Consider the following 288,358-nt stretch of genomic DNA (forward strand, 5'->3'; position numbering starts at 1 on the left):
TTTTCTTGATTAAACGCTTAATGGCCTAGATATTAGCGAATTTAGATATTTTGAGTTTTTATATAAAAATCGATTTTTGGTCAGAAATATGAGTTGAAATATGATTGATCACAGACCGATGTATTTTGCAGATGTATTTAATAAGTAGACGTATTAGTAGACGTGGACAATTTTTATTAATGTAAAAACTTTTGCGGACTATATATTGCGAACATTAAAAAAAATTCTTTAAATCGGTTTTTGATATATCGAAAACTTTCAGTAAAAACTTAAATTGGATTAAACAAAAAATTAGCCAAATCGATGTAGCCGTTTTCCGATTTTGGATAAATCGAAAAAGTGGGAGTGGTCATTCATTCCGTAAAAACCTAAGTTGGGCTATAACCAACATTTTAAAAAAAAAATTGTCTTAATCGATCCGGCCGTTCTCTACTGATGCAATTACCATCGAACATTTGATTTTTATTTATATAGATTATATATCCATATTGTCTATATTATTTAGGGACCTTCCTTGACAGCAAGTAGTCATTGTAAATACTCAGGAGAGATTAAAGACGCGCCTTAATGTCTACTATACATTAGCAAGAATTGGGGTTTGCGACCAAGTATGAAAATTGGATCTATAAATCTGTTGTTAGGCCTATTATTACATATTTTTACAAATAATGCTTGAGTTTCTCTAATTCGCATTCAATTTAGTTTTATTTGTATAATAATAGATTTTCTAAAATCTTTTGTGAAAAGGACTAATCAACCAGTGAAATACTCATACGAACTTGCGTATCCCCCAACAATAAATTTCAGTGATTTTTTTAATAATTAAATTGGGAGTTAGGTTTTGTACTTAAAAACTAAATCTTAATAAAAAAAAATAAATAATTTGGTGAAAAACAAGTAAGAGTCCAATATTGGCTGTGCCGATATTGCATAATTTTCAGTATAATTTAAAATTAAGCTAAAAATAAATGTTGGTGAAAAAAAAATTTATGATGAAATTAACTGAAACATAAAGAAAATGGAGGAGCAAATGAAATTTTGAAATATGATTAGCATTTGAGAATTTGCGAATTTGTTTTTCTTTTTATTTTCATTTACATTACTCATTGAACGACGAAAACAATATATAAGGCCAGCATTTTTTAAACATTTTATAAAAAGTTTTATTTACACATTTTCAATAACATATAACGCAATTACGCAGCGATTTTCTCTGCCAATTTTTTATATGTAGCAGCAGTACCCGATTCAGGCAATTCAGTTAACACAGAACGTGTAGTACCACTTAATAAACTCACACGAGGATCAATGGGCACCGTACCCAAATGTGGAACACCCACTAATTTGGCCAATTCAACACCACCCTCTGAAGAGAATATATTCGTGCAATTTGCACAGTGCGGGCAAACAAAACCACTCATATTCTCTACTATGCCCAATATGTGTATCCCGGTCTTCTTGCAAAATGTTATTTCCTTGCGTACATCGTCTAGGGCCACACCTTGTGGCGTGGTCACAACAATGGCTCCATCACAGTGCACCTCACGCATACATTCCATTACGGTAATGTGTTCATCTGAGGTGCCGGGTGGTGTGTCAATTATCAAATAATCTAAATCATCCCATTTAACATCATTTAGAAATTGTTTTATCATCATGGTTTTTTTGGGGCCACGCCAAATGACCGGGTCGTTGCGTGATTTCAATAAAAATCCTATAGACATGACAGCCAATGTTTTGGTGTCATCTGTGTAGATGGGCACCCAACCCTCGTCACATTGATAGATATCACTTCCCTCCAGACCCAATAAATAGGGTACAGAGGGACCACATAAATCTATATCTAATAGTCCTACCTGGAATTGTATAAGGAAGACAAATTAGAGAATTATTTCACTGTTTTAACAGATTTTATGAATAACACTTACCTTATGACCGCTTTCTCTTAAGGCCAAGGCCAGCTGTGTGCTGACTGTTGATTTTCCCACACCGCCTTTACCGGATAACACTAAAATAACATGTTTCACTTTGTCCAACATTTCAGTTTTTATTTATTTATTATTTCAACTATTTTTATGAATTAAATGCACTAAATCACTCACTAATAATTTCACAAAACTAAACTTTTAATCGTTTTCTGGGTTTACACTAAAACAGCTGTTAAATAAACTTTTGCTGTTATTGTTTCTAGGTGAATGGATGAATAATTATGAAGAAGAAGAAGCAGTTGTTTACGTCTTACATGTCAAGTTAACAGTATGAAGTTAATAAACGAAAAAATAACCTCAAAATCAAAATGTAAACAATGGCTGAAAAATAATCTCATTTTTTTATAATATCGATGAAATTTAAACCTAATATTATAATTTGTCTCAATTTATCATAAAGTTTCTAGTTACTATTTGTAAAAATATGAAACAAAAAAAATCATTGTTTAACCCAACCCTGTTAAAGATGTTAACAAATTTAAAGAAAATAAAAAAAAAATTTATACCTTACCTCAATTTGGAAATTAGATGTAACAAAATTTTTAAACTTTTAAAAGCTATTAACTTTAGTATAGTAATATTTAAGGAGTTCATTATAATTGACAGGATATTTAGTCTTCCGGCAAACAAAATATGAATGAAAGTTTGGAGTTTCTTAGAAAATGAATTAAGAGCTGAACATAACCCTCAATTTGTGAAGCTAATGTAACAAAACTATACAATTATCTACTTTTTTTCATGTTTATCATTAAAATAATGTTATTTCAATTTGTGAAGCTAATGTAACAAAACTATACAATTATCTACTTTTTTTCATGTTTATCATTAAAATAATGTTATTTTAAGATTTTATTACTATTTATCAATGGTTATAGCATCCAGAGAAAAATTACAACAGGATTTCTGAAATTTTCATAAAAATAGAGAATTTTTATACATAACCTCAATTTGGAAAGTAGCTGTAACAAAATTTTTAAACTTTTAGATGATATTAACTTTATTAAACTGATATTTAAAGATTTTATTATAAATGTTTAGCTTTTTTTGTCTCCCGGCAAAGAGATTATACAGACTTTTTTGTAGTTTCTTAAAAAATGAATTGTGAGTTGAACATAACCTTAACTTGTGAAACCAATGTAACAAAACTATACAATTATCAAGTTTTTGTCATGTTTATCATTATTATAATGTTATTTTAAGATTTTATTGCTATTTGACAAAGGTTATAGCATCCAGAGTAAAAACTGCAACAGGATATCTGAAATTTTCATAAAAAAAGAGAATTTTTACACATAACCTCAAATTGTGTTTAGAAGATAATTAATTTTTAATAATTATTCTACTTTAATGGCCTCATTTTATAAAACGAAATGTTCAGAAAAGTAAGCAATTTGTATGAAGAATACTGGGAAAAAGGTTTGAAACAACCTACAAAATTTGTTTAACGTTTGACGTTTCGTTTTATAAAATGAGCACTTAAATATTATTTTTGAAATTTCTAATGAACGTTTATCATAACAAAAATGTATCAGGTATAGACATAGGATAATGTACTTGAAATCGTATGACTTATGTTTTCGAAAATACTTACGCTTTGAGCAAATCCTTTTTTACAAAAGAGAAATTTAAAGAAGTGCAAAAATTCTTTAAGATCTATTTTATTTAATTCGAATTACGTTAAAAAAAAGAAACGCTAGATGTCTGACATTGAAATAAAAACATATATATTTGTTGTCCATACATAGATTGTTGTTTTGTTTTTTGTATTTTTTTTGTTTTAAATGTATTGATTTTGTTAATTTAATTAAACGTACGCATCATTGTAAGTATTTATTATATATTATATTAATTTATTTCATTTTGTTGTTTGTTTTCATAATCATAAAATATTAAATATATTAATTATTTTATTTATTAATATAAGTGTATGTGGTTTGTATTTTTAAGTGTATTTTATTTATTTAACTCCTCTGTGTTTGTTTGTTTGTACATATATGTTTTTTTAAATATTTTTTAAAATTTTTTATTCGTTTTCTTTTTTATGTTAATATAAATAAATTTATATTTATTACTTTAATAAAAATAACTTAAAAACTAATTTTATAGATTTAAATATATATTTATTTAATAATATGTTAATATTACATTACTTTAAATAGATATTTTATTTAAATTAATAATAGTAATCTAATCAAAATAATTTGTTTTATGTTTATTTGTTTATTATACAGTCTGCGTTAAGCGTGTTTTAAATAAAACTAAGTTCATTTATAATGAACTTTCTTGTTTTTTAAAGTTAAGTTAAAACAAAATAAAACAAAAAATTCAAAAAAACTATTTACAAAAATATAAACACAAAAAATGTTCAAAATATTTTTAGCATTTTGTTTAGAAACATTTAGCAATAAATTCGTCACACTAAATTTAAATTAAAAAACAAAAATAAAACAAATTAATTTAAGGCGACAGGGCAGTTCTCCAATGACTTAATTTTTTAAATACTTAATAATTGAGTTAAATCATAAACAAATTTAGCAATTAAAAAAATAATAAAAACGAAAACAGTTAATTTTAAAACATTATGGAGCAGTTAATTAGTTTAAAAGAATTTTAAAAACTCAAGCATTATTTTTGGCATACAAGAAGTTAGTTAAACAAAATTAGTAATTATTTGAATAAAAATTTAAAGTTAGTTGTAAATTATGAAGATATATGTTTGTAATAGAATTACATTGATAGTTAAAATATAAAAAAAATTAAATATACATTTAACGCTTGGTTCTACATTTAAGTTAGTGGCATTTATTTGGTTTAAAAATAATAAAAAAAAGTCACAACTCTTGTCCTTTAAACTGTTTTCATTTTATTTGTTTATGCTTGTTCTAAATCTGTTTAGTATTAAAATAAAATCTACTATACATTCATTTAAATTAATTAATTTATTAATTACATTGCATTCTCATTTTTTTGTGAATTTTTTTTTTTTTTTTAATTTTTCTTTAATTTTTTTATTTAATAATTGAGCACCCTTCTCTTTTTTAATGGCATTTTGGCATTTTGTTGTTGCAACCAATCCCCCTTACCTAGTCCTCCACCTCCTAGCTACTTTGTTTTTAATTTTTTACGAACATGATTCGTCGTAGCTATTGTAACTGAGGGCGAGGCTGAGGCGGAGGAAGCAGAGGTGGACGTGGGTGTGGTGATTTGTGAGCCGGCATTAGCAGTGTTTAATGATTGTGTGGAGAGATTCGTTTTAGCTTTAAGTATAGCATTCGAGGAAGAGGCTGTGGAGTTTGAGGAGCATGTTTTACTGAATTTGCTACTGCTTTGTTTCTGCACATTACTATTAGCGTTTGAGGCAGAGGTTAAGGAGTTTAAGGCTTTATTGTTGCTGCTCAGATTAATGTTTAGTTTTAATACGTTTTGTGTTTGCGTTACAGGCTTATCCGTCGTTAGCTTGTGTTTCTCTTTAACCTTTTCTTTGGCTGAACTCTTGTGCAAACGTATATTGCTGGAGGAGGATGTTGTAGGTTTTGTCTGATGGCTACTGGTTTTATTATCTTTTAATTTTTCTTTATGTGCCTCTTGCTGCTGTTCATTGTTAGTTGCTTGTTTCTCTTTGCCTTTAATTAAATCATATTTATCCTTGGCAAAAATTACATTGTTATTGCTATTGGTTTTGTTGTTAGTGGGGGTGTTGGTGGTGGTGGTGTTATTGGTAGAGCTGGTTTTAACTTTCTTTTTTATGATTGCAGCAGCGCCAGCGGTTTTTTCTTTGGCTGCACTTGTTATTGTGGCTGCTGTTGTACTATTTGTATTGTGTGTTACTTCCTTAATTTGAATCCCCACAACAATATTACTCGATTTTTTGTTGACCATCTCCGGCAATGTTTTTTTTATTATTGCCGCCTCAGACGATTTTTCCTTGATTGTAGTTTTTATTGTTGTACTATTGGTATTGCGTGTGTTGTCCTTGTTATTGGGCTCTATAATATTAACCGATTTTATGTTGGCAATGTCAGACATTGTATTCAGGGGACTTTGAGTGCGTTTCGATTTACCGCTCACATTAACAGAAGTTTGATGCCACTGTAAAACAAAAACACAAATGATCAATATTTTTTTAAAATTAATATAAAAAATAAACTTGTACTAACCTCTTTTTTCTCCATAGAATGAGTTCGTTCGGGATTTTGATGGTGATGGTGGTGCGGTTGCTGTTTCTTTTGATTACTACTCTGTACTGGAGTTGTGACTTTATCCTTATCCTTCTCGGTGAACAGTTTAGCATTTGGTATATCTAAAAATTCATTTTGTGGCTGCTGATCTTCTGATGGTGTGGGCGTGGGTGGCGGTCTTAAAAGTCTTGATTTGGGTATGGTTATTATTAAGGGATTGACGGTGGGTACATGAGCAGCTAGTTTGGAAGCTTTGAGCACAATTTTTGTTGAACGTTCGCCGTGATTTTTTAATTTATTCGATTTTGAGGATTTTTGTTTTTTACGCTTCGATCTCGACGACAATTTCTCTTCATTGATAATGGTTGTGGTGGAGGGTGAGGAACCGCCTCCACCTTCTACTGCTGTATTAACTGCACCTACTACCCCTGCAGCAGCATCCACCAGCTCATTTGAGGATAGATTTTTATCCCTTTTGCAGGCTTCCTTTAATAACTTTTTCAATTTATGCTCTTTGTTAAGAGATCTATTTGATTTGTTATCATCCGGAGTGTTGGACATAACATTGTTGGTTTTGCTATTATTATCACTGGTTGATTCGGCACAAGATGTTGTTGTGGTTGTGTTTTTCCGTTTAGTTGGTGCCTGCTGCTGTTGTTGCTGTTGCAATTCATTAAATAATATTTCATCGTGTGTGGAAGCTTTACGTATTTTATGATTACTGGTCATTGCTGGGCTGGTGGTTGTGGTTGGTGTCAATGCTAAAGTACACATCTCGGGTGAATGATTGGTGGTGTCTACTTGATTGTTTTGCAATAGCCCAGTGGTAGAGGAGGTTTGATCATCTTTATTTTGGAAATCACTATCCTCTGGCTTTTGCTTTTGGCTGCTGGACATTGTGCTGCTGCCACCAACTCCTTTGTCCTTACTGGTTGAAGATTTTTCTCCAAATCCTTCGCCAGTTTGTTTGCTTTTGGTGGGTGTTTGATAGAATGTTTCCTGTGTAGAAGAAACTTCATGTTCTGAGGGTGATAGCATGGATTTTTCTAAATTGCCCATGGCTAACGATGATGATGACGATGACGATGTTGTGCTGGCTGTTGCAGTTTGCATTGCATTGTGTGTGGCTGCGGACGAAGAGCTGTTTAAATATGAAGAAGAATCCACCACATTGGTGGTATCACCACTACTTTGTATGGGTTCTGGGGTAGCCAAATCACGACTTTCATCGTTAAACAAGTAAACGGGTACTGTAGCTGTGGCCTCTATATTCATGTAGTCATCTCTTATGACTGTGCCCGAGCCTATGTGTGACGGTCGCGCACTCACAATCTCTTCTAAAATATGCTCATTTGCCGCCGGTATGGGCAGCAATTCTTCGGCAAACACATCGTCTTCATTGTCTGCAACGGCATCGGTGTCATCTTCGCCATTGCATTCGGGCTGATTGCTAATGCCATCCGTGCTAATATCATCGACAGGTACGGGTCGTGTCAAAGATTTCTTGGGTCTTTTCAATTTCCGTCTCAAACTGCCGGCGGTATTGGGCAGTATTAGTTCAGAATCCGCCACCGTGTCCACATTGTCATCATATTCGGGCAGGGTTTGATCTAGAGGAGAGGATGTGTAGATTCTAGCTGTGGTTATATCGCTGCTAATGGTTGATATGGAGGCTGTGGCCAATGAAGATACCAATTGATCTTTACACTTGGAAGAGCTTATTTGGGAACGGGATTTTTCCGTGCAGACTTTCTTGCAAGGCGGTGTGTCCATTAAGGTGGAGGCGGGCGGGGGACGTGGAGTTTCATCTTCAGCTATGCATTTGTTTTTGATAGGACTACGTTTTTTGTTAAATTCGGCAGGTGGTGGGGTACGAGTACTGTCGTTAATGGTGTTGACAAACAATTGCAAAGTCTCCGCGGCTCTTAACGTGTTGTCGGGCAGTTTTCTAGGTGGCCGCGAATTTTTCAAATAACAACCCAGAGCGCCTGCAGCAATGCCGGCTGTATGATTTTTCGACTTGTGTTTGTGATTGAAAGACGATGTACCACGCAGTTCTTCGTTTAAGTTGGACAAATCAAAGGTAACAGTTTTCAAATGCTTCGATTTGGATTTCTTGGGTATTGGGTTGTTGTTCAATGGTAATGCTGGTGTTGATGATGGTGATACTGATACTGATAAGGCCACTGCTGGCGACTGCAGTTGTGGCTGTTGTTGGATTAATGCTGTGGGCGTTGTTTCAATTGTTGGCGTTGTTGTTTGTTCGTGCTCGAGTTTTGGTTTCTTAGAAGTTGTTACTTCTGTTGGTGATGTTGTTTGTTCGTGCTCGAGTTTTGGTTTCTTAGCAGTTGTTACATCTGCTGCTGTTGGTGCAACCTCCTGCAAACTCTCATGGGATTTATTCTCTGATTCATCAATTGTACGTTTGTTGTTTGGTTTTAAACATGTTTTTTTAAGCAATGACTTTGTTTCCGTCATATTATCACAGTTTTTCATGTCATTATTCGCACTTTTATCCGGCTCTTCGGGTTTTGTAATGGGTATGGCCATCCAAGTTTTTTTCTTTGAACTTTTACTATGTTCATCGATATTGAGACGTTTAAGTCGAACTCGACATTTTATTTTAAACGTTTGTTTTATGGCAGCCGCTTTTATTTTGTGGATAGGGCTTGTAGGGGTTTTTCGCAATTCAGTAGTCGTAGCAGCAGCCTCACTCAACAATTCTGTAGGAGTTTTATCTTCTTTGAGGATTTCTTTGGCTGGATTTGCCCTTAATGTCAGTGAAACATCATTATTTTCCGTTGCCTTTGAGGAGTTATGATTTTCTATGGGACTGTCATTAGAATTATCTAATGTCGTATCATTTTCTTGATCCTTCAACTCATTAGTCTGCTCTAGAGATTTATCGAAATTTACAGAATCTTTATCTAAAACTGCTTCCTTAGTTTCCATTGTTTTATGGCCACTATCCTGGGTTAGCTCAGTTTCTACAGGCGGTGTTATTTCATTATTGCTACCAGTTTCACTGGTATCTGTGGCTGTTGCTGTTTCTACAGGCGATGTTATTTCATTATTGCTACCAGTTTCACTGGTATCTGTGGCGGTCGCCGTTTCTACAGGCGGTGTTATTTCAGTATTGCTACCAGTTTCACTGGTATTTGTGGTTATTTCATTATTGCTACCAGTTTCACTGGTATCTGTGGCTGTCGCTGTGGTGTCGGCCGTTAAGGCATTAAGTTCCTTAATAATTTTATCGCGAGTCTCTGATTCTGCATCTGTAACGGTTTTATTTAATATTAGATCCAAGAATTTGGTAACATTATTATCATTTTCTGGCGTGTTATGATTTTCCAACTCCGCCGGTGCTAGGGCAAATTTCAAGGGAGTGTTTAAATCATTTAATGGATTGGTGGCGGCTTCTTCTGCTCTTGGCATGTCGGCAAGTTTTATGGGCGTATTGAGAGTACTGTTTAAATGATTAAAATTGCGTTCCAAACAGTCCTGTTGGTTTGTGGGCAGAGCTGCAGGTGGTTGTGTTAGGCTGGGCATTACGAAAGATAAATCGGGTAAAGACATTACCGGGACCTCAGCTGTATATGTTGTAGTGTTATTATTGCTAATGGGAGTTTGTAGACCAAAGGTTTTTGACACACAAGATTCGTTGGAATTGTCCGACATATCGGTAACAACGGGTGAGGGTTCCGCTATGTCGGGCAAATTTTTAGAGATTTCTGATTCTAAAGAAATATCTGATAAGTCGGCAGTCATTAGGCTGGGCACCTTAATACCTTGTGAAATTTCAGTTTCACTTGATATATTCGAGAGATCTGCGGCACATAGAATCGAAGACTCAACGTTATTTAAAATAGTTGAAGACAAAACATTTGCTGATTCATTATCCGTTTCTTCCATCATCAAATCTTTGGGTTTTTCATTTGTTTCACCATTTGCGTTCAGTACTAACTTTTCGGAATTCTCGTTTGTAGTTTCTTTTGAAAGTAAATGCTCTTTGTCATCAGGCTTTTGCTTGGCGACACATACATTATTCGGCTCGTAACGATTTAATGATTCTACATTACTTATTAATAGTGGAATTGTTGATTCACTTTGAGTTTCTGCTCGTTCAGCAGCAGTGCATTCGTTTAGCGGATTAAAAGGACTAGTTACAGATTTTAAAACACTTATAGATTCTTCAAGAATTTGTTCTAATGTTTCTTCGGTTTGTATTCCTTTGTGGGGAACATTATTTGTTAGCAAAGTATTATTATCGTTGGTTTCCAATGGAGTATTATTTTGTGGATTTTGATTTAGCAATGACTTTTCAGAAGGACTAGAATTTAATATAGCTGCTATATTAAGTTTTGGTTCATGCGCATAGCTAGGAATAGTTGCCTGTTGCTGTTGCTCATCAATATCAACTTGTGGTGGCTGGGGTTGTGTTTGTGTGGTCTCTAAGAGATTGCAACTTGATATTATAATTAGATGCTCCGTTACGGTAATCTTTTCTTTTGGCTTGGGTGTTGGTGTTGCATCAGGGGCGGGTAACGGAGTTCTGGGTGGTTGATTATTTTTATCAGTTTCAGGTAATTGTAATTGATATGGTGATAAATGCTGTGCTATGTCTGCTAAAAGATTAAGTTCTCTCATTTTTGTTTGTTGACCTGGATCATTAATATCACATGTTGTCTGATTAATATCACTATCATTAGATGTTGCCTGTTCTGATGGTTGCTGTTTTGGCAGCTGCTTCTTAGACTTTTGCGGACTATTCAGATGAGCATCGATTTGACTGAGCAACGATGAGGTGGTGGCCGCATCTGTCGCTCCAATTTCTATATTTAGAGGCTGTAAATCTGGTAAAATTTGTTGCCTTTGCTTACGCGTACGCACTTGAAAATTTGTTTCGAATTCCGATTCGCTGCTCATAAAAATTTCTGTAAAATTTCTCGATTTTCTACGCACTGGTCTGTCTTTAACTCGTTCTATAGCTGCATCTGTAACTCCTTTATCACTAGATTGTGTTTGTTCCTTTTTCTCTTTGCTCAACCGCCTGCGCTCTTTTTCCCTTTGTTTGGCCATTGTACGCAGTTCCAGTTTTCTCCTTTGCTTGATCAATATCTCATTGTACATTTCGTCACGTTTGCGCTCGTATTGCAGCAACTCCTTGGTGGGCTTTATCACCACCGCACAACGTTTACGCAATTTGGCATCGTTGTTATAGCGTTCATTTATAAAAATATCCGAATCCGAAGCGACTCCATAACAATCATCCGATGATTCTACATAACAGCTCATACCCGGCGGTCCGGTTGAATGGTAGCCATCATTCAATACCTCACGATTTCTGATAATTGAAAAACGTTCTGTGTGATTGTTGTCGGCTAATTTCATATTATTCAAATCACCTCTAGCGGCGATGGTGGGACGTCTTTGTTTTAGTTTATTTTTGGGTAGTCTGGATGTCTTGGGTGACGATAACGACGACGATGAGGGTGAAAATGACGCAGGATAAGGGTAGGGCACCCGGGGTCTATCAAATATATTACGAAATAATGTTGCTGCTGCCGCTAAGTGCTCTATATTTAGGGAAGAATGGAAAAGTTGGAAGATAAAATAAAAGAAAACAAATTATTAGTGTTATGTAAAAAGAAATTTGTAGGATAAAATAAATTTAGTATAAGTACAAGGCAAGAGTGCAAATCTATTCAGAAATTCATTAGTGCCTGTTCTGTAAAACGAGTTATTTCAAAAACGAACAATTTTCGAAAACAAATAATTAACACATTGATGTTCTGTAAACCGTACGATTATGTATATTGATACAGGACGATTAAATCATGTAGATTTGAATTACAGAACACTAAAATAGGGGAATTCGTTTTAAAAACGGAAACGGTTAAAAGAACAAAAAAAAAAATCAGCATTTGGTTGGAAAATTTCGCACTTGCATACAAAAACTCAATATGAAAAATATTGCTGTTTCTTTCTGGTATTTTATTAATATAATAGCTGACATTTAAGTCGCAAAGAAAATTACTGCCCACTGTTACAGTCCTAGTCCACGTCAGAGCAATGCAAAGACAGAGGAAATGTTCTACATTCTGCTCTTCTTATTGATCATGACAACTTCTACAGAAGTCACCAAACAGTGTCCCAAGCTTCGATAACGAGCAGCAGTACATACAATTTAAGGTGAAATTTAATATCTTGTTTAGAACATCAAGACGAAGTTCTGTGCCAAATTTAATTCCGTACAGACAGCACTATGTCCACTTTCAGTAGATGAAAATAAAAGTAGCTCGACTAAAGATCGAAAAGCTTTTAATTTTTATTGGAATATTTAGAATTGATCAAAGGCAATGTAGTACTGTATATTAAGCAGTTGGACCTGTACTTTTTTTTATCCTGAGCGGTTACGATATGGAAAGAATTCGTTCTTCGGTTGAATCGGAATTTGACCTACATTGGGGTAACATATCCCAAAAACTGCTATTGCTCGGTCCGTGGGCGTGTCAATCACCCCTATCGGCAATAACATGTGAAATTCTGTTCCCATGAAATATCCATTTTCCTCGAAGGGAAAATTGCTATCGTGATATTCCCATTAACTTTTCATTCACAATAGTTAATTTTGTTTGTAACAGCTGTTTATTGTTTACAAAATTCCATTTAAAAATTTCACAACAAGGGGACAAAGTTGATGAACGAAAAAAGGAAAAGGGGACATATTTCATGTGAAAGATTGATAGGGGTTAATAAGTCAGTGACTTTTGGAATATCCCGCCTCTTGACTGAATGGGCAAAACTGCTCCTTTCAACTGGCACCTGTCAGTTGACTCCTGTCAATATTTGAACAAGCTGCATCATTTAGTTTGTGTTTGACAGCCATTGATAGCAGACTACCGGGCAAATTGTACATTGATAGCAGACTACCGGGCAAATTTTTGGATTTGCTATATTTACAAGCTTTGCAAGGGTGTTTTTGTAGTGAAGAATGAATTCCGCTATAGTTTTATATAGTCTGACAAAAAATAGCATATTTTTTTAGATGGTTTACAAGGACAGTTTTCCACTACAAGTTTTTGATACAAAGAAAAGTCTTGTAAATCTTTTCAAGTGTAGTAATTCACAGTTTCATACATTTAATTTGAACTTTAGTATTTTTGCTAAACTTGCTACGTTTACAAGGGCAGTTTACTACGAAGAGTGAATTCCACTAAAATTTCATATATTTTGTTGTAGTGATCTTGCAAGCTAAAACTAATTTGCACAAACTTGCTATGTTTAAAAGTTTTACAAAAGGTTTAATTCTATGAATCTAGTATTAATCTACAGTTTGTTACTGTGATCTTGCAAATTGTAGTATTTTTACCAGACTTGCTATATTTGCAAGGTTTGCTCTGGTTATTTACTATGAAGAATGGAAATATCTCAATTTTTTAGTTCTTTTATGTAAAAACGCTACTAGGTATAATTTTCTATAAAATCACGTTTTTGTGATCTTGCAAACTGTAGTATTTTTACCAGACTTCCTGTTAAAGGGAGAATTCCTCACATTTTATAGTTTTTTCCTAGGCAAAAATGGTATATATGTAAAACTTTTTAATTAATTTACTATTCACCATTTGCCAAATTTCTTTATAATGTTTTTTTTTCATGAAATCTTCCACTCAGACATTATTAAGAAACAGCCAAAAGCATACAATTATAGCTATTATTAAATATTTTAATACTTAGGGCAGTAAATTTATTTCCAAGTCAAACTGTAATTTTTGTATGTTTGTAAAATGTTCATTAAAATAATTTACATACATACAAAAAATTGGTGGTGTTTGCCATTTGCAAATTTCTTCATAATATTTTTATTTTTTCGAGGATACTTCCACCAAAAGAAATTATTCTGAAACAGCCCATAGTAAAACATTGTTGTTGTTCAATTTTCATTCACTCACTAAAAAAATAACTTTTGTTTGGATGCATAAACATTAGCTAGCCATCATGATTCGTTCTTCGTTCATGTTAACATTATAAAACAATTGCAAAAGTTTCTTAGATATTTATGTATAGACTTTTTACATCAGAAAAATGTTGATGGAAATAAAGAATACAAAAAAAATCAGCATTTTAAAGATGAATTGTTAAAAAAAAAAATGATGAACCACTTTGTTTAGAGTTTAGATGGGAAATGGGAGGGGAATGAAGTAAAAAAATAAGACTTTCACCATTTCAAGTGTTATTATTGATTTTTTAAACTAGGAAGGGGTATGGAAATTTGGTAGTAGTTGATTTTTAGTTTGAATATTATTTCTACTCACTGTTGTATTAAAAAATTAACCCATTATTGCCCAGCCGGTAATTTCACTTACCAACCAGCTCTTTAAACAGCTCTAAAGCTAATAATATATAAAAAATGTGAACTTTTCTTTCAATTACGTTTCAATTTAGTGTCTTTAAAAAAATAAACAATTTGGAGGAATTTGGCAAACGTTTTCACCAATCTCCAAAATTGGACATATTTTGAGTTAAATTGACTAACAGTAAACTGTTAATAAGCAATAATTTGTATCACTTTCATCTTCTATATATATAAAAATGAAATGGTCCATGTATGTAATGTCATCACGTGGGAACGGCTGGAGCGATTTGGCTGATTTTTTTTTATGCGATTCGGAATTTTCAGGAGATGGTTTGTAAAGAAAAAAATCAAAAATTCCGGGTAAAACTTGGAATTTTATTTTTTTTTTGAGTCCAGTCAACTGTAATAAAAAAACTCCCTAAAGTATGCAGTACAAATTAAATATTTTATTTGCAAATAAATAAGAACAGGCAGGTGTATGTGGGTTGGAGAAACTTGAAGAACTAACATTAGTAAATGCTTCCGGGCAAAGCCGGGACTAGGTCAACTAGTTATGTATAAAAAATAATTCAAATAAGTTTACGTAAACGCTTGAAAAACCATCACCTATCCTTGTGGTAATTTTACTTAGCAATGAACAGAAATGTGTCCATTAGGCAAAATTTATAAAATTCGCTTTAAATTCTAAAAAAAAGGAAATTCCTTATACTATATCTTATGCTGACTAGAGAATTTAGTATGCAGCAATGTCACGTTGTTTGTTGAGCTACATGATATACAAAATTTAGTTGGATTTTTTTTTAAGTATTTATCGGCTTTCATAAATTACCAGATTATTTATTTATAATGCTTTTGCAAGAAATCGTGTCGAAATGATAAAACGATACATTAATTTATTTGACAAGAGCAACATTGATCTAAAAGATAAATTCGGTAGAGTAGTAGACTTAGTAGCAATTTTAGACTTATGCAACAAAAGTTTCATACTGTTTGGAATATTTGCTCAAAAATTTAGCCATTGATGAGGAAATGCTTACACATATCGGTAGGCATTCTTGTAAGATGTTTATTAAAGGCAAGCATATTCGTTTTGAATTGAAGGCAAAGAATATCTTTACAACGTACAACTCTATGGCGGTTCATTATCAAATTATGACAAATCTATTGGATTAGGAACTGATGCTGTTCTCAGTTTGTTGGAAGTTGTAAAATCTCCATCCAGTCATACTATGGCGGTTCATCATCAAATTATGACAAATCTATTGGATTAGGAGCTGATGCTGTTCTCAGTTTGTTGGAAGTTGTAACATCTCCATCCAGTCATACTATATTTTTGGACTACTTTTCCATATCATACCACCTAATGTGTCTTCTAAGCACAAACCACTTTTTGGCTACAGGTAATGTGATTTATGAATTTCTATTGAAATATTTCAAAAGGAACCGTCCGAAGAAATAGAAGCATTGTTGCAGGCCAACTCCCACAGAACATGACAAACGGCGATCGCTGGAGAGACAAATCAGGAGCAGCGTGGATCCAAAATCAAACACCAAACGCTATGATCGCATAAAGAAAATGCATATTGACATATATGTGGAGTGGATATGGAATGGATCTACATGACAATCCGTTGGCTAACTATAGAATAGCTGTACGATCAAAAAAATTGTGGTGGCCATTTTTTATGAATTCATGAAAACTGCATGTGAGGAAATAAAACCATTGTCGCAACTAATATTTCGTGCAGCTGTTGTAAATGAACTGCTGGCCAGTATAAGATCACCCGAAAGTGAAGAATTTTCACTATCAAGAGACCATTAGCCGCAATTGGCAAACGCTAACGTTCTGGACACCCAAGACGGTTTGTCATACCCATACACCATCATATGAATGCCAAGTATGCAATGCGGGTTTACACCAAAAATGCTTTTCAAAGCACATGTAATTGAATTAAAACAAGTAAGAAAGTATGGTCGGTCAAGCCCGACCATATAATACCCTACACTAAGTAAAAGAGCAAAAACATTTTTCTTTTAAAATTTCAATAATTCATATTTTTTATTGATTTTCGGAAGTGGGCCTTATATGGGGGCTATGACCAATTATGGACCGATCACCATGAAATTAGGACGTGTGATATATAAAGTTTACTATGTTGAATTTTCTGTGTATACCAACATTTTTAAGCGATTTAAGCACGTTAAAGTGATTTTCGGAAGCGGGTCTATATGGGAGCTATGACTAATTATGGACAGATCGTAACAAAATTTGGTGACATGAATTTTGTATATATAGAACTTATTTGGAGCGCAATTTGTGGAGATACATTTATAAATTAAACATTTATAACCGATAAAGTCCAATTTCGGAAGGACATTTGTATGGGGGCTAGGTGAAATAATGGACCGATTTCAGCCAGTTTCAATAGGCTTGGTCCTTGGGCCAAAAAAATAATATGTACCAAATTTGATCGAAATATCTTCAAAATTGCAACAAGATTTACATGGACAGCCAGCCAGCCAACCAGACGGGCGGACGGACATCATTTAATCGGTGATTCTAAGTCGATCGGTATACTTTAAGGTGGGTGTTAGACTAATATTTTTGGGCGTTACAAACATCTGCACAAACGCATAATATCCTCCCTACTATGGTGGTGTAAGGTATAAAAAAAAACATATAAAAGTATAAAATTTTATTTTATATGGTAAATGTAAACTTACATATTTTCAAAAAATGCATTAACTTTTTACGTTTCTTTTACGAAAATATGAATTTTATTGTTAACAAAATTTTTGTGTATTATTCCGAAAACGCTCAAAAACCAATCGTTCCATTTTCTTGAAACTTAAATTACACCTAAAAACCACTACGCACAAAGTTTCATTGAAATTGGTTAACGCTTTCGTCTAACGGGCAATAATGGGTTAAATACTTTATTTATTTAAATCATTAATAACTACGTCTTTTTTTTGTTGGTAATATTATTGCTTTAAAAGATATTTCATGAACCAATTATAAAGTTTTTTTAAAAAAAATTCTGGCACTAAAATTAAATTGTTTAGTTTTCAAAAAACATTTAACTTAAATACTATTATTGACAAGAGAGTATGAAAAAAAAAACATAAAACGAATCCTTTGCTGTTGTTGTAAAATGTTATGGAACCAAACAAAAGCATTTTAATAATAATTAGAACAAATAGAAAACTTAGCAACGATGTTTAGAAAAAAAAAGAACTTAAGATTAAAAATATTTAAAGGCTTTGTTGTTATTTTTGTTTAATACTTTAATAGATATTGAGAAATCTAATAATATATTAAATTTTTGTTATACTTTTTTTTTGATTGATTTGTATATTTACCAATTATTTGTAGAAGTTTAAGGTTTGGATTGGTTCCATGAGTTGAGTTGATTTGGGTTTTTGGTTTCTTAAATTAAGTGCATTTTTGTTTTGAAGATTGAAGTAAATATTTAAAGGATTTTAAGGTTTGTCAGTTTTTAAATACTTTATGAAATTTGAAATTTCAAAAACAAAAAAAAATAAATGTTAAAATTATTTGTTATTTATACAAAATCGATTTATAGGAAAAAAAAACATTTTTGATGGTTGAATATTTTCCAAAATGCATTCCAGTGTTATGGTAGTCAAGGAATTTTTAATTCCAAAATTTCCAATTGGTATGTTGATTGTGGTTTCTGTGTAGCTAGATGTTCATCTTAGGGTATGTTGATTGTTGTTTCTTTTTTTTTAAAAAAAGTAATATTTTGTGTTGCTTGATGTTCTTTCATCTTAGGGTATGTTGATTGTGGTTTCTTTTTTTAAAAGAATATTTTGTTGCTTGATGTGTATGTTGATTGAAGACTCTTCCCTTTCAAATAGTATGTTGATTGTTGTGTGGTAACAGGACAGCTGCAGCACATTGTATCCGTTTGTTATAGCTCCTGCTGTTTCACAGCGTACAGCCATTTGATGTGGATATGTTGATTGTTGCTCATCACTATAGTATGTTGCTTGTTGTTCTTCATTATTAAAATGTTGATTCTTGCAAAATGCAGCCCGCCAAAAATTTTTGATTTTATTTTTCATTTCTTAATTACATTACATATGTATAAATTAAATACCAAATAGTTTTAGGAATGCATGAAACCCAAATCTTTTGAATACTGGTTCATAACATTTTATAACAAACTTTTGCAATTATTTGTATAAATTTACAAATTAATTTTGTTTATTCAGCTGTTTAAAGCGTTTCAATGTTTTATTTTCCATTTAAAATCCAATAAAACAAATTCAATTCAATAACATTTAAACGCTTATGGCTTAGACAGACGACAGCGTTAATTTGCATTAGCAAGCAGTCTTAATTCAAATTAACTTGTGAATTATCCCCATCCTAATGCGCATTAGCTTTGACGTAAATACACAAAATCAAACTGAATTTATACTGAATTCAGCTATTTCAATAGGGCAATACCGTCGACAATCAATCAGCTGTAGGAAAATTGTTTACTATTGTAAATGAAAACGTAACACAGTAGAATAGAAAAAAAGGAGAGAAATAAAGCTGAATGAAATTTCACACTCGCAAGGAGTAAGTGTTGTAGAGTTTTAGTTTTGAATTTGGACCACGTGGGCTCACCAGGGGCGCGGCCACATTTTTAAAACGATCCTATGTCTTCCTTTGTGTTTCAATTTCAAGCAAATCTATATATAAAAAAACTATCAATTATATCTTACAGCATTTTAAAATTAAATTTTCAAAATTTTTACCCACCCTACACCAATTTGTTGATAACAGAGGATCCAAGTATTTCCAATTTTCCTTTATTGGATTTTTAAGAAATTTATACTTTTTGTAAAGCTAACTTTTCACCAAATATTTAAAATGAAAACAAAAATTGAAAATTGTTGATACCGAGGAGACCAGGTCCATTCAAAAAAACGCCTATTTTTTATGTTAAATTCAAGTTTAGGACAAACATTTTAAAATCGCATAGTCGATATCAAAATATAGTAACCCATTTTAGATGGCCAAATATGTTCTTAATTATTTTGTAAAAGGTTCCGATAATCACCCCGCCCTGGTATGGATTTATAGCCAAAAAAACACAAAAAAAAATTCAATTTTTGGGATTTTTCAACACTTTTTTTTTGGAATTGCAGGATTCCTGATAATAAATAACTGTAAAATTTCATTAAAAAATATTCATAAATAAAAATTTAATTCAATTTGCAAAAAACATTTTTTTTTCATATTTTTCAAAAAAGTATTCAATGAATTTTTTGTAATTGTCAAATGTTATATATATTTAAATTTTAATTCACATTAGTGTGCTGTTAATGCAAATTAACTCTATCGTCTGTCTACAGTATTAGAAAGCTTATAAACAAAACTTGAAAAAAAAATTCATGCATGTTACACAAAATAAAAAAAATTAAGAAATTCAAAAATTATAATTCAAAAAATAAAATGAAAAGAAAAATTTTAAAGAAAATGATTTTTTTTCTTTTTTATTTTTAAAAGAAATTACAATATAACAACCACATACATACTCTCAAACACTGATATACCAAATCAAGATTAAAAGCAATATCAAAAAGGCTTAATATTAAAATCTATTTCAAATAGAAATTATGAACACCAACCAAATTTGATGAGAAATTATTATAAAAAAAATTAAGTACATCTTCTAGATGCTTTTCACAGTTAATTAAGAATTTCATAAGTTACAGCCATAATAATGTACTGAGTTTTCAATTTGAATCCATTTTTTTCCAAAATCCAACAAAATATTTTGATTGTTTTTAAATGTGTTCCAAATCTTTTTTAAAACCAATTCCTCAAACTTTTGTAAGTTATTCGAAAGCAAATTGTATAACTGTCATTTGACCTTTGACCTTTTGTTTTTAAATGATTTCCAAATGCTTTTGAAAACCAATTATCCAATGTTTTACATTGTATTCGTTTATGCCAGAACAAATTTTTATAATTATCATTTGACCTTTGGCCTCATGTATTCAGACTTCATTGATTGTTTTTAAATGATTTTCAAATCTTGTTTAAACCCAATTCTCCAACCTTTTACATGTTATTCGTTTATGCCAAAGCTAATTTGTATAAATTTCATTCGATTTTATTCAAAACTTTTAGTTTTCCAATCATTTACGTGTTATTCGTTTATGCCAAAGCAAATTTTTATAAACTTCATTAAATTTTATTCAAAAAATTAATAAGATATTCAGCTTTTGTTTATATACGTCAAGTTTTTTGTAAGTTTTTGATGGTTTTTAAGTTTTAATCCTTTTCGAAAACAAAGATAAATATTTTCGAAAATAAAGATAAATAATTTCTTTAATAGAAAATAATATTTTTAGTGAAAACTAATTTTGGTATTTTTTTTTTAAAAAAAATTTATGGCACGATTTTGTCGATTTTATATACCAATATATGTTGGACTATAGCGGATATACTGATGTATCTATCACATATGTATGCTATTTGTGAACTTCGGAAAGTTGAGAAAATGAAAAATGTAGAAATTATAAATGGAATAACAAAGTTCTATAAAATGTAACATTTGATCTTTGACCTGAGGTATTCAGATTTTGTTTATATTCATCGCACATTTCAAAATTTGAAATTTTTTTTGGACGATAAATAATTTGTTTTTATTTGTGATAATTTGCTGTCTTTTTTGGCCCGCAAAATGCTCATACAGTTATGTATTAAATAGTTGCCACAAATATCAAATGTGGAAAGTTGCAACTTACTGAAAACAATTATTAACTGAGGCATTTATGCGTTTGCAGGCTTCTCGCGCTGCCGAGCGTTGACGAAAGTAAGCATGATCTATAGTCGTTAAATCATTATTAACTTGATTACGTCTGGTTACTCGAGCTGAGGTTTGTGTCTGACGTTTAGTGCTAGAGCTAGGGGAGGTGCTGTTGGACTCGCAACTAGAGTCGCTATTAGTTAATGATGCCACTACTTTTACCGAACTATCTGCTGCAATTAAATTGTTAATATTCTTTTTAGGTCTGCCACGTCGTTTGGCTTTCAGCGTGGTAGGGGTGGTGGTGGTGGTGTTGGTGTTGTTTTCCATTTGTTTCAAATCGTCTTTTTGTTTTTCTATTAGTTTGACTTGTACATTGTGCTTGAGTTGGGAAAATTCCATCATTTTACGTTTCAAATCTTCAGCTAATTTATCATTTCTTTCTTGACACTTGCGCTTAACGCTGTTCAAGCGTTGTGACTCTTGACGCTGTTGTTTCCGTTGATACAGCCGTCGTCGCTGTTGTGACTCCTTACGCTGTTGCGCCGCAAGATTTTCATTCAATTGCTGTTGCTCTTTATTCAATAGTCGTATTTTTTCTTTTTGCAATACCTCATCTCTATAGTCCACAAAATTAACATATTCTTTGGCAAAACCAGGATTTCTAATAGTTGAGGGCAGTTGCTGGACATTATCAAATGTGGTTTGAGACTGTTCTATGAATGATTGTACTACCTGTAAAGCTCCCGAATCTCTATTGGGCAGTGTACTCTGATGTGGGTTTCTTATTAACGAAGGCAACATACTGCCACTGCTACCTGGGATTTGATGCAAACCTGGCATATGATTTTGTTGGGGATTACGTATTAGAGGTGGTAACAAACTGTGGAATTGTTGAAGCTGTTGTTGCGGCTTTGTGAAATTGTTGCTGCTGTTTTGCTCAGTAGAGGAGGGATGTGATTGGGAAACTTCTTCGAAAACTTGCAATAAATGTTTAGAGGTCTTTTCGTGGTCCTTAATCAAATAGGTTATATAGGGTTGTAGAATGTCTTTGTAATTTGATTCTTGGGCTGTTGAAGTGTTTCGTGGAGGAGATGCTGGCGACTGAGTAGAGGAGTTATATCTGGTGGTCATACGATGTTGCTGTTGCGCTAAAGGTTTTGGGTTTGTTCGGTTATTGTTGTTATTATTATAGATATTAATGGGTAAATTGTGTGTTATATTCTGTGGTGATGTATTGCGTTGTGGGAAATTTGTATTGGCGCTAGTATTTAGAATTTGATTTGTAAGTGGCTGTTGGTGTTGGTGATGTAGCTGCTTTTGTTGCTGATTTTGTTGCATGCGATAGGGATTTTGTAAATTTATTTCTTGATTGCCAAACGTGGATATGATGTTGTTGCGTGCAAAATGATTTTGCAGTACATTATTAACATTATTATTATTGCCCAAGCAGGATCGTTTAGTATATAATTGTTGCTGTGAGGTAGACGGTTCTGAATCTTCTAAATTTCGAAGATGTTGCTGCTGCTGCTGTTGCTGTTGTCTGGTATTATATTTGTGCAGCGAACCGGTTTCTGGACCAGATTCATCAGTTATTGAAATGAAAATATTTTGTTGATCTTGAAAATTCTGTGGCATTTCATGTAATTCCACACCATTTGTATTGACAATTACCTCATTTTGTGGACTGGTGGCACAGGGAGGATTAATATACAACTGATCGTTGTTTAGTTCTTCCCATGAGGGGTTACGTTTATCTGGTGCTTGATTTTGGACTTGTGATTGTTCATTTTCCCCGTTATTCGAGGTTTGTCTCTGAGGACTGTTTGTGGTATTCGGTTGTTCAATAACTTGTCCTGTTGCCGGACTAGCCAACTGCATTAAATTATTCCAACTATGATTACTACCAGCAGCTGGCTCATGTGTTATAGCCATCTCCGCCTGCTGCTGGCTATTGGAGTAGTTAGTGGAGTGTATATCTTGCACCGACTCCATATTAGAATTCATATTAAAGTTTGTATTTAAAGCCTCATTATTAGTGGCAATTCGGAAATACGAGGTTGAGGGCAATGGTTGCAATATACTATGGCCGGAGTTGGTGGCATCTGATATGTTTCTGGAATAGATTTGCATGCGCTGTTGCAAGGAATTTGCGGCATTTGTATTATTTTTAAATTTCGAAGTATAGGAGGTCTGTATGAGAAAGGTGAGCGCAATATTAATGCGTTGACGCACATCACTGACTTTATACTGCTGCTGTAGGATGGACAAAACAAATGATAACTTTAACAATTGCTTGGCCGTGGAGGGTGGCAAGGCAATCCATTCATTATCGTTGTCATTGAAAATAGAAATAGTATCGCCGGCACTTTTCTTCCAATACAAAGGCTTGGTTACAGAGGTATTGCCCTTGGCATTAGCTATATTGTAGTGCTCCAATATAGCAATACGTTCCATTTCGTAAGCTTGGCCCTCGGCATAGTAGCCGCAAGCATTGGCATTATCTATAATGGTCATGACATCTGGCGAAGCCAAGAGATCTTCTATGAAGCGATTTAGGTCCATTAATTTCTCTACATTAGCCACACTTAGCATGGGTGTGGCGGGATATGATTCCGGCAGAGGTTGGGTATTTTGTGTTTGTATACGTTGTACACTAGGAACTTGTATTTCGATTGGTCTGTTATCCTGAATGGGAGAGGGAGTGTTATCTTTTAATTGTGGAGCTACAATCTGTATGGGTGGCTGTCCTATGGGACGTATGGGTATATGAACACGTCTTTTGAACGGTGAAGAGGGATCAGCTAGTTTTTTAAGACTAGCAGCACTAGTAGAAGGTTTATTATCATCGACCTCAGGGATCAAAATGTTATGCTGATTTTCAGATTCTACATTTTTGTTAGTTTCCTGTTGTAGTTGTAATACTTCATTGTTTTCTTTTATTTCCGGTGATATTTGCAGAGAACAAATGTTGTCCTCCTTTAAAGGTTTGTCTTCTATTACCACCTCAGCTGCTATTTCTTGAGGTTGTTCATAGCTTGCCACCAGAACATTTTGAGAATCTTCAGTTTCATCTGAATTCTGTTCAGCTTGTGTGGGTCTCTTTTTCAAAGGCAGCGAACAGGCTGAATTGGAATCTTGAGAAAACTTTTCAATTTCCATATCACATTCCTCCTCCGGCTCATCTTCTTCCTCCTCATCCAGCTCAGCTTCCTCTTCATCTTCCTCATTCAAGTCCTCAACAGGATCATGTTGCACAGCTGTGCTAACAGGTTTCTCTTCATTTTTACTTTCCGTTTCAGGGTCTTGCTGGAAACTTTTAGCTTTCTTTGATTTCCCAACCGCCTCTTTAAGTTGTTTATCATTTTCACGGTTAGATATTTTGAAATAAGTCTTGTTGTTAGGTGTAGTACATATTGATATGGAAATAATGGGTATTTTTGGAAAAGAGAATATAGCTGAAACACTGCCCGTTTCAGAGTCACTGGTCTTGGTTTGATTTTCCAATTCCTTGTTCCAATTGCCCAGCTCTAAGGTCATGTGTTGATTTTCATCAATGGAAGCTTCCATTTGTTGAGGAATCGTTTCAGCTTTACAGTTATGTTCTGCGGCCAACTCAGAGTTATTTTCTATTTTATTGCTGCCCTTAACATTAAGAGAGCTTTCCTCACTTTGAGATTTCACTTTAGATTCCTCTTCTGGTTTTTCCCTTGGGAGTGTGGCAATTCTTTCCTGAGGTTTTGAAGGTTTATTTAATTTTTTCAATTTCTTTTCTTGCGTTTGTTCTTTGATTTCCAAATGAGAGATTTCTGGGTTTGTTAAAGTAGTTTTAAGTTTTTTAAGAGATTTTGGAGTGTCTTCCACATTATTATTAGTTTTGGGTGTTATAGATGAAACCTTGTTCCCAACATGATCTGTGACTATATCCACAATGTTTGTGGTAGCTTTCTTAGCTTCATTTAACTTGCGCTTCTCAATTGTCTTTACCATGTTCGACTCCTGCGGAATCTGTGGATTCTGTTCATGTTCATTATTTTCATTATCACATGTTTGTATTTTAGCTTTTTTCGTTACATTAACCCGAAACTCTTCTTCAGTGTCCATAAACTCTTCCTGCTCTCTTAATCTTTTTGGGGATTCCTTGCCAATATCTGTAACTTTCTTATCATCATTAGCATCTGTGTGATTAGGCTTTTTATTTAATACATAGCCCACTATATTCTCAGTTTTGTGATTAAAGTCATCCAAAAGTTTGTCAGCTTCACAGTCTTCTGTGAGCATTTGAGTTAATTGCAATGTTGAGGGCACATCGGAAGTATTTTCCGCCATGACATCTAAATCAATACGATACGGTGTATAACGCGGATTTTCAAAATCAAAATCATTTTTGGCCTCACACTCACTGCCGCCACCTACCTCATTTTGAGCATGAGTTGAGGCTTCATTGGGCAGGCCAGCCAAGAATTCGGCACAAAATTTAGTCACTAGTTTGTCACAATTTTGCATAGTTTCTGGGCTCTGCTCCTCAGTGTTATTGTTGGGCTCCAATGTGGCTGATTGGATTTTTGTAGTAATGTTTTGTTCATTTAATGCTGGCGTTTCTTCAGTTTGTTCCATTAGATTACCATCTTTCGTATTTGTTAGTTTATTCACAGAGTCTTCCATTTCATTTTTATTTTCTTCAGCAATTTCTTTAACAATTTCCCCTTCCTGTTTGGAGTTATTGAAACTATATTCAAGTTCATCCTTTATATGTAAAGAGGTTTCTTTGAATTCTTCAGATTCTGCAAGTAAACTCTCTGTTTCAGGCTCTTTTTGCCAACTAGATTGTTTCTCTGCTACAACATTTTCCCCCAAAATTTGGGGTTGTGTGACATTTTCCTTAGATAAAATTTTTAAGTTTTCATTACTTTCATTTATCAACTCTTGGTTTGATTCCTGATAATTCATAGTTGAAGATGAACTTTCTTTTTCCTTGACTACCTTTTCATTTCGTAACACTAATGGCTCATTAGCCATTAATGGTGTCACATTTTGAGCAGCAATAGCTTTCTCCTTTATTATATTTTCCTTATTAAACTGTAAATCATTTGTGTGTTTAGTTTCCCTAACCATTTCGATGGTTTCACAAGTAAGATTATTAATTTCATCGGTAAGTAACTTACTTATTTTTGATAAATCATCCATTTCGGTATCTTCCTCAGTTATTGGCAATTCTATATTTAAATTATTAACTTGCTCGACAACTGGTGGTTCATTTTTTAAAACTTTAATTTGATTTGCATCTGGCTGCGAATTAATTGCTACCTTAGGCTTAACATAATAAGGTTGTTTTCTAAGCGAAACAACTTTATGGATTTTCAAAGGTTTTGGTTTTGGCGATTTGAATACTTTTTTAGTGACAGGCAAAGGTTTCTTAAAAATTATATCGTCATTCGGTTGGCTACTTGTGATAGCAATAGGATTTGTTTTCAATTGACAAGACTCAGTACGTTTGTCAGTGATTGATTTAGTATTAGAATTAGAATTATTATTATTATCATTAATTATAGTTAGTGTTTTTGATGTTATTGTATGTGGCTGTTCCTTACTAAATTTATTACTTTTTAAATTGGTTAATGAAATATCGTTATCTAATTTTAGTTTTTTCAAATTTATCTTAACATTTCTTAGGGATTTCTGTTTAAAATTCATATTCAAAGATTTTTGATTAAAAACTGACAAATTTTTATACAAATTTGAACACTTATTATTGTGATCTTTTACGTTATTAATGGTTGGTTTTATAATTTCACGTTTTTTAATACATTCTTGATTTGTAGGTTCTGCAAAGTAGTAGAGTAGAAACAGTTATATTAGAAAAATTTTAATTTGATTGGTTTTGTTGGTTACAATATTGCACCCTGGAGGTGTCTTTTGGCTTTTAAACATTTCTGTTTTTTTGTTGTGTTGTTTTGTTTTGGTTTGTTTTTTTTTATTAAAAGGGGTTTAAAAGTAAAGTAACATAAAAAATTTCCTACCTTGTTGTTCTTGGTGTTTAATTGAAGATGAGGTTGAGGTGGAGATTGAGGTGGATGTTGAGCTAGCCACACTGAGACCTCCGGGAAAACGTTCAAAACCTCGTAAATGAAAGTATTCTGGAGCATCGGCGGCTTTGTATTTTTGTTGCTGGAGGGCTGGTTTAAGTGGCATTTTAAGGTTCGCCGTACTAGAAGCGGTCGGTCCTAAGGGACTGGTATTGAATTGTACTCTCTTCTTTTGCCTGCTATGTGCCTGTAAAGTTGAATTGAAATTAGTACAAAACTTGTTTTTGCATGAATGATTGTTGTAAATTTATTAATTGACTATGTTGTGTGTGTACTTACCTTTATCTCCGAACTATCAGAATAATATTGTTTGTCTGGCTGGTAGCGTGACAGGGACTGGGATAATACTAGTTTATCATTATGATTATTGCTATTATTATTATTATGCATATTATTGTAGGTGGGATAAGGTCCCATTGGTCGTATTGCACTTTCTGTCTGTTTACTAGTGGTAGGCAAAAACGTATAGGCATTGTCTTCTTCCTCCTCCTCCTCCTCCTCGTCTTCTTCATCCAATAAGCCGTCATCATGCTCGTCTTGTACATCGGTGCCCTCATCTTCCTCATTATCGACACCATCAGGCGGTGAAGATGATATGTGTATACTATCTCTTCGGTAAGCATTATTCATGGTCAGTGATCTGTTGTTACTCTCATCAGCATCTGAATGATTTGTGTCTTCTGTTTCCGATAGAGTCGTTTTTTTAGCCTGGTAGGTACGTAAAGTACCTGTAAAAAATCTTGAAGATATTTTTGTGGCATCATCGTTATCATCATCATCCAAAGACTCTAAATCGGTATCACAGTGAATGGGTGTGTTGGTGAGCGGATAATTATCAATAAATAAATCTTCACATGGTTTATTTTGTGTAGCTGCTGCTTCTTCGGCTGCCGCTGTTTCAGGTTTTTCCTTACTAGCAGCAGCTGAGATCTCTTCCTCTGCCTCTTCCTCCGAATCACTGTCCAGGCATATGACAGTTTCTTTTTCACGGCTTGCGTTCAGTTGATTATGTTGCTGTTTCTCCAATAGTAATTGTGCTTCTCGATATTGTTTGGCCAATTGTTGAAATTCATTCAACCATTTATCATGCCTCTCTATTATGGAATTTTGAGAATTTGAGGGCTCTTCCTCCATTGTCAAATCAACTAAGCCCACAACAGTTTTCTCTTCCAGTTTGATGTTCGTTAAACTACCATTTAAAGGCTCCAACAGAGCAGAGGCAAATATTTTGGCAAAGTCTGGTGCTGGAGAGGAGTCTATCACAATTACATCCTCATCATCATCATCATCACAGAGATTCTAAGGTATAAAGTAAAATTTTTTTATTAAAAATAATTCTTTTGTTTTTCATTTAATAGTTAAAAGTTTAGTTTTCTTTTAATCAGTTTAAAATTTGTTATCTTTTTAGTTCTAGATACTTTTGAAAATTTCTTACTTAACACACGAGTAGTTATACAGCGATTAACTCTGCTGCTTCACTTATTTGTGCAGTAAAAATATAAGAATTTCTCTAGATCTATCAGACCTTTTACTAGATCATCATGGTTAAGGTTATAAAAAATGGAAAATACTGTCTAAACTTACCACTATTGATCCTATACTCTTGAGAGCATTATCTATTATTGAAGCCTTTAAACAATTAGAAAAAATAATAATAATTAATAATATGATTATTAAAACAAATTGTGTCTAGCATTACTTACATTACGTATATCACGATAGAATTTTAAATTATTTAATATTGTACGGGTAGCTGTACTATGGGTGGTATACATGGGCAAATAAGCGCCATATAAATTATTCGAACACAGTGATACAGAAGGTTTCATAAAACTTTCGGCAAAGTTGACAATCAGTAATTTATCATCGTCATCCTTTTGCATCATCATCCAGCGATAGAAGACAATTATGTACAACATATATAATTTGTCGGGCAAGACATTGACTTCCGGCACAGGTTTTATGGGTATAAATTCACTGAAAAAAATAAAAATAAAACACTTTAAATTATAAAAATCCTATATAAAATGATAAAAACTAACAAACTATTTACCCAAATATTGCACACATTATATCCCGGGCATTGTATAGTTTTGGTATGTACACCAATGTACGTAAGATATTGTAAAGAGTTTCTTGCTAAAATTTCATATAAATTTACAATAATTATTATTTATTAAGTATAAATAACAATATTATTAGTTACTAGTTGTTTTTATTTACCTCTTCCTCCTGTACCAGATGTCTGCGCATTATGTAAATAATACGATGCGCTATTGAAAGCTGTTCTTGGGGATTAGCATCCACACTAAGCCTTAGCTCACATACTATAAATATGGACATAATCTCACATATTCTATATTGGTATTCCTCCATCTGGAAAATACGTTTCATTAATTTAAAATAACTTTTGATATAAATTAAAAAAAAAAAAAAATAAAAAAATTTTTTTGGTCTTCAATTTTTAGATAAATTGTTCGATTTTACCTACAATTGATTCTTTACACTTACATCTGTCAAACATGTACCCAACTCCTTAAATATGTCAATGGTTCGTACAATATTTTGTGATAACATAAAACTCATGTCATTTGACTCCAAAACTTTAGCAAAGATTTCATTGCAGCCACTATAAACAATATAAGAATAAAATAAGTAAATTAATATCAAAATACAATAAAATTTAATTTTTTTTATTCATAATCAAATATTAAATTTATTAAATACAGTTTCAATTCAAATATTTATCAGATATTGTAATAATTTATTTGAAAAGTTAGACATGAAATTTTGACTTTAAAAACGGGAACCTTATAGCTTCTAAACTAATACAGATTTCAAAAACATTTAAAATGCATCCTCATCTAAAACTGGAAAATACATTCTATTAAAAATGATTAGGCCAATTTCTACAAATATTTTAAGCATTTGTTCTTTTAGTCATGCAAAATATAAATAACATGGTTATATTTGGAACTGGAGTGCAAAGGTATAGATTGGGTCAAATCCGGGTAAACAGTTTGGTACTTTTTTTAAACATATATTTTATTGAGCATGTGAACACAGATTTGATTTGTTTGAGACATATCTTTAACTCACAAATTTTTGCCAAAGAACTGCAATTTGAAATTTAAAACTTGACGGGTGTTCAAGAAGGAAAATGAAAATTGGTACTTTTTTCATCTAATGGTACTTTTCCAATATATTAAAATATTTATAACCGATTCTGAAAGTATCAAGAATAGGGGGCTTAATGGTATAATGGTAACAAAAAAATGGAGAACTAATGGTACTTTTTCGTTCTTGAAATTGTACTTTTTGAAATTTTCTTTAATATTGAACCTAGAATCAGGAAATTACTTTGAAATTTTACAATTAATAATGTATAGGGTATCTTAAGGTTCGTAATGAATCGTAAATCAAATTTCCGTTATTATACAATTTTTAATTACTATTATTGGGGTGGCAAAGTGAACCGGTCAGTTGGTATTTATATATTTTAATTTAAATTTTAATATTTGGTTTAAATCTTAAATCATAGATAAAAGCTAGATAGATAACAAACAACTAGATATGACCAAAAACATAGGGTAACAAGAGACGACACGTAATTGTCAAAACCTTAAGTCTGTTGTCAAAAACCTAACTCTTGCAATAACAAAATACATGTGAGTCAATTGTGAGTATATTGTTGTATCAGACATATGATTTGTTGTATTGTTGAATTTATTGCCATGTATTTTGTTATTTTAACAAGGGTAAAAGTGTAAAAAAGAGGGTAAAAATTTTGTTTAACTTTGTTCATTGACATTTCACTCTACTTCCCTTCTATGTATTTATTCTCTGTTATACATAGATGACCTGACACTACGTTGTATGATACAACAACAATATTCGTAGGCGACATAGATCGGAAACTCTACTGTCAAAGACCTAACTCAGTTGTCAAAAACCTAAGCGGTGAGAACGTATTAATTAACTATGTGGTTATTTTGAGTAATTTTTGTTAGTTTTTTTTTTTAGTTTGACTAACATGCATTTGTTGTTATAAGAGTTAGGTTTTTGATAAATACGTTTCGTTTGTATGTTATCCTAAGGTTTTAAGTATAATTTGAATAATTGAATATACAATTTTCGTTATTGGTTGAACCATAGATGGGAAACTCTCCTGTCACAGACCTAACTCAGTTGTCAAAAACCTAATAAAAAAATTATTTGAAAAATAAAAAAAAGCAAATCTCGTATGTGTGATTATTTTGAGTAATTTCTTTGTTTGAATTTTTTTTCTCATGGGTTGAACTTTAATAAAAAAAAATAATTGAAAATATAATTTTCTTAATTGAAATCAAATTTAAGCTTTTTTATCTCTTTAAAATTACGAAAAATATATTTTCAATAACTGTTTTTTAAAAAAAGTTCAACCAATAATAAAAATTGTATGTTCAATTATGCAAATTATCAAATCCAATACTCAATTTTTAGTAGAAAATATTAGAAAATTTAATTTCAGAGCACATGAATACATAATTCAATTATCAAGTAATTGAAATCAGTTGAATAACTTATAAATATTTGAATTGTAACCTTTTAAAAAAAATTAGTTTAATAAAACTTTTAAAAAATTTAAAATTGATTATCAATATGGGAAGTTAAGCTTTATACATACTTTTTATATTTATTAATAGATTGCATTAATTGTGTGCTGTAGGAATCCTTGTAAAGTCCTGAATTGAAGCGGCGTATATCGCGGTAGGTATCTTCAAGAAATGTAAATAGTTTACACATTTTCACTTGTTGTTCTTGTTGCAACATTGTTGTGGAGGAGGCTGATGGCAAAGATGAGGTCGAAGATGATGTCGACGACGATGTTGTGTTTGATGTTGATGTTAAACATTTTGTGTGTTCTTTGGAGCTGTCTGAGTGATTTTTAACTGTTGGTTTAGTTGTTATGGTGTTGATTTCTTTTTGTGGTCCAGCCACTCTAGCCGTAGAAACCGTGGCTTTGAATTCTTTAAAAGACATCATGCTAAAAGAAAATTTTCAAAAACAATTACAACAAAATTTAAAAAAAAAAAATTTAACTAAAAATACGCACATTTTTATACAAAAAAATATAGTTTTAATTAAAATAGAGTCTTTAATATTGTTTTTTCCTTATTATTGTTTATGTTTAACACAACGTTTGGCTTTGAATATTAGAGTAAAACTGTGCAAACCAATGAATGTCCTAAAACCCAAATAACTAATGTTAAAACATAAAAATATCCTGAAAAATCTAAGCAGATAATAATTACTCACTTTCTACAAAAATACATATGTGAGTATATGAGTTTTACAGGGTATGTGTGTAAGCAGATGTACTCTTGAGTTTAATCGTTCGTTTTCATTAAGCTGTTCTATTAACATATGTATGATAATAATGTCAATATCAGGTAAGTTTTTGAGGTGTAGTAAAGGTCATTTCCATTGCATATGTGTGTACATTTGTGGGTATTTCTAAGTATCAAACTTTCTTTAGTATGGTGCTAATTACATGTAAGAAAATATTTCTCCATAACATTAGTAAAATAATCACCCTAACTATGAAAGAAATTTTAAAAGTTAATTTTTGTTAAAGTCGAAAATAGAACTTTTTTTATTCGAAAAAAGCTTCAAAACTTTTTCCAACATATACAGTATCGGCCATAACTAAAGCACCCCCTCAGTGAATTTTTTTCATATTATATTTTCTTTTATAAAAACAATGTTTTAAATTTCGATTATGTATTATTTTCAGTTGTTAATATGTTTATTATCGATAAACAAATACTTTTAAAGTTAATCTTTCCATAAGTGGTAACTTAAAATCAAAAAATATTTTAAGGTAGAAAATGAAACGGACAAAACTAAAGCACCCCTTGATGGATATAATGTAACACTAATTTTAATTACTATTTTGTTGCAAATCCTTTGCATTGGATGACACAAGCAAATCACTTAGGCATAGAAGATATTAAGTTTTTTATCTTGTCTTGCAATATTCCTTCCCAGGCTATTTTAACGGCTTGAAATAAATCGTGAAAATTTCCGATCCTTATTTCGGCAATTTTCACGTTTTATTTTCATATTAACAATATCCCTCAAGTTCTCAATAGGATTGATATTGGGGGATTGAGGAGTCCAATGAATAACTTGAATATTATTGCTCTGTAGCCAAGTCTTAAAAATTGTTGAGGTGTGCTTAGGATCTTTATCCTGTTGGAAGCTCCCTTTAAGTGGCATCTCTTCACTGGCATAAGGCAAAATTACATCTTTCATTATATCACGGTACATAAAATGATCCATAATCTCATTAATTTTATGAATTGGCCCAATTACTTGACCAGAAAATCAACCCCAGACCATTACATTGCCTCCTCCATGTTTAGTTGTTCATTTACAATACTTAGGATTCAGTCTTTCTCCTTTGGTCTGCGTACACGCCTTATTCCATCGGAACTTCTTAAGTTGTATTTGGATTCGTCAGTGAACAGTACTGTCTTCCATTTTTGGACAATCTAGTCGATCTGCGCTTTGGCAAACTACAGTCTAGCTTTCTTGTTCTTAGCTGATATAATGGGTTTTTTTGCTGGTCGTCAACTGAATAATCCGACTTCTACTACTCTTCAACGGATTGTTCTTTCACTAACGCATAATCTTAAGCATGTTCATACTTGACTAGATTATGCCGTAGGATATTTTTGAATTGCTCTTTTGATCAAGGAATCATAATATCGTATTTATTTTCGCGGACGTCCTCCAGAATGCACCGTTGATATGCGACCAGTCTGCAATAACTTTGAAATGAGCCTGAAAAAAACTGATCTGTTAATTGAATATTATTTACTCAATTCATGTCGTGATAAGCCCGTCTTCCAGTCTTCAATAACATTATTTTTAAATTCACTGGAGTACTTTTTCCATGCCATTGTTTTTATTACAATAAACTGTATAAAACTTAAATCATACACACTACGCCTTTCATTATTTTTATCTTCTGGAATTTTTAAGTCCATTCTTTGTCAGTCCGGTCAACTCACAATGCAAATATACAGTAGCGTAATCAAATTTTTAAACATCTTATAAGAGGGTGCTTTTGTTTTGTCCGTTGCGTTTTGTGTTTTTATATGATTTATCTATCATTTTAAATTAATTGTTCATAAAATTATCTTTTACTAAATGAATGTTATATGAACATTAACAATATAAGTTAATAAAATATATACAAATCAGAATTCAAAAAGCATTTTTTATCCAAAAAATTATGTTTTGAAAAAATCTATTGAGGGGGTGCTTTAGTTATGGCCAATACTGTACATTCAAGTAATTGAAAATATTTTTCAATGAAAAAACAAAATGTACATAAAAGTTCAAAACAAAATGATTTTTTATTAAATAATAAAACAACATTTTAAATTACATATATTTGAAATTTGTAGACTTAAAACTTTATGGACTTAAAATCGACTTTAAAATCGCCTTTTGTAGTTAGGCTGAATAATTTTAGGCAAATGGAATCTGTATAGGTTTTCATAATTTTTTTTATACTTTAAAATACAAAATTAGTTTATTAATTATTTTAAATTTTTTTTTAAATTATTTTCAAAATTATTTTTTTTAATTTTTTCAAAATTATTTATTTAATTTTTTTCAAAATTATTTTTTTTAATTTTTTTCAAAATTATTTTTTTAATTTTTTAAAAAAATTATTTTTTTAATTTTTTAAAAAAAATATTTTTTTAATTTTTTAAAAAAATTTTTTGGTGAATAAAATATTTGAGTTAAAAAATATTTTTCCCGATTTTGACCTATTGTAGATCTAACTTCCTATAGCCTTATTTACTTCGTTGCAATGGACTTTGAAATATCTACCATTAGATATGGTGCCCAGTTCACATCTCCTCAACGTGAGATGATGATGCCCTCAAACGTAGAGCCATCCTGTTGAAACCACATGTCGTTGGCCCATATGATCCTATTCAGTCCAAAAGATTTTGGTAATCATCGATATATTGGGCTCGGCATTGGATCTCATGTGGATTGGTATCGACACCAATCCGACAATTTTGTTTGTTGACGTACCCATTCTTCCTGAAACGGGCCTAATCGCTGAAGATGATTTTTTGATAAATATTAAGTTCAGTTTCCATTTAAATTTTATCGTTTGCATGTGTTGTTGAACGCTATTTCCGTCCATGGTGATTTGGCAACAACAAAGTCATTATAAGAAGACCCTTTATAAAATAATTTATTTCGTTTTTCTCAGGCGCTAATCAACCATTTAAGGGGTGAAAAAAAAATTAAATTTAAAATTTATTTTACATTTTTCTTTTTTTCATTTTTTATATTCACCCCTGGGTCCGCGCCTGGATTTCATTTTGGTGATGCAAGTGTGTCTTTCACAGACAGTTTATATAACTATTAATCATTATAAAAATTTAGAATCTGTTTTTTGTTTCTTTCCATTCCACTTAACATTTAGATTACTTAACATTACAATAACTTTGTACAACCGTCAATTACACTCTATTATTTGCTTAGCTGAAACCAGTTTGTTGCATTCGATTGTAGTTTGATATTTAAATTATGTTAAGCAGTAAATATTTCTAATGAAATTCTTTAAAAACTCAAATAAACAATTTCTTATTATACCCTTCACCATGAGTGGCAATGGTAGTATATATAAGTTTGTCATTCCGTTTGTAATTTCTACATTTTTCATTTGCGATCCCACAAAATATATAATATTGTCGGTCTGTTCGTCTGTATGTTGAAATCAACTTTCCGTAGCCCCCAAATAACATACAAACATAATTGATACATCAATATATCGGGAATTCTCCCGGCTCGGTTATTAAAATCGAGAAAAATCGGTCCACAAATGACTGAGATATAGTATATAAGGAAAAAACAGGGAAAACCTAGATTTTTGGCCTTTTTTTTATCTATATCTGGATTACCATGTCATTAATACATATAGACAATATGGATATCTAATGATAGATATTTCCAGGCTATAGTAATTTGGACCTACAATGGGTCAAAATAGAGAAAAATATTTTTTACCCGAATTTTTTTTAACCAACTAATTTTTTGATCATACATTATTACATTATTATATATTATTACATTATTATACAGTGGTGGCCACCAATTTAAGACAAATACTTGAATTTTTTCATCAACTGAATTTTGAGTGCGATAGAGCCAAAATAAAAGAACCTTTAAGGGTATGAAATTTATTATTGTTTCTAGTTTCTAAAAAATGTTTGGAAAAATCGGTAAAACATATATGGACAAAGATATGTGGAAATACGTTGACCCACCTCAGCGAACATCCGCTGTTAATAACATGATATGACCGAAACTAATGGAACTAAAAATACGAAATTTGGTCCGAATATTTTATAATAATAAAAATATAATGATATAAATGTGAGAAAATATGTTTATTTAAAAAAAAAATTTTTTGGTCAAGTTGTAGAAAAATTGTATGTGTTCGTGGTGAATGTGTATGAATTGACACAGTCGAATAAAACACACTTGTGTGTTAAAACAGTCCTCATGCATACATATTTGTTGAAATATTTGAAAAAATAATTGACAATCACTTGGAATTTAGCAAACAATTTTTGTCTTAAATTCCTGGCCACCACTGTACATTATTAAAATTTTTTTTTGAAATTTTGTAAAATTTTTTTTTTGAAATTTTGAAAATTTTTTTTTGAAATTTTGAAATTTTTTTTTTAAATTTTGAAAAAAAAATTTTTGAAATTTTGTTTATCTTGTATTTTGTTTAATTTGTATTTTAAAGTATAATTTGGTGAAGGGTGTTTAACATTAGTTGCAAATTATAAAAGGCATAAATACTTTAAAAAGTCTTGTAAAAAACTAACTGCAAAATAATTTTCGCGTCACTATTCCTAAATTCTTAGGACCATGACGGGTGACCAAAATGAAAACATAATACGCAGGGAGTTGGAAGTACCACCAGTAGAGGATGACTTTAAGAAAGTCTACATTTCCACTTGAATCTGCTATCTCTAGTTATCGCACAGAGATCAAGACTTCGTAGAGCCGATCTACCACCCCGCTAAGATGAGGTCCATTTGTCAATCAATGTTGTCGTTAGAGAGCAATTAGTTTTAATTTTAGTTATATGATTTAAATAGTTATTGTTAGGCCAAATGAAAAACCCTCATCATTCTTAATGATCATACGCGCTAACTAATTAAGCCACATTATTTGCAAAAATCAAAAACAGTATTCCGGTGGGACATTTGTATGGGGCTATTGGAAATCATGGACCATTCTCAAACAAATCTTATCAACAGAGAGTATTTGTGAAAAATTTCCACCAGCTAGCTTCTTTTCTTTGGGCCCTATCAACAGACAGACGGACGGAGGTCATAGCTAGATCGACTTTGAATTTCGTAAGGACCCGGAATATATATACTTTAGTAGGTCTGCGATAAATATTTCGATGTGTTTTTTCAAGGTGGGTATAAAAAACATCTTTTTTTTATAAAGATGTTGGATTAGAAGAGCTGCTCTATTGTATCAAACACCACCACTGTTTATTATGTTTATTTTTTAATAATGTATCTCTCTCCTTATTACAAATTCTAGTTAGCAAAACTTACAACAATCTGCTTTAACATATTTCTGAAGTTTTTCATACAGTGTCAATTTTCCTGAATCACTATTAAAACAAAAGAAAATATACATATGTATATTATAAATGACATACCGGCTAGCAACATCAACAACAATGCCCAATATTGCTTGAGGCTGGGCTGGCAATTTATTTTTTTTTATTATTTTATCAATCGCAAATCTTTTAGTATACATACATATTTTATTATAATATAGTATTAATAATATCTCATTCTTAATGAAAGTGAGAGCTGTTTATTTTTTAAAAAAAAATTGTATTTATTTTGTGCTGATATACAATGTATGTATAGATAAAGCAAGAAATAAATACTGAAGAATTGGTGGTGGTTGATGGGTCTTAAAATTGTGCAGCAAGCAAAAAATAAAAATAAAAAAAAAATTGAGGGAGTGTGTATGAAAAGTGTGAACAATAAATTATGCAGATTCTTCTTTAAGAGCAAGTCTTGTGACTATTTTGCCTTCGGCTAAAGCCAATAAATTAAACTTTGTAATAAGAAGAAAACTTAAAGTTTATATTTTAATATTTGCCTGACAAATTGTTTATTACTTATCAAGTTATTTATTAATAACTTGTTTTGGTGTTTTTCGTGTTTAAGAAAATTATTCATACAAACTTTCTTTTACGCTTGAATAGGGAGTCATTGACTGGACTTAAATTGTGTTTAGTTTATAAAAGATTAAAGTCTTGATGACAATTTATTATTATTTTATGAGTTTTTGTTATGTTGCATTTGTGATTTTGAAATATTTTCATCGTGGCCATAATTTAGGCAGCAAATTTGTATAATCATTCCATTAATAGTTTCCACTATATTCATTTGAGGCAGGTATAGTTAACCAAATCGGTTCACAAATCTTTGGGTTATAAACAGATCCCAAAAATTAACTCTGAAATTACAAAGTTTTAGAAATTACCACTTATTTTGTGAATTATATCCTTTGAAATAACAATTTTAAAATGAGTTTTGTGTCTACGTAAAAGATTTACAAGTTTTTGTTTATTTTTTAAGTTTTTTGCGATCGCTACCTTAATATAGAAAGGCCCTAACTAACATTTTCATTACTTTAGAGGAGAAGGAAACAACTCAATAAAACTTAACCCTTAAGTGCATGATTTTTACTTTTATTTTTCTATAAAATATCAAATATTTAGTTGATTTTTATTTATTATATTTCCTTTAGCTTTAGTTTGATTTAGAATTTCTTTAGCTGAAACATTTCGTTCTCCATTTGATTTTTCTGAATTTGAATCTGAATTAGTATCAAGCTTATATTCGTCTAAAATTAAGTGGAACTGGAATGTAGACAATTGGCAACAATATGCATTAAAGGGTTAAAGTTCTGTAGTTGCAATTTTTGTTTAACACAGACTTTTATGAAGGTCTTCAACCAAATTAATGTTGTGACATTTAATTTTATTTTATTAATTGTGTATTACGGGATTATCTATCGAAGTATGCAAAACAACTAAATTTTGGGAAAAAACGAGTTAGGGCGTTTCTATATTAAGGTAACGAAATGTAATTTGGTATATAAAAAGTTTAACTTAAAACTAAATATCGAAAGAAGTCACTTTTTTAAACAAAATGTAAGAAAAAAAGTCTTAATATTGAATCAATTAAAATCCTTTTGTCTCAAAACTTTTTTATTACACTGTTACAAGCAGCAAGTGCCTGTTTTGTTTTTCTGTCTGTCTGCCATTAAAGCTAATGTTGTGGCTTAAACAAACAAATGTAAATTTACATACATAGAGTTATGTTCATACATATCGTCACCTAAAATGCAAAATAACGTATCATCAACAAAAAAAAAATTCGAAATGGAATTTTTTATTGATTCTAGTAATTTTTAGCATTGTCTGTCTGACCATTTTGTAGAATACGTATGTGGAAAGAGGTCAATTGTTTACTTTATACATCCCATGTAATCTATCGTATAGACAATTGTCACTTAAGTGTCTCTAAGTAATCTAGAGTGTAGTCAATTTAAATGTTTATTTTGCAATGCACTATTTTATGAGTAATTCGCACAAACTGGTTTTATACAAATTGTGTTGATATAGTTTATTTTCCTTATGCTTAAGTATACTCACATGCCATGTAACCTATCGTGAAGTCAATTGTCATTTTAGTGTCTCTAAGTAATCTAGAGTGTAGTCACCCTAAATATTTATTTTGTACTGCACTTTAGAACGTTGTTATTTTACCAACCAAAAGTAATATATTGAAGAGTTGTCGAATGAAGGTTTGTAAACAAGCAATCGGTTATTGGATGTCTTTTTAACTGACAATTTGAGGACAATTAGCACTCGTACATGTTAAAATAACTAGTTATATAGCTAATTAAGTAACCAGTTAAGTAGCTAGGAAACTATCTGACTCTATGTAACCGATATGTGAATCCAGCTAGCAGACAGTCTCTTTGTAATTAAATAGGGTCAATTGCTTAGGACATGAACATGTTAAAATAATTAGTCAAGTAGCTAGTTATGAAACTAGTTGTCATCCTAAATGATGGATAAAATCACTAGTTCGGGGCAGTGATTTTATCCATAGTAAAAACATATAATCAAGTGCCTGATGATACAATTTTATTTTTTTGAAAACTTATGAAGTAGTGATGATGTTACATTATTTTGCATTTTAGATGACCATATGTTTGTATAAATATATTGTATATATATTAATGCATCCAGTCTAGACATTGCACATGTTGTTGTTGTTTGTATCTTAATAATTTATTGTAGATATTTTGTTGTAGTTTGTGTCTAGTTAGGAGTACAGTATTTTAGTATTTCTGCGAAAATATTATTGATGATACAGGTATTTTTATGTAGTCATATGCATATGCAAAGAAAACTAACTCCTTTTAGCAAATAAATTCAATTTTGAAAGTCTTAATGATTCTTGTTTTTTATCTATTTAAGTGGTAAGTTTTTTTTTGGTTTAACAAGCTGGCTGCGTATGCAAATAATATACAATTTGGAGTTTTTGTAACAAAAGCAAAAAAAGAAAAATGAAATAAACAAGTTACATATAATATTTTGCAATCAATTGCCATTTTCTAATTAACAATCCTGTTTTCTAACGGTGGCGAATTTAAAAACCAAATTTTACGGCATATTTGTGCTTATAACAAAACACAGGCTTCATTATCAAACAAACAACAAATTTTTTAAACTTTTAATTTTAGATTCTTAAAAGGTATTTATTAATATTGAAAAAATGTAAATAATCTTAGTTATTTTAGGGTTGTAAGTTTTGTAAGCTTTTGTTTTAGAACAATACTTAAAACAAAAAGCTATTTTGAAAACCGGTCTTTCTACAACACATAATCGCCTTGCAAAATATCGCCTTATTCTTTAAGCAACTGTCTACACTTCCCCTTGGCAAACCAGCAACATTGTAGATTGTTTTTGTTTGCAAATGTCCTTTATAAATGTTTCTCATTAAGCCCTTTTGTTAAATAATAGCAACTAAAGTGTGGGTATACTTAAATTTCATTGAGGATTTTGTTTTGTGTTTAAGTATAATGGATTTTTGCTGGCCTTATAATAATATTAATATCAACCATATCATTTCTTATACAAAATATGAATCAAAAATAAAACTAGACTAAAAAAGAATAAAGCCAATAACTATTATTTAATTCAAAATGATGTCAGTTTATGGCCAATTGGATCTTCGCTTCGGAACGACCGTAGTCTCATTCGACCAAAGATTGTCAACTCAACGAGAGCTGTATCAACCGGAAGTTTTTCCCCAAGCAAGAACTTTCAACGGCAACGATGTTCCGACAACACAAAGATGTTTTTTAAGCCATGTAAACCACGGCATTAACATTTGAAAATGATTTCGAGATTGGACACCGCATCTGTTCTTGACAAAGCGTATTCTGAACGTCCAATTTTGGAACACTTTGTGGAGCATTGTTGGCCATATGTCACGTATAACATTAACAATGTTGGCCTCCAAGGCGTCAATTGTTGATGGTTTATCAGCATAAATCAGTCACCACACTGCAAATAATTGAGAGGTGTCAAATCGCACAACCTTGGAGGCCAATTGACAAGTCCATTTCTCAAAATTAAGTTATGGCCAAATTTTGATTTCAATAAAACGATGGTTGCGATCGCCGTATGGCACATAGCGCCAATGTTGTCCATATTTTCAAACAAAAAATCATTATGGTGCGGTAACTATCTCCATTGACCCTAACGAGAGCTCCGGCTTAATTTTTGACGAAATAAGGTCCGATTATGCCAACATCGGCAATTTTGTTTATTAACAAACCCATTAAGGCAAAAAGGAGCCTTAAGTTGTGCGAATAGATGATTGATTTTCACAGTAAATTTGGATAATTTGGTAGGGTTGTTCAAAAGTCAATCTATTCATGATGATTTGCTAGTGTATAATGACTCCACCAACCAATCCTGGAATAGTAGGAAGGATTGTCAAGTATATAAGGTGTTTTGGGTTGGCTAGGTGTAGTCTCAGAATTCTAGTAGAAGTGATAGGTATCAGGTAATTGCTCAATTGGCGCCTTTACAGGTAAATGGGATAATGTCACAAAGGATTTTTGTAGGTTGTGTGGGGATGTAGAGAAGTTTGAGAGGAGTTGGAGACAGTAGAGTACATTATGTTCAACCGCTCGAGTCCACAAAGAAATAGATTTAAATTGCTATGCAACCGATTTCTAGATGAACTTGGAAATGTTGCTGGCTGTAAATTGGATACCTACTAGGTTTTATCAGGGGAAAGGTTGACTATTTAAAGGATATTTTACGGTATATTCAAATATGTAACCGCTATTTCATTTTTTCTTTTTGTTTCTCCTTATGCTATCTCTATGATGCTACATTTCTTCATCTTTCTTTTCTTTATGTCCACCTTTTTCAGGAATGGTATTATTTTTCTTTTTATCTGACACTTAAAGGTAATCGCAATGGACCTTATGGTGTCCGAATGCACACACCTTCCAAAATAAATTAATACTGATGCTTTCAAAAAGTTTGTTCACAATTTGCTGTCAAATTCTTTAGTCTATTGACTTCAATCACTTTTTTTTACTGAAACCTCATTGTATTTTCACTTTGTAAACAAATTTCAGAACACACTGTTTAGCCTGGCAGACTGAGAGTATTTCTTTCAATGATCTGGTGGCATAAAGCTAAAGAAAATTTCAAGTGATATTAAAAAATAGAATAGAAGAACATAAACAAATGAAAAAGAGAAGAAGAAAATAAATAACAGGTTTAATCGCCATTAAGCTATGCAAAAATGTAAATAAACAGGAATTACAAAAGAAAAAGTCAAATACATATAACAACAACAACAACAACAACAAATCAAGAACAGGTACAATTCTTGATAATTCTCACACATTGCTTATGCTCTTTTCTTTTATTGTTATTTTTTTTTTTTTGTATGTATTTTCATTTGCAAACCAAAAGTATCTGTGTTTTATATACAGACAAGCTTTTACATTTTAATGCTGCAATAAAACTGCAACACAATATATTGTTGTTGATATCAATGTATGGTCTATACATTTCTTTTTTTTATGGGACTCGTTAAAACGAATGCAAAAATGATGCGTATTGTCTGTATTTGAAAACTTTGGGTTTGTTGTATACCCAGAGCAAAGAAATGCAGATATCAAAAAAAAAAAAAAAGAAAACAAAAATTAAAAGAAAAACAACATACCCGATTTTCACTACACACTCAACAGACTTGTTTTTCTGCACGCACTTATTTTAATTATTTTATTTTGTTCACCAAATCACACAAAAATCCCATTCATTTATCTTGCACACACGTTATTTAGCTTGTTTGTTCATTTGATGGCATTTCCTGCACCAACAAAAATTTTGATTTTCAGAAAAATGTGGAAAAAAAACTGCAGGCCTTCGTTAATTAAACTCTGCCTCAATTTACTGGCAAACTTGGTCTACAGGAAAAATTACTGTATTAACAAAAGCAACAACAACAACCAAAATATACAAGCACCTCACCACCACTAAGAAAGTTATGCAAAAACAGTAAAATCACAATACAATACAAAAAAAAAATATATATCAACGACGCAACTTACGTTTTTTATTACTTTTGTATTATGTTTTTTAGTAATCGTTGTGTTAAACGCTTTAAAATCACTTTTTTGTTTTACAATATTGAAATTATTTAATTTTTCTGCTTTAATTTCTGTAACTATTTTCTTTGAAAATTTCTTCTTTTTTTTCATGCTTTTTCTTTTTCTTAAGGTAATTTAATACAGAAAAATTAAAAATGGCGACCTCAGCGAAAAAGACATAATACATTTTTCAACTTCATTTTCTTCAAGCAAATACACATTTTTCACTCTATATTTTTAGAGAATTCTCACACAAACACTTCACTAAATTATTTTTTTAGATTATATTCAATTAATTTAACTTTTTTAATAATAAAATGTTAATTTATATTTTAACGTGAACGAGCATGAAAATTTTTTCGCTTCTATGGGTTTTTATTTTCTGCACACAGTTGTTATCTGTGGTACTCATAGAAAAGTGATGCTAAAATAGGTACTAGCAGTAGGAGGTAGCATTGCCATATAGATTTAGTTGGGGTAGTTAGTGTAGACTTAAACCATAAATACTGGGATTTTTAGGTTTATGTTTTGGAATGTTGCCAATGAAAATTTTTAACATAAACTATGAAAAAATCGCAAGATTTGCAAAAATTTAAAGTAAATTGACGATTTTCACCAACAAACCCCTTTTTTATCAGAATATTTTCTTTCTATTAATCTACGTCTGGATAAACCATCGTTTTGTGCACACAAGAACATGCAAAATAATATTATGCCGGCTTTTTAACATCACCTGTACCAAGGCGCATTAACAAGGTGAGTGCATAAAATAAGCTGTTTCTTAATTCGCCGTGGTTTAATGTAGGTCTTCTGTCAATGTCAAACTACATACATAAAAAATATTCGCCGGAACGCATTTATTTCAAACTCCATATATAAAAAATAAGTAAATTCGCCTGTATTTATTTCAATTCGCCACTGCTGTCATCAAGGCGTATTTAACAAGGTGACAGCAGTGGCGAATTGAAATAAATACAGGCGAATTCACTTATTTTTTATATATAGAGTTTGACATACCGGCCTACGGGCGGATATTTTTTATATATGTAGTTTGACATTTGTGCGTGCTATTTCTATAATCAGCTGTGCTGTCGATGGCACCTTGGCTGTCATCTTGCTAAATAGCAAGGCGTATTTAACAAGGTGACAGCAGTGACGAATTGAAATAAATACAGGCGAATTCATTTATTTTTTATATATGGAGTTTGACATAATGGCGTTCCGGCGAATATTTTTTATATATGGAGTTTGACATTATCGCGTGCTAGTTCTGTAATCAGCTGTTCTCGTGAGGTTACTTTATTAGATTCGCCTTGCTAAATACGCCTGTTGTTTTTGCATTGTTGTTTTTGTTGCCGGGACTCACTCAACTTGTTAATTCGCCTTGATACTAGGAACCATTTGGACCAAGGCGTAAATGCACATTGATTTGGACGTTTATCATAACAAAAATTTATCAGGTATAGACATAGGGTAATTAATACGCCTTGTTATCAAACATAAACACAAATTTTGACAGATGGGGTTAAAACAGGACCGGCTAACGAATGGGGTTAAATATACCTAGATATAAATATTTTTTTGAGGACGCCATCGGCAATACGTTTACTGGCGAACGCTACAGGGCCATGATAAACGACTTCTTACTTCCAGAATTAAATGACAGTGCAACCGTACACAGCAGGAGCCACATATTCTTAGGGAAACATTTCCTGGCCGCGTATTTACCCATCCCGGTATTCTTTCATTGGGGCTACTTGAAGTCGTGGGTTTAAGCCAACTTTTGAAAATTGCTTGCTTTTTTAAGTCACTCAATGTACAGAACAGAGGGAAATAGAGTTTAATTTTACAGTTCTTGTCCGAAATTCATTGAATAACTCCGTCTTGTTTACTAAAGTTATCCCCTAATAACAAATACCTAGATCGCAAGCTCAACTATCAACGACCTAACTCTATAAGTGGTGATTTATGTATTTGTAAAACAAAAACAATGTGAAAACAAAAATAACACTCGTATGTGTGATTATTTTAAGTTTTCGCTCTATGTGTATTTCTCTATGACGATACTTACTCTCATAACCTCATTTTTTTTCAAAAATCACACAACTCCATTTTCATATTTATCAGTTCTTTATTATACATTTCAAATATTTTCTTTTAATTCTTTACAAAAAAATTCTCACATTTGATGGAAGAGTTAAAATAGAGAGTAATATTCTTACATTAGCTGGAATTTTTCTTAGAAAAAAAAAAATTAGAAACTTATAGAAAAAAAAACGTTTCTACATACTACAGACAAAAACGTTTCTACACCAAAATCTTTCAAATCTCGTTCTGGAAAAAGAACGTAACTTCCCCATCACAATTAAAGCATTATTAAAAAAAAGTCATGTTAAAATAATTTTAATATTTTTTTCTTTTTTAATTTAATTACATATATAAAAAATAGAATTAATTAAAACTTGTTGTTATTATTTATAACTTATTACAAAAAACGGAAAGCAAGATTTTTTTTATTTTATATTTAAAAAAATAACAATAAATCGTTATTTTATTGTTATAAAAAAAACTAAATTTAAACACTTAACAGCAGGATTAACCAGTATTCCCGCTTAGTTGTTGTTGTTGCTGCTATAGTATTTATAAAGATGCAAACAAAAAATGCAATTCTTTAAAACGAATAAAAAACCAAGTAAATTAATAAAAAAAACACATAAAATGTTTTTTGGTGTTGGTAGATGAAGGGGTTTTTGTTTACGTTGGAATTAAATTAAATGAAAAAATTCAATGGTGGGCGGAGGAAAGATAGACGATAGAGAGGTGTTATACAGAGAATGTATGGGTGTATGGAAAATGGATAATTTACAACTCATCCTTCTTGTGTTCCTCTTCTTCTTCAACCTTTTCTTCTTCTTCGACCTAAAATTTGAAACAAAATTATTGGATAAGAGTTAGAAATTGTATAGAAAATTAAATTTTTAAAAGTATTAAAACTTACAGATTTAAGATCACCGCCAGCATCTAAGAATTTGACGAAATCATCCAAAGTTCTGTCCAAATTGTAGTCGATAATCTTGTTGTCTCCCTTGCGGTACAATTTGATGGTGGGGAATGAAGAGATCTTGGTGTGTTCCAATTCGTTGGCAGTAGAATCGATCTTGGTAATGAGAATGGATTCGTTATCCTTGTATTTCTCAGCCAATTGATCGTAGATGGGAGCCAATTGCTTGCAGTGACCGCACCATGGAGCATAGAATTCAACCAAAACATCCTTGCTCTTGTCCATGACAACATCATCGAAGTTGGTGGCTACCAAAACCTTAACGGGGTTCTTGTCCCAGTCTTCGGGCAATTCTTGGGTCAACAAGTGTTGCTTGAGTTTGCCGTCCATGAACTTTTGCAAGAATTCTTTGATGGTTTCGGCGGACAAGTCATTGTTTTCGGGCTTGTATTTGGCCATATCTTCTTCCAATTTGATCAAACGGATGGTGGGTACTTCTTCCTTGGTCATGCCGAAGAATTCAAAGATGCGGGCATGATCTTCTTCATCAGAAGAGATGGTAACGAAGAGAATATCATCACGGTATTGTTTGGCAAGATCCTTCAAGGGTTCAACGTGCTTCTCAATGTGACCGGCTTCCTTGGAGACAAAGAACAACAAGTGGGATTTGATTTGACCACCGAAGATCTTGGAGGCGGATTCGTGGTTGAATTCAACAAGCAAGGGCAAAGATTCTACTTGAGCGAATTTCTTGAGGTTGGCCAAATTGAGTTCACCCTCGAAAACGGTCTTCTTGTCATCGAAAGGCTTGAACATAACAACAGCGCCATCCTTAACTTCGTATTTGGAGATAACATCATCGGTACTGGTCAAACCGAAAGGAATGGGGTCCAATTCACCGGCGGCGGCAACGAAAGCCTTGGCGGCATCACTTTCAAGATCCTTGAAGAAACCAATAATGGCAATCTAGGGGAAGAGACAAATAATACACACAAAACTATTAATTAAGCCGGCAAACATATAAGAGTTTGAGAAAATTTACCTCATTGTCTTTCAAGAATTTTTCGGCTTCTTCGACAGAGGTCAAATCCTTGGCGGGGGGACCAGTCTTCTTGTTAACCCAGCTAACAATATCGGCAGCTTGACGACCACCGGTATATTCGACGGGAGCACCGTTGCGGAAGAATTTCAAGGTGGGGTAGCCACGTACTTGGTATTCTTCAGCCAAAGGACCTTCAACAGTAGCATCAACCTTAGCCAACTTAATGTTGGATTCCTTTTCAGCCAAGGTTTGGGCAGCTTTAGCGTATTCGGGAGCCAAAGATTTGCAGTGACCGCACCAGGGAGCGTCTAAAAAAAAGTAGAAGTAAAAAATGATTAGTAAATTAAACTTTTTAAAAGAAATTAAAAAAAAAAATTAACAAGTAGGGGTGATAATTAGGCTGTGCCGAATCTTGGAAACTACAAACTTATATCCATGATGAACTGGGGGATATATGTAGCTAGATAATCTATTAGGCTGACTGTTTTAGTTAACAGGACTCTGAGAATCCTAGTCTATACTTATTTCCTGTCCTCTTTTCTGTGCAATTTAATCACAAAGGTATCACAATTCCCTATTACCCCATTACCACTCATGTTGAAGGGTATAATAATGAATAATGACTTGTTATTTTTGTAAATTAAATTGACCAAAATAATTATTTATAATTATGCAAAACATAAAACGGATGTAACAAAAAAAAAAAAAGAAATTCCAAACTACATAATAATAAAAACAAGTTTAAAATGTGTCATTTAAAATTAACTAATTTACACTTAAATAAACACAATATACATAATTATCAAATTGAAAGTTGTGTATAAAATAGAGCACAACAACAAATAATGACAAGTTTGATGTCAATGATGATGATGATGCTGCTGCTATTCATTTCCATTTACTATTATTCATTTTAAGGGTTTAAATATAAAAAAAGAGGGAGACAGATAGAAAAAAAAGCCACGTATGCACGTAAGCAGTTAATAAAACGGAGGTAGGGTTGTAGGAGTTAAATTGAGCGTTAGATGCTTATTAGAAATGACGTCTTTGGTACACAAACAAACAAAAAAAAAAACAATTGTTAAACAAACAAGTTAAGAGCAATAAAGCAAGAGAATTGAGCATGAGATGGAACAGAGAAAGTATAATCATTAAAACATACGTGGCCTTAAGAAAATAAAAAAAAAAAAACAGCAAAAAATTCATAAATTTGTGGCAAAATTTAACATTTGTATACTTAAACAAAGATAAGGTTAAGCGTACAACTTTTTAAACAAAATAGAAATTAAGCGGCTTATCACAAAAAAATAAAGTAAATTTTTGTGTACAGTAGGAAGTGGTGGGTAAAAAGGTATTTAAAATTTGATAAGGTAATGAAATGAAATGCATAGTAACATGTCAATAACATTGACATTTCTTTAATTGTTTTTTAAATGCAAGCTAAAAGACACGTAAGTGTTGAAAATAAGTTTTTTTTTTAAATTTATAAAAAAAATTCAGATAAGCTTGAAATAAAAATTAAACAATTGTTTTATTTTTAACAATAGATGTCTCTTACTGTTTTAAATTTTAACATATTTCATTGTTTATACAAGATTTAATAACTTTTAAAGGAAAATTTTAATACACATTTTCAATTTGTAATTAAATTTAAACAATAAAACAAGTGTTGCTTTGTTTTAAGGTTATTATTTGATTTTAACAATAAAACTCTTCCTTTTTTATTGTAAATTTTATTATATTTGTGTGTTTAAAGAAGATTTAATAACTTCTAAAGGAACATTTCAATAAAAATTTTGAATTTCTGCTAAAAATTTTAGCAAGTGTTTCTTTGTTTTAATGATAAAACTCTTCCTATTTTATATATTAAACATATTTGCTTGTTTAAGGAAGAATTTAATAACTTCTATATGAAAATTTAAATAACAATTTTGAACTTGTACTAAAATTTAAACAAGTGTTTCTTTGTTTTAACAATATGACTTCCTGTTTTCAAATTTAAACATATTTGTTTGTTTAAAGAAGATTTTATAACTTTCAAAAGATAAATTTTAAAAAAAATTTGAATTTGTACAAAATTTTAAACAATTGAAATGTTTCATGTTTATAAAACTACTATAAATAAACCTAAAAATTCAAACACTTGAACCTTTTCTTGGAATTAGACTTGTATGCAAGTATAATTAAGTTTTAAACTTGAAAAATTTAATATTTTTCAAACAAAAAAACTTGAATTTAGTTTTCCTTTTTACAGGATAATAAAGCTTAATAAATCTTTAATTCAATTGCTTGACACTGGACTCAACGCTGGAATTACACTTGTTTTCAACTTGAATTTTTTTATCGTGCCAATAATATACTGACAGTTCTCATACAAAAATTATATTAATTGGAAAGATATCGTTACAAAAAACTATAACCAGAGATTGAGAAAATGGAGCTATGTATTTAACCAAGATTCAATGACTTCTTTTTCGAACACTTTTTAAGTTTTAAAACATATGTTTGCTTGACTCATGAAGGAAGATCTTTGTTTTATAAAATTTACTAAAGTTCCTTTACATGTTTCTTTATTTTTCTTAATTTGTTTTAAAATTATTGTTTCATTAGAGCAATAACCCTTTAAAACATGTATTTACAATTTGTTTAGGCTATAAATATCGTTTTGTTTACAAGCTGAAGTCTTTTTTTTATGAGAAAATACGTGTGCAATTAAATAAACAAGTTCATGACCACAAACACGTGCTAAATATAGTTACACAGCTGTATGCAGAGTAGCTTTATGGCGCTTAAACTTATAAAAATAAATTAATATGAGATAACAGGAGAAAAGATAAAACATATTTAGTAACTACAAATAAACCCTTTAAAAAAAAGTTTTTGCTTCATATTCAATTTAGGTGAAATTTACAAAAATAATCTGTAAATATCAAATTTTATGAATCTATCTATTTTATATTAATTTTAAATTTGAACTACTTGATATAAAATTAATGAAAATAATGAATTTTCGAACTTAATTTCAAATTTTCGAACATAATATTGTATTGTCATCAGGTTTATGCATGATTTAGAGAATATTTTAAAAGCTCTAAAGAATTTCGGGAATAAGTTCGAATTTTCGAATGTGATTTCGAACATAATACCTATATTTTGTAATCTAAAAGATTTGTTCTTTAGTTTTACTGAATATCATTGACGGTACTGAATATTTTCAATTATTTTGGGTTTTCTTTAATTCACAGTATTTCTGACTCATACTTTCTGACGTGGTATTTAAAATAACGTTTGTATCTAAAAGATTTGTTGCTTGGTTTTACTGGAAATCGCTTAATATTTCAAAATATTTGTTGTTTTCCTTTTAACTCAGACAATTTCTGACTCAGAACTAAACTTTCTGACGTTGTGTTTAAAATAACATTCGTATTGTAACAAATTCTCAATATTTCTAAATATTTTCTTGTTATTTATTTAATTCACAATATTTCAGACTCAAAACTTCAAATCTGACACAGCTTTGATTTAAAATCATAACAATGTGTAATTAAAATTGTGACCAAATAAAAATTATTTCGTTTAGTTTTAAAATCTTTAATATCTTTACGAAATTTATCAGTTTTTTCTGCAAAATAAACTTTCTATCTGTTTCCCTTTACAATATCCTTAAGATGTACAGTCATTAAGCTAAATCAATCTTATAAATAAAACAAAAGATCTTAAAAAAAGCTTATTCAAGACTTTTACCCAAAACAACAAAAACTATTATACCATAATTTTCAATCGAGTTCAATACTGATCATTGTACCACATTAAATAATAAAAAAAAACAACCGGCTTGAGAAACAGATAACAATATAAATAAACACGACTAAAAATTGTTTTTTATTACTTCACACTATTCCACAGTTTTCTACAAAAAAAAAAAAGAAAAGAGAAAAAAAACCGGCAAACAAACTCATTAACAAACAAGACATTACTTACAAAAAGTAGCCTAAAAGGTGAATGAACTTTTGAAAAGCAGCAACTAACGGCTTTACACTCACTATCTTTAACTATCTATAGACAAATAATGACACATAACGAGAAACGAATTGGAATTAATAGAAGAAAAAAACAACAATATTGAATATTGAAAGGAAATAAACTGAAATTTAAGATTTTTTGTTGGTAACAACAACAATAACTAAAAGAATTATAAATTTAAATCAAAAAGAAATCAAAAGAATGTTATAAAAAAGATTTGACCCATATTAAATGTAAAAAAAGAACGAGTTTTTTAGAAATTTGATCTGCATGGATTAAAATAACAAAGAAAACTATTAAAAGCAGTAAAACCTAAACCTAAATGATCAATTTGTTAATCAGTCAGAATTTAGATCATTATAAATGTATATTGGAAAAACATAATAAAATAGAGAAGTTCTAACTAAAATTATTAGAAAAGTAGTTAAACTATTAAGATGTTTAAAATAATAGCCCCAAATAATATAAATGGCCAATTTTTAGAAAGCGTAGGGACATTTTCATGTCAAAAATGGTTCAGACTTATACAATTTTTTTTATTTTTATAGAATTTCTTTATCTTGTCAATTATAATAATTTCAATTACTTGAATAACTACTGTATTTCCAATTAAACTTAATAAATTATAAAATATTTAAGAATATTTTCATAAGCATTGTTCAGATTATTATTTTTATGGGGAAATTTTTATTTATAATTTGTAAATTTAAAGAAATTTCAATCATTTTTTTATTAAAATTAATAAATAAATAAAATTTATATATCAAATTGTTGACATTTAAAGAAATTTAAAAATTGAAGAAATCAAAAATATTTAAAAAAAAATATTGTTCACACTTTTATTTATACACCTATTGTAAACTTGTGGACCTCCAAACAAATTATATAAAACGCAATTCGCTTTCAATACATTAATTATGTGGCAATTCTCCTATTAGTCACACAAGAGTGTCAAAAAAACATAGTCTGAACAAATAAAACATATTTAAACTTAAATGTTCACAAACATTGTTCACACTATTATGTACCTATATTAATTTGCTAATATTTAATCAATGTTAAGCATGTTAATTAAACGCACCATTCCATTAAGATTTTATGCTGCAATTTTCTTATCAGTCTCTTAAATTAGCAAAAACATAGTCAGAACGCTTTAAAAAAAACTGTTCACACCTGCTTAACCTTTCAAGAACATACTTAAGCTAGCTATTAAAAAAGTAATAAAAATATCTACCTTATCATTGAAAACATCATACGGATGTTGACAACCCAGCATATCTTTTTATGCTGCAGTTTTCATATCAACCACTAGAGTGCATAAGATCAGGGCCTACTAAAACTGATAAAGAACTATGATCAAAACAATGCATTTAAAATGTATCGCCCTGCCCCCAAGCCATAAAAACTGCGATAAGATTGTTTTCTTTAAAGATATGTTTACTATTAAGACGTGGCTTTGAACGTGTTATAAAACATGCATGTTTTCCTTAAGCATTTTATTGATAAGATTTTTTTAAACAGAAATTGAAATTTCTGTCACTAAAACAGAGATAAAAGAAATTGATTTATACTAAGAAAAGAAAAAACAACTTGACAAGAAAAGTAAATAAATAGTTTTTTTTAACATTATCAATTTTTAATTTGTTAACAAGTGCCTATAATTAAAAAATCAACTGATAAGAAAATAGTGGCTACAATTATTTCAATATTGAGAAATATATTTAGAACGTTAAATGAAAGTAATAAAAGATAACAGATAAATTTGAATTAAAACATTTCTAAAGAACAAGAAAACTACCAAATAAAACTTTTTTTAAATGCAATTTGGAAATATTGACTCATAATAAAAATAAATTTGCTAATTATGAAAGAAATTAAATAATTGTAATTCAAAATATCCAGCTTTTGTGGAAAACTCAACTAAATGAATATTTAAAACATTATTGTTAAAATAAAAATCTTAAAATTACTTCCTATTCAATTATTCCCCAAGTCTGTTTACTTGAATGAACTATGCTATTTTAAAGTGTCCACTGTTTAATGCCACTTTGCTGTGTTGCAAAAAGAAGGAAATTGCATTTGCGGCACTTTTCAACACTACTATGCACAAATGGCACAACAACAACAAATACACTAAATTGCACAATTTTGTCCATGGAAAACATAAAATTAGCATGACACATGACTAATAAACAATAAATATAAAGTTATTTCACAATATTTAACACAAATACATATAGCTAGATAATTTAAAAAAGTTAATTCGGTATAAAAAAGCCAAACAACTTAATAAAATGACACGTCAACAACATAAAGGAAAGAAAGTACTCTTGAAAGAGAATAAAGAAAAATATTAACTGTTTGCTTTGCTTTAAGTAAAGAGATGAGAATGAACTCCAGAAAATGCCGGCAAAAGCAACAAGAATAAATGGGAAAAATAAAGGTTATGTGAACAAAAATTGAATTAAAAAATGGAAAAAACAAAAAGCCCGACAAGAAACGAGTTAACAAACACATTAAGAACAAAAGATAAACTATAAAAGATTGCGAAAAAATTAAGTATTGAGTATATAAAAAAAAAAGAAATTGTACACGCAGACAAGTTTTTTTTTTCTTCTTAAACAAAAGGAATACAAACAAAATTTCCAGCACGAAAAAAAAACTATTCCCACCCATATTGTTTTTTCGCTTTATATTACTAATTAAATAATTTCAATTAAAAACACAAATTATCTTTAAATACTTACAGAATTCTACCAAAACGAATTCGTTATTGGCAATGGCATCTTTGAAATTGTCCACAGTCAATACCAAGACTCCATCTTCGATTTGGATTTCCTCAGCGGCGTATACACCCAAAGTGGCGGTAGCCACCAATAACAACGAACACAATAAGAATTTCATTTTTTATGTTTGTTTAACAACTTTTTTTTTGAATAATTTCTATTTGTATATTTTTTTAACTTAATAAATATACCAAAAAAAACCCTACACACAAAAAATTACTTAAAGCGCGTTTTAAACTAACTCTGGCCCGTCAACGATGTTCACGCGTCGATATTTAAATGTAAAATGAATTCGTTCTCTTAATGCCTGAAAGAGGTTGTTTTGAGTGTAGAGAATTATGGAAAAGGAAAATGACACGTCATTTTTTAGAAAAACAACTCACAAAGAAAGTGATAAACAAAAGAAAATGTCACGGAATGCAACCGTGTCTGCAAACACAGAGTTGTTAAAATTATGTATATGAACACTGCATTACCTACAGTTCTATTGAGTTGACAAATAATTACCGTTAAAATAAAGTTACAGATATAATAGAATATTCCTTTAACAATATTCTTAGTACTATTACTATTACTAATTTTTTTCCTAATAGAGTTTATTTAAATCAAAAGTTACAATGCAGTGCAATAACACTAGAAAAAAGTGGAAATATATAAAAAAAAAACTTCTATGAATTTTTGAATTATTAAAAATAAAATAATCACTCTTTTAATGTACAATGTACATTTGTAATACAGTTCATATTAACTATAACATTTATAAACATAATGAATGTTGCAAGCAGCCGTTTCAGACCGTTAAATTCAAATTGATAATACAATTTCGTAACAATAGATATATTATTTCTAACTGCATTACCGACTACCGCATTACCAATAATGGGAAAAACTACGAGATGAAATTAAATATTCCGAGTTTTTTTAAAATGTTTCTATTTAGAGCACCGAGGTAGTGGCGAAAAATTTTCTGTGCAAAATAAATCATAGTTTCCCAGAAGGGATACTAGAAATTGTTCACGTGTGTGGGACGTTTTTCTTTGATCTTCTTTTTGTGTCACAACAATCGCATACAATCGATTTATACCAAAATTTTCATTAATTTATATGAATTTATAAAAATTAGTTTAAGGTCACAAAAACTACTACCTTTTTTCCAACTCTGTGAATAAGTATTAAAAATTTAACGGTTTGTATTCTTCACTCACAAACAAAATTATTTGTTTTTATCTTTTTCTGTGTGTGCGCCGCATAAATCTTTTTTGCTGTTAAAATAAACTAAATAAACAAAGTAATAAACATTTTGATGCTAGATAACATGTTAAAAAGTATTTAGTTTAAACTTTGGCACTCAACAAAATGCAAGCTGATATCAAGGAAACTCCCCAAGAAGAATTGGAAAAACTGATTGTGGTCACAGGTTTTGGACCCTTTATAGGCCATGAGTCGGTGAATGCCAGTTGGGAGGCGGTAAGTATGATGAAATACTAAACTTTATGCAAAATTAATTTATATAATTAATGTTTTAAAAGGTTCGTTTACTGCCAGATGAAATTGTGCACCAAAATACTGCCTATAAAGTGGAAAAAGTAGAAGTACCTGTTGAATATGAAGCTGTTGATAATGCTGTCGAAAACATATGGTCGCGACGCCCCACATTAGTTATACACTGTGGTGTACATGGCATGGCTACATGTGTAAATGTAGAGAAATTGGCCTATAATAACAATTTTAAAAGGGCCGACTATGCCGGCAAACATTTGCCCAATGCCAAGGCCTGCTTAAAAAATTGTCCGGCCAAAAAATCAGCCATATTTTGTAAACTAAATCTTAAGAAAATCATCGAGGTTATTAGTGACAATTGTGGCTGTACACCGGACTATGTAAAAGAGTCTCAGTCATCAGATGAAAATATTAAGATTGCCAAAATTTCCAAAGAGGTGGGCAATTATTTGTGTGGTTATATTTATTTGAAATCCTTGGATCATGATTGCTGTCGTACATTATTTGTTCATGTGCCACCATTGGATAAACCCTTTAGTGCCGAAAAACTAAGTGAAGTGGTTTTAAAGATAACCGAAGAATGCCTGAGACAAGTATTAGAAGAAGGTAATGATATAAAAAAGTAATTTCTTTTTAGACTCTTGACTATATTTCAATTGAGGCATACACAATGAGATCATCGTCATATACCAGGAAAATACAGATCTAACGAATTTGTGGGCAAGCAGTTACTGCTAAAAACAATGGCATACTTTTGGGCTGCATCATAAATTGTGTACACCTCAATTTTAATAACTGAAATTTGTATATATTTTTTATACATAAATAAAATAATGCTAATAAATAGAAAAAAAAACTTAAAAATATGGATATTTACCCAATATGCACTTCATCACCACAATTTCATACACATTTTTGAAAAAATAAAGAAAATCATCTTAAACCATATAAAACAACAACAATTAAACTGATAATATACCAAAATTATCAGAAATTGTTTGCATAACGAAAACAAATATAAATATAGCTTTTTATTAAAACGGTTCAAAATTTAGAGAAAGATTTTCTTTTTAGAATTTTATACAAGTAATGATTAAAAATATAGGGTTTTGGTGTAAAATCAAAGTGATCGCGGATTTTTATAGATGCTTTATTTTTAGATTTATATTTTACTTTCATCCTGTTTTTTTCTTTTCTTATTGGCCAAGTTATTAGCGAATTCAGATATTTTGAGTCTTTATATAAAAAATCGATTTTTGTTAAGAAATATGAGTGATCACAGATCGAACTCCTTTTCTTGATTAAACGCTTATTGGCTAAGTTATAAGCGAATTTAGATATTTTGAGTTTTTATATGAAAAATGATTTTTGTTAAGAAATATGAGTGATCACAGATCGAGCTCCTTTTCTTGATTAAACGCTTATTGGCCAAATTATTAGCGAATTTAGATATTTTGAGTTTTTATATAAAAAATCGATTTTTGATCAGAAATATGAGTGATCACAGATCGAGCTCCTTTTCATGATTAAACGCTTATTGGCCAAGTTATTAGCGATTTTAGATATTTTGCGTTTTTATATAAAAAAAATCGATTTTTGGTCAGAAATATGAGTGATCACAGATCAAGGTCCTTTTATTGATTAAACGCTTATTGGCCAAGTTATTAGCGAATTTAGATATTTTGAGTTTTTATATAAAAAATCGATTTTTGTTAAGAAATATGAGTGATCACAGATCGAACTCCTTTTCTTGATTAAACGCTTATTGGCTAAGTTATAAGCGAATTTAGATATTTTGAGTTATTATATAAAAAAATGATTTTTGTTAAGAAATATGAGTGATCACAGATCGAGCTCTATTTCTTGATTAAACGCTTATTGGCCAAGTTATTAAAGAATTTAGATATTTTGAGTTTTTATATAAAAAATCGATTTTTAGTCAGAAATATGAGTGATCACAGATCGACTTCTTTTTCTTGATTAAACGCTTACTGGCCAAGTTATTAGCGAATTTAGATATTTTGAGTTTTTATATAAAATAATCGATTTTTGGTGAGAAATATGAGTGATCACAGATCGAGCTCCTTTTCATGATTAAACGCTTATTGGCCAAGTTATTAGCGATTTTAGATATTTTGAGTTTTTATATAAAAAAAATGATTTTTGGTCAGAAATATGAGTGATCACAGATCGAGGTCCTTTTCTTGATTAAACGCTTATTGGCCAAGTTAATAGCGAATTTAGATATTTTGAGTTTTTATATAAAAAATCGATTTTTGGTCAGAAATATGAGTGATCACAGATCGAGCTCCTTTTCTTAATTAAACGCTTATTGGCCAAGTTATTAGCGAATTTAGATATTTTGAGTTTTTATATAAAAAATCTAATTTTGGTGAGAAATATGAGTGATCACAGATCGAGCTCCTTTTCATGATAAAACGCTTATTGGCCAAGTTATTAGCGATTTTAGATATTTTGAGTTTTTATATAAAAAAATCGATTTTTGGTCAGAAATATGAGTGATCACAGATCGAACTCCTTTTCTTGATTAAACGCTTATTGGCCAAGTTATTAGCGAATTTAGATATTTTGAGTTATTATATAAAAAATCGATTTTTGGTCAGAAATATGAGTGATCACAGATCGAGCTCCTTTTCTTAATTAAACGCTTATTGGCCAAGTTATTAGCGAATTTAGATATTTTGAGTTTTTATATAAAAAATCAAATTTTGGTCAGAAATATGAGTGATCACAGATCGAGCTCTTTTTCTTGATTCAGCGCTTATTGGCCAAGTTATTAGCGAATTTAGATATTTTGAGTTTTTATATAAAAAATCGATTTTTGGTCAGAAATATGAGTGACACAGATCGAGCTCTATTTCTTGATTAAACGCTTATTGGCCAAGTTAATAGCGAATTTAGATATTTTGAGTTTTTATATAAAAAAATCGATTTTTGGTCAGAAATATGAGTGATCACAGATCGAGGTCCTTTTCTTGATTAAACGCTTATTGGCCAAGTTATTAGCGAATTTAGATATTTTGAGTTTTTATATAAAAAATCGATTTTTGTTAAGAAATATGAGTGATCACAGATCGAACTCCTTTTCTTGATTAAACGCTTATTGGCTCAGTTATAAGCGAATTTAGATATTTTGAGTTTTTATATAAAAAAAATGATTTTTGATCAGAAATATGAGTGATCACAGATCGAGCTCTATTTCTTGATTAAACGCTTATTGGCCAAGTTATTAGCGAATTTAGATATTTTGAGTTTTTATATAAAAAATCGATTTTTGTTAAGAAATATGAGTGATCACAGATCGAGCTTCTTTTCTTGATTAAACGCCAATTGGCCAAGTTATTAACGAATTTAGATATTTTGAGCTTTTATATAAAAAATCGATTTTTGGTCAGAAATATGAGTGATCACAGATCGACTTCTTTTTCTTGATTAAACGCTTACTGGCCAAGTTATTAGCGAATTTAGATATTTTGAGTTTTTATATAAAAAAATCGATTTTTGGTGAGAAATATGAGTGATCACAGATCGAGCTCCTTTTCTTGATTAAACGCCAATTGGCCAAGTTATTAACGAATTTAGATATTTTGAGCTTTTATATAAAAAATCGATTTTTGTTAAGAAATATGAGTGATCACAGATCGAGGTCCTTTTCTTGATTAAACGCTTATTGGCCAAGTTATTAGCGAATTTAGATATTTTGAGTTTTTATATAACAAAATCAATTTTTGGTACGAAATATGAGTGATCACAGATCAAGGTCCTTTTCTTGATTAAACTCTTATTGGCCAAGTTGTTAGCGAATTTAGGTATTTTGAGTTTTTATATAAAAAAAATCGATTTTTGGTCAGAAATATGAGTGATCACAGATCGAGGTCCTTTTCTTAATTAAACGCTTATTGGCCAAGTTATTAGCGAATTTAGATATTTTGAGTTTTTATATAAAAAATCAAATTTTGGTCAGAAATATGAGTGATCACAGATCGAGCTCTATTTCTTGATTAAACGCTTATTGGCCAAGTTATTAGCGATTTTAGATATTTTGAGTTTTTATATAAAAAAAATGATTTTTGGTCAGAAATATGAGTGATCACAGATCGAGCTCCTTTTCTTGATTAAACGCTTATTGGCCAAGTTATTAGCGAATTTAGATATTTTGAGTTTTTATATAAAAAATCGATTTTTGGTAAGAAATATCGGTGATCACAGATCGAGGTCCTTTTCTTGATTAAACGCTTATTGGCCAAGTTATTAGCGAATTTAGATATTTTGAGTTTTTATATAAAAAAATCGATTTTTGGTCAGAAATATGAGTGATCACAGATCGAGGTCCTTTTCTTGATTAAACGCTTATTAGCCAAGTTATTAGCGAATTTAGATATTTTGAGTTTTTATATAAAAAATCGATTTTTGGTCAAAATATGAGTGATCACAGATCGAGCTCTATTTCTTGATTAAACGCTTATTGGCCAAGTTATTAGCGATTTTAGATATTTTGAGTTTTTATATAAAAAAATTGATTTTTGGTCAGAAATATGAGTGATCACAGACCGAGATCTTTTTCTTGAGTAAACGCTTATTGGCCAAGTTATTAGCGAATTTAGATATTTTAAGATTTAAATATAAAAAAATTGATTTTTGGTCAGAATTATGAGTGATCACAGATCGAGCTCCTTTTCTTGATTAAATGCTTTTTTGAGTTTTTTCTTGATTCAGCGCAGGTCGAGCTCTTTTTCTTGAGTAAACGCTTATTGGCCAAGTTATTAGCGATTTTAGATATTTTGAGTTTTTATATAAAAAATCGAATTTTGGTCAGAAATATGAGTGATCACAGATCGAGGTCCTTTTCTTCATTAAACGCTTATTGGCCAAGTTATTAGCGATTTTAGATATTTTGAGTTTTTATATAAAAAATCGATTTTTGGTGAGAAATATGAGTGATCACAGATCGAGCTCCTTTTCATGATTAAACGCTTATTGGCCAAGTTATTAGCGATTTTAGATATTTTGAGTTTTTATATAAAAAAATCGATTTTTGGTCAGAAATATGAGTGATCACAGATCGAGCTCCTTTTCTTAATTAAACGCTTATTGGCCAAGTTATTAGCGAATTTAGATATTTTGAGTTTTTATATAAAAAATCAAATTTTGGTCAGATATATGAGTGATCACAGATCGAGCTCTTTTTCTTGATTCAGCGCTTATTGGCCAAGTTATTAGCGAATTTAGATATTTTGAGTTTTTATATAACAAAATCAATTTTTGGTACGAAATATGAGTGATCACAGATCAAGGTCCTTTTCTTGATTCAGCGCTTATTGGCCAAGTTATTAGCGAATTTAGATATTTTGAGTTTTTATATAACAAAATCAATTTTTGGTACGAAATATGAGTGATCACAGATCAAGGTCCTTTTCTTGATTCAGCGCTTATTGGCCAAGTTATTAGCGAATTTAGATATTTTGAGTTTTTATATAAAAAAATTGATTTTTGGTGAGAAATATGAGTGATCCCAGATCGAGCTCTTTTTCTTGATTAAATGCTTATTGGCCAAGTTATTAGCGAATTTAGATATTTTGAGTTTTTATATAAAAAATCGATTTTTGGTCAGAAATATGAGTGATCACAGATCGAGCTACTTTTCTTGATTAAACGCTTATTGGCCAAGTTATTAGCGAATTTAGGTATTTTGAGTTTTTATATAAAAAATCGATTTTGGGTCAGAAATATGAGTGATCACAGATCAAGGTCCTTTTATTGATTAAACGCTTATTGGCCAAGTTGTTAGCGATTTTAGATATTTTGAGTTTTTATATAAAAAAATCGATTTTTGGTCAGAAATATGATTGATCACAGATCGAGCTCTATTTCTTGATTAAACGCTTATTGGCCAAGTTATTAGCGAATTTAGATATTTTGAGTTTTTTTATAAAAAAATCGATTTTTGGTCAGAAATATTAGTGATCACAGATCGAGTATTTTTTCTTGATTAAATCATGATGATTTTTAATTCTAAATTTATTGTCTATTTTTCATACAATTTCTTTTTGATTGATTTATTTTAACTAAAAGAAAATCAACGAACTTTTTACAATTTCCTTCTTCGTTTACAAATCTTTGTCTTAAATACTACATTGTGTTTGGATGTTGTTTTTTGTTGTTTTATTAATTACATTTAAATGCATTCCATTTTAAAACTCTTGTATAGGTACTACGAGCTACAAATAAATCTGAAACCATTGAAATGCTAGAAAAGCATTAAATGTAAAAGTGGGTGGTGGTTACCTGTAATGCAATGTGCTGTGCTTTAAGTTGGCTTTTTTATTTAAATGCCTCTTAAGCTGTTTTGTTTTGTATCGTATTGTATATTTAGTCTTAACAAATGCAATGACCGCCATGACAAATCCAAGTCAAAATATGTTAAAAGATATCGTAGGAAATGCCAACCATTTTTTGTTGTTGTTATAATGAAAGAAATCAATGGCAGTACAAGAAGGGATTAACTAAACCAATGAATATATTAACCCTTATATAGGTAGGTAGGTAAAATAAGAGCTAAGGGGCGAGGGAACAGCTCAAAACAATGGACTTACTCAATAAAAAAATGGCAAAATATTTGTAAATGTTTTAAATGATAAAACTGTTTGTTTTTGTAACGATTTATATTGAAGAAAAAAACACAGAAAAGAAACCTTTTGAGTGGTATGTTAATACTTTACACACTTTTACACTTAAAAATATTGTTTAGGTTGTTTGAAGTTAAGAAATTTTAATATTGGACTTACAGGCAATCAGAGCTTTAAATTAATTAATTCAATTTGAGCTTAATTCACTAAAATCTTAATTCGGAATAAAAAAATGTCAGCCATTCATTCGATACATCCATTCAGAAAATCTAATTCTTTAGGCCTTTACTTAAATATAATTCCTTCATCTTTTACTTAAATTACAATGGAATTAGTTCATAACATGTTTTGTCACTCACTGCATATAAAATTTAATTTTAAAAATTAATAATTAAATAATAACATCATTATTTCTATTTCAGTTTAACACCAGTAGTGCAAATGTCAGTATGAAGGTTGCTATTCAACAGGATATTTATCGAAAGGTAAGTGTAATTTAAAAAATATTAAGATTTTAATCTAATCTAAACTTAAACGTTTAAGCTAAAGTAGGAAATCTAATAATTTCTAGGCTTCATTTGGTAGCAGTTTAAACCCACATTTTGTAAAACCGATTGTTATTTTTAAGATCCTTTAAATACGAAGATCCTTTAAATAAACTAAACATAAACTAAACGTAAACTAAACTTAAACTAAACTTAAACTAAACTTAAACTAAACTTAAACTAAACTTAAACTAAACTTAAACTAAACTTAAACTAAACTTAAACTAAACTTAAACTAAACTTAAACTAAACTTAAACTAAACTTAAACTAAACTTAAACTAAACTTAAACTAAACTTAAACTAAACTTAAACTAAACTTAAACTAAACTTAAACTAAACTTAAACTAAACTTAAACTAAACTTAAACTAAACTTAAACTAAACTTAAACTAAACTTAAACTAAACTTAAACTAAACTTAAACTAAACTTAAACTAAACTTAAACTAAACTTAAACTTAAACTAACTAGTTTAAACTCCCTTATTTAAACTCCCTTGTTTAAGCTAATTTTGACTTAAGCTAAAGTAGGAAACCCTATAAAATCTAGGCTTCTTTTATTAGAATTTTAAACCCTTCTTTTATTTTTAATATCCTTCAAACAAGAATTAGGCCAACTTAGACAAACTGCAGTTTAAACTCCCAGTATTTTATCAAAAGTTTAACTTCCTCAAAACCAAAAACAAGGTATCGCATCCGTTTATTAATTGCTGTTAATTTTTTTAATTTCCTAAACAAAAGTTTTCACAAAATTCTTTATAAATTTGTACATCCTTTTAAAAACCACTAAAAATTCCTAAACCTCTCACTACCACTTAAATAAAATCAAACACATCTTTGATTTAAAATCAAGAGCTGATAAAAAAAACCCACAGGATTCTTATTAAAGAAACAAAATCATCACAAGAGCACCTTTATATATCCCTTGATGCATCAAGGTATAAAAAACCATTGAAAGAATAAAAAAACTGCGACAGGTGTGATGCCAGTTTGAGACGACGACCCTTGAAAAAAAAACAACAAACGAAAACGTTTATAAATGTTTTTATAGCATTTGTTGTTTTTTCATAGTTTCTAAAAAAATAGCCGATGGCATATTCGTGTCCTTTCGTCATTTAAGGATTTTTTAGAAAAGAAACCAAAAAAAAAAACGAACTTTAAACTTAAAGCTTTAAAAACAAGGAATACAGGCAGCCAGGCAGTCCTTTATGTATTAAAGAAAAAGGTTGCTCGCTTCGTTAGTTGATCTGACTGGCGATCAGTCTTGAGTCCATGCGTACGTTCAGCTTGGTTTGCGTTTCAATACGGTTTTGTTTTTTTTTTGCTGTTGTTTTGTTTAAACTGTGTGGTGCAAAATTAATTTCTTGGCAATATATTAAAGCGGCAACAGATGACACGAGCCAAGCCACAAGCTCTACTACTAACACTACTCCACTTTATTCTACTCGTTCTACTCTACTACTTAAATACTTGTACGAGTTAGTTAACTATCGCAAGGAACTTGGCAAACGTTCAACCAACATAAAATGCATGTTAATGATGTAGATTGTGTGTGCCTCATACACTGCAGTGAATTTGTGGCACCAACACAACACTAATGTGCAGCACATGTCGCATGTTTGGTTTGTAAGGCTTTGCTGTCGTTCGTCTTTTTCTTTCTTTGAAGGAGGGACTAACAGGAAGATCACTTAACTAAAGTTTAGAAATTGATTGAGCAACATAACAAGTTTCTTGTTTGCACTTATTTTTATCTATTTCAAGTACATTCTACAATGTTACTCAGTTTTACTCAGAAGGACCAATCATATTTGGTCCTTCCAACCTGAAGATTAAATAGGAGCATTTCAATTAATTCCTAAGGTTTTTATATTTATACAGCTGCCATGCTTCTTTAGGTATAACAGAAAATATATGGTCCTTCGAACCCGATGGCTAAATTGGATTCACTCCATGTATTGCTGTACTTAAATTCAAAAAAATCTTCTTTGATTAAATTGGAAGATTCCAATGCTTCCTTAGGTTTCATAAATACAGCTGTCAAACTTCTTGATTTTCTCTCCAAGTAAGCTCATATCTTTAATGAAATAAGGACGAAGGCCTCAGTAGCCAGTTCCTAATTTCTAATATTGATATGTAAATTTAATTTGCTATTAGTAAATAAAATAATAATAATAATCTTTAATGAAAGAAAATGCCAATTTTAATGTAATTTTAAGGACTCCAACATCCTTATTCCACTTTATTTTATGGTCCTTCGAACCCGATGGCTAAATTGGATTAATTCAATGTATTGCTGTAATTAAATTCCAGATAATCTTCTTGTAGCAACTTTTCTCAGTGTTTTTCAATTCCAATTTGTTTCTTCCAATCCGATGATTCATAGCTATGGAGAAGATATGATCCACCATTCAATCTGAATCTTCAGTGCTAAGAATCTCCATCCCATTTCGAAGTACATCGTAGACGAATTGTCAAGTTCATCACCTTCTCCTATAATAACAATTCAACTCTTAGTAGGTTTAGGAGAATATCTAGAGCAATCGCAGCGAAATGCACTGGTAACATACATATATTGAGGTCATTCTCTATTGACTTGGACACACAATGAGAAAGTCTGTAAATGATAAACCTGACAAACCGTCGAATATAACGGTTTGCAGGAGTATGGTGTAACATGGAATGAGATGAAATGAATATTTGTTGTGGCCCTGTTCCACAAGGAACTAAAACACTAAATATATTCTCTGTACCTTTAATATCATTTTCGTGAAGGTCCTTTCCTTCAAACATTAACCTCTCACACATGAATCGAGAGAATAATTGCCGTATTCAGCCAGTGAAAGATTTTTGAAGCCAGTCTCCAAACTCTTTCCAATGATACTATGCGTGGAGTGAAGAGTGACACTGTCCTTCATTGTCCTTTCCATAAAATTTAGTGGCCAGCTCAACAGATGTGTTTATAGCTCAAAATTCTGAAAATCTCAATTAGGAAATCAGCATTGAAAATTATAATGTAAGTTCTCCTCCTCTTAGCAACAACTTCAAAATCTGACATCTCCCATATTTCTTGTTCTTGTTTCGGTGTCTTGTGCCAATGCCAATGAGATAGTTTCTCCAAACGATCGCTTCATTGATGCACAAACCGCATTTTTTACGTCATGATCATGAATGCCCATCACAAATGCTTCAAACTTGAATTGGTACTGATGGTTTTCGCCTGGATTCATCGCGAAGTCCTGCAGCGTCTCATTGACTTTCTGCGCTCTACCACGTACTACCATTCGGTATATTTCTTTCTTGTGTTCTCTACAATACATACGTTGCAGAGCAGCCTTTATAATTATCCCAGCAGCTCATTCGATCGCATTCCAGAACCAACCAAATACAACTCTGTAGCTTTCTCTTCATTGATCCATAAGTTTCTCCTGACAACTGCATCAAACTGGAACTTGAAAATATGAAATGTTGAGCTGCCATCAAAAGTATGCACCTTTGGTCTACTAGAGATTTCTAGAATAATTCGCAACGGTCTATCATGACATTAAAGATTATTCACATTTATTTCTAGATCATGCAGTTTTTTATCGACACCTTCAGTCGGCAGCTTTCTCTCAAAGTTGCTCTTATTCTATAATTCGGACAGATTTTTATCAACGACTGGTATTTCGATGCCATTCTTTAGGTCTTTCTTTCAAAGTTGTCGCCTTGCATTTCAAGGATGTCATTTCTGCTATTTATAACTTTTGAAATTTCCTGAAGTTTCTCATTTGTAGCTCTAGAAACATCTTGAAATTCATCCTTGACTTTATTCACTTCAGCAGGAAGTTTCTCGTTGTTGGCTTTAGAAGTTTGTTGAATCTCAGCAAGAAGTTTCTCTTCTATATTCTTCATCAAAGTATTACTGATAAAAAAAAAAATGTTGGAGAAAAAAATTTGTGAACAAATCGAGGTAGTCGCCTTTTTTCCTCAATCTCAGACAATTGTTGGAGCATTTTCTTGATTTTAAATAGGATTAAGAGTTGTAGTATTGCGGATATATTGATGTATCAATAATTTTTGTAAAGTTGTCGATGGCTTCGGAAAGTTGATTTGAACATACAGACGGAAATGGCTATATTGATTGTGTAATTTATGAAAAGCTTTATTTTAAGTGATATTTAGTGATCGTAATTCTTAGTTGGGTTGACTTGATTCTAGATCACTAAGCGAACTTTTGTTAGTACTGCCGTACTTTGTGACAATCATCCTTGGTTCCTTGATATAAATAATTTTTGAGAGTGTCTACTTGTGTTTGTGTACATAAATGAGTGTTTAAGCCTCACAAGTCGTTTGTTTATATGTACACAAACACGAGAAGGGGATTGATCTTATGCTCGCTCTCTATGTCTGGCTCTATGTTGGTAAACATACCAGAATTTGTGTATTTATTACAGCAAACCCTTAACAAAATGTGTAGCAGCAGTAGCAACAACAAACAAACACACGACACAAGTCAAATACTCAGTACTCAGAGTGAGCCTTAGTTAAAAACAGATACAAGATCCTTTGACAGTTTCGGCTTGCAAAACCTTACTTAAATGCAAACAAACATAAAAGAAGGTTGGCAAGAAATACACATATTTTTTGGTTTGTCAAACGATTAGCTGTTTTTTTTGTTGTATTTGTTTTATACTTAGTTTTAGACATATTTGAAATCTAAGGTTTATTGAACCTAACGAATAATACTCGCATTTTATCACAAAATAAATATATTTGGTTGTTTGAATTTAGCTTAAAGATGTCAAAGACCTGTTGCTGTTAGTATTTTTGTTAAAAACATAGGGGTTTCAAATGCCTCAAAACCCTTAAAGCTAATATGAGTATCACATTCAATAAATAAAATAACAGCAAGAGGATTTTTTTTTTTAGGCAAATACTGAATGTTAAGCATTTATATGTTGACTTATTTATTTCAATTACCGTTGCTTGCAATTCTAAGTTCAATAAACCTAAAACAACGTTAACCAAAAGTATGATCACCTTTTTGTTAAGGATATTTATAGCTTTAAAGAGCCTTAAAGGATCTATCCTTAAAGATCTTTATTTAAAAAAGTTTATTCAACTTTTAAGTGGACACAACAGAAATAGTTAGCAACCATTTTTTAAGTATTTATAAAACAAAAGGATATTTATGGGATTAATGAAAAAAAATAATTGAGAAATGTACAATATGAAGAGTCAAATAAGTTCATTAAACTTTTTACAGTTTTGGAATTTTAACTAAGAATTTCATCAATTAGACAAACTGTTATTTAACAAGGATATTTTTTTTTGTTGTTTCTGATAAAAAAAACGGTTATTTATGTTATCATTTGAAAGAAGGAAATAATTGGGAAAATAAATAATTCAATTTGCCAGTAAATTTAAATATTATTAAGTTCATTCAACTGTTTACTTCATGTATTCAAAGCTGAGCTTAATTTTTAAGTTGAAATAAATTTTAATTAATCCTAATTAGAGAAAATTAGAAAGTTATTCTGTGATTTTATGTGAATGGCTCTACTGAATATTAAGTTTTCTCTTTCAAAAAAGTATCAGTGGATGTTTTGAAAACATTTACTAGATAAGAGAACCAAAATAGTTGAGAGACAGTATTGAATAAAATTAGAGTGAAATTCTAATTCTTCTTGGACCCTTGCTCATGAAAGGCATTGTGTTGGAACTAGGATTATATAGGTTATGGGAAGGAGGAAAGAGGTAGTAGTGTGTTGTGGACATTTGATTCGAACTTTCCTACATTGAAAGTGACGGGCTAAAGAGCGAATTTTCCCTGTAGTGTGTTGTGCGGTCCACTGGCCAATGAGAGTGTTCTTGATGAAAAACGTGTATTACGTACACAGAGAAAACAGATTCGTGATAGCAACCGAATTTGTTGCTAATCGAATGATTCTATCTTAGTGACCGAATTTTACAGTTGTGGCTACAACATTTTGGAATGGGTTACCTCAACTGAAATTCTTCTTTATCAACTGACTTTTTGTTGTTAGAACTGAAAAATTCTATGTGTGCAACCGAATCATTCGATTGGCAACAAATTCGGTTGCTATCACGAATCTGTTTTCTCTGTGTACAAATCTTCGGTTATCAGTAACAAGTTCCCAAATTTCATCAGAACACAATCGATGGCAGTACCGAGAGAACAGTGAAACGCACCCAACATTGCATCGGTGACCCTGCGAATCAATAGATTTGGATACTCTACTGCAGGCGCGGATCCAGGTCAACCATTTGGGGGGGAAAAATTAAAATTTGTTATAAATTTTTCTTTTTATTCCATTTTTTTATATGAAAACTTTTCGGTTTTGGGGGGGAATTTCCTATTTCCTATTCCTGGTTTGTTAGGTTTTGCTGTCGTTCGTCTTTTTGTTTAAAAGAAGGACTAACAGCAAGATCACTTATTTTTATATATTTCAAGGACCAATCATATTTGGTCCTTCCAACCTGAAGATTAAATAGGAGCATTTCAATTCCTAAGGTTTTTATATTTATACAGCTGCCATGCTTTTTGATTTGTCCACTTTAGGTATAACAGAAAATATATGGTCCTTCGAACCCGATGGCTAAATTGGATTCACTCCATGTATTGATGTACTTAAATTCCAGAAAATCTTCTTTGATTAAATTGGAAGATTCCAACACTTCATAAGGTTTCATTAATAAAGCTGTCAAGTTTCTTGATTTCCATGAGATGTGTTCTTGATGAAAAACTTGTATTACGTACAAATATTCGGGTATTAGTAACAAGTTCCCAAATTTAATCAGAACACAATCGATGCCAGTACCGAGAGAACAGTGAAACGCAGCCAACATTGCATCGGAATTAATATAGTTGGATACCCTACGGCAGGCGCGGATCCAGGTCAACCATTTGGGGGGGGGGAAAAGTAAAATTTGTTCTAAATTTTTCTTTTTATTCCATTTTTTTATATGAAAACTTTTCGGTTTTGGAGGTGGAGGAAATTTCCTATTTCAACCCCTCTGGATCCGCGCCCTACTGCCACCAATAATCACCTTCGCCCTCTCCTGTACTCGGTCGACAATCTCCAAAATAGACTTTGAAGTACCGACCCATACATGGGAGTTGCATTCCATTTTCGGTCGGATATAGGTGATGTAAATAGTGAGGAGTAAAACAGAAAATCCGAGACACTCTTTCGACACTTTAAAAATGTATTTAGACCAGCGGACATCACTTTGTATGCTCATGTCCAGAGCATCAAGAGCAGCTAATTCCACAATATTTACATCAACCATAAAAACAGATGAAGCGACATTATCTGTCTTTCGCTTTTGTGTCAACATGCAACACTAAGTCTCGCGACCCTATTCGCCCGACCCCATTCAGAGATTGTCACAAAGTTCTCGATTACAGTAATCATTTTTCCTCATTGTCCTAATTCCGACAGGCTAGCTCTATAACTGAAGGAATATGATTGGAAAATGTTGCTGTCATATGAAAAAAAATAGATAGGGTTGAAAGTTTGACGCAGAAGGTCGTTTAGAAAAAGAGGGAATAGAGTAGGAGAAAGAATGGAGTCTTGTGGTAACCCCTGAATTTATCTTGAACTCGTTTGATGAGATCCCATCTATCTCCGACAGGCTAGGTCTATAACTAAATGAATATGAATGGCAAATGTTGCTGTCATGTGCAAAAAATAGATAGGGTTGGAAGTTTCACGAATGACGTTTAGAAAAATAAGGAATAGAGTAGGAGAAAGAATGGAGCCTTGTGGTAACCTATCTTGAACTAGTTTGATGAGATTCCATCTATAACAACTCGTTGCGATCTCTGAAAAAGCTCTATATAAATCGAGAGAAGTTATGCTATAAGTTATTTTGATGTAGTTTTGTTATTTGGTTCAAACTGAATGCGAAACTATTTTGTCATTGATGATGCTTTAACCATTAATAATAAAGTAATGGTCGCCATTGATTTTTAAGAAGTAGCAAGCAATGATTGAATCAGCCCATACCAAACAGTGCCCTTTTCTGTAACGACTCTCTACAATATTCTTCACTTCAAATACGGGAGTTTCAAGCAATCAAAAATTATCTTCATCGCTGAGCAATATTTTCATGAATGATCACGCAAACTATGATCAGTATTGTGAGATAAGTCATTAATTCTATTGCTAGTGGAACGATCGTCCCGAGATTTAAACCTGAATTACGTCAATTTAAACGTATCTCATTGTAAAAACAATGATAAACGCCAAAGTTACATCATTGGATCTACGCTCCGGAACGATCTGAGCTTCATGCTGCCAAATATTGTCAATCCAGCGACACACAGTGGTTTAGAAACTTTATATTTTGGAAATAATTCAGTAGCTCGTGAACGATTGCAGATATCTTCATCGAATTTGATTATATTAAGTTATGAAATGTTTTTGTGTTGATTAGTATTTACATGGCTACGTAATTGGCATGGTGGGCTGATCCCCAAAGTTTAAAAATCATACAAATTGCAGTTTTTTTATATTTTGATAGTATTTGAATATATTGTAACGTTTTTACCTTTTAAAAATGGTGGTTTATTACCTTAAATAAACCGGATTCTTTTAATTGCAAATCGATTAGTAGTTTACAACTCTTTATTTATTAAAATCTTTAAAATTTACAAGAATACAGTTGATGTTATGTTAAAAAGTGCTTACGATATCCTGACTCACTTACAATCCGCTGTTACTATTCATATATACAGCGCCATCTTCTAGAAGTCTCATGAATAATCTAACGCAAAAACTAAAGTGTTATATTTCCACAATGATGACCTAGAGCTTTCAAAGCTGCTTCACCGTTAACGTTGTCATCCTTATAAACAATCAGCCCAATTATGAATAAAAAATTCCGCTGGAGTTTGTTCCCCGGGAGTTTTTTCTCATTGAAATTGAATAGGAAAAATGAGAAAAGGGAAAAAACTCCCGCGGAATTTTTATTCATAATTGGGCTGAATGTTAATATCATGGTGTTGATAAGTAGAAGTTTCTAATGATGGAATGTTTATAAACATGATGACTGTCATTGAAAAAACCTACTTAATTTGTATAAAAACAAAAATTTGTTTTAGCTTTCTGATGATGGCAAACATTGAGTTACTCGTAATTCAAATTTCTTTCCCAAATCATCTGCTATTTATAATTTAAAACTTGAAAATAGGGTTGCTGGAAAAAGGGTTTTGGGCGAATGAAGAAGTAATGTCAAACTTTGTTTTGAAAAGTTTGATAAATTGTTAGAAGATCTACACAGAAATGTTTACTTTATTCGAAAGGTTAGAGGATCGTAATCGTTCATATTTCCAAAACAGTTGGAGTGTTTGATAAATTGCTCTTTATCAAGAGTTTCTATAGGTTTGAAGCTCTGAAGATCAAAAGAACGGAACATTCATTTCTCAAAATATGTACTTTTTATTATCGTTGGAAACTGTATCACTGTGAAGATCGTTTCGACCGTCCGAAGATCTTATTAATCGTCCATTTAATTGTCAAATGAATCTCAAATATGCCCATTAGAGCTATTTTGTCTTTTATAGATTGTGAGCTATATTTAACAATGAGCCATAACTTTTTTGAATTTGATATTCACAACGGACTTATTTCCTGGTAATAAAATACGTTTTTCAAATATGTGGTAGATCTTGGCAATAGCCGTACTTACTTTAAAGGGTTAAGAATCATTTGAACTACACAAAAAGTTAGATAAACTTAAAAACTACAAACTCATCCACACAGCCCAAAGGTCTTTAACCGTTTCAAAATAAAATTAACCCCCTTCTACTTTTATAACAAATAATACAACACCTGAACCCACATAATTTGACAAATAACTAGAATTAACAGACTTTTTTTGTAACACCAGAATTAAAAAGTGTGGTTGGATGCCTTAATTTAACGGCTGGCCAAGAAGATAACTTAAGAGAGAAAGCCCCTATGAAAAAACCCCTAACACACATTTACTTTATAGAAACTATATGATATTAGCGATTTATGAATTCAAAAGAAAAAAACAACAAAATTAGAAACTAAACTAAAAAATAAAGAAAACTATAGTTATCTTAGAAAAGGGGGAAGGAAAAAGGGAAACCCGCTTAAAATATTAGAATTTATTAAGGGCTTTTTTCAAATCTTCCTCTCTTGTACACATAAATTATATTACATATCCTGGCATACCAAAGATATTTTCCTAAAGGATCTTACAAAATTGATAATTGAAAAGTAGAAGTTTAAAATAAAAAAAACTAAAAACTAAACTGGCGGTATATTGAATATGCAGGTGATTTTTTAAGTGTCTGTGACTTTGGCTATTAATAAAAATTGAAATAGTTTCCAATGAATTAAAATAAACAAAACAACATCAACAAATTTTCAACACAAAACAACAAACAACCCCATGTAGACCAGTTCATCAACACTTAAGCGAAAAAAAACGACATGCTCAGAATCTTCAATAATAAACGCAGGGCTATGGAAAAAAATGATGTCTTAGGTCAGGAATTGTGCCTCTTTTTGTTGAATGTTTTTCTTATTTTTTTTAATTTTTTTGGTGCTTGATTAAAGTTAAAGTAAACAGGCGCACCTTTTACATCACACACATTAAAACATGCAACAAACCCTGCAACAAACATCATTATCATCTTTGCCAGCCTCAACAGCAGTGGCAGTGGCAGAGTCAGCAGCATAATGTCATAAAATTGAGTAGCATCTCGTATGAACGTAAATGTAACAAAAACTACATGAACCAAAGAAAAACACAAAAAAATTAAACCTCATACACACTGAGAGTCAGACGGACGGACGGACATAAGGACAGACAAGCAGGTTGGCAATCAGTCCTACTGGCAGGTGAAGTGCTTTAAATACAGGGTTGATGGAAAAGTAGTGTTTCTTTTGACAATGATTGATCTGTTAATCAAAATCTCAAATTGCTTATAACTTTGTCAGTATGCTTCCAATCAGGAAAATGAGAGATATGATCACATATAAAGATCACTTAAATTATTATTTTTTTTATTAACTTTAAGAATCTTATATATACGATATTTTCTTCTAAATACGCTATTAATTTAGAAAAGGATCTCAATCTGAGATCACACATGGATCAATTTATTTGTATTACAAATTAGATACATCTAGAAAACGAACTTAATCTGTGATCTCTTGTAATTTTCTTCAAAAATCTCTTGATACCTTTTCACTCATAATCGGCTTTTCTATAATAAAAACTTTCTGAAATCTTAAATCATTTACAACTTTGTAAATACTGGATCAATCTAGAGAAGATCACTTATAATTCTCTCAGTAAATAGATTTTTTTTTGGAAAAACTTGAAGAATCTAAGATCTCTGTGATCATATTAAAAACTCGAACACTTATATTTCTCTTTAAAATTCAAATTTTCAAAGAAAAATTAAAAATAATCTTAAATCGTTGATAACTTTGTATAATAAAGAATCTGTGATCACTTATTTTTCTCACTGAATTTAATAAAGAACTTGAATAATGTTATATCATAAATCTTTAATCACTGTCAACATTGTAAATACACGATCAATCGAGAACCTTAACCTAATACTAAAAAACTTTGAGAAATCTTTAATCACTATCAACATTGTAAATACACGATCAATCGAGAAAAGATCACTTATAATTCTTAGCGTAAATCGATTTGTTTTTTTTGAAAAACTTGAAGAAACTAAATTCTTTTAAATATACCTAGAAAAGCATCACAATCTCTGATCATAGTAAAAACTCGATAAATCCAGAGAAGCTCAGTGACCAGTGATCATTCATATTTCTCTTCAAAATTCAAATTTTCAAAGACAAATTAAAAAAAATCTCAAATCGTTGATAACTTGTTTTTGTAAATACACACACAATAGAGAAAAGGAAATAAAGAATCTGTGATCACTTATTTTTCTCACTGAAGATCGATTTGTTTAATAAAGAACTTTACAATTTTATATCATCAAATACCTTTTAAATACACGATCAATAGAGAAAAGTTCCTAAAACGTTCATGATCTTGTAAATACTCATTCAATATGGAAATGTACCACAATCTCTGATCATTCATAGATCAACATAACTTGGCCAATAATCACTTATATTTCTGAACAAAAATCGATTTTTAATATAAAAACTCAAAATATCTAAATTCGCTAATAACTTGGCCAATAAGCGTTTAATCAAGAAAAGGAGCTCGATCTGTGATCACTCATATTTCTGACCAAAAATCGATTTTTTATATAAAAACTCAAAATATCTAAATTCGCTAACAACTTGGCCAATAAGCGTTTAATCAAGAAAAGGAGCTTGATCTGTGATCACTCATATTTCTTAACAAAAATCGATTTTTAATATAAAAACTCAAAATATCAAAATTCGCTAACAACTTGGACAATAAGAGTTTAATCAAGAAAAGGAGATCGATCTGTGATCACTTATATTTCTGACCAAAACTCGATTTTTTATATAAAAACTCAAAATATCTAAATTCGTTAATAACTTGGCCAATAAACGTTTAATCAATAAAAGGAGATCGATCTGTGATCACTTATATTTCTGACCAAAACTCGATTTTTTATATAAAAACTCAAAATTTCTAAATTTGCTAATAACTTGGACAATAAGCGTTTAATCAAGAAAAGGAGATCGATCTGTGATCACTTATATTTCTGACCAAAACTCGATTTTTTTATATAAAAACTCAAAATTTCTAAATTTGCTAATAACTTGGCTAATAAGCGTTTAATCAAGAAAAGGAGATCGATCTGTGATCACTCATATTTCTGACCAAAAATCGATTTTTTATATAAAAACTCAAAATATCTAAATTCGCTAACAACTTGGCCAATAAGCGTTTAATCAAGAAAAGGAGCTCGATCTGTGATCACTCATATTTCTGACCAAAAATCGATTTTTTATATAAAAACTCAAAATTTCTAAATTTGCTAATAACTTGGCCAATAAGCGTTTAATCAAGAAATAGAGCTCGATCTGTGATGACTCATATTTCTGACCAAAAATCGATTTTTTATATAAAAACACCAATAAGCGTTTAATCAAGAAAAAGAGCTCGATCTGTGATCACTTGGCCAATAAGCGTTTAATCAAGAAAAGGAGCTCGATCTGTGATCACTCATATTTCTGACCAAAAATCGATTTTTTTTAAAAACTCAATTTATCTAAATTCGCTAATAACTTTCTAACCAAAATTCGATTTTTTATATAAAAACTCAAAATATCTAAATTCGCTAATAACTTGGTCAATAAGCGTTTAATCAAGAAAAGGAGTTCGATCTGTGATCACTCATATTTCTAACCAAAAATCGACTGTTTGTATAAAAACTCAAAATATCTAAATTCGCTAATAACTTGGTCAATAAACGTTTAATCAAGAAAAAGAGCTCGATCTGTGATCACTCATATTTCTGAACAAAAATCGATTTTTTTTCTTTTTATCTATTTTTACCCTTTTCAAACCGCTTCTCACAAATTCACAAATTTAACTTGGACAGGACAACATCTGTCGGGTCAACTAGTCATTGATAAATTTATAAATTGCGCCCAAAAAAAAAGTTCAAAGTAAAGAAATAAATCTACTTACTACTTTTTAGTACGAAATAAATACTACTTTTTTATAACATACCTTTTCTACTAAATATTTGTGATGTACTAATTGCAAAAATATCTCCTATGCTCCTTTAATAGCTATATTATTTATTTTTTATAAAATCTACTACCATTTTTTGAAAAAGTAGTTGTTTCTACTACTATTTTCCAAATCTATTTTTATGGTATTGAATTTAAAAAATCATTAATATTGAAGTATTTTTAGTATGAAATAAATTTTTGTATAAAAAAAAATTACTACTTTTTTATAAAGTACCTGTTTTACTAAATATTTGTGATGAAATAATTAAACAAATATCTCTTAGCTTCTGTAATAATTTTTATAAAATCTACTACCATTTTAAAAAGGTATTTCTACTACTCCTTTCCAAACCAATTTTTAACCCATTCAATTTAAAAAATCATTAATATTGAAGTATTTTTAGTACGAAATAAATTTTTTTAAAATCTACTACCATTTTAAAAACGTAGTATTTCTGCTACTATTTTCCAAATCTATTTTTATGGCATTCAATTTAAAAAGTCATTAATATTGAAGTATTTTTAGTATGAAATATTTTTTTTTTAAATCTACTACAATTTTAAAAAAGTAGTATATCTACTATTTCCAAATATATTTTTAAATCACTAAATTTAAAAAAAATTAAAAAAAATAGTTTTCTTTAATAAAAATCTACTAATCTAAAAATCTATCTAGTTGTTCATAAAGTACCTTTTTTACCATTTTTTAATATATTTTTGTTATCTAAATTTAAAAATTTTTCAAAAGAGCCATAATTCTACTCCTATGTTTCTTAATTTGGTTCAAAATTATGTGAAAATGTGAATGTGTGTCGAAATGCTAGACCTGGACATTTGCACACTTTCTTAAATCATCGACAGCATCGAAATAACTTATCTCCCTAAAATACCCTTTAGTTTAAAATTGTGAACTCAAAATACACATTACAACAAGTGCCGCTTTGAATGAATAACGATGATGAGCAACTTCATAATGATAACAAATGTAATGATCATAAGCGAAAAAAAAGGATGCTGCTTGCTAGCGATCTAGCAGACACACTAACAACAACAAAACTACACGATCACTAGGTTTGTTGTTAAAGGCACCTGTAAAAATGTAATCGGGTGCTGTAATAACGATGAGCCTTAAACTCCACATAGACAGCGATTTTATATCCTTTTTGTTGTTATTATGGGCTCTTTACATTTTGTTGAGGCATCCCTTAGCAACCAAGCAGCTAAAAGGAGCAGAGCAATAAGAAAATAACAACAACAAAAAAAAACCAAGAAAAGATTTCTTATTAACAAGAAGAACCCTGCTGCAATCTTGGTTAACAGACAACGAGGAAAAAAACACAAAATTTATAAATAAGCACCTGCTATAGTATTTAGTTTTGTTTTTTTGCCTTAAAAATATATATTTTTTTAGCGTATATGTCTGTGTGTTTAGTGTGGATGTGCCGTTGTCCTAAATGAATCCTGTAAACCTGTCTGATACAAAATAAAAAAAAAAACTTTAAAAACCGTCAGCAGGCTTCCTTTAAACGTAAATGGCTCACAAAACCCTACTAACTGCATTTTTTTCCAGGTTTGTTTGTATCTTGAGCCATGAGCTTGGTTGGCCCTTTAAAAAAATATAACATAAAGTGGCTCAAAATGCAAGAAAAACACAAACTGCAGCCGGTTTCATTAACTTGAGGTATTCATTCTTGACCAACACGACACACAGAAAAAAATCCTCAAACAACGTTTAAGAAAACACATGCTACAATATATATTTTTGCTCATAGTATAGCGGCTTTTGTAATGAAAATTACAGCAGCTTGCCGGTTTATTTTTAGGTTTTTTTGTTGTTGTTTTGGTAGCAACCATTACCAACACCATCAAATGATCTACTTAAATATTTAAGGATCTTCTATAAATTATAAATAACAAAAACAGCAACACAAGAATTACATGTCCTTTAAGGGTGCTGGTAAAGTTGAATTTTTATTGATGACAACAAATAGTTTGTCGCTGAAATGGCCTTAAAGTTGCTCTAATCATAATGCCTGGTATTTATGGGCTGACAGTTTGCATGCTGAAATCAAGTTTGAATATCCTTTTTATCACATTTAAATATTTTTTTCTTTAATCTTATAAAAAAAAAATAGAAAACTTCTTTATTATCTTGAAGAATTCCAATTATTTATTTATTTGACCATTGACCTTTATGCAGCAAGAGTTAATTTAAACAGTTTTAAAATAATTTCCATAGTATTCATACAAACTAAGCAATTGTAATAATTTTCCTTTAAAATTCCTAAAAAGAAACTTTCCAAAATTCCCTTTAGAAAAAATTTCCCTTGAATGGAAAGTTTCCAGCAAAAGGGAAATTTTATCAAATTTTTATTCAGTATTTAAAATTTTGATAAAAATTATGAAATTATATAGGCAATTTTTAAAATATTTTACTAAATTTACATTAAATATGAGAAAAAACTTTAAAATTTCCGTTTAGAAAAAATTTTCCTTGAAGGGAAATTTTTAAATTTTTTTTTAATTTATTAAATTTGACTAAATACATAATAATTGTGAAAATTTAATTAAAAATATGAGAAAAAATTTAAAATTTTCCCTTTAGAAAAAATTTCCCTTGAAGGGAAATTCTTAAACATGAAGGAAATTACTTCATGTTTAAAAAAATTAAAATTTTTCCTTTTATTTATTAAATATATAATTTTCTTTGTAAAAATTAAAAATTTTCCAAAAATTTTTAAAAATAAAAATTTCCCTTAAAAGGAAATATTTGTATAAGGGAAATTTTGAAAATTTTATAAAATTTTTTCAAATATCACAAGGGAAATTTAAAAAATATGTGCAAATGTCTATTTAATATTAAATTTTCTTGGTAAAAAATTAAAAATTTTCCAAAAATCTTTAAAAATAAAAATTTCCCTTAAAAGGAAAATTTTTTGTATAAGCGAAATTTTGAAAATTTTATTAATTTTTTGTATATATTTAACATTTAAATAAAAATTTGCCAATTACATTTTAAAATATCCCATTACAAAAAATTTCCCTTGGAGGGAATTTTTTTGTCATAAGAAAATTTTAAAAAATTTGTGCAAATTTTTATTTAATATTAAATTTTCTTAGTAAAAAATTCTAAATTTTAAAAAAATCTTTAAAAATATAAATTTCCCTTAAAAGGAAATTTTTTTGTATAAGGGAAATTTTGAAAATTTTATAAAATTTTTGTATATATTAACATTTAAATAAAAATTTGCCAATTACATTTTGAAATATCCCTTTACAAAAAATTTCCCTTGGAGGGAATTTTTTCGTCATAAGGGAAATTTATAAAATATGTGCAAATGTTTATTTAATATTAAATTTTCTTAGTAAAAAATTACAAATTTTCAAAAAATCTTTAAAAATAAAAATTTCCCTTAAAACGAAATTTTTTTGTATAAGGGAAATTTTGAAAATTTTATAAAATTTTTTTATATACATAACATTTAAATAAAAATTTACCAATTACATTTTGAAATATCCTCTTAGCAAAAATTTCCCTTGGAGGGAATTTTTTCGTAGTAAGGGAAATTTACAAAATTTGAGCAAATCTTTATTTGATATTAAATTTTCTTAGTAAAAAATTTCCCTAAAAAGGAAATTTTTTTGTAAAGGAAAATTTTTAAAAATTTTTAAAATGTTTGTAAATATTGATATTTAAATAATAATTTTCCAATTACATTTTGAAATATCCCTTTACAAAAAATTTCCCTTGGAGGGAATTTTTTGTCATAAGAAAATTTTAAAAAATTTGTGCAAATTTTTATTTAATATTAAATTTTCTTAGTAAAAAATTCTAAATTTTAAAAAAATCTTTAAAAATATAAATTTCCCTTAAAAGGAAATTTTTTGTATAAGGGAAATTTTGAAAATTGTATTAATTTTTTGTATATATTTAACATTTAAATAAAAAATTGCCAATTACATTTTAAAATATCCCTTTACAAAAAATTTCCCTTGGAGGGAATTTTTTAGTCATAAGGGAAATTTATAAAATTTTTGCAAGTGTTTATTTAATATTAAATTTTCTTAGTAAAAATTAAGAATATTCAAAAAAATCTTCAAGAATAAAAATTTCCCTTAAAAGGAAATTTTTTTGTATAAGGGAAATTTTGAAAATAAAAATTTGGCAATTACATTTTGAAATATCCCTTTACAAAAAATTTCCCTTGGAGGAAATTTTTTCGTCATAAGGGAAATTTATAAAATTTTTGCAAGTGTTTATTTAATATTAAATTTTCTTGGTAAAAATTTAAAAATTTCCCTCAAAAGGAAATTTTTTTGTATAAAGGAAATTTTGAAAATTTTATAAAATGTTTGTATATATTAACATTTAAAATAAAATCGGGAAAAAAAATTCTGAAATATACCTTTAGGAAAAATTTCCCTTGAAGGGAATTTTTTTTCACAAGGGAAATTTAACAAATTTGTGAAAATCTTTATATAATATTAAATTTTCTTGGTAAAAAATTACAAATTTTAAAAAAATCTTTAAAAATAAAAATTTCCCTTAAAAGGAAATTTTTTTGTATAAGGGAAATTGTGAAAATTTTATAATTTTTTTTTTATATATTAACGTTTAAAATAAAGTCGGCAAAAAAATTTTTGAAATATCCTCTTAGGAAAAATTTCCCTTGAAGGGAATTTTTTTTTCACAAGGGAAATTTGTTAAATTATTGCAAATTTTAATTTTTTCACAAGGGAAATTTGTTAAATTATTGCAAATTTTAATTTTTTATAAAATTTTCTTGTCAAATATTAAACATTTTCCAAAAATTACTTTAAAATAAAAATTTCCTTTAAAGGGAAATTTTATGTATAAGGGAAATTTTGAAATTTTTGTACAAATTAAATACAAATTGCAAATATTCCTTTAGAAAAAATTTCCCTTGATGGAAAATTTTCAAAATTGTTTAAAATTTGTATTTTCTATTAAATTATCATAGTAAAACTTATTTTTTTTTCCAAAAATTCTGTAAAAATTAAAATTTCCCTTAAAGGGAAATTTTTTTTGTAAAAGGGAAATTTTCAAAATCGTGTAAAATTTGTAATTTCTATTAATTTATCTTAGTAAAAATTCAAAATTTTCAAAAAATTCTATAAAAAAAAATTTCCCTTAAATGCATTTTTTTTTGGTAAAAGGGAAATTTTGAAATCTTTACTGAATTCGTTGTTTTTAGTAAAACTCTAATTTAAATTGTATAAAAAGTGATCTTGGGAAACTATGAAGCGATAATGTGTTATGTTTCCCCTAATCACATTAAGGTTGATTGCACAACAATAATCCTGAAACATACATACTTCGATTCAAATCTTTTGTTGTAAAACAAAATACACTTTACCTTTTTGCCAACATTAAAGTCAATTATTACACAAAAAAGATTTTGTTGTTAATCTGTAAAATCCTCACCGCAAATCCTTAAATCCTTTGTATTTTTTTTTAAATACAAAATAGTTTGGTGTGCTAATGTTAGGCTCAAACAAATTTTAAACACAAACATAAATTGTTTGAAGTATTATTAACAGGTTGAACAAAAAACAATATTGCAAAAACAAAAAAATACAGCAAAAATCCCAAAGGAATTACACACATTGGATTTTCATAGGAATTTTTATGTTTTAACAGTGTGTGATTTTTTTTGGCTTTTGTCTCACAGCTAGTATGAAAAAAAATTAAAGGTTTTTACAATGTATTTTCAAAACATGCCACAAAACTATACCTGCACTCTTAAAGCAGCAACAACATTTGCTAAAGGCACAAAAAAAATCTGACAGAAAAAAACATTTAAGCTGATTTTTTTTTCTTATTGTTAAAGAAGTTCTTCACTTTTTGGCTGCTGTTACCACTGCACCTGTCACACACTCCTCTCCTAAAACACACACTCAGACCTATATACACCTTTAAACCAGGAGTAATCTGGTCTTTTCAATACTCAGCACAAATGTTGTTGTTGTTTTGTATCAGTTTTTATATATAGTTTCCTTGCATTGACCCAATTTTAATGCTTCTTGAGTGTGGTGTATGGCGTATTTTTTTCTTGTGATCTTTTTTGCCCAATTTTACTCATTGTCTGGATTTAACGATCATCATTTGCTCTCTCACACTGGTTTGTTTTCTTGTCCAACATAAAGGCATCATATTGAGTCTTTGTTGTATTAGATTGAGCATAAAAATTGATGTTTTTTTTTCCTTCTCTGGTCATTTGTTTTCAATTCTTAAACAATTGTTGGCAGCTTAAGAAGTTGCATTGTTTTAGAATTGTGACAAATTTATGTTTTTTATATACAATTTTCTTTTGAAATACAACACTTGTAAAGAAGGTATCCTAATAAAGTTGTGATGGTTTTTGATGTTTCAAGAAACAGGTTGATAATTTCCCATAAATTGTTTTATGATGTTGATGATTGTTTTAATAGGATTTTAAAAGAGTGGTATGGAAGAATGTCCTTTTCCAATTTGTTATTGGAAAAAAGGTGTTTTTTTTATATAAATGAAAAGAAAATATTGGTAAATCTTTTGTATTAAAATAAAGGAAATAATAAATTAGTTAAGCAACAGTTTTTTAATTGTTTACGAATCAATTTATTTCGAATATTTCAATTTTGTTTCTAAAAAATTGTATTAAGTTGTATTTTAAACAAATGCAAGAAAGTTATCGTCTTGCTTTGTGTAAGAAAACCTATTTTTTTTTTTGGAAAACAGGTGAATTTCTTGTCTCTAGTTACCAATATAAGAAACCTTATCAGGTATTTTATAAAAAACGGGGTTTTGGAGAAAACGACTTTGACTATTCAACAAAATAACAGTTTATTTTGTAGGATTGTAGTTTTTTGTTTTTAAATAAAAATCCTTTAATCATAGAAACCGTTTTATTTAAAAAGAAAGTAACAGAGCTATATATACCCTTTTACACCAAATTATACTTTAAATTTAAAAAATTTTCAGGTAAACAAAATATATTTTTTTTTCAATTATTTCTAATTTTAATTTTCATTTCAAAATTTTTAAAATTCTTTTGGTGAAAAAAAAAATTCGATTTAAAAACTATTTTTCCCGATTTTGACCCATTGTATGTTCGAATAACTATGGCGTTATATACGCCGTTGGAAAGGTCTTTGAAATATCTATTATTGGATATCCATATTGTCTATATTAATGATTTTTAAGCCAACATTTTTTTGATTTTTATATCCTACACCACCATAGTGGGGAGGGTATTATGCGTTTGTACAGATGTTTGTAACGCCCAAAAAGTATAAAGATCGACTTAGAATCACTTTCTGAGTAGATTAAACGATGTCCGTCCGTCTGGTTGGCTGGCTGTCCATGTAAACCTTGTGCGCAGAGTACAGGTCGCAATTTTGAAGATATTTTGATCAAATTTGGTGCATATTATTTTTTCGGCCCAAGGACCAAGCCTATTGAAACTGGCTGAAATCGGTCCATTATTTCACCTAGCACCCATACAAATGTCCTTCCGAAATTGGACTTTATCGGTCATAAATGTTTAATTTATAAATGTATCTCCACAAATTGCGCTCAAAAAAAGTTTTATATATACAAAATTCATGTCACCAAATTTTATTACGATCGGTCCATAATTAGTCATAGCTCCCATATAGACCCGCTACCGAAAATCACTTTAACGTGCATAAATCGCTTAAAAATTTTGGTATACTCACAAAATTCAACATAGTAAACTTTCATATAGACATAAATCACACTACCTAATTTCATGGTGATCGGTCAATAATTGGTCATAGCCCCCATATAAGGCCCACTTCCGAAAATCACTCAAAAATACAAATTATTGAAATTTTAAAAGAAAAATGTTTTTTGCTCTTTTACTTAGTGTAGGGTATTATATGGTCGGGCTTGACCGACCATACTTTCTTACTTGTTTTTTTTTTTAAATTTTGCAGATTTAAAATGAAAATTTCCTTTGTTACTAAAACAATTCAAAATCTCAACTTTCGAAAGTTCAAACTGAAAGTACAAATAAGAATTTAACAAAAATATCAAAAAAACCTTTATGACTAAACTCTATCTTTAAACTCAAAACTAAATGACATTTTATCACGTGCTGTTCGAATAATTTCGATACGCTAATAAACGCTTGCCGACTACTTTGTCGGCTTGAAAAGCTGTTACAGTAAGACAGATTCCACTGTGGCTGGCAGGTTTGCTTGCAGGTTTCATGCAGCCTAAGAGAAACTTCACAATTCGTATTTAATGCTGAAAACCAACCAAGTCAAGTCCTTGAATTACATGTGAAAATTTTCGTTGATCATTAAAACACAATTGAATTGTAGAAAGAGTTTTAAAGGTTTTTGTCACAAATGTTTTAAATCGATATTTCTGCCAGATCAATTTGTTAAATAGTTGACGTATTTAAACGTACTGCAAATGAATCCATTCGCACTTGATCAAAACACAAAATCATTTTGATCATTTCTGTTTTGTAGGTAGGAAGGTAGTACCTACTGTAGGTATGTTTGTAATAAAAGGAAGCTGGCTGGCTGGTGGTTTGGGGATAATTTGAGCAATTGCTGAGTTTGACTTTTAACAGATTTTTTTTTTATTTGTAGCCCCTTGATTTATTTTTTTTATTACAGCCACAATGAACGAGATTTTTGATGAACAAAATAAGAAAAAAAAAGAAGCAAAATAAAGTGAAGCAGCTGAAATTTTGGGGTAATTGTCATATTATCAATATAAAACCAGGTATTGATTATTTTAAAGCCATGATTAGTGAATGCTTTTAAAAGGCAAACAGGAATCAACAGCAAATTGTAAAGTAATTTAATGCAATGCAAGTCCTTTAATGTATTTTAGCTTTTGTAAAGCAGCAGCGATCAGTAAGGCGCGGCTTTTTTTCATTGTTACAAAAAAAGCTTAATTATTAACATTCCCTCCAAAAATTAAACACAAAAATAATAAACATCAAATAAATATTACCGAACTTGAAAGAAGATTTTTCAAAATGCCGCTTTTCTTTCTCAACCCTCCTACCCTGATCTTCAATCCCTCTATTCATTCATTCATTGCTGATCGATATATTTTTTTTTTCACAAATTTTTTGGTTTACCAAATCAAGTTTACATATATTTACACTGTTTTTTTGTTTCTACTCAAAATTCTTACAATAATTTGCTTAAAATGTTGTTGTTTTTAATAATTATTATTTGCTAAAGAAGAGAGTAAACTATTTATTGTTTTGTAGGGCAAAATTTATATAAAATGTTTCAATATTGTTTTTTAATTTGTATGCTATTTTTATAAATTACTCATTAAACAATTTAAAAAATTTCAAAAGTTTCTTTATATGTTTATGATGAATAAGAAAAGAAGTTGCATATTTAAGGGCTGTTGTAAGAGCGCGCTAGTGATCAAACGACTTTTGCCTTTGATCTTTGAAGGTCACATATTTGAAATTCTTTATGTCCTTAAGAGAAAACGCATTATTGATCTCATTATTAGTTAAATGCATGAAATAGTTTTCTGTTTAGCTAGAAATTGAGGGGAATTTAGGGTTAATTAATTATAGAGTTGTATATTTGGTTATAACGAATCATGTATATTTTACAATAATAACAAGTAAGAAAGAATGGTCGGTCAAGCCCGACCATATAATACCCTACACTAAGTAAAAGAGCAAAAACATTTTTCTTTTAAAATTTCATTAATTTATATTTTTGAGTGATTTTCGGAAGTGGGCCATATAAGGCCCACTATGACTAATTATGGAGCGATCATCATGAAATTAGGTCGTGTGATTTATGTCTATGTGAAAGTTTACTATGTTGAATTTTGTGAGTATACCCACATTTTTAAGCGATTTATGCACGTTAAAGTGATTTTCGGTAGCGGGTCTATATGGGAGCTATGACTAATTATGGACCGATCGTAACAAAATTTGGTAACATGAATTTTGTATATATAAAACTTATTTGGAGCGCAATTTGTGGAGATACATTTATAAATTAAACATTTATGACCGATAAAGACCAATTTCGGAATGACATTTGTATGGGTGCTAGGTGAAATAATGGACCGATTTCAGCCAGTTTCAATAGGCTTGGTACTTGGGCCGAAAAAATAATATGTACCAAATTTGATTGAAATATCTTCAAAATTGCGACCTGTACTCTGCGCACAAGGTTTACATGGACAGCCAGACAACCAGACGGACGGACGGACGGACATCGTTTAATCGACTCAGAAACTGATTCTAAGTCGATCGGTATACTTTAAGGTGGGTGTTAGACTAATATTTTTGGGCGTTACAAACGCATAATACCACTATGGTTGTGTAGGGTATAAAAATTTAAATGCAAGTCGGGTTTTTTTTTGAGAAAGAACGCTTTTTTTAATATAAAACGATTTAGTGAAGTTTTCTTTTTTTTGTACTGGTTTCTACTAAAAAATTGTTTTTCACAAAAAGAGTTTTTTACCAAAAACGTATTTCACAAACATTTTTGTTTTTCTCGAAAAAGTTTTCCTCCAAAAACAACAAAAAGCGTTTTTTCTCCAAAACCAGTTTTTTACCACAAAAAAAAGTAAAAAAATTGTTTTTGATGGAAAACGTTTTTGTGAAAAAACTTTTTTTTTGGTGAAAAACTATTTTTTAGTGGAAAGCTTTTTTTTTGAAAAAGTTTTGTTGGTGAAAAATTGTTTTTGGTGGAAAACTATTTTGTGAAATACAACGTTTTTGATAGAAAATATTTTTTGTTTAGTAAAACGATTTTTTTTTTGTGTAAACCGGTTTTTGTAGAAAAAATTTTTGTTGCTGAAAAATAATTTTTAGTGAAAAACTTTTTTTTGGAAAATGTTTTTGGGAGAAAAAACGTTTAGAAAAAGTTTTTTTGTAAAAAATTTTTTTTTAGTGGAAACGGTTTTTGGTGAAAAACTTTTTAGTGATAAAATTGGGAAAAATAATTTTAACACGATTTTTTTTTCAACAAAATTTTTTTTTACCAAACAATTTTTTACTCTTCACATTTCCACAATTTTCATTTGCTATAAAGTATATACAAACTTCTGGATCATTATAGATAATGGAGTCGATATATCTATAACGATCCATATATCCATCTGTATGTTGAAATCAACTTTCCGAAGCCCCCAAATAACTTACAAACATGATTGATACATCCACTTCTCGGGAATTCTCCCGGCTCGGTTGCTATTTAAAATCGAGAAAATCGGACCACAAATGGCTGAGATATAAGAAAAAACCGGGACAACCTCGATTTTTGGCCTATTTTTTTATCTACATATATCTGGATTACTAAGTCATTAATATAGACAATATGGATACCTAAATGATATTTCAAAGACCTTTCCAAAGACGTATGTATATAACGCCATAGTAATTCGGATCAAAATCGGAAAAAATATTTTTTAACCCGAATTTTTTTTCACCCAAAAAAAATTTATGATAAAATTTATGATAAATTTTTTTTTCACTAATAAATTTAAAAAAAAAAATAAAAAATTAAAAAAGAATTTTTGAAAAATTTGTGCCTAATAAATTTAAAAAATTTTTAAAAAGTAAAAAATAAATTTTGAAAAGAAATTGTTTTGCATACAATTTTTTTCAATAAAAACTTGAAACATATTTGAAATGAAAATTAAAAAAATTTAATTTTTTATAGCTCTATAGTTGTTCATATTCATTCCACACTAAAATCTGCAAATGAATCCTAGACGTTTCCGTTTCTTAATAAAACTCTTTATTTCTTTTCATGTTTCATATTCAATCTTTATTATTTTCAATATTTTATTTTTTGTGTTATCAATTATTCAACTTAAAAAATATAAATTTTCACAAAAATAATACAAATCAAAATAGAAACTAAGGAAAAATTATAAATAAAATTAATTATTTTTAAATAAATTTAAAAAAAAAATTGTTTAAAAATAATATTTATTAAAAATTACAAAAAAAAAAAAAATTAAATTAAGTTAAAGGAATATTAATAAAATTTCTGATTTGTTTAAACAGTAGATATACCAATTAAATAAGTTTAAAAGAAATAAAGTTTAAAGGTTAATAGAAATACAATAAATATTCTTTGGTACATTTAGCTGCAATTGAATTTCTTTTAGATGGTTTTAAATCAATGTCTTCCACTTATAAAAGAAAAATAATTAAAAATATAAAGAAATGGGGTAGGGGTTTAATAAAAAATAAGAAACTAAATAATTTTACTAAATAAAAAAGAAACTTATAAATAAATTACAATTAAAGTCTTCCAAGTTTGTTTATAATAATAATAATAATAAAAAAAATAAGTCTATACACAGTTTTAAGTTTAAAATTAAAATAATAATATTAAGGGGGGAGGGGGGTTTAAAGGTTTGTTTGTTTTGCTTTAACTTATGCTAATTTTAAGTTTAGTTTTAAGAATTTTATATTTATTGTTTTCATATAAAATTTAATATAAATTGACTTCCATTTATTAGTTAAGGTTTTGGATTTCTAGTTTGTTTGCTTTGTTTTTTTGTTTTCCTACAACTTAAAATTAAAAATTTCTGTTATAAATTTATAAAATGGGCTCAAAAACTTTGGCTTTAAACAAGACTTAGCTTTTCTTAACAATTTTCTTTTGTTTTTATAACAGATTATGTGGGTTTTTTTTTTTGTTGTTTTGTATAAAAATACTTAGTTTTTAAAATTTTTACAGGGATTGTTTTTAATTAGTTTTTAAGTGGATTTCAGCAACTACTGCTAACTTCCATTTTAACTAAAGGGTTATTGGTATTATTAGTAGAGCTGTTGGTTAGTGAATGATCTTCATGACGACTTTCACGATGTCTTCTTAGATCAACTTTACGTTGGAAGGCTTGATCACAGAGACCACAACCGAAGGGCTTGTAGCCGGTATGCTTGCGCATGTGGGTTATCAAATTAGAGCTTTGGCTGAAAGCTTTAAGGCACACGGTACATTTGTGGGGTTTCTCGCCTGAAAATAAATAAAGAAAACCAGAAAAATTAATAAATTTGTAAAGAAAATATTAAAGAATTGGAATAAAATTGCTTTTAAATTAATTAAATGTTATAAAACTTTCAATAAAAGCAGCAAATTATAAATTTATGACTTCTAGCTTTAAAAAAAATCCTATTTTTATTGACCAATTTTATTATTGCTAAAACTATTACTCAAATCTGTTGTGTAATGCTTAAAAAATTTTATCTTTTTTAAAAAATCTCTAGCAATTTTCATTATTACTTTTTTATAACCACTTTAAAACTCCAAATCAAATCTCCCCCTCAAAAGTAAATATCACTTTTTTACTGCTTTCTCCCCATATTTTTTAATTATTTATTCACTCTATTAGTTAAATTAAATCAGATATGATGGTTATGTTCTTAATCGTTTATAAAATACCACACATTTTCCACAACTCTACCATAGACAAGTGATTTAAACTAAAAATTGCCTTGCAATTATCTAAAAGGGGAAGACTGGCTGACATATTACAGCAAAACAATGTGTTAAAGTCACGTGACGTGTTAAGTTTTGTTTTTGTTGTTTTCTTTTATTTTGTTTTGCTAGTAAAGTTTACAGGCATGTAAACAAACAAACAAACAGGCTTGCATTCCTCCCATATGAACAACAACAACAAACATACATCATGTGTGTTTATGAAGCATGGTGTGTGTGTGTGATTGAGTGTGTTTGGCAAGAGCAATAGAGTGAGTGATTGTTATGACAAGTGTTAATTTAATATGGCGGAACAACAACAAAATGCAAAGGAAAATAGTGTTACCACAGAAAAACGCATGCTTTTGATAGAGTTAAAAGGAATATTCATAAAAAATAAGAAATTTAAGTTAAATAAAGTAAATTAAACCTGGAAACAGCTTAAGTTAAGGAAATTATAATTTATTTTTCTTATTTTTATTAATAATTTGTAAATTATAAAGAAATTTTTTATCTTAATATGATTTTAAAGGTGAAACAAAAATAAAATGCAGGGAAAATAAAGTTACCAAATTAAATTGTTTTAGAAATGTTCGGGTAAATAAAAATTGTAGAGAAAATCATGAAAACTTATAAATTTTGTTTAAATAAAGTAATTTTTAAAAGGAAATTGATTATTTTATGTAAATTATATTTGATTTTACATACAAATTAAAAGCATGTATTTTTTGTTTGTTAAATTTTTAAGATATTTATTTAATTTTGAACTTTTTTTAATTTCAGCTATTGGCCAAGGAGTTTTTGTTGCTCATTTAAACGTAAGTTAATTAATGGAAAATGATAATGTTTCCATCTATTTTAAAAAATTGTCTAGAAATTGTAAAGAAAATCATAAAAAATTATAAAATTTTGTTTAAATAACGTAAATAAAAGGTTGTATGACTTAAAAATGAGGGATTTACAATAAATGGCATATCTTTTAAACTTAAATGTCATTTTGAAGGGTACATAACTGTCATTTATTCTCACTTAGTTATTGAATATTGTAGTGTAAACAACAAATTATTTATTTTGCTTCGAAAATGTAAAATTTTCTGCGGGAAGTTTTGCTTTACTTCTTTAATTTGAAAAAAAAGTGCCTCTAAAGCACACTGATTGTTCACCAAAGCTTATGGTTAAAGTGTTTCATCGATTTCAAAGTGCGAAAGATGGTTTGTGCGATTCAAAAGTGGTGATTTTGACTCGAAAGACAAAGATCGCCAGCCAAAAAAAGTTTACAGACCAAGAATTGGAGGAATTATTCCATGAAGATCTTGCGAAATCATTGGGAACTACTCAAGCAGAAATCGGTGCAAAAGGCTCTCTCTCTTGGATACTCTTCACTTTGGAATAGAGTATCCGAAATTGGCTGGATTCGTTCTTGGCCTCAAAAGATAAGCAGCTCTTTTGGCTTGGAATCCATTTGATGCCAAAAATGTGGGAAAAGGTCATAGTTGTACAAATGATTCAAAATAAAAGCAACAAAATTTAAAAAAATTCGCATTTTTAAGTCATACACCGAATATTAATAATTTTTTAAAAATCTTTTTGTTTATTTTACAAGAGTTTTTAAAATTTATTTCTTTTTTCAATTTCAGGTCAAGTTTTTTTCATCCAATGGTGTTTTTGTTCAGAATTTTGAGAAGGTGAGTTTATTTTAAGAATTATTTTTGAATTTATAATTAAAATATTGTTAATATATACAAAATATTGCTCTTCTGATACATTTTTAATTCAATTATCAATTATCTTCTTCCCCATAAATAATTTTGGTGGAATTGATTTTTTAATTTAAACCTTCAGTCCACTATCACTTTCTATCAATAGTAAAAACGTAATTTAAGGCCTTATTCTTAATCAATTTTTTAATTTATTCAATCAATATTTAATAATTGATCTATTTACAATTTAAAATGTGAAAATCCCTTTATATTGTAGTTCTAAGAGTTAAATTTTCATTTGGCAATACTTTTTATTGACTTTTGTCCCTCTCTCTCTCTCTGTACATAAATGTAAATAATCATGGCAGGTTAACCAACGTTGCCAACTTTTTGTTTAGATTTTAAAGCACAGATTAAAAGTATCTCTCTCTCTCTCACTTTACAAAACAGATTTTGTTAATAAATTAAATAATGAAATTAAGCTCAAAGTAAACTTACCGGTATGTATATAAGTATGTTTTTTCATATCCGATTTCTGATGAAAACGTTTGCCACAATACTGGCAGGGATAGGGCCGGGTATCGCTGTGTATCAGCAAATGGGTGGATAAGGTAGAGGAGCGTTTAAAAGATTTGCCACATTGTTTGCACTAAAAAAAATTTGGAATAGAAATAAATAAACGAAAAATTAATATATAAAATACAAATAAAATAAAACAAATGACGAAAATTTCCCCATATTTAAACAGTTGGTGTGCTAAGACTTTATTTAAACAATCAAAACTAATCAAAGTCTTTAAAATTGTACAAAAAAATTATTTCGAAAATTATTTTTTTAAATATCAAACCAGCTAAATAAATATTAAATCTTATATACCAAAGATCCTCTTTATTTATTGCTTAAATATTTTAAAAATCATCAAGTCAATATATAGCTTAATAATTTTTATTTAAAGAAAAAAAAAACGTTGCTTTTCAAAATACAGCTGAACTAATTTGTTTGCTTATTTTAAATAAATGGTTATACATTTCTTTATGTCTGTCTTTCTTTTGAATATTATTAAGAAAATATCACCTTAATGACATCAATATTTTTTTTTAAATAAAAAAAATCTTTATGCATTTTTCTATTTATTTAAATATTATTTATTTCATTTTCTCTCTCTGTCCCAATATTTACACAGTTTGATTACATGGCTGGCTGCTAATGTTTGTTACATTTCAAATTTCTAAATGTGTCACTATTAGTTAGTGTAGCTTTTGTCTAAATTGTACGTGTTAATCATAAATAATTTTTCAATATTTTTTTTTTTTTTCAAAATCAATAATGACACAAGTGTTTTGTTAGGTATTGCTGTTGGTAGTGGTGTTGTCTTGTAAAGTTTTATGGTTGGATTTTTTTTTCTGTTAAACTGCAAGTTAAAGTAAGATCTTATTGTTTTCAATGCATTTAAATGTGTTTTTTGAGGGATTTAAAATTTTAACAAAATTTAATGTAAAACGGAAGTTCCATTATTTAAATTGTTACAAAAAATATAAGAAATTTGTTTAAGAAAATAGTTTACAATTGTTTTTGTTTATTTTTCTAAAAAAAAAACCATTTGTTTTGTTGTTATTTTTGCTTTTTCAGAATAAAAAACTTCCACTTCTTTTTCACTTCTTGGGAAGTGGTTTTGTTTTTCTTGTTCTTTTTATTTTTCTAACGTTTTTAACACTAATTCATTTGTATAAATGATATTTAATGCTTTTAATCAATAAAAGTAACATATTACTTTTGCACTTATTTGGAAGTTGTTTTCTTTGCCTGGATAAAATTCAGTTTTTCTATTTATTTTTCTTAAGTTTAAAACCTATATTCAGTTGTTATGATGTTTCTTTAACTTTTTCACAATAAAAATCTTCTACTTCTTTTTCACTTCTTAAGAAGTGGTTTTGTTTTACATATTTTTTTAGTTTTCTAACGTTTTTAACACAAATTCATTTAAAAAAATGCTATTTTATGCTTTTACGCATTAAAAGGAAACTATTACTTTTTCACTTCTTTGGAAGTTGTTTTTCTTTTTTTGGTTATAATTCAGTTTTTTATAGTTTTCTTAAGTTTTAAACAAGTTTAAATTGTAATTCTGCAATTTTCGCATTTACTTAACAAAATAAACTACTTCCTTTACACTTCCTGGGAAGTTGTTTTTTGTTTCTGGCCTAAATTGATTTTTAGTGTTTAGTTTTCTCAAGTTTTAAACACATATTCATTTGTAAAGCTGAAATTTTCGTTTTTAAGCAATATTGGATTTCCCTTTTTTTGCAATTCCTTGGAAGTTGGTTTTTTGCTGGCCCAAATTTAGTTTTTTTTTTTGTTTATTATTGTAAATTATTAAACAAATATTGATTGTAATGTTATAATTTTCCTATTTACGAAATAAAATAAATTACTTATTTTTCACTTCTTTGGAAGTGGTTTTTGTTCCGATCCAAATCAAGTATTTTATGTTAATTTTTTTAGTTTTAAAACAAATACTTAGGTGTAATGCTGTAATTTTCCTTTTTACAGAATAAAATAAACTACTTCTTATTCACTTACTGGGAAGTTGTTGTTTTTGTTTGTTTAAATTTAGTTTTTTCTAATGTTTTCTACAAATATTCATTTGTAAGCCTAAAATTTTCGCTTTTAAAGAATAATAGAAACTACTTCTTTTTCACTTCTTTGGAAGTTGTTTACCTTTATTGGCATTAATTGTGTTGTTTTTTGATTTTTCGAAATAAAAATTTGGTATATCAGTAAAGTAAGGGTTAAGTTGTTAGAATATTGTTGGCTCAGGCATTAGATTTGATTATTAAGGGCTTTACAGTGGGTCAAAGTAGACCACTTTAAATGTAAACAATTTTTTGAATTTTCAAAATCTGCAAAAGTTTAAAATCTTTTTAATTTTTTGATTTCTACTAACAAAAATAAAGTAAAAACATTAAAACAGATCTTTAATAACTTCCATTTTTTAAGAGATATTTGATACAATTAAACTTTGGAGTAATGTTGCTCAAAAAATAAACTTTTGGGTTTATAAAGACTAAAAAGAACTTTAAATATTAATAGAAGAACAATTTTAAAAACGTAGAGAAATGCAATAGATCAATTCTTGCTATTAAAACTTTTATTTGTAACAAAATCCCTTTAATTGTTTAATTCTATAATTTAACCTCAATTTAGTTATTTTTATTTTGAGCCTCTTTTCTGGCACTAATTAATTAATATTATTATTTTTGTGTTGCTGCTATTGTAATTAAATCAAATGTTTACCTAATAAAACTTGGGTAAATATTAGCATTCTTACAATTTGATTGAAATCCTTTAATTTTCATTATAGATTTTAATTGCTTAATATCGTGTTCGCCATAGCTTTGACCCATCTAGACATAAAAGTAGCTTCTCCATTATTTAACCAAATTAAACTCAATTCAATTAATTGAAAAAAAAACCAGCAACAATAACTAAACTATACAAATTATTAAACCCTTTTTGTTAATACTAATTGAAAAAAAAGTGAAGAGTGTCTAGAAGACAAAAAAAAATATTTCTATTTGTTTGAAATGCGTGTTGGCCAAGTTGTGTTAATTGTTTTGCTATTATTTACTATTTTATAACATAATTTAATTGCTGTTGTACTAAATAAATAACAAAAATTATTCCCCCCCTGTTCTCTGTTGCCACAAAAATAAAAACAGAACAAAAAAACGTTTGTGTCCCTGGAAATGATATAATTTTATAGATAAAAGTGTCATATAAATGTTTATTGTATATAAAATGTAAATTTAGTTTCTAGTAAATTGAAATCTCATAACATGCAATTAGTTAATCAAATTAATTTGGAATATTTGGTTTAATTAATATAAATTTTGAAAGCTAGAAGAGGATTTTTAGGGATTTATAAAGAAATAACTAAAGAAAACTGTGTAAAAAATGTCTACTTCTTGTTCACTTCTTAGGAAGTTGTTTAGTTATTCTTGTTTTTTTATTTTTCTAATGTTTCAACAATATTTTATTTATGAAACAGCTAATTTATGCTTTTACGCAATAATTACTTTTTCACTTCTTTGGAAGTTGTTTTTCTTTTTTGCTTAGAATTTAGTTTTTCTATTTATTTTGTTTAAGTTTTAAACCAATATTCAGCCGTGATTATGTTTTTTTGGTTTTCCTGAATAAAAAACTTCTAATTCTTTTTCACTTCTTAGGAAGTGGTTAAGTTTTTATTTTTTTTTATTTTTCTAGAGTTTCTAACAACAATTTATTTATAAAACAGCTATTTTATGCTTTTACGCAATAAAAGCAAATTATTACTTTTTCACTTCTTTGGAAGTTGTTTTTCTTTTTTGCTTAGAATTTAGTTTTTCTATTTATTTTGTTTAAGTTTAAAACCAATATTCAGCCGTTATTATGATTTTTGCTTTTCCTGAATAAAAAACGTCTAATTCTTTTTCACTTCTTGGGAAGTGGTTTAGATATTCATGTTTTTTTATTTTTCTAGAGTTTCTAACAACAATTTATTTATAAAACAGCTATTTTATGCTTTTACGCAATAAAAGGAAATTATTACTTTTTCACTTCTTTGGAAGTTGTTTTTCTTTTTTGCTTAGAATTTAGTTTTTCTATTTATTTTGTTTAAGTTTTAAACCAATATTCAGCCGTGATTATGTGTTTTGCTTTTCCTGAATAAAAAACTTCTACTTCTTAGGAAGTAAACCACTTTGTTTTCTAATGTTTCTAACAATAATTTATTTGTGAAATTTAATTATTTGTGTTCTAGGACCTAACAGTCGTGCGCTGTTCAATTTTAATTCTTTTAATAATCAATATCATTTTTCAATATTTTCACACATTCAAACTTTAATTGTTTGAATACTTGAATATGTAATGTGTGGCACATGGTCTCTTCTCTCTCCCTCTCTCTGTGTCGTTGTAAATTCATCGAAGGAGGTAATAAGTATTTTCTATATGCAACTTGATATGCTTGAAAGGTTTCTTTTAAGGGCAACAGCAGAGCGAGCCTGTTGGCAGCCTGCCAAACAGCCATGCAATACAACATAAGTCCGTTCGTCTGTTTGATCGTGTTTTTTTTACGAGTATTTTGTAAATATTGTGCGTGTGACTTCTGATGAATAAACAGATGGCTTAAATGCTTATCGGTAGGTTTTAACGTTTATTTCTTTTTTTTTTAGTTTTTGTATCTTTTGGAAATTATCAAATTAAAAAAATCAGTTGTTTTTCTTAAATGTAACAGCATTACTTTCGTTTTATCATTTTGAAAGCAAAACGGTACTGCATCTGTTGTAGTTTTATTTATTCAAGAAAGTAATAATAAGGATACAAATGGGTGGTCTTTTAAAAATTTTAATAAGAAATGAAACATAACTTTTTTAAATTGCATAAAAATCATGTTAAAGTAAGATTTTTAAAGCAAAACAAACATTTTCAGTGATATTTCTTGCTGTTCTATTTTCACTTCTTTGGAAGTTCTTTTTCTGTTTCGCAATATTTAGGTTTTTTCTTTAGTATTTTAAAGTTTTAAATACATATACATTTGTAATGCTGAAATTTTCAGTTTTAAGCAATAATTGATATCACTTCTTTTGTAATTACTTGGAAGTTGTTTTTTTTTCTCGCCCAAATTTAGTTTATTTTGTTTATATTCAATTATAGTGCTGTAATTATTGTTTTTACGCTATAAAATTAACTACTTCCTATTCACTTCCTTGGAAGTTGTTTTTATTGTAGTCCAAATTTAATATTTTATGTTCCTTATTTTAAAGTTCAAAACAAATACTCATATGTAATGGTGAAATTTTCGCTTTTACGGAATTAAATAAACTACTTCTTATTCACTTCCTGAGAAGTTGTTTTTATTTTGTACTTTTCTGCTTATTTTTCTAAAGTTTTGGACAAGTATTGATTTGTAGTGCTGTAATTTTTGTTTTTAAGTAATAAAATGAACTACTTATTTTTCACTTGTTTGGAAGTTGTTTTTATGCTTTTTTAAGGTTTAAATGTCTAAAGCTGTAATTTTCGCTTTTACGTAATAAAATAAACTACTTCTTATTCACTTCCAGGGAAGTAGTTTTTTTTTCTTTAGCCAAAATTAGTTTTTGCTTATGTTTTATACAAATATTCATTTGTAATGCTAAATTTTTCGTTTTTAAAGAATAAAAGAAACTACTTATTTTTCACTTCTTTGGAAGTTGTTTGCTTTTCCTGGCCAATATTTTCATTTGTTAGTTATTTTTCTAAATAAAAATTTGTTTTAACAGTAAAGGAAGAGTTAAGTTTTCAAAATATTGCTGGCAAAGTTCTAAAATTTCAAAATAGCTGGAGCTACAATAGACCAAAGTTGACCATTTTGAAAGTGAACAATTTTAAATTTTCTAAATATCAATTGATTTGAATTTTTTTAATTCTACTAAGAACTGAATAAGTTCCCCCCTAAACTGCTTTAAAATTTTCTTAATTTTTTTAGTTCCCTTCTTTCATTTGATTTTCTTCAAGTGTATTTGCTAATAAATTCTTACCTGGAAATTTCTAGCCGTCCTTTTTTCACCATTATGAGAAATCGCACCACCACTGCCGCCTCCATCACTATCCTGATACGAGCTAGAAGACATGCGCACATCTGTTAAACTACCAATTAAGGCCGTTGAATCCGGATGCTGTTGTTGGTGCTGATGCTGGGAAATAAATTGTTGCTGCTGCTGATGATGATATTTAGATTCTGGAAAATCTTCATTCAATGTTAAATCCCCACCATTACTATCATTATCACTGGACTGTTGTACAAACAAATCTACACGCTGTTGCCTTAACAATTCCAATTCCCTTTGTGTCTGGGCCTTCAAGTGCTGGGTCAACAATTCCAAATTATTGCCCGCCAAACCGGCCATAAAGGCATTGCGATGGGCATAGATTTGTTGTTGGGCCAGCTCAATCTCTGGATTGGATTTGTGGGAGGTGCGTGGAAAAGTGGCGGGTCCCGAAATGGAGGATAAAGGCGTTAGCATATTCGAATCTTGCAGTTGTTGTTGCTGCTGCTGTTGGCGTGAATAGGAATTGCGGCGTTCATATTTAAATTTACGCACTATGGGATCCATGTCATGTTCCTCCTCCGAATTGTGTTGATATCTGAGAGACTTTTCACACATACTGGCGGGCGACCAGATGTGAGAGCCCTGTGATCTTCTTTTGGCTGAGGGCTCGTATTCTTCTTCCTCATCTTCGGGAGTGCGAGGGGAGGATTTTAAATTCACAGCTCTTAGTGGGGGCGGAGTACCAGCTTCCGTGGAGTTTTCTTCGGTTGGGGGTGAACGTTTGACGGATAAATTCAAGGGCATGTCTTCGTTTAAACACTCTTCCTGGGATGAAGCAGATATATCTTCTTTTTCGGGTGTTAAGGCATAATCTCGATTGTTGGCAATGGTTAGAGGTGATTTGGGTGTAATGGGAGTGTGTGGAGAACCCAAGGCAGAGGCGGAGGAGAGTAAGAATTGTGGCCATAATAGGGCGCTTGAGTAGAGTAGGGGATTGTAGAGAAAAGGTGGTAAATCTAAACAGGGGAATATGAATAATTGAAAAAAATTTAATTACAAACATAAACATTAAAATAATTTTTTGTTTAAATATAATTTATAGAAGTTAAGGGCAATTTTATCAATTATTTGTTTATAATAATTAGAACAGTTTTAATGAGATTCAAAGATTTCAAAGTTTTATGATCTAAAAGTTTATTTAAGCTAAATATTTTATAAAGCTTTTATAATTCATAAGTACGACTTTTGTAAAAAGCTTGTAAATGCTTCAAGTTTGCATATTACGATTTTTTCTCAAAAAATGTGTAAGAGTTTAAAGATTTTTTTTATTAAAAACCATTCAGAGCTTCCATTTTTATAATATATAAGTTTGTAAGACTTTCAATGGAAGCTTGAAGAGCTTAAAGCTTTCATATAAGTTGTGAAATGATTAAAGCTTTTATAATTTAGAAACTTTTACAAGTTTTTTTAAATAAGTCTGAAAGAGTTGCCATAAGCGCTTAAAGCTTTCATAAAGAACTTGTAAAAACTTAATGCTTTTAGTATTTATAAGTTCGTAAGTGCTTAAAGCTTTCATAAAAGTTGTGAAATGATTAAAGCTTTTATAATTTAGAAACTTGTACATTTTCTAAGTGTTTTTTTAACTAAAAGTCTTTCTTAAAATTTGTTTTAAATTGTGAAATCTTAAAGCTTTTATTATATTTAAATTCGTAATTGCTTAAAGCTTTTATATAAAGCTAGTAAAAGCTGTAAGCTTTAATAAGAAGCTCGTAAAAGCTGAAAGCTCTCTTAAACAAAAAAACTTGCAAGAGCTTAAAGCGCTTAGAATTGGTAAGCTTAAAGCTTTTTTGCTTAATCCCATTATCAATTAATTGAAAAGGGACACTTACAGATCATAAAAAATAAAGGGTTTTATAATTTAAATGCTGAATAGTGTTTCTGAAACATTGCAGTAAATTTTGTTAAAATATTTGTTTTTGTATGACAGCCTTAAAAGGATTTGTAGATGAAAGCTTTAAAGTTTTAGAGTAAACATAACTTAAAGGTTTATTTTATAAATTTCAAGTATTTAAAAGGTTTGGGGATTTTACTCAAAAAGTGTAAGAAACCATGTAAACAATGAAAGAAATCAAGAACTTTGGAAAAAGCTTAAATGTGTTATTTTGAATTTTATTTAAAGAGTCTAAAGCTTTTGCTGTACTTAATGATTTTAACAAGTTTTAAAATTAAAATTTCTAAATTTCTTTTAAAAAATAGTTTAAAAACTTAATTTAAGATTTTTTTAAAAAAGCTTTCATGGATATAAATTTAGCATATGTCTTTTTTTTGGAAAAAACGATTTATTTTTAATATTTTGTGTTATTTCTGACAGTTTCAAGTAATATTTTGCATTTAAAGCTTTAAAATTTCAGAGATTTTAAGTTTTTGTTTAAGGGTTTTGAGGTTTTTTTTTTAAACTTGTAAAATCTGGGTTAATTGAAAGCTTTCACTCCATTTTGTTTAACAAATTTAAACAGCTTTTAGCAACTTTTTTTAAGTTTTAATTGTTGTCATTTAGAGCTTTAAAACTGCAAAGCTTTTAAGTTTTTACTTGGATTTTTAATTGAACTTGTAAAATCTGGTTAAATTTAAAGTTTTAAATACACAAAATTCCACAAATTTAGGTCAACCTCTACATTTTATAAGTTTTTTTTACAAATTTCTTTATATAATGCTGTAAAATTGTTAAAAAATCGTTTAAACTTTTACATTTTAAGGTTTTTTTTAAAGAGCTTTTAATGTAACATCATTCTAAAGCTTATGAAAGGGGACTTCTTTTATAATTTGTTTAGTTCTTAAAATTGAAATAATAATTTTTAGTTCGAACTTTTGGCTTTCATTTTAATAAGAAATTAAGATATTTTAAAGATTTTATTTATAACCTAGTCATAGGCGAGTTGTTTAAGAGTTATTTTCCAAAAGCTTTAGCAATTGTTAACTAAACTTGGTGTTACTTTTAAGATTTTACAAATAAACACTTTATGATATTTTAGGTTTTAGTTAGAAGCTTTTGAGTTTAATTTTAATAAGAATTTATTATTTTTTAAAGCTTTTATTTAGAACCTTTGGCTGTTTAAAGTCTTTAAGAGTTTTTTTTTTTGGGAAATTCTCCAAAAGCTTTAGCAATTGTTATGTGAACTGTATGGACTTTTAAAGATTGAAACTATTTGGTATTTCTTTCTACATTTATGGTTTAAAACGAAGATAAATATCCAACTTTGTTTACTTTTTTTTAGTTTTTTAACAAAGCTTTACATTTCCAAGCTTTTGCTTTTAACAAGCTTTAAGTGGTTTTAAATCTTACCTCTGGTATTAAGTTTTTGAGCGGCTGCATTGGCCATGACGTTATTAAAAGCCGAGGCTCTTTGTATCCAATTTTTGGAATTAGCTAAATTCATATCCAGTGCTGGATTATTGAAATTATTTAAAGGCGTAGGTTTGGACTGAGGTGAAGGTGGTGGTGATAAATGATTCATATTTAAATTTTTTTTATATCCAATAAAACTCTATGAAGTTTTTTTCTTATTTTTAATAGAATTTCCTTTCAAAAACTTTATTTTCACATTTATTTTCCACAAATTTGTAATTAGGCACTTGTTTTTTAGGTTTAATTTAAGAATATTTTCTTTTTTGAATTAATTTTGTTTAAGATTTTTTATTATTTTTCTTTATTTTCTTTTTTGTTAATAAAACCGTAAATAACACATTGAAAAACGTTTTGGTAAAATTAAATAGCTTCTAAACTCTGGTTTTTGGGTAAGTTTTTTTTTGTCAATAAGAGAACACGTCCGTTCGGTTTGGTGCTTGGCACCTGACTGAATCTTTTAACGATTGTTATGTTCTGAAAAGACTCTGGTGTGATGCACGGTGTAGTTAGCCCCAGTTAGTTAGTGTGTTATAATAATATGGCCAAAATCGTAGCCTTAAACCAAAACCAAAGTAAGTAAGCAAGCAGCAACAAATAACAACCACCACCAACCACTACTACCAATACCAAACCAATCCATACTCTTAAAACCAAAAACAACAAAAAAACACTGCAAGCCTTAACAATGAGAGCTAGTATTTGTTACCACTAAGAAAATTGAGAGAAAACGAAGGTGAAACGAATCAAAACGGTTTTGAAAACTGTGTGTTAATGCTATTAAAGGTTCGTGTTTGGTAGGGATTTTTGTTGTTTTAACGAAATACACTCCATATGTTATTAAAGTATTTATATTTATTTTTTATATAAAAAGAGTAAAAAACACCCTTAAATTTAAAGATCTTCTTTAATTTTAGAAGCCCCTAAACACATATGCTCAAGTATCCTTTTGAGGATCACAAAACTCACAGTTATTTAACTTACTCATGCTTAATATCATGCTCTCCCTAAAAAACACACAGTTACAAATTCACTCTCCCTGATCGGTTAGCTGTTTTTTTTTCTTCTTTATTAAACCTTATAAATGTTGCATTTGTTAGCACGCGTTCTCTCTTACTAATTGGTTTTGTAAGAAGGTTTGGCGGGCGTTTTGTATACAATCTGTAGTTTTTTTTGTTACTACAACATTTTGTTGGATTGTCCAACTGACACTTTTAGTTCTCTTTTATGAATAAACTCGAAAAAGAAGAAAAAGTCAGTGAGTCAAAAGAAAAAAAAAATATTGAAAAATAACAGTTTGTAATTCAAATCCTAAGGGTAAAAACTGATGTTCTTTTTTAATTTTTTTAGTTTTCAGTTTTAAGAAAGCAACGGTTTCCTCTTAACATTTTTTTTTGTAAAAAATCCTGGCATTTGGTAACAAATCCAATGTTATATTCAAAGTTGGCCTCTAAAGAGTCAATTCTTGCTGGTCGAATCGCACGACATTGGAGGCCAATTGACAGGTCCATTTCTGGAAATCCAGTTATCACCAAATTTTGATTTCAATAAATTGATGGTTGCGTTCGTAGTGCCATTATATTGAAACCACATCTCACCGGGATCAATGTAATCCATATTTTCAAATCAAAAAATAATGATCATTAATAATGCGATAACGATCTTATTTTTGAAGAAATAAGGTCCAAAGATGCCATCAGCTTGTAAACCCCACCAAACGGTGGATTTTTCTGGATGAAAATCATTGATTATCGTGCGGTAACTATCTCCATTGACCGTAAAGAGAGCTGTGGATTAATTTTTGAATAAAGAAGGTCCGATGATGCCACCATCGAGTAAACCTTGTCAAACGGTGTATTGTAATGGAGTCTGTAGGGTCTGTTGTGGAAGTCATCCATATTTTCAAATAAAAAATCATTGATCATGGTGTGGTAACGATCTCCATTGATTGTAACATGAACTGCGGCTTTATTTTAGATGTAATGGCGTCACCGGTGAATTTTTCTGAATGTATCAAACAAAAATTATTGTATTATATGTGTTATCAAACAAAAACTTATTGATAATGCTGCGGTAACGATCTACATTGATCGTAACGTCAGCTACGGCTTCATTTTTGAAGAAATAAGGTCCGATGATTAAATTTTTAAACCCGTTGAGCCAAAAAAGAGACTTATTTGTTTGTGTGGTTCAAGCGTCAATGTATTGATCATGATTTGCCTGAATATACTGACTATAAATGTCAAAATGTGAGAGCAGTATGAAAGTTCGTTTGACAGTTAATTTTAACTTAAATTCAGCCGGGCTTTAATTTAATTAATTTTTAAAATTTCTTCGATTATTCGAATAAATAAATAAAATATATTTAAAACCAAATAAATTGTTACAATTTATCACTTATTCGGGTTTTGTTTTAATCGAATAAAAGTTTAAATTTTTTTTTATTATTCCAGTAATCGATTAGTTTTTATAATTGTTTCGATTATTCGAATAATTTAATAAAATATATTAAAAACCAGATAAATTGTAATTATTTTTCAATTATTCGGGTTTTATGGATTAATTTTTAAATTTTATTCGATTATTCGAATAATTTAATAAAATATTTTTAAAACCAGATAAATTCTAATGATTTGCCAGTTTATTTTAATCGAATAAAAGTTTCGAATTTTTTTATTGTTCGAGTGATGGATTAATTTTTAAAATTTCCTCGATTATTCGAATAATTTAATAAAATATATTTAAAACCAGATAAATTGTAATAATTTTCCAATTATTCGAGTTTAAATTTAATCGAATAAAAGTTTAGAATTTTTTTGATTATTCGAGTAATCGATTAATTTTTAAATTTTATTCGATTATTCGAATAATTTAATAAAAATATATTTAAAACCAGATAAATTGTAATAATTTTTCAATTATTCGGGTTTTATTTTAATCGAATATAAGTTTCTATTTTTTTTTTATTCAAGTGATTGATTAATTTTTAAAATTTCTTCGATTATTCGAATAATTTAATAAAATATATTTAAAACCAGAGAATTTTGTAATAATTTGTCAATTATTCGATTTTTATTTTAATCGAATAAAAGTTTCTAATATTTTTATTATTCTAGTTATTGATTAATTTTTAAATTTTATTCGATTATTCGAATATTTTAATAAAATATATTTAAAACCACATAAATTGTAATAATTTTTCAATTATTCGGGTTTTATTTTAATCGAATAAAAGTCTCTAATTTTTTTTATTCGATTATCTATTAAAATTTCCTATAATTTAATAAAATATATTTAAAACCAAATAAATTGTAATAATTTTTCAATTATTCGAGTTTTATTTTAATCGAATAAAAGTTTCGAATTTTTTTATTATTCAAGCGATCGATTAATATAATAAAATATATTTAAAACCAGAGAATTTTGTAATAATTTGTCAATTATTCGAGTTTTATTTTAATCGAATAAAAGTTTCTAATTTTTTTATTATTCTAGTTATTGATTAATTTAATAAAATATATTTAAAACCAAATAAATTGTTACAATTTGTCAATTATTCGGGATTTATTTTAATCGAATAAAAGTTTCGATTTTTTTTATTATTCGAGTGATGGATTAATTTTCAAAATTTCCTCGATTATTCGCATAATTTAATAAAATATATTTAAAACCAGAGAATTTTGTAAGAATTTGTCAATTATTCGAGTTTTATTTTAATCAAATAAAAGTTTCTAATTTTTTTTATTATTCGAGTAAATTTTAAATTTTATTCAATTATGCGAACAATTTAATAAAAATATATTTAAAACCAGAAAAATTTTAACAATTTGTTTGTTGCCACGAATAGAAATACAAAAACAATAATGTTCTTATATAAATAATAATAATAATAAGAAATTTTAATTATACAAAGTCTCTTAATTTTTCCATAATCTGCACGCCTATTTTGCCCATTTCAATATGAAATAAAAAAAAATTCAATTTATTTTTTAAAATTCGAACAACAAGTTCTAAGAATTATATTTCGATCAAATATATTATAAATTTATTCATTTGTAGTGGAAAAAGATACATTTACAAATTAAAAAAAACCCAAAAATTTAATTCTAAGAATTTATTGGTATTTTTTATTATTATTATTTCATATTGCTTTGGCACCAATAAGTATGAATTTTCATTATTTAGTTAACGTTAAAATATAATTACAAACGTCATAAGACTGTTGTAGTGATTCAGAACATATTCCCTAGTGGGAATCGAACTCGCAATCCTTACCTACACATAATCGGTTAGCCCTCTGTATCATTATATTTAATTTTTTATGAAAATGTAATGAAATTTTATTATATTGCTTAAATTTGATTTTTTTTTGTTTAATTGAAATAGATATATTTTCAATTGTAATAATTTTGTTATTTATTTTGCTTTATTTTTCGATAATATTTTTTAATACTTGTTTTAAAATAGATTTCTATTAATAATTTAATCTGGCTCAAGATCTATTTTCAATAGTACATAATAATTTTGTTATTTATTTTGCTTAATTTTGCGTAATTTTTCGATATTTTTTTAACACTTGTTTTAAAATAGATTTCTATTTACTTAATTAATATGTTTTGCTTAAAACTTAAAATCATTAAACAAATAAATGCTATTTAAATATTATAGTTAACTTCAACTAATATTTTTCATACTTTTTTCTAATATTTGATGTTTCTTTCTGTATAAAATTTGCAAAAAATATAGTTAAAACAAATAAAATTTCAAATAATTCCTTTCCATTAAAGTATTTACTCTTCTATAGAAATAAACATACAAAAACACTTGTTTCTTAAGCATTATTAGCTAAAAATTAATTATTATTGCTAATAATTAAATAGGAAAATCCCTTATTTAGTTAGTTAATTCATATAAAAAATATTTCTCACTAAAACCTAAACAATGAAAAAGACCAAAATAAATATGAATGAAATTCCTATACAAAAACAAACAAATACTAATGCACAACATATTGTTGTTGCTTTTGTTTTTGCTAAAACACTTTGTGACTTCAAATAAAGCAAAGTCAACGCCTTCTCTGTATAAAACAAAACAACCAATCGCAGCTTAGTAAACAGAAAATCAACCAAAAAAAAAAAATAACAACAAACACACACTCCCAAATAAAATATAACGGCTGTATGTGAAGGCATTTTGTTGTTGTTGCTGCTATGATTGTGTTATGGTACGTATCCTCAATGTGGAAAAGAGAATGTAAAATTCACCACTATTACTCAGAATAGTATTACACAAGGTGTGTGTGAGTGTTGTTGTTTATAGGGAAGAAGAAAATATGTGGAGTGTGGTTGTTGTATGTTTTGTTTTGCATTAAGTAAACTGAGCAGGGGGAAAACTGTAAATAAAATGTAAACAAACGAATAGACACACACACTGGATTTAATAGAGGTTTTTATTAAAAAATGTAGACATTGTTGCCAGATTAGAGGATTTATCGGCATTTAAAGGATTTTTAATGGAAATTTGATGGGTTTAGATTTGTAATATTATTTATATTTTAATGATGTTGGGGTTTAAATTAAATGTTTTTAATAGTAATTAGTAATTATTGTTGCTAGATTGAATAATTTATTGATATTTTAATGATTTTTAAAGGGAAATGTTAATGTTTTTATAACAATTTGCTATTTAATATTTATTTAATTTATATTTGTTTAATTAAATTGGAGGTTTGTTTTTTTATTGCAAAATTTTAATATTTTTATACCATTTGTTGTCAGATTTTTACATTTTATCGTTTTTTTTAATGATTTATAGGGTGTTATTTTTCCAATTCGAGATTTTCGTTCTAAATTTTTTATTAAATATTTACTTTACTTCATTTCGATACTTTAAATAGACAAATTTTAATGTTTGTATAAAATTTGTTGCCAGATTTTTAAATTTTATTGTTATTTTTACTATTTCTGGGAAATAATTTTCGAGCTATTCAAGAATTTCAATAAAAATTTATTATTTCTTTAAAAAACATTTAAAAAAATAAATGTTTTTTTCTGATAGAAAAAGAAAAAAATATATTTTTAAAGATTAGCTATTTTTGATCCAAATTTTGTTCATAATTTTCGACCTATTCAAGAATTTTGTTAAAAATGTATTAATTTTTAAAAACAAATGTCTTTTTCCGGTAAAAAAAGGAAAAAAAATATTTAAAAAAAAAACAAAATGCATTACAAATAGTTTACTCCAATTTTCCTAAATTTTTTGTTCAAAATTTCATGATTTTGTAATTTTTTTTTCATGTGGCAACTTTGTAACTAAGTTATAATGATAAAAAAAGAGAGCGGGTGCCTGCCTCAGAGTGTTTGAGCATGTTTATATTTATAAAGTAAAAGTAGCTAGTGGGTTGAGCCCAAAATACCCGCCACTATTTAATTCGTAATATCTGGTAAATAAATCGTATATAACAATAGTTGTTGCTTTTTTTTACCTGTTAACTTTAAAAGAAAAGTATAAAAAATTCAATAAAACTTCAAAAAAAAAAATTAAATGTTGACGTCTGGCAGACGGTGAATACGTTACAATTATCAGTAAAACAAAGAGAAATGCTTTTTTCACCCCTACAAGATCCCTCAAGCATGATATTTTTACAACAATAAAACAAACCTTAAATTGACGACACAAGCCAACTGATAATAGTTTTACATTTCACATTTGCTCGTCTTTTTTTTTAATTTGTAACAATTGTCTCGTATGGCTGACTGTCAAGTGAAGAAAAAGAACTATTGTAAAACATTCACTCACGTGCCCTTATTTTCTAAATGAACCAGGAGCGATAATACTTACATACACTTATGAAAAAACTAGCGCGCGCCTGCGCTTTATCATGTTTCTAAAGGGGGCTTTTTTCTGTATTGCTATGTGACGCTTGTCACTGCAATTTCTACAGTTGCCCGCCAATTGTTTTCTTAGGAAAATTATCCGTTAACGTGCTGCAATTTGTTTTTGTACCATCATAGTTTTTATTTATTTTTATTATTGTGTGTTTTGTTGGCTGACGTCTTCAGTTTCTTGGCTTAAGGGCTGAAGTTTAAGGCTAATTTATGTATGCTTATATGTATTTCCCTCTTTCTCTAACGCAAATTATAGTATAAATGTTTAAATGAGGGCTCAATTGTTGTAAAATGTAAATGTTTTTTTTTAGGTTTAAGGGCTTAATGCAAGTACTTGCTTTAAAGGCAGGTGGTGTTGGGTACCATCAGTTTTGTTTTGTTTACTATTTAGTTTTTTGTATGAAATAGTTATGTGTTGGGTTTTGTAAATTATGAAATTAAATGTCAAAGCCTTAGATTTAAAGTAAAATAAAAATATGAAAAAGAAAGTGAAAACCTCAATTTTTGGTCGGCAAAGAAATGTATGATTGAAGCTAATTTGGGACTGAATAAAGATCCACGATTGAAGCTAATTTGGGACTGAATAAAGATCCACGATTGAAGATAATTTGGGACTGAATAAAGATCCACGATTGAAGCTAATTTGGGACTGAATAAAGATCCACGATTGAAGCTAATTTGGGACTGAATAAAGATCCACGATTGAAGCTAATTTGGGACTGAATAAAGATCCACGATTGAAGCTAATTTGGGACTGAATAAAGATCCACTACTGAAGCTAAACTGGGACTGAATAACGATCCACGATTGAAGATAAACTGAGAATTAATTAAGATCCACTGGGACTGAATAAATATCCACGAATGAAGCTAAACTTGGACTGAATTACGATCCACGATTGAAGCTAAACTGGGACTGAATAAAGATCCAAGATTGAAGCTAATTTGGGACTGAATAAAGATCCATGATTGAAGCTAATACGGGACTGAATAAAGATCCACGATTGAAGCTAATTTGGGACTGAATAAAGATCTACGATTGAAGCTAAACTGGGACTGAATAAATTTACACGATTGAAGCTAAACTGGGTCTGTATAATGATCAACGATTGAAGCTAATTCGGGACTGAATAAAGATCCACAATTGAAATTAATTTGGGACTGAATAAAGATCCAAGATTGAAGCTAATTTGGGACTGAATAAAGATCCACGATTAAAGCTATACTGGGACTGAGTATAGATCCATGTTTGAAGTTAAACTGGGACTGAGTAAAGATCCATGATTGAAGCTAATTTGGGACTGAATAAAGATCCAAGATTGAAGCTAATTTGGGACTGATTAAAGATCCACGATTGAAGCTAAACTGGGACTGAATAAAGATCCACGATTGAAGCTAATTTGGGACTTAATAGAGATCCACGATTGAAGCTAATTTGGGACTTAATAGAGATCCACGATTGAAGCCAAACTGGGACTGAGTAAAGATCCACGATTGAAGCTAATTTGGGATTGAATAAAGATCCACGATTGAAGCTAATTTGGGACTGAATAAAGATCCTCGATTGAAGCTAAACTGGGACTGAATAAAGATCAACGATTGAAGCTAATTTGGGACTGTATAATGATCCACGATTGAAGCAAATTTGGTACAGAATAAAGATCAACGATTGAAGCTAATTTGGGACTGAATAAAGATCCACGATTGAAGTTAATTTGGGAATGAATATAGATCCACGATTGAAGCTAATTTGGGACTGAATAAAGATCCACGATTGAAGCTAATTTGGGACTGAATAAAGATCCAAGATTGAAGCTAATTTGGGACTGAATAGATATCCATGACTGGAGCTAAACTGGGACTGAATAAAGATCCACGATTGAAGCTAAACTGGGACTGAATAAAGTTCCAAGATTGAAGCTAATTTGGGACTGAATAAAGATCCACGATTGAAGCTAATTTGGGACTGAATAAAGATCCACGTTTGAAGCTAAACTGGGACTGAATAAAGATCCACGATTGAAGTAAAACTGGGACTGAATAAAGATCCACGTTTGAAGCTAATTTGGGACTGAATAGATATCCACGACTGGAGCTAAACTGGGACTGAATAAAGATCCACGATTGAAGTAAAACTGGGACTGAATAAATTTCTACGATTGAAGCTAATTTGGGACGGTGTAATGATCTACGATTGAAGCTAATTTAGAACTCTGATTGAAGCAACACTAGCACTGTACACTGATCTACGATTGAAGCTAATTTGGGACTGTATAAAGACCTATGATTGAAGCTGATTTGGGACTGTGTAAAGAGCGTATAATAAATCTCTCTTAAACGATACATTTACCAATAGAGAGTATATTGTCTTCAACCATTTAAACCGCCCAGCCTCAACTGTATCCTATTACTACAAAGCCATCAAACTCCACATGCAATTTAAGAAAATTTGTTAATTCTATTTTATAATTAATTAACACTATCACTTTGATTTAAATCCCGTCATATACATAGTTGAAAACATTGCAGCGGTATAAACTCTCATATGTGTCAATGGTTTGCCTACGAAAACATTTTATTGGAAAACATACGAAAAATTTATTATAATTTTATTGCTTCTAGGGGGGGCAACATGGATAAATGACTATTTGCTGCAAATAAACAACAAAATTTATATTACACAAACAATTTGTATTAAAAAAATATAAAAAAAAAATCATCTAGTTAAATGCTGCTAAATGCAGCAGTTACACAGAGAAAGAGCAAAAAAAAAACTAAATAATCTAAATGTAGACAACACAAAGCCAAAAGTTTAAAACGTTGTGAAAAGAAATCAGACAAAATCAGTAATAAATTTATTACAATTTAAGCTACTGGTTATGAGCGCTGCAGGCAGGATGCCAAAACCAAAGCCACAGCTATATGACCAGGCCTATGACTACAGCTACTCCAACATATTGCTTTTTTTCATATTGAATTCAATTTCCTAAGTCTTTTTAAACAAAGTTCTTTCAAGTTTAGCTGTGGTATGCAAAAAATAAAAAAAAAACTGAACAAAAAACAGAAACAACCAGAAACGGCATGCAGAAATGTTTAAGAGTTTATGTTGCAGCCACCAAAAGCCACGCTGCGTCTCATATATCGTGAAGATTGTTGGCAATTATTAAAATGATAATTGCACAAATCTGGCTATCAATTGACGACCATCAAAGGACCTTTTAATACAAAAAGAAAAAGCCAACGTAGAGAGCGGAACGAAAAAAAATAAAATACATATTCTACAATTCAATAGGTTATCATAAAATAGCTAGCAAACAAACAGGGAGCAGAGAGTGCCAAATCGAATAAATATAGTCCTGAAAAGGTAATCAAACTAAGGCCAAATAGACTTGACATTGAAGCAATGATTGCAGCTAATTTGGGACAGTAGAAAGATATGCTATTGAAGCTAATTTAAACTATGATTGCAGCTAATTTGGGACTGTATAAAGACCTAAGATTGCAGCTAATTTGGGACTGTTTAAAGACCTACTATTGAAGCTAATTTGGGACTACGATTGCAGCTAATTTGGGACAGTATAAAGATTTGCGATTGAAGCTAATTTGGGACTACGATTGCAGCTAATTTGGGACAGTATAAAGATCTGCTATTGAAACTAATTTAAACTATGATTGCAGCTAATTTGGGACTGTATAAAGACCTAAGATTGCAGCTAATTTTGTACTGTATAAAGACCTAAGATTGCAGCTAATTTGGGACTGTATAAAGACCTAAGATTGAAGCTAATTTGGGACTGTATAAAGATCTGCGATTGAAGCTAATTTGAACTATGATTGCAGCTAATTTGGGACTGTATAAAGACCTAAGATTGCAGCTAATTTCGGACTACGATTGCAGACAATTTGGGACTGTATAAAGACCTAAGATTGCAGCTAATTTGGGCTGTATAAAGAGCTACGATTGAAGCTAATTTGAACTATGATTGCACCTAATTTTGGACTACGATTGCAGCTAATTTGAGACTGTATAACGATCTGCGATTGAAGCTAATTTTAACTACGATTGCAGCTAATTTGGGACTGTATAAAGTCCTAAGATTGCAGCTAATTTGTTATTACGATTGCAGCTAATTTGGGACTGTATAAATACCTACGATTGAACCTAATCTGGGACTACGATTGCAGCTAATTTGGGACAGTATAAAGATCTGCGATTGAAGCTAATTTGAACTATGATTGCAGCTAATTTGGGACTACATAAAGACCTAAGATTGCAGCTAATTTGGGACTACGATAATTTGGTTCTGTATAAGACCTACCATTAAAGCTAATTTGGGACACGATTGCAGCTAATTTGGGACTACGATTGCAGCTAATTTGGGACTGTAGAAATACCTACGATTGAAGCTAATTTGGGACTATGATTGCTTGCTAATTATGGACTGTATAAACCCTTTGGATTGAACCTATTTTCGGACTATATAAAGTCTTATGATTGATTCTAAGTTGTCCCCTCTCTTGAAACCAATTGCAACTCACTGCTTTTAAACTGTTGTTTAGTAGCAGACCAATTGTTTGACAATTTGTTTTTAATTTAGTGAAAAGATAAAATGCCAGTTTTGTTTTACAAACATTGCTGGTTTGCTGGCTGCTGGCTACTTGCTGCTGATATTGCTGTTTGTAATTGTTGCTACTACCGTAGTGCAGTCTTGCAGCGCGCATTTCCAACCTAATAGTCTCAGTGCAACTGCCAGAGATTCTGCGTAACACCACCCGCCAACCTTTAACATTATTACAACGAGTGCAACAACGACAACTACACAAAAGACAAAATACAAAACCTACAACATGTGTACGAAAGTGCGCAACTTTATATTGGCAACATATTTTTGTTGGTTTCTTCCATGGCAATTTTTCTTTGTCTCGTGTTTTACCACACACAATTAAAATTTCTTTTTATATGAGAGAAAAAACGTTTTTTTTTTTTTTTTTTTTTTTTTTTGGTTACAAAAAATGATAAACAAAATTATTTTTTTTTCTGTTTAGAGTTGCAAATATAATTTTTTTTTTTTGGTTTCAAAAACCTCCGACCATAAGCCAGCCAGAAAGAATCATGGTGTTGAGTTGTGAGTGTTTTTGGGTTTGACCACATGTGGTCTGCTACATTTAAGAAGACAATAATGGTCAAATAACAATAAAAAAAAAAGAGTTTTTGGTAACATTTGTTGCTACGACACAAAGACAACGAATGACAAACGCATGATTGATATCAATAACGACAGTAGCAACAACAACAATAATGGAAATAAACATGAAAACAACAACAACATAAAGAAAACAGTTTAAGGATTTGAGACTTTGTTTCAAATTGATTTCAATTTGACTTTTAAATACTTTTTACAGTTATAGAGAAAATTATGGCTTTTAGTGACAAGTTTTTAAGAAGTGTGGCATTTGTCACAGATTGTTGTTAAAGGAATTGATTGATTGAATAGAATGAAGCTAATTTGGGACTGTATAAACACCTACTATCGATGATAATTCGGGACTGTATATAGATTCTTGCTTGATACTAAACTGGGATTACGGTTGAAGCTAATTTGAGATTGTATAAATATCGTCGAATCAAGTTAAAATTGTATAAGATCTACGATTCAAGCTAAGTTGGGACTGTATAATGATCTAAGCTTGAAGATAATTTGGGACTGTATGCAAACTACGATTGATGCTAATTTGAGACTGGATAATTACCATCGACTGTATAAATATCTACGATTGAAGCTAATTTGGGACTGTATAATGTTCTACGATTAAAGATAAATTCTAACTGTATAATATTTATAAAGATCTACTATTGAAGCTAAATTGGAACTGTATAATGATCTACTATTGAAGTTAATTTGGGACTGTATAATGACCTACAATTGATGCTATTTTGGGACTATGATTGAAGCTAATTTTGGACTGTATAAAGATCTACTATTGAAGCTAATTTGGGACTATGATTGAAGGTAATATTGGACTGTATAATAGTCTACGATTGAAGCGATTGAAGTATAATAGTCTACTGTATAAAGGTCTAATATTGAAGCTGACTTGGGACTATGATTGAAGCTAATTTGGAACTGTATAATGGTCTACGATTGAAGCTAATTTTGGACTGTTAATGATCTACGATTGAAGCTAATTTCGGACTATGATTGAAGCTAATTAGGGACTATGATTGAAGCTAATTTGGGACTATGATTGAAGCTAATTTGGGACTATGATTGAAGGTTATTTTGGATAGTAATAGTCTACGATTGAAGCTAATTTTGGACTGTATAAAGGTCTAAGATTGAAACTGACTTGGGACTATGATTGAAGCTAATTAGGGACTATGATTGAAGCTAATTTGGGACTGAATAACGGTCTACTATGGAAGCTAGTTTTGGACTGTATAGTGATCTACGATTGAAACTAATTTCGGACTATGATTGATGCTAACATGGGACTATTGAAGTTAATTTGGGACTATAATTGAAGGTAATTTGGGACTGTATAATGGTCTGCGATTGAAGCTAATTTTGGACTGTATAAAGGTTTAAGATTGAAGCTAACTTGGGACTATGATTGAAGCTAATTTTGGACTGTATAAAGATTTACGATTGAAGCTAATTTGGGACTGTATAAAGATGTACAATTTATGCTTATTTGAGACTGAATAATGATATACGATTGAAGCTAATTTCGGACTCTGATTGAAGCTAATTAGGGACTATGATTGAAGCTAATTTCGGACTATGATTGAAGCTAATTTTGGACTGTATAGTGATCTACGATTGAAATTAATTTCGGACTATGATTGATGCTAACATGAGACTATGATTGAAGCTAATTTGGGACTGTATAAAGATCTACTATTGAAGTTAATTTGGGACTATAATTGAAGGTAATTTTGGACTGTATAATGGTCTGCGATTGAAGCTAATTTTGGACTGTATAAAGGTTTAAGATTGAAGCTAACTTGGGACTATGATTGAAGCTAATTTGGGACTGTATAAAGGTCTAAGATTGAAGCTGACTTGGGACTATGATTGAAGCTAATTTGGGATTGTATAAAGATCTACAATTTATGCTTATTTTAGACTGAATAATGATATACGATTGAAGCTAATTTCACTACTGTATAAATTTGTATGATTAAAATCACTTTAGGACCTATATAAAACTCTATGATTGAAGCTAATTTTCTCAACAACAGATTTCTAAATTAACTTTCTTTTCGTGCAGTTTTAATTGCTAAATTAACCAACTACCAAAGTGTGTTAAAATTCTTAAAATATTTCAAATTGAATACATAAAGTTAATCTTAAAAGATTTTTGAAATGCTCCAAAAATGTCTGTGGCATACAGCAAATAAATAGTAAATGATGGTGGTGGTGGTGGTGGCATATAATAGACAAAATTCTTTATTTAACCTCTTTTTTCTTTAGCTGCTGCTACTGCTTGCTGCTTGTGCAAATGTAGTAGTTGTCGTATTAATTGTCACCTTTAGAATGTTGTAACTACATTTAAAATATTTCAACAATTATACACCTTTAGCCATTCATTTCGTACATAAATGCAATTCCTTAAGCCAACAAATGAAATGATTTTCTGAAACTGCTTTAAATTCTCAAAAGCTTGCAGACACAAACAAGCAACTAAACAAACAAACAGACACACACAGCCAGTCAGCCAAAGCTCTCAAGCAAACATTTAATGAATTGTTAACAATTTGACCATAAATGGCTTAAACGACACGTTCTTGTCGATTCAATTTTCTGACTATTTTGTTTTTTTTTTTCGTCCAGCTTCTAACGTAATTTAATTGAAACAGACAACATGGCAGCATTTTAAACTAATTTCAACCTATAAACCAAAAAAAAAGTTGCCAGTGAGCAGCTTCCACTTCTCTAATTCACATTAAAAATGGTGGAGTATTTCAAAATGAAAAAAGAGCAACAAATTAACAACAATAATGTGGCTGTTGTTATTGTTGTTGTTGTTGCGGTATTTACAATAAACATGTGACAAAACAGTGCTGCCAGATTTGTCTATACATTTTATATGTTTGTTTGTTTGTTGGTGTCTTTGTATTTACAACAGTAGTTGCAACAACAATACAACGGTGCCTTATTTGTTGCAAATTGATTGTAATATCACATGTAATTGTTTTTATTGTTTGTTTTATAGGTTTTTGTTGGTTTTATTGTATTCTATTGGTTTGGTTTTGGTTTGTTGTGTGAGCTGCTGGGTCTGGGTTTTCAAATGCGTTCGTTCGTTCATTGTACTACGAGTACTTAGTATGTTTGCAAAAAAGGCGCCATCAAATCCACATATGTGTGTTTGTTTTTGTTATAAAGGGGATTAAAACAAACAGTGTTAAAAGTTGATCTTTCTACAGTCTTTGTTCAGCTCTAATGTTAGATCAAAGATCTTTATTTAGTCCTAGTTTAACTTTAATCCTAGAATTTGTTGCAATCCCAGTTTAAGTTCAATCTCAGTCCCAGTTTAGCTTCAATCGTAGATCTTTATTCAGTAACAGTTTAGATTCAATCGTGGATCTTTATTCAGTAACAGTTTAGCTACAATCGTGGATCTTTATTCAGTCCCAGTTTAACTTCAATCGTGTATCTTTATTCATTCCAAGTTTAGCTCCAGTCGTGGATCTTTATTCGGTCCCAGTTTAGCTTCAATCGTGGATCTTTATTCAGTCCCAGTTTAACTTCAATCGTAGATCTTTATTTAGTCCCAGTTTAGCTTCAACAGTGGATCTCTATTCAGTCCCAGTTTAGCTACAATCGTGGATCTTTATTCAGTCTCAGTTTAACTTCAATCGTGGATCTTTATTCATTCCAAGTTTAGCTCCAGTCGTGGATCTTTATTCGGTCCCAGTTTAGCTACATTCGTGGATCTTTATTCAGTCCCAGTTTAACTTCAATCGTGGATCTTTATTCAGTCTCAGTTTAACTTCAATCGTGGATCTTTATTCATTCCAAGTTTAGCTCCAGTCTTGGATCTTTATTCGGTCCCAGTTTAGCTTCAATCGTGGATCTTTATTCAGTCCCAGTTTAACTTCAATCATGGAATTTTATTCAGTCCCAGTTTAGCTTCAATCGTGGATCTTTATTCGCTCCCAGTTTAGCTTCAATCGTGGAACTTTATTCAGTCCCAGTTTAACTTCAATCGTGGATCTTTGTTCAGTCCCAGTTTAGCTTTCATCGTTATTCTTTATTCAGTCCCAGTTTAGCTCCAATCGTGGATCTTTATTCAGTTCCAGTTTAGCTTCAATCGTGGATCTTTATTCAATCCCAGTTTAGCTTTGATCCTGCATCTTTATTCAGTCCCAGTTTAGCTTCAATCGTTGATCTTTATTCAGTCCCAGTTTAGCTCCAATCGTGGATCCTTTATTCAGTCCCAGTTTAGCTTTGATCGTGGAAATTTATTCAGTCCCAGTTTAGCTTCAATCCTGGATCTTTATTCAGTCGCAAATTAGCTTTAATCGTGGATCTTTATTCAGTCCCAGTTTAGCTTCAATCCTGGATCTTTATTCAGTCGCAAATTAGCTTCAATCGTGGATCTTTATTCAGTCCCAATATGGCTTCAATCGCTGATCTTTATTCAGTCCTAGTTTAGCTTCAATCGTGGATCTTTATTCAGTCCTAGTTTAGCTTCAATCCTGGATCTTTATTCAGTCCCAGTTTAGCTCCAATCGTGGATCTTTATTCAGTCCCAGTTTAGCTTCAATCGTGGATCTTTATTCAGTCCCAGTTTAGCTCCAATCGTGGATCTTTATTCAGTCCCAGTTTAGCTTCAATCGTGGATCTTTATTCAGTCCTAGTTTAGCTTCAATCCTGGATCTTTATTCAGTCGCAAATTAGCTTTAATCGTGGATCTTTATTCAGTCCCAATATAGCTTCAATCGTTGATCTTTATTCAGTCCCAGTTTAGCTCCAATCGTGGATCTTTATTCAGTCCCAGTTTAGCTCCAATCGTGGATCTTTATTCAGTCCCAGTTTAGCATCAATCGTGGATCTTTATTCAGTCCTGGTTTAGCTTCAATCGTGGATCTTTATTCTGTCCCAGTCCTATTTCAAATTATTTAAAACCCTTTCACACCTCTTTTTGCCAGCAACCTGTCAATTGTGTACCAACAAACAACTGAAATGTACTCAATATCAACTTTAAAATTCCTTAAGGCCACAAATATTGTTCTTATATTGTTGCAGCAACGATTACTGGTAGGTTTGATTGTAGTTACTGCAAAACACACTGATCACTAGGAAACTCACAAAAACAGCAAGAGGTTTTTTCTTTCACATGTTAACAGCTGCAGGCCATTGAGTACTTTACTTTACTTTTTTTCTACATTACAATACAATATTGGGTTTAGATTGGTTTGGATGGCTACTGTAAAACGCTTTAGAGCTCCTACAACAAACTAAAGCTCGAACGAGTCATACCTACAGCCCAGTTTGTTATGCTTACCTTTGTTCCTAGAGTTTTATATTTGTTTTTATTATCTTTTTCGTTAGCATATCTATTCTGCTGCTGCTTCAGTTTTTAAATAAAAATCCCTCGAAAAGGCTTTTGGTTTGTCTTTTGCCTATTACCGAAAAAAATCGCTTTTTTTTTATAGTTATACGCAATTAATATCAAATAAAATTGAAATAAATTCACTTTGAAATGCAAATTATGGCGATTTCTCTGCTTTTGGTTGTTCTGGCAATAAGGATTCATGCGATTTATAATATTTGTTTGTTTTTTTTTGGTTGGTTGGTTTTATTTTTTTGCATATCGTTGGGCAAATCTTAACAAATTTGTGGTTAAGAAATCTCTACGCATGTGAAGTGGAGTTTAATTAAGGAAGCAGCATATTGAAAAGGTTTTTTGGTTATTTTTAGACTTAGTTGATACTCAAAATATTTTTAAAGCGGAACTGGGGGAGATAAAACTACGATTAAAGCTAAACGGAAACTTTGATTAAAGCTAAACGAGGATTGTTTAAAGATATGTGATTGAAGCTTAACTAGGACTTCTATTAAGGCTAAACTAGGACAGTTTCAATATCTACGATTGAAGCTAAACTGGGACTAAATAAAGATCCACGATTGAAGCTAATTTGGGACTGAATAAAGATCCACGATTGAAGCTAATTTGCGACTGAATAAAGATCCACGATTAAAGCTAAACTGGGACTGAATAAAGTTCCGCGATTGAAGCTAATTTGGGACTGAATAAAGATCCACGATTGAAGCTAAACTGGGACTGAATAAAAATACACGATTGAAGCTAATTTGGGACTGAATAAAAATCCACGATTGAAGCTTAACTGGGACTGAATAAAGATCCAGGATTGAAGCTGAACTGGGACTGAATAAAGATCCACGATTGAAGCTAAACTGGGACTGAATAAAGATCTTCGATTGAAGCTAAACTGGGACTGAATAAAAATCCACGATTGAAGCTAATTTGGGACTGAATAAAGATCCACGATTGAAGCTTAACTGGGACTGAATAAAGATCCAGGATTGAAGCTGAACTGGGACTGAATAAAGATCCACGATTGAAGCTAAACTGGGACTGAATAAAGATCCTCGATTGAAGCTAAACTGGGACTGAATAAAGATCCACGATTGAAGCTAAACTGGAACTGAATAAATATCCAGGATTGAAGCTAAACTGGGACTGAATAAAGATCAACGATTGGAGCTAAACTGGGACTGAATAAAGTTCCACGATTGAAGCTAAACTGGAACTGAATAAAAATCCAGGATTGAAGCTAAACTTGGACTGAATAAAGTTCCAGGATTGAAGCTAATTTGGGACTGAATAAAGATCCACGATTGAAGCTAATTTGCGACTGAATAAAGATCCAGGATTGAAGCTAAACTGGGACTGAATAAAGATCCAGGATTGAAGCTGAACTGGGACTGAATAAAGATCCACGATTGAAGCTAAACTGAGACTGAATAAAGATCCAGGTTTGAAGCTAAACTGGGACTGAATAAAGATCCAGGATTGAAGCTGAACTGGGACTGAATAAAGATCCACGATTGAAGCTAAACTGGGACTGAATAAAGATCCTCGATTGAAGCTAAACTAGGAGTGAAAAAAGATCCACAATTTAAGCTAAACTGGGACTGACTAAAGATCCAGGATTGAAGCTAAACTGGGACTGAATAAAGATCCACGATTGAAGCTAAACTGGGACTGAATAAAGATCCACGATTGAAGATAATTTGGGACTGAATAAAGATCCACTATTGAAGCTAAACTGGGACTGAATAAAAATCCACGATTGAAGATAAACTGAGACTGAATAAAGATCCACGATTGAATCTAAACTGGAACTGAATAAAGATCCACGATTGAATCTAAACTGGAACTGAATAAAGATCAACGATTGGAGCTAAACTGGGACTGAATAAAGATCCACGATTGAAGCTAAACTGGAACTGAACAAAGATCTAGGATTGAAGCTAAACTTTGACTGAATAAAGATCAACGATTGGAGCTAAACTGGAACTGAACAAAGATCCAGGATTGAAGCTAAACTGGGACTGAATAAAGATCCACGATTGAAGCTAAACTGGGACTGAATAAAGATCCACGATTGAAGCTAAACTGGGACTGAATAAAGATCCACGATTGAAGTTAAACTGGGACTAAATAAATATCTAAAATATAGATCTTAATTTAAAGTTAAACTAGGACTGTTTAAGGATCTACAATTGAAGCTAAACTAGGTCAGTTCAAATATCTGCGACTGAAGCTGAACTGAGACTTACAAAATAAAAGGAAATTGTGTTGAGTTTTTATTAACAATCTATTAAATATTGAGTTTCCTTTGCTTTGAATTTTCCATTTAAATTATAATAAATATCACTTTTTATTGATAAAATTTGAAAGCGTTACTAATATTTTCCTGATTTCCTTAATTCAGCTGCTGGAAATTTTCATTAGTGATAAACGTTTATAACTTTTTATCAGCTAGCAAGTGTAATTTCTCGTATATTTTTAAAAAAATGATATAAAGAATATTATGTATAGCTAATGTGCTGTATAAATTTATGATCTTGAATTTTCCCTCCAAAACACACACACAAAGAAACAAACCAATAGATCAGGTGTATGTATCCTTCTGCCAAGACAGTTTATATTTGTTTCTGTTTTCTGTGGCCCCTAAACATGTGTTATATGACTTTTTTTGTAGTATTTTATTATTTTTATTACAACTCCTAGTTTTCCTATAATAACTCTAAAGAAAACAGCTTTGAATTATTTTCAGTTTTGTTGCTGTTATTGGGTTTTAGTTGTATTTTGTAGAAAATTAATAAATTCTTTTAACATAACCAAATAATTGTTCTATGTAATGATGTCCTTTCAACCTGCTGTTGCACAACAAACACTTGAAGCACACACACACACACTCTCTCAAACCTTTATAGAAAGATCCTCAAAATATGTTAAAAATGAGAGAGTAAAAAAAAATATTAAGAAAAAAACAGTCAATGTGGAAGTGTGGACAATTTACATTGCCACCTGCTAGATCGATTACAAGATACGAAGACACAAAAACAAAAAAAAACGCCCAGACAAAAGAAGTTGGATTTTTCGTTAAGGACAACAAGAATGATCAAACAGGAATGAATAGGTAGATGAGAGTATAATGATATTGCTATAGTAGTATGTACTTGTATGGAGACTCTACTCTACAATATGAATGTAATATCTATCTAGGCGTTATCGGCTAAAGCACCTGTTTCTTTAAATTTTATTGTAATATTGAAACAAATACAATACAATTTAAAGAACACCTAGGGTTTTAATAAAACAACAATCTATTGAATTTTAGTTAAAGAAAATTTGTGTTATAAAATAGATTTTAAAAACGTCTTTGTTTTTTTTCAGGATATATGCTTTAAATATTTAAATTAAATATTTTAATTTAAGTCAGTATCCGTTCTTTATAGCGACATTTATTAATTGCTGTTTAACGCACATTTTTTTTCTTACTTTTAAACAACTGCCCCTGGTTTTTTTTTTGTTGTGCTGACTCTCTGGTGTCGCATTTTTCTTCAACACCCCCACAACATTTTGATGTCCATGATGTTGATTGTTATTCACACCTTTTTTTTAATACAGAAATACTAAATATTTACTCATCTTGTGTCATTTGACAAAGTTGTGTCTTTTTATAACTTGCATACACTTGGAAAATTAAAGAATAATAAGAAAAAAAAATTGATAACAAAAAAATCTAGTCCTTTCAAGACTTTGGGTAGAACAAACTACCTTTTAAACTGCTGGCGCGATTGTAAAACATTATGTAGAACATTTTGTGCACATTTTAGGAATTTTCGAAATTAAGTTCGACTTTTCGAACATCACAAAATTATATGAAAATAAGAAAATCATAAAACCAAGTGATAATTTTATAACGAACAAAATAAAATTAAAATTTTAGAGATTTTTTGACATTTTAAGAAATTTCGAAATTAAGTTCGAATTTTCGAAAATCCAAAATTGAGTAAAACTTAAGAAAAATTTAATTCAAATTTATAATTTTATAATATGTAAGCATTAATTTCGAATTTTAGAGATTTTTTGACATTTTAAAAAATTTCGAAATTAAGTTCGAATTTTTGAAAATTCAAAGTTGAGTAAAATTTGAGAAAAATTGAATTCAAATTTCTAATTTTATAATAAATTATCATTAAATTCGAATTTTAGAGATTTTTTTGATATTTTAAGAAATTTCGAAATTAAGTTCGAATTTTCGAAAATTTTAAGTTGAAGAATATTTGTTATAAATAAGCATAAAATGTAAATTTTAGAGATGTTTTATAGATTTTTAAAAGTTTCGAAATTAAGTTAGAATTTTCGAAGATCCAAAATTGTGTTCAAATGAAGAAAATTTTATATCATTCTGCAAATGTTGTAATTAACGGTCATTAAATTAAAATTTTTGAAATTTTTTACACTTTAAGAAATTTCGAAATTAAGTTCGAATTTTCAATAATGCAAAATTGAGTAAAACTTAAGAAAAATTTAATTCAAATTTATAATTTTATAATAAGTTAGCATTAATTTCGAATTTTAGAGATTTTTTTGACATTTTAAGAAATTTCGAAATTAAGTTCGAATTTTTGAAAATCTAAAATTGATGAAAATTTGTTATAAATAAGCATAAAATGTAAATTTTAGAGATGTTTTATAAATTTTAAGAAGTTTCGAAATTAAGTTAGAATTTTCGAAGATCCAAAATTGAGTAAAACTTAAAAAATTTAATTCAAATTTATAATTTTATAATAAGTTAGCATTAAATTCGAATTTTAGAGATTTTTTTTGATATTTTAAGAAATTTCGAAATTAAGTTCGAATTTTTGAAAATCTAAAATTGAAGAAAATTTGTTATAAATAAGCATAAAATGTAAATTTTAGAGATGTTTTATACATTTTAAGATGTTTCGAAATTAAGTTAGAATTTTCGAAGATCCAAAATTGTGTTAAAATGAAGAAAATTTTATATCATTCTGAAAATTTTGTAATTAACGGGCATTAAATTAAAATTTTTGAAATTTTTAAGAAATTTCGAAATTAAGTTTGGATTTTTGAAAATCTGAAATTGAGTAAAACTTAAGAAAAATTTAATTCAAATTTATAATTTTATAATAAGTTAGCATTAATTTCGAATTTTAGAGATTCTTTTGATATTTTAAGAAATTTCGAAATTAAGTTCGAATTTTTGAAAATCTAAAATTGAAGAAAATTATTTAAAATAGGCATAAATTGTAAATTTTAGAAATGTTTTATACATTTTAAGAAGTTTCGAAATTAAGTTAGAATTTTCGATGATCCAAAATTATGTTAAAATGATGAAAATTTTATATAATTCTGAAAATTTTGTAATTAACGGGCATTAAATTAAAATTTTTGAAGTTTTTTAGACATTTTAAAAAATTTCGAAATTTAGTTCGAATTTTCGAAAATCTGAAATTGAGTAAAAATTAAGAAAAATTTATAATTTATAAAATTTAAAGATTTATTAGACATTTGAAAACATTTCGAAATTTTGCACCTAATGAAAGTTGTGCAATTAAATTAAATTAAATAAATAAATTTAATTTAAATTTTAGAGATTTTTATAGAAATTTTAAGATTTTTCGAAATTAAGTTCGAATTTTCATAATTCTGAAATTGAGTTAAAATTAATTAAAATTTATAATTTTAAATAACTGAGCATGAAGTTTTTAGAGGTTTTTTAAACATTTTAAAAAATTTCGAAATTAAGTCAAATTTTCGAAAATCCAAAATTTCAAAATTTTGAAAAAAATTTATTCAAAATTATAATTTTTAAATATTTGAGATAAAATTTAAATTTAAAAATTTTTTAGACCTTTTAAAAAAATTTCGAATCAAATTCGAATTTTGGAAAATCTAAAATTGAGTTAAAAATAAAGAAAATTTTAAAAATGAAAGCAAAATTATTTTACAGATTTTTTTTTTAATATTTTAAAAAATTTCGAAATAAGTTCCAATTTTCGAAAATCCAAAATTGAGTAAAAATTAAGAAAACATTTATTAAAATTTATAATTTTAAAATAAATGAGCATAAAATTAACTTTTTAGAGATTTCTTCATTTTAAGAAATTTCGAAATTAAGTTCGTATTTTCGAAAATCTAAAATTATGTTAAAATGAAGAAAATTTTAAATCGTAATAAAAGTTTTGTAATAAACGGGCATTAATTAAAATTTAGAGATTTATTTTGGCATTTTAAGAAATTTAGAAATAATGTTCGAATTTTCGAAAATCCAAAATTGAGAAAAAATTTAATTCAAAATTATATTTTTTATTATAAATGAGCATAAAATTAAAGTTTTAGAGATATTTTAGACATTTTCAGAAATTTCGAAATTAAGTTCGAATTTTCAAAAATCCAAAATCCTATATGGTCCAAGTTTTCGGAAAGACAAAGACATAGGCTCTTTAAATCCTTGGTATTTTTACAAAATCTTGATATGTACTATGAAATGAACTCCTCCATTTTTTCTCTCAGTGTGTGATTCCAGCAAATTATTTGTGTTTTTTTTTTTTATTTTATATATTTTTGTTGTGTATGAATAGCCAGTTAAATCATGCAATTATGAGATCTTTTGTCATTGTAAACTAAACTAAACTGAACACAAGTTAAATAAAATAAACAGAACTGAAATGAAATGGAAAAAAAATATATGAAATGAAATACACATTTATGCAAATCGTATGTCGGCAAACAAAAATAAAAACTATAATACAAAGCGTCAGAGTCCGTCTAACTAAGCTCAATTGGCTAAATAACTGACTGACTGTTTGGCTGGCTGGCTGGCTAGATGGCTGTTTGTTGTTATATTAAGCTTTGGGTTGACAATACCAGCTCCAGCTAGCAGTCCAGGTTAAGAGTATGACTCGAGTTGGGGTTTTTTATACCCTACACTAGCATAGTTGTAAGGGTATTATGCGTTTGTGATGATATTTGTAACGCCCTAAAATATTAATCTAATTAAAGTATACAGATCGACAATGTCCGTCCATCACATAGCCCACGTATAAATGTCTTCCGGAAATAGGACTTTAGTCGATTAAATGATGTCCATCCGTCCGTCCTTCTAGCTGGCTGGCTTTACATATAAACCAAAATTGCGACCTGTACATTGGTCGCAATTTTGAAGATATTTCGATAAAATTTGAGACAAGAAAAAAGAATATTGAAAATTGCTGAAATTGGTCCATCATTTCACCAAGTCCCCATACAAATGTTCTCCCGAAATAGGACTAGAGTTGATTAAACGATATCCCTCTGTCCGTCTGGCTGACTGTCCATGTAAACCTTGTGCGCAAAGCACAGGTCGCAATATTGAAGATATTTCGATCAAATTTGGCACAAGGACAAATCCTATTGAGACACGATGAAATCGGTTCATAATTTCACCTAGTTCACATACAAATCTCCTCCGTCCGTCTGGCTGGCTGACTGGCTTTCCATATAAATCTTGTCCGCAAAGTACAGATCGCAATTTTGAAGATATTTCGATTAAATTTGGCACAAGGACAAACCCTATGAAATTGGCTGTAATTGGTCCATTATTTCACCAAGTCCCCATACAAATGTCCTCCGGAAATAGGTCTATAGTTGATTAAACGATGTCCCTCTGTCCGTCCGTCTGCATGACTGTCCATGTAAACATTGTGCGCAAAGTACAGGTCTCAATATTGAAGATATTTCAATCAAATTTGGTTCGAAGACAAAATCAATTGAAACTGGATGAAATTTGTCCATTACTTCACCAAGTCCCCATACAAATGTCTTCCGGAAATTGGACTATAGTCGATTAAATGATGTCCCTCCGTCCGTCCGTCTGCATGACTGTCCATGTAAACATTGTACAGGTCGCAATATTGAAGATATTTCAATCAAATTTGGTTCGAAGACAAAACCTATTGAAACTGGATGAAATTGGTCCATTACTTCAACTAGACCCCATACAAATGTCCTACCGAAATTGGACTATAGTCGCTTAAAGGATGTCCGTCCGTCTGTCTGGATTTCCATATAATCCTTGTACGCAAAGTATAGGTCGCAATTTTGAAGATATTTCGATCAAATCTGGTCCAAGGACGAATCCTATTGAAACTGGCTGCAATAGGTCCATTATTTCATCTAGCCCCCATACAAATTTCCTTCCGAAATAGGACTATAGTCGATTAAACGATGTCCGTCCGTCCGTCTGGTTGGCTGACCTGTTGATCGGTGTTGATCGTCAACTTCCGAAAATAAATTATAGAAATTTTTAAAGAAAAAGCTTTTTGCTCATTGACTCAGTGTAGGGTATTATCAAGCCTGACCATACTTTCTTACTTGTTTTTTGTTTTTGTTTAGTTTTCCTACCACACATTTATAACTTCTTTAGGTCTGGATCTGTATGTGCTTGACTTGATCTGTGTAAGCTACTGTGCAATTCATTCAGTTCATTGTTTAGGCCACTTCCGTAGGCAAATAAACGTGCTTGTTGCTGCTGAGCTGCTGTTGTTTCAATTGCCGGCTTAAAGAAGAAAGCGGGCTGTGTACATCACGTCTCGTTAGCAACAAGTTGGTTGTAAATCTGTGTAAATATTTTTTATTTTTCTTTTTTTTAGACTCTTAAGAAATCTTTTTCGTAAATTTTGTGTGTTGTTGCTTGAAACTTCCGATACCATTGATAGTAACGTTTTTTGAAGTTTCTGGGTTTTTTTTTTTGGAGGGGAGTTTCATTTCAAATCTATTTGTTTAAAGTTTGAGTTGTATATTTGCTTAAGAGCTTAAATTTGTTACTTTTGTGCAAGTTGTTTGCCAGAGTTAAAGTTTATCATAGAACAGTCCATAGCCAGAACCAAAAAAAAAAAAGAATTGGAAGTGATCCTAAGTTTTGTATTTATTTGTGTACATGTGTTGCTCTATTTGGCGCCGTAAAAGAATTTTCGTATATTTTGCCTACCAAACGCACCTTTAGGTTTGTTTTTTTTATAAATATTGTTGTTGGATTTTTGACGATGATTCGTATTGTTGCTGTTGTTGTGGAAGGGAAAAACCAAACCTAACCTAGTCTCTTCTCTTCTCTTGTGGTTTGAAAACTTCAACAATATAAATGAAAATGATAAATGTGCTATAGCGCCAATGTAACCAACACAATAAAACGTTTAATTTTTAACACAAAAGGCGGGGGAGATTTTTGTGAGAGGAAAAGGAGGCGATATTTGTATTGGAATGATTTGGAAAAAATATAAATTTCTTGAAATTAGATTGGGTTAGGTTTAGAGATCATGAGACTGATCCATAATGATCTATAGTCAGTTCTCAAAGAGAGACATATTATGACAGACAGAAAATCACAGATATCCATGGCGCTATCGTAATGCCAATGATACGCTTCACTTCACTTCACTAAAAGATGAGCAGTTCTTTTGGCTCGGAATCCATATGTTGCCAGAAAGATGGGAAAATGTCATATAACTTTGAATAAATTTATATTGTACAAATCTTTCAAAATAAAATCTAAAAATTTGAAAAAATCGCACATTTTTAAGTCATACATTCAATATTTTCAATTAGTAAATTTTCTGGGGAAACTTAAAGGAAATTTTCATAAAGTTTTTGGGAATTCAAAATTGTTTGTTTAAATTTAATTGTTTACTTCTTTGATACAATAATATGCAAATCTGAATGCTTTATTGACACTAAAATATTTCAAAATTCCCCGAAATGGGGATACTAAAAAAGGGAATTTTCTAAAATTTTTTGGGAATTTGAAATTTTTTGTTAAAATTTAATTGCATTGCTAACTGATCACTTTAACTCTAAAAAATTTCAAAATTACCCGAAAGTAGGAATAGGGAGATTTTTAATATCTTTTTAGGAATTTACAAATTTCTGAATTTTCAAAATTTGAATTCAAAATTTATTGTTTTAATAAGGTCTTAAAATTTTCTGGGGAAACTAAAAAAGGGAATTTTCTAAAATTTTTTGGGAATTTGAAATTTTTTGTTAAAATTAAATTTCATTACTTACAAATCACATTAACTTTAAAAAATTTCAAAATTACCCGAAATTAGGAATAGGGAGATTTTTAATATCTTTTTAGGAATTTAAATTTTTTTGGTTTTTTTCCAAATTTATTGTTTTTGTTGAAATTGTATTGAAAATATTTTTGATATTTATTATTTTTAATTAGCTCCCAAAATTTTCTGGGGAAACTAAAAAAGGGAATTTTCTAAATTTTTTTCGGAATTTGAAATTTTTTCATAAAAATTTATCTTTTTTGCTTTATAGTGATCAATAAATGTAATTTAATGTAAAATTTTTCAAAATTCCCCGAAATTAGGAATGAGGGGATTTTCAATATCTTTATGGGAATTCAAATATTTATGGTTTTTCAAAATTTGTATATCTACAAATTTCCTTGATTTTGTTGAAATTGTATTGAAATGGTGTATGTTTTTTAATTATTTTTAATTAACTCCCAAAATTAGCTGGGGAAACTAAAAGGAAATTTTCGAAATTTTTCTGGGAATTATTTTTTTTGTTTTAATTTAAGTTTTTGCTTTATTGAACACTTTTACTCTAAACTTTTTATAAATTACCCGATATTTAGGATTGGGAGATTTTTAATATTTTTGTGGGAATTTAAAAATTTCTGATTTTTCAAAATTTGTATACGAAGTTCATTGATTTTTAATTAGTTCACTAAATTTTCTGGGGAAACTAAAAAGGAATTTTCACAATTTTTTTGGGAATTTGAAATTGTTTGTTTAAATTTAACTTATTGGTTTATTGATCAATTTTATTGCAAAACTTTTCAAAATTCCCTGAAATTAGGAATCAGGCGATTTTCAATATCTTTTTAGGAATTTAAAATTTCTAATTTTTAAAATTTTTTATACAAAGTTCATTGATTTTGTTGAAATTGTATTGAAATTATTTTTGATATTTATTATTTTTAATTAGCTCCCAAAATTTTCTGGGGAAACGAAAAAGGGAATTTTCTAATTTTTTTTTTTTTGGGGAATTTGAATTTTTTTTTGTTTAAATAATCTTGTTGCTTTATTTATCAATTTTATCGAAAATTTTTTAAAAATTCCCCGAAATTAGAAATGAGGGGATTTTCAATATCTTTGTAGGAATTTAAAAATTTCTGGTTTCTCAAAATTTGTATACAACGTTCATTGATTTTGTTGAAATTGTATTGAAATTAATTATGGTGTTTATTATTTTTAATAAGGTCCCAACATTTTCTGGGGAAACTAAATAAGGGAATTTTAAAACTTTTTTTGGGAATTTAAATTTTTTTTGTTTAAAATGAACTTTTTGCTTTACTAATTACTTTTTTTGTAAAATTTTTCCAAATTCCCCGAAATTAGGAATGGAGGGATTTTCAATATCTTTTTAGGAATTTAAAAATTTCTGTTTTTTTAAATTTTGTATAAAATTTAAGGTAATTTTCTAAATTTTTTTGTAACATTTTTCAAAATTCCCCGAAATTAGTAATGGAGGGATTTTCAATATCTATTTAGGAATTTAAAAATATCTGATTTTTCAAAATTTCATTGATTTTGTAGAAATTGTATTGAAATTATGTATGATTTTTATTATTTTTTTAATTAGGTCACAAAATTTTCTGGGCAAACTAAAGAGGGAAAAGTTACGCCCCTGCAGCCCACAAAAAAAACTTTTGTAAGTTTAATATGTTCTTATGTTGGACACATTTATATCTATTCAAAATGGTCTTGTTTGGTAAATTGTTTTATTGCAATTGCGCTGATGTTGTCAACTCCCGAGGAGGTCTAACCCAAAACAGCGAGATACTCCAACTCTTTATTTGCGATGCTGCTTCTACAATTGTGTTTGGTTTGTCCAGCAGCACCAGCAGTTAGTGGCATCAACATATTGTCGTTTTATAGTAAATAGCCATCATGGCGCTTGCTAAACAAAACCACTACCACAATTTGTTTACCAACTCTAGAATCTAGGAGTAAATACGAGTACATAAAATCGCACAAACAAAAAAACATTGATTAAGAACCCAAAAACTCAACCAGAGTTTAATAATGCAATTGTACTCTGTTTTGCTGTGAATTTGTTCATGTCCAAATGTTTGTCTAAAAGCGCAATGTCGTTTTAAGCAAAAAACTAAAAAAAAAGAAAATAAAATTGTTGGCGAGTGTTCAAGAAATACGCTTTGAAGTTTCTTTACAAAATACCGTTTAGAGCGGTGATTGTGTTATTATTGTTCTCTTGGCATCATTTAGTGACAGTTAGATTTCATTTTGTGTAAAAATGTACTCTCTGCTTATAAGTACTGACCAGAGTAGGATAATAAATGTGTTTTTGGCAAGGCGATTTATGAATGAATGAAGGCATGAGGGTATGAATGTTTTTTGAAGTCTTTAAATGTCATAGAGACATTGTCAAAAGAAAATATGAAAGAATTTCGTTGCTAAGAGAGTAAGTAACTGACATTTAGTTGAGTTGTGTTTTGTGTTTGTTTAGATTATAAAGTTAGTTTTGATTGAACTATTTACTGGTTTTTGAAAAGGATTTGATTTAAAATCTTTTTTGTATAGCTTTTTATGAAGCTAAAACAATGACAATTGTTTTGACAGTTGTTTAGGCATGATTTGAATTGAGTATGGGTGGTTTTTAAAAAACTTTTTTTAAACATTTGTATAACATACGATAAATTTATTCAAAGTATTGGCCTTTTGCCATCTTTCTGGAATTATATGGATTCCGAGGCAAAAGAACTGCTCATCCATTGAGACCAAGAACGAATCAAACCGATTATGGATATTATTTCTCAAGTGAAACGTATCCCAGAGAGAGCGTTCTGCATCGATCGAAACTAATAGAAGTCGGACGGGGCATGGTATGGACTATAAAGCGGGTGAGGCATTATGGGACCCATTTTCCCTGCCTTTGGATGAATTCTGCTGCTCGCAAACGATTTTGAAAAGAAGTAGAACTAGAACAGAACTAGAACAGAACTAGAACAGAACTAGAACAAAACTAGAACAGAACTAGAACAGAACAGAACTAGAACAGAACTAGAACAGAACTAGAACAGAACTAGAACAGAACTAGAACAGAACTAGAACAGAACTAGAACAGAACTAGAACAGAACTAGAACAGAACTAGAACAGAACTAGAACAGAACTAGAACAGAACTAGAACAGAACTAGAACAGAACTAGAACAGAACTAGAACAGAACTAGAACAGAACTAGAACAGAACTAGAACAGAACTAGAACAGAACTAGAACAGAACTAGAACAGAACTAGAACAGAACTAGAACAGAACTAGAACAGAACTAGAACAGAACTAGAACAGAACTAGAACAGAACTAGAACAGAACTAGAACAGAACTAGAACAGAACTAGAACAGAACTAGAACAGAACTAGAACAGAACTAGAACAGAACTAGAACAGAACTAGAACAGAACTAGAACAGAACTAGAACAGAACTAGAACAGAACTAGAACAGAACTAGAACAGAACTAGAACAGAACTAGAACAGAACTAGAACAGAACTAGAACAGAACTAGAACAGAACTAGAACAGAACTAGAACAGAACTAGAACAGAACTAGAACAGAACTAGAACAGAACTAGAACAGAACTAGAACAGAACTAGAACAGAACTAGAACAGAACTAGAACAGAACTAGAACAGAACTAGAACAGAACTAGAACAGAACTAGAACAGAACTAGAACAGAACTAGAACAGAACTAGAACAGAACTAGAACAGAACTAGAACAGAACTAGAACAGAACTAGAACAGAACTAGAACAGAACTAGAACAGAACTAGAACAGAACTAGAACAGAACTAGAACAGAACTAGAACAGAACAGAACTAGAACAGAACTGAACTCCCAATGATTCTGCAAGCTTTTGTTGACAACAATATTCATGGAGTAATGCCTCCAATTCTTGGTTTTCAAACCCTTTTGGCTGGCCTGGGCGATCTTAGTCTTCCGTATCAAAATAAGCTTTGGTGAGCAATCGATGTGCTTCAGCGGACCAGTTTTTCAAATTAAAGAAGTAAAGCAAAACTTCCCGCATATAACGCTTTGTTGGTACAAAATTCGACAGTTGCGAAGCAAAGAAATCCTTCTTGTTTGCACTATAATGTTCAATAACTAAGTGAGAATAAATGACAGATATGTACCCTTCAAAATGACATAAGTTATTAAAAAACAAAAACTCATTCAAAAGATACGTCATTTATTGTAAATCCCTCATTTTTAATTTCTAAATAAAACAAGTACGAAATTTGTTTCTTGAGTTACCTTGGCGATTATTTCTTTAATGCTTTAAAATCTATTGTAATCCTGTAAAAATCTCTCTTTTTGTTTGAATTATGTATGTACAAGTGTATTAATCCTGCAGATCCTATAATTTTAAAATAATCTCAAACAAATTTCAGAACAATAAAAAAAAACCAAAAAAACACCTTAAAAAATCCGTAATAATTGTAAGCGTCATATGTTTTGAAAATAGCAGTTTTGTTGTTGTCAAAGTCAATGACAGTAAACAGGATAATAACCACAAAAGAACCGAGAGAGAGAGCAAAATAAACTACACACAACTACACACTTATGCAATGATCAGAGCAAAAGGAATTATAAACAGAAAAAAATCATACTCAACAAACCGTATGAAATGAAGAGCAAAAAAATTTTAAAGAATGAAAGAAACCTTAAATGACGACAGCCGGCACGCGCCCAGGTAACAAAGAAGAATTTAAGCAGCAGGTAGGGATTTTCAGAAATTCAACAAAAATTTATTAGATTAATCTGCAACAAAAAGTCAGAAATAAAGTTATATTTAAAGCTTATTTTCATGCCAAGATCTTTAAACAAATTAAGATTTTTTAAATTATATTTCCTATTGATTTTAAAACCCCAAAACGGAAGGAAGTTAATTCAAAGATATTTATCTAATTTTGGCCTTTTCCTTACTGCAGACTACAGAGATTGCTCAAATTACAGTTCCGGTGTTTAGAATCTTTTTTTGTATTTTTTATTTTTTGAAACCCAACAAATTTCAACTCATCTGTTATTGAACCTCTTGAAAATCCTCTACATTATTGTTGTTATTTTTTACTTTTTTTCATGCTGTATATTATTATTGAGTGATTGAAAATTGTTTAAGGCAACATATGTTGCAAGGCTTATAAATGTTGTGCATATTGACTCTTGGCACTTTTCTTTTATAAGGGATTTTTGTTTGGTTTTTGTATAATTTTTTTTTGTTGCTGCAGTTGCTTTCATTGTTGTTGACCAAACAACTGACGCTTTATTCTTCCCAGTTTTATTATTCATTACAAAAATTTATTGATGATGGTTTGCATTGTGAGTTTTTATTATCTATCTATGGTTGTTAAGGACTTATTATTGCATACAGAGCTATATTCAGGCACTATCTATCAATACATGTAAACCTTATGTCCTGTTTAGATTTAAATCGAAATTATTTGTTATATTTAGAAGCAAGAACTATAATTAAAGTGAAATGAACAAATGAAAGAAAAGTTAGAGAGGGTATTTTAATTTTGAAATAAACCATAATTGGTAAATTTTAAATACAAATTTTAACACTTAAAAAACCGTGTAAGTTAATCAATTCCATTAAAATCATTATTTTATCCATATTCGGTAATAAATAGGGTAACTGCCACTCATTACTAAGTAATGCCTGCAAATAACTGTGACACTTTAAAGTATGCAACGAAATATTCAGGCAAATATCTACAGTTTAGTCTATATTATATCAGGAATGTCCCAAAATTCACCAAAGATTCGATTTGACGCCATTTGTGCCTTAAAGACAAATGACAGATTATTGATCCAAAAATAAAGAAAATTTGGTGGCCACAGTTCGAGCAAAATTCTCATCAAAATTACCTACACTGTCCAACAGCATTTTTGGAACAGAATAGTGACCCTATAATACTGAAAGGGTATCATTTTTGTTAATATCTGAGAGAATTCCTGTGGTCAGAGTTATATTATGAAATTTTCCGGTGAAAATTTTCGTACAATATTTGAATCCTTAAATGTCCTTTTTGAAAGGACTTTTTTTAATTTTCTCAAAAAGAGGGTCAAATTGACCCCTAAAGAAAGGAGCTACAGGGTTAAGTTATTCTACAAAAATGATCCCCATAAAATTCCATAATATAACTCTGACCATAAGAATTCTCTCATATATTAACTTACAACATTTTTTTCAGTTAGTATAATGCTCCCTTCGATCAAAAAATGAAAACTTTGACCAACTGTAAAAAAAAATTCAGACCAGCTGGACTATAAGTTTATTCTACAAAAATTATCTACTCAACATGCTTTTTCAGAATTATAGGGTCACTATTCTGTTCCAATCAAAAAGTCTCAATTTGTTGGACAGTTCTGCTAAAAAAAAATTGAAGCATTTTTCGATTTTAAAAAATTTGTTCAATTTAAAAAAGGTTTTTTAAAAAAGTTTTTTGATTTTTTTTAAAAAAATATCTACATATTTTCAAAATATGAATTTTAAAAAATTCAGATTTTTTAAAAAATTTTCGATTTTTAAAAAAAAATTTCGATTTAGATTACACAATCAAGCCATCAAATCATTAACTCATCAATCCAAAATTTTTAAAAATTTCGGTTTTTAAAAAAAGTTTCAGAAAATTTCCAATTTTTTTTGAGAAATTCTTCATTTCTAATTAGTGGCAAAAAGATTAAAGGTCCTTCGACCTCAGAGAGTCTCCTTCAATTATTCTTATTAATTGAAAATCATTTAAACTGATTTCCGAAACAATTTTTTTTACTCTGATTTTCTTTTCTCTTTTTTTATGTTGCTCTCTTGTAAATTTTTTAATAGGATTAAAAAGGATCCTGTAGTTTTAACCCTCTTCACATGTTGCTCTTAAACATTTTTTTTTACTAAAGCATCAAAAAGAAATCTTTCAAGTCTGGATTTTTTTTTTGTTCAAAGTTGAGCATTTCATTTCAATTTGCTGTTGTTATAGTTATAGTATTTTAGATTCTGCTACAATTTTCATATAAAAAGAAGCACCTGCTATTTTACCTTAAAAAAAAACGATTCAAAAATCCCCACAGACATTTAACGAAAAAAACAGTGCTTACAGTTAACCACAGAAGGCAGAATGGTAGGAGAGCGAGAGAGTTAACCCTTAAAAGAGAACAATAGCTAACAAGGATTCTTTGGGAGTTTGTGTGATGTAAATTCTGCAAAACTATAGATTTTAATATTTATTTTATGGATTTATAAGTCAAATGTTGAGTCACTCTTTAACTTATAATATTTCTTTTTGTATCCATGATTTTTTAGCGGATTTGTATTGATCATGGGGATATTTTTAAAAAATAATGATAATTTTATATTGATTTATAAGTCTTTTCATGATTCATAAACTTTATATTGCATTTTTTAAATAATATTTTGTAGAGTTTGTTTAATTTTTTAAAATTTTTTTGGTTGATTTAAGGGTTAAAGTTTCTTTTATAATGGGTTTAACTGTTCTGTTTATTAGTGTAGGTTTGAATTTTTTTGTACGAATAATTTTGGACCCTTCTTTACAGATTTAAATAAAACAAGTAGAAGAGCTATAATCGGCACAGCCATCTTTTATATACTCTGCACACTTGAAATGACATTTTGATAAAAAACAAACATAAACAATTTTTTAATGTTATCGATAACATGGAAATTTATTTAAAAAATTTTCGATTGTTATCGATAAATAGAAAATTCTTAAGAAAATTTTTGTAATGTTATCGATAATATGAAAATTTTTTAATAAATTTTCGATTGTTATCGATAACATGGAAATTTCTTTAGAAAATTTACGATTGTTATCGATAACATGGAAAATTCTTAAATCAATAACAAAGAATTTTCTTTGGAAAATTTTTCAATATTATCGATAACATGGACATTTTTTAAGAAAATTGTCGATTGTTATCGATAAAATGGAAATTTCTTAATAAAATTTTCGATTTTTATCGATAACATGAAATTTCTTTAGAAAATTTTCGATTATTATCGATAACATGAAAATTTCTTTAAATAATTTTTGATTGTTATCGATAACATGGACATTTCTTAAGAAAATTTTCGATTTTTATCGATAACATGGAAATTTCTTTTCTTTCTTTAGAAAATTTTAGATTAATATCGATAACTTTAAAATTTCTTCAGAACATTTTCGATTGTTATCGATAACTGGAAAATTTCTTTAGACATTTTTTTAATGTTATCGATAACATGAAAATTTATTAAGAAAATTTTTAAATTTTATCGTTGACATGAAAACTTCTACAGAAAATTTTCGATTGTTATCGATATTTTGGAAACTTTCATAAAAAATATATTATTTTTATCTATAGTTTGAAAATTTCTGAAATTATTGTGAAATTTTAGATTATTAAAAATTTTAAACTTTACCTACAACTAACAATACCCCCTACTTGATTATAGCACACTTAAAATCGAACTTAAATTGTTTCAAACTGTTTGGTTAAGATTTTAAAACGAATTGACTGTTTTGGTTGAGAAAAAAAAACAGATTTTTGTTAAAAACAATAAAACCAAAAGGAAGCAGCTCTACTTCTGCATTTATGCAGAAGAAATTCCCGCCTGATGCCAGGCATCATACAACTTTAATGCAAAAGCGTGCCAATTTCAATTTTTTGTTTGCTTCTTCAACTCAAACCCAAACCAAAACTAAACTACTCCTTGTAAACCACACCACACACTTCAGCATTTCATTATGGATGATCGTAGCTGCCTGCTGCATGTGTTGCCGATCTGGTCAGAATGCGTGTTTTAAAGTTGTTGTTGATAATTTTTCTGGAATATTGTATTTTTCAAGAAGGGTTTATTACAGCGCGTATTAAGTATGTTGTAAGTTTAATTTTGTTTTTAAGAAAAAAGGATAATAAAACCACTTTCATTTTTTTTGTTCAGCAACATGATCACGATCATTTTTAACTCGTACATATTTGGTTTTTCGTGGTACTGATCAATTGTTGTGTTGTGTGGTACGAGTATTTGGTAAATTTGTTATAAAATGTATTTTCAATCTTTAACATTTGTTATTGTGGCTTAAATTTGCTGTTCACTTTTCATTTTTGGTTAACAAAAATTGCCAAAGTACCGTTGGTTGTTGGTTGGTTTTTAGCTTCGACATAAATTTGCAAAATTAAATGTATTTTTTTTTATTTAAATTCTATTTCTTTATCTTGCTTTTGTTTAAATTAAAAAGGGCTTATTTCCATAAAGTCCTTTTGGGATTTAACCCTTTTTTCTTTTACTTTAAAGTTGAGTTATAAATGAAATGACTGACTGTCAGCCTGGTCAATGAGTTGTATGAAATGAAAACAGCGCTCTCGCTACAAATGAAAAATCAACAGTTGCAGTTTTCATTGTTTGTGTTTTTTTTTATTCTACATATAGCTGCACAAAATTGGCACAAAATCGTGCCTTAACCACGTGCCACATTTAACTGCAACTGTTATTTCGCGTTATTTCTTATTTTTATAAACAAACTGCATCATAAAGCATCGAAAACGCACCTTGCATTTTTGCTCCCCCTCTTTTTCCCTGTTTTTTTTGTTTTTGGTTGAATGAATGAAATTCGACAGGTTTTTGAACGTTTTTTAATGAAATTTATTTTTATATGCAAGCAACAAGTTGTAAATCAATGATGATCGATTTCAACACGAGACTAATTCACATGATATATTGATGCTCTGTTGTTAATATTCCGTTATATTTGTTTTTATTTTGAAATTTTAGCTTGATAAATAATCGAGGCTTAAGGAAAAAGGTGGCTTACAAAAGGACACCCTCCCTATGTAACGCAAAAGGAAACTAAATACAAAAATTATTTATTTCATTCATCAATTTATTGCATGTTTTTGTAATTAAAACATACAAAAACAAACTTAATTACAACTATATCTTAATTTCCTTTCTCTTCTCTGCTTTCTGTTGCTCTCTATCCCTGTCTCTCTCTTTACTGTTTTATTTCTCCAATTGCTCAAAAGCTTGTCTTAACATTTGATTACATAGTGCTGCAAAGGGATTGATTTCCACCAACTGCTGTTTGGCAAATTTACTGCCCATTTTGGCGGCTGCTTCGAAATCTGTGCGGGCTTCTTCTAATTTTTTTTGTTTTCTATACAGCACTCCACGTTGACACAATGCATGACATTTCGTTTTTGATTGAGTTAAACTATGCTCAAGAGCATGATTAAGATCGTCTAAAGCAGCTGGAATTAAAAAAAATATAAAAAATTGTTTAATTTCTTTAGTCAATTTCTTAATTTGATCGTTAACATGAGAATTTATTTTCTTTATTATCGATAACATGGAAAATTCTTTAGAACATTTGCGATTGTTATCGATAGCATGGCAATTTCTTTAGAAAATTTGTGATTGCTATCGATAGCTGGAAAATTTCTTTAGAAAATTTTCCATTGTTATCGATAACTGGAAAATTTCTTTTGAAAATTTTCGATTTTATCGATAACTGGAAAATTTCTTTAAAAATGTTTAATTGTAATCGATAACGTGGCAATTTCATTAAAAAGATGTTTTGATTGTTATCGGTAATTGGAATTTTTTTAATGTTATCGATAACATAGAAATTTCTTTTAAAAAATTTCGACTGTTATCGTTAACTGGATAATTTTTAAGAAAAATTTCGATTAATATAGAAAACATGGAAATTTCTTTAGAACATTTGGGATTGTTATCCATATCAGGGAAAATTCTTTAGAAAATTTTAGATTTTTATCGATAACATGAAAATTTCTTTAGAAAATTTTCAATTGTTATCGATAACATGGAAATTTCTTTAGAAAAGTTTCGACTGTTATCGATAAATGGAAATTTTCTTTATACAATTTTCGATTTCTTTCGATAACATGAAAATTTCTTTAGAAAATTTTCGATTGTTATCGATAACATGAAAATTTCTTTAAAAAATTTTCGATTGTTATCGATAACATGGAAATTTCTTTAGAAAATGTTCGATTGTTATCGATAACATGGAAATTTCTTTAGAAAATGTTCGATTGTTATCGATAACATGGAAATTTCTTTAGAAAATTTTCGATTGTTATCGATAACATGGAAATTTCTTTAGAAAATTTTCGATTGTTATCGATAACATGAAAATTTCTTTAGAAAATTTTCGATTGTTATCGATAACATGGAAATTTCTTTAGAAAATTTTCGATTGTTATCGATAACATGGAAATTTCTTTAGAAAATTTTCGATTGTTATCGATAACATGGAAATTTCTTTAGAAAATTTTCGATTGTTATCGATAACATGGAAATTTCTTTAGAAAATTTTCGATTGTTATCGATAACATGGAAATTTCTTTAGAAACTTTTCGATTGTTATCGATAACATGGAAATTTCTTTAGAAAATTTTCGATTGTTATCGATAACATGGAAATTTCTTTAGAAAATTTTCGATTGTTATCGATAACATGGAAATTTCTTTAGAAAATTTTCTATTGTTATCGATAAAATGGAAATTTCTTTAGAAAATTTTCGATTGTTATCGATAACATGGAAATTTCTTTAGAAACTTTTCGATTGTTATCGATAACATGGAAATTTCTTTAGAAACTTTTCGATTGTTATCGATAACATGGAAATTCCTTTAGAAAATTTTCGATTGTTATCGATAACATGGAAATTTCTTTAGAAAATTTTCGACTTTTGTCGATATATGGAACATTTCTTTAGACAATTTTTTATTGCTATCGATAACATGAAAATTTCTATAGGAAATTATCGATCGTTATCAATAACAGGGAAAATTCTTTCGAAAAATGTCTGATTTCTTTAGAAAATTTGATTTCTTTTGAAATTTCTTTAGAAAATTTTCAATTGTTATCGTTAACATGTAAAATTCTTTAGAACATTTTTTAATGTTATCGATAACATGTTAACATGAAAATTGTTATAGACTTTTTCTAATATTATCGTTAACAGGAACATATCTTTAGAACATTTTTCAATGCTATCTATAACTGAAAAATTATTTAGAAACTTTTGGATTGTTATCGATAACATGGAAATTTCTGTAGAAAGTTTTCATAGTTATCGATAACATTTTTGTTAAATTTTGCTTTATAAAGCAATTTGTTTATTGTTGGTATTGCCAACCTTTTTCTATTCTATGGTAAATATATTCACCATTTAAGGTTTGTGTCGTGACTATGGGTGTTTGAGAGTTTCCTATTGTTGACACAAACCAATAAAAGGTAAAATAAACATAAATTTCCCATTTGTAAAAAAGAACAATACAATAGAAACGATAAAATACACTTTAATTCCAATTCTAAATGTTATCAAGTTATATTTCTATCATAAGTATTACTTACCCTCATCTTTGCCAGCCAATCTCAAAGCCTGGGCTCGATTATTATAAATCGAAGCTCGTTTTGGTGTTAACTCTAAAGACTCTGAAAACTTCTTTAAAGCCTCTTCCAATTTCTGTTCTTCGGCCAATTTAACAGCTTCTATTTCCAGCTGTTTAGATTGTTTTAGTATCTCCGGCTCACACTCTAAATTACCATCATTATCCACTAATGTTTCTGAGGAGTCGGGATTTATTAATTGAGCCTCCAAAGAAGAAGTCAATTCCAATGGATTGAATATAGATTCTAGCACCTGCTGATCATGAGCACTTAAACATGATTTTGTTAAAGGCATATTTATTTAGTTTTATTCTATTTTTTTAGTGTTAACGTTTAGAGATTTAAAAACAAACTGATCTTGTGTTAATATAGGAGCCTATAAAACTATTCCTCATTAAACAGGTGTTGTTGTAGCTGTTTGTTTTTGTTTATTAAAAGCTGAGAGATGCAAATGAACATGAAAAACTGGTCCATTTGTTTTAAATGAATAAAATTAAATCAGATGTGTGTTTTTATTAAACAGCATGTGAGTATTTTGTTAAAAATTAAAAGGTGGTAGTTAAATAAATTTTGAAAAGGGGGAACTATGATTTTAAAATAACGTGATTTAAACATTTGATATTGTTCTAGAAAGCTTACAATCTTTACTTGCTTTACACTTACCTTTTCTAAAGCTTTAATTAAATTGTCGTTTTAAATGTTTCTTTATAAAAAACTTCAACTTTTTTTTTGATTTTTTAAAAACAATTTATTAATGTTCTGTTTTTTCTTCAGTTTGTTGTTGTCTTTTTTTATAATATCATTCTTTTTCTTTTATTTATATAATTAATAATATAAGTTTTGTTTTGTTTTCTGTTTGTTTTATATTTAATGTATATGTAAATATTAAGGACAATATTATTTTTAGCCGTTAATTTAAATTAAACATTTTTTTTGGGTTTTATTTTTATTTTTTAATTAAATAATTATTTTAATAATAATATAATATATATATATATGTATTTAATAATAAATCAGCATGTTTGTTTTAAATTATTTATATTTATTTATATTTTTGTTTTATATATTTGCTATGCTAATGCATTATGGGTTTTGTTTTTTTTTGTTAAATTTATGAAATTATTAATAATATATTTGAATAATATTTGTTTTTTTTTATATAAATTTTAAATATTTTTTTTAGATTTTTTTTTTTAATTTTTTTATTTTTAAATGTTTAACCTTAAACGTTTTTTTTATATATTTTTTTAAATTAATTTACACAGCTGTTTAGTTTTAATCATAATTATTTATTTATTTTTCTTTTCTTTAAAAAAATCTTTTTTTTAATAAATGTATAGCTCGCTGATTTTTTTTTTTTAATTTTGTCACCTAAATGAATAAATACTAAATTCCAATGGTGTTTTTTTTTGAATTTATTTCATTTCTTTTATAATCTAAAAGCTTGCTTAAAGTGTTACCTAAAATATTTAGTTAAATATTTCTATATTTTAAATTTTATTTTTAAAAAAAGTCTCGCTTTTTATAGATAGTAAGTAGGTATATTTTGGATTTTTATAAATTTTAAAATGTTGGGTGATTTTGTGATAAAATGTTTAAGAAAATTGAAGTTAAATTAATTGTAATTGTTAGATGTTTATTAAAATTTTTTGATATTTCCTACAAAATGACTTAAATAAGCAAATCACAGTGGTTTACTAGGTAAAAATGTCACCAAAATTTAAGTTTTTTTAACCAATTTTGTTGAGAATTTTATTTCCATTTCTCACCTGGCCACTGTGATCGCCTTCTAAGCTTAATTTTCCTCATTTCTTAACTCTGTTCGATTTCAAAAAAAGTTGTATATATGAATTTAAGACTTCTACTGTACATTTAATTTATGACTTATACTAAAGAATTATTATTATTAAATCTGGTTTTTCGTTTCATTTTCATTTGCTCTAAAATCTTAATGTGGCACGTAAATTTGGTTTAAATGTTAAAAGTATGTTATTATGTGTGTTTAATATTTTTGTTAGTATTTAAAAATAGACTAGACACGTGATGTTAAGAGTAAAAACTCCGATTGAAAGAAAAACATTTTAATGTTCAATGTTGCAGATGGCAGAAAAACAATTTAAATAAACGTTTCAACAAAAAGTTTAATGAAAAAAGATACCAAAATGCGAAATTTAGCAAGTCTGCTGACTTTTTTTTTTAGCTGCACTCACTGCAAATTTTAATAAAGCTTTTCATAGCTTTAGTTTCATAAAAAAGCTTTTTAAAGTTTCATTTCAATAAATAAAAATTATATTGAGCTTTATTATCAAATAAAGCTTTCTAAAGCTTAACTTCAAATTAAGCTCCCTAAAGCTTAATTTCCAAAAAAAGCTTCCTAAAGCTGAATTTAAAATAAAGCTTTCTAAAGCTTAATTTCAAATAAATCTGTCTAAAGCTTAATTTCAAATAATGCTTTCTAAAGCTTAATTAAAAAAAAGCTTTAGAAAGCTTTATTTGAAATAAAACTTTCTTAAGCTTTTCAAAGCTTAATTTTAATAAAGCTTTATGAAGCTTAATTTAAATAAAGCTATTCAGAGCTTAATTTTAATATATCTTTTCAAAGTTTAATTTTAATAAAGCTTTCCAAAGCTTAATTTAATAAAGCTTTCCAAAGCTTAATTTAATAAAGCTTTCCAAAGCTTAATTTTAATAGAGCTATTCAGAGCTTAATTTTAATATATCTTTTCAAAGCTTAATTTTAATAAAGCTTTTCAAAGCTTAATTTTAATAAAGCTTTCCAAAGCTTAATTTAATAAAGCTTTTTAAATCTTAATTTTAAAAAAGGGTTTTTATAAGCTTTTTAAAGTTTAATAAGCTTTTTAAAGTTTAATTTCAATAAAACTTTTGAAAGCTTAATATTACTCAAGTGTTTGAAAGCTTAAATACAGCCTTTAAAAGCTTAACTGACAGAAAGCTATTACCAACATAATTGAAATAAAGCAGTAAAAAGCTTATTTTGTTTCTAAAAGCTTTGTCTGCATAACGCTACTAAATGCTAAATTTTAATAAAGCTTTTCAAAGTTTAATTTCTGTAAAACTTTTAGCTCAACTGATGAGAAACTTTTAGAAGCTTAACTGAAATAAAGCTTAGAAGTTTAACTTAAATAAAGCTTTAAAAAGTTTAACTTTTAGCAGTTTATTTTGTTTCTAGAAGTTTATTTTGAATAATGGTGTTAAAAGCTTTTAAATTTTAACTAATATAATGCATTTAAAAGCTTAACTGAAATAAAGCTTTTAACAACTTTTTTAAATAAATTGTTTTAAAGCTTTATTGAAACAAATGGTAAAGCTTTCAAAAGGCTTATTTTAATAAATGATTTTAAAAGAAAGCTTTAAAAGGCCAGCTTTAAGAAACAATAATTATACCAAATTTTTGGAATAAAAAAGCTCCCCTAGTTTCATTTGTTTGTAATACAAAAATGTTAGTATTTTGTTTATTTAGTTGTTGTATTTTTTAAGATTTTTTTTTGTTTTTCTTTTGGCAAAATATTGTAATTTCAAGCTCTTGATTCATTTGTTTTTTTTTTTGTTAAGTATTAGACCTGTTTGTTGTTATTGTTTGTTATTTGTTTTGTAATACAAACGATTGTCAATTAAGTTCACAACCTTTTACAGGAGACTTTCTTGTAGGGTTTTTAGGTTTTAGACAAATAATAAAAAAAGCTTTAAATCAGGTAATAATTAAAAGTTTTCATGTAAAACAAATTAAACTAGAGGATTTTACAATAAATAAATTGAAAAATAAATAATAAGCGAGACTGAAATTTTTCAAGCAATTTTTAAACAAATTTGCAAGCTTTTTTTCTTTGTCCATATAATTTTCTTGATTTACACAATATCTACAACATTTTGTTTAATATTTAAGGTTTTTTTTCTTCTTTAACATATTCAAAGTTAACTAGATTTTTGTTTTTTAGTAAAAGTTACTAAAGTTAAAATGTTTTGTTTAAAGGTTTGAGTTTGAGTTTTGTTTGTCTATACAAAATTTTGGTTTGTGGTAATTATGCTGTTTTATTATTATTATTATTAATTTTAAGCCTTTTTTATTTTAGTTTAGTTTTAAATGCTTGTTATTTTTATAAATATATTGCGTTTTAGTTAAGAATATTTATTTTTTTTTGTGGGGGGAGGTTTATTTAAATTTTGAAATAACATGTTTTGGTATTTTTGAATTCTTTTCATAAATTACAGTGTCTAATCTAAGATTTATTTCAAATGAGTCGATTTTTAATTTTTTGTTGTTTACATTTACTGATTGTTTGATGTTATAAAATGTTGGGTATGATTTAATGAAAAGTTTTCTTAAATTTTTATAAATATTTTACAAGTTTTGTTAAATATTTGGGGTTTAGGATCATTGTTTTTAAGTTAATAAATATATTTATATAAGCAGTTGGATAAAAAAGCGTTTTTAAGAAAAAATTGGGATTTGTTTTAATATAATTAGTAACCCGCCATTGAGAATATTTGAAGGTAAAAAGTTAAAATGTAATATTTTTTCTTTAAACGTATTAGATGTTAGAAAATTTTAAATTATTATTTAAATAAGAATAATTAAATAAATATTACTAATTTAGCTTAAAATTTTCTTTCATTTTCATTAAAATTAATAAACATTTTGGTTTTTGCTTTTAATTTAGAAAAATTTATATTAAATTTTTAATTCATATTTATTATGTGTAATTTCGTATTCCATTTTTTCAAAATTTCATTGAAATTCCTTAAAAAACCTCAAAGTTATCTATATTTTACTAAAATAACCTCAAAATATGCTTATTTATTTGTTTACAAACATTCATTTAATTGTTATTGTTGTTGTTTATGTTAGTGTGCGAGAGAATGTGTTGCTCTCTGTTAGTTGTTTTGATTTTACAGTTCTTTTGTTGGTGTGTTAACATGTTTTGAATGCTTACATTTATTTAATTAAAAAGTATAGCATAATTTTTGGCTGCAAATTAGTTATTTCTAACGGGTTTTAATACTGTCTTAGTTCAAAACGAGTTTAAATAAGAGAAAATATGAAGTTTTGGGAAAACAATTAGAAATTTAAAATGAAAATTACCATATTTGAACAAAAAATAAAGACATTTTTAAGCTAATTTTAAAAATTGTGTAAAAAATTGTTTTTTTTTTTAAATTTTACCCTTGATTGGGGAATGTTTTTAAAAACTTTGTTTTATAATGGCGGGTATTTCAATCAAATACTTAAAAAAAGTATTTAAGTTGTTTTTTTTTCGAAATTATTTGTTGTTAACCATTTAAATTTGTAAATTATATATAGGAAATTTAAGTTCTTTACAATTTGTTTATAATTTAATATAAAATTTTAAAGTCACAACAAATTTCAAGGTTTATTTTTTCAGTTTTAATAATAGCTTTAAATTAAAAGCTAGATTTTAAATATTACATGCTTTAAATGTTGTTAATAATTATTTTGTATTTTCCTTGTTCTTTTATTGATTTTTTTTTATTAATTTATTCTCAAAAAAGAAAGGTACTAGATGTTTTTTTTTTAAATAAATTTATATTACATTTATATAATTTATTTTTACATATTATTCAACAAATTTATTTATTTTTTTTTGTATTTTTCTTTTGTTTTTTTAATAAGAGTATAATTTTTTTATAATTTTTATATATTTACTTTAAAAAGTTTAACAAAGTTTTCTTTTTTTAGGTTTTTCTGTTTTTTGCTTTTAATTTTTTAATTCTTTAAATTAATTTAAACCATAAAAACAAGGTTTTCAATAAAGAATTTTGTTAATAATTTCGTTAAAATTTCTCTTTTTGTTTTGTTTAGGTTTTCTATCACACTCATAACAACTCAACTTAGCTGGGCAAAAAAAAATATTGAAAAAGAAATATATTAGAAAACTAAAAATTTAAGAAATTGTTAAATTTTGTTTCCAAATGCTTTAAATTTTATTATTTGCTGTTTATTTTTCATAATTTCTATTATTAAATGTCTTGATTTTGAAATTTAGTTACATGTTTAATTGTTGTATTATAATTTATTTAAAAATTCTCTTTATTTATTACATTTGATATATTTTCAAATCTGTTTAAAGGATAATTGCTGTATTTTTAATTTCGAGAAAGTTTTTGAATACAATTTATTCAAAATTTGTTATTGCAAAATTTTAAGGAAAATATTTTCCTTTAAAAAAAATTATTTTAATCCGTTTTTTATTATTTTTTTTTTAGCAAAAATGATAAATATTTATTTAATATTAAATGGCTTCATTTGCTTTTGAATACAATAAAAATTCTACTAAAAGTCCTTTTTAAAACCCTCAAAATAAATTTTAGGTTTATTTACATTTGAAATAATTTTCCTTAAATAAACCGTTTTTATTGTTTCGTTGATTCATAAACATTTATTATGCCACATTTTGCTTTAAATTATATTAAAATTCCTTTAAAAACCTCAAAGTTATCTTTATTTTACTAAAATAATCTCAATTTTTGTTTATTAATGTTGTTGTCTGTTTAAAAGTATTCGTTTAGTTGTTGTTGTTATTTTTGTTTTCGAACTCGTTTACTCGTACATACATTTTGTTGTACGAGAGTGTGTCTTGCTCTTTTGTTATATTTAAACAAGAGAAAAGTGTTGCCTATCTTCTTTGTTTTGCTTATAAAAGTGTGTTGTTGTTATGTTGCATGTTAACATGTGAGGTTATGGGAGTGTGTTTTTTTGTATTAAAATGTATAGCATACTTATTGGGTGCATTTTAAAGGGTTTTATAGGTTAAATTGAATTTATATGAGAAATTTTAATGTTTTTAGATAAATTATTAGACATTTATTAAAAGAACTGTTTTTAAGAAGCAGAATATTTTAAACTATTTATTTCAATTTAGTTTTTAATTAAAACGAGGTTATTTAAACAAAGTTAGGTTCTTTTTTTTTTATATAAATGAATTTATAGGAATAAATATTTTATTTTTAATGAAACTGCAAATATTATGAAGCTGCCAATATTTATTTTTTTATTTGAAAAATTATTTAAAATTTCTTAAATTTTCTGTTGGCTTTTATTTTGTGAAAATTTCTTAAATTTCTCTTTTATTATTTTGCCCAGCTGAAAAATCAACAAATATTGGAATAAATTTTTTTTTTAATTTTCGTTTCTTTTTTTTATAATTTAATATAATGAACTCTTTTTACAAAAAAAAAAAAATTAAAGCAAAATAATGTTTTTAATATAGATTAACTACAACCAGGTTTTTTCTGTTTTCTTTTTTAATAATTTAAACTAATTTTAGTTGATTTGTTGTTATATAGTTAAATTTTATAAAAATTGTTAGGTAAGCAGCTAGAAAATTACTTTGATTTGTTTGATTTCTTTTTGTGTCTTGTTTTTTTTTGTGGTAATATATTACAAATATTAGTTGTTACTGCTGTTGTACAAAATTTTAGCTATTTTCTTATAAAATAAAAAAAAAATTTAAACAAAATTTTAATAAAAATTTGTTGAGCTTTTTGTAAAAAAAAAATAATTTTTAACTATACAACAGTTTTAAGAGAGAGAGAGTTATATAGCTTTTAAGTAAAAGTGAAAGAGAGAGAGAGAGAGAGTTCATTTTACAATAGTTTAGCGTTTGTTTTCTGTTTCTTTTTTATTTTTTTTTTAAATAGTAGCGTTTTTCTTGTTGTTAGTAGTTTTGGAAAAATCGCGCCCTGTCGGCTTTAACTTTAACGTTTTTTTTTTTAAATATTTTTTGTTTTAAACTTTAATGCCAATCAACCTTTGTTTTTAAGCTTTTTTTAAAAAAAAAAGTTTCTTTATGTAGTTTTTTTGTTGTAAAGATTTTAGTTCTCAATAAAACTTTTCTTGAATTTCTTTTGCTATTTTCCAGCCTATATTGATTAAAAATGTAGTTTTTCTTTTTAAGTATTGTTTATAACTCGTTTACCAAGTGAAATATTTTCTTTTTGTTTTGTGGAAATTAAATAAACGTTTAAATTTGTTATTTAAAAATTTTCTTTGCAAATATTTTTGTTGTAAATTTTTTAGGTTTTTTTGTTGTTGTTGGTGTAATAAGTTGTTGTTTGTTTTTTGTTTTTGAAAAAAGTGGTGCGCGGTGCATAATTGTACTAATACATATTGTTATTATTAATTTGGTTAATTTATTTTGCATTATTTTTTTTTGTTTTGTTTTTGTTAAGGTGTTGTTTGTTTGTTTGTAGTTGTTGTTGTTGTTCTTTTAGTAAATAAGCTAAACATTTATAATTAATAATTAATCATGATGCTCTATATATATTTATGTTATTATATCATTTGTTTTTGTCTTTATCAATATTTAATATATATAGTTTATATATGTATGTATAAGTGTGGGTTTGTGTGTATTTGTTTGTTCTGTTGTATGTATATATTTCTCTTTTTTTATTTTGGTTCTACTTTATGTATTTTAGGGATTTTAGTTGTTTTTAAAAGTCGTTACTAAATAGTTTTTCTACTAAATTGTGTATTTTTGTTATGAGTTGTTTTTTTTTTAATTTACGACTGTGGTATTTTTTGTTGTTGTAGTTTTAGGTGGGTTTTATTTAGTTTTTTTAGTTTATTTATTAGTGTTTTTGTTTAAAAGTTTTTAAAAAAAATTTAACATAAATTTAAACAAAACATAAAATAGATTTTCTTTATTTTTCTACTCTAAACTAAAACTGTAGTTTGATTTTAGGAGAAAGAGAGCGAAAGAGAGAGGATTTATATACTAGTAGTTTAAACTTTGTTTAAAAAGTTTTTTTTTTTTAGCTGATTTGGGGTTCTACATGAAGTGTGTGTTTTATCTTTTATAGTTTTGTTTATTAAATATTGGCAGTGTCTTGTTTTTTTTAATTTTTTGATATTTTACAGATATAACGTTTTTTTCAAAGGGAAGTTTTAAAGTTTAATTAAAATGCTTGCATTAAATTAATTAAATTATAGAACAAATTAGCTTACAAACATTTAAAAATTTAAATTTACTACCCTGTTTAAAAAAAGCTTTAAAGCTTAACAAAAACTAACCTTAACTGAAAGCTCTATATATGTAAAAGCTTTTAAATATATCAGAAATCATGTAATTTAGTTAAATTATACAATAAATTAGCTTAAACACACTTAAATATTTAATTTACTACCCTGCTGTTAAAAAGCTTTAAAGCTTAACGAAGTCTAAACTTAACTGCAAACTCTACATAAAAGCTTTTAACTCTTTAATAAGTTTTGTAGGTTCCCACACCACATTGCTTAAAAGCCTTAAAGCTTAATGCAAACTAACCTTAACTGATAGCTCTATATACAAGCTTTTAACTTATTAATACATTTTGTTTGACATAAATGCTAATGAAAGGGCATTAAAGCATTTGATTTCCTGTTCAATAAATTTTAAAGCTTATAAACACCTTCAAAAGATAAATATCAGCAACTAGCTTAAAAGGGGCCTAAGTATGGTCTTAAACATTAGAAAGCTTTTTTTGAAAAAACTTATAAAACAATTTTTTTTATTGTAGTTGATGAACTTGTAACAAAATAGTTAAATATCAGCAACTAGCTTAAAAGGGGCCTAAACACTAGAAAGCTTGGTTTGAAAAAACTTATAAAACAAAATTTTGTTCTTAAACGAATTTTTCTAAAATATTTCACAATACCTTGTTATAAAATTACAGTGTTTGAATACAATTATGAAACGATATAATAATGGTTGTACATCTTAAGCACGCTACATGTTTTGAAACAATTTAAAAATGCGATATTCCGAAAAAGCTAGTTCTCAAAGTTTTTACACCATTTATAAGTTTCTAACTGTTTTAGAAAGAACCATAACTCAGATATTCAGCTATATACAATTTAACCATAAAATTCCGTACAGTCCATATTTCCTTAACACTTGTGACTTGTTTTATATTAAATTTTTCCATATTTTTAGGTTTGAGATTAATATTTTTAACTTTTTTCCTTAAAGACATATATATTTTTGGTCTTATTTTTAAAGCGAATTTTATTTCCAATAACACCCAGCTTTTTTTAATAAAATCGGTTGAATATTATAAAAGTTATTCAACTTTTTCTAAAGGTCTATCAAAAAAATTTAGATTTTTCCTATTTGATAGCAATTTTTTATATATATTTCTTAGAAGACAAATATATTTATTCACTTAATTTAAAAGAAAATTTTGTTTCCTACCCAACAACTCATATTTTATTACAATTGCTTGAAAACTAAAAAAGTTATCCTGATTTTACTAAAAGCTTACTTAGCTTTGATTTTTTGTTTAAATTTATAGCATACTTTTAGGTGTTGATATGAAAATGTTATGAAAAGTTAGGACGTTATGAAAAAATTGAATATATTTTAAAATTTTCAACCGATTTTAAAAAGTGATGTTTTGTTGTAATCAGAACAAAAATGTCTTTAAACTTTAGTACATATATAAATATTATATATGGTTTACTAGGAAATTATTAATGTGTTTCTGTTTCGATATATTTTTTTTTAATTTTTTCTTTAAGGGCAAATGTATTTTTTGTCATATTTTTAAAGCAGATTTTATGTCCAATAAAATGAGTTATCTTTTATGAAAATCGCTTGAAAATTATAAAAGTTATTAAAGTTTTACTAAAAGCCTATAAACATTTTTCATATATTTCATAATATTTTCGATTTTCTAGCTTATTTTTAGGTGTCAATATGGAAATTATCGTTAACTATGGTGTAATAACGGATGTTAGAAAAGTTTTTTAAAACTTTTCTTCACAAGCCAATGAATAATGTATTCATTTATTTATATATTTAGATGCAGTATTTCTTTTTATTACTTTGAGTTCTTTTTGCTTTTTGTTCTATGTCAAAAATTCCAAATAGTATTTAGTTATTAGCATTAATTAAAATGTATGTTTGTCCAATAAATAAGAAAATGAAAACAAAACTAAATAAATGTAACAAAATTAAAATGAATAAAGCAATAAATAAATGCCAAAGATAATATTTAATGTTATTTTTTAACTTGTGGAACAAAAACAAATAAAATTTAATAAATACTTTGTTTCAATAATTAAACAAATAAAGGCTAACAGAAGGATAAAGCAATAAGTAAGTATAAAGGCAGTATTTTAAAGTAAGTATATTAATTAATTTTAACTCACACTATCCTACAATTCATAATAACCACTGTGCTACCATTTGTTTAAACAACTTTAATAAACATCCCTAAAGTATGCCAAGAAATTGTTCAAAATATCCACTTAGTTTTCACTTCCAGAAGCGTTTTTTAAGATTAAATTTGAAATTTTTAGTTGTAGACATAGCTAGAGTGTAATAGTTTTGCATTTATTCAAAAGAAGACTTTAAAATCTTTCACCTAATGAAAAAATCATGGCAAATGCTTATTTAATTTTGCAGTTATATAGTTTAGAAAAAACGTTTGACAATGTCATAAAATTCTTGTTGTGCAAAATTTTAATATCACATTTTTGTTAACAGTTTTCAGGATTTGATAGCTATGGTCACCATATTTGGTGTATTTATAGAAAAAGATATCGTCGATCAAATGCCATGATTAGAATTTAAATAGGGTTACAGCCTTAGATTTTATAAGCATTTAAACAAAACACGCCCATATTTCCACATGTGGGCGTGGCTATGGACAAAAAAATTGGGCATCATATGAAAGTCCACTTCCAAATCTATAAGATGGCGAAAACTATAATCTGCTAGCTGTCTTAGTTTTCAAGTTATTACGTGTGGAAGAAAATTTGTTACGCGACATTTACCTTCTGCATGATTATGTTCTCCTAGTACTTGACAAAAATTTGAATTTTTGAAAATCATTTTTTAGCGGCATTATTTTATATTTAGAAAATTGCTTATATCTTCAACAGATTACTGCCAATCCATATGAAATTTGAAATGGTTCTAGAAAAAGATACAAGCAACTTGGTTGGTAGGAAAATTTTTGTCAACGCTTCACAATTTCGTTTTTATAAGCGTTTTAAACTTTAAATTAAAATATCTTCATACTGGGCATGGCAATAGGCTTATAATTTGTGACGCAGATGGTAGAAAATTTTAAACTCTATAAGATAGTGAAGAAATTGTGTAAAATATTCACTTAGTTTTCGAGTTATAACTAATTTAATAAAACTTTTTCACTTTCAGAAGCGTTTTTTAAGATAAAATTTGAAATATCTCTTTTTAGACATAGCTAAAGGGTAAAAGTTTTTCATTTATTCAAAAGAAGATTTCAAAATCTTTCACCTTAAGGAAAAATCATGTCAAATGCTTGTTTAATTTTGCAGTTATATAGTTTAGAAGAAATGTTTGAATACGTCACAAAATACATGTTTCTTGTGCAAAATTTTAATTTCACATTTTTGTTCACAGTTTGCAGGATTTTATAGCTACGGTCACCATATTTGGTTTATTTATAGTAAAAGATATCGTCGATAAAATGCCATTATTAAAATTTAAAAAGGCTTACAACCTTAGATTCTATAAGCGTTTAAACCAAAAACGCCCATATTTCCTCAAGTGGGCGTGGCTATGGACAAAAAAATTGTAGATCATATGAAAGTCCAATTCCAAATCTACAAGATGGTGAAAAATATAATCTGGTAGCTGTATTAGTTTTCAAGTTATTACGTGTGGAAGAAAATTTGTTACGCGACATTTACCTTCTGCATGATTATGTTCTCCTAGTACCGACCAAAAATTTGAATTTTTGAAAATCATTTTTTAGCGGCATAATTTTATATTTAGAAAATTGCTTATATCTCTAACAGATTACGGCCAATCCATATGAAATTTGAAATTTTTCTAGAAAAAGATACAAGCAACTTGGTTGGTAGGAAAATTTTTGTCAACGCTTCACAATTTTGGTTTTATAAGCGTTTGAAATTTTAAATTAAAATTTCTTCATACTGGGCATGACAATAGGCTTATAATTTGTGACGCAGATGGTAGACAATTTTAAACTCTATAAGATATTGAAGAAATTGTGTAAAATATTCACTTAGTTTTCGAGTTATAACTAATTTAACAAAACTTTTTCACTTTCAGAAGCGTTTTTTAAGATAAAATTTGAAATATCTCTTTTTAGACATAGCTAAAGGGTAAAAGTTTTTCATTTATTCAAAAGAAGACTTCAAAATCTTTCACCTTAAGAAAAAATCAGGGAAAATACTTTTTTATTTTTGTAGTTATAAAGTTTAGAAAAAAGAGAACATAATCTTGCAGAAGGTAAATGTCGCGTAACAACTTTTCTTCCACAAGTAATAACTGGAAAACTAAGACAGCTACATGATTATAGTTTACGCCATCTTATAGATTTGGAAGTGGACTTTCATATGATTGACATTTTTTTTGTCCATAGCCACGCCCACTTGGATAAATATGAGCGTTTTTGGTTTAAACGCTTATAAAATCTAAGGTTGTAAGCCTTTTTAAATTCTAATCATGGCATTTGATCGACGATATCTTTTTCTATAAATAAACCAAATATGGTGACCATAGCTACCAACTCCTGAAAACTGTGAACAAAAATGTGATATTAAAATTTTGCACTAGAAACATGAATTGTGTGACCTAGTCATATGTTTTTTCTAAACTTTATAACTACAAAAATAAAGAAGTATTTTCCCTGATTTTTTTTTAGCTGCAAGATTTTGAAGTCTTCTTTTGTATAAATGCAAAACTTTTACCCCCTAGCTATGTCTAAAAAGAGATATTTCAAATTGAATCTTGAAAAACGCTTTTGAAAGTGAATTTTTTTTATTAAATTAGTTATAACTAGAAAACTAAGTACACATTTTGAACAATTTCTTCACTATCTTATAGAGTTTAAAATTGTCTACCATCTGCGTCACAAATTATAATCCTATTGTCATGCCCAGTATGAAGATATTTTAATTTAAAATTTCAAACGCTTATAAAACCGAAATTGTGAAGCGTTGTCAAAAATTTTCCTACCAACCAAGTTGCTTGTATCTTTTTCTAGAACCATTTCAAATTTCATATGGATTGGCCGTAATCTGTTAGAGATATAAGCAATTTTCTAAATATAAAACAAGTAAGAGTGCTATATTCGGCTGTGCCGAATCTTATATACCCTTCACCAAATTATACTTCAAAATTTTAAATATTTTTAGGTAAACAAAATTTTATTTTTTTTCCAGTTGTTTTTTGAATTTTTTGAAAAAAAAAATTTTTCGATTGTTATTTTAAATTTAATTATTTTTTTTTTTTAAATTTAAAATTTTTTTTTTTTTAAATTTTAAAATTTTTTTTTTTTTAAATTTAAAAAAATTTTTTTTTTAAATTTTAAAATTTTTTTTTTTGTTTTTTAAATTTTTTTTTTTTAAAAAAAAAAATTCGGGTTCAAAATTTTTTTTCCCGATTTTGACCCATTGTAGGTCCAACTTACTATGGTCTTATATACGCCGTTGCAAATGTCTTTGAAATATCTATCATTAGATATCCATATTGTCTATATTAATGTCTTAGTAATCCAGATATAGGTAAAAAATAGGTCAAAAATAGAGGTTGTCTTGGTTTTTTCCTCATATCTCAGCCATTTGTGGACCGATTTTGCTGATTTTAAATAGCAAAATTCTCGAAAGCATGTCTGACCGAATTATTGAAGATTTGGATCCCAAAGATATCTGGGGTCTTCAGAAAACTGATTTCAACAGACAGACAGACGGACAGACAGACAGACAGACAGACAGACAGACAGACAGACAGACGGACATGGCTTAATCGACTCCGCTATCTATAAGGATCCAGAATATATATACTTTATAGGGTCGGAAATGAAAAATGTAGAAATTACAAACGGAATGACAAACTTATATATACCCTTCTCACGAAGCTGAAGGGTATAATAATGCCGCTAAAAAATGATTTTCAAAAAATCTAATTTTTTGTCAGTACTAGGAGAACATAATCATGCAGAAGGTAAATGTCGCGTAACAACTTTTCTTCCACACGTAATAAATCGAAAACTAAGGCAGCTATCAGATTATAGTTTTCACCATCTTATAGATTTGGAAGTGGGCTTTCATATAATCGAAACTTTTTTTGCCCACAGCCACGCCCACTTGAGGAAATATGGGCGTTTTTGGTTTAAACGCTTATAAAATCTAAGGTTGTAAGCCTTTTTAAATTCTAATCATGGCATTTGATCGACGATATCTTTTTCTATAAATAAACCAAATATGGTGACCATAGCTATAAAATCCTGTAAACTGTGAACAAAAATGTGAAATTACAATTTTGCACAAGAAACATGTATTTTGTGACGTATTCAAACATTTCTTCTAAACTATATAACTGCAAAATTAATCAAGCATTTGCCATGATTTTTTCTTTAGGTGAAAGATTTTGAAGTCTTCTTTTGAATAAATTAAAAACTTTTACCCTCTAGCTATGTCTAAAAAGAGATATTTCAAATTGAATCTTGAAAAACGCTCCTGAAAATTAAAAAGTTTTATTAAATTAGTTATAACTCGAAAACTAAGTGAATATTTTACACAATTTCTTCAATATCTTATAGAGTTTAAAATTGTTTACCATCTGCGTCACAAATTATAAGCCTATTGTCATGCCCAGTATGAAGAAATTTTAATTTAAAATTTCAAACGCTTATAAAACCGAAATTGTGAAGCGTTGTCAAAAATTTTCCTACCAACCAAGTTGCTTGTATCTTTTTCTAGAACCATTTCAAATTTCATATGGATTGGCCGTAATCTGTTAGAGATATAAGCAATTTTCTAAATATAAAATAATGCCGCTAAAAAATGATTTTCAAAAATTCAAATTTTTGGTCGGTACTAGGAGAACATAATCATGCAGAAGGTAAATGTCGCGTAACAAATTTTCTTCCACACGTAATAACTCGAAAACTAAGACAGCTACATGATTATAGTTTTCGTCATCTTATAGATTTGGAAATGGGCTTTCATATAATCGAAATTTTTTTTATCCATAGCCACGCCCACTTGAGGAAATATGGGCGTTTTTGGTTTAAACGCTTATAAAATCTAAGGTTGTAAGCCTTTTTAAATTTGAATCATGGCATTTGATCGACGATATCTTTTTCTATAAATAAACCAAATATGGTGATCATAGCTATAAAATCCTGCAAACTATGAACAAAAATTTTATATTAAAATTTAGCACGATTTTCCAAGATATTTTAATATTTTTTATTTGAGGGACCACTGTAATTTTAAAAGCGCCTAAAAGCTGCAAACGCAAATTCTACATTTTAAATATATAGCATACTTTTAGGTGTTGATATGAAAATGTTATGAAAAGCTAGGACGTTATGAAAAAACTGAATTTGTTTTAAAATTTTCAACCGATTTTAAAAAGTGATGCTTTGTTGTAATCTGAACAAAAATGTCTTGAAAACTAATTTATAAAAATATAGGCCTTCAAAAAAAATCTTTAAAGGAAGCAAGTCAAAGTAGAAAAACTGAAATAAAAATTAAATTTTGCGATATTGTTTGAAATATTATTTCTAGAAAAAATCTCTTATTCAGGATGAAATTTTTAAATTTATCAAAGGTTTACTATTAGCTAGTTAAAATAAGTAATTAAGCCATTATGGCCTACGAGAATTTTGGTAGAAATTTCTAGTTGAAGTCTTCAAAGTAAACGAACTAATAGTAATTCAAATCTAAACTTGTTTACATTTTAAAGGTTTTCTATAATATGTAAATATAGGGTATTTTAAAGAGTTTGGGATTGTTACTGCAAAATAGGTCTAGGAAGCATAAAACGGCTTCTTTTTTAATAAAAGTGAGGAATAAATTAGAGAATTAGATATAGAACAAAATGCTGTTTTGGGTATTTTTGATTTTTTTTTATGGGTATTTAACTTTTTTTATTCAAATTTTCAAAAACCATAAATTTTACAATAATTTGTGAAATAAATTAAATGATTTTAAAACTGGGATTTTGGAAATTATTAAAAATTACTTGGGAAGTATTTTTTTTTTGTTTAAAATTTGTTTTATTAAAAATGTTAAATTTGAAAGAAAATTAATTAAAATTTTAAAAAAAAATAGTAAATTTTTTTTAGGGTATTTTGGGGATTTTTGAATTATTTTTGGGAATCTATTTTTTTTTTTCTAAATTTCTGAAATTCTTAAACTTTACAATAATTTGTTAGAAAATTTAAATGATTTCAACTTAAAACCAAAATTTTTTTAGAGTGGGATTTTGGGTATTTTATAAAAATATTTGAGAATTCAATATTTCTTGTTTATTATATTAAAATATTTTTATTTAGATTATACAACATGTTTTTTTTTATTGATTTCATGTTGATTTAATGCTTTTTTCGTAAAAGGTATTTTGGGGATTTTTGAATTATTTTTGGGAATTTAAGTTTTTTAGTAAAATTAAAGAACATCTTAAATTTTGCAATATTTGGTTAAACAAATTGAATGATTTTAATAAAAAACGTAAAATTTTGAAAACTGGGATTTTGGAAATTATTTAAAAATTACTTGGGAAGTTTTTTTTTTTTGGTAGTTTTATTAAAAATGTTAAATTTTAAAGAAAATTAATTAAAATTTTAAAAAAGTAGTAAATTTTCTTTTGAGGGCATTTTGGGGATTTTTGAATTATTTTTGGGAATTTAAATTTTTTATTAAAATTTAAGAAAATCAATATCAATTTACAATAATTTGTTAAACAAATTGAACGATTTTAATAAAAAAACGTAAAATTTTGAAAACTGGGATTTTGGGAATTAAAATTACTTGGGAAGTAGTTTTTTTTTTGTAGTTTTATTAAAAAAGTTAAATTTTAAAGAAAATTAATTAAAATTTTAAAAAAATAGTAAATAGTTTTATTAAAAATGTTAAATTTTAAAGAAAATTAATTAAAATTTTAAAAAAATAGTACATTTTTTTTGAGGGTATTTTGGGGATTTTTGAAAATTTTTTGGGAATCTACTTTTTTTTTTGAAAATTTCTGAAAATCTTGAATTTTGCATTAATTTGTTAGAAAATTTAAATGATTTCAATATAAAACTTAAAATTTTGAAAAAATGGGATTTTGGGTATTTTATAAAACTATTTGGGAATTCAATATTTTTTGTTCAAACCTTCACCAAAGTAATAAAATATTGAAAATAATGTTTATTTATAATTTATAAGAAAAGTAATTATATTAGCATTTTAACCCATTACTGGGTAATGGAACTTTCAGCTAAATTTTTACACTTCCTAGACCTTTAATTTAATAGTTTTTTTGTGGGAGAAAAGCTTTAGATTTCTATTAAAGTGTTAAGCCTGCTTTAGGGGAGATTTGTGGGTTGCGGCGGGGGGGTGAGTATTCTTCTGATTCTATTAATAAGCATAGCACAATTGACCGTTTTTTGTTTACAATAAGCGTAGAAGCATGTTTTAATTTTTTTTGGCGAATTTTATTTCGTTTTTTTTTATTTTTTTAGTTACAGGCTGCAACGCTTATTCTTTTTAGCACACATAGTTTTTTTTAATTCAATTTTCTTAGTTTTTCTTAATTGGAGAGGGAAAGAAAAAAAAAACATACAAAACATACAATTTTATTGCTGTTGTTGATGTTGTTCAATTTACAAATTTCTTTTGTTGTTGTTGTTGTTGGTTTTCAATTATTGGTAAACGGAATCATAATTCTTTTTGTTGGTGTAGAGATGATGTGTGGGAGTGTTGTGTTCGCTGGATGAGAGAGGTGAAGTTAAAGTTTCAAGAGTTGATTCCTGGTGTTGGTGATGCTGTGAATGGTGTTGTGGTTGTTGTTGTTGATGTTGGTGATGATGTGTGGAGTTTTGTTGTAGTTGTTGTTGGTGGTGTTGTAGTTGTTGTTGAGTGTTCGCTGGTGTAAATATACCTGAGGATTTTGTTGTTGTTTGTTTGTTGGTATTCGTATTCGTATTTGTTGATGTCGTGTTCGTAGTTTGTGTTGTGTTGTTGGTAATTGTTGTAGTATTTGTTTTTGCATTATTGTTGTTGCTATTGCTATTGCTGTAGTTAATGTTGTTTTGATGGCTGTGGTATTGATGGTGTTGCTGTTGTGGTTGTTGTTGGTGTAATGTGTGTGTATGTAGTTGGTGTTGTTGTTGTGTTAGTGTTGGCAGTGGCGGTGGATTTTTAGCTTTTGTTAGTGGTATTGGTGTTGGCATTGGTTTTGGCGTTGTCGTTAAATCGATACCCCATTCGTAAAGGAACTCCAGTTTCTGTTGCTCCAATGGGTCATCTGTAGCCGGCAGGGCAAGCAAATGTTAGGCTTCTAAGAATATTAAAGCAGTTGGTTTAGGTTCCAAATTCGATTTTTTCGCTTCGACAACTAAAAATACTATTTCAGGCTTTTCTCGATTTGCATAACATTCAGCTATAAGACGGGCAACCTCCTATAAAAAGAAAAGATAAAATGAAAATGAATTTTTGTGAAAAAAAAATAGTTTGGTGTAAAAAAAAATTTTCCAAAAAAAATTCCCTTAAAAAACATATTTTTTTCCGATTTTGACTCATTGTCGGTCCGAATTTCTAAGGCTTTATAATGTATATCACAAGATAGAGAGATATTGTTTAGTAATCCAGATATAGATTAAAAGTCGAGATAGTCGTGGTTTTTTGCTTATATCTCAGCCATTTCTGGGTCCAGTTTTCCGAAATTAAATAGCATCCAAACCAGGACTATAGCGGATATATTGATATGTCAATCATGTATATAAGTTATTTGGGAACTTTGGAAATTTGATTTCAACAGACAGGGGAAATTGCTATATCGATTCCGCTATCTATAATGGTCCGCATAACTAACCTGATGATGTAGACCCTCAACTTTAGTGCCGTCTACTTCTAGTATCAGTTGACCCACCTCCAAGCCTCCCGATTCATATGCTGCACCATTTTCCTAATAAGAAAAATATCAACATTTTATTTATTTATTCTTTTATTCGAAAAATAGTTAGTTTGGTACCACCACTCACATGTATATTTATTATTCTAGGAAGCGGATGTTTTGTATTAGCACCACCTTCGATAGCAATACCTAATATTGGTTTAGTTTTCTTAACAGTTACATGTAAGTTGCCTCTATGATCAGGTACGACGTTTGGATTGTGTTCATGAGTTTGTTGTTCAGCCATTGAACCATTTGGTTGTTGCTGTTCAGCCGATAATCTTTGCATAGACTGAAATTATGATTTTTGTGTTTTTTTTTATAATTTTTATATGAATTTCAAATGAATTTTTTTTAAAAAAGTGATTTAATTATACAGATTTGTTTAAAAAGATGTAATTTGGATGTAAAAATAAAAAAAATTGCATTAAAAATTTCCGGAGATGTTAAGGTTTGTGGAGACAAGAGGCTGGTCAATAGACTAGAGGCTAGTCACTAGACTACAGGCTAGTCACTAGACTAGAGGCTAGTCCCTAGACTAGAGGCTAGTCACTAGACTAGAGGCTAGTCAATAGATAGAGGCTAGTAACTAGACTAGAGGCTAGTCACTAGACTAGAGGCTAGTCACTAGACTAGAGGCTAGTCACTAGACTAGAGGCTAGTCACTAGACTAGAGGCTAGTCACTAGACTAGAGGCTAGTCACTAGACTAGAGGCTAGTCACTAGACTAGAGGCTAGTCACTAGACTAGAGGCTAGTCACTAGACTAGAGGCTAGTCACTAGACTAGAGGCTAGTCAATAGACTAGAGGCTAGTCAATAGATAGAGGCTAGTAACTAGACTAGAGGCTAGTCACTAGACTAGAGGCTAGTCACTAGACTAGAGGCTAGTCACTAGACTAGAGGCTAGTCAATAGACTAGAGGCTAGTCAATAGACTAGAGGCTAGTCAATAGACTAGAGGCTAGTCAATAGACTAGAGGCTAGTCAATAGACTAGATGCTAGTCAATAGACTAGAGGCTAGTCAATAGACTAGAGGCTAGTCAATAGACTAGAGGCTAGTCAATAGACTAGAGGCTAGTCAATAGACTAGAGGCTAGTCAATAGACTAGAGGCTAGTCAATAGACTAGAGTCTAGTCAATAGATTGAGCTCTGATTGGGTGGCCGACCTCTGGCCCCCATTCCAATTACGAACCCATAAAAATACACATCAACTCAGACTCAGCTCTGATTGAGTAAAGTTTCATTAAGATATCTCCAATCGTCCATAACATTGGGAAAATAAATAAATTTGTGCTGTTTTCTTTTAAATTTTTGTCCAAGCCGGAGGTGACCAACTTTGTGAGGCCAAACTTTGGCCGCCATTCCAGCTAAGAACTCGTTTAAACACATAAATTCAGAAATTGTTCAGCTCTTACTATGCAACATTTCATTAAGATATCTGCAATCGTTCATGAGCTATCGAATTATTTCCTATATAAAATGTTTATAAATCAGTAGTCGTGGAGCAGTGGTCGGCATAAAGAGAACATGATAGATACTTTCTTACTCTGCTGTAATCTGACCAGCTGATAATTTTTATGAACTTCGTTTTTCGACATTCATATTATTTACAGGCAGAAAATTATAGGTTAATTTTTTGCCTCTGGCATCATTGAAAACCGAGCACTGGTTTAAACATTAACACAGACAGTAGCAGGTACAAAAGTAAACCTTTTCAGTAATAAAGTTTGAATTTTTAAATAATATTGTATATTAGCCACACTATTTTTTTAAAACAAAATATCATTGTAGCAAATTTTTTTAAAAAATGCATGCTTAAGCATGTCTCAATTTTACAATATTGATCCTAAGGCATATATTGCTTCAATAAATGATTTATAACCGTTGTATATTTAAGAAATTATTAAATAATTTCTCAATTTTTACATCCTTTTAACAAAATCTGTATAATTAAATTTCTAAAAAAAAAATTGAAAAAAAAATTTCGTGTATAATTTTTATAAAAATTGTTTTAAAACTAAAGGGTGTATTTATATTTAGAAAAAAAAACAGTACAAGTTTTATATAAAAATTAAACAAAAAAAAAGTATATTTTTGAGGTGTGTGTGGATTTTTTTTTTTAAATTTTTTTAAATATTAAAAGGGAAGTAATTAAAGTATTTCAAATAAGTAAGTAAATAATTAAATATAAACAATATCTAGCAGGCATTTTGTTAAGTAATTAAGTAAGTAAGTAAATTAATTAATTAATTCAATAATTGTTATACAAATAAATTAAAAACAAACATAAACAAGTTTATTCAAGTACAAGGGAATAAATAAATTGGTTTTGAGAATTGTTTTCAAACTAAAATTATAAATGATACTTTTACCAACAAGCCAATTACTAAAAGACTAAAAGACAAACTCAAAACTAATTTCTTTAAATAAATTATTTTTTTTTTCAAATAAATGCTACAAATTAATGAAAATGTTTGATTTCAAAATGTCATGTATTAGAAATGAGAGTTTTAATGATCCCTAAGTAAAGGTTGGTAGTTTCTTTTATATCCGTTTAAAAGTCTGTTTTGTTAACGTGTGGTGGCTGTTTTTGTTGGTCCCTTAAACCATTTAATATTACTTACCTGATGTCTACGCACATCTTTATCGCCCAGTAATGCTCCACCATCCTCCTTCATATCGAAACTTCTTGAGAGTTTTGTAGCCAACTCCTAATTTATGTATTTATATATATTTTTGTTCAGATTTTTTTTTTACAATATATATATTTTGAGTTTTAATTATTGTATTTTACATGGTAGAGTGTAGTAAGCCCATTTTAGAGTTTTCGTTTTTTTAGGGTTTAAATTGAAAAAATTTTTAAAATTGTAAAAATAGTTTTGTAATTATGAATAAAATTTAGCTTAGTGTATTTGAATTTGTTAAAGATTTAGAGATATTGAGTTGAGTCATTTTTTATTTGAATTTTTTTTTTATATAGTTAATAATTTTTGAGTTTCAGTGTTAAAACAAATTTTGAATTGTGTAGAATTTTTGGTGAATTTTTTTGATTTTCATTAGTACACATAGATTTAGGAACATTTAACATTTCAAAGTGCTTTTGAACACAGTCTGGAAATGGGGGGGGGGGGGGGTAAATCAAAGTGGCTGTTTGGTCTGTTAGAGGTTTATGGAAAGTTTGGTATAAAATGTAATTGAAATAAATTTTAAGCAGAAGAACTTTTCATTAATAAACCATGTTTTACATAAAGATTACAAGGTCTTTTATAAAATTTTAAATGGCGACTATAATTTGAATTACAAACTTTTTGGATAATTTAAACAATTTTGGTACTAAAAATATGAATATGAAAATTTTGGTAACAAAAAATATTTATAAAAGTACAACTTTTTTATAAAAAAAATACTTTTTATAAAAAGGAAAGGTAGTTTTTATCTTGAACTTGAATTTTTGTACTTAAAGTTGCACATTTAGTACTATAATGAGCTCCATTTTAGTACTAAAAATTAAAAACGTATTATTTTATTAACAAAATTTGCCAAATAGGCAAAAAAATAATTTTATTATTAAAAATAGGAAAAATTCTTTTTTAGTACTAAAAATATGAACAATTCTAATTTAGTACTAAATTAGACATAATTTTATTTTAGTACTAAAAATATGAAAAATTCTTTTTTAGTACTAAAAATAGGAAAAAATCTATTTTAGTACTAAAAATAGGAACTTTTATTTTAGTACAAAATTATGAAAAATTCTATTTTAGTACTAAAAATAGGAAATTTTTTTATTTAGTACTAATATAGGAATAATTCTATTTTAGTACTAAAAATATGAAAAATTCTATTTTAGTACTAAAAATATGAAAATTTTTTATTTTAGTACTAAAATAGGAATATTTCTATTTTAGTACTAAGAGTAGGAACAATACTAATTTAGTACTAAATGGGCATAATTTTATTTTAGTACCAAAAATTCTACTTTAGTACTAAAAATAAGAACAATTCTAATTTAGTACTAAAATAGACATAATTTTATTTTAGTACTAAAATTATGAAAAATTCTATTTTAGTACTAAAAATAGGAACAATTCTAATTTAGCACTAAAATAGGCATTTTAGTACAAAATTATGAAAAATTCTATTTTAGTACTAAAAATAGGAAATTTTTTTATTTTAGTACTAATATAGGAATAATTCTATTTTAGTACTAAAAATATGAAAAATTCTATAGTACTAAAAATAAGAACAATTCTAATTTAGTACTAAAATAGACCTAATTTTATTTTAGTACAAAATTATGGAAAATTCTAATTTAGTACTAAAAATAGGAAATTTTTTTATTTAGTACTAATATAGGAATAATTCTTTTTTAGTACTAAAAATATGAAAAATTCTATTTTAGTACTAAAAATAGGAACAATACTAATTTAGTACTAAATAGGCATATTTTTATTTTAGTACCAAAAATTCTATTTTAGTACTAAAATTAAGAACAATTTTAATTTAGTACTAAAATAGACATAATTTTTTTTTAGTACTAAAATATGAAAAATTCTATTTTAGTATTAAAAATAGGAAAAAAAATCTATTTTAGTACTAAAAATAGGAACAATTCTAATTTAGTACTAAAATAGGCATAATTTTATTTTAGTACAAAATTATGAAAAATTCTATTTTAGTACTAAAAATAGGAAATTTTTTTATTTTAGTACTAATATAGGAATAATTTTATTTTAGTACTAAAAATATGAAAAATTCTATTTTAGTACTAAATATAGGAATATTTTTTTTTTAGTACTAAAAACAGGAAAAATATTATTTTAGTACTAAAAATATAAACAAATCTATTTTAGTACTAAAAATAGCAAAAATTAGTTTTAGTACTAAAAATAACAAAAACATAAATTTGTTTATTTATTTTAAAATTCTGTAATTTGTTTCTAAATTTAGTACTAGAATTAGCAAAATCCAAATTTTAATAACAAAAACATAAATTTATTTATTTTCTGTTATTTTCATCAAAATTGTTAATAAAAATTTAGTACTAAAAATAGAACAAACTAAATTTAAGTACTAAGAACTAGGCCAAATACAATTTTAGTACTTAAAACTAGGCAAAAACCCCAATATCAAGATCAAAAATTTAAAAATCGAAATTTTACTACTAAAAATTTTGGAAAAATTTCAATATGTACTAAATAATGAATTTTAACAATTTTGAAGTAAAAAGTTCTTAATGGAAAAATTGGTTGACTTAACTGTAATTTTAACACACTTCTAAAGTATCCAATAAGTACTAAAGCTAATAAGATTGTTGTGTGGGCTCTTATCATTCAAGTACCTGTACTTCAATAAAATGTTTTCCAAATCAGTTAACATTTAATAAATAAATGTTCGTAATTCAATTTATTTAAACAAAAATGATCTAACAAAGGTAAAAGTTATCAATCAAATACATATTTTTAATAAAAACAATTCACTGTAAAAAGTTCTTCTGATAAACAATTCATTGCAATTAAATTTGTGTTTTCCACTTGAAATGATAACGATCGTTTTATTTATAACTTTATTACAGTATTTTTTTTAACAAATTGGAACGGCTGAGGAGTGTTTTGAGTGAGTGTAGGTATCAATAATTTCTTTGTTTTGTTCTTTTATTATTTTTTATTATTTATTTGAATTTTATTGAAAATATGATAAAAATGCGGCGTATTTAAATGACTGACAATTGATATAGAAAGTATAAATATGTATGGTAAAGGTAAAAAAGAAAAACTAAATTGCATTTTTAAGTACAAGTAATGCAAACTGTATGCAATTGTTTTTTAAAAGAAAGACTAGTAAAGACACACTACAAACAAAATTGAAGTATCATACTACGATTTTTATTGTTTTGATTATTTAGGTTTGAAGTAAAGGATAGTTTCAGAAAAGCTCTACGAGTATTTAGTATAAAAAATAGTACATTATGTAATACGAAAGTAAAAACCAAGCTCAACTAAGAAGAACACACTAAACTACGGGTGTTTTGACTAAAGAAGGTGTGTGTGTAAGTGTGTGATTAAAATATAATTTTGAATAAAAAATTAAAGAAATTATAGATTTGAAAGGAAATATAAGGAAGATCTGAGATTTTGTTTGCAAAAAAATATATAGTATTTTAAAACAGTGACTATATTATAAAAGGCAGTTTTTTATAAAAGGTACTTTTTGTATAAAAGGTACTTTTTGTATAAAAGGTACTTTTTGTATAAAAGGTACTTTTTGTATAAAAGGTACTTTTTGTATAAAAGGTACTTTTTGTATAAAAGGTACTTTTTGTATAAAAGGTACTTTTTGTATAAAAGGTACTTTTTGTTTCAAAGGTATAAAACATACTTTTAGTACTAGAAATTGGAAAAATTATTTTTTGTACTAAAAAAAATTTTGTAAGAAAAATAGGACAAATTCTATGTTAGTACTAAAAATAGGGAAAATTCCTATTACAAATTTAGTACTAAAAATTTCAAAAACATAATTTTAGTACTAAAAGTAGCAAAACTGAGTTTTAGTGCTAAAAAAATAGCCAAAACACAGATTTGATACTAAAATAGCATAAACTAAAGTTTAGTACTCAAATGTAAAAACCAAATTTTAGTACTAAAAATAACTTAAACTGAGTTTTTGTACCAAACATAGCAAAAATATTACTTTTGTACTAACAAATTGGTCAAAACATAAATTTAGTACAAAAATAGAAAAATGCAGATTTAGTACTAAATTTAATTTTAGTACTAAAAGTAACAAATGTAGAAAAACTCAGTTTTAGTACTAAAAATAGCATAAACTAAAGTTTAGTACTAAAATCTAAAAACCAAATTTTAGTACTAAACATAACTTTAACTGAGTTTTGGTACCAAACATAGCAAAAATATTACTTTTGTACTAAAAAATTGGTCAAAACATAAATTTAGTACAAAAATGGAATAATACAAATTTAGTACTAAAAATTGCAAAAACTTAATTTTAGTACTAAAAGTAACAAAAGTAGAACAACTGAGTTTTAGTACTAAAAATAGCATAAACTAAAGTTTAGTACTAAAATGTAAAAACCAAATTTTAGTACTACACATAACTTTAACTGAGTTTTGGTACCAAACATAGCAAAAATATTACTTTTGTACTAAAAAATTGGTCAAAACATAAATTTAGTACAAAAATGGAATAATACAAATTTAGTACTAAAAATTGCAAAAACTTAATTTTAGTACTAAAAGTAGAAAAACTGAGTTTTAGTACTAAAAATAGCATAAAAGTTTACTACTAAAATGCAAAAACTAATTTTTAGTACTAAAAATAGCAAAAATATTACTTTAGTACTAAAAAATTGGTCAAAACATAAATTTAGTACAAAAATGGAATAATACAAATTTAGTACCAAAAGTTGCAAAAACTTAATTTTAGTACTAAAAGTAACAAAAGTAGAGCAACTGAGTTTTAGTACCAAAAATAGCATAAACTAAAGTTTACACTAAAATTCAAAAACTAATTTTTAGTACTAAAAATAACTTTAACTGAGTTTTGGTACCAAACATAGCAAAAATATTACTTTTGTACTAACAAATTGGTCAAAACATAAATTTAGTACAAAAATAGAAAAATGCAAATTTAGTACTAAAAATTGCCTAAACTTAATTTTAGTACTAAAAGTAACAAAAGTAGAAAAACTGAGTTTTAGTACTAAAAATAGCATGAACTAAAGTTTAGTACTAAAATACAAAAAATAATTTTTAGTACTAAAAATAATATAAACTAAGTTTTGGTACATAGCAGAAATAACATTTTTGTACTAAAAAAAAATAGCCAGAACACAAATTTAGTACAAAAATAGAAGTTATGTATATTTAAAAATACTAGTTTAGAAAGGTACCTTTCGAAATTTTTTCTTTGAAAAAGTAATATTTTAAAAAAGGTAATTAATTTCGTAATTACTAATTTGAAAAGTGCTATTTTGATAAGTAGTACATTTCAAAAAGTACTATTTTAAAAAGGTACTATTTTGATAAAGTATTATTTTTAAAAATGTACTATTTCGTCATTACTAATTTGAAAACTACTATTTTGAAAAAGTACTAAATATTTTAAAAAAGTACTTTTTTGAAAAAAAAATATTTATAATATTATTATTAATTAATCGTGTTGAAAAATTTTATTTTTATTATCTAAGAAAAATTCTTTTAAAAGCTATTAATTAATTCGTACTGAAAATTGTAGAAAATGGAAAAAGTACTTTTTAACAAAAGTACTATTTTGAAATAAGAAAAAAGTACTTTTTTTGTTCCTTTTTTCAAAATATTTTTTGAAACTTTTATAGGTATTACTGTTAAGAAAGAACTTTTATGTAATTGTTAAGAAATTTTCAAAATTCTCAGAACTTTTTTTTTGGGGGGGTTGTGGATTTGTGGGTAAACAAAAATTTTAAAATTTGGAAATTAAGAAAAATAAATAATTGAAATTAATTTAAAGAAATTTGGTAATGGAGTGAGTGCATGATTAACTAAATGGTCTAAGGAAACTAAACTAATTGAAACAGAAATTTGAAAATTAAATACAGGGTGACTCATGCGTTATGGTGCAATTATATTTTTCAAGCTTTTCATTTGAAAGTTGTATTGTAAATACTGTTTTTGTTACATTTTCTATAGCTTTATTTTTTTTTGGAAATTTATTTTTATTTAAAAGACAATACTTACATTTAGCAAATTTGAGATTAACTTTACAAAGACTAAAGTTTGAAAAAATAATTTGAATTTTGTTGGAAACTATTTGCAAAAATACTATTTAAAACGAGTTGAAATACAAGTGCAACATAGATTTGTTTGAAACAACTACAAAAAAGTTAATGGGTTAACAGTAATAAATTAAAAAAGAAAAATAAACAAATTAAATTAAATTCAAATAAAAATACACCTAATTAAAAGTGATTTTTGTTTTTGTTTTTATTTTGAGAGGGGCGGGGGTAATAACAAAAGCAAGCTAATTTGAATGAAACAAACAATTCGGAAACTGAAAAAGTTTGAAAGTAAACAAATCCTTTCTAGCAACTCAAGTTTAAGAAACTTAAAACATAAATCATAAATGAAAATTTGCAAAACCATTATTTGGTATAGAATATAAATGTTAAAAAAAAGATTTTCAAAACTTTTTTGGTTAAAAATGTTAGTAAGTAAAAATGTGCTTTATTTTTTTTAAATTGAAATTTATTTTTTTAATAATCTGGCTGTTTTGGTTCTGAATTGTAAGGGGTAGTAGTTTTGGTTTTTGCTGTTGTTTTTATTGAATTTTGTATAGAAAAAATTTTGTTGGTTGTTTTTGTAGGATTTTAATGAAAAATACAATTGCACTTACAAGAGGTCGTCCCCAATACCATGATTTGACACGTTGTGTTAAACCACCCAAATGTGAACGTAGTCCATCTAGGTAGCCTCCCTGAAATGTACAATGAACGAGAGAAAAAAAACCACAAGAAAAAAATAGAAAAAGGAAAATTTTTTTGGGATAAAAGTAAGAAACATAAAAATGGACGAAATGGGGGGTATTTTTGTTTGGTACGTTTAAAGGTTAATTTAGAGGAAGTTAATTTTGTTTTTTGTTTCAAATTTTGTTGTTTTTTCAAGGGAAACACACATATTCAATAAGTATATACAATAAAATAATAAATAGGAAGAAATTAGAGGGAAAAAAATAGAAAATAAAAGAAGTTTTTTTTACAAAAATTTTGTTTAGAAATAAAACCCAATAAAGAAACCATGATGAAAAATATGACATGAATTTAAAGGAAAAAGAAGGTATAAAAATCCATAAAATAACTAAGAATTACATTTAAATATAACTAGTAGTAAGTAATTAAGTAAATATTACTTTAAGGAAAACGAAAACAAATTAAACACAAAAATAAATTAACTCTAAATACTGAAAAATTTCTCTAAAATGTATGTAATTAAGAGTTAATACTTAACAAATACTCTCTTCTAAACCTAAAATTCTAGAAATATACCTTAATATACAAGGTATGTATTAAAAAAAATCGTTGTTTCAAAATTGTGTTACCTAAACTAGTCTAAAAACAATTTTTTTTTTTAATGAAATTCAAAATTTCTTTAACTAATTTGGAGGGGGTTTGGTTATACAAAAAATATGTGTTAGAGTGTAATTCTATATGTGTATTAGTGTTTAATAATGATGTTAAACTTCTCATAATGATCTTTTATAATCCTGTTTTTACTGTAATTAACAACCTGTCGGGAATGGTTTTATCTTTAACTTTTCTTAAAAAAGCTTTTCTTTAAGCTTTTAAAAGCTTTAAAATTGTATAAATGTATGAAATGATCATGATGTTGTTATTGTTTGAAAGCTTACCTGTTCCTGTGTATTTCAAAATTTATAAATATTGTTGGTTTGAGGAAAAGCGACATGAAAAGAGAAAGAATTATAGGAACAATTTATATTAAAAATATAGGTTATTCAAAATTAATTCAATTATAATAGAGATAACTTGAGAAAGTCTCATCAGACGCACAGTGGTGTTTTAAAAAAGTTACTGTTTTGTAAAAAAGTACTTTTTGGTAATAAAGTACTATTTTGTAAAAGTACTTTTTCGGAAAAATAAAGTACTTAGTTATTGTAAAATAACTATTTAAGAAAGTAGGTTTTTAGTAAAGCACAATTTAAAAGTAGTTTATATAGAGAAGTACTTTTTTAAAAAATAGGTTTTTAAAAAAGTACAATTTGAATAATAGTTTTAATTAACTGTTTTTATAAAAAGTACTTTTTTGAAAATAAAGTACAATTTTGAAAAAAATAATAAAATAATTAGAAATGTACTTTTTAGAAAATAAGGTACCATTTTAAAAAAGTACTTTTTAACAAAAATAAAGTACTATTTAAAAAATTAGTTATTGGAAAATAACTATTTAAGAAAATAATTTTTTAGAAAAGCACAATTTAAAAGTAGTTTATATAGAAAAGTACTTTTAAAAAAAAGATTTTAAAAAAAAGGTTTTTAAAAAAGTACAATTTAAAAGTACTTTTTATACAAAGTACTTTTTAGAAAATAAAATACTATTTTTTTTAAAATAATTATTGGAAAATAACTATTTAAGAAAGTACTTTTTTAGAAAAGTACTTTTTAAAAGAATAAGTTTTTAAAAAAGTACTTTTAGAAAATAACTATTTAAGATACATATTGCTTTTTTAAAAAGTTATTTTTAGCAAAAATAAAGTACTATTTAAAAAATTTGTCATTGGAAAATAAGTATTTAAGAAAGTACTTTTTTAGAAAAGCACTATTTAAAAGTAGTTTATATAGAAAAGTAATTTTAAAAAAAAAATGATTTTGAAAAAATTACCATTTAGAAAATAGTTTTTTAGAAAGGCACTGTATTAAAAGTTTTATTAAAAAAGTCTTTTTTTTAGAAAATATCTTTTTAAAAAAGTACTATTTAAGAAAAATTATTTTTAGAAACGTACCATTTAAAAATATATTGTATCAGACTCCAAAATAGTACCAAATTTCATAAAATGTACAACAATTTTAAAGTATATTAAAATTCTGAAAGTAATTCAATAGTATTGAATGAATTTATATATTTTTCCAAAAGTTTTTAAAAAAATTTGGTACTAATTTTCAAAAAAGTACTTTTTAATAAAATAAAGTACCTTATTCTCAAACACTTGCTTAATACTATATCAATTTAGTACTAATTTTCACATTTATTTTTCCTTTTTTGAAAAAGTACTTTTTCGAAAAATTAGTACCAAAAATTTTCAAAAAATCTACTTTTTCCTAAAATAAAAGTATGTACCATATATCAAGATTTTTTTCCTAAATAATCAGAAAATTTTTGAACTTTTACAAAAAGTACCAAATTTTATAAAATGTACCGAGTTCTTGAAATGGTTTAAAAATTTTCAAGTGCTTAATTAGCATTGAAAAATTTATACATTTTATAAAATTTGGTACTAATTTTAAATAAAGTACTTTTTATTTATAAACAGCATGACAATTTCAAATACTTGCTGGCTAAAGAATCAAATAAAAGCATTTTAATTAAGTTATGTTGAGCTATTTTCTGAAAGTATCTGACTCCAAATAGTACCAAATTCTATAAAATATACTAAATTCTTAAAGAATAATAAAATTCTCGAAGTAATTAATTTAAAATTCGGTACTAATTTTCAAAAAAAAATAACTTTTTAATAACAAAAAGTACCATAATATCAAACACTTCATCTGTATCAATTTAGTACTAAAATTTAGAATTTACATTTTTTTATCTTTTTTAAAAAAGTACTCTGCAAAAAAGTACCAAATTCCTTAAAAACTAATCAAATCTATAGAAAAAGTTTAAATTCTTAAAGTATATAAATAATATTACAAGAATTTGTTAATTGTTATTAATTTCTAAATGATTTTAATAAATTTGGTACTAAATATACAAAAAAAGTACTATTTTGAAAAAAGTACCCTAGTCACAAAAACTTTCTAACTTAAAAGACAAATTTAAATAGTTAAATTTACAAATTTTTGTATTTTTGAAAAAAGTACCAAACTGTAAAAAAGTACTAAATTCAATAAAAAGTACTAAATTCATAAAAAAAATCGAACATTTTTATATTATTTTAATTAAATATTTGGAATTTGGGAATTTTTCTAAATTTGTTACCAAATTTTCCAAAAAGTACTTTTTGTTAATAAAAAGTACCATATTTTCAAACAGTTGGATAACATGAAAATCACATAAAAATTTGTTTTTACAATACCAAACTGTAAAAAAGTATTAAATTCTATCCATTTTTTTAATTATTATAATCTGATGTAAAGTATTTAGAAATTTGTATTATTTTCTAAAATAATTGTTAAGTTTAGTACTAAATTGTCAAAAAGTACTCTTTGTCAATTTTATAAAACGTAGTAAATTCCTGAAAAAAATCACCAATTTCTAAATTGTTTTGAACAAAATTTAATAATTTCAACATTTTTATTGTTTTCTAAAAGATTTAATAAATTTAGTACTAATTTTCTAAAAAAGTACTTTTTGTCAAAAAGTACCAAACTTTACAAAATGTCCCAAAATCTATAAAAATTGCAAAATTTGGTAATAAAAAACTATTTTTAGTGATTTTGGTTTATATAAATCTTTCATAAAAATTTTCCAATTTCGGAAAAAAGTACAAAATTTTACAAAACGTATTGGGCATCACAAAAGATAGCAAAGTTCTTAAAGAAATTTAAAATTCCTATATTCAACATATTTCTATAAAAGTACTTTTTAAAAAAAAAAAAAAAAAAAAAACAATTTAAAAAAAAATGCAAATTTTATATTGAACACTTTTAATATTAAATTTTTCTAATTCTAATATTTCTATTCACAAAATAATAAAACATTAGGAAAAAAATCATAAAAACTCTTACAAATTCAAGCACATACTTAGAGCAATAAAGAAATTATGTAGGTAGATACAAAAAAACGACATAATTAATATCAAATACCATCATTTACAGGAAATATACAATTTAATAAATTAAAATGTTCCAGAATGTGTAGAGAAAAAGTTTTCAAAAGCCACTTTAAGTCCAGTGTTTAAGTTTATCCAACTGTTTTTATTTTTTTAATTAAACCAGATTATTTTTTTTTTCATTTCTTTTACCCCACATGTCTGCTGTTTAAGACATCCTGTTTTAAGCATTTAACTGCTGTTTCTAATGAATCGTTAAACTAATGAAAAATTATACGCACAATTATAAAGTACAACAACAAAAAAATACTAAACGCTTGTTATTGAAAATCTCAAGTTGAGAACCAAATTGACCACAAAACAAGAGTCAAGAATCAAAAGATATATAGTTAAACAACGAAACTTTCAACAAGCAAATTTACTTAAAGAAATTGTTGGAATAGAAACAAAAAAAACTATTTTAAATAATTTAATAATGAGGTGTATAAAAAAATTCTAAGTTTAAGTATGTACTTCTGAAGCAAAGCTATTTTTAAAAGCGGGAATATACAGTGAGTGACAGGGGAATAAGATTTTCAAAAGATTAAATAAAAAAAAAAATTATATTAACTTTTCAGAAATGTACTATTTGAAAAGGTACTTCTATAAAAAGGTTTTTTTTAAAGAAAGGCACTTTTAATAAAAGGTACTTTTATATAAAAGGTACATTTTGAAAAATGGAAATTTTTTAAAACATAATTATTTAAAACATGATTTTTTAAAAAAGTACCATTTTCGCATTTAAAATTGTTTTCAAAATAAACTTTTTGACAACATATTTGTTTAAAAGGTACTTTTTTATAAATACGTTTTTTAAAGCGGACTTTTTTGCAAAAATATACTTTTCAAAAAGGTACCTTTGTATTAAAGAGATATTCCAATAAAGTACCTTTTATTAAAAATTCACTTAAAAATGTACCTTTTATTGAAATTATATTTAATAAAGTATCTTTTAATGAAGAAGTATTTAAGAAATTAGCTTTTGTTAAAGAGATCTTTAAAATATTTAAAAGATCTTTGAAAAATATACTTTAAAAAAAAGTACTTTTATAAAAAAGGTACTTTCATAAAAATGGCACCTACATATTTTTATAAAAAGGTACTTTCATTGAAAAGGTACTTTTATAAAAGGTACTTTTGATAAAAAGGTACTTTTATTAAAAAGGTACTTTATTAAAAAGGTACTTTTATTAAAAAGGTACTTTTATAAAAAAGGTACTTTTATTAAAAAGGTACTTTATTAAAAAGGTACTTTTATAAAAAAGGTACTTTTATTAAAAAGGTACTTTTATTAAAAGGGTACTTTTATTAAAAAGGTACTTTTATTTAAAAGGTACTTTTATTAAAAAGGTACTTTTATTAAAAAGGTACTTTTATTAAAAAGGTACTTTTATTAAAAAGGTACTTTTATTAAAAAGGTACTTTTATTAAAAAGGTACTTTTATTAAAAAGGTACTTTTATTAAAAAGGTACTTTTATTAAAAAGGTACTTTTATTAAAAAGGTACTTTTATTAAAAAGGTACTTTTATTAAAAAGGTACTTTTATTAAAAAGGTACTTTTATTAAAAAGGTACTTTTATTAAAAAGGTACTTTTATTAAAAAGGTACTTTTATTAAAAAGGTACTTTTATTAAAAAGGTACTTTTATTAAAAAGGTACTTTTATTAAAAAGGTACTTTTATTAAAAAGGTACTTTTATTAAAAAGGTACTTTTATTAAAAAGGTACTTTTATTAAAAAGGTACTTTTATTAAAAAGGTACTTTTATTAAAAAGGTACTTTTATTAAAAAGGTACTTTTATTAAAAAGGTACTTTTATTAAAAAGGTACTTTTATTAAAAAGGTACTTTTATTAAAAAGGTACTTTTATTAAAAAGGTACTTTTATTAAAAAGGTACTTTTATTAAAAAGGTACTTTTATTAAAAAGGTACTTTTATTAAAAAGGTACTTTTATTAAAAAGGTACTTTTATTAAAAAGGTACTTTTATTAAAAAGGTACTTTATTAAAAAGGTACTTTTATTAAAAAGGTACTTTTATTAAAAAGGTACTTTTATTAAAAAGGTACTTTTATTAAAAAGGTACTTTTATTAAAAAGGTACTTTTATTAAAAAGGTACTTTTATTAAAAAGGTACTTTTATTAAAAAGGTACTTTTATTAAAAAGGTACTTTTATTAAAAAGGTACTTTTATTAAAAAGGTACTTTTATTAAAAAGGTACTTTTATTAAAAAGGTACTTTTATTAAAAAGGTACTTTTATTAAAAAGGTACTTTTATTAAAAAGGTACTTTTATTAAAAAGGTACTTTTATTAAAAAGGTACTTTTATTAAAAAGGTACTTTTATTAAAAAGGTACTTTTATTAAAAAGGTACTTTTATTAAAAAGGTACTTTTATTAAAAAGGTACTTTTATTAAAAAGGTACTTTTATTAAAAAGGTACTTTTATTAAAAAGGTACTTTTATTAAAAAGGTACTTTTATTAAAAAGGTACTTTTATTAAAAAGGTACTTTTATTAAAAAGGTACTTTTACTAAAAAGGTACTTTTATTAAAAAGGTACTTTTATTAAAAAGGTACTTTTATTAAAAAGGTACTTTTATTAAAAAGGTACTTTTATTAAAAAGGTACTTTTATTAAAAAGGTACTTTTATTAAAAAGGTACTTTTATTAAAAAGGTACTTTTATTAAAAAGGTACTTTTATTAAAAAGGTACTTTTATTAAAAAGGTACTTTTATTAAAAAGGTACTTTTATTAAAAAGGTACTTCTATTAAAAAGGTACTTTTATTAAAAAGGTACTTTTATTAAAAAGGTACTTTTATTAAAAAGGTACTTTTATCAAAAAGGTACTTTTATCAAAAAGGTACTTTTATTAAAAAGGTATTTTTATTAAAAAGGTACTTTTATTAAAAAGGTACTTTTATTAAAAAGGTACTTTTATTAAAAAGGTACTTTTATTAAAAAGGTACTTTTATTAAAAAGGTACTTTTATTAAAAAGGTACTTTTATCAAAAAGGTACTTTTATTAAAAAGGTACTTTTATTAAAAAGGTACTTTTATTAAAAAGGTACTTTTATCAAAAAGGTACTTTTATTAAAAAGGTACTTTTATTAAAAAGGTACTTTTATTAAAAAGGTACTTTTATTAAAAAGGTACTTTTATTAAAAAGGTACTTTTATTAAAAAGGTACTTTTATTAAAAAGGTACTTTTATGAAAATGGTACTTTTATTAAAAAAGTACTTTTATTAAAAAGGTACTTTTTTTAAAAAAGGTACTTTTTTTAAAAAAGGTACTTTTTTTAAAAAAGGTACTTTTTTTAAAAAAGGTACTTTTTTTAAAAAAGGTACTTTTATTAAAAAGGTACTTTTATTAAAAATGTACTTTTATTAAAAATGTACTTTTATTAAAAAGGTACTTTTATTAAAAAGGTACTTTTATTAAAAAGGTACTTTTATTAAAAAGGTACTTTTATTAAAAAGGTACTTTTATTAAAAATGTACTTTTATTAAAAATGTACTTTTATTAAAAAGGTACTTTCATTGAAAAGGTACTTTTATTAAAAAGGTATTTTTTTAAATAACCTTTTTTAAAAAGGTACCTTTTCAAGAATTTTTTTAATAGAAAAGTACTTTTTATATTAAAATTTTTAATTTTGTCAAATTATTTCTCTTATTTCCTTTTCCAGCCCCCTTTTTGTCACTCCCTGTTTAGATCAAGAGTTTTGGTTTTGGTTTTAGTTTAATCTCATTTTTACTAAATTTCTATGCGTTTCATTGCTATAACTGGTCTGGTTTTAAAAGTTATTATTAGGTTTTGCCGTTTACAAAATTCTCTCAAGGGATTTTTTTCAATTCATATTTTTTTTCCATTTTTAGTTCTTTAAAAACTTAATAGGAATGTGGCATAGAAGTTTGTAGATCATAAAAATGATCTAGCCAAAAGAATGTCTGAGAATCTTAAACAGATCTTTAAGGCTGTTAGTTTTTTTCTGGCATTTTTTTGTGGGATGCTGTAGCCAACCATGTTACCAACAAGTTACCAATTATTTTTGTGTTTTTTTTTTCTTAAATATTTTAGCAGCAAACACCCAGTTAAGTTGCAGGTATTAAAACTACCGCCAATACAAGAAATTTGTTGACCTACGTTGTTGAAGCTTCTTTTTTCTGCCATCGCCCTGGCTTAAATATTATTTAAGCCGTTGTCTTTGTGGTAATATTCGTTAAAAGTGGTTGTGGTTGTTTTTTTTTTTTGAAGCCGCCAAGAATCTGGACAAAGATTTGTCTGCATCTTCTTGCATTTAGAAGGCCATGAAATGCGTGTGCGTCTGCGTATGGTCTACTGTTGTGTGTCTACTTGGTTAGTTACAAGTGGTATGTGAGTGAGTGTTTCTGTTGGTTGTTATTTAAAAAGCTATAACAACTTAAAGTGTAATAACATGTATAACAATATTGTTTTCTTGTTCTGTTTGAACGACTTGTTTTGAGATCGTTGTTGTTGTTGTTACCAGGTTAAAAATAAGTAAGAGTGTTTGTTGGTCATCTCATGCAACCACTTATGGCCAAAACCACATAAACATCATCTGCATTTGTCAGTATGAGAATTTTTAATATGTGCTTTATACAATATTTCATAGCATATGCATGTGAGAGCTTTTTTTCTATGCTTTACTACTCGTTAAGGCCATAAACTTTGGACACAAAACTAAACTAAAATAAACTAAACTGAACAGAACTAAAACTAAACTGAAAACTAAACTCTTTTATCGTCATTATCATCATCAAACATCTTTGGCCAAGAGACTCTGTGCTATACAACACCAACAGAGAAAGATCTTGAGAAAGCCAGCCAGCCAGCCAGCCAGACACAAACAAAATACAGCTCAAAGCCAACAAAACACAAGCAGAGCCCAGCCAGCAGCCACATTACACAGCTCACAACAAGTACAAGCTCAAAACACTAAACTTAACTTAAACAACAACAAAAGAGTACAAAAGTAGTAAATGAGTATGAGTGGTGGAACAAATTAAAGTTTTTTTTTTTTTGTACGAGTATCTACAACAACGACAAAGACAGCATAACTTATATGTAAAATTTGAAATTAATGAGTATAACATGACTGCGAAATGCTGTACATTTTCAAACATTAAAAAAATAAGTAATAAAGCTTATCTATATCACCAAATTATACTTCAAACAAAATTTAATAAAAAAAATTCAAAATTTTTTTTAGTTTTTTTATTTTAATTTCTTAGCGAAACAATTTTTTTTTTAGTTTTTTTAGGTAAACAAAATTAAAATTTTTTTTTTTCGAAATTGTTTCAAATTTTTTTTTTAAATTTTTTTTTTTTTTTTTAAAAGAATTTATGAAAAAAAATTTTTTTGATTAAAAAAAAATTCGGGTTAAAAAATATTTTTTCCCGATTTTGACCCATTGTAGGTCCAACTTACTATAGCCTTATTTACATCGTTGCAATGGACTTTGAAATTTCTATCATTAGATATCCATATGGTCTGTATTAATGACTAAGATATACATAAAAAATAGGCCAAAAATCAAGGTTGTCTCGGGTTTTTCCTTATAACTCAGTCATTTGTTGGCCGATTTTGCCGATAGCAATAGCAAGCGAGCCGGATAAATTCCCGATATATTGATGTATGAATCATATGAATCACTTTGTCAAATGAATAATTAATAAAAAGTAACTTTTTTTAATAAAAAAGGTACTTTTTAATGAACTTTTAATAAAAGGTACTTTTTCTTAAAAAGTACTATTTAAAATGGTACTTTTTTTCCACTGAAATTAGAATTTAAGTAAAAAGTAACTTTTTTTTTTAATAAAAAAGGTACTTTTTAATGAACTTTTAATAAAAGGTACTTTTTCTTAAAAAGTACTATTTAAAATGGTACTATTTTTCCACTGAAATTAGAATTATTTAATAATTTTTCTATTGGAAATGAGTAGCTTAAAGATTTTGAGATTTTTTATTAATATTTACATTGTTTACCCAATTGTTTACATTAGGTAAGTAATGAAATTTATAGTTTTATTACGATTTTTCTAAATTGGAAATCTAAAACTTCATTTTACAACATTTTGCTAATTTTTTTAATTTTGACATTTTTTACCTAATTGTTTACATTAGGTAAACAATTCCAAATTTATCATATTTGACCTTAAAAACAAAAATTAACATTGTTTTCGAATTTAAATCTGAGTTAGGAAAATTTACATGGTTTAACCAGTTGTTTACATTAGGTAAACAATTGATGTTTTTAAATTCAACAATATTTCGAGATTTTTTTGTAATATTTACATTGTTTACCTTAGATAATGTATTGAAATTAAGATTTTGCTACTTTGGAAATCTGATATGAGTTTTTATATTATTTTGAGATTTTTTTTAAATTTTACATTTTTTACCTAATTGTTTACATTAGGTAAACAATTCCAAATTTATCATATTTGACCATAAAAAGAAAAACTAATATTGGTTTCGAATTTAAATCGGAATTAGAAAAATTTTAAAAATTTACATTGTTTACCCAGCTGTTTACATTATGTAAACAATTGATATGTTTCCATTCAACAATATTTACATTCGGTAATGTATTGAAATTTATAGTTTTATTAATATTTCTCTAATTTGGAAATCTGATATGAGTTTTTACATTTTTTTTATGATTTTTTTTAATTTTTAAATTTTTTACCTAATTGTTTACATTAGGTAAACAATTCCAAATTAATCATATTTGACCTTAAAAAGAAAAACTAATATTGGTTTCGAATTTAAATCTGAGTTAGGAAAATTTTCCATATTTACATGGTTTAACCAGTTGTTTACATTAGGTAAACAATTGATATTTTTCCATTCAAAATATTTTGAGAATTTTTACATTGTTTACTTTGGGTAATGTATTGAAATTTATAGTTTTTTTAAGGTTTTTCTAATTTGGAAATCTGTTTGGAGTTTTTACATTATTTTGTGATTTTTTTTAATTTTTCCATTTTTTAGCTAATTGTTTACATTAGGTAAACAATTCCATATTTGCCATATTTGTCAACAAAAACTAAAACTAACATTGGTTTTGAATTTAAAACGTAGTTAGGAAAATTTTCCATATTTACATTGTTTACCCACTTGTTTACATTAGGTAAACAATTGATGTTTTTACATTCAACAATATTTCAAGTCAAAAATTATAGTTTTAAATGATTTACTTAAGGTAAACAATTGATTTGATTTAACAATTTCTTAACTAATCATTAAAAATTGCTAATATTTCTTTTATTCCTCAAAGTTACTGCAGTGATTATGTTTGTCGTTCATATTAAATGACTTTCCTTTTTAAAGTAGCGCTCTCATTTGATTTTTTGTCTACAACTTCAATAATAATCATGGAACAACAACAAAGTCATGAAAAAAAAAAATTGAAACAGAAATAAAAATCAAACTAAAAGCTGTTTGTTTGTGTTTTGCGGCTTTTGGCATACGAATTTGGCCACAAACTTTAAATATAAAAACAGTCAGTCAGTCGTTAGCGTTTAAAGCGTAAGGTTCGATAACTCTTAAAAAATAGAAACGAAAATACTACACGGTTTTAAAAAACAAACAAACAAATTTGAAAATTAATTAAAAAACTAAAAAAACGAAATATAAAAAGAAACAAATTAAAAACATCAATTAATACGTTTTGAAAAATAATAATAAATAAAAGGTGGGTTTAAAGAAGTTTAAAAAAATCTTAATTAAAAATCAAAAATTAAATTAAAATTTAAGTATTTTGTCTAGAATTAAAATCTGTTTAAATTTTTATTTGAATTTCTTTAGGCAAATTCAATAAACCAGTCATACAATTATTATTTTTATGAGTTCATTTATTGCTTATCTTATTGTTGGTCTATTAAATGTTTAAACAACATTTCATTTATTCAATTAAACTCTAAATAATAGACATTATTTTCAAACACTTTTAACAGTTTTTTTGTTTGTTATTTAAAAGCCTATAAGTGCATTCAAAACACTCTGCAACAACTTAATTAAAAAAATCAACAAATAGAGAGAGAAAAACCGAGAGCCAGAGCTCACAAAAAAAAACGCACAAATAAATAACTATTATGCAGTTTTTTTTTTTAGTTTTTGTTTAAATAAATGCATTTCTTTTCCTGAGTGTGTTACAACACTGAACAGTACAACAACAAAAAAGCTTCAAAACTGCATCACTTTATTACAAATCATGTATTCGAATTTTTGTTATTGCTTTTTGCTGCTAAAATAAAACCACGTTAATAAATTTTAAACAATGTGCATGTGTGTTGTTATACATTATTTTTTTTTTGGAATTTGTTGGGTTTTTTTTTGGGGTCTATGGCTTTAATTTCAAAACTTTTTTTGAACAAAACGTTAGTGTGTCATTGAGATTTTCGCTTTTGTTTTTATGGTTTATTTCATCATCGCCATCATCATTAAGCCAAGCAGGCAGCCAGTACCAAACGACTTCATTATCATCATCTTTCCATTCCATCATTTATTCTCATTATAAACCAGCAAAAAAAAAAACGTTATTAAAAAATAGCAACAATCAGAAAATAAAAACAGATTCCAAACAAGACCAGATATCGTAATAAAAACACTTTTAACAGATTTTTCCTATATTTTATCTAATGTAAAAATATAATTTTTCAATTGAAATATTGTTGAATGTAAAAACATCAATTGTTTACCTAATGTAAACAACTGGGTAAACAATGTAAATATGGACAAATGTCCTTACCTCCGTTTTAAATTCAAAACTAATTTTAGTTTTTCTGTTTCTGGTCAAATGTAGCAAATTTGGAATTGTTTACCTAATGTAAACAATTAGGTAAAAAATTTAAAAATAAAAAAAAATCCAAAATGTGGTAAAAACTCATTTTAGATTTCCAAATTAGAAAAATCTTAATATAACTATAAATTTTCTATTGTTTACCTCATGTAAACAATTGGGTAAACAATGTAAATATTGAAAAACACTCAAAACTTTATTCTAAAATACATTTAAAGGTTTAAACTATGAATAACATCAGTAAAAGTAAGAATTTTAATTGTTTACCTGATGTAAACAAAGAGGTAAACAATGTAAATTTCATAAAATTCTCAAAAAGTTTAATTAACTCATTTCAAATCTAAAACAATGTAAACGAAACTAAAATTTTCTATTGTTTACCTCATGTAAACAATTGGGTAAATAATGTAAATATTGAAAAACACTCAAAAACTTGTTCTAAAATACATTTAACATTTTAAAACTATGAATAATCCCAGCAAATGTAAGAATTTTAATTGTTTACCTGATGTAAACAATGAGGTAAACAATGTAAATTTCATAAAATTCTCAAAAAGTTTAAATAACTCATTTCAAATCTAAAGAAATATAAAAAAATGTCAATGAAACTAAAATTTTCTATTGTTTACCTCATGTAAACAATTGGGTAAACAATGTAAATATTGAAAAACACTCAAAACTTTATTCTAAAACACATTTAACAATTTAAAACTATGAATTATACCAGCAAATGTAAGAATTTTAATTGTTTACCTGATGTAAACAAAGAGGTAAACAATGTAAATTTCATAAAATTCTCAAAAAGTTTAAAAAACTCATTTCAAATCTAAAAAAATATAAAAAAGTGCCAACGAAACTAAAATTTTAATTGTTTACCTGATGTAAACAATTGCGTAAACAATGTAAATATTGAAAAATATTAAAAAAATTGTTCTAAAACATATTAAAAAATTTAAAACTATGAATAACACCAGTAAAATTAAGAATTTTAATTGTTTACCTGATGTAAACAATGTGGTAAACAATGTAATTTTTTTAAAATTCTTAATAAGTTTAAGTAACTCATTTAAAAACTAAATAAATGTAAAATATATCAATAAAATTAAATTTTTATTTAGTTTACCTCATGTAAACAATTGGGTAAACAATGTAAATATTGAAAAACTCTCAAAAATTTAAAACACATTTTTAAATTAAAAACAATGAATAATCCCAGTAAACAATATACATTATTTACATCATGTCAACAATTGATTATTTAAGGAATCCGAAAAAAATGTTATGCATTTTGTTCTTACTTTACTTTGAAAATTCATTATTTACACAATGTCAACAATTGAATTATTAAGAAATCATAAAGAAACTATATGAAATTTGTTATTAACATAATTTTTTGTTAATTTTATGTTATTTACCTTGAAAATACATTGTTTACATCATGTTAACATTTGGAATTTTAATGCAACTTAAAGAAATTTTGTTAAACTGCTTGATTTTATAATGATTTTATATTATTTACTACAAATATACATTGTTTACATCATGTCAACAACTAAACTTTAAGTAATTATTAAGAATAGTTCTTAAATACTTCGATTTTATGAAGATTTTGTATTATTTACCTCAAAAATATATTGTTTACATGATGTCAACAATTATACTTTAAGTGATTAATAAGAATGTTTGTTAAATTCTTCGATTTTATGTAGATTTTATATTGTTTACCTCAAAAATACATTGTTTACATGATGTCAACAATTGATTTTATAAGGAATTTTAAAGAAATTAAATGAAATTTGTTTTAAATTTAAAGATTTTTTATCATTTACCTCAAAAATATATTGTTTACATCGTGTCAACATTTCGAATTTTAAGGAATATTAAAGAAATTTCATGCATCTGCTTGATTTTATAAAGATTTGATATTATTTACCCCTAATATACATTGGTTACATGATGTCAACAATTGAATTTATAAGGAATTATAAAGAAATTTTATGAAATTTGTTATTAACATTTTTAAGTTATTTACCTTGCCAATATTTATAATTGTAAGGCAAATTAATGAAATTTCTTGTAACTGCTTGATTTTATAAAAATTTTATATTATTTATCACAAATATACATTGTTTACATTATGTCAACAATTAGATTTTAAGAAATTATTATGAATATTTCTTAAATTCTTCGATTTTATGACAATTTTATATTATTTACGTTGTTTTTAGATGACAACAATAGTTTTTTAAGTTGTTTACCTCATGTAAACAATTGTGTAAATATTTAACAAACTCTCAAAATTTCACTAAACGAGTTTTAAAAAGTGAAACTAGAATGTAAAACTAAAATTTTGTATTGTTTACCTAACGTAAACAATTGGGTAAACAATGTAATTTTTTTAAAATTCTCAAAATGATTTAGAAACTTATTTAAAAGTTTCAAAATATAGAAATCTTAATAAAACTAAAAATTAAAATTGTTTACCTTATGTAAACAATTGGATAAACAAAGTAAATATTTCAAAAAATTCTTGAAATATGAATGAAAAGTGTTTTAAATTAAATTTTTTAATTGCTTATCTAAAGTAAACAGTAAACTAGTCCCCTTATTCTTAGTGAAATTTGCTCTTTACCTTGGATAGCAAAAAAAGTATAGTTTTCTAACCTCTTCTTTTTTCAATTTTACGTTGCTGCTTAACCTTTGTTTAGTGAAACTGACCCTTTATAACTGCTAAATGTTGAGTTATTTATTATTCTAGTTTTTTTTTTGTTTTTATAAGTATTTTTCTGCAAATCTGACTTTGTTTAATTTTAATTAACACTCTAAAGTAAATTTAACTTTTACCTAAAAGACTTTCTATTTTATTGTTCTTCTTTATTTTATATTTTCCGCTTAAAAATTTGCACTTTAGCTTAAAATAAACAGAAACTTTAAGGAAATTTCCTCAAAAAAGTGATAATTTTTAATTTTCAAAATCAAATGTGTGAAAAGAAGCTACAATAAATTCTTGGTATTAACAAATTTATAAAGTTTTTTTTTTTTTTTTTTTTGCTGAATAATTAACACACAGATGAGGTTAATTAAATTCAAAAAAAAAAAACTCACACACATTTTGCGGAAAAATCCACACATTGTAAGCCAAGTTAACATAGAAAAACATACATAAAACTTCAAACATACATATGAGTACATTTAGGCCTTATGTTTTGAGATGTTATTACACCATCACACAGCAAGTCAGACAGACAGAAGGACGGACAGCCAAACATAACCATGAATGGTTGGTTGGTTGGCTGACTGGCTAAGTGTCTGTCTGTCTAGTTTAGCTGTCAGCCTGGTCTTTATTTAGTTAGCTACAAGCAACACATATGGCCAAAATTGTTTTTCTTTTTCTAGTCTACTCTAAAGTGTAGGCCAAGTTATGGGAAACCAAATTCGAGGTTTCGCATGATCTATGATTTTGAGACACTCTCATACACAAAAACCCCCCCAAAAAAAAAAAACACAAAAACATGGAGGAGTTACAAATCAGTTGTATTTTGTCTATTGTTTTGGTTTGTCTGTTTTGCTATTACGTTAAACATATAAGGCTAATAATGTTATGGCTAACAAAAAAAAAAAAAATCAGCTACTGTAACAAATTTTCTGTCATGCTTCATCATTTTGGGCCACATTTGTTGGCAGTGCTGTCAATTGTTATAAAATTAAATAGCTTAAAAGGAAATATCAAAAATCATTAAAATCTTAAGTTCTTAAATTTGTAAAAAATACCTTAAAATAATTAACAACAACAAATTGTTATAGCAATCGTTAGACTTCTTGGAAAACAATTTGTTTAAAAGCCTAGTTTTAACACCAAATATTTTAAAATTTCCACATTAAACAACATATTTCGGATTTTAAGTTTTGAAACAAACTGTTTTAAGAGAAAAAACCAAAAATAAAGACAAAACTAATTAAAATTTTTGTTTTTTCTCAACTTTAGACATTGTTTACATGATGTCAACAATTGTTTTTTAAAGGAATCTTAAAGAATTTTCATGAAATTATTTCTTACCTCCAAAATACATTGTTTTTCACGATGTTAACAATTGTTATTTGAGGGAATCCTTAAGAAAATTTTATCAAATTTGTTCACAACATAATGGTTTATATTGTTTACCTCAAAAATACATGGTTTACATCATGTCAAGAATTGATTATTTAAGGAAATATAAAGAAATTTTATAGATTTTAGGTTATTTACCTCGAAAATTCATTGTTTACACAATGTCAACAATTGATTTTTTAGGAATTCTAAAGAAATTTAATGAAATTTGTTTTAAATATAAAGATTCTTTATCAATACCTCAAAAATACATGCTTTACATCATGTCAACCTTTAGAATTTTGAGGAATCTTAAAGAAAATTCATGAAACTCCATTATTTTATAAATATTTTATATTATTTACCCCAAATATAAATTGTTTACATCATGTCAACAATTAAACTTTAAGTAAGTATTAAGAATAGTTCCTAAATTCTTAGATTTTATGAAGAAATTTTATTGTTTACCTCAAAAATACATTGTTTACATGATGTCAACAATTGATTTTTTTTAGGAATTGTAAAGAAATTTTATGAAATTTCTTCTTAACATAATGATTTTATGTTATTTACCTTGAAAATACATTGTTTACATCATGTTAACAATTAAACTTTAAGTAAGTATTAAGAATAGTTCCTAAATTCTTAGATTTTATGAAGAAATTATATTGTTTACCTCAAAAATACATTGTTTACATGATGTCAACAATCGATTTTTGAAGGAATCCTAAAGAAATTGAATGAAATTTGTTTTAAATATGAAGATTTTTTTATCATTTACCTCAAAAATACATTGTTTACATAATGTCAACAATTGATTTTGTTAAGAAACTTAAGGAAATTTCCTTAAATTTGTATTAACATAAAGATTTTATGTTATTTACCTTGAAAATTCATTATTTACATCATGTCAACAAAGAAACTTTAAGTAATTATTAAGAATAGTTTTTAAATTCCAAGATTTTCTATTATTTACCTTAAAAATACATTGTTTACATGATGTAAACAATTGATTATTTAAGGAATTGTAAAGAAATTAAATGAAATTTGTTTTAAATACAAAGATTTTTTATAAATTACCTCAAAATTACTTTGTTTACATCATGTCAACATATAGAATTTTAAGCAATCTTAAAGAAATTTCATGTAACTGCTTGATTTTACAAAGATTTAATATTATTTACCTCAAATATACATTGTTTACATCATGTCAACAATGAAACTTTAAGGAATTATTAAGAATATTTCATAAATTCTTCGATTTTGTAAAGATTTTGTATTATTAAATCAAAAATATATTGTTTACATCATGTAAACAATTGATTTTTTTGAGAAACTTAAAGAAATTTCCTTAAATTTGATTTAAATATAAAGATTTAATATTATTTACCTCAAAAATACATTGTTTACATCATGTCAACAATGAAACTTTAAATAATTATTAAGAATAGATCTTAAATTCCAAGATTTTATGATAGATTTTATATTGTTTACCTCAAAAATACATTGTTTACATGATGTCAACAATTGATTTTTTTATTTGTTCTTAACATAATGATTTTATGTTATTTAACTTACAAATACATTGTTTACACAATGTCAACAATAGAATTTGTAAGAAATCCTATAGAATTTTTTCTTAAATTCCAAGATTTTATATTATTTACCCCAAATATACATTGTTTACATGAAGTCAACAATTAAACTCTATGTAATTATTAAAAATACTTTTTAAATTCTTTGATTTTATGAAGATTTTATATTATTTACCCCAAATATACATTGTTTACATCAAAGCTATTATTTAAATAGCTTTTAATGAAGTTTCCATTCAACATTTTTTTGTTCCTATCCCCTAGGAACCAATCACGTAACTAGTGCTGTGTCTATTCTCTAACCCTTAAACCTATTTTTACTTAACTTATATTTTAAGAAGAAATTACAACCTGTTGGCTTAATTGTTTCCATTCAATTTCCGTTGGAAAACCCCGGTTCTATGAAAAAGAATTGCAATTGCTAAAAACAAACACTTCAATAAAAAAGTTATTGTTCTTTTTGAAAAAAAACCAACATTTGATTTGTTTTAAATTGAATGCCAACAAAAAAAAACTAAAGTGTTTGTTTTCGCACTTGTTTTTTTATTATTTGTTTGTTAAATTCAATGAACATGACTTTAATGATTAAAGCTTCAAAATTTATGATGACGAGGTAATAAAAACTGCTAGACAGTCCTTAAAAAAAACATCATTAATTTGAAAAAAAACAAACTAAATTTATTTCAAAATTTAATAGCTAAAGTTTTAAAATCATTATCACTGTATATTTTGTGTTAATTTTTATTTAAAATATTTCATTGAACTTGTCTGCCAGCCATTCATTCAGTCCATTTAGTTTGACTGTCTGTCTGACAGTGTGGAAATGCAAAATTAAACAAAATACGAAAAAATATATGAAAAAACGAAACTTATTTGAAAACCAATGTTAAGTCTGATTTTTATGGTTTTATTCTTTTCCTGATTGATGTGGTTTTAATGGTTGGTTTTGTTGAGTGTTTTTGCTTTCATTTTATTAAATATTTTTGTTGTAAATGTATGATTTATTGTATAAATCATCACTAGACGTTATATTCTACACTTATCCTCATATATATCTAGTCAGGGAAATAATAATAGGTACAATTCTATAAAATTGTTTCCACTTTTCAAAAATATTTACCTTGAAAATACAATGTTTACACAATAACAGAAATTGTTATTTAAAGGACAAATAAAGAAAATTCAATTAACTTCCCGATTTGATAAATATTTTTCATTATTTATCTCAAAACTACATTGTTTACATCATGTCAACAACTGATTTTCAAAGAAATTTTATTAAATTAGTTCAAAACAGATTTATTGTTATTTACCTTGAAAATACATTGTTTACTTGATGTCAACAATTGTAATTTTAGAAAAATAAAGTAAATTCTTTTAAATCATTGATTTTATATTATTTACCTCAAAAATACATTGTTTACATCATGTCAACAATTGATTTTTTATAAATACATTGTTTACATCATGTCAACAATTGATTTTTTAAGGAATCCTTAAAAAATATCATGAAAATTGTTTTTAATATGAAGATTTTATATTATTTACCTCAAAAATTCATAGTTTACATCATGTAAACAATTAAACTTTTAGTGATTTATATGAAAATTTCTTAAATTCTCAGATTTTTTGAAGATTTTTTATTATTTGCCTCAAAAATACATTGTTTACATCATGTCAACAATTGATTTTTTAAGGAATCCTCAAAATCTGTCATAAAATTTGATTTTAATATGAAGATTTTATATTATTTACCTCAAAAATACATTGTTTACATCATGTCAACAATTGAACGTTAAATAATTCATATGAAAATTTCTTAAATTCTAAGTTTTTATGAAGATGTTTTATTATTTACTTCAAAAATACATTGTTTACATCATGTAAACAATTGATTTTTAAAGAAATCCACAAAACCTGTCATGGAATTTGTTTTTAATATGAAGATTTTTTATTATTTACCTCAAAAATACCTCAAAAATATCATGAAAATTGTTTTAATTATTCAGATTTTATATTATTTACATCAAAAATATATTGTTTACATCATGTCAATAATTAAACTTTAAGTATTTTATAAGAAAATTTCTTAAATTCTAAGATTTTTTGAAGATTTTTTATTATTTACCTCAAAAATACATTGTTTACATCATGTCAACAATTGATTTTTTAAGGAATCCTTAAAAAGTATCATGAAAATTGTTTTAATTATTCAGATTTTATATTATTTACATCAAAAATATATTGTTTACATCATGTCAACAATTGAACGTTAAATAATTCATATGAAAATTTCTTAAATTCTAAGTTTTTATGATGATTTTTTATTATTTACCTCAAAAATACATTGTTTACATCATGTAAACAATTGATTTTTAAAGGAATCCTCAAAAAATATCATGAAAATTGTTTTTAATATGAAAATTTTATATTATTTACATCAAAAATACATTGTTTACATCATGTAAACATTGAACGTTAAATAATTCATATGAAAATTTCTTAAATTCTACGTTTTTATGAAGATTTTATATTATTTACCTCAAAAATACATTGTTTACATCATGTCAACAATTAAACTTTAAGTGATTAATATAAAAATTTCTGAAATTCTAAGATTTTATGAAGTTTGTTTATTATTTACCTCAAAAATACATTGTTTACATCATGTAAACAATTGATTTTTAAAGGAATCCTCAAAAAATATCATGAAAATTGTTTTTAATATGAAAATTTTATATTATTTACATCAAAAATACATTGTTTACATCATGTAAACAATTGAACGTTAAATAATTCATATGAAAATTTCTTAAATTCTAAGTTTTTATGAAGATTTTTTATTATTTACCTTAAAAATACATTGTTTACATCATGTCAACAATTGATTTTTTAAGGAATCCTCAAAAATATCATGAAAATTGTTTTTAATATTAAGATTTTATATTATTTACCACAAAACTACATTGTTTACATCATGTCAACAATTGATTTTTTAAGGAATCCTTAAAAAATATCATGAAAATTGTTTTTAATATGATGATTTTATATTATTTACCTCAAAATTACATTGTTTACATCATGTCAACAATTGATTTTTAAAGAAATCCTACAGAAATTTTATGAAATTTGTTGCTAACATAAAGATTTTATATTAATTATCTCAAAAATACTTTCTTTACATCATGTCAACAATTGTTTAAGACATTTTAAAATAATCATATTATATATCATTAAAGAGGTCATTGTGTCTACTTTTCAAATGTATATAAATTATTTCAATACTTTAACAATAATAAAAGATTTTAGTGAGAAAACCTTAAAAACACAAAAAATAAAGTCACTTTACATTCAAAAGTTACTTTTTCAACCCTTAAATTGTCAATAAAGGAAAGACTGAAAAAGTCATATTATATATCATTGAAAAGGACATTGTCGCTACTTTCTAAACATGTATAAATTATTTCAATACTTCAACACTTCTAAAAAACTTTTGTTAAAAAACTTAATTACAAAAACTAAAAGGTCCTCTTACAGAGCAACGTTGCTTTTGTAACCATAAATTTGTCTATTAGGAAAACTAGAAAGAGGTCATATTATATATCATTGTAAAGGAAATTCTGTTTATTTTTTAAGCATGTATAAATTATTGTCATACTAAAACAAATTTAAAAAAATTTTGTTAAAAAACTGTAGAGTCACATCTAGAAAAATGTTACATTTTCAATCATTAATTTGTTTATAAAAGAAAGAGCGAGAAAGTCATATTATATATCAGTGGATAGGAAATTGTGTCTACTTTCTAAACTTGTACAAATTATTTCCATACTTAAACAATTCTAAAAGACTTTTGTGTAAAAACCATAATTATACAAAATATAAAGTTACTTTCGCTACAAATGTTATTATTTCAACCATAAATTTTGTATATAAAGGAAAGAGTTAGAAAGCGATATTATATATTATTGTAAAGGAAATTGTGTCTACTTTTCAAATATATATAAATAATTTCAATACTTCAACAATATTAAGGAAATATTATTAAAATCTTCAATTACAAAAAAACTAGTTTAGAGTGAGAAATATCACTTTTGAAACCACTAATTTGTATTTAAAGGAAAGAGCAAGGAAGTCCTATTATATATCATTGAAGAGGATATGGTCTCTACTTTCTAATCGTGTTTAAATTATTTCCATATTTAAAAAATTTTAAAATAATTTGTTGCAAAACCTTAATAATACAAAATATAAAATAAATTTTCATTCAATAGTTACTTTTTCAACCCTTAAATTTTGTCTATAAATAAAAGATTGAGAAAGTCTTATTATATATCACTGAAAAGGATATTGTCTCTAGTTTTCAAACATGTATAAATTATTTCCATACTTAAACAATTGTAAAATAATTTTGTTGAAAAACCTTAAAAACACAAAATATAAAGTCACTTTACAAACAAAAGTTACTTTTTTTAAACCTTAAATTGTCTCTAAAGAAAAAAGCTAGAAAGTCATATTATATATCACTGAAAAGGACATTGTCTCTAGTTTTCAAACATGTATAAATTATTTCCATACTTAAACAATTTTAAAATAATTTTGTTGAAAAACCTTAATAACATATAAAAATATAAAGTCACTTTACAAACAAAAGTCACTTTCAAACCTTATATTGTCTATAAAGAAAAGAGCTAGAAAGTCATATTATATATCATTGAAAAGGACATTGTCCCTAATTTCCCAACAAGTATAAATTATTTCAATACTTAAAAAATTTTTGTTAAAATTTACAAAATTTTTAAAAGCCTCTTTACCTCGAAGTGCTAATTTTGCAATCATAAATTTATGTATGTATAAGTGAAAGAGTTAGAAATATTATATATCATTGTAAAGGAAATTGTGTCTATTTTCCAAAACTGTTGAAATTATTTTCATATATGAAAAATCATTAAAGACTTTTGTGAAAAGTTCAAAAAAAAAAACATTTTCATTAAATATCTAAACAAGTTTTGGCTGGATTTTTATATATAATATAAATCAAGAAGTAAGGAATTTATATAGCCTTTATTTTAAAATAAATTTCAAATTTTTTTTTAAGGATTTTCAATTTATTTCTTGCTTTTTCATATAAAACTATAAACTGTACTTATTTCTATTAAACTAAGTGTAGAAACTATATGTAAATAGTTGTTTTTTTTTTCTCAAACTAAAGCCAAACAATTAAAGCCATAAAACATCAACATGCAAAATTTACCACAAAAATAAAAGTTTTACGAAAAACCTATAAAAAATCAACCCAACAACAACAAATTAATAAGTGAAAACCAAAAACAAAAACTGAAAAAAAAACTATTGGAAAACTGCAACATAATAAATATTTGTACTGGTAACTCAGAAAAAACAATACACAATACAAGGAAAACAAAATAAATTTTCTTTTGTGGGTTTTATTTTTTTTTGTTAATTTTTTGTTTAATGCTTTTAAATTTAAACGTAAACGCTGCTAACCGGAAAATTGTTGCACAGCACATTTTCCGCAACAATTGCAACTGCAACTTACACACAGCACTTACACTTTAACTTACATAAATAATAATAATCAAAAAAAAAAATAAATAAATGAAACAATCAACAATTTACCGCCACCCAGAAACAGGCAGCAGGCAGGCCAGCCAGCACTTTTCTACCGTGTCAAAAAAAAAAAACTCAGGAAAAACTAAAATAAAGTTTTAGTTTAAGGGTGTAGGGGTAAATGTGTGCGTGTTATATATAAATGCATGTATGTAAGAGTATGAGAGTAAAAGTGTTTTTGTTTACAATAAAAAAAGTTTACTTTTTGTATTAAACAAATAAGGAAATTAAACGTAATTGCAGCTTTTAGCAAGAGACTTTTTAGAAACTAAAAGCACATGTTGGGTTTACAACTACAAAACAAAAAAAGAATTACTGGAAAAAGAAGAAAAAAGTAGCCAGGTTATTGGTAAAGAAACCCCAAAAAATAATCCCATAATTTCCAAAAATTTGCCCAATGGGACCACTTTTGGTCCGATTCTTATATTATAAATCAAATAGGCTAAATCCGAAATTTATTTCAATTGAATTCTGCAGTAAAAAGGAAACATGAATTTCAAGCCATATGTTTTTTGTTTGAAAAATATACATTTTCTTCAAATATTTTTAAAATTTAAACATAAATACATTTACATTCAAGTCAAATTCCAACAAAATATTGAATTTTTGGGGCTTTGGTGCTTATTGGGAATCAAAGTTTTGTTCATTAAAATATCATATCGCAATGAAATATTTTACGTCCCTATATCTTTTCATAGGAAAAAACATAAGAATTTTCGTATCCAAAATATAAATTTTGCTCATAAAGTCTACATTTGGTGCGGGATATGAGAATACTATAAATGATTTGCAATACTGTGTAAAAAACAAAGTTTATTTTTTATTCAAACAAACAATTTCTTCTATAGAACAATTCCGGTGTTACATAAATGTCAATATAACAATTTTTTTTATCGAAAAATGTCAGTATAACAGTTTCTTCTATACAAAAATGCAGTATAACAGTTATTTCTATGGAAAAATTTTTATACTGACATTTAGATAAAAATTTCTGTTCTTTTAGATAAAAATGTCTGTATAACAGTTCTTTCTGTATAAAAATATCACTATAACAGTTCAGTCTATGAATAAATGTTATTAGAACAATTTCTTCTATAGAAAAATATCAGTATAACAGTTCTATCTATGGAAAAATGTCAGTATTACGGTTTCTTTTATATAAATATGTCAGTATAACAGTATGTTCTATAGAAAATGTCAGTATAACAGTTCTTTCTATAGAAAAAGTATATCAGTTTTTTCTATGGGAAAATGTCAGTATAACAGTTTCTTTTATATAAAAACGTCAGTATAACAGTTTCTTCTATAGAAAAATATAAGTATAACAGTACTTTCTATGGAAAAATGTCAGTATAACAGTTTCTTTTATATAAAAACGTCAGTATAACAGTTTCTATAGAAAAATGTCAGTATAACAGTTCTTTCTATGGAAGAATGTAAGTATAACAGTTTCTTTTATATAAAAATGTCAGTATTACGGTTTCTTTTATATAAAAATGTCAGTATAACAGTTTCTTCTATAGAAAATGTCAGTATAACAGTTCTTTCTATAGAAAAATGTAAGTATATATCAGTTTTTTCTATGGGAAAATGTCAGTATAATGTTTCTTTTATATAAAAACGTCAGTATAACAGTTTCTTCTATAGAAAAATATCAGTATAACAGTACTTTCTATGGATAAATGTCAGTATAACAGTTTCTTTTATATAAAAATGTCAATATAACAGTTTCTTCTATAGAAAAATGTCAGTATAACAGTTCTTTCTATGGAAGAATGTCAGTATAACAGTTTATTTTATATAAAAATGTCAGTATAACAGTTTCTTCTATAGAAAAATGTCAGTATAACAGTTTCTTTTATATAAAAATGTCAGTATAACAGTTTCTTCTATAGAAAAATGTCAGTATAACAGTTTCTTTTATATAAAAATGTCAGTATAACAGTTTCTTCTATAGGAAAATGTCAGTATAACACTTCTTTTATATAAAAATGTCAGTATAACAGTTTCTTCTATAGGAAAATGTCAGTATAACACTTCTTTTATATAAAAATGTCAGTATAACAGATTCTTCTATAGACAAATTTCAGTATAACAGTTTCTTTTATAGTAAAATGTCAGTATAACGGTCTCTTTTATATGAAAATGTCAGTATAACAGTTCTTTCTATGGAAAAATGTTAGTATAACAGTTTCTTCTATAGAAAACTGTCAGTATAACGGTTTCTATATAAAAATGTCAGTATAATAGTTTCTTTTATATAAAAACGTCAGTATAACAGTTTCTTCTATAGAAAATGTCAGTATAACAGTTCTTTCTATGGAAGAATGTCAGTATAACAGTTTCTTTTATATAAAAACGTCAGTATAACAGTTTCTATAGAAAAATGTCAGTATAACAGTTCTTTCTATGGAAGAATGTAAGTATAACAGTTTCGTTTATATAAAAATGTCTGTATTACGGTTTCTTTTATATAAAAATGTCAGTATAACAGTTTCTTCTATAGAAAAATATCAGTATAACAGTACTTTCTATGGATAAATGTCAGTATAACAGTTTCTTTTATATAAAAATGTCAATATAACAGTTTCTTTTATATAAAAATGTCAGTATAACAGTTCTTTCTATGGAAGAATGACAGTATAACAGTTTATTTTATATAAAAATGTCAGTATAACAGTTTCTTCTATAGAAAAATGTCAGTATAACAGTTTCTTTTATATAAAAACGTCAGTATAACAGTTTCTTCTGTAGAAAAATGTCAGTATAACAGTTCTTTCTATGGAAGAATGTCAGTATAACAGTTTCTTTTATATAAAAATGTCAGTATAACAGTTTATTTTATATAAAAATGTCAGTATAACAGTTTCTTCTATAGAAAAATGTCAGTATAACAGTTTCTTCTATATAAAAACGTCAGTATAACAGTTTCTTCTATAGGAAAATGTCAGTATAACACTTCTTTTATATAAAAATGTCAGTATAACAGTTCCTTTTATATAAAAACGTCAATATAACAGTTTCTTCTATATAAAAACGTCAGTATAACAGTTTCTTCTATAGGAAAATGTCAGTATAACACTTCTTTTATATAAAAATGTCAGTATAACAGATTCTATAGACAAATTTCAGTATAACAGTTTCTTTTATAGTAAAATGTCAGTATAACGGTCTCAATTTGTTCTATAGAAAAACTCAGTATTACAGTTTGTTCTATAGAAAATATTCAGTATAACAGTTTTTTATAGAAAATTCTATGTATAACAGTTTATTCTATAGAAAAATGTCGGTAAAACAGTTTTTCTATACAATAATTTAAGTATTAAATTTCAGTATAACAGTTTTATTTATAGAAAATTCTATGTTTAAGTGATTATGCTGTAAAAAAAATGTCTTCTATAGAAAATGTTCTATATATAGAGTTTTATCTATAGAAAAACTTTATTACATCTGTATTTTCAATATTTCCTTTTCTTGCCACCACCATCTGGCATCACTTTGAATTTATTTGTTCAGTTTTCTTTGAAATTTTAAGGTTATTTATTATGCCTGCTATTATTAATGTTAATTTTGGTCTAAACTTTGTTTAAATGTTTCAATTATGCTCAATTTAAGCAATTGTTCAGCTATAAACAATTTATGCATAAAAAAACTTAAATGTAATTTTATGAATAATGTTAAAATGAAAAATAATGTTGAAAAGAAATGATTGAACGATTTTGTCAATTCAATTAGTAACACTTTGAGAAACGCAATAAAACAATTCGTAATTATTTTTTTTTTATAAAAATAAAAAACAAGGCTCTTTCTTACCCAGTGATATTAATAATATTATGAGTAGTTTGGAGTTATTTAAGACAATTGTTTAATCAGAGTATTTAGTTGTGGTTGTTTAGTTGTGTTTTTATTTTAATGTGGAAAATTTACTTTCACTTTTTTATGATTTTCTTTTGTTTTCTGCATAAATGACTTAAAATGACTGACGCTAAGAAAAGAAACAAAAAAAAAAAACAAAACTAAAATTATTGCTTGTTTTACCCCCTCTCCCTCTGCTCATTTAAGTAAATTTTGTTGTTGTTGCTAGTCTCTGGCTCTTCTATGTAATTTGCTACACCAAATATGTATGTAAGTACGTATGTTTGTTGGCAAGTAATAGCAGTAGTTGTTATTGTTGTTGTCTAATGTACTGTTATTTTTTTTTTTAATTTAAAGAGTGAGAGTAATTGAGTCTGAGTACTTTACTCATATTCGGCACATTGTTGCAGTTGTTACCATTTGTGATGTATGCATTTTGTTTTAACTAATGTTGTTGTTATTTTTATTAATTTATTTGCGTTAATTTGTTGTTTATGGCTTGTTTATTGATATTGTTGTTGTTCTTGTGTTTATTATTATTATTATTAGTTGTGTCTGTTTGTGCCTGCTTTTGATTATCTCTGTCTGTCTGCATGGTCGGTCACCTTGTTCGTTGTTGGCGATTTAAATGTTTCAAACGCCAAAATTGTAATGAAATGAATGAAAATGTAAAAATATTTTTAATTATTTTGGTCACGTTTGACTTGGTTTTGAAAAAAATAAAAATAATAATACATAGATAAAATAAAAAGAGTTGACTTGGCTTTACTTGTTTTCTACGAATTTGTTTAAAAATAAATTAACAAAAATGGGGACATCTTTTGGGTGTTGTTGTTTATATGTTGAATTTGCAGAAAAATTTCAATTTCATACACACACAATTTCTATTTTAGTTAATTAGGAAAAAAATAGTTAAAAAATACCTAAAAAAGAGTAATTTAAATAAATGAGAATTTTATGAACTAGAAAGAAAGGGAAAAAATGAAAGTGTTATACTATTTCACTTTCAATAGAAAAAATTGTAATACTCCAAAAACTTTAAGTCAAACAAGAAGTAGAAATTAAGAAATTAATTTTGTAAAACAAATTGTGTATAAATGATTTTTATAGAAAACTTGGTTTAAACAAATTTGTGTATAACAGTTTTTTCTATAGAACAACTTCTGTATAATAGTTTTTCTATAGAAAAATTTTTGTATAAAAGTATTTTCTATACAAAAAATAGTGTATAAAAGTTTTATCTATAGAAAAATTAGTGTATAACAGTTTTTTCTCTACAAAAATTAGTGTAAAACATTATTTCTTCAATTGTGTATTACAGTTGTTTCTATAGAATTATGTGTGTATAACAGTTTCTATACAAATCCTAGTGTATAACAGATTTTCTATAGAAAATTGTATGTATAACAGTTTTTCATTTAGAAAAATTTGTGTACAACAGTTATTTCTATAGAAAACTTTGAGTATAACAGTTTTTTCTATAGACAAATTTACAAAAAATAGTGTATAAAAGTTTTTTCTTTTGAAAAATTTATGTATAACAGTTTTTTCTATAGAGCAATTTTTGTATAACAGTATTTTCTATAGACAAATTTGTTTATAACAGTTTTTTTTCTATAGACAAATTTGTTTATAAGTTTTTTCTTTAGAAAAATTTGTGTTTAACAGTTTTTTTTTGTATTTGAGTATAACAGTTTCTTCTATAGAAAAATGTGTGTATAACAGTTTTTTCTATAGAAACATTTGAGCATAACAGTTTCTTCTATAGGAAAGTTTTTGTTTAACATTTTTTTCTATAGAAAAATTTGAGTATAACAGTTTTTTCTATAGAAAAATGTGTGTATAACAGTTTTTTCTATTGAAAAATGTGTGTATAACAGTTATTTTATACAAAATTTTGTGTATAACAGTTTTTTCTATAGAAACAGTTATTTTTTATAGACAAATTTGTATATAAAAGTTTTTCTATAGAAAAATTTCTGTGTAACAGTCTTCTTCAAAGAAAACACTTTTTTATACAAAAAGTAGTGTATAACATTTTTTTATACAGAAGAATTTATGTATAACAGTCTTTTCTATAGAAAAATTTGTTTATAACAGTTTTTTTCTATAGACAAATTTGTTTATAAGTTTTTTCTTTAGAAACATTTGTGTTTAACACTTTTTTTCTGTAGAAAAATTTGAGTATAACAATTTTTTCTATAGAAAAATTTCTGTATAACAGTTTTTTCTATAGAAACATTTGAGCATAACAGTTTCTTCTATAGAAAAAATTGTGTTTAACAGTTTTTTCTATAGAAAAATATGAGTATAACAGTTTTTTCTATAGAAAAATGTGTGTATAACAGTTTTTTCTATTGAAAAATGTGTGTATAACAGTTATTTTATACAAAATTTTGTGTATAACAGTTTTCTCTTTAGAAAGATTTGAGTATAACAGTTTTTTCTATAGAAAAATGTGTGTATAACAGTTTTTTCTATTGAAAAATGTGTGTATAACAGTTTTTTCTATTGAAAAATGTGTGTATAACAGTTATTTTATACAAAATTTTGTGTATAACAGTTTTCTCTTTAGAAAAATTTGAGTATAACAGTCTTTTCTATAGAAAAATGTGTGTATAACAGTTTTTTCTATAGAAAAATGTGTGTATAACAGTTATTTTATACAATATTTTGTGTATAACAGTTTTTTCTATAGAAACAGTTTTTTTATAGACAAATTTGTATATAAAAGTTTTTCTATAGAAAAATTTCTGTATAACAGTCTTCTTCAAAGAAAACACTTTTTTTATACAAAAAGTAGTGTATAACATTTTTTTATACAGAAGAATTTATGTATAACAGTCTTTTCTATAGAAAAATTTGTGTATAACAGTTTTTTTCTACAGACAATTTTTTGAATAATAGTTTTTTCTTTAGAACAATTTCTGTATAACAGTTTTTTCTACAGACAATTTTTTGTATAAAAGTTTTTTCTATAGAAGAATTTCTGTATAACAGTTATTTTCTATAGACAAAATTTTGTATAACAGTTTTTTTATATAATTTTTTCTATATAAAAAATGTGCACAAAAGACCCCCAAAAACATAACAATGTTTAGAAAGTCTAACTAGGTTTACAAATAAGTCCACAAACTTATATTGAATTATGTAATTTTATAACCAAATGTACTACTAACAATTGCAAAATGTAAATATTGTCTGTAAATGAACCAAAACATTCAATTGACCACCAAATAAGGACGTTGAGGTAATATTGTATTATGTAATTTTATAAACAATTTATATCTAACCAACCTTTAAAAGCTAAACCCTAAACTGCAAAGCCAAATAAGGAACTTAACTTAACTTATTTCATTATTGTAGTAAGTTATTTTAAAAAATTAGAGTTAATTTACAACCAACACGTGACCAACACTTTAACACCCAAAAACTCCCCTTTATTTCTCAATACAATGTCTTAAACTTTATTGACATTATGCCATTTTAAAGTTAACAACTTCATGATAAAATTGCATTTTGAAATCTTGAATTTAAACAAAAGACAATACTTTAAATTTCAAAAGTATCATGCACTTGACCAATTTACAAATTTGAAAAAAAAAAAACTCACAATAAAATTCACCCATCAAGCCTTTACTGCCTGCCAAAAAATATCATAAATAATGTTGCTGCAGGCTTAAAGACATTTTTGGAATTTTAAATTAATTTAATAGAGATTTATGTGCGATTTTGAAAGCTAAAACAAAAAATTGGCTCACACTTTTTTTAAACTAGATCTTAACAAATATTGCTCATTGAATTGCAAACAAAAAAATAAATAAATAAACATATTGCAGACAAAAAGTAATAAATCTTTTTGATCACGAGATGTAATTTTGTTTGTAGCAGATTACAATAGTTATTAAATAATTTGAAAATGAAAAGGGTCTTCAGGCAAGATTTAAATTCAAAATTGTTTTACACAAATTTTTGTATAGAAAACAATGTTATACAGACTTTTTTCTATAGAAAAAAACTGTTATACACTCACTTTTCGATAGAGAAATCATTTATACTCACATTTTTCTATAGAAAAACTCAATTATTTTTTTATTTAAAAAAACTGTTATACACAAATTTTTGTATAGAAAAGACTTTAAGCAGAAATTATTGTATATTCTATAGAACATTGTATTTACAGAAATTTTTATAAAATAAAACTGTTATACACAAACTTGTTTATATATAAAACTGTTATACAAAAAATGTCTGTAGAAAAAACTGTATACAGAATTGTTTCTATAGAAAGTACTGTTATACAAAAAATATTCTAAAGAAGATAACTGTTATACACCAAATGGTTTATAAAAAAATATTATTCAAAATTTGTTCTATCTATCTAAAACTGTTATACAAAAAATTTTCTCTAAAAAAAAACTGTTATATAGAAATTTTGCTATGACATAACCGTTATACTGACATTTTTCCATAAATAAAACTGTTATACAGAAATTATTCTAAAGAAAAAGCAATTATACACAAAATTTTCTGAAGAAAAAACTGTTATACAGAAATTTGTCTATAAAAAAATTGTTATACAGATCTCTTTTTATGGAAAATATTTATACAGACATTTTTTTATAGAAAAACTTTTATACAACATTTATGCTTTAGAAAAAACTGTTATACACAAATTTTTCTATAGATAAAACTGTTATACACAAATTTGAATATAGAAAAATCAGTTTTATATAAAATTTTCTATGACAATAACTGTTATACGGATGTTTTTCTATAAACAAAACTGTTATTAAATTTTCTATAGAAAACATTTTTAAGGAAATCCTATTATACACAAAATTTTCTAAGGAAAAATTTTTGCTATAGAAAAACTGTTATACAATAATTTTTCAATAGAAAAAATGTTATACACAATTTTTTCTATAGACAAATCAGTTATACACAAATTTTTTATATAGAAAAATCAGTTTTACAGAAAATTTTGTATAAAAAAACTTTAATATAGAAATTTGTCTATGGAAAAAACTGTTATACAGAAAATTTTCTATAGAAAAACTGTTATACACAATATTTTCTAAAGAAAAACATGTTGTACAGACATTCTTTTATAAAACAATTGTTATATAGAAATTTTTCTGTTATACAAATTTTTTTATATAGAAAAAACTGTTATACACAAATCTTTATATAGAAAAATCAGTTATACACAAATTTTTTTTATAGAAAAATCAGAAAAATCAGAAAAATCATCACCCCTATCGCGAATCAACATTTCACATGAAATATGTTCCCTTTTCCCATTTCTTGTTCATCAATTTCACAACATGGAAAAAATTCCCCATGTTGTGAAATTTTTAGATGGAATTTTGTAAACAATAAACAGATGTTACGAACAAAATCAACTATTGTGAATGAAATGTTTAGGGGAATATCACGATAGCAATTTTCCCTTCGAGGGAAATAAATATTTCATGGGAACATAAATTTCACATGTTTTTCACGATAGGGGTGAATATATCCGCTATAGATGCGGTTCGATTGCTATTTAAATTCGGGAAAATCGATCCACAAATAGTTTAGATATAAGGAAAAAACCAGACATTTGATTTATGTATATCTGAATTACTAAGTCATTAATATAGACAATATGGATAGCTAATGATAGATATTTCAAAGACCTTTGCAACGATGCATATAAAGCGATAGTAAATCGGATCTACAATGGGTCAAAATTGGGAAAAATATTTTTTAAACCCGACTTTTTTTTTCACCAAAAAAAAAAAATTTCTTGTCATAAAATTTAGTAATAAATTTAAAAAAAAATAATTTCACAAAAAAATTATAACAAATTTTAAAAAAAAAAATTTAGTGAAAATTAAATTGTTTATCTAAAAATATTTAAAATTTTTATTTTAAAGTATAATTTGGTGAAGGGCGTATAAGATTCGGCAAAGTCGAATATAGCTCTCTTACTTGTTATAATTTAAGTTTTATTTATTCTGGTAGCTCTTATATAGAGATTCTATTATGAAGTTTTTTAGAACTAAACATTTTATTTACTATTTATGCAAATTTGAAACAAGTTGCTTTGTATATTATATAATTTAATGAAGCCATTGAAGATGCTAACAATTTCGAAAATTAGTTTTCAAAACTAGCACTAGAAATTATTGGTTAAATTTCAAAACTTATGAAAAAGAATCCAATTTTTTAGAATAAAAATCAAAAATGTTTTATATTTGTAAACAAAATTTTATAACACTTGTAAATTTCGCAGTAAACTTTCTATTTAAGTTAAGATCTAAATAAAGTTAGTAGTTTTGCTACTTTCTTACATCAAATTATTTTTGCGCTTAGTCATTAGTGACAGTGACAGTTTTCAAAAACAGCAGTGACAGTTGCTTTAGTTCTTACTTATTGTTAGTGAACAGCTGATAATATTTTGGACATGGCCACTGACTACTTGCAATAGTTATTTAAGCTTTATAGTATTGCTTACTTTTCGTTATACAAGTTTGATTTAAAATAATTTTAAATCTTTATTTTACAAAAAAATAAAAGAGAGTAAATTGAAATTTTTTGTAACCTCGTACTTCTACCAAAATTTCACTTATTATTTTACCACAAAACCAAGATAAATTGGTCACTGTATGTTAAGTGTTTTTGTATGAATGTAGTTGTTGCTGCTGCTGGTACCGTATGTCAATAAAGTATTCATTCACCTTTGTTTTTTTCTTCTTTCTTTTATTTGTTTGTTAAAGTTTTCATTTAATGGTCTTGACTTATTTGACATCATTCTATTTAAGACAAGACCTGTTTTGGTTACTGCCGTTCTCTTCATATGTATGTGATGGGATGATAACTCTTTATTTTTATTTAAAAATTTTAAGTAGGTCATCTCTTTTAAAGAAAAAGTACACAGTGCACAAAATTGTACATATGTACAAACAAAAAAAAAGGTACCAACCAATAAACCAGAAAATATCAAAAAAGAAAAACAAAACAAAAGAAATAACTTATAAAACAACAACAACATCTCATCTAAAGCAATAAAATAAAAGAATAATTTCTTTATAAAAACAGAATTACATATATTAGAGTAGAGAAATAAAAGATTCTCTTAAAGTTCTGTTTATCACACACATAGGTATCAAATTGAAAGTAAATAAGTTTTTTTTTTCATCTCCTCTCTTTCTCCACAGTCTCCAAACAGCCATACAAACAAACATATACTTTTTTCCCCATTAAGAATCAAGTCTTGTTTGAAATTATCTGGGGAAAGAGAGAGAGTGAGAAAGGGGTGAGGGGAGTTCATATGTTAAACTGTGTCTGTGCTCTATGTAATGTACCTTCTAAAGTTGGATGAAGGGGAAAAGAAGACAAGATTATTTTGTAATTTTCTTGTAGTTGTTGTTGTTTTATGAGCTGAGATTTGTTCAAGTGCGTTTTTTTCTTTCTTGTCTATCATTCTTTCTTTATTGCAATTGTCATTTTACTAGCCAGAGAAATTTTACTTTTAAAGTTAGATTTTGTCTTCATTATTATTATTATTATTTATTATATAAATAAAATTGTCTTTCTACTTAATTGTTAAAGTCATTGTTCTGTTACATAGAGTTTGTCTGTTTGTTATTAAAATTTGTTTTCTTTTCTATGACTCATGGTCTCATAGTAAATTTTGTTTTCAATCATTAATCTTTGGTTTTTTTTTCTCTCTGCATTTAAATTTACATCCCGTTATTGTATTTTTTTGTATCTGTCATTACTTTAAAATCAATCAGTAGCATTATTTACAGCTATAATAATTTTTATGTGTTTTTTTTTTGCATTTTAATTTGAAAAAACACTTCAAAAACGCCTTTTGTGGTTGTAAATAATATGCAACCCTTTAGGAAATTTGAGACAGATGACAGACATGTGTTTGCAAGGCAATGACTTTGGAAACCGCAACTAGGTATTGGATTTAAGGCCTTTTATTAAGCCGCTTGAAGTGAAAGGTTTAATTTGCATGTTAAAAATTAATAGTATTCCAATTTTAGTAGTTTTTTTTAATTAAAATTTTATGGTTCAGTACTAACATTTTTGGCACTAAATTTTTTAGTAATTTAAGTGCTAAATTTTTTAATTTTTTTAAAAATAATTTAGTACAAACATTTTTATACAAAAATTTAGGCAAAACATTTGTAGTATTAATTTTTTTGCCACGCACTTTTAGGCAAAAAATTTTTAGTACTAAATTTTTAGTAAACCATTTTTGGTACTAAAGTTTTTAACTAAATTATAGTACATACCATATTTTAGAACAAAATTTTTTGTACTAAAATATAAAATTTTCGATATTAAGTTGGTAGTACTAAAATTTTTAAAATTTTTTTAAAAGAATTTTAGTCACAACATTTTTTAGTACAAAGTTTTAAGCACAACATTTTCAGTACTAAATTTTTAGTAAACAAATGTTGGTACTAAATTTTTGAACACTATACTATATTTTAGAACTAAATTGTTGTATTCTAAGTATAAAATTTTAGATATTAAATTTGTAGTAGGTACTAAAATTTAGTACTTAAAGTGACAAAAAAAGGTTTAGTACTAAAGTAGTGAATTTTTTTTAAAAAAATTTTGTGCACACGCCACATTTTAGTAATCAAATTTTAAGCACAAAATTTTTAGTACTAAAAAATGTTGCTACTAAATTTAAAAAAAACAAGTAAGAGTGCTATATTCGGCTGTGCCGAATCTTATATACCCTTCACCAAATTATACCTTAAAATTTTAAATATTTTTAGGTAAACAAAATTTAATTTTTTAATTTTTTGAAAAAAAAATGTTTTCGATTGTTATTTTAAATTTAAAAAATTTTTTTTTTTTAATTTTAAAAATGTTTTTTTTTAAATTTTAAAAAATTTTTTTTTTGTCTTTTAAATTTTTTTTTTGAAAAAAAAAAAATTCGGGTTAAAAAATTTTTTTTTTCCGATTTTGACCCATTGTAGGTCCAACTTACTATGGTCTTATATACGTTGCAAATGTCTTTGAAATATCTATCATTAGATATCCATATTGTCTATATTAATGCCTTAAGCTACGTATACACGGTTGTCATATTCTTACAATATTGTCAGAACATGCTCATAAAATGGTTAGCACAACCATGAGAACTTATGTTGAAACATATGGGTGTTAACCATTTATTGAACATTTTCTGACAATATTGTAAGAATATGACAACCGTGTATACGTAGCTTTAGTAATCCAGATATAGGTCAAAAATAGGTCAAAAATCGAGGTTGTCTTGGTTTTTTCCTCATATCTCAGCCATTTGTGGACCGATTTTGCTGATTTTAAATAGCAAAATTCTCGAAAGCATGTCTGACAGAATTATTGAAGATTTGGATCCCGAAGATATCTGGGGTCTTCAGAAACTTGATTTCAACAGACAGACGGTCAGACAGACAGACGGACATGGCTTAATCGATTCCGCTATCTATAAGGATCCAGAATATATATACTTTATAGGGTCGGAAATGAAAAATTTAGAAATTACAAACGGAATGACAAACTTATATATACCCTTCTCACGAAGGTGAAGGGTATAAAAATATTATTTTTAAGTATACAAGTTTCAATACTAAATTTGTAGTACTTAAAATATTCATGATTTAGTACCAAATTATAGTGCTTTAAGTAATAAAATTTAGTAAACAATTAGTACTTGAAGTACTAAAAATTTGTACTAAAGTTTTAGTTCTAAACATATGTACTAAAAGTTTAGTACTTAAAGTTTAGAACTAAGCATTTATTATTTAAAGTTTAGTACTAAAAATTAACTACAAAAGATTAGAAAAAATTTTCAATAATTAAGTACTAAAAATTCAATATTAAACTTTTGAAACAAAAAAATTTGGTACTAAATTCTTGTACAACATTTTTAGTATTAATATTTAGTGCTAACAATTTAGTACTTAAAGTACTAACATAAATTTAGTACAAAATTTTTTAGTACTAAATATTGGATGTACTAGAACTGAACTAGAACTGAACTAGAACTGAACTAGAACTGAACTAGAACTGAACTAGAACTGAACTAGAACTGAACTAGAACTGAACCAGAACTGAACTAGAACTGAACTAGAACTGAACTAGAACTGAACTAGAACTGAACTAGAACTGAACTAGAACTGAACTAGAACTGAACTAGAACTGAACTAGATCTGAACTAGATCTGAACTAGATCTGAACTAGATCTGAACTAGAACTGAACTAGAACTGAACTAGAACTGAACTAGAACTGAACTAGAACTGAACTAGAACTCAACTAGAACTGAACTAGATCTGAACTAGATCTGAACTAGATCTGAACTAGAACTGAACTAGAACTGAACTAGAACTGAACTAGAACTGAACTAGAACTGAACTAGAACTGAACTAGAACTGAACTAGAACTGAACTAGAACTGAACTAGAACTGAACTAGAACTGAACTAGAACTGAACCAGAACTGAACTAGAACTGAACTAGAACTGAACTAGAACTGAACTAGAACTGAACTAGAACTGAACTAGAACTGAACTAGAACTGAACTAGAACTGAACTAGATCTGAACTAGATCTGAACTAGATCTGAACTAGATCTGAACTAGAACTGAACTAGAACTGAACTAGAACTGAACTAGAACTGAACTAGAACTGAACTAGAACTGAACTAGAACTGAACTAGATCTGAACTAGATCTGAACTAGATCTGAACTAGATCTGAACTAGAACTGAACTAGAACTGAACTAGAACTGAACTAGAACTGAACTAGAACTCAACTAGAACTGAACTAGATCTGAACTAGATCTGAACTAGATCTGAACTAGAACTGAACTAGAACTGAACTAGAACTGAACTAGAACTGAACTAGAACTGAACTAGAACTGAACTAGAACTGAACTAGAACTGAACTAGAACTGAACTAGAACTGAACTAGAACTGAACTAGAACTGAACTAGAACTGAACTAGAACTGAACTAGAACTGAACTAGAACTGAACTAGAACTGAACTAGAACTGAACTAGAACTGAACCAGAACTTAACTAGAACTGAACCAGAACTGAACTAGAACTGAACTAGAACTGAACTAGAACTGAACTAGATTTTATAACAAATTTTTTAGTAGCGACATTTTAGTACTAACATATTTATTAAGAGTTTTACTAATACTTGTTTTTAGTTTAAAGTTTAGTACTAAAAACTTAGCTTAGGAAATTTAGTACTACAACAAAGTAAATTCTGTACTAAACTAAACTTTCGGTTATAAATTCGTATTAATTATGATGCGCTAAATTTTGAGTATTTTCTTAGATTTAGTTTGGTAAGTAAACAATTTAGTGCTAAAAGTGTTTCTTAAAAAAGTACTAAAAAACGGGATTTTCATGTTGCGTAATCTTTTCTCTAATATGAATATTATGGAATCACAAAAAGATTCCAAAAGTTCACATCCGTTTGACAGTGTAGTGCTTGAAATAGGTTTATCAATATATCAGATATAGTTTGGGAGAATTTTGGTATTGAAAATTAGCAAAATGGGTTCATAAATGGCGGAGATATAAGCGAAACCTGATATAAAAAAGTTCTGGCTTGTTTTGTCGACCGATGTTAAACCCAAAATTTAAAAACACTTGCATATTTTACTCAAATACTTTCTCAGTTGTCTGTGTTGAAACTATCATCCAAAATCGAGCCATTAATGACAGAGATATAAGCGAAATTTGATATAAAAACGATCTGGCTTGAAAAATTTCCTATTGGGTTCTTTTCAGTTCAGTTCAGCACGAAACCCGTGAGATATTTCAGTTTATTTTTATTGACAAAAGGTTTTAAATAACATAATTGTTTTTTCTCTTTCAATATAATTTTTTATTTATTTTTTTTCATAATACACTATTATATTACCGCATGTTCATTGACATTATTTAACAACAAACAAAAAAAAAAGAGAGAGAAAAAAAACAGATTAAATTTGATTTTAAGCGGCTTGGAATTTAATTGTTATTGTATGGATTTTTAATAGTTTTATCTTTTTTTTATTTTATCTTTTGCAGCTTTTCAATTATGGAATCATATTTAACGGAAATTAAACAATTGCGCATACCCCGCCCCAAATACGAACCCAGTGGTAATAGTCCACCACGCAGTGATTATTATCCACTGGCCAGGCCGTTTACCCCACCACGTGATTATCAGTTATCGTCAAACGATACAATATTGGCCACACACCAGCGCTCCTATCAGGAGGGTGGCGAGGATTTTCGACCATCATTGCATCAGAAATTTAATTAAATTTATATAAAATAGTTAAATTACTTAAGTGCTCATAATAATATAAACAAATAGCTCTTAGTTTTTAATGACCAGATAAATATTATTCTTATTCTTATTATTTTTTTAATTTTAATTTTAAGTTGGTTTCTTTTAAGTGTATTGTATTTTCTTTAAACTCTGTAGAACTTTTAAACTAATTAATGTATATGTATTTCATTTTTAAAATTAAATAAATAAATTTATGATTTTATAATGTTAACAAACAAATAAATCTATTAAATGTTTACTTTTACTTGAATGACTGTGACTATTCTACAATTATGCTTGATGTTTTTTAATGATCTTTAGCGACTGATCTGTTGTTTTTTTTTTTTGATAATGAGATCGTTTTGTATTTTTTTTTTTTTTAAAAAGAGTTAAAAACAAGAAAAACCTTTACTCACCACATCTTGTTCATAGTCCGCGTGGGGCAGTACATGGGTTTCACTCATTCTTCGGGACCTATGGTCATCACAGCCGTATTCCTAGTTTTTTTTTGTGTGTTTTTATTTTATTTTCAATTATTTGTTAATTGATTTAGATTTTGCATTTCATCAAAATTTATTATTTATCGCCAAAACAGGAAGTAGAATATAAAAAAAACAATTAAATAAAAATTAAAAATTATAGAAAACTATAAAGGATTTTGTTTAATTTTAGTGTTTAAATAATAATCAAATAATAATGTTAGTTATAAACAGAATTACACATTTTGAGGGGAAAGAAAAGTATCAGTTTTTAAATGTTTTTTAAAGAACAAGCAATAATTCCCCGATTATTTGTGAAAATTTCACGATTTTATAAAAATACCAGAGACATTAGCAAAAAGCCACAACTACCTTGATACATAAACATTGATTTTTGGAAGCTCCCAGATAAGGGAGAGAACAAAAAACTCTCAGATCTGTCTTCTCAATTTAGTAATAAACTCTGGTTCATTTCTAGTTCAGGTTCAGTTCAGGTTCAGTTCTAGTTCAGTTCTAGTTCTAGTTCAGTTCTAGTTCAGTTCTAGTTCAGTTCTAGTTCAGTTCTAGTTCAGTTCTAGTTCAGTTCTAGTTCAGTTCTAGTTCAGTTCTAGTTCAGTTCTAGTTCTAGTTCAGTTCTAGTTCAGTTCTAGTTCAGTTCTAGTTCAGTTCTAGTTCAGTTCTAGTTCAGTTCTAGTTCAGTTCTAGTTCAGTTCTAGTTCAGTTCTAGTTCAGTTCTAGTTCAGTTCTAGTTCAGTTCTAGTTCAGTTCTAGTTCAGTTCTAGTTCAGTTCTAGTTCAGTTCTAGTTCAGTTCTAGTTCAGTTCTAGTTCAGTTCTAGTTCAGTTCTAGTTCAGTTCTAGTTCAGTTCTAGTTCAGTTCTAGTTCAGTTCTAGTTCAGTTCTAGTTCAGTTCTAGTTCAGTTCTAGTTCAGTTCTAGTTCAGTTCTAGTTCAGTTCTAGTTCAGTTCTAGTTCAGTTCTAGTTCAGTTCTAGTTCAGTTCTAGTTCAGTTCTAGTTCAGTTCTAGTTCAGTTCTAGTTCAGTTCTAGTTCAGTTCTAGTTCAGTTCTAGTTCAGTTCTAGTTCAGTTCTAGTTCAGTTCTAGTTCAGTTCTAGTTCAGTTCTAGTTCAGTTCTAGTTCAGTTCTAGTTCAGTTCTAGTTCAGTTCTAGTTCAGTTCTAGTTCAGTTCTAGTTCAGTTCTAGTTCAGTTCTAGTTCAGTTCTAGTTCAGTTCTAGTTCAGTTCTAGTTCAGTTCTAGTTCAGTTCTAGTTCAGTTCTAGTTCAGTTCTAGTTCAGTTCTAGTTCAGTTCTAGTTCAGTTCTAGTTCAGTTCTAGTTCAGTTCTAGTTCAGTTCTAGTTCAGTTCTAGTTCAGTTCTAGTTCAGTTCTAGTTCAGTTCTAGTTCAGTTCTAGTTCAGTTCTAGTTCAGTTCTAGTTCAGTTCTAGTTCAGTTCTAGTTCAGTTCTAGTTCAGTTCTAGTTCATGTTTTAGTTCAGGTTCAAGTTCAGGTTCTAGTTCAGGTTTTAGTTCAGGTTCAAGTTCAGGTTCTAGTTCAGGTTCTAGTTCAGGTTCTAGTTCATGTTTTAGTTCAGGTTTTAGTTCAGGTTCTAGTTCAGGTTCTAGCTCAGTTTCTACTTCAGTTTTTAGTTCTAGTTCTAGTTTAGGTTCTAGTTCACTTTTTAATTCAGTTCTAGTTCAGGTTTTAGTTCAGGTTCTAGTTCAGGTTCTAGCTCAGTTTCTACTTCAGTTTTTAGTTCTAGTTCTAGTTTAGGTTCTAGTTCAGTTTCTAAATTAGTTCTAGTTCAGTTTTTAATTCAGTTCTAGTTCAGGTTCTAGTTCTGTTCTAGTTCTGTTCTAGTTCTGATCTAGTTCAGGTTCTAGATCATGTTCTAGTTCAGGTTCAAGTTCAGGTTCTAGTTCAGGTTCTAACTCAGTTTCTAGTTCAGTATTTAGTTCTAGTTCAGGTTCTAGTTCAGTTTCTAAATCAGTTCTAGTTTAGTTTTTAATTCAGTTCTAGTTCAGGTTCTAGATCAGCTTCTAATTCAATTCTGGTTCACGTTCAGTTTCTAGTTCAGTTTTTAATTCAATTCTAGTTCAGGTTCTAGTTCTGTTCTAGTTCTGTTCTAGTTCTGTTCTAGTTCTGTTCTAGTTCTGTTCTAGTTCTGTTCTAGTTCTGTTCTAGTTCTGTTCTAGTTCTGTTCTAGTTCTGTTCTAGTTCTGTTCTAGTTCTGTTCTAGTTCTGTTCTAGTTCTGTTCTAGTTCTGTTCTAGTTCTGTTCTAGTTCTGTTCTAGTTCTGTTCTAGTTCTGTTCTAGTTCTGTTCTAGTTCTGTTCTAGTTCTGTTCTAGTTCTGTTCTAGTTCTGTTCTAGTTCTGTTCTAGTTCTGTTCTAGTTCTGTTCTAGTTCTGTTCTAGTTCTGTTCTAGTTCTGTTCTAGTTCTGTTCTAGTTCTGTTCTAGTTCTGTTCTAGTTCTGTTCTAGTTCTGTTCTAGTTCTGTTCTAGTTCTGTTCTAGTTCTGTTCTAGTTCTGTTCTAGTTCTGTTCTAGTTCTGTTCTAGTTCTGTTCTAGTTCTGTTCTAGTTCTGTTCTAGTTCTGTTCTAGTTCTGTTCTAGTTCTGTTCTAGTTCTGTTCTAGTTCTGTTCTAGTTCTGTTCTAGTTCTGTTCTAGTTCTGTTCTAGTTCTGTTCTAGTTCTGTTCTAGTTCTGTTCTAGTTCTGTTCTAGTTCTGTTCTAGTTCTGTTCTAGTTCTGTTCTAGTTCTGTTCTAGTTCTGTTCTAGTTCTGTTCTAGTTCTGTTCTAGTTCTGTTCTAGTTCTGTTCTAGTTCTGTTCTAGTTCTGTTCTAGTTCTGTTCTAGTTCTGTTCTAGTTCTGTTCTAGTTCTGTTCTAGTTCTGTTCTAGTTCTGTTCTAGTTCTGTTCTAGTTCTGTTCTAGTTCTGTTCTAGTTCTGTTCTAGTTCTGTTCTAGTTCTGTTCTAGTTCTGTTCTAGTTCTGTTCTAGTTCTGTTCTAGTTCTGTTCTAGTTCTGTTCTAGTTCTGTTCTAGTTCTGTTCTAGTTCTGTTCTAGTTCTGTTCTAGTTCTGTTCTAGTTCTGTTCTAGTTCTGTTCTAGTTCTGTTCTAGTTCTGTTCTAGTTCTGTTCTAGTTCTGTTCTAGTTCTGTTCTAGTTCTGTTCTAGTTCTGTTCTAGTTCTGTTCTAGTTCTGTTCTAGTTCTGTTCTAGTTCTGTTCTAGTTCTGTTCTAGTTCTGTTCTAGTTCTGTTCTAGTACTGTTCTAGTTCTGTTCTAGTTCTGTTCTAGTTCTGTTCTAGTTCTGTTCTAGTTCTGTTCTAGTTCTGTTCTAGTTCTGTTCTAGTTCTGTTCTAGTTCTGTTCTAGTTCTGTTCTAGTTCTAGTTCTGTTCTAGTTCTGTTCTAGTTCTGTTCTAGTTCTAGTTCTGTTCTAGTACTGTTCTAGTTCTGTTCTAGTTCTGTTCTAGTTCTGTTCTAGTTCTGTTCTAGTTCTGTTCTAGTTCTGTTCTAGTTCTGTTCTAGTTCTGTTCTAGTTCTGTTCTAGTTCTAGTTCTGTTCTAGTACTGTTCTAGTTCTGTTCTAGTTCTGTTCTAGTTCTGTTCTAATTCTGTTCTAGTTCTGTTCTAGTTCTGTTCTAGTTCTGTTCTAGTTCTGTTCTAGTTCTGTTCTAGTTCTGTTCTAGTTCTGTTCTAGTTCTGTTCTAGTTCTGTTCTAGTTCTGTTCTAGTTCTGTTCTAGTTCTGTTCTAGTTCTGTTCTAGTTCTGTTCTAGTTCTGTTCTAGTTCTGTTCTGTTCTAGTTGAATGAATGCTAGTAACTCCGAATGAGTTCATCGAACCAATCACAGAACCAGTTCTATGTCGTTTCCTTCCCTTTACGGAAGTGATTTTCTTAAACATTTTAAAACTGATCCTTTTCATTCTCCAACTAAAAGAATTTTGTTACAAATAAATTTACAAGAATTAAAAAATACACTGAAAGAAATGCCAATTACTAAACACAATTTTTACATTTAATAATAAAAAAAATACAAAATTTTGTTTAACAAATTACCACAAGAATTTGGATAAAAATATAATAAATAAAACATTAAAACAACATACAGACGACGACAAAACACTCGGTTAATCGAATAAAACAAATTTATTACAGACATACAACACACAAAACTACTGACAGTTACATCAAGAAAAAAATCCTAGACCTGGTTGTATGACAACTAATTTTATTGTTTAAATACAAAGACCCTAGCAAAAGAGCACAAAAACCTCGAATGTCAATTTTTCTTAAAAAAAAAATAAAAAAAACTTTTTAAAGTTATAAGAAGTTAGAAAAAATAATGGAAATTTTGAAAAATATTTATTTTAAAATTTTAATATTAAAAAAAAAAGAAACAAGTGCCTCGAAAGAATTTAAAAAAATGGTGAAGAAATTTGAAAAAAGAGTGAGAGGGGAAATATAGTAAACAAGATAGCAGGTTGAGAGTGGTAAAAGACGACAGCAATAAATAGGTGACAGAGTGAGAGCGAGAGAAAGATTTCTTTCGTTTTATTTTTATTTTTTTTCTTCAAATTTAAAATTTCTTTTTCGAATTTGTGTTTAAAATTTTGTTAGAATTTAAAAGATTCTTGTTTAAATTAATATTTGATAAAATAGTTTTTTTAGTTAATGATCATCACCTGATGTTGATTGTCATAATGCGTTTGATTGATGAGGCCCATGCAACTGCTGTCAGTGGGATTTTTGTACATAAACTGCTTTTGAGGTGTATTATGGGTGGTACTGCTGTGATAAGTTGGTCCCATTAGTTTCGATGTCGATGATGAGCTACCGGCCAGACGTGAACCAAAACCATAACCATAACCAGAGCCACCAAGATGACGCAATGAGGCATGATGACTGTTGTTGCGATACTGCGAGACATGCGAATGGGGGGGTTGCAAATAATTCGCTGAATTAGATGAGGAGTTTGATGAGTTTGGTGGCAGTGGCGGTTGCTGTTGTTTTTGTTGCTGTTGTGGTGGTGGTGGTGGATTTTGGGATGATGAAGTAGATGATGATGATGTTTGTTTTTGGGGTGTGGGATGAATATGTGAACGATGTAAGATGGGTTCGGCCGACATGGGTCGATAGGGTAAACGTTGTAAAGGTCTGTTATTTTTTTAAATAATTTTTTTTTTTGAGTTATTTCAAATTTTTATACCAAAATTTTTTTGGTTTTTGATTGATAAATAAAAGAAAACAAAAACAAATATTGTAGTATAGTTCAAGAGGAAAAAAAAACAAACAAACAAACATAAATTTGTCATTAATTATTTTGTTGAAAAGTGGTGGATAATTGTGCTTTTAAAAAGTAAAGAGTACCGATTTTTTAAATCCGTCATTGTCATGCCCAGCCCTGAGTCCGATGAAGGACTTCTGCCAGTAGCCGCACTTACTTCCATATCCACATCGGTTACCTACGTAATGGGGGGTAGTACACGTAATATTCATATTTATTTCAACACAAAAAAAAAATACAAATTTCAAAATTTCTTTACGCCTTTTAATGTAATAAAATTCAGTTTTTCAGTGAATAATTTTTAACATAATAACTTTCAACTAATTTATTATTATTATTAAGAATAATGTGACCATTAAGTGCTTTTTGTTTTAGTATTGAAAAAACTGTTCAGAGTATTTGATTTCAATAATTTCATTTATATTTTGTTTAACAATAAGTGCTTTGGTAAATAACATAGGGCAACAAAAACTGAGTTTTCTTAATGAAGTTCGAAGACTAAAAATAGTCTCTGGACTATAAACTCTTCTCTAGTCTCTGGACTATAGACTGTTCTATAGTCTCTGGACTATTGACTGTTTTATAGTCTCTGGACTATAGACTGTTCTATAGTCTCTGTTCTATAGTCTCTGGACTATAGACTCTTCTATAGATTCTGGACTATAGACTCTTCTCTAGTCTCTGGACTATAGACTGTTCTATAGTCTCTGGACTATAGACTGTTCTATAGTCTCTGGACTATAGACTGTTCTATAGTCACTGGACTTTAGACTGTTCTATAGTCTCTGAACTATAGACTGATCTATAGTCACTGGACTATAGACTGTTCTATAGTCACTGGACTATAGACTGTTCTATAGTCACTGGACTATAGACTGTTCTATAGTCTCTGGACTATAGACTGTTCTATAGTCTCTGGACTATAGACTCTTCTATAGTCTCTGGACTATAGACTCTTCTATAGTCTCTGGACTATAGACTGTTCTATAGTCTCTGGACTATAGACTCTTCTATAGTCCCTGGACTATAGACTCTTCTATAGTCCCTGGACTATAGACTCTTCTATAGTCCCTGGACTATAGACTGTTCTATAGTCTCTGGACTATAGACTCTTCTATAGTCTCTGGACTATAGACTGTTCTATAGTCCCTGGACTATAGACTGTTCTATAGTCCCTGGACTATAGACTCTTCTATAGTCCCTGGACTATAGACTCTTCTATAGTCCCTGGACTATAGACTCTTCTATAGTCCCTGGACTATAGACTCTTTTATAGTCCCTGGACTATAGACTCTTCTATAGTCCCTGGACTATAGACTCTTCTATAGTCCCTGGACTATAGACTCTTCTATAGTCCCTGGACTATAGACTCTTCTATAGTCCCTGGACTATAGACTCTTCTATAGTCCCTGGACTATAGACTGTTCTATAGTCTCTGGACTATAGACTCTTCTATAGTCCCTGGACTATAGACTCTTCTATAGTCCCTGGACTATAGACTCTTCTATAGTCCCTGGACTATAGACTCTTCTATAGTCCCTGGACTATAGACTGTTCTATAGTCTCTGGACTATAGACTCTTCTATAGTCTCTGGACTATAGACTGTTCTATAGTCCCTGGACTATAGACTCTTCTATAGTCCCTGGACTATAGACTCTTCTATAGTCCCTGGACTATAGACTCTTCTATAGTCCCTGGACTATAGACTCTTCTATAGTCCCTGGACTATAGACTCTTTTATAGTCCCTGGACTATAGACTCTTCTATAGTCCCTGGACTATAGACTCTTCTATAGTCTCTGGACTATAGACTGTTCTATAGTCTCTGGACTATAGACTCTTCTATAGATTCTGGACTATATACTGTTCTATAGTCTCTGAACTATAGACCGTTCTTAGTCTCTGGACTATAGACTTTTCTATAGTCCCTGGACTATAGACCGTTCTATAGTCTCTGGACTATAGACTGTTTTATGGTCTCTGGACTATAGACAAGTCTATAGTCTCTGGACTATAGAAAATTCTATAGTCCCAGGACTATAGACCTTTCTATAGTCTCTGAACTACAAACTGTTCTCTAGTCTCTGGACTATAGAAAAACATAATTTATCGACTTAGAATTTCATTAATCAGCTGTTGCTTTGCAGCCCTGTGTAATTTCTTACGGTGTTGAGTAGAGAGGTGAAATTTATGTTGAATATATATTGATTTAAATATTTAGAATATGTATGTGTTGAAAAGTGATTGTTTAATGCTTAAGTTAAAAAGGTGAGTTAATTTAAGTACTTTTTTTTATTTATTTGCAGAGTTTTGGTGTTCTGGTTGTTATTATTTTAGTTTGCAAAAACAAAAGTAAAATCTTTAGACACAATCTGAATTATATAAAATTTGTATGTAACTTCCGATTTTGTTAAAATGAAGGTGGTAAATTTTGTAAATGAATTGTAATGAAAAACATGACTGAATCTATGACATACACTTAACTAATGCTGGTGGATTTTTGCGATATATGCGAGAGTGTCTATTAGGCTTTTAAGTATGATTGACAGTCAAACATTTAGACACTTCATTCTATTAGCTAAACAGAGAGTTTGACTTGGAAATAAATTATACATTTGTTTAAATTTGCTACAAATAAAAAATTCTACTAATGTGAAACCTTTTTGGTGCAAATATGAAAACATTATTGGAAACAAAAACTGTGTTTTTCCTAAGTAGCTTAGAAAAATATGTTTAATAATAACTTGTGAAACGCCTAGAAAATAATCAAACTAACAGCTTAAATCAGTGGTTGACACTCATGGACAGCACAGGCCGAAAGCGATCCACTATACTTACAAATTAAACACGAATGTAAGCGAAACTCATTAAAATTATCAAAAGGAAAAGAAATTGGAAATTCGTTTTAACCAACATTACAATACATTTACTAATGTGGCATATTATCATTGTGCCGAACACTGATTTAACTGACATTTCAAAATTGTATTACTTTTGCGAATGCTGTTTTAAACGATTATTTGTCTTCTATACCATTTTTATTGCAGTTAATTAAATTTGATTAAGTGTTATTTCAATTTTTGTCCAATTGGTTTCTGTGTTGTGTAATTTTTATTACTGCAGTTTAATTAACTATCAAACTTTTAGTACAAATATAAAGCTGCTGGCCAAATAAACTGTTTAATTTTGTATTAAAATTTTAGCAAATCGTAAATAAACAATTTGCAAGGTCAATTAGTATCCACAATTTTGGTATGCTTTGTTTGCGAGACATTATTTATTTAAGTTACAAAATTAGTCTTAAAAGATTTAATGTTGATTGGCATCAATTTGATTTTAAGAAAGCAATAGTGAGAATTTAAGGAACCCAATTGGAAATGCCACCTTTTAAAAAACATTTTTATATAAAAACCTTCATTTACAGATCACTCTCCCTTCAAACTTTCTCATGCATTTAATTCAAATACACAGATGGATCCAAGTCTGAGCCTGGGTTGTATGCTGGCTTTTACATTCCCCGTTTTTCAAAGGGGATCAGATTTCAGGATCAATGCAGCTTTATGCAGGCTGAGTGGGCGGTACACTGGATAAGCGGTAAGAATATCCAGATATGATCTCAAACATAAACCTGATATCAAATCCTGATATCTCTGAAAACTACACGACAGCTAGATTGATTAATAGAAAGAATAGTACCCGATCATACTAATGTAGCTAACAACACCAAAGTTGGGGATGATCTGGTCGAACTGGATCTCGTCAGCGAGACGAGGAAATCGACAGTAAGTCGCTTGTAAATCTGGTATTATGTGGTCTGGTAAGACTAGATATTGAAGCTTTTATGGCTCCTATACGACTGCCATAAGATCTCACGGGATCTGTTATGGCATATGTCGGTGTAACACCACCTTTGTCACTGCCCTGCTCTCTCGGGAATAAGCATAAGACATAGCACAGTTAATTTTTACAAGAACTTGGATTTTAAATGGCGGACCAAAACATGATACTTTAGGGTATTTTAAAGGGACTTTTTTAAAAGAAAATTTTTATGAAAATTATTTTTCAAATAAGTACCTAATTTTTGGTACTTTTTCCGATGTAATTTTACAAAAAAGTACTTTTTTAAAAGGTACTATTTACTTAAAGTACATACTATTAATTTCTTAAGCTATTTTTTGATACTGCTTCTTTAAATTGTACTTTTCCTAAACAGTACTTTTGTAAAATGTACTTTTGCAAAAAAAAGTATTTTCTCTAGAAAGTATTTTTCTCAAAGTACTTTTTAAAATAGTATGAAACTTTTTGCAAAAAGTATTTTGTTTAATGTAATTTCTTTAAATTGTACTTTTTCAAAAAAGTAATTTTTAAAAAAAGTACTTTTTCAAAAAAGTACTTTCTTAAAAAGTACTTTTTTAAATGGTATTTTTTTTCCAAAAGTGCATTTTCCAAAAAATTTACTTTTTCCAAAAAAAACTTCAAAACTTTCAAAAGATACTTTTTTAAAGTCACTTTTCCAAAAAGTTTAAATTTACATACTTTTTCCAAATATTACTTTTTTGAAACAGTTTTTCTAGAAATATAGTCTAACTAAAAAGAATTTTTAAAAACGTATATCTTAAAAAAAAATACTTTTATTTAAAACGTACTTTCTCCGTAAAGCATTTTGTTTAAAAGGTACATTTTCCAAAAAGTGCTTTTTTATAGGTACTTTTTCCAAATAGTACTTTTTCAAAACATATTTTTTCGAAATACTACTTTTTCGAAACATAATTTTTCCAAACAGTGCTTTATTAAAAGGTACTTTTTGCAAAAAGTACTTTTTCTGGAAAGTAATTTTTTAAAGTACATTTTTTAAAATAGAACTTTTTAAAAATATACTTTTTCCAAAAAATATTTTTTAAAAAAAGTACAATTTTAAAAAGTACTTATTCCAACAAATTTTAGTTTAAAATGAACTTTTTCAAAAAAAAACTTTTTTTTTTAAAAAGATAATTTTCCCAAAAGTACTTTTTTAAAATATACTTTTCAAAATAGTACTTTATTAAAAGGAACTTTTTCCAAAAAAATTCCTTTTAAATGCTTTTGTTCCAAAATGTTCTTTTTAATGGTACTTTTTCCAAAAAAAAAAACTTTTTCAAAAGGTACTTTATATGATAAGTACGTTTTTGAAATGGACTTATCCCAAGATTACTTTTTTAAAATGTACTTTTTCCAAATAGTTCCTTTTTAATTTAAAAAATTTCTTTTTAAAGGCACTTGTTCCAAAATGTTCTTTTATAATGGTACTTTTTCCAAAAAAAAATCTTTTTCAAAAGGTACTTTATATGAATAGTACGTTTTTGAAATGGACTTTTCCCAAGAGTACTTTTTTAAAATATACTTTTTCCAAATAGTACTTTATTAAAATGTACTTTTTCCAAAGAGTTCCTTTTTAATGGTACTTTTTCCATAAAAAATTTTGTTCAAAAGGTAACTTAGCTGAAAATTACTTTTTTAAATATACTTTTTTCAAATAGTACTTTTTTAAAATACTATTTTTCCAAATAGTACTTTATTAAATGGTACCTTTTTTTAAATGGACTTTTCTCAAGATAGTTGGGAAATATATTTTTTCAACAAAGTACTTTTTTGAAGGTACTTTTTCTAATAATTTCCGTTTTAATGGTACTTTTTCTATAAAAATTCTTTTGTTTAAAGGTACTTTTCCAAAAAAAAACTTTTTCAAAAGGTACTTTATCCGTAATTTTTTAAATGGACTTTTCCCAAGATAGTTTGGAAGTATATTTTTAAAAATATATTTTTTTCATAAAGTAATTTTTGAAGGTACTTTGTCTACTTTTTTAAAATACACTTTTTCCAAATAGTACTTTATTAAAATGTACTTTTTCCAAAGAGTTACTTTTTAATGTTACTTTTTCCACAAAAAATATTTCTCAAAAGGAACTTTAGCCGAATATTACTTTTTTTAAATATACTTTTTACAAATAGTACTTTATTAAAAGGTACATTTTCCAGAAAGCACTTTTTAAAGGTAATTTTTCTAATAATTTCCGTTTTAATGGTACTTTTTCTATAAAAATTCTTTTGTTTAAAGCTACTTTTCCAAAAAAAAAAACTTTTTCAAAAGGTACTTTATCCGTACTTTTTTAAATAGACTTTTCCCAAGATAACTGGAAAGTATATTTTTAAAAGTATATTTTTTTTATAAAGTACTTTTTGAAGGTACTCTTTGAGACTCCTTTTTAAAAAATATAGTTTTTCCAAATAGTACTTTATTAAAATGTACTTTTTCTAAAGAGTTCCTTTTTAATGGTACTTTTTCCATAAAAAATTTTGTTTAAAAGTTACTTTAGCCGAAAATTACTTTTTTCAAATACAATTTTTCCAAATAGTACTTTATTAAAAGGTACCTTTTCCAGAAAGTACTTTTTAATCTTTTTCAAAAGTTACATTATCCGAATAGTACTTTTTTTAAATGGACTTTTCCCAAGATAGTTGGGAATTATATTTTTAAAAATATATTTTTTTCGAAATGTACTTTTTTGAAGGTACTTTTTCCATAAAAAATCGTTTGTTTAAAGGTACTTTTCCAAAAAAAAAACTTTTTCAAAGGCTGCTTTATCCGAATAGTACTTTTTTTAAATGGACTTTTCCCAAAATTACTTTTTTTACAATATAGTTTTTCCAAATAGACCTATTTTTAAAAATTCTTTTCAAAATAGTACTTTATTAAAAGTACTTTACAAAAAGTTCTTTTTTTAAAGGTACTTTCTCCAAGAAGTTCTTTTATAATGGTAGTTTTTTCCAAAAAAAAAAACAACTTTTTTTTAAAGCTACATTTTCCAAAAGTACTTTTTCCAAATAGTACTTTATTAAAAGGTTTATTTTCTAAAAATTACTTTTATTATATATTTTTTCCTTTATTCAAATTACTTTTTCAAGTTTAAAATTTACAAATTATGAGATTTTACTTTACTTTTTTAAAGGTACTTCATCCAAAAATACTGTTTAACAAGTAAGAGAGCTATATTCGGCTGTGCCGAATCTTATATACCCTTCACCAAATTATATTTCAAAATACAAATTTTAAATATTTTTAGGTAAACAAAATTTATTTTTTTTTTTCAGTTGTTTTTTTTCATATTTTGAAAAAAAAAATTTTTCGAATTATTTAAATTTTTTTTAAAATTTTTAAAAAAAAAAATTTTCAATTTATTTAAATATTTTATCAATTTAAAATTGTTTTTTAAATTTAAAAAAAAATTTTTTTTTCAAATTTTTAAATTTTTTAAATTTCAAAACCAAATTTTTTTTGAATTATTTTTAAATTTAAAAATTTTTTTTTTTTAATTTATAAAAAAAATTTTTTGTTTTTTAAATTTTTTTTTTGGTGAAAAAAGTATTTGGTTTAAAAAATAATTTTTCCGATTTTGACCCATTGTAGGTCCAATTATATATAAGTTGTTGCAAAGGTCTTTGAAATATCTATCATTAGATATCCATATTGTCTCTATTAATGACTTAGTAATCCAGATATAGGTCAAAAATAGGTTAAAAATCTAGGTTGTCCTGGTTTTTTCCTCATATCTCAGCCATTTGTGGACCGATTTTGCTGATTTTAAATAGTAAACTTCTCGATAGCATGTCTGACAGAATTATTGAAGATTTGGATGCCGAAGATGTCTGGGGTCTTCAGAAAATTGATTTCAACAGAGAGACAGACGGACGGACATGGCTTAATCGACTTCGCTATCTATAAGGATCCAGAATATACATATGTATATACTTTATAGGGTCGGACAATTATATTGTGGAAATTACAAGCGGAAGGTGAAGGTTAGTTTTTCAAAAAAAAAAAAAATACTTTTCAGAGGGTACTTTTCCAAAAAGTACTTTTCTTGAAGGTACTTTTTTCTAAAAAGTACTTTTTAAAAATCTACTTTTAATAAAAAAAAATATAATTTTAAAAGGTACATTTCCCATTTTTGTAAAGGTACTTTTTTAAAAAAAAGTATTTTTTCCAATTATTACTTTTTTAAAAAGTACTTTAAAATATAGAAAAAAAAATTACATTAACCTCTCTATATAGTTTTTGTATAAAGTATTTTCCTGACGAAACTAAGGATTTAAATAATTTGGCAATATTATTTGGTTTGAGTTGCTTGATTTGGGGACTTTTCTCCTAATTTTTTGTTTAAGTGTATGTCATAATTGCATGTTTTTATACCATTGAAATAAATAATATAACAAAATTGTGTAAACAAAACTATAATAACAATTTCTAGTAATTAAACAAGTGGCAGGAAAAAATACAAAAAAAAAAATAACTCAAATATGTAGTTTCTTGGGTAAATATGTATAAAAAAATTGACATTCGGCACTTATAAACAGCCTACACTGAGAAAAATCATACAACTACTTGGAAACTTAACAAAAATTAAACAGAAGAGAGAAGAGATAAATGAAAAAAGTCCTCAATAGATAGTGATTTAGTATATTTTTGGTTTGGTTTTTAAACGTTTTTATAACTTTATTAAGGGAAATTATATAAAGTGTTTTAAGAGTAAGTAGTTTAAGATAGTAAAGCATGCAAAAATTTAGTTTAGATAATAAGTATTTAATAACATTTGTAGGATTCTTTTTTAAATAGTAATAATAGATTTCAAGTAACTCAGTTTATTAAAAATTTGCAAAATTTTTTTAAGTGTATTTTTATTATTTTGTTTTTTTTGTAACTTAATAAATTTATTAAATTTGGAATAGTTGGAAAATTATTGTCATTTATTGTTCTTCTTTTTTTAAAAAAAAACTTGTCTTATCTATTGAGTATTTTTTTTTTAAAAAATTTTTGTTTTTAAATTTAAGAAAATCATAAACAATTTGTGTTAAATAATAAACTAAATGACAACACAATTACCACAACAACAATAAATAAATCTAAACAACAAGGTACTTTATTTCTCCATAATTTAAAAACAAAAAAAAAAATTTTAAAAAAATTTAAAATTCTCGAATTTTAGAAAACAATTTAGAGTAGAAAAGTAAATTAAACCACAAAAATTATAGCTTTTAAAGTTAATAACAATAAGACTAATACGTTTTACATTTAACATGCTGTTTAGTAATTCATATATCTGTTTGATTTCAATAATATTTTTAAGCTTTTAGGTTAGGTTTTGTTTTCATTTTTTTTTTTTTTAGTTTTGAAGGTTATATAGAGTTTGGTAGTTTTAGTAGTTTAATTGGTTTGTTAATAAAAAGTGTCAGTGTCGTAGAACAAATCTTCTAAAAAGCTTACCGGCAAATCACGCGCACTTTCTCCTTTACGCTGTAAACAAAAAAAAAAAACACAAAAAAAATTAACAAAAAAATATAAAAAATTTCATATAAATAAGAATAGAAAACCTACCCTTAATCTTTCGCCACTATAAGGATCACGTTCTCTACGATAAACTAACTCATCATAGCGGGAACGATCCTCAGGAAATATAAGTTCACGGATTTCCGTCACTAGTGTATGCTGCAAATAATTTATAACAAAAACAATTATTTTCTTTTAAATACAAATTTCTCTGTGTAATAAATAGCCCCACCTTTTCATATGTATCTAACATTTCTAATAAGACGGCTACAAAGGCATCTATGGTCATTGCTTTCGCACAATATTCAGCTATATAATACGAAAGACTTGCAAAATGGTGGCGGGGCAAAAGAGAGCGAGCCTTCTCCTCTACCATGGCGGTGATTTGACCTTTTCGACGTGCTCTATTTATATAACAAAATGAAAAACATTTATAACATTTGCATTTCATGAAATTTCATTATTTATTTACCTTGTCCCCGTGGGACTATAAGCATCATATGGCTCCATTTCAATGGAGGTACAGGAATGTGGCACTTTACCCACATCACGTATCACCAGTGACATACGTTTGTGGTATTTTAACTGACTAACAGCCTCGTCGTGTGTGACATCTTGAAATGACTGACCATTCACCTCTAAGATTTCATCGCCCACCATTAAACCGGCCCTGTCGGCCACACTCTCCTTATCCACACCGGTCACAAATATGCCCAGACCATACTCGACACCGCCGCGTATCATAAGACCCAGCGATTGACCCGGTTCTATTAATAACTCGACACGGCGTATTCTGAAAATGAAATAAACGCGAAAAATATAAAATATGTTTAAAAGGGACTATTCATAAAAAAGTACTTTTCTTAAAATTAATTTTTCATAAAAAGTACTTTTCATAAAAAAGTACTTTTCATAAAAAAGTACTTTTCATAAAAAAGTACTTTTCATAAATAAGTACTTTTCGTAAAAAAGTAATTTTCATAAAGAAGTACTTTTCATAAATAAGTACTTTTCGTAAAAAAGTAATATTCATCAAAAAGTACCTTTATTAAAAAGTACCTTTTTATTAAAAAATACGTTTTTATTAAAAAATACATTTTATTCAAAAGCACATTTTTTTAAAAAGTACCTTTTTATTAAAAAGTACCTTTTTTAAAAAGTACCATTTTATTCAAAAGTACCTTTTTTAAAAAAGTACCTTTTTATTAAAAAGTACCTTTTTAAAAAAAGTACCTTTTTAATAAAAAGGTACTTTTTATTAAAAAGTACCTTTTTATTAAAAAGTACCTTTTTATTAAAAAGTACCTTTTTATTAAAAAGTACCTTTTTATTAAAAAGTACCTTTTTATTAAAAAGTACCCTTTTTATTAAAAAATATATTTTTTAATAAAGTACCTTTTTTAATAAAGTACCTTTTTATTAAAAAGTACCCTTTTTATTAAAAAGTACCCTTTTTATTAAAAAGTACCCTTTTTATTAAAAAGTACCTTTTTAATAAAAAGTACCTTTTTAATAAAAAGTACCTTTTTTAATAAAGTACCTTTTTATTAAAAAGTACATTTTTTAATAAAGTACCTTTTTAATAAAAAGTACCTTTTTTAATAAAGTACCTTTTTATTAAAAAGTACATTTTTTAATAAAGTACCTTTTTATTAAAAAGTACCTTTTTAATAAAAAGTACCTTTTTATTACTTTTTTTTTTTAGTACTTTTTATTAAAAAGTACTTTTCATCAAAAAGTTTTTTTTTATTAAAAAGTACTTTTTATCAAAAAGTTTTTTTTTTATTAAAAAGTACCTTTTCATTAAAAAGTACCTTTTTATAAAAAAGTTATTTCCATTAAAAAGTACCTTTTTATTAAAAATTACCTTTTTATTAAAAAGTACCTTTTTTAAGAATTACTTTGTATTTTGAAACAATTTAAACTAAATTGTTTAATATTTTCTCGTTTAAAAAGAAAATTGTAGTCTGACTTGTGAGTACCGGCTGCTTGTTTTTCGAAAAAAGTGATACTCGCTTTAAGTTGTTAGATTCTATACAAAATTTTAATTTTTTTTTAATCTACCCTACAATACGCATTATGAGTACCGGGTACTCGTTTGAAAATTTTGAACGATATTTACTATTTTCTTGGGTACTTGTTTGAAATTTATGTTGTTTATAGAGCATTTTATGCTTATTTTATTTATATTGAAAAGTATTTTAAATGTTTTGTAAATTTTTATTTAAAACAATAGAATTAGTAAAGTAAGTACCGGTTACTCGGTTTTAGGTTTTTTAATTTTACAGCAAATATTAATTAAGAATCAGGATATAATTTTCCCCGCGCCATTTTTATTTGGAAAAAAAGTTGATTATTTAACGAATCTACTGTATCCACATTATGAATACCGGTTACTCGTTTGAAATATTTACTGTTTATAGACAATTTTATGTTTATTTCAATTATATTGATAAATACTTCAAATATGTTGGAAATTTGTATATAAAACCATAGAATTAGTAAAGTGAGTACCGGTTACTCGATTTCAGATTTCTTATTTTACAGCCAATATTAATTAAGAATCATGATATAATTTTCCCCGGGTCGTTTGTATTTAGAAAATGATGATTATTTATCGAATCTACTATATTTTACATTGTGAATACCGGGTACTCGTTTGAAAAATTTTGATTTTCACAAAAAATTAAATGATTTTTAAAATTCGTTGTACTTTTGTATAGTATTCATGTATTAATTATATCATAAAAACAAACTTTTGCCTAAAAATTTAGTAAATAGTATTGTGAGTACCGGGTACCCGATTTAAAAATTTAAGTTTTACTGCAATTTAAATAATTTATTGTTATTTTTTTCTTAGTTTAATCATTTAAAGTTAATTATTACGAACTTATTTAAAAAAATCCTATATTTTTTAAAGTGATTACCGAGTACTCGTTTTGAAATTTTGTTTTTTTATAAAAAATTTAATGTTTCATGATGTAATTTTCCTCGGGTCATTTATATTTAGAAAAAAGATGATTATTTATCAAATCTAGTATATTTTACATTATGAATACCGGGTACTCGTTTGTAAAATTTGGATTTTCATAGAAAAATTAATGATTTTTAAAATTGCTTGTATTTTTTTTGTATCATAAAAACAAACTTTTGCCTAAAAATTTAGTAAATAGTATTGTGAGTACCGGGTACCCGATTTAAAAATTTAAGTTTTACTGTAATTTAAGTAATTTATTGTTATTTTTTTCTTAGTTTAATCATTTAAAGTTAACTATTACGAACTTATTTAAAAAAATCCTATATTTTTTAAAGTGATTATCGAGTACTAGTTTTGAAATTTTGTTTTTTTTATAAAATATTTAATGTTTCATGATGTAATTTTCCTCGGGTCATTTATATTTAGAAAAAAGTTGATTATTTATCATATCTAGTATATTTTACATTATGAATACCGGGTACTCGTTTGTAAAATTTGGATTTTCATAGAAAAATTAATGATTTTTAAAATTGGTTGTTTTTTGTATCATAAAAACTAACTTTTGCCTAAAAATTTAGTAAATAGTATTGTGAGTACCGGGTACCCGATTTAAAAAATTAAGGTTTACTGCAATTAAGTAATTTATTGTTATTTTTTTCTTAGTTTAATCATTTAAAGTTAATTATTACGAATTTATTTAATGAAAATCCTACATTTTTACAAGTGATTACCGAGTACTCGTTTTAAAATTTATTTTTTTTATAAAATATTTAATGTTTTTAGTTTTTGCTAGTGTTTAATTTTATGTTAAGGCAGTTTTTAAGTCAATATTTTTAAATTATTAATATGAGTAACGGTTACTCGATTTAAAACTTTTGATTTTTTATGTAATAAATATTAAAATTTGTATATATTATTTAATTGAAAGTTTAATATTGAGAAAACAGACTTAATTATCGTATATTTTCAATTTAGCTTAAAGTGATTACCGGGTACTGGTTATAAATTACAGGAAATTTTCACAAAAAGTTCCTTAAAATATTATATCTAATATATAAAAAATTTCAACTTTTCAGTTTTAAACTCACCGATCTCTTCGTTCACTTCTCCGTCCTCCATATTCCATGGGCGGTGAGGCGGGTCTACCATGTCGATCCATCCAGGAACACGTCTGTCTATATGGCAATGGCCCACCTACGTTTGGTGATGTTCCTATGCTGGCACCCGGTGGCAGTGCAGAATGTTGTGGCAGCAGGGGGGCCATCGATGCGTACATGGGATCACGCGAGGGAGGCCCAAAACCATGCAGCGGTGCCGTTGAATTAAGCGTGGGTGGCGAACGTACCGTCATACTGATTTGACGTGATGATTTCAATATCTGCACACATCTCTGCGTTAAGAAAAAATGTGGCAATAGAAGAGACAAAAAGAAGAAGGTAGACAGACAAAACCCAAAAAAAAAAACCAACAAAATAAAAATTTATAACAGAAAACGAAAAAAAATTATAGCAAAAAGTTGAACCAAATACAAAAATAAAAATAATAAAATAACAGTGAAACTTAGTAAAACTTATTATACAAAGAGTTTTAACTTAGTATAAAGAGAAATCGAACCAAAAGAACAATATGTAACATGTAATGGTGCTTTAATTATATTGTGCAGTGTAATGATAATTATTTATATGTTTTTTCTCTCTCTCTCTCTTAAACTCTCGGCGTGCATGTTTACAACACATTTAATTTATTTTTAGGCAAAACTTAAGGATTTTTATTGGAAAAAAGTAGCCTTGAATTGTTTGTTAATTTAATTCGGCTAAATTACACTGTAATAACAAATTTGGTTTATTATGAAATGGTAAATATTTTTTCAAACCAAATTTTTTATTTGCTACTATTAAGGGCAGCTTATTAAAATTTAACATTTTTTTTTTAAGAATTTTCTTAGATTTTTTTTATTTTCTTAAATGCTGCTTTTAAATAGTTTTATCGCTCAGTGTTTTGAATGAGAAATGTCAACTTAGTAAACTCAGGAAAAAATGGAAATAATAAAAACATTTAATTGAAAGAGCAGGAAAAAAGAACATAAACATTTTCTATTGCCAATTTTTTCTCAAAGTGTATTAAGTGTTTTCTTTTTTTTTTTTTGTATACGAGTAAAATCAAAAACTAATAATGTGAGTGTAATAATTGTGTTATGAATTTAATAGTGTCAAATGTTTTTACACAGAAAACCATTTACCTTAATTTAACAATAAATTCATGTTTAAAACATTACGAATACCGGTTACTCGCTTTAAAAAATTTAAAATTTTCCTAAAATTTTAACGTCTTGCTTTTAAATTTTGTATTTTAAAACCAATGTTATGATTTAAATTAGAAAATACATGATTATAAATTGAATAACCTTTATAATGCCTAATAAATACCGGGTACTCGTTTGAAATTTTAGTTTTTCACAAAAAATTTTTTGTTATTTTAATTTCGTATGATTATTTTTTAGATTTTTTGTAAATTTGTTTCAAAAAAATTTGGAATTAGTTAAATGGTTATCGGGTACCCGTTTGAAAATTTAGTTTTTCATAGAAAATTTTAAAAATATTTATTATTTCTCTTGCTAGGCTTCGCAATAATTAAGAATTTATATAAAAAATTTAGAATTAGTAAAATGGGTACCGGGTACTCGCTTTTATATTTTCTATTTTTCAACCAAAATAAATTAAAAATAATAATTTTAAATGATTTGTCGTTTATTAGTACAAAAATTATGATTATTTGTCCAATATCCGGTATTATGCATAATGAATACCGGGTACTCGTTTCAAAATTTAGTTTTTCATAGTAAAATTTAAAGATTTTTATTATTTCTCTTGCTATTTCTCACAATAAGTAAGATTTTTTATATAAAAATTGAGAATTATGAAAATGGTTACCGGGTACCCGCTTTTATGTTTTCTATTTTTTAACTAAATAAATTTAAAATGTTAATTTTATTATGTTGAAATGTTTATATATACAAAAATTATGATTATTTGTCCAATATTCGGAATTATATATTATGAATACCGGGTACTCGTTTGAAAATTTAGTTTTTCATAGAAAATTTTAAAAATATTTTTTATTTCTCTTGCTAGGCTTCGCAATAATTAAGAATTTTTGTATAAAAATTAAGAATTAGTAAAATGGTTACCGGTTACTCGCTTTTAAATTTTCTATTTTTCATGGCAAATAAATTTAAATCTTAATTTTCTTTCGCTATGTCATTTATATTTACAAAAATCATGATTATTTGTCCAATATTCGGTATTATGCATTGTGAGTACCGGTTACTCGTATGAAAATTTAGTTTTTCATAGAAAAATTATTATTTATTTTGATAGGCTTTGTAGAAAATGAGACTTTTTATATTAAAATTGAGAATTAGTAAAATGGGTACCGGGTACCCGTTTTAAAATTCTAATGGTTTTGGAAAATTTAAAGATTTTTTTACATTTTCAATTGAATAATCTTGTAATAGAGAGGATTTTTGTTTAAAAATATAAATTTTTTAAACTTTTAGTAGCGGGTACCCGTTTTAAAATAATAGGTTTCGAACTGAAATATTTTTAATAACTCTTAACTCCTTTAAAAATTTATATTTTCCTAAAAATGCTTTTTCAAAATATTCATTTTAGGAATGGTTTTAACAGCTTTAAACATGCTTTTTGGAAGGTTAGAATGAAAGTGGTAAGATTTAAAAGGTTTTAAATAAAATATGTTTAGCATGGAGGGGGGGGGGGTTTGATGTGTATGTTTGGTGTTGAAGGTGTTGTTTATGTGGTGTTTAAGTTTATTTTAAATATTATAGGTATATATAATTCATTTATTTAAGCAAATCATTAACTGATAAAGCAATACTTACTTTTAATGCTTCCTCGTGATTAATTGAAGTGAATGGGGTGCCATTCACCTCTAGGATAGTATCACCGGGACGCAAACCAGCACGTTCAGCTACAGAATTTTCCTCGATGCGTGAAATATAAACACCAAGGCCTGGAAAAAAAAGATTAGAATATAAAAACTTTATAATTTTGTAGCTACCCTCCTACATGAAATCACTTTTAAACAATGTTACCTTAACTATTCTCTAACAATAATTGCAAACTTTATGTTTTATTAAATTAAAATCAAATAGTTCTCTGTTTATCTTTCAATCTTCTAAAACAATTTAATTACCCAGGGATGACATAGAGGTGGAGAACTGTTTAAATCCTTGTCAGTAGTCATTTACATACTCAAACTCATGATGTTATTTGATCTATTTTTCTATATAACCTTATTCTATAACATGTAATTCAATTTGTATATTCTATGCACAAAAATGTGTATGTATGTATGTATGTACATATTTAGTTCATTTTAGTTTTATTTTATTTCTCCATTTTCCATACAATTGTTGACAAAATAAAGAGAATTGTATTTAAGTCAACAACGTATTAAATATGAAATTCTACACTACTGCATACGTACGAACGACTAAAATCAATAAGTATCTATTCTAAGAACTTAATATAATAATAAGTTTATATGAACTTTGTTTAAAAAAAAAGAAAAAAAAACAGAAAATATAAGTATGCAACACAAAAAAAAAACAGAAATAACGTACGAAACGAAACGTTTACTAACACATTTCCAGTAACACAGACAATAAATACTTGTACTTTTCATTGAAAAACACACAAACTAATACTCAAATACTTGGTAATCACATCTACACATGATGCAACAAAACCAGTGAATGAGTAACAAAGAGAGTGAGAGACTGAGTGTGGGTGTGATTATGAGTGCAAGTATGTATCAGTGTGTGTTTTTTGCATGAAAGTATGCTTGCTTGCATTTATTCACTTTATATTTATTCATATTGCATACTTTAGGGTAATTGTATGAAATTTTATTAATACGTATTCGTATAGGGTTTTCATAACTCGGAATTTATGTTAGATTCAAGGGAACTAAATGAAATTCTAAAATTTATTTCCTGTTTTAATTTTCCTAAAAAATTTTTGAAATAATTAATTAAATAATGCAAAATATTTAATTGTTTCTTATATTTTACATTAATTAGTGCCATCTGATAGACCTAATAAAGTGGTTACTTGTTTAAGATTTAAAATTTTTCATAATTTTTAATAGAAAAAAATAGCTTCTTAAATTTTTAAATAATTACAAGTTATTTCACAAAATATTTATGATTATGAGTAACGGTTACTCATTTTAAAGTAACGATTTTTGAATAAATTTAATGCATTATTAGTAATTCTTCATCATTTTATAATAATAACTCGGTATAACTTCAAATATTCAATATTTTAGATTATGGGTACCGAGTACTCATTTAATTTTTTTTTTGAAATTACTATTTTAAAACAGATTCAATAGATTATTTTTATAGCTTAATCATTTCAGTTATTTTAATTTTCAGTCAAATTGTTAAATAGCGATATTTTACATTATGGCTACCGAGTACCCATTTAATTTTTTTTATTTAAAATAACGATTTAAGACCAGATTTTAAATTATTTTCAATTTATAATCAGCTAAGTCATTTTTATAAATTTGTTAAATATTATAAGTAATGGGTAACCGGTTACTTATTTTAAAATAAAGATTTTTGAATAAATTGAATGCAATATTACTTATTCTTCTTTATTAACACATTTAATTTTATAATAATAAAGTTAAATATTCAAATATCCAATATTTTTCATCATGGGTACCGAGTACTCACTACCAAATTTTTGAGTTTTATGATTTTTTTTATTAATAATAATTGAGAAATTTTCTGAAGTAATAGGTTTTTCAGCCAAATCTGCTAGTTAAATATTATAAGTAATGGGTACCCGGTTACTCATTTTAAAATAACGATTTTTGCATAAATTTAATGCAATACATATTAGTAATTCTTTTTCATTAAGTCATTTATTATATAATAATAAGGAATATTCAATATTTTTTATTATGGGTACCGAGTACTCACTACCACAATTTAGAGTTTCATGATTTTTATTATTAATAATTGAGAAATTTTGTGTAATAATAGGTTTTTCAACCAAATTTCCTTGTTAAAAAATGTTAAATGTCGATATTTTACATTATGGTTACCGGGTACCCACTTATTTTTTTTTATTTAAAATAACGATTTAGACTTTATATTATTTTCAATTCATAATCAACTAAAGCTGATGAAATGTTATATATTTAAATACTTGATATTTTTTATAATGGTTACCAAGTACTCATTTAATATTTGATTGAAATTACTATTTTAATATAAATTTAATGTATTATTTTTAATGCTTAATCATTTAAGTTGTTTTAATTTTCAGTAAAATTGTTAAATAGCTATATTTTACATTATGGTTACCGAGTACTCATTTAATTTTTTATTTAAAATAACGATTTAAACTTAGATTTTATATTATTTTCAATTTATAATCAGCTAAGGCATTTAGGATTCCAATAAAAATATTATATATTTAAATACTTGATATTTTTTATAATGGGTACCGAGTAGTCACTTTAAAATTTTGGATTTTCTAAAATTATTAATTATAATTATTAATCATTGAGAATTTTTGTATTGAACACTCGTTAAAGTTATTGAATACTCGTTGTAAAGTTATGATTTTAACGAGTACTCATTCGTCTAACACATTTAGTAAATTTTAAAAATATGAGTACCGAGTACTCGTTTTAAAAATCTGTTTGTAATTCAAATTTTAGTGTTTTAGAACATTTATTTAAAAATAAAAATCATTCAAAAAGGGATTTTTTCTAATTCCTCAATTTTGTTTACAATGAGTACTGGTTACTCATTTTTAATATAAGGATTTTGCAGAGAATTGAAGGTGATTTCAAAGAACTAATTCATTAAACCTATTTTTGCATGCCTTTTTTAATGAATTTTGAGTATTTAAAATATGAGTACCGAGTAACCGTTTTAAAGAAAATGTTTTTTTTTATAAATTTTAAGCCGAAGAAAAAAATTTGATGATATCCAGTTAAAGAATTGAAATTTACAATTTTTAATTTAAATGAAAAATAAGTGAAATTGGTAAATTGGTTTGTGAATACCGGGTAATCGTTTTCAAAAGTAGATTTTTGCAAAGAATTTCGTGGAATTTTATGCCAAGCTTTGGTTAAGTTTGTTGGTAGTGGTTTTAAACACTAATTCTTAAATTTTTTAAATATTGTATAGAATGAGTACCGGTTACTCATATTTAATATCAGGCTTTTGCAGAGATTTGAAGGTGATTTCATAGAACGAATTTTTTAAGCTTATTGTTTTAAGTTTCTTCAACGAATTTTGAGTATTTTAAATATGAGTACCGAGTAACCGTTTTAAAGAAAATGTTTTTTTTTATAAATTTTAAGCCGAATAACAAAATTTTATGGTATCCAGTTAAAGAATTGAAATTTACAATTTTTAATTTAAATGAAAAATATGTTAAATTTGTAAATTGGTTTGTGAATACCGGGTACTCGTTTCCAAAAGTTGATTTTTACCAAGAATTTTGTAGAATTTTATGCTAAACTTTGGTTAAGTTTGTCACTAGAGATTTTAAACACTAATTCTTAAATTTCTTAAATTTTTTACACTATGACTACCGGTTACTCATTTTTAATTTCAGGCTTTTACTGAAATTTAAAGGTGATTTCACAGAACTAATTTTTTAAGCTTATTGTTTTATGTTTCTTCAACGAATTTGGAGTATTTTAAATATGAGTAACGAGTAACCGTTTTAAAGAAAATGTTTTTTTTATAAATTTTAAGCCGAATAACAAAATTTGATGGTATCCAGTTAAAGAATTGAAATTTACAATTTTTAATTTAAATGAAAAATATGTTAAATTTGTAAATTGGTTTGCGAATACCGGGTACTCGTTTCCAAAAGTTGATTTTTACCAAGAATTTTGTAGAATTTTATGCTAAACTTTGGTTAAGTTTGTCACTAGAGATTTTAAACACTAATTCTTAAATTTCTTAAATTTTTTACACTATGACTACCGGTTACTCATTTTTAATTTCAGGCTTTTACTGAAATTTAAAGGTGATTTCACAGAACTAATTTTTTAAGCTTATTGTTTTATGTTTCTTCAACGAATTTGGAGTATTTTAAATATGAGTAACGAGTAACCGTTTTAAAGAAAATGTTTTTTTTATAAATTTTAAGCCGAATAACAAAATTTGATGGTATCCAGTTAAAGAATTGAAATTTACAATTTTTAATTTAAATGAAAAATATGTTAAATTTGTAAATTGGTTTGCGAATAACGGGTACTCGTTTCCAAAAGTTGATTTTTACCAAGAATTTTGTAGAATTTTATGCTAAACTTTGGTTAAGTTTGTCACTAGAGATTTTAAACACTAATTCTTAAATTTCTTAAATTTTTTACACTATGACTACCGGTTACTCATTTTTAATTTCAGGCTTTTACTGAAATTTAAAGGTGATTTCATAGAACTATTATTTTAAGCTTATTGTTTTAAGTTTCTTCAACGAATTTGGAGTATTTTAAATATGAGTACCGAGTAACCGTTTTAAAGAAAATGTTTTTTTATATAAATTTAAAGCCGAATAGTTAAATTTTATGGTATACAATTTAAGAATTTAAATTTATAATTTTTAATTTAAATGAAAAACATGTTGAAGCTGTAAATAGTTTTGTGAATACCGGGTACTCGTTTCCAAAAGTAGATTTTTGCAAAGAATTTCGTGGAATTTTATGCTAAACTTTGGTTAAGTTCGTTAGTAATGATTTTAAACACAAAAAATTCAACATTTTTCGTATGGGTACCGAGTACTCGCTTCTAAATTAATATATTTCAAAATATATTTTTTTTTAATGTTTTGCTAATTACTGATTTTTCTTAATGATTATGAATTGAAATTTACAATTTTTAATTTAAATGAAAAATATATTTAATTTGTAAATATTTTTGCGAATACCGAGTACTCGTTTCCAAAATAGATTTTTACAAAGAATTTCGTGGAATTTTATGCTTAGCTTTGGTTAAGTTTATCAGTAATGGTTTTAAACATAATGAATTCCACATTTTTCCTATGAGTACCGAGTACTCACTTTTAAGTTCATATAATTTACTCGTTTCCAAAAGAAGATTTTTACAAAGAATTCCATTGAATTTTATGCTAAGCTTTGGTTAAGTTTGTCAGTAGTGGTTTTAAATAAAATAAGTTTCAAATTTTCCAATGAGTACCGAGTACTCGCTTCAAAATAAATATAATTGAAATTTTTTTTTTTAAATTTTCTGCTAATGTTTGATTAAGTTTGTCAGAAATGCCTTTAAATACAAAAAATTGCAAAATTTTCTTAGTGAGTACCGAGTACTCGCTTTAAAATTTTATAATTTACTAGAAATCTGAAGTAATTTAATCATTTTTATCATTATTTTAAACAGATTTCCTGTCAAACTTTTATTTTTTAAGCTTTATATTAAAGTTTATAAGAATTTAGGATATATTTTTCGCTAAATGTGTAGTTGCTTGGTTTACCCTACATTTGTGATACTTTTCATTTTCTTTTTATTAATCTATACATATTGATTTTGAATGAACAGCAGCAGCTCTTTGTATTACACTTTTGTTTAATACACTTTACTACATACTTAAGAGTAATTGATTTTTCAAAACAAAAAAAAAAAAAACAAAAAAAACTCATATATGGAGGTAATTGAAACAAAATGTTTTTAATTAATTTTTTGTAGATAAGTATTGTAATAAGAACAAAATGTATAATAACGACTGTCAATACATAAGAAAAATATAATTGCAATGCATTAATTAATAGAAAATAGCATGTGAATTGTTTAGATTTGAACTTTGTAGAGAGAGAATTGAATTTAAGGATCTTTGATTGCAAAGCGATCTTGTTTATTTGAAAAAATACAATTTAAGGATATTCATTTGCAAATAGAGAGAATTCAATTTAAAGATCTTCAAATGCAAAGTGATCTTGTTTATTTTAAAACTTCATTTGCAATTAGAGAGAATTAAATTTAATGATCTTCAAATGCAAAGCGATCTTGTTTATTTAAAAACGTACAATTTAAGGATAATCAGTTGCAAATAGAGATAATTAAATTTAACGATCTTCAAATGCAAAGCGATCTTGTTTATTTAAAAACGTACAATTTAAGGATAATCAGTTGCAAATAGAGAGAATTAAATTTAACGATCTTCAAATGCATAGCGATCTTGTTTATTTAAAAACGTACAATTTAAGAATAATCAGTTGCAAATAGAGAGAATTGAATTTAACGATCTTTAAATACAAAGCGATCTTGTTTATTTTATATCAATTTAAGGATCTTCAGTTGCAAGTAGAGAGAATTCAATTTAACGATCTTCATTTGCAAATCGATCTTGTTTTTTAATAAAGTTTTTTTAAAATTCTCAATATTTGTCTTAATATTTTAATAAATCTGTTTTACAAATCTCTCAAAATGTTGTTTACAACTGTAACTGAAGATCATAAGAGAGATCTTTTCAATCTAATTTATTAAATATTTTCTTAAACTCACCTGAGTCTTTACCTCCTTTAACACATATACCAAAACCATGATCTATCTGCTGATCACGAGACATATTAACAGTTCTTGTGGTTAAATCATGCATGCTGGGTATACCACGATCTCGTTCTCTTTCACGGTAGATCTGCAAAGAGAATACCAAACAGAAAATACCAAATAACCAAACAGATCCATTGTTGAATAGCTGTGGCTAGAAAATAACCCACCTGATGCGTTGTTGATGGCGGACTACTGGCTGGACTACGACGACCAGTGCGATCTCTGTGACCATTACTATAATGATAACTGCTAGTAGGAACTGAAGATGATTGCGTAGCGCCAAACATGCGCAACACCTGCTCCGGTGAAATGGGCCGTTTCTTGTTGGCACTCGCTGCAGCTGATCCAGCCGCCAGTGCATGCCTGGCCGCCGTCGAAGTAGGCAGCGTTCCGCTCATACTGTTCATAAAGTTCGAGGGAGACGCCGATAGATAAGCCGAGCCACGACCCGGCAGCGAACCACCCTTCGTTGCCACGCCCGCCGAATTGTAATAGTAGTGGGGTGAATGGGGCCGTTCGATGATCGTGTACGAAGTGCCTGGTGGTGAATAATATAGACCAGGACGACCGCCCATACCGGCGGAACTAGACACGCCCACACCAGCTGCTGCGGCGGCGGCTGCTGCTGCTGCTGAGCCGGTGCGTAGCGAACTAGTACTGTTGCCAATGCGTGAGTTGACGGCGTAACTGTTGGTCAGGCCGCTGACACCGGGCGGTGGTGTCGTCATGCCGTATGAGGTGCCAATGTCTTCGGCTTCGTAGCTGCTGGTTGGTGGTGGGTGGGCACGTAAATGATGGGCTGTGAGGCCAGCTGAGCCACCCGTTGGTACACTGGATGACGATTGGGTGGATGTTTGCAGTATGCTAGGATGCAAGGATGAACTGTGCGCAGCGGGTGGTGGTACATGATAGTAGCCACGCGAACTCCATCGCGTAGGTCCAAGATCGCATAATTCGGCATAGTCGTTGCCAGTAGCGCTCATTGTCGGGGGGTCGCCGTCGTATGGTACACCACCCCCAAGGCGCATTACAAGTCAGGCTGCAAACAATAGAGAGAGAGAAATATTAAGCAAAACAATTAAACTATTTATTGTTGCCTAAAATTAGGCTTTAGAATTTATATTAAAATAAAATCGTATTTCCTTAAATTGTGGCAATAAATCAAGAGCAATATTATTAGTTTCAGCAACACACTGTTTAAATATTATTATTTAGATTTAGTTTTATTATTATGGCTCTTGTTATGGTTGCATGTGACAACCAATCATTTTAGTTAAAATAACCTACAATTTTTTTCTACACCAGGCCCTTTATATGCCACGTTTGTATGTAATAAAACTGTGTGGGCATTATTAAAACAATAAATTTTAAATGCTTTTTTTTTTTTTTCGTTTTTGTTCTATTAAGCCCACTTTAAAGGTCATCGCCTATAACATTTTATTGAATAGAAATATGTATTTTTTTCTCTTCACATTTTATTTATATGTATTTAATATTGTTAACATGAATATTTCAAGGCTTTTCATTTAGATGATTTACAATTTATATTATATGCTAGATTTTCTTTTATTTGGATTTTTTTTTCTCCAGTTATTTGTTCATAGAGTTTTTTTTTTTTGGCAAAATAAAATGTGTGATCTCTTTGCCACTAATGTACCCATTAGTATATTTATTTTGTTTTTTTTTTTTTTGTTCTCCTCTTGTTGTCTTTTACAAAGGACATTGGGGGTAGCATCATCATAGAATGGTATAGAATGTGCATATGAATATAAAAATCCATGTTCACAACAGTTGTTGGTTGTATTATGAAACCAGTAGAGCGGCAAAAAAACAGTAGCAAGTAAGTAGTTGCAGTAGTTGGCTGCTAATAAAGGGTATAGCATCGTTTGAAGAAAAGTTCAAAGTTGGAGGGAATAACAAATTTCAAGCATTCATTTCAAGTTACTTCAAAAACGTTTAAATTTAAGAATTTGCTTAAAAATTGTAAATCTCTATTTCAAAAAAATGTTCCCGAGTTGGGAATTTTTGAAAAAATTTTGTAAAAAATATATTTTATTTTAAGAATTTACTTAAAACTTTTCATAAAATCCATATAAAATAGAAAATTTTGCTAACATATTAAAATCCAATAAAGGGAAATTTTGGGAATTTTTTAAAATGTTTTAGGAATTTCTTAAAAAATTTTAAAATTTAAGAATTTTCTTAATATTGTTCATAAAATCAATTTAAAATAAGAAATTTGCTTAAAAAGAAAATTTTCCGGGATTGGGTATTTTGGAAATTTTTGAAATTGTTTTAGGAATTTCTCAAAAAATTGTTAAATTTATGAATTTGCATAAAAAATTTCAAAAAATAAATTTAAATAAGGAAATTTTGAGAAAAATTTAAAAAAAAAAATTTTCCCACTTGGGAATTCTCAAAATTTTTAAAATTGTTTTAAGAATTTGTAAAAATCAAATATTTAAGTTTGAGAATTTACTTTAAAATGTTCATAAAATCCATAAAAAATAGAAAATTTTGCTAAAATTTTAAATTTTTTAAAGGGAAATTTTGGGAATTTTTTAATATGTTTTAGGAATTTCTTAAAGAAGTTTTAAAATTTAAGAACTTACTTAATATTGTTCATAAAATCAATTTAAAATAAGAAATTTGCTTAAAAAGAAAATTTTCCGGGATTGGGTATTTTGGAAATTTTTGAAATTGTTTCAGGAATTTCTCAGAAAACTGTTAAATTTATGAATTTGAATAAAAAATTTCAAAAAATAAATTTAAATAAGGAAATTTGAGAAAAATTAAAAAAAAAAATATCCCCACTTGGGAATTCACAAAATTTTTAAAATTGTTTTAAGAATTTGTAAAAATCAAATATTTAAGTTTGAGAATTTACTTTAAAATGTTCATAAAATCCATAAAAAATAGGAAATTTTGCTAAAATTTTAAATTTTTTAAAGGGAAATTTTGGGAATTTTTTAAAATGTTTTAGGAATTTCTTAAAAAATTTTAAAATTTAAGAATTTACTTAATATTGTTCATGAAATCAATTTATAGTAAGAAATTAGCTTAAAAATAAAACTTTCAGGTTTGGGTATTTTGGAAATTTTTGAAATTGTTTTAGGAATTTCTCATTAATAGCTTAAAACTGTTCTTTAAATCAATTTATATGAGGAAATTTTGAGAAAGATTAAAAAAAATTTGATAACATTAAATTTCGTTAATGGTAATTTTGGGAATTTTTTAAAATGTTTTAGGAATTTCTTAAAAAAGTTTTGAAATTTAAAAATTTATTTAAAATTGTTCATAAAATCAATGTCAAATAAGAAATATGCTTAAAAAGAAAATTTTCCGGGATTGGGTATTTTGGAAATTTTTGAAATTGTTTTAGGAATTTCTCAAAAACTCATTAATTTGTGAATTTAAATAAAACTATTCTTAAAATCAATTTATATAAGAAAATTTTGAAAAAAAAAAAATTTGGCTAAAATAATAAATTTCACTAATTGGAAATTTTGGGATTTTTTGAAAATATTTTAGGAATTTTTAAAAAAAATTAAAATTCAAAAACTTACTTAAAATTGTTCATAAAATCAATTTAAAATTAGAAATTTGCTTAAAAATTAAACTTTTCCTTTTGGGTATTTTGGAAATTGTTTTAGGAATTTCTTAAAAAACCATTATGTTTATGAATTTCCATAAAACTTTTCTTAAAAGCAATTTAAATTAGGAAATTTTTGGAAAAATTTGAAGAAAAAAATTTCCCGAGTTGGATATTTTTGGGATTCTAGAATTTTCAAACTTAAAATAATGCTATAAAAATAAGAACATTTTTGCAAAAATAAAATTTACCGAGTTCAATATTTTTTTTGGAATTTTTAGGGAATTTATATTTAAAAACTTAAAATTCTGAAATTTTAACAATATCGGTATATTTTAACATTTTAAAATGTGAAATTTCCTTAAAAACTAAAATTTCCCGAGTTGGGAATTTTGGAAATTTTAGAAATTGTTTTGGGAATTAGCTAAAAAATCTTCTAATTTTTAAATTACACATATTAAAACCAATTAAAAATAGGATTTTTCTGCAATTTATATTTCCCGAGTTGGATATTTTGGGAATTTTTAAAATTAATTTGGGAATTTATTAAAAATTTTGTTAATCCTGAAATTTTAACAAAATCGGTTTATTTTAACATTTTAAAATGTGAAATTTCCTTAAAAACTAAAATTTCCCGAGTTGGGAATTTTGGAAATTCTGGGAATTGTTTTGGGAATTAGTTAAAAAATCTTTTAATTTTTAAATTACATATATTAAAACCAATTAAAATAGGATTTTGCCTAAATTTATACTTCCCGAGTTGGATATTTTGGAAATTTTTAAAATAAATTTGGTAATTTATTAAAAATTTTGTTAATCCTGAAATTTTAACAAAATCGGTTTACTTTAACTTTTTAAAATGTGAAATTTCCTTAAAAACTAAAATTTCCCGAGTTGGGTATTTTGGAAATTCTGGGATTTGTTTTGGGAATTAGCTAAAAAATCTTCTAATTTTTAAATTACATATATTAAAACCATTTAAACATAGAATTTTTCCGAAATTTATATTTCCCGAGTTGAATATTTTGGGAATTTTTAAAATTAATTTAGGAATTTATTAAAAAAATTTGTTAATTCAGGAATTTCAAGAAAATTTGTGAATTTTAACATTATAAAATAGGAAATTTCCTTAAAAACAAAAATTTCTCAAGTTGGGAATTTTGGAAATTCTGGGAATTGTTTTGGGAATTTGTTAAACAAATCTTTAAATTTTTAAATTACATATATTAAAACCAATTAAAAATGGGATTTTTCTGCAATTTATATTTCCCGAGTTGGATATTTTGGGAATTTTTAAAATTAATTTGGGAATTTATTAAAAATTTTGTTAATTCAGGATTTTCAAGAAAATTTGTTAATTTTTTCATTATAATATTGGAAATTTCCTTAAAATCAAAAATTTCCCGTGTTGGGAATTTTGGAAATTCTGGGAATTGTTTTGGGAATTTGTTAAAAAATCTTTTAATTTTTAAATTACATATATTAAATCCAATTAAAAATAGGATTTTTCCGAAATTTATATTTCCCGAGTTGGATATTTTGGAAAATATTTAAAATTAATTTAGGAATTTATTACAAAATTTGTTAATTCAGGAATTTCACAAAAATCTGTTAATTTTAGCATTATTAAATAGGAAATTTTCTCAAAACTAAAATTTCCCGAGTTGGGTATTTTGGAAATTGCAGAAATTGTTTTGGGAATTTGTTAAAAAATCTTTTAATTTTTAAATTACATATATTAAAACCAATTAAAAATAGGATTTTTCTGCAATTTATATTTCCCGAGTTGGATATTTTGGGAATTTTTAAAATTAATTTAAGAATTTTTTAAAAAAATTTTGTTAATTCAGGAATTTCATAAAAATATGTTAAATATGTTTCTTTTTTGTAATTGGAAATTTTCTCAAAACGAAAATTTCCCAAGTTGGATATTTTGGGAATTTTTAAAATTAATTTAAGAATTTTTTAAAAAAATTTGTTAATTCAGGAATTTCACAAAAATCAGTTTGTTTTGGCATTTTAAAATTTGAAATAATCTCAAATTGAAAATTTCCCGAGTTGGGAATTTTGGAAATTTTGAAAAATTATTTTTGGAATTTAAAATTGGTCTACAAAATTAGTTTAAAATTTCCATGAAATATTTGAAAATGTTTAAAAAAATTTAAACAACTTTTTATTACACCCTTTTAACAAACCAGCCCGAAGTGGAAGTATTATGTGGCTAAAGCATCACTACACAGTTGTGCAGCTGCATTCAACTATTGTTTTTGATTTACAATTGTACATTTACATTTGTTGTTTAACAATTGGCAAAGGACTTCATTGCTATTGTTTAATACTCGTACACAGCTCACTCTCACACACAGTCACACTAAGGCACTCGTAACTTGTGACGATGATGCTGTTGATGCTACCACTGCAACTGCGGCTGGCGAGCTGGTGTAACGTCATCTCTACAGGCATTTACAACAACAAAACTCTGCACACATCCCATGACACATATACATATGTACACGTAACTATTTATGTACTATATACATATTTTGCATACTTGCAACTCAATTATAAATGACCTTTTTTTCCATAACAATTTCAAATATGCCACAAATGTAATTTAAACATTTTTTTCCACTGTGCTAACCACCATTACCCCCCCCCCACCACGGTTCCATGGCTGAGAGTGGAGAAAAAAAGCAACCATCTAAAATAATTTATAGTGCTAATGTTGGCATTTCAATATATCATTTGTGGGGAATGCAACAGTAGCAGTAGCAACAACAACAACAACAAAAACTGTTGTAATATAGAAAAAAATATTATTATTACACACAACGCAACACCCTCTGCCAATCAGCAACACACACAGTGCATTTGGGTGTTTGTGTGTTTCACTACAAAAAAAAAAACTTGTTGCATACTTTTTGGTGTAACTAATAACGGCAATACTTTAGTTTCTCTCTCTCTCTACTTCCCTGTCCTTCTCTTTGTTATATTTTTTGCTAAATATTACAAAAATTTTTGCCAAATGACTCGACATAAAAATAAAAAATCATTTTCATTACAAAATTTCTGTTTTTAACGAAATGGAAAAAAAAACCCAGAAATTTAGAAATGAAAAATGAAACTGATTTTTTTTTTAGATTTCCAAGGAGCAGGAAGAGGAAATGATATGTTGCCATGAAATTATGATTTTAATGAGTTGCATCCGTTTGATTGCATTTCCGTTTACAACACCTCCCTGCCACTCAATTTTTTGGCTTTCCAACTGCCTCATCATTATCGCTCTCATAATCAGCCATCAAACAAACTCACACACCCTAACACATTCTTTTAAACTCACAAACACTGACATGCAATTGGTAATTAGTGTTTCAGTTTAGTAAATTTGTAACCATTAATTTCTCTCTTGGTGTTTTTTCTAGTATTTTCCTCTATAAATTGATAGATAAGTTGGCAAAAGTTTTTATGGTAAAAGCCAAGCAAGGCAGCAAAAAACTTTACAGAATTTAAATCAAAAACGATAAAAAAAAGTGGCAAATATAATGAAATAAAATTAATGTGGAATAAATTCCATTTTAATGGTTTCGAATTAAATTAATTAAAGGAATTAATGATGAACATGGCAATGCATGTTTGCTGCAGACATGTTTGGTTAATTTATTATTGAATTTTAATAACAAAAAGAACATTATTTATTAAAAAATAGTTGGCTGGAAACATTTCAAACATTTTTGTTGCGCTTTAAATTGTTGGGATTTAAGTTTGAAAATTAAATTTATATAATAAACGATTTTTAACCAAATAATATAAATTCTCAAGATATTTCCCTGATTTGTACATTCTGGGAATTTTGGAAATATATTTGGGAATTTTTTAAAAAGTTAAATTTTCTTATAAGCAATTAGTTTTTATTAATAGTAAAAAAAAATTAAAAATTTTCATTTTAAAAATAGTAGTAAAAAAGTACTTTTTTAAAAATTGCATTTTTGTGTAATTTTTCCATTTGTGTGTTTGAAATGTCATAAAAGTAGTAGTTTTTCTAAAAAAATTTCTAAAAATTTTACTTTTAAAAATAGTAGTAAAAAAAGTACTTTTTTAAAAATTGCATTTTTGTGTAATTTTTCCATTTGTGTGTTTGAAATGTAATAAAAGTAGTAGTTTTTCTTAAAAAATTTCTAAAAATGTTACTTTTAAAAATAGTAGTAAAAAAGTACTTTTTTAAAAATTGCATTTTTGTGTATTTTTCCATTTGTCTAATTGAAATGTCAAAAAAGTAGTAGTTTTTCTTAAAAAAAATCTAAAAATGTTACTTTTAAAAATAGTAGTAAAAAAAGTATTTTTTTAAAAAATTGCATTTTTGTATATTTTTTCCATTTGTGTGCCGGAAATGTAATAAAAATAGTAGTTTTTCTTAAAAAAAATCTAAAAATGTTAATTTTAAAAATAGTAGTAAAATAGTACTTTTTTAAAAAATTGCATTTTTGTGTATTTTTCCCATTTGTGTGCCGGAAATGTAATAAAAATAGTAGTTTTTCTTAAAAAAAATCTAAAAATGTTACTTTTAAAAATAGTAGTAAAAAAAGTATTTTTTTAAAAAATTGCATTTTTGTGTATTTTTTCCATTTGTGTGCCGGAAATGTAATAAAAATAGTAGTTTTTCTTAAAAAAAATCTAAAAATCTTAATTTTAAAAATAGTAGTAAAATAGTACTTTTTTAAAAATTGCATTTTTGTGTAATTTTTCCATTTGTGTGCTGGAAATGTAATAAAAATAGTAGTTTTTCTTAAAAAAAGTCTAAAAATGTTAATTTTAAAAATAGTAGTAAAAAAAGTACTTTTTTTAAAATTGCATTTTTGTGTATTTTTTCCATTTATGTGTTTTAAATGTCATAAAAGTAGTAGTTTTTCTTAAAAAATTTCTAAAAATTTTACTTTTAAAAATAGTAGTAAAAAAGTACTTTTTAAAAAAATTGCATTTTTGTGTATTTTTCCATTTGTGTCTTTGAAATGTCATAAAAGTTGTAGTTTTTCTTAAAAAAATTCTAAAAATGTTAATTTTAAAAATAGTAGTAAAAAAGTACTTTTTTAAAAATTGCATTTTTGTGTATTTTTTCCATTTGTGTGTTGAAAATATCATAAAAGTAGTAGTTTTTCTTAAAAAAATTCTAAAAATGTTACTTTTAAAAATAGTAGTAAAAAAGTACTTTTTTAAAAAATTGCATTTTTGTGTATTTTTCCATTTGTCTAATTGAAATGTTATGAAAGAAGTCTATTTTAACCAAAAATTTTTTCAGAAAGTTACTATTTAGTCTTTAAAAAGTACTTTTGTAAGGCAATTTTTGTTTATTTTCTCATTTTTCAATAACATTTTTGTTGTCTTCCTTGTATTTACTGTTGGGTGGAAAATTGTAAAACAAATTAACATAAATATTATAAATGTATTTATGTATATCTGTTGCAAAGTAAAACAAACTTCTTAATATTTTCCATAAAAACATCTTCAAAAAACGAAACTTAATACAAAAGATCTAAAAGAGAAAACAAGCAAGAGTCGAGTCGAGTAGAAAAGTTTTAATATTTTAAGTACAATTCATTTTACATTCATGTTTACAGTTTTGTATAAAATTTTTTTTTTATTTTTTTTTATTCATACATATTTTTGTTGCTGTTTTGTGTTGTTTCTGTTAGCAAATACTTGTGTGCCAGTTTTACAATTTTACAGCTGATTAAAGCAATGACTCGAATCGAATGAATGAATTCTACAGCACGAACATGTAGCTATGATTCTCTTTATTTTGTATCTAAGGAATACAAAACACATATATGCAGTAGTATGTATGTTCCTTTTAAAAGTAATATGGAAAATATCAAAAAATACAATATTAAAAAAAAAAAAAACGTAATAAGAGCAAGTGATACATAAAAAAGGCGTTAAAAATGCTTTTGAACTTTTTTCCTAGAGATTTTTAGCATTTTTGTACTTCTTCTACTTGACTTTGTAATGTACCTGGCAGATGATGTCGTCGTCGTCGAGGATGGCGTGCATTCTTTCTTTAGTTTTTAGTCTTTGTTAGAGGCCTACATGCACATAACTATACTAGATATGTATTTTGTCTTATGTTTACTTCGTTAGACATTGTGTTGTATCCTAAAACAAATTATTTATTTACTAGTTACCAACACACCAGCAAACAGCCTTATTAAGGAATGCATGTAGACATACAATTTGTTGCAACCAAACTTCCTTTAAGTCATCCTGTTTGTTTCCGTTGAAAATATTTCTTCTTTTTCGAAGTTTTTTTTTCAGCATTTCTTGTTTTAACACATAAATTACCAAAAGAAACAAATAAACATTTTATATAAATACAAAAAAGAAATGGTACTAAAACTGAAAAAAAAACAAACTTTAATAAAACAAAAGTAAATATTTTAAGTGAAAATAGAAAAACATGGAAACTTTTTTAAAGCCTTAAATAATAAATAAGGCAAAGAATTTTACTTAAAAAACAAATATGGAAATTTCAGCACGAAATTGTTAAATTACTTTTCTACTACTATTTTAAATTATTGAATTTTTGCCGCAATATAAGTAATTTAGTTTCTTAGTACATCAAAGATCTTGAAAATTTAATATTTTATTGAAAATTCTGAAATTTAAAAAAAGTACTTTTCTACTACTTTTTTAAATTTTCCTAGAATTTAATTTTTTTTAGATTTAGAAAAAAATTAAAGTTTTTAATGCAAAATGTAACATTTTAACGAATTTTGTTAAAATTTAAAAAAGTACTTTTCTACTACTATTTTCCAAAATGGAAATTTTTACAAAATTTTGCTTAATTATATAATTTTTTAAGCCAAAATAAGAAAATATATGTTTTTATACGTTACAAATAAAAATTTAAAAAAAGTACTTTTACTACTACTATTTGTCAATTTTAAAATTTCCCAAAACTCTGTTTAATTTTATATTGCTAATTTTGGTAGTTTAAAAACTTGATTATGTTTATTATTTATTTCTAAAAATTAAATATGTACTATTTTTGCTGAATTTTTCTTAAATTAAAAGAAGTACTTTTCTACTACTATTTTCCTTAATTACATTTTTTACAAAATTTCTCGGGATTTTAGTTGTTTAATCTGTTAGAACTTAAAATATTAAATTTTTTCTAGAATTTTTCTTAAAAGTACTTTTCTACTACTATTTTCCTTAATTTAATTTTTTACAAAATTTCTCCGGATTTTAGTTATTTAATCTATAAGAATTTAAAACATTTAATTTTTTGCAGAATTTTTCATAAAATAAAAAAGTACTTTTCTACTACTATTTTCCTAAATTACATTTTTTACAAAATTTATCGGGATTTTAGTTATTTAATCTGTAAGAATTAAAAATATTTAATTTTTTCCAGAATCTTGCTTAAATTAAAAAAAGTACCTTTCTACTACTATTTTCCAATATTAAATTTTTTACAAAATTTCTCGGGATTTTAGTTATTTAATCTATAAGAATTTAAAATATTAAAGTTTTTCTAGAATTTTGCTTAAATTAAAAAAGTACTTTTCTACTACTATTTTCCTTAATTATATTTTTTACAAAATTTCTCGGGATTTTAGTTATTTAATCTATAAGAATTAAAAATATTTAATTTTTTCCAGAATTTAGCTTAAATTAAAAAAAGTACTTTTCTACTACTATTTTCCTTAATTAAATATTTTACAAAATTTCTCGGGATTTTAGTTATTTAATCTGTAAGAATTTAAAATATTTAATTTTTTGCAGAATTTTTCTTAAATTAAAAACAGTACTTTTCTACTACTATTTTCCAATATTAAATTTTTTACAAAATTTCTCGGGATTTTAGTTATTTAATCTATAAGAATTTAAAATATTAGAGTTTTTCTAGAATTTTGCTTAAATTAAAAAAAGTACTTTTCTACTACTATTTTCCAATATTAAATTTTTTACAAAATTTCTCGGGATTTTAGTTATTTAATCTATAAGAAATTTAAAATATTTAATTTTTTGCAGAATTTTTCTTAAATTAAAAAAGTACTTTTCTACTACTATTTTCCTCAATTAAATTTTTTACAAAATTTCTCGGGATTTTAGTTATTTATTATATATTTATATATATATATTTTTCCAGAATTTTTCTTAAATTAAAAAAGTACCTTTCTACTACTATTTTCCTTAATTAAATGTTTTACAAAATTTCTCGGAATTTTAGTTATTTAATCTGTAAGGAGCTAAAATATAAATTTTTATAGATTGTTTTTCAAATATTTTAAAAGTACTTTTCTACTACTAATTAAAATATTATTTCTGTTTCCAAAAATTATATTTAATTAGTTTAAATAGCAAGAAAAGCTTTACAATTTCATGTTAGAATAAACATTTCCCAATTTGAAAAATATATAAAAATAATTAAACTTTTCATTAAACTTTGCACTTTTGTTCAAATTTTTGTATTCTTTTGTTATTTAAATAATCATATTTGTTCTATTTTACAAAAAAAATTATAAAAACTAACTTTTACAAATAGTAGTAGAAAAGGTACTTTTTCAAAAAATATAAAATTTGCCTTTTTTCCAGTATTCACTTGAAATATTATGTAATTAGTGTATTTTTAATAAAATTTTGTTAAAAAAATTACTATTTCAAATAGTATTGAAAAAAGTACTTTTTTAAAAAGTTCTATTTTTAAGGAAATTTTGTTATTTTTATGAGTTTAAATGAAATAATCTTGAGATTATTTAGTTTTCACTAAAAATATTACTTAAAATAAACTTTTACAAATAGTAGTAGAAAAAGTACTTTTTAAAAAATATCAGATTTCTTTGTTTCTCCAGCTTTTATTGGAAATATTATGTAATTATTGAATTATTAACAAAATTTTTTTAAAAAATGTACTATTTCAAATAGTATTGAAAAAAGTACTTTTTTAAAAAGTTCTTTTTTTAAGCAAATTTAGTTATTTTCATGTGTTTTAATCAAATAATCATAATATTATTTAATTTTTACTAAAAAAAATCACTAAAAATTAACTTTTACAAATAGTAGTAGAAAAAGTACTTTTTTAAAAAATATCCGATTTGTCTGTTTTTTTAAGCTTTCATTTGAAATATTATGTAATTAGTGTGTTTTTAATAAAATTTTGTTAAAAAAAATTATTATTTCAAATAGTATTGAAAAAAGTTCTTTTTTTAAGCAAATTTAGTTATTTTCATGTGTTTTAATCAAATAATCATAATATTATTTAATTTTTACTAAAAAAAATCACTAAAAATTAACTTTTACAAATAGTAGTAGAAAAAGTACTTTTTTAAAAAATATCCGATTTGTCTGTTTTTACAGCTTTCACTTGAAATATTATGTAATTAGTGTGTTTTTAATAAAATTTTGTTTAAAAAATTATTATTTCAAATAGTATTGAAAAAAGTTCTTTTTTTAAGCAAATTTAGTTATTTTCATGTGTTTTAATCAAATAATCATAATATTATTTAGTTTTTACAAAAAAAAATCTCTAAAAATTAACTTTTACAAATAGTAGTAGAAAAAGTACTTTTTTAAAAAATATCCGATTTGTCTGTTTTTTTAAGCTTTCATTTGAAATATTATGTAATTAGTGTGTTTTTAATAAAATTTTGTTAAAAAAAATTACTATTTCAAATAGTATTGAAAAAAGTACTTTTTTAAAAAGTTCTATTTTTAAGGAAATTTAGTTATTTGCATGTGTTTTAACTAAAAAATTCGCTTAAAATAAACTTTTAGAAATAGTAGTAGAAAAAGTACTTTTTTCAAAATAGCAATTTTGTGTATTTTTTAACATAAATTTCATATATTTTCCTTTGCTCAATTGCTAAATATCTTATTTACATTTATTTCGTATCAAAATCAAGAAATAAAGTTAAATTTGCTAGTGTGTCTTAATTTCCATACACCAATGTGTAAAGGAATGAGTTTTCTCTTTTATTTATTAAACAATTTATAGTTTTTTTTGTTTGGTTTGCATGTGCTCCTTTGAACGAGAATAGTATTTTTTTTTTTTGTCATTTGTTTAATGTTACACAAGTACAAGTTCGTGTTAAGGCATTTTTTCCACTCGTATTACCACATACCAGTCAGCCAGCCAGCCAGCCTTCCCAAGCATTTTCATACACTTTAGTTTCAATTCAAACCCTCAGTCAGCAGTGCTTTAGTCGTTGAGTCAGTCAGTCTGTTAGACATTCATTCATTCATCTATCTATCTTCCTATCTATGTATCTAACTATTTATTCTATAACATGTCTGTTGTTGGTGGTAAGAGTAGTTAGTTTTCTAGTTTTGTTACTCTAGTTTTCTTTTTTGCAATTTTTGTTTTTTGTTGCTATTTCCAATTTTCATTTTGAATTTTAGTACTTTTTTTGCTGCTGCTGTTTGAATGTATGATGGGTACACAATCTAAAACAGGCATCTAAAACTATCTGTGCATCTGAAAAAGTAAAACATGAACAGTTTGTTTGATAATTTTATGATAGAAGGAACAGAAAAGAACGACAATAACAACAACAACAATAAGAAGAAAAAAAGTATTGAAATAAATATTCTAAGGGTTATTGCTTATTTTCTTCTTGCTGCTGTTGTTGTGGTACTAAAAGGTGGGCTGTTTCTTTTTCAGGGGGAGGCCACAAGTGGGGAAAAGGATTTTTTCCCCATTTTAAAGATGTAAATATGTTTTGTGGTTGTAGTGGTTGTATAAAAGATTGCATGAATATTTAAATGTTTGTGTGTTTCCCTATATTGCATGTATTTGCTGTTAGCCTTCGTCTTTTTTTCTTTTATCTTTTTCCTTCTCCAAGTACTAGATGTCTTTGAAAGTGTCAATATCGTGTTAAAAAGTTCTTAAAGTTTTATTTTTAATATATTTTATAGTTTCTAGTTGTTTTTTCGTGCAAATTTTTTGTTTTTCAATACTTTTTTAATAGCTGTATGTTCGTGTCATTAAAAAATCGTAAAAATGCTTACATTTTATGGTGAATAGGACAGGAAGAAAAACAGCCGAGAGAAAAGCAAACAAACAAATAAAAATAAATTTTTATTGGTCACATTAAAATTATGGAAACTATAAGTTTTGCAGGGGTTCAAAAACAAATTACTATTCTTTTTAAGAGTTTTCACTTATTTTGTTATTTTTCCATGAAATAGTACTCTTGAAAGTCATTTTTTACTAATAAAACGCTTAAAAATTTAATTTTAAAAATAGTAGTAAAAAAGTACTTTTTTAGAAACATAAAATTTATCCAATTTTTTCAACTTTTATCCGAAATAACATAAAATTAGTCTATAATTAACCAAAAATTTAACAAATTTACCATAAAATCGCTTAAAAATTTTATTTTAAAAATAGTAGTAAAAAAGTACTTTTTTAGAAACATAAAATTTATCCAATTTTTCAACTTTTATCCGAAATAACATAAAATTAGTCTATAATTAACCAAAAATTTAACAAATTTACCATAAAATCGCTTAAAAATTACTTTTTTAAAGTACTTTTTTAAAAAGTGGTATTTTTAAGCAAAAATGAGTTATTTTCGGGTTTTTGAATGAAAATAAATTATAAGTAGTCTGTTGTTACTCAAAATTCACTTAACAATTAACTTTTAAAAATAGTAGTAGAAAAAGTAATTTTTTAAAAATAGCTGTTTTTTATAATTTTCACATTTCATTTGAAATATTCTTTAAGTACTTGATTTTTAACAAAATTTTGTTTAAAAAAAGTACTATTTCAAATAATATCAAAAAAGTACTTTTTTAAAAAGTGGTATTTTTAAGCAAAAATGTGTTATTTTCGTATTTTTGAATGAAAATAAGTAATAAGTAGTCTGTTGTTACTCAAAATTCACTTAAAAATTAACTTTTAAAAATAGTAGTAGAAAAAATACTTTTTTAAAAATAGCTGTTTTTTATAATTTTCATATTTCATTTGAAATATTCTTTAAGTATTTGATTTTTAACAAAATTTTGTTTAAAAAATAGTACTATTTCAAATAGTATCAAAAAAGTACTGTTTTAAAAAGTGGTATTTTTAAGCAAAAATTAGTTATTTTCGTATTTTTTGAATGAAGTAGTCTGTTGTTACTCAAAATTCACTTAAAAATTAACTTTTAAAAATAGTAGTAGAAAAAGTACTTTTTTAAAAATTGCTGTTTTATTATAATTTTCACATTTCATTTGAAATATTCTTTAAGTACATATTTTAATTTTAACAAAATTTTTTAAAAAAAAGTACCATTTTAAATAGTAGTAAAAAATTAATTTTTATAAAAATACTATTTTAAGCAATTTTTGATATTTTCTTAATTTTTATTTAAATAATCATAATCATTTAAAACCGCTTAAAAATTTGTTAACTTTTAAAAATAGTAGTAGAAAAAGTACTTTTCTTAAATATAGCAGTTTTGTTAATTTTTTCCACTTTTCATTGAAATATTATCTAAGTAGTGTGCTTTTAACAAAATTTTGTTTTTAAAAAATACTATTTCAAATAGTAGTAAAAAAGTACTTTTTAAAAAAGTTGTATTTTAATCAAAAATTGGTTATTTTGGTGTTTTTTAATCAGAATATATTATAAGTACTTTGTTGTTACTCAAAAAACGCTTAAAAAAAGTACTATTTCAAATAGTACTAAAATGGTACGTTTTTAAAAAATACTTTTTTTTAGCAATTTTTAATATTTTCTTAATTTTTATTTAAATAATTATAATTTTAGTTAGTTTTGCCTAAAAAAAACCGCTTAAAAATTAACTCTTAAAAATAGTAGTAGAAAAAGTACTTTTTTAAAAATAGAAATTTTGTTAATTTTTTCCAACTTTCAGTTGAAATATTATCTAAGTAATGTGTTTTTAAGAAAATTTTGTAAAAAAGTACTATTTTTTTGTTTAAGTGGTTTTAAAAAGTACTTTTTTAAAATGTGCTCTTTTCAAGCAATAAATGGTACCTCAAGTTGTAGGCTGCCTTAAATTTAGTCCCTTATGTGTTTATTTCTTTCTTTCTAGGCTCTTTAGATTATTCTTAGTTTCACCCATTTTATTAAATAAAACAAACAAACACTGTCTTTCAATTTGTTTTTATGGCTTTAGCTGTTTTACTTTCAGTTTTTTTTTATTACTATTTTCTATTTTATTTGGTAGCTTTTGTAGGATAGTTAGTAGTTTATTAGTTGTGTTATTTTCTAATTTTATCAACGCCATTGTTGTCGTCATGAACATCATAATGGTCGTCATTATTATGTCTGCCTTTGAATGTTATATTAATGTGTCTCTTCCCTACTGCTGTCGTCTTCCTTTTTGTCCCTTTTGCTCCTGTTTTTTTTATTATTTTTTTTCAGTTTTACGTCTGCTTCTTTATAAGAGTATGAGTTTAAGATTTTTGTATTTATTTGTATTTTCCACCCCCTACAAAGTTTTTTATTTTACATTGTCTGCCCTGGTTTTTTCCAGCGTGCTTCATTTATATTCAATTAAAAAATCAATAGTTGACATGTTACAACGTGTTTGTTTTACAATATTTTGAATATTTTTGAATTTTTACAAAATTAATTTTGTTACAGATTTTAATGCTGGATGGACGGAAGGACGGACAAGCTACTAAACATTATTCTATCATATAAATGAACATTGAACTGTTTCCTAATTGAAATAAACATTTTCAATTTTCCATTACAAATAAAAATGTGTAACCTAAACATTTCAACATGTAATGCCAAATAAGTTCAAACAAACAATTTTTATTTAATTTCCCTTTAACAAGATTAAAAAAAACTTTGTTTAAATATGCAAAAATGTACAACATTTTTGTCCACTTTTAAGTGTCACCTAAAATTTCAAGAAAAGAAATGAAAAAAAAACAAATAAAGCAACAAATTTAAAATGTCATTGTAATCGTTGCATATTTATAAAAGAAAGTGTGGCAAAAATAGTGCAGTTGCCACAAATAAAAAGTAGTTTTTTTTTCTTTCGTTTTAATATAAACATTTAGCTGTCGTCTATTTATTACCTTGTAAATATCTATTTTGCGCTTAACTTGGTTTTTTTTTATTTTTTGTAGTTTTTAAACAATTTTTCTATTTTTGAGGTGGCCTATTTAAAGTGTGTTTGTGTGCGCTTTAGTTGCAAGTGTATTTTTATTATGCCGCAATTGACTTAGCGCCAGCAGTGGCAGTTTTGCTATCAGTTTTTGTAGCAGATGTGGTGGTGTTATTTTTAATATAAAAAAAAAGTTGCGAAAAAATTCTCATTTATAAAGAAATATATCACAGTTACGTGAATAAATTGAATTTCTTTCTAAAAGGTTTTACAAAAAAGTAGTGTTAGATTTTCGAAAGTGTTTAACAGGACTAGAATAGTGAGTTTTACCTAAAAAAACCGCTTAAAAATAACTTTTAAAAATAGTAGTAGAAAAAGTACTTTTTAAAAATCTCAATTTTGTTTAGTTTTTCCAACCTTCATTTAAAATATTATCTCACTAGTGTGTTTTTAACAAAATTTTGTAAAAAAAAGTACTATTTCAAATAGTACTAAAAAAGTACTTTTTAGAAATACACTCTTTTTAAGCAGTTTTTATATTTTCTTAATTTTTATTTAAATAATCATATTTTCAGTTAGGTTTTCCTAAAAAAAACAGCTTAAAAAATAACTTTTAAAAATAGTAGTAGAAAAAGTACTTTTTTAAAAACAGCAATTTTGTTTATTTTTTATAATATTCATTTAAAATCTTATCTATCTAGTGTGTTTTTAACAAAATTTTTTAAAAAAAAAGTATTATTTAAAATAGTATTAAAAAAGTACTTTTTTGAAAATGGCTGTTTTTTATAATTTCCACATTTCATTTGAAATCTTCTTTAAATAATTTAATAAAAATAAAATTTGGTAAAAAATCCAACTATTTTAAATAGTACTAAAAAAGTACTTTTTAGAAATACACACGTTTTAAGCAATTTTATTTAAATAATCATATTTTTAGGTAGTTTTTCCTAAAAAAAACAGCTTAAAAAATAACTTTTAAAAATAGTAGTAGAAAAAGTACTTTTTTAAAAATAGCAATTTTGTTTATTTTTTATAATATTCATTTAAAATCTTATCTATCTAGTGTGTTTTTAACAAATTTTTTTTTTTAAAAAGTATTATTTCAAATAGTATTAAAAAAGTACTTTTTTGAAAATGGCTGTTTTTTATAATTTCCACATTTCATTTGAAATCTTCTTTAAATAATATGTTTTTAATAAAATTTGGTAAAAAAAACCTACTATTTTAAATAGTACTAAAAAAAGTACTTTTTAGAAATGCACTCTTTTTAAGCAATTTTTATATTTTCTTAATTTTTATTTAAATAACCATAGTTTTAGTTAGTTTTTTCTAAAAAATCAGCTTAAAAAATAACTTTTAAAAATAGTAGCAGAAAAAGTACTTTTTTAAAAATAGCAATTTTGTTTATTTTTTCCAACCTTCATTTAAATATTATCTAACTATTGTGTTTTTAACAAATTTTTTAAAAAAAAGTACTATTTCAAATAGTACTTTTTAGAAATACACTCTTTATAAGCAATTTTTATATTTTCTTAATTTTTATTTAAATAATCATATTATTAGATAGTTTTTCCTAAAAAAACAGCTTAAAAAATAACTTTTAAAAATAGTAGTAGAAAAAGTACTTTTTTAAAAATAGCAATTTTGTTTATTTTTTATAATATTCATTTAAAATCTTATCTTATTTAAAAAAAAAACTATTATTTAAAATACATAGTATTAAAAAAGTACTTTTTTGAAAATGGCAGTTTTTTATAATTTCCACATTATTTTCTTAATTTTTATTTAAATAATCATATTTCTAGTTAGTTTTTCATAAAAAAACAGCTTAAAAAATAATTTTTAAAAATAGTAGTAGAAAAAGTACTTTTTTTAAAATAGCAATTTTGTTTATTTTTTCCAACCTTCATTTAAATATTATATGAGTAGTGTGTTTTAACAAAATTTTTTTTTTAAAAAGTACTATTTCAAATAGTATTAAAAAAGTACTTTTTTAAAAAGCTGTATTTTAAGAGAAAATTTTGTATTTTCGTATTTTTTATTTTTGTTAATCAAAAATCGGTTAAAAATTAACTTTTAAAAATAGTAGTAGAAAAAGTACTTTTTTAAAAATAGTTAGTTTTTGTATAATTTCAACCTTTCATTTGTAATATTCTTTAAGTAATCTATTTGTAATAAATTTTTTTAAAAAATAGTACTATTTCAAATAGTACTAAAAAAGTACATTTTATAACAATTTTTAATTTTAACAGAACTCGAACAGAACTAGAACAGAACTAGAACAGAACTAGAACAGAACTAGAACAGAACTAGAACAGAACTAGAACAGAACTAGAACAGAACTAGAACAGAACTAGAACAGAACTAGAACAGAACAGAACTAGAACAGAACTAGAACAGAACTAGAACAGAACTAGAACAGAACTAGAACAGAACTAGAACAGAACTAGAACAGAACTAGAACAGAACTAGAACAGAACTAGAACAGAACTAGAACAGAACTAGAACAGAACTAGAACAGAACTAGAACAGAACTAGAACAGAACTAGAACAGAACTAGAACAGAACAGAACTAGAACAGAACTAGAACAGAACTAGAACAGAACTAGAACAGAACTAGAACAGAACTAGAACAGAACTAGAACAGAACTAGAACAGAACTAGAACAGAACTAGAACAGAACTAGAACAGAACTAGAACAGAACTAGAACAGAACTAGAACAGAACTAGAACAGAACTAGAACAGAACTAGAACAGAACTAGAACAGAACTAGAACAGAACTAGAACAGAACTAGAACAGAACTAGAACAGAACTAGAACAGAACTAGAACAGAACTAGAACAGAACTAGAACAGAACTAGAACAGAACTAGAACAGAACTAGAACAGAACTAGAACAGAACTAGAACAGAACTAGAACAGAACTAGAACAGAACTAGAACAGAACTAGAACAGAACTAGAACAGAACTAGAACAGAACTAGAACAGAACTAGAACAGAACTAGAACAGAACTAGAACAGAACTAGAACAGAACTAGAACAGAACTAGAACAGAACTAGAACAGAACTAGAACAGAACTAGAACAGAACTAGAACAGAACTAGAACAGAACTAGAACAGAACTAGAACAGAACTAGAACAGAACTAGAACAGAACTAGAACAGAACTAGAACAAAACTAGAACAACTAGAATGTAAAACCAAAATATCACTGATTATTTTTCACTTATTTTTTCAATACCCTTTTTTCCCTGTTACCTCAATGCCTGCGTTTAGCTTGATAAATAAACGCTGCAATTGCTTTGCAACTTTTATGGTTTTCTTGTGCTTAAAGTGCTCGTTTAACGTCTTCTTATAGTCAAACTCCATCTCAAACACATTTTACTGTTTTGCTCAATAGGTTTTTCTTTCAATTTCTTTTTTTTTTTTTCTTTAAATCTTATCCCTTTTGATAATTTTTCTTTTCTAAAGCAGTTGATTCTTATGATGTTTTTTTCCATAAGCTTTTATAGATTTTTCTGTTTTATACTTTAGACCAAATCCGACAGCCATGATATAAAAGAGTAAACGTAACATAGATTCCTTTATAAGTCCTAAACGTAATCATATGTCTTTGTACGTTTAAGAAGTTAAAAATGCAGAAGTAGAGATTTACACAGAGACACACAGAGAGAGAGAGGGATACAAGAGGAAAATTTATAGCTCTCAGTGGTCAAGACAGTGATTTATGGTTACATGTCAGTTGTGAAATATTCAAAGAAAAAAAAAACCAGTCAAAGGGAAAAATGAAAAAGCAACTAATTTGAATAATTAAAATTTATATTGGCGTAATAGTTACAGCGTTGGTAATTTAAGGGGAAAAAAACACACAACACAAATATGGTAAATAACTGAAAAACACCAACACATTTCTCACTAATACTCTTTGTTATTGTAGTTTTACTCATTTATTTTGTATCCTTTAAAGGAAAGGAAACTGTGCAACGTTATTTGTTTTGCTTATAAAAATGTTGAGTGGCATAAATATGTTTTATTTCCGTTTTAGGTGTAAAAACGTTTAGACTTTGTTTTCAACAATTTCTTTCTGTATTTTTTTTTATTATGAGCGACCGGCCCATTGTTTTGTAATGTCCTTTCGGAGGTATTTTCTTTGTTTTTTTATTTTTTTGTGAAATAAACATGCATGGTATTTTATGTATTTAGTAGATGACATAAATAACAATCGTTTTATGGTTGCAAAAGTAGTATTTCTAGTTTATAACGTGGAAATAAAAATTCTCATAAATCTTTGGCATTTAGCAATTTAATTCGCACTTCCAAAGCCAAAAGGAACTATAATAAAGTTAAATTTTATTAGGAAATTTAAGGAAAATACTCATTAAACAGCATTAAATGTAATTTTCATTTTAGTTAAAATTGTGCAAAATGTGTTAAGCGATTTAGTTTGTAGAACAGCACAAGAAGAGAACTAGAACCTGAACTAGAACTGAACTAGAACAGAACTAGAACAGAACTAGAACAGAACTAGAACAGAACTAGAACAGAACTAGAACAGAACTAGAACAGAACTAGAACAGAACTAGAACAGAACTAGAACAGAACTAGAACAGAACTAGAACAGAACTAGAACAGAACTAGAACAGAACTAGAACAGAACTAGAACAGAACTAGAACAGAACTAGAACAGAACTAGAACAGAACTAGAACAGAACTAGAACAGAACTAGAACAGAACTAGAACAGAACTAGAACAGAACTAGAACAGAACTAGAACAGAACTAGAACAGAACAGAACTAGAACAGAACTAGAACAGAACTAGAACAGAACTAGAACAGAACTAGAACAGAACTAGAACAGAACTAGAACAGAACTAGAACAGAACTAGAACAGAACTAGAACTGAACTAGAACTGAACTAGAACTAGAACTGAACTAGAACTGAACTAGAACTGAACTAGAACTGAACTAGAACTGAACTAGAACTGAACTAGAACTGAACTAGAACTGAACTAGAACTGAACTAGAACTGAACTAGAACTGAACTAGAACTGAACTAGAACTGAACTAGAACAGAACTAGAACAGAACTAGAACAGAACTAGAACAGAACTAGAACTGAACTAGAACTGAACTAGAACTGAACTAGAACCTGAACTAGAACTAAACTAGAACTAAACTAGAACTGAACTAGAACTGAACTAGAACTGAACTAGAACTGAACTAGAACCTGAACTAGAACTAAACTAGAACTGAATTAGAACCTAAACTAGAACCTGAACTAGAACCTGAACTAGAACTAAACTAGAACTGAATTAGAACCTAAACTAGAACCAGAACTAGAACCTGAACTAGAACCTGAACTAGAACTAGAACCTGAACTAGAATCTGAACTAGAACCTGAACTAGAACCTGAACTAGAACTGAATTAGAACCTAAACTAGAACCTGAACTAGAACCTGAACTAGAACTAAACTAGAACTGAATTAGAACCTGAACTAGAACCTGAACTAGAACCTGAACTAGAACCTGAACTAGAACTGAACTAGAACTGAACTAGAACTGAACTAGAACTGAACTAGAACTGAACTAGAACTGAACTAGAACTGAACTAGAACTGAACTAGAACTGAACTAGAACTGAACTAGAACTGAACTAGAACTGAACTAGAACTGAACTAGAACTGAACTAGAACTGAACTAGAACTGAACTAGAACTGAACTAGAACTGAACTAGAACTGAACTAGAACTGAACTAGAACTGAACTAGAACTGAACTAGAACTGAACTAGAACTGAACTAGAACTGAACTAGAACTGAACTACAACTGATGTAGTTCGGTTCAATGATAATTAAATTTCCATAGAAAATTTAAGGAACATTTTCTTTAAAGATTATTAAATAAAAATTTCCTTTCATGGTGAAATTCAAATGGCCTTTTCCATTAAAATTACTTAATATGACTTATGTGATTTAGTTTGTAATCAATACTTTTTCATCTTAGAAAATCTTTTTACTAAATATATAACTCTTAACCTATAGAACCTTTTCTTGATAATCCTTATAAAAATATAAACATTTTTTTATTACATTTATTTAATATTTTCTTCTCAAACCTCTAAAATCAATGACGACAAAATGCCCTTGAAACATCCCCTATTAAAACAAATAAAAACACACCCCTGCTGCCACCATCCTTCGACCCAGACCCTTCAAAAAAAAAAAAAAAAACACTTCATAAAGACAAACAGCAAATGTAGAACAAACAAAAAAAAACGTGTATAAAAACTGATAATGTTGATTGAATAATTTATTTATTATAGTTAAATAAATTTATAATAAATAAAAAAAATACATACAAAAATAATAAGTTTATGTAGTTTATAGCCAAACAAAACCAAAAGAAAACGTAGGAAAAAATATATAAAAAAAAAACCTTAACTTAAGCATGATACTTTGGTATCAACTTAAGCGTATTATAACTTAAGTAATAATATTGTATTGTATAATTTATATATAATAGTAGATTTCTTCTTTTTTTTAATATGAATAGTTAATCATAATAATAACAAAACGAGTATAAGAATTAGAGCACAAAATAACCCTTTTTTATTATTTAACGAATCAATAAATAATTGGAAACGACTATTAACAGCAACACTAAATTGTACTAACAAATCAAATCTAATCAAATCAAATTAAACTAAATTAAATCGAAAAAAAGGAACATACAAACATTCCTCTACATTAAATAATACGACAAGTCACACAATAAATCTCTCAAATATTTAACGAAATGAATTTAAACGAAATGTAATGAAACGAATTTAAACGAAAGCAACTTTTAATGAAATGAACCAATCAGATGCTGTGAGAGATTCTCTTAGAGAGAATGATATTTAGATGTTACAATGACTCTCTAAATTTTCAATGCAATTTACTGTTAAACACACATATGAGTTTGTTTACATATGTAGAAACTCTCAAATACTCATTTTGTGTATTTGCTTTTTATAACAGGAATGGATAATTTAAATCATAACTAAACTAATTTAAGATCTTCAGAAAGCATTTTTTTCTTCATATTAAAAGCAAAAATATATTGGGGCTATTCGATAGGGGAAGGTTGCAACCTTTGAATTTTATGTATAAAAACATAAATAAATGATAAGAAATGGACATAGGTTGCGTATAAGTAATAATTATTTATAGGAATTAAACATACGACATGTAGCAAAATTTACTTTTCATAATAAAGCATCCAATCTGAATTTTAAAAAAGTACCTTTTTTAACATTAATACTTTTTTACTAAAAATACTACAATTTTTTTTAAAGATTTCCTTTCTATAACAAATTTAAGGAAATGCATTAGTTTAAATTTTTAAAAAAGTATTCAAAATACTACTATTTTTAAGTTCATTAAAATGGATTTAAACCATTTTTAGTAATTTACGTTTTATGAATAAATTAATAAAATTAATTTTTGAAAAAATTACATTTTTGAAAAAAGTACTAAAAATACTACTATTTCAAAAATTGACAAAAATTAATTCAAATATTTTCTGGTGGCTTTTTATTCATAAATAGGTATTAAATTGTATTTGTAGAGAAATTTAAAAAAATACTACTATTTTTATGTTGATTAAAATTTTTTAAAACCGTTTTTAGTAACTCATGTTTTATAAATAAATTACTAAAATTTATTTTTCTTTACTTAGATGATATTTAAATATTTTTTAACACATTTTTGAAAAAAGTACTGAAAATACTACTATTTTGTAAATGAACAAAAATCAATTTAAATTATTTCTAATGACTTTCTATTCATAAAGTAGTATTAAATTGTATTTGTGAAACATTTTTTAAAAATACTACTATTTTTAAGTTCATTAGTAACTGATGTTTATAAATAAATTAATAAAATGTATCATCATTCTTAATTATTAAAATACTATTCAAGTATTTTTTTAACACATTCTTGAAATAAGTACTGAAAATACTACTATTTTGTAAAAAGTATTAAAAGTGGAAAATTTTTGAAAAAATACTACTATTTTCATATCGATTAAAATTGATTTAAACCATTTTTAGTAACTGACTATAAACGAATTATTTAATAAAATGTATCTTTCTTAATTATTAAAATGCTATTATTTAAATACTTTTTAACACATTTTTCAAAAAAGTACTGAAAATACTACTATTTTATAAATTCACAAAAATCAATTAAAATTATTTCTAATGACTTTCTATTCATAAAAAGGTATTAAATTGCAGTTGTGAAACATTTTTTAAAAAAGTACTTAAACTACTACTTTTTTCAATTCTAATAAAATCATAATTTTTTATAGTTTTTATTTTTCTTAATGATTGAAATCCTATTTAAGTATTTTTTAACACATTTTTGAAAAATGTACTAAAAATACTACTATTTTTTAAATTAACAAAAATCAATTTAAATTATTTCCGGTGACTTTATAATCATAAAAAGTATTAAAATGTATTATTAAAACATTTTCAAAAAAAAGTACTTAAACTACTCCTTTTTTTAATTCAGTTAAAATCATAATTTATACAGATTCTATTGATTTAATTTACATACAAACTTGTTTAAGTGATTTTAAGCACATTTTTCTGGAAAAGTAAAAAAGTACTAAAAGTACTACTATTTTTTTAAAATGTCTAAAATCAATTTTGTGACTTTTCCGTTATAAAGATTTATTAAATTTGATTTTGTGAAACTTTTTTGAAAAAGTACTTAAAATACTACTGTTTTTCAATTGAGTTTAAATTATGGTTTTTACTATTTTATAGATTTGCTTACCATACAAAGCAATTTACGTAACTTTAAAAAAATTTTTCAAAAAAGTACTAAAAATACTACTATTTTTAAAATTGAATAAAATCCATTTTAATAATTTTTAGTGACTTTCCATTGATAAAAGAGTATTAAATTATATTTTTCGAGTATTTTAAAAAAAGTACTAAAAATACTACTATTTTTGAAATTGAACAAAATCAATTTAAATAATTTTTATTGACTTTTCATTGATAAAAGAGTATTAAATTATATTTTTCGAGAATTTAAAAAAAAGTACTAAAAATACTACTATTTTTAGAATGTTTTAAAATTATTTTAAATTATTTGTGTAAACTTGCCAACTATTAAATTTAAGTTTTGGAACTTTTTTTAAAAAAAAGTACTAAAAATACTACTATTTTTTAATTTTGTTAAAATCATGTTTTTACTGTTTTTAAAGATATACTTTGTATAAAAATCTATTTAAGGCATTTTAAGTGCATTTTTCTAAAAAAAATTACTGCAAACACTACTATTTTAAAAATTTAATAAAATCAATTTAATTTATTTTTTGATATAAATAAAACAATAGTACTAAAATCATGCTTTTTACCGATTTACTTTAATTACTAAGCTATTCACATGGTTTTAATTACTTTTTGAAAAAGTACTAAAAATACTACTTATTTTCGAAATTGACTAAAATCATTTTAAACTATATTTAATGCATTCCATTAATAAAATAGAATTAAATTGTAGTTTTGGAACATTTCAAAAAAAGTATTTAATATACTACTATTTTTTTAACTTGGCTAAAATCAATTTAGAGCATTTTTAAAGACTTTCTAATAATAAAAAAAATTTAATTGTATTTTTGGAAGATTTTTAAAAAAAGTACTAAAAATACTACTATTTTTAAATTTTATTAAAATAAATGCAAATTGTTTATAGTGAATTTCTAATGATTAAAAAGTATGAAATTGTATTTTTGGAAAATTTCTACAATACTATACTACATTTTGAAAAAGTACTAAAAATACTACTTATTTTCGAAATTGACTAAATTAAATTTTAAACTATTTTTCATGCTTTGCATTAATAAAATATAATGAAATTGTAGTATTGGAACATTTCAAAAAAATCTACTTAAAATACTACTATTTTTTGTAACTTAGCTAAAATCAATTTAGAGCATTTTTAAAGACTTTCTAATAATAAAAAAAAAATTAATAGTATTTTTGGAAGATTTTTAAAAAAGTACTAAAAATACTACTATTTCTTAATTTTAATAAAATCAATTTAAAATATTTCGAAACCTTTTCTTTATTAAAAAAATTTTGGAAAAATTTATAGTTACTTTTGGTGTTGTTTTGTATATTTCTAAACCAAATTTTCCTACTGTTCAACCCCCCAAAAAAAAGCACCCAAAAACCCACTTTGTTTTGCAACAGATCACTGACACGTTGTTATGTATTATTCAAAAATAACTGACAGACCATTTAGTGCCATTTGACAGATGCTTTCTATGAGTGTAGGTATGTATCAAAGTATGTATGTAGGTGTATATGAGTGACTATAATTTAAACAGCCAGTCTCTTAGTCAGTCAGTCATTCATGCATTCAGTCAGTCGCAATGATTGTATTCACTGCTTGTGCTGTTGTGTTGTTTTACATGTTTGGTAATATGCCAAAGGATTTTTTCTACTTTCATGAACAATATACACTTAATAACACCCCCCCTCCAAACAACAAAAAATAAGATTTTTCTTTTACTTTTTTTTGGATCGAAAATATTTGCTACGTTTTATAAAACAGCAGCAAGCAAACACACTTCCTCCTCGTGTTTTACAGTTTTGTTTGTAAATAATAAAAAAAGAAAAGTTATTAAAAAAAACACATGTTTGTTTTCCATTTATTTCTTGAAATATTATTTTCAGTTTTTTTGATTTTTGTTTAGTTAGAAATGAAAGAAAAAACAAGCTCAAATAAATACAGGATGCCAGTAGGAATGTTTCATAATTTTTAACTTTTCATCTTTTAAAAAACAAAATTTGTTTTTGATTCTTTTTTTTTTGAGCCAAGTATTAAAAAAGAACTTGTGGATTTAGTTCAATTTTGTAGTTTATCCTACTGGGTTTGTAGTTTAGTTCAATTGTAATATTTTTCTCTTTCCCAAAATGTATTACAAATGTATATTCATTTTGCCTTTTATTAAAAAATGTAGTACATAGTTATAGTATAGTAAAGGAAATTAAATGTATATTTTTATGTTTTTCTCATGATTGATAGAATGAAAAAAATACGAAAACAACAACAAATCTACAATGTGAATGCCAACATTTGTTACTTACATATTTAAACGACCAGACAGTGAATGACAATAAAATGGGGAAACAGAATTTGGAGATATTTTTTTGGGTGTTTTGAGGAGAATCAACAAAATGTTCGGTTTTTAGAGAAGAATACAAAGTTATTTTATTGTAATTCTGGTAAATTTAAAAAAGTACTAAAATACTACTATTTTTCAATTCTGTTAAAATCAATTAATTTTTCTGCTTTTTAAATATATGTATATTGTTAAAAAAGTATTTTTCTGTAATTTTGGTAAATTTAAAAAAGTACTAAAATACTACTATTTTTCAATTCTGTTAAAATCAGTTAATTTTGCAATTTTTGTTTTTAATTTATATTGAAAAAACAGTATTTTCTTGTAATTATGGTAAATTTAAAAAAGTACTAAAATACTACTATTTTTCAACTCAGCTAAAATCAATTAATTTGACTGTTTTATAAATTCATATTGATAAAAGAGTATTTTATTATAATTTTGGTAAATTTTTAAAAAGTACTAAAATACTACTATTTTTCAATTCTGTTAAAATCAATTAATTTTTCTGTTCTTTAAATTTATATTGATAAAAAAAGTATTTTATTGTAATTTTGGTAAATTTTTAAAAAGACCAGACAGTGAATGACAATAAAATGGGGAAACAGAATTTGGAGATATTTTTTTGGGTGTTTTGAGGAGAATCAACAAAATGTTCGGTTTTTAGAGAAGAATACAAAGTTATTTTATTGTAATTCTGGTAAATTTAAAAAAGTACTAAAATACTACTATTTTTCAATTCTGCTAAAATCAATTAATTTTACTATTTTTTAAACTTATATTGATAAAAAAGTATTTTATTAAAATTTTGGTAAATTTAAAAAAAAGTACTAAAATACTACTATTTTTCAATTCTGTTAAAATCAATTAATTTTTCTGTTTTTTAAATTTATATTGATAAAAAAGTATTTTATTAAATTTTGGTAAATTTAAAAAAGTACTAAAATACTACTATTTTTCAATTCAGCTAAAATCAATTAATTTGACTGTTTTATAAGTTTATATTGATAAAAAAGTATTTTATTATAATTTTGGTAAATTAAAAAAAAGTACTAAAATACTACTATTTTTCAATTCTGTTAAAATCAATTAATTTTTCTGTTCTTTAAATTTATATTGATAAAAAAAGTATTTTATTGTAATTTTGGTAAATTTTTAAAAAGTACTAAAATGCTACTATTTTTCAATTCTGTTAAAATCAATTAATTTTATTATTTTTTAGAGATTTAATTTTAAGTACAAGCTAATGAAGTTATTTGAAGCTCTGCTTTTATTAAAAGTACTAAAAATACTACTATTTGTTTAAATCGATTAAAATCAATTTAAAGCAAAAATTCAAATTATTTATAATGAATTTCTAATGATTAAAAATTATGAAATTGTATTTTTGAAAAATTTCTACAATACTAAATTACGTTTTGAAAAAGTACTAAAAATACTACTTATTTTAAAAATTTGCTAAAATCAATTTTAAACACTATTTAATGATTTCCATGGATAATAAATTAAATTGTAGTTTTGGAACATTTCAAAAAAAGTACTTAAAATACTACTATTTTTTTAATTGTTTAAAATCAATTTAATGTATTTTAAAGAACTTTCTTATAATAAAAAAAAGTTTAATTGTAATTTTGTCACATTTTTAAAAAAGTATTAAAAATACTACTATTTTTAAAATTTATTAAAATCAATTCAAATTGTTTATAGTGAATTTCTAATGATTAAAAAGTATGAAATTGTATTTTTGGAAAATTTCTACAATACTATATTACATTTTGAAAAAGTACTAAAAATACTACTTATTTTAAAAACTTACTAAAATCATTTTAAACTATATTTAATGCTTTGCATTAATAAAATAGAATTAAATTGTAGTTTTGGAACATTTCAAAAAAAGTACTTAAAATACTACTATTTTTTTAATTGTTTAAAATCAATTTAATGCTTTTTTAAAGACTTTCTAATAATAAAAAAAGTTTAATTGTAATTTTGTCACATTTTTAAAAAAAGTATTAAAATTACTACTATTTTTAAAATTTATTAAAATCAATTCAAATTGTTTATAGTGAATTTCTAATGATTAAAAAGTATGAAATTGTATTTTTGGAAAATTTCTACAATACTAAATTACGTTTTGAAAAAGTACTAAAAATACTACTTATTTTAAAAATTTGCTAAAATCAATTTTAAACACTATTTAATGATTTCCATGGATAATAAATTAAATTAAATTGTAGTTTTGGAACATTTCAAAAAAAGTACTTAAAATACTACTATTTTTTTAATTGTTTAAAATCAATTTAAAGCTTTTTTAAAGACTTTCTAATAATAAAAAAAAGTTTAATTGTAATTTTGTCACATTTTTAAAAAAAGTATTAAAAATACTACTATTTTTAAAATTTATTAAAATCAATTCAAATTGTTTATAGTGAATTTCTAATGATTATTAAAAAGTATGAAATTGTATTTTTGGAAAATTTCTACAATACTATATTACATTTTGAAAAAGTACTAAAAATACTACTTATTTTAAAAACTTACTAAAATCATTTTAAACTATATTTAATGCTTTGCATTAATAAAATAGAATTAAATTGTAGTTTTGGAACATTTCAAAAAAAGTACTTAAAATACTACTATTTTTTTTAATTGTTTAAAATCAATTTAAAGCTTTTTTAAAGACTTTCTAATAATAAAAAAAAGTTTAATTGTAATTTTGTCACATTTTTAAAAAAGTATTAAAAATACTACTATTTTTAAAATATATTAAAATCAATTCAAATTATTTATAGTGACTTTCTAATGATTAAAAAGTATTAAATTGTAATTTTACAACATTTTTAAAATACTACTACTATTTTTCATTTGTTATCAAATTGAAGATTTACATTGTTTTAAATTATATTTAAGGATTTTTAGGAATAATTTTGAAAAAAGTACTAAAAATACTACTATTTTTTCATTGTATTAAAATCATGTTTTTTAATGTTTTTAGAGATTTGTTTTGCGTAAAAAGTTATTTAGGTAATTTTTTCAAGAAAAAAATTGTACAAATGCTTCTATTTTAAAAATTCAATAAAATCAATTTAAATTATTTCTGGCAAAGTTTCTTTATACAAAAGTATTATATTAAATTTTTTTATCCATTTATAAAAAAGTATTAAATTGTGTTTTTGTTTATTTTAAAATGACTTTATTTTAAGAAAAGTACTTTTCCAATAATTATTTTCTTAAAAGTCATTAAAATCGAAAAAAATGTAAAGCAAAATATTGTCTCAGAGCGTATACTTGATTTTTAATTCCCATAAATAATTAAATATCAAGTCTAAGCCACCTATATGGTCACATGTGGCGTATACTTGATATTTAATTCCTATAAATAATTAAATATTGCTTATACGCCACACTTAACATTACTTAATATTCATTTATGTTTTAAAACAGAAAATAGTTTAATTTAACAGTAGAAATTTCCTTTTCCTAAATTCTAATACCACATAAATATTTTACATCCCTTGGCCTATCAAATATCCCCTATATCCTTTCCTTAAGATCTTTAACAACCTGATAAACACCCTTTTCCTGAGTGTATTTATTTTTCTAAATAAATAAATATGTAAGTAAGTACATACATCAATATAAATATTGAAGTGTATTTACCTTTTTGAATAGTTTCTATTTATACGCAAATATAGTTTACTAATATTACTTGAGTTTTTTTTTCACTGCTGTTAGCAATAAAGCAAGTGAAGCAGCAGTAGCTGAACAAAAAAAAATCAAGCTGATTTGTATCTGCTATCTACCTACTTTACAATAAAACACATACTCAATAATATACTTAACTACTACTTCAGCTACTACTGAATATTACTCAAACCTCAGTTAGTCCTCACCCTTTTAATGCTTCCTTCATTTCATCCATGCTATGGATTTATTTTCTAGCATTTTGTTCACAGCTTATTCTTCTTCATATACAATTCAATAATAATAATAATAATGAAAGAAATATTCATAAAGAAAACGTAAAATCTTAAAAAGTTTATATTAATATGTATGAGAATAAAATTAAGAGAAAGAGAAAATGGTGGCGAAGTAAGAGAGGGTGAGAGGGAGAGAGAAAAAGTATGCTAGCTAAAGAAAAGGATTACAATCGCTAACTTTTTATACCATTCAATACTTGAACAATACAGTTTTACTACATCGATATATAGAGAATGAAGTGCAGAAGAAAAAAACAAATACTCTCTGTTAGTTCCAAGTATTTTTGCCATGATATTTTCAAGGTATGAATGTGTATTGTTGAAAATAGTGATTTATTTATTATACACATGTAGATATTCATATTCATATACATATTTATGAATATACAAAATTATATTAAACCCTACACATGTTCAATATTCTTTCTGCAAATCAAAAGCAGCAAAAATGTATATTCATAGTTGTTTTAAAAGTTTTTTTGTTTTCTTTATTTTATGTATTGTATAAATTTGTTATATTTGCTGTATGTTTTTTTTGCTTTTTGTCAAAGTTACCCACTGTGCTGTTTGTTGATATAAGTTCACAATTTCTTTCGATTTTTGGCTGTGCTCTATGACGTCTACTGAACATTGATTGCGTATACGTGCTGTGTAACCCTCTCTACTTTTTGTGCTTTCTTTTTTTCTTTTTTGTGTCATTTGAAATGTCAAAGACATTCAAACATATTTTCCTATATGTATATTCAAACAATATAAGCAAGTCAATTGCATTATGGGGCGTTAAAAGTTTATGATGGTCTTTAACCTTCTTATTGGCCTAGATTTTTCAAGTAACAACAATTTTATTAAACATTTGTTGGCTTCAAAATTTAAGAAAATTGTTTTGAATTCATTAAATTTGTTAATATTTGAAAAGGTACCAATCTAAAGAAAAGTACCAAAGTACTTAATTCTTCAAAACTAAATAAATTATTAAAGTTTATCAATAAAACAACAAGAAATTAAAAATAATAATAAAATTTAAAATAGTTTTTACTTTTTTTTGAAAAAGTACCAAATTTTATAAAAAGTGCTAAATGCCGCAAATTTCAAATTATTTTATTTAAATTTAAAGAATTTGAACATTTAAATTATTTTGTAAAAGATTTACAAAATTTGGTACTAAATCAACAAAAAGTACTTTTTGTTAATAAAACGTACCTCATTTTAATATACTAGTACAATTAAAAATCAAATAAAAATAATTAAAATTTAACAATTTTTGTGTTATTTGAAAAAGTACCAAACTGTAAAAAAGTACCAATTTTCTAGAAAAAGTAATAAATACCCCAAAATATTATACAGTTTTAAATTATTTTTATCAAATTCAATGAATTCGGAAATTTTTATTATTTAGTAAAAGATTTACACAATTTGGTACTAAATTGCCAGAAAGTACTTTTTGTTAATTAAAAGTACCTAATTTTCAGACACTTGTAAACATACAAATTATATAAAAATAATTAAATTTAACAATTTTTGTGTTATATGAAAAAGTACCAAACTGTAAAAAAGTACCAATTTCTAGAAAAAGTGCTAAATACCCCAAAAAAATAATACAATTTAAAATTATTTTATTTAAATTTAAAGAATTTGGACATTTTAAATTATTTTGTAAAAAAAATACTAAATTTGGTACTAAATTGCAAAAAAGTACTTTTTGTTAATAAAACGTATCACGTTTTCAAATACTTTTTAACTTAAAAATTAAATAAAAATAATTAAATTTAACAATTTTTGTGTCATATGAAAAAGTACCAAACTGTAAAAAAAGTACCAAATTTTATAAAAACAACTAAATGTCTAAAAAAAATCATACAATTTTAAATTATTTTATTTAAATTTAAAGAATTTGTACATTTTAAATTATTTTGTAAAAGATTTTCAAAATTTGGTACTAAATCAACAAAAAGTACTTTTTGTTAATAAAACGTACCATGTTTTCAGACACTTGTAAACTTAAAAATTAAATAAAAATAATTAAAATTTAACAATTTTTGTATTATTTGAAAAAGTACCAAACTGTAAAAAAGTACCAATTTCTAGAAAAAGTACTAAATACCCCAAAAAAATTATACAATTTTAAATAATTTTAATCAGATTTAAAGAATTTGAAAAAATTTTAATATTTTGTAAAAGATTTACAAAATTTGGTACTAAATTGACAAAAAGTACTTTTTGTTAATAAAACGTACCTTATTTTCAGATACTAGTACAATTAAAAATCAAATAAAAATAATTAAATTTAACAATTTTTGTGTTATTTGAAAAAGTACCAAACTGTAAAAAAGTACCAAATTTTATAAAAAGTACTAAATATCTAAAAAAAATTCCTACAATTTTAAATTATTTTATTCAAATTCAAAGAATATGGAAGATTTTAATTATTTTGTAAAAGATTTAATAAATTTGGTACTAAATTACCAAAAACTACTTTTTGTTAATATAACATACCAAATTTTACATATTTGAAAAAGTACCTGATTTGAAAAAGTTCTAAAATTTAAAAAAAATAATATATTTATGAAATAAACTTAAAATTAAAACAAAAATTAAGTGATTTTTTGAGAAAAGTACTTTTTTCAAAAAAGTACCAATTTCCAAAAACAAGCAACGAAATTTTACAAAAATTCTAAAATCTTAAAAATAGTAAATTTTGGAATTAAACTTAAAATTAAGACAAAAATATGTGATTTTTTGGCAAAAGTACTTTTTTCTAAAACATAGTACCAATTTTCAAAAAAAGTACCAAATTTAACAAAAAGTAAAAAAATCTTAAAAAATTTTAAATTTTGGAATTAAATTTAAAATTAAGAAAAAATAAGTGATTTTTTTCTAAATAGTACCAATTTTCAAAAAAAAAAAAGTACCAAATTTAACAAAAAGTAAAGAAATCTTTAAAAATGGTAAATTTTTGAAATACCAAAACAAAAATAAGTGATTTTTTGAAAAAAGTACATTTTTCAAAAAGTACCAATTTAAAAAAAATGTACCAAATTCTACAAAAAGTTCTAAAATCTTAAAAAATAGTTAATTCTGGAAATAAACTTAAAATTAAAACAAAAACAAATTTTTTTTTGGAAAAGTACATTTTTCAAAAAACAAAAAAAAATGTACCAAATTTTACAAAAAGTTTTAAAATCATAGTAAATTTTGGAAATAAACTTGAAATTAAAACAAAAATAAGTTATTTTTGGCAAAAGTACTTTTTTCAAAAATGGTACCAATTTCCAAAAAAACTATCAAATTTTACAAAATGTTCTAAAATCTTAAAAAATAGTAAATTTTGGAAATAAACTTAAAAAATAAGTGATTTTTGGCAAAAGTACTTTTTTCAAAAAGTACCAATTTCCAAAAAAAGTACAAAATTTTACAAAAAGTTCCAAAATATTAAAAAAAAATAATAAATTTATGAAATAAACTTAAAATTATAGCAAAAATATGTAATTTTTTGAAAAAAGTACTTTTTTCCAAAAGTACCAATTTCCAAAAAAGTATCAAATGTTACAAAACGTTCCAAAATCTTAAAAAATAATAAATTTAGGAAAGAAACTTAAAATTTAAACAAAAATAAGTGATTTTTTGTGAAAAGAACCTTTTTCAAAAAGTACCAATTTCCAAAAAAAAGTACCAAATTTTTCAAAAAGTTTTAAAATCATAAAAAATTTAAAATTTTGTAAATAAACTTAAAATTAAAACAAAAATATGAGATTTTTGGGAAAAGTACCTTTTTCAAAAAGTACCAATTTCCAAAAAAGTACCAATTTTTACAAAAAGTAAATAAATCTGGAAAAAAAATTTAAAATTCTGCTAGTAAAAATTCTTTATTTTTTGCTAACAATTTGAGTGTTTTTTCCCCATAGTGTTTAAGCCTGTAATATTCATAGAATGCTTTCCTTTCCTTTCAATTTTTATTTTCATTTTTGTCTAGGTAAGTTTTTTGTTATTTGTTGGTATCAGTAGGATTTTCTGCTATTGTGAGAGTATAAAGCATGTATTTGTGTGTAGTATTTTTTTCATTCTTTTATGGTGATTTGTATAGACCATCATGCCATATTGTATTTAAGTTACCGTGACATGTCATTAGTTTTTCTATCAAACTTTGTGTTTTTGGTTCGCTCCTACTGCTTTTATATCTTTACTTTTCAGGACTTTTTTTTTTAAATAAAGATAAAATAAATAAAGTCCTACAACAGTTTGGGAAGCAAGAAAGAAAGTATATTTAAAGTTTATTTGCCTTGATGGCTGGCTGACTGGTCGGGTGACTGGCTGGCTGTGTTTTTAGCTGATGTCGTGTGGTAAAGGGGAAGAGGGAAAAGGGAGTAAGAGTTTTGTATATTAAAATTATATGGTGTTCTAAATAGGTGTGTCTTTAAATTATGTTACATTATGTTGTTGTTATTGTTTATTATTTTTGTTTGTTTTAGGTTTTTGTTGTCGTCGTTGGGTTATTATTTGACAATAAAACACAAAAGTCTGTGTCTATGTTTACTGTGTTAAATTACATTAGAAGAGTGAGTAGAAATACATTCAAAAGTAAATGTAGCTGTGAGTTTTTGTAAGAAGATTTATGTCTTTGCGTGTGTTTCTGTCAATAAATTGTGATGTTATAGGTCGTTGTTATTGTTGTTGACTGATTTCTTTTTACTTTAGTTACATTTATATGACACCAGCACAAAATGTCTAAAGTTTGAAGTATAAGCTTAAAATACAATTTGTTACAGTAGAGTTAGGGGGGAGGTAGTTAAAATTATGAAAACTTTTCTTCACGTCTTCTTCAACTATAGAAAGTTTCTTTTACAATTCTACAAAAACAGGACTTTCTTCTAGTTTCTAAAGAACAAAAAAAAACTGCTTGAATGCAAAAAACTAGGAAAATAAGGTCGCATGATAAACACATTAGTTTTGCTACAATTTGATTTCAAAGTAAGTGTGTAATGTTTCACTAGTGTAATCTTTGAAATTTGTAATTTCTTTTTTGTGTTGCCTACAAAAATTTCAACATTTTAAGGTCACTTGTAGAATTTTTTTGTGTAAATGTTTGTGTAAAATTATCATTACTCTAGTGAAAATTTCCAAAAAATTCTCCATAGATTTGAAAGAGATTGCATTAAAAAAAAAATTGTGTACAAATGTGCAGAATAAACTGAGAGAGTTTATATATTCCCCATGTGTTTGTTCACCTAAAGTACACAACACAGCCAGCACGAATGCACATGAAACTAGAAAAACTTTGTAATATATAGAGTAAAAATATAATATAAAGATATTTAGGGAGGATCAAAAAATTTGTTATAGAAAAATCACTTCTTTTTTAAAAATTTGTTACTTTTTATTCAATTTGGTACTTTTATTCCAGTTGGTACTTTTTCCAATAACCCCAAAATATGTAAATTCAAAGAGTTTTATGTGATTTTTAAGTCAGCAAAGAGTTTGAAAAGTTGGTATTAGTTTTTTAAAAAAAGTACTTTTTTTATTTTTGGTCCCAAATTTTTGAAAATAATCTGAAATTTAAAAATTCTTTGAATACTACTCAATCCTATTAAAAATTTTAAACATTAGTTACATTTTATGGCATTTGGTACTTTTTTACAGTTTGGTACTATTTCAAATAAAACAAAAATTAAGAAATTTTAATATTTTTATGTGATTTTTCATGCTATCAACTGTTTGAAAATAAGGTACTTTTTATTAACAAAAAGTACTTTTTGGAAAATTTGGTACCAAACTCATTAAATCTTTCAGCAATTGATACAAAATTAACAAATAACTAATATTTAATTAAAATGATTTAAAAATTTTAGATTTTTTTTAAGAATTTAGTTGATTTTTTTATTTTAATAAAAAGTACTTTTTGAATATTTAGTACCAAATTTTGTAAAAAGTGTTAAAAAAACTATGAAATATATAAATTATTTTTATATTAACTAATTATTATAAGAATTTTAATTAGTTTCTGGAATTTGGTACTTTTTGTGGAATTTGGTACTTTTTTACAGTTTGGTACCTTTTGTAAATAGTTCAAAATAACTTACTTTAAAAACTTTCATTTGATTATTTAGGGAAAAATTTTTAAAAATGTAGTACTTTTATTTTAGGAAAAAGTACTTTTTTGAAAATTTAGTACCAAATTTTGTAAAATGTGTTAGAAATACTATGAAATATATAAATTATTTTTATATTAATTAACTACTATAACAATTTAAAACTTTTTCTGGAATTTGGTACTTTTTTACAGTTTGGTACTTTTTGTAAATAGTTAAAAATAACTTTATTCAAAAACTTTCACTTGATTATTTAAGGAAAAAGTCTGGAAAATTTGATTTTTTTATTTTAATAAAAAGTACTTTTTTGAAAATTTAGTACCAAATTTTGTAAAAATTGTTAGAAATAATATGAAATATATAAATTATTTTTATATTATTTAAAATGTATAAGAATTGTAAATAGTTTCTGGAATTTGGTAACTTTTAGGGAATTTGGTACTTTTTTACAGTTTGGTACTTTTTGTAAATAGTTCAAAATAACTTTATTCAAAAACTTTCATTTGTTTATTTATGAAAAAAATGCTTGAAAATTTGTTTTTTCTATTTTAATAAAAAGTACTTTTTTGAAAATTTAGTACCAAATTTTTTAAAAAGTGTTAGAAATAATATAAAATATATAAATTGTAAATTTAGTACCAAATTTTGTAAAAACTCTAAGAAAATTTAAAAAAAATATAAATTCTTGCTGTACTAATTAATTACATTAAGAATTTTAAACTTTTTTAAAAAATTTTTAACTTTTTAAAAAATTTGGTACTTTTTTAGAGTTTGGTACTTTTTTAGAAATGTTTAAAATTACTCAATTTAATTACTAAGGTACTAATTTTCCAATGTTCAATTTTTTTCATTTGATATTAAGCCTTTTAAAGTTAAATAAATTATCCCTCTTTACTATAACCCCCCTTAATCACTGCTTTATACTTATTAAGTATGCAAACATTTGATTTTTGTTGGTTTTTCATAACTCTATGTGGAAATTTTTAACTAACACAGCATACAGTTGAAAATGAAATAAATAAAACTTTTCTATTATTTTAACTTTTAGTTTTTTTTGCTATTTGAATTTAGAGAAAAAAATCGCTTATTTTGGTACAATGCACACATACTCATACAGAAATTTACACAAACATTGTTGACTCAATAACCGTCATAATAATGAGTCTCTAGGAGCAAAAAACAAGAGAGGAGAAAAAAGTAGTTAAAGTAAAGTTTATTTTTTTTTTTTTTGGGAAAATAATTTACTACAACTAACGCAATTGGAATAAATTCCCACGTCAATTGCTGAAAATAAAGGAAATGTTGAAAAAACATTGAGAAAAGTTAAACGGTAAGAAAGAATCTTAAATACCCTGCAGAAAAGAGAATTTTAGGAAAAAAAAATCAAAATTTTTTCGAATCGAAATTTTTTTGGGAAAATTTTGTTAAAAAAAAATTTTTTAGAAAAAAAATTGTGAATAAAACTCACATTTATTCACATGTGATTCTGTCATCATTTACTAATTTCTTGTCTAGTTATTGGATAATTTTCAAAGGCAACTTAAGCATCCATTAGGCTTTTTCCTTCAATGTTACAAACGTCCCAATAAACTCATTTCTAAAACCTTAGCTCCATTGGTAAATGGCACAAAAGTACTTAAATGTAAAAACGAAATAAACTAAACCAACAAATAATTGCTCAAATAAAACCTAAAAGGGTAAGGGACAAAAGAGAAAAGCAAAAATTTGTTTTCTCATAAAAGTAAAAAAAAAGTCATTTAACCAAAAAATTCCATCAAAGAGTTATCGATTAAATAAAAATTGTTTACCTTTAAAAAAAAAGGAAAATATTTTATATTTATTTATCAAACAAAAAATATTGGCCAGTAAAAACATTTGCCAAATTGTTTAAAAACTTGTTCAAAGTAAATTTAAACCAACTTCTTCTCTTTAACTAGTTTTCTCTTTAATGAACCTGTTTTTAATTAAAGGCTCTCTGAAGAGGCCATTAGTAAAACTACTTAAACAAATACTACAAATAGTTAGCATACTTTTAGGCGATTTATAATAATAGCCAACAACCATTTAGTATTAGCTAAGAATTTTCTTTATTATTATTTACTTATTGCCAAGAAGAAAAAAAACTAAAGCAGAGTTCAGGAGTTTGTCAGTAATTAATAAAAATTTTGCTTAAATTTTGGCTGTAAAATTTTCTAATATTTTACATTAAGCTTTTATTACATCATAAAAATATAAAATAAAATTATGAAAGTAAATTTTGTTATGGCTTCATTTTTCTTTTATAGCTAAATACAACATATTTCCTTAAATTTTAATTTCGATTTCTTTAAATTTGTTTCTCATTATAATGAACCAACAAAAAAAGCTGTAAGTAAAATTACTATTGCTTTTCTATTATATTGAAAGTTGTAAACCTGTAATACATACAAAAAAGTGCTTAAATGAGAGTCTGCGTCAGAGGGGAGCCAGCAAATAATTTAAGATGGCGCCTTGAATTCTATAAAGATTGCTAAATATAGCAATTTCAAATATATTCTATGTGATTTATTGAAGCAGCTATTAAAACAAATCACTTAAACTGTTGTTTTTATTGTCAACAAAATAATACCTCACACCTATAAGGAATAATTGTGTCACTTTGTATAAACACTAGGAAGAAAGAACCAGACATAGAACTAGTTATGTCACTGGTTCTTTAGGGGTAGGAACTATTTTTAGTTGTAATACCTTATAGGAAAGGGACCTGTCACTTTAATGTAGCATTGGCCTAGTAAGGGTTAAATTGCCACCTTTATATAGAAGTAACTAGGTGTCGTATGATTAATATTTGTATTTTTTTTAGTTAAATAACACTCATACGTCACCCATATGAGTAACAGTATATTTTGTTTATCTCTATGATACGATCTAAGCTTTAGTATAACATTCCTGAACCAAAAATTTTAATTCCACGTTGTGACATTCAAATTTGTTGCCAATCGAATGATATAGTCTCCATTGTGGCTAAACAATTTTAGATGGGGTGACAATCTGATTGTCAATTGTTATTTATCTTTACTAAATGACCTAATGTCAGTTCTGTTTTGACATTTGTGTCAGTTCTGTTTTGACACATGCGAAATACACGTTAATAAACAATGTTACGCTACACTGCTATTTATTTGACCAATAATCGGTCGGTGACTTTGGCACAACGTGAATTTCGTCGCAGATTTCCTGGCCGTCCAACGCCTACTGGTGAAACACTGCGACGTTTAGCTTCTGGGGCACTGAAAATCTGCGTGTAATCCACGAAGAGCCATTACACCCGCTCAAAGTCACTGTATGGTGTGCTGTTTTCGCTGAGGAGGAGTCATCGGACCTTTTTTCTTCGAAGACGTCGCGGGCCAAACGGTTACTGTGAATGGTGAGCGCTACAGAGCAATGATCAACGAGTTCTTTTTGCCGCAACTTGATGAATTGGAATTGGAAAATATGTGGTTCCAACAGGACGGTGCAACGGCACACACTGCACGTGCCACAACCGATATGCTGAAGGATGCATTTCCCGGTCGCCTAATCTCCCGTTTTGGCGATATGCACTGGCCAGCTAGATTGCCTGGTTTGACCGCTCCAGACTTCTTTTTGTGGGGCTTTTTGAAGTCGCGGGTTTATGTCAACTAGCCTCAGACTCTTGCAGCTCTTAAAGACAATATCCGTCAAGAATGTGAGGAACTATCGCCGGAAGTTTTGGCCAAAGTGATGGAAAATGTCATAAAAAGGGCTCAAATGAGAATCAACAATCAACGGCCATTTACATTACATCATATTCTCGACTTGATGTAAAAAAAAATTAAAAGACCAAATAAAAATAATCCAAGAACAATCAAAGTTTACTTTTGCGCCACCTTGTAGTAGTCGGGCGGGGCACAAGTCCAGATTGTGCCCCGTCCGGACCTTCCCAACTACTTCATTCTATATACTTTTCAATAGGTATTGCAACATGTGCTAGGTTTCATATCTGGCCTCATATTCTTGGAGTTTTTCGGCCAATGCTCGCTTCAAACGAATCCTGGAATAACCTGGTCGGATTTCAGCAGGTCATAGTACCACCAAATACAGAGCATTACCTTAGCACCGTGAATATTTGGCTTTGGTGTCGATTCGGCTGGTGGGCCGGGCTTCACATACGATCTCTTACGCTTCGCGCTATCGTAATGATTTTCTTTTATAGACTTCAAACATCATTTCGGAGATTCATAATCGTCTTTCAAGGTCTCTCAGCTTCTTTCTCCCTGCTTTTGGATAAATCCTGCGGCTCGCAAACATTTTGATATTGCTTGTTGAGTAGCTCCCAATGATTTTGAAAGCTTTTGTTGAGTTTGACAACAATCTTCATGGAGTAATGCGTACAATTTCTATCAAAAACTCTTTGATGGAAATCGAACCCGAAACTCTCAAACTGATAGTCCAGCACGTTATGATCTAAACTATTGAGTCAGCTATTATTTTTCAATACTTTTAAAGGATTCTCCAACTTTTACATTCGAGAATGATCAAGTCAAATCTTTCTGTTTACTAGGAGAGCTTAAATGCACGTAATCATGCTATTTCGTTGGGTTGTTGAGAAACACCTAACCAGAATTGGCCAACTCTGGTACTTAAGTTACAGTTGTTTTTTTAAACACACACAAACTGCGAAGGGTTTTGCTTGTTGGCAGATACACCCAGAGTATCTGGCGGGAATCGAACCCGCAACCCTCATATTGATCTACCAGCACTCTATCGTCTAGCGTATCGGGGTACCCATCTGCTTTCGCTTGTTCTTCTCTTTTTACAATCTTCTGGTATTGCGGAGTAGCTAGGAGATCCTAAGGATATCGTCATTTGAAAGTCAGTTTAAGCTGGAAATTGTAAGCTTTCTGCTGCTAATCAATGAGGTGAAATATAGCGAACAGCTGAAGCCGTGAAGTTTTTACGGAACTTCATCTCGATATCGTGTAGCTTAGAGGGTAGAGGAAAATCATTGCAGGAGCAGTTAGTAAGTCTGCGTTCCCACGATAATTGGATCTACGCTCCGGAACGACCCGATTCCCAATCGGTAAAAGATTCTCAACTCAACAACAGCTGTATCAACCGGAAGATTTTTCACCTGGGAAGAATTTCCAACAACAGCGGAACTGTTGCAACAACAACCCTTTAATTTTATTAAAACGTGCAGAAATAGGCATGATTACATTGCTACTAGGGAGCTTTGAAAGAACCTGATCAACTGGGACATTGCGAAGAATCAGGAGTTAGGCATATCTTCCCTAAAAAATTGCTCTCATAAGCCATGATTGTTGCAAAACGATCACTAACGACTCTTTAATTATATTAAAAGGAGACAACATGGAGCTACTAGGGAGCTTGGAAATAATCTGATTAACTCAGACCCACTAATTAAGATATCAAGAATAAAAAATCACACGATTTGCAATCGGGTTGGTAAACAGGAGTTAAGAATCTCTTCCCTACAAAATTGTGACTCTTTAATTCTATTAAAAGGAAACAAAATGGACATGACAACATTGCTACTAGGGAGCTTTGAATGAAGACCCTCCAATTGGCACATCGCGAACAAAAAATCACTCGGTCTGCAATTAGGTTGGTAATCAGGAGTTACGAATCTCTTCCCTGCAAAATTGGTCTCAGAAACCATGATTGGAGCAAAACAATCACTAACGACTCTATAATACTATTAAAAGGAGACAAAATGGGCATGATAACATTGCTAATAGGAAGCTTTGAAAGCAGCTGATTAAAGCAGACCTACCAATTGGGACATCGCGAATAAAAACTCGTTCTGCAATCAGTTTGGTAATCTGGAGTTAGGAATATCTTCCCTACAAAATTGCTCTCAGAATCTATGACTGTTGCAAAACGATCACTAACGACTCTTTAATTCTATTAAAAGGAGACAATAGCCATGACTACATTGCAGACTCACCAATTGGGACATCGCGAAAAAAATCACACGGTCTGCAATCAGGTTGGTAATCAGGAGTTAGGAATCGTTTCCCTACACAATTGGTCTCAGAATCCATAACTGTTGCAAAACGATAACTAACTGCTCTTTAATTATATCAATAGGAAACAGCTGATTAACGCAGACCCACCAATTGGGACATCGCGAACAAAAAATCACTCGGTCTGCAATTAGGTTGGTAATCAGGAGTTAGGAATCTCTTCCCTACACAATTAGTCTCCGAATCCTTGACTGTTGCAAAACGATCACTAACTACTCTTTAATTATATCAATAGGAAACAAAATGGACATGATAACATTGCTACTATGGAGTTTTGAATGAAGCTAATTAAAGCAGACCTACCAATTGGGACATCGCGAACAAAAACTCGTTCTGCAATCAGTTTGGTAATCTGGAGTTAGGAATATCTTCCCTAAAAATTGATCTCAGAATCTATGACTGTTGCAAAACGATCACTAACGACTCTTTAATTATATTAAAAGGAGACAAAATAGTCATGACTACATTGCAGACTCACCAATTGGAACATCGCGAACAAAAAATCACACGGTCTGCAATCAGGAGTTAGGAATCTCTTCCCTACAAAATTGCTCTCAGAAGCCATGACAGTTGCAAAACGATCACTAATTACTCTTCAATTATATTAATAGGAAACAAAATGGGCATGATTACATTGCTACTAGGGAACTTTGAAAGCAGCTTATTAAAGCTGATTAAAGTTGACCAATTGGGACATCGCGAACAAAAACTCGTTCTGCAATCAGTTTGGTAATCTGGAGTTAGGAATCTCTTCCCTAAACAATTGGTCTCCGAATCCTTGACTGTTGCAATTACGATCACTAAGGACTCTTTCATTCTATTAAAAGGAGATGGGCAGGATAACATTGCTAATAGGGAGCTTTGAAAGAAGCTGATAAATGAATTTTGAAATCGCAATCAGGTTGGTAATCAGGAGTTAGGCATTTATCTCTTTCATAAATTGCTCTCAGAGCTGATGAAATCAACCGGTACGTATGATAAATAACAATTTATTTTTATACGTATGATTAATATTAATTAAATATTATTAATCATACGTAATATCTTATATCAAATTTAAAGATAAAATAAATTCTCAGATGATGATTTTTTAAATGGATTTGGAATGAATTTATATTTATGCATATTAACATAACAGCTTATATTAAGATTTTCAATTAAGATTACTAGCTATTTTAATTAAAAAAATAAAACTTAAACTTAATTTTTTAAAACAATAAAAATTGCATATAAAGTTACTTTATATTTCCCACCTGATAAAAAACCTTAATAATTTATAATAACAATAAAAATTCCTTATAAAGTACTAGATAATGCTCTTAAAATATTATATTAATATATTGCGGCACAGTACAAGTACATATGTATGTAGTTATTATAGAGAATAAAAATAAAACTCACCTGTTTTAAATATTAAGGATACATTAAAATGTTTTTTGTTGTTTTAGCTGCTTTCAAGCTGATTAAAATATTTATGCTGATATTGGTTTAAATTTGTTTGTTTAAATAAAACTTAAAAACAATTAAATTATGTACATTAAAACTGTTAAGTCTGCTAATTATTGCTGGTTTAAATTAATTTCTATTTTTTTTTTTTCATACAGCTTTTATTAATAATTTCACTATATTTTTTGTTGGGGGGATATTTTCTTCTTTTTTCTCTCCCAAATATTTGTTAGCGTAGTTAGTAGTTTATATATATAGATATTTTGCTGTTGTGTGTTTGTTATTATTATTTTAATTTGAGGTTTATTATAATAATTTTCTTTTTTTTACATTTTTTCATATTTCCTTATAATATTATTTTAACATTTTCATTTTGTTGGTTGTTTAATTTCAATTGCATAGTTGTTGAATGAACGGCTACAGCAATCAACAGAAATAATAATAAATTTTTGCGTTTTTTTTTCCTGGTTTTTCGTTAGTTTAACAGGAAACTCGTTCATGTTTTAGTACATAACTGTAATAAACAGACATGCATACAGTCAAAAATATACAAATGTATGAATATATAGAAATGTATGATTGTGTGTTTTTAGAGAGAGAGAGGGAAAACAAAATCGCATGCTTCCTTTTTAGTGCAAGCTTGTTAACTATTTCATATCCACATACAAACATTTTAATAAACTTACAACACTTCCTTCCCTCCCAGCATTTGAAAGAGCCTTTGGGACAAATCTAGAAGTTAAAAGGATGATGAGGATCGTTCATTGATCTTCCGTTTGTTATTTTATCTTCATTACTACCAGAAGTTGCTAGAATAAGCGTAGCAAAAAACACAAATAGGAAATTTCCCCCCCAAAAACCGAAAAGTTTTCATATAAAAAAATATAGAACAAATTTTAATTTACACCCCCCCCCCCCTCTCCAAGGTTTGACCTAGATCCTCGCCTGCTCAGG

The 288,358-nt window shown here is 27.1% G+C and overlaps 8 protein-coding genes and 1 long non-coding RNA gene across 10 annotated transcripts; 3 read left to right on the top strand and 6 right to left on the bottom strand.

The window, feature by feature from the left end:
- Window positions 1-1,138: 1,138 nt before the first annotated feature.
- Window positions 1,139-2,090, bottom strand: Nubp2 (NUBP iron-sulfur cluster assembly factor 2). The gene is made up of 2 exons (XM_065503474.1): window positions 1,929-2,090; window positions 1,139-1,856 (listed from the first exon to the last, which is right to left on the bottom strand). The coding sequence occupies exons 1-2, from the start codon at window positions 2,037-2,039 to the stop codon at window positions 1,197-1,199; spliced, it is 771 nt and encodes a 256-aa protein (XP_065359546.1). The 5' UTR covers window positions 2,040-2,090; the 3' UTR covers window positions 1,139-1,196.
- Window positions 2,091-4,828: 2,738 nt separating this feature from the next.
- Window positions 4,829-44,605, bottom strand: LOC135955785 (mucin-2-like). Of its 2 annotated transcripts, none has more exons than XM_065506147.1 (11): window positions 44,173-44,605; window positions 32,051-32,410; window positions 29,896-30,013; window positions 29,608-29,760; window positions 29,438-29,523; window positions 29,088-29,361; window positions 28,969-29,013; window positions 27,664-28,683; window positions 27,319-27,571; window positions 6,146-11,742; window positions 4,829-6,077 (listed from the first exon to the last, which is right to left on the bottom strand). In XM_065506147.1, exons 2-11 carry the CDS (start codon window positions 32,407-32,409, stop codon window positions 5,091-5,093), a joined length of 8,892 nt encoding a protein of 2,963 aa, XP_065362219.1. In that variant the 5' UTR covers window position 32,410; window positions 44,173-44,605; the 3' UTR covers window positions 4,829-5,090. The 2 variants fall into 2 exon arrangements, 1 of the variants encoding a protein (XP_065362219.1); XR_010576295.1 differs by lacking the exon at window positions 4,829-6,077 and adding an exon at window positions 17,886-27,123 and having other exon boundaries at window positions 11,612-11,742.
- Window positions 44,606-46,609: 2,004 nt separating this feature from the next.
- Pdi (protein disulfide isomerase) lies at window positions 46,610-55,286 on the bottom strand. Its single transcript, XM_065505069.1, has 4 exons — window positions 55,025-55,286; window positions 48,255-48,562; window positions 47,210-48,178; window positions 46,610-47,130 (listed from the first exon to the last, which is right to left on the bottom strand). The coding sequence occupies exons 1-4, from the start codon at window positions 55,179-55,181 to the stop codon at window positions 47,074-47,076; spliced, it is 1,491 nt and encodes a 496-aa protein (XP_065361141.1). The 5' UTR covers window positions 55,182-55,286; the 3' UTR covers window positions 46,610-47,073.
- A 996-nt stretch (window positions 55,287-56,282) lies between these two features.
- On the top strand, window positions 56,283-57,427 carry LOC135954952 (pyroglutamyl-peptidase 1). Its single transcript, XM_065505207.1, has 2 exons — window positions 56,283-56,530; window positions 56,593-57,427. The coding sequence occupies exons 1-2, from the start codon at window positions 56,420-56,422 to the stop codon at window positions 57,187-57,189; spliced, it is 708 nt and encodes a 235-aa protein (XP_065361279.1). The 5' UTR covers window positions 56,283-56,419; the 3' UTR covers window positions 57,190-57,427.
- Window positions 57,428-63,630: 6,203 nt separating this feature from the next.
- Window positions 63,631-153,522, top strand: LOC135955813 (uncharacterized). The gene is made up of 4 exons (XR_010576303.1): window positions 63,631-63,695; window positions 91,694-91,728; window positions 92,548-92,595; window positions 153,209-153,522. It is a non-coding gene; the product is annotated as an uncharacterized LOC135955813 (long non-coding RNA).
- sens (senseless) lies at window positions 89,846-102,758 on the bottom strand. Its single transcript, XM_065503944.1, has 4 exons — window positions 102,517-102,758; window positions 99,162-100,189; window positions 93,109-93,259; window positions 89,846-90,448 (listed from the first exon to the last, which is right to left on the bottom strand). Exons 1-4 carry the CDS (start codon window positions 102,686-102,688, stop codon window positions 90,201-90,203), a joined length of 1,599 nt encoding a protein of 532 aa, XP_065360016.1. The 5' UTR covers window positions 102,689-102,758; the 3' UTR covers window positions 89,846-90,200.
- Window positions 139,714-142,848, bottom strand: LOC135954947 (tetratricopeptide repeat protein 36 homolog). The gene is made up of 2 exons (XM_065505201.1): window positions 142,477-142,848; window positions 139,714-140,342 (listed from the first exon to the last, which is right to left on the bottom strand). The coding sequence occupies exons 1-2, from the start codon at window positions 142,805-142,807 to the stop codon at window positions 140,095-140,097; spliced, it is 579 nt and encodes a 192-aa protein (XP_065361273.1). The 5' UTR covers window positions 142,808-142,848; the 3' UTR covers window positions 139,714-140,094.
- Window positions 153,523-161,099: 7,577 nt separating the features above from the next.
- Window positions 161,100-287,509, bottom strand: dysc (dyschronic). Its single transcript, XM_065503513.1, has 17 exons — window positions 287,360-287,509; window positions 241,180-242,051; window positions 240,965-241,097; window positions 234,284-234,414; window positions 231,474-231,775; window positions 227,881-228,201; window positions 227,641-227,812; window positions 227,457-227,567; window positions 227,346-227,375; window positions 218,131-218,225; window positions 217,446-217,917; window positions 212,707-212,787; window positions 171,824-171,904; window positions 165,061-165,147; window positions 162,523-162,726; window positions 162,354-162,446; window positions 161,100-161,940 (listed from the first exon to the last, which is right to left on the bottom strand). Exons 2-17 carry the CDS (start codon window positions 242,038-242,040, stop codon window positions 161,812-161,814), a joined length of 3,303 nt encoding a protein of 1,100 aa, XP_065359585.1. The 5' UTR covers window positions 242,041-242,051; window positions 287,360-287,509; the 3' UTR covers window positions 161,100-161,811.
- Window positions 183,514-212,534, top strand: LOC135953564 (uncharacterized). The gene is made up of 2 exons (XM_065503512.1): window positions 183,514-183,689; window positions 212,044-212,534. The coding sequence occupies exon 2, from the start codon at window positions 212,054-212,056 to the stop codon at window positions 212,279-212,281; it is 228 nt and encodes a 75-aa protein (XP_065359584.1). The 5' UTR covers window positions 183,514-183,689; window positions 212,044-212,053; the 3' UTR covers window positions 212,282-212,534.
- Window positions 287,510-288,358: the final 849 nt, after the last annotated feature.

Source organism: Calliphora vicina, chromosome 3 (assembly GCF_958450345.1).
Source record: "Calliphora vicina chromosome 3, idCalVici1.1, whole genome shotgun sequence".
Lineage (NCBI taxonomy): Eukaryota > Metazoa > Arthropoda > Insecta > Diptera > Calliphoridae > Calliphora > Calliphora vicina.

Coding starts and splice junctions, on each gene's coding strand:
- LOC135954947 (XM_065505201.1), bottom strand. CDS start 142,807: ATGCCTTTAACAAAATCATGTTTAAGTGCTCATGATCAGCAGGTGCTA. Junction 140,343..142,476: donor ATTGGCTGGCAAAGATGAGG/GTAAGTAATACT, acceptor TTTTAATTCCAG/CTGCTTTAGACGATCTTAAT.
- dysc (XM_065503513.1), bottom strand. CDS start 242,040: ATGCGCCTTGGGGGTGGTGTACCATACGACGGCGACCCCCCGACAATG. Junction 228,202..231,473: donor AGAAGTGAACGAAGAGATCG/GTGAGTTTAAAA, acceptor TTTCATTTTCAG/AATACGCCGTGTCGAGTTAT. Junction 165,148..171,823: donor GGTATTGGGGACGACCTCTT/GTAAGTGCAATT, acceptor TACATAAATTAG/GAGTTGGCTACAAAACTCTC.
- Pdi (XM_065505069.1), bottom strand. CDS start 55,181: ATGAAATTCTTATTGTGTTCGTTGTTATTGGTGGCTACCGCCACTTTG. Junction 48,179..48,254: donor AATTCTTGAAAGACAATGAG/GTAAATTTTCTC, acceptor CTCTTCCCCTAG/ATTGCCATTATTGGTTTCTT. Junction 47,131..47,209: donor CTGGCGGTGATCTTAAATCT/GTAAGTTTTAAT, acceptor TTCAAATTTTAG/GTCGAAGAAGAAGAAAAGGT.
- sens (XM_065503944.1), bottom strand. CDS start 102,688: ATGAATCATTTATCACCACCACCTTCACCTCAGTCCAAACCTACGCCT. Junction 100,190..102,516: donor TCAAAAACTTAATACCAGAG/GTAAGATTTAAA, acceptor TCCCCTGTTTAG/ATTTACCACCTTTTCTCTAC. Junction 90,449..93,108: donor ACATACTTATATACATACCG/GTAAGTTTACTT, acceptor ATTTATTTTCAG/GCGAGAAACCCCACAAATGT.
- LOC135954952 (XM_065505207.1), top strand. CDS start 56,420: ATGCAAGCTGATATCAAGGAAACTCCCCAAGAAGAATTGGAAAAACTG. Junction 56,531..56,592: donor TGAATGCCAGTTGGGAGGCG/GTAAGTATGATG, acceptor ATGTTTTAAAAG/GTTCGTTTACTGCCAGATGA.
- LOC135953564 (XM_065503512.1), top strand. CDS start 212,054: ATGGAATCATATTTAACGGAAATTAAACAATTGCGCATACCCCGCCCC.
- Nubp2 (XM_065503474.1), bottom strand. CDS start 2,039: ATGTTGGACAAAGTGAAACATGTTATTTTAGTGTTATCCGGTAAAGGC. Junction 1,857..1,928: donor TAAGAGAAAGCGGTCATAAG/GTAAGTGTTATT, acceptor ATACAATTCCAG/GTAGGACTATTAGATATAGA.
- LOC135955785 (XM_065506147.1), bottom strand. CDS start 32,409: ATGATGTCTTTTAAAGAATTCAAAGCCACGGTTTCTACGGCTAGAGTG. Junction 30,014..32,050: donor TCTATTAATAAATATAAAAA/GTATGTATAAAG, acceptor TATTGTTTATAG/TGGCTGCAATGAAATCTTTG. Junction 29,362..29,437: donor ATAATGTGTGCAATATTTGG/GTAAATAGTTTG, acceptor TATTTTTTTCAG/TGAATTTATACCCATAAAAC.